General features: G+C 57.0%; 6 protein-coding genes, 5 long non-coding RNA genes and 4 other non-coding genes across 83 annotated transcripts, besides 68 other annotated features; 10 read left to right on the top strand and 5 right to left on the bottom strand.

The window, feature by feature from the left end:
• Window positions 8215–8716: an enhancer, noted in NCBI's record as "H3K4me1 hESC enhancer chr11:1844971-1845472 (GRCh37/hg19 assembly coordinates)". NCBI's record gives its function as "activates a minimal SCP1, AML or CMV promoter by ChIP-STARR-seq in primed H9 embryonic stem cells {active_cell/tissue: H9 hESC(primed)}" and the evidence as "EXISTENCE:reporter gene assay evidence [ECO:0000049][PMID:30033119]".
• On the top strand, window positions 16258–21995 carry SYT8 (synaptotagmin 8). Of its 9 annotated transcripts, none has more exons than XM_011520455.2 (9): window positions 16258–16370; window positions 19568–19673; window positions 19770–19933; window positions 20360–20458; window positions 20600–20758; window positions 20899–21066; window positions 21230–21335; window positions 21431–21564; window positions 21666–21995. In XM_011520455.2, exons 2-9 carry the CDS (start codon window positions 19580–19582, stop codon window positions 21903–21905), a joined length of 1164 nt encoding a protein of 387 aa, XP_011518757.2. In that variant the 5' UTR covers window positions 16258–16370; window positions 19568–19579; the 3' UTR covers window positions 21906–21995. The 9 variants fall into 9 exon arrangements, with proteins under 9 accessions (XP_011518757.2, XP_016874017.2, XP_011518758.2 ...); XM_017018528.2 differs by having other exon boundaries at window positions 19571–19673; NM_001290332.2 differs by lacking the exon at window positions 16258–16370 and adding an exon at window positions 18901–19091.
• Window positions 16993–17202: a silencer, noted in NCBI's record as "silent region_3059". NCBI's record gives its function as "represses an Ori minimal core promoter by ATAC-STARR-seq in GM12878 lymphoblastoid cells {active_cell/tissue: GM12878}" and the evidence as "EXISTENCE:reporter gene assay evidence [ECO:0000049][PMID:35858748]".
• Window positions 17263–17322: a silencer, noted in NCBI's record as "silent region_3060". NCBI's record gives its function as "represses an Ori minimal core promoter by ATAC-STARR-seq in GM12878 lymphoblastoid cells {active_cell/tissue: GM12878}" and the evidence as "EXISTENCE:reporter gene assay evidence [ECO:0000049][PMID:35858748]".
• Window positions 17425–18040: an enhancer, noted in NCBI's record as "H3K4me1 hESC enhancer chr11:1854181-1854796 (GRCh37/hg19 assembly coordinates)". NCBI's record gives its function as "activates a minimal SCP1, AML or CMV promoter by ChIP-STARR-seq in naive and primed H9 embryonic stem cells {active_cell/tissue: H9 hESC(naive and primed)}" and the evidence as "EXISTENCE:reporter gene assay evidence [ECO:0000049][PMID:30033119]".
• Window positions 18041–18654: an enhancer, noted in NCBI's record as "H3K4me1 hESC enhancer chr11:1854797-1855410 (GRCh37/hg19 assembly coordinates)". NCBI's record gives its function as "activates a minimal SCP1, AML or CMV promoter by ChIP-STARR-seq in primed H9 embryonic stem cells {active_cell/tissue: H9 hESC(primed)}" and the evidence as "EXISTENCE:reporter gene assay evidence [ECO:0000049][PMID:30033119]".
• Window positions 22289–22398: a silencer, noted in NCBI's record as "silent region_3061". NCBI's record gives its function as "represses an Ori minimal core promoter by ATAC-STARR-seq in GM12878 lymphoblastoid cells {active_cell/tissue: GM12878}" and the evidence as "EXISTENCE:reporter gene assay evidence [ECO:0000049][PMID:35858748]".
• TNNI2 (troponin I2, fast skeletal type) lies at window positions 23455–26152 on the top strand. 3 transcript variants are annotated; one of them, NM_003282.4, is made up of 8 exons: window positions 23455–23507; window positions 24149–24178; window positions 24323–24329; window positions 24877–24918; window positions 25002–25130; window positions 25293–25382; window positions 25505–25681; window positions 25930–26152. In NM_003282.4, exons 2-8 carry the CDS (start codon window positions 24171–24173, stop codon window positions 26023–26025), a joined length of 549 nt encoding a protein of 182 aa, NP_003273.1. In that variant the 5' UTR covers window positions 23455–23507; window positions 24149–24170; the 3' UTR covers window positions 26026–26152. The 3 variants fall into 3 exon arrangements, with proteins under 3 accessions (NP_003273.1, NP_001139301.1, NP_001139313.1); NM_001145829.2 differs by lacking the exon at window positions 23455–23507 and adding an exon at window positions 23943–24001; NM_001145841.2 differs by lacking the exons at window positions 23455–23507; window positions 24149–24178; window positions 24323–24329 and adding an exon at window positions 24681–24712.
• Window positions 24611–24730: a silencer, noted in NCBI's record as "silent region_3062". NCBI's record gives its function as "represses an Ori minimal core promoter by ATAC-STARR-seq in GM12878 lymphoblastoid cells {active_cell/tissue: GM12878}" and the evidence as "EXISTENCE:reporter gene assay evidence [ECO:0000049][PMID:35858748]".
• Window positions 24771–24890: a silencer, noted in NCBI's record as "silent region_3063". NCBI's record gives its function as "represses an Ori minimal core promoter by ATAC-STARR-seq in GM12878 lymphoblastoid cells {active_cell/tissue: GM12878}" and the evidence as "EXISTENCE:reporter gene assay evidence [ECO:0000049][PMID:35858748]".
• Window positions 28811–32221, top strand: LOC107984299 (uncharacterized). The gene is made up of 3 exons (XR_001748095.2): window positions 28811–28847; window positions 29207–29304; window positions 31038–32221. It is a non-coding gene; the product is annotated as an uncharacterized LOC107984299 (long non-coding RNA).
• Window positions 29094–29193: an enhancer, noted in NCBI's record as "active region_4290". NCBI's record gives its function as "activates an Ori minimal core promoter by ATAC-STARR-seq in GM12878 lymphoblastoid cells {active_cell/tissue: GM12878}" and the evidence as "EXISTENCE:reporter gene assay evidence [ECO:0000049][PMID:35858748]".
• Window positions 33956–34942: an enhancer, noted in NCBI's record as "H3K4me1 hESC enhancer chr11:1870712-1871698 (GRCh37/hg19 assembly coordinates)". NCBI's record gives its function as "activates a minimal SCP1, AML or CMV promoter by ChIP-STARR-seq in naive H9 embryonic stem cells {active_cell/tissue: H9 hESC(naive)}" and the evidence as "EXISTENCE:reporter gene assay evidence [ECO:0000049][PMID:30033119]".
• Window positions 36289–36338: an enhancer, noted in NCBI's record as "active region_4291". NCBI's record gives its function as "activates an Ori minimal core promoter by ATAC-STARR-seq in GM12878 lymphoblastoid cells {active_cell/tissue: GM12878}" and the evidence as "EXISTENCE:reporter gene assay evidence [ECO:0000049][PMID:35858748]".
• Window positions 37330–37649: an enhancer, noted in NCBI's record as "active region_4292". NCBI's record gives its function as "activates an Ori minimal core promoter by ATAC-STARR-seq in GM12878 lymphoblastoid cells {active_cell/tissue: GM12878}" and the evidence as "EXISTENCE:reporter gene assay evidence [ECO:0000049][PMID:35858748]".
• On the top strand, window positions 37558–76737 carry LSP1 (lymphocyte specific protein 1). 6 transcript variants are annotated; one of them, NM_001242932.2, is made up of 12 exons: window positions 49639–49736; window positions 50939–51385; window positions 64561–64698; window positions 65906–66070; window positions 67893–68034; window positions 68406–68498; window positions 68754–68797; window positions 68974–69055; window positions 71206–71340; window positions 71711–71788; window positions 71948–72050; window positions 76247–76737. In NM_001242932.2, exons 2-11 carry the CDS (start codon window positions 50949–50951, stop codon window positions 72035–72037), a joined length of 1404 nt encoding a protein of 467 aa, NP_001229861.1. In that variant the 5' UTR covers window positions 49639–49736; window positions 50939–50948; the 3' UTR covers window positions 72038–72050; window positions 76247–76737. The 6 variants fall into 6 exon arrangements, with proteins under 6 accessions (NP_002330.1, NP_001229861.1, NP_001013271.1 ...); NM_002339.3 differs by lacking the exons at window positions 49639–49736; window positions 50939–51385 and adding an exon at window positions 37558–37671; NM_001013253.2 differs by lacking the exons at window positions 49639–49736; window positions 50939–51385 and adding an exon at window positions 53180–53460.
• Window positions 39500–39929: an enhancer, noted in NCBI's record as "active region_4293". NCBI's record gives its function as "activates an Ori minimal core promoter by ATAC-STARR-seq in GM12878 lymphoblastoid cells {active_cell/tissue: GM12878}" and the evidence as "EXISTENCE:reporter gene assay evidence [ECO:0000049][PMID:35858748]".
• Window positions 43938–44010, bottom strand: MIR4298 (microRNA 4298). The gene has a single exon (NR_036185.1). It is a non-coding gene; the product is annotated as a microRNA 4298 (primary transcript).
• Window positions 55075–55613: an enhancer, noted in NCBI's record as "H3K4me1 hESC enhancer chr11:1891831-1892369 (GRCh37/hg19 assembly coordinates)". NCBI's record gives its function as "activates a minimal SCP1, AML or CMV promoter by ChIP-STARR-seq in primed H9 embryonic stem cells {active_cell/tissue: H9 hESC(primed)}" and the evidence as "EXISTENCE:reporter gene assay evidence [ECO:0000049][PMID:30033119]".
• Window positions 55614–56151: an enhancer, noted in NCBI's record as "H3K4me1 hESC enhancer chr11:1892370-1892907 (GRCh37/hg19 assembly coordinates)". NCBI's record gives its function as "activates a minimal SCP1, AML or CMV promoter by ChIP-STARR-seq in primed H9 embryonic stem cells {active_cell/tissue: H9 hESC(primed)}" and the evidence as "EXISTENCE:reporter gene assay evidence [ECO:0000049][PMID:30033119]".
• Window positions 60021–60917: an enhancer, noted in NCBI's record as "H3K4me1 hESC enhancer chr11:1896777-1897673 (GRCh37/hg19 assembly coordinates)". NCBI's record gives its function as "activates a minimal SCP1, AML or CMV promoter by ChIP-STARR-seq in primed H9 embryonic stem cells {active_cell/tissue: H9 hESC(primed)}" and the evidence as "EXISTENCE:reporter gene assay evidence [ECO:0000049][PMID:30033119]".
• Window positions 60918–61814: an enhancer, noted in NCBI's record as "H3K4me1 hESC enhancer chr11:1897674-1898570 (GRCh37/hg19 assembly coordinates)". NCBI's record gives its function as "activates a minimal SCP1, AML or CMV promoter by ChIP-STARR-seq in primed H9 embryonic stem cells {active_cell/tissue: H9 hESC(primed)}" and the evidence as "EXISTENCE:reporter gene assay evidence [ECO:0000049][PMID:30033119]".
• MIR7847 (microRNA 7847) lies at window positions 64519–64621 on the top strand. The gene has a single exon (NR_107001.1). It is a non-coding gene; the product is annotated as a microRNA 7847 (primary transcript).
• Window positions 66494–66703: an enhancer, noted in NCBI's record as "active region_4294". NCBI's record gives its function as "activates an Ori minimal core promoter by ATAC-STARR-seq in GM12878 lymphoblastoid cells {active_cell/tissue: GM12878}" and the evidence as "EXISTENCE:reporter gene assay evidence [ECO:0000049][PMID:35858748]".
• Window positions 71681–71847: a silencer, noted in NCBI's record as "fragment chr11:1908437-1908603 (GRCh37/hg19 assembly coordinates)". NCBI's record gives its function as "represses an EF-1alpha promoter that drives an FKBP-Casp9 reporter gene in an ReSE screen in phorbol 12-myristate 13-acetate-treated (for megakaryocytic differentiation) K562 erythroleukemia cells {active_cell/tissue: K562(+PMA)}" and the evidence as "EXISTENCE:reporter gene assay evidence [ECO:0000049][PMID:32094911]".
• On the bottom strand, window positions 72461–102182 carry PRR33 (proline rich 33). Of its 2 annotated transcripts, XM_047426236.1 has the most exons (2): window positions 102113–102182; window positions 72461–75067 (listed from the first exon to the last, which is right to left on the bottom strand). In XM_047426236.1, exon 2 carries the CDS (start codon window positions 75056–75058, stop codon window positions 73619–73621), a length of 1440 nt encoding a protein of 479 aa, XP_047282192.1. In that variant the 5' UTR covers window positions 75059–75067; window positions 102113–102182; the 3' UTR covers window positions 72461–73618. The 2 variants fall into 2 exon arrangements, with proteins under 2 accessions (XP_047282192.1, NP_001382309.1); NM_001395380.1 differs by lacking the exon at window positions 102113–102182 and having other exon boundaries at window positions 72552–76369.
• LINC01150 (long intergenic non-protein coding RNA 1150) lies at window positions 81233–92833 on the top strand. Its single transcript, NR_120534.1, has 4 exons — window positions 81233–81619; window positions 87064–87198; window positions 87578–87730; window positions 92306–92833. It is a non-coding gene; the product is annotated as a long intergenic non-protein coding RNA 1150 (long non-coding RNA).
• Window positions 81294–82493: an enhancer, noted in NCBI's record as "MED14-independent group 3 enhancer chr11:1918050-1919249 (GRCh37/hg19 assembly coordinates)". NCBI's record gives its function as "activates an origin of replication core promoter dependent on BRD2, BRD4, P300/CBP and CDK7 cofactors, and independent of MED14, by STARR-seq in HCT116 cells {active_cell/tissue: HCT116}" and the evidence as "EXISTENCE:reporter gene assay evidence [ECO:0000049][PMID:35650434]".
• Window positions 90961–91462: an enhancer, noted in NCBI's record as "H3K4me1 hESC enhancer chr11:1927717-1928218 (GRCh37/hg19 assembly coordinates)". NCBI's record gives its function as "activates a minimal SCP1, AML or CMV promoter by ChIP-STARR-seq in naive H9 embryonic stem cells {active_cell/tissue: H9 hESC(naive)}" and the evidence as "EXISTENCE:reporter gene assay evidence [ECO:0000049][PMID:30033119]".
• Window positions 91463–91962: an enhancer, noted in NCBI's record as "H3K4me1 hESC enhancer chr11:1928219-1928718 (GRCh37/hg19 assembly coordinates)". NCBI's record gives its function as "activates a minimal SCP1, AML or CMV promoter by ChIP-STARR-seq in naive H9 embryonic stem cells {active_cell/tissue: H9 hESC(naive)}" and the evidence as "EXISTENCE:reporter gene assay evidence [ECO:0000049][PMID:30033119]".
• Window positions 100895–100944: a silencer, noted in NCBI's record as "silent region_3064". NCBI's record gives its function as "represses an Ori minimal core promoter by ATAC-STARR-seq in GM12878 lymphoblastoid cells {active_cell/tissue: GM12878}" and the evidence as "EXISTENCE:reporter gene assay evidence [ECO:0000049][PMID:35858748]".
• Window positions 101495–101544: an enhancer, noted in NCBI's record as "active region_4295". NCBI's record gives its function as "activates an Ori minimal core promoter by ATAC-STARR-seq in GM12878 lymphoblastoid cells {active_cell/tissue: GM12878}" and the evidence as "EXISTENCE:reporter gene assay evidence [ECO:0000049][PMID:35858748]".
• A 1843-nt stretch (window positions 102183–104025) lies between the features above and the next one.
• Window positions 104026–123176, top strand: TNNT3 (troponin T3, fast skeletal type). Of its 40 annotated transcripts, none has more exons than XM_017018206.2 (18): window positions 104026–104047; window positions 107331–107365; window positions 107522–107535; window positions 108029–108046; window positions 109573–109590; window positions 109730–109750; window positions 110944–110955; window positions 111169–111183; window positions 113594–113617; window positions 114284–114302; window positions 116943–116988; window positions 118195–118311; window positions 118405–118482; window positions 118806–118919; window positions 119020–119129; window positions 119303–119393; window positions 121437–121477; window positions 122912–123176. In XM_017018206.2, exons 2-18 carry the CDS (start codon window positions 107349–107351, stop codon window positions 122964–122966), a joined length of 810 nt encoding a protein of 269 aa, XP_016873695.1. In that variant the 5' UTR covers window positions 104026–104047; window positions 107331–107348; the 3' UTR covers window positions 122967–123176. The 40 variants fall into 40 exon arrangements, with proteins under 40 accessions (XP_016873695.1, XP_016873696.1, XP_024304437.1 ...); NM_001367846.1 differs by lacking the exon at window positions 104026–104047 and adding an exon at window positions 104177–104236; XM_011520343.3 differs by lacking the exon at window positions 104026–104047 and adding an exon at window positions 105836–106093.
• Window positions 119590–119778: a silencer, noted in NCBI's record as "fragment chr11:1956346-1956534 (GRCh37/hg19 assembly coordinates)". NCBI's record gives its function as "represses an EF-1alpha promoter that drives an FKBP-Casp9 reporter gene in an ReSE screen in HepG2 liver carcinoma cells {active_cell/tissue: HepG2}" and the evidence as "EXISTENCE:reporter gene assay evidence [ECO:0000049][PMID:32094911]".
• Window positions 120232–120829: an enhancer, noted in NCBI's record as "H3K27ac-H3K4me1 hESC enhancer chr11:1956988-1957585 (GRCh37/hg19 assembly coordinates)". NCBI's record gives its function as "activates a minimal SCP1, AML or CMV promoter by ChIP-STARR-seq in primed H9 embryonic stem cells {active_cell/tissue: H9 hESC(primed)}" and the evidence as "EXISTENCE:reporter gene assay evidence [ECO:0000049][PMID:30033119]".
• An 8629-nt stretch (window positions 123177–131805) lies between the features above and the next one.
• MRPL23 (mitochondrial ribosomal protein L23) lies at window positions 131806–199418 on the top strand. Of its 8 annotated transcripts, none has more exons than XM_011520273.2 (7): window positions 131806–131853; window positions 135373–135495; window positions 136601–136683; window positions 137256–137329; window positions 157033–157232; window positions 196015–196164; window positions 196780–199418. In XM_011520273.2, exons 1-7 carry the CDS (start codon window positions 131837–131839, stop codon window positions 196856–196858), a joined length of 726 nt encoding a protein of 241 aa, XP_011518575.1. In that variant the 5' UTR covers window positions 131806–131836; the 3' UTR covers window positions 196859–199418. The 8 variants fall into 8 exon arrangements, 7 of the variants coding, with proteins under 7 accessions (XP_011518575.1, NP_001387105.1, NP_001387108.1 ...); NM_001400176.1 differs by having other exon boundaries at window positions 197578–199418; NR_174403.1 differs by lacking the exons at window positions 157033–157232; window positions 196015–196164; window positions 196780–199418 and adding exons at window positions 140085–140255; window positions 140730–141074.
• Window positions 133735–134472: an enhancer, noted in NCBI's record as "H3K4me1 hESC enhancer chr11:1970491-1971228 (GRCh37/hg19 assembly coordinates)". NCBI's record gives its function as "activates a minimal SCP1, AML or CMV promoter by ChIP-STARR-seq in primed H9 embryonic stem cells {active_cell/tissue: H9 hESC(primed)}" and the evidence as "EXISTENCE:reporter gene assay evidence [ECO:0000049][PMID:30033119]".
• On the top strand, window positions 133805–133950 carry SNORD131 (small nucleolar RNA, C/D box 131). The gene has a single exon (NR_132974.1). It is a non-coding gene; the product is annotated as a small nucleolar RNA, C/D box 131 (small nucleolar RNA).
• Window positions 142513–143291: an enhancer, noted in NCBI's record as "H3K4me1 hESC enhancer chr11:1979269-1980047 (GRCh37/hg19 assembly coordinates)". NCBI's record gives its function as "activates a minimal SCP1, AML or CMV promoter by ChIP-STARR-seq in naive H9 embryonic stem cells {active_cell/tissue: H9 hESC(naive)}" and the evidence as "EXISTENCE:reporter gene assay evidence [ECO:0000049][PMID:30033119]".
• Window positions 147750–148490: an enhancer, noted in NCBI's record as "H3K27ac-H3K4me1 hESC enhancer chr11:1984506-1985246 (GRCh37/hg19 assembly coordinates)". NCBI's record gives its function as "activates a minimal SCP1, AML or CMV promoter by ChIP-STARR-seq in naive H9 embryonic stem cells {active_cell/tissue: H9 hESC(naive)}" and the evidence as "EXISTENCE:reporter gene assay evidence [ECO:0000049][PMID:30033119]".
• Window positions 147750–150616: a biological region, named in NCBI's record as "VISTA enhancer hs1488".
• Window positions 148316–150616: an enhancer, noted in NCBI's record as "VISTA enhancer hs1488". NCBI's record gives its function as "enhancer in: hindbrain (rhombencephalon)[11/12] | midbrain (mesencephalon)[10/12] | limb[12/12] | eye[8/12]" and the evidence as "EXISTENCE:transgenic organism evidence [ECO:0001131][PMID:17130149]".
• Window positions 148491–149230: an enhancer, noted in NCBI's record as "H3K27ac-H3K4me1 hESC enhancer chr11:1985247-1985986 (GRCh37/hg19 assembly coordinates)". NCBI's record gives its function as "activates a minimal SCP1, AML or CMV promoter by ChIP-STARR-seq in naive H9 embryonic stem cells {active_cell/tissue: H9 hESC(naive)}" and the evidence as "EXISTENCE:reporter gene assay evidence [ECO:0000049][PMID:30033119]".
• Window positions 149231–149970: an enhancer, noted in NCBI's record as "H3K27ac-H3K4me1 hESC enhancer chr11:1985987-1986726 (GRCh37/hg19 assembly coordinates)". NCBI's record gives its function as "activates a minimal SCP1, AML or CMV promoter by ChIP-STARR-seq in naive H9 embryonic stem cells {active_cell/tissue: H9 hESC(naive)}" and the evidence as "EXISTENCE:reporter gene assay evidence [ECO:0000049][PMID:30033119]".
• Window positions 166345–167114: an enhancer, noted in NCBI's record as "H3K27ac-H3K4me1 hESC enhancer chr11:2003101-2003870 (GRCh37/hg19 assembly coordinates)". NCBI's record gives its function as "activates a minimal SCP1, AML or CMV promoter by ChIP-STARR-seq in naive H9 embryonic stem cells {active_cell/tissue: H9 hESC(naive)}" and the evidence as "EXISTENCE:reporter gene assay evidence [ECO:0000049][PMID:30033119]".
• MRPL23-AS1 (MRPL23 antisense RNA 1) lies at window positions 167683–174394 on the bottom strand. The gene is made up of 4 exons (NR_024471.1): window positions 174300–174394; window positions 169917–170115; window positions 169324–169456; window positions 167683–169159 (listed from the first exon to the last, which is right to left on the bottom strand). It is a non-coding gene; the product is annotated as an MRPL23 antisense RNA 1 (long non-coding RNA).
• Window positions 167883–168652: an enhancer, noted in NCBI's record as "H3K27ac-H3K4me1 hESC enhancer chr11:2004639-2005408 (GRCh37/hg19 assembly coordinates)". NCBI's record gives its function as "activates a minimal SCP1, AML or CMV promoter by ChIP-STARR-seq in naive H9 embryonic stem cells {active_cell/tissue: H9 hESC(naive)}" and the evidence as "EXISTENCE:reporter gene assay evidence [ECO:0000049][PMID:30033119]".
• Window positions 171364–172218: an enhancer, noted in NCBI's record as "0.9 kb enhancer fragment". NCBI's record gives the evidence for it as "EXISTENCE:reporter gene assay evidence [ECO:0000049][PMID:10413100]".
• Window positions 171364–176283: an enhancer, noted in NCBI's record as "5.0 kb enhancer fragment". NCBI's record gives the evidence for it as "EXISTENCE:reporter gene assay evidence [ECO:0000049][PMID:9720909, PMID:10413100]".
• Window positions 172213–176283: an enhancer, noted in NCBI's record as "4.1 kb enhancer fragment". NCBI's record gives the evidence for it as "EXISTENCE:reporter gene assay evidence [ECO:0000049][PMID:10413100]".
• Window positions 175570–177943, top strand: LINC01219 (long intergenic non-protein coding RNA 1219). The gene is made up of 3 exons (NR_126400.1): window positions 175570–175733; window positions 176412–176754; window positions 177729–177943. It is a non-coding gene; the product is annotated as a long intergenic non-protein coding RNA 1219 (long non-coding RNA).
• H19 (H19 imprinted maternally expressed transcript) lies at window positions 179650–185740 on the bottom strand. 7 transcript variants are annotated; one of them, NR_131224.2, is made up of 5 exons: window positions 185692–185740; window positions 180761–180895; window positions 180553–180665; window positions 180350–180472; window positions 179650–180268 (listed from the first exon to the last, which is right to left on the bottom strand). It is a non-coding gene; the product is annotated as a H19 imprinted maternally expressed transcript (long non-coding RNA). The 7 variants fall into 7 exon arrangements; NR_185829.1 differs by lacking the exon at window positions 185692–185740 and adding an exon at window positions 180992–182316 and having other exon boundaries at window positions 180761–180891; NR_185831.1 differs by lacking the exon at window positions 185692–185740 and adding an exon at window positions 180992–182316 and having other exon boundaries at window positions 180350–180415.
• MIR675 (microRNA 675) lies at window positions 181233–181305 on the bottom strand. The gene has a single exon (NR_030533.1). It is a non-coding gene; the product is annotated as a microRNA 675 (primary transcript).
• Window positions 181828–182675: an enhancer, noted in NCBI's record as "H3K27ac-H3K4me1 hESC enhancer chr11:2018584-2019431 (GRCh37/hg19 assembly coordinates)". NCBI's record gives its function as "activates a minimal SCP1, AML or CMV promoter by ChIP-STARR-seq in naive H9 embryonic stem cells {active_cell/tissue: H9 hESC(naive)}" and the evidence as "EXISTENCE:reporter gene assay evidence [ECO:0000049][PMID:30033119]".
• Window positions 182676–183524: an enhancer, noted in NCBI's record as "H3K27ac-H3K4me1 hESC enhancer chr11:2019432-2020280 (GRCh37/hg19 assembly coordinates)". NCBI's record gives its function as "activates a minimal SCP1, AML or CMV promoter by ChIP-STARR-seq in naive H9 embryonic stem cells {active_cell/tissue: H9 hESC(naive)}" and the evidence as "EXISTENCE:reporter gene assay evidence [ECO:0000049][PMID:30033119]".
• Window positions 182676–187983: a biological region, named in NCBI's record as "H19/IGF2 imprinting control region". NCBI's record gives its function as "regulatory_interactions: H19 | IGF2".
• Window positions 183219–184475: an enhancer blocking element, noted in NCBI's record as "H19-Ci fragment that includes the A1 repeat, part of the B1 repeat, and CTCF sites 6 and 7". NCBI's record gives its function as "strong orientation-dependent enhancer-blocking activity" and the evidence as "EXISTENCE:reporter gene assay evidence [ECO:0000049][PMID:12874112]".
• Window positions 183219–187983: an imprinting control region. NCBI's record gives its function as "controls imprinted expression of the H19 and IGF2 genes" and the evidence as "EXISTENCE:mutant phenotype evidence [ECO:0000015][PMID:15314640, PMID:20007505]".
• Window positions 183511–183558: a protein binding site, noted in NCBI's record as "CTCF site 7, or h7". NCBI's record gives its function as "binds the unmethylated maternal allele but not the methylated paternal allele" and the evidence as "EXISTENCE:chromatin immunoprecipitation evidence [ECO:0000226][PMID:12960026]" and "EXISTENCE:sequence alignment evidence [ECO:0000200][PMID:10839546]".
• Window positions 183525–184371: an enhancer, noted in NCBI's record as "NANOG-H3K27ac-H3K4me1 hESC enhancer chr11:2020281-2021127 (GRCh37/hg19 assembly coordinates)". NCBI's record gives its function as "activates a minimal SCP1, AML or CMV promoter by ChIP-STARR-seq in primed H9 embryonic stem cells {active_cell/tissue: H9 hESC(primed)}" and the evidence as "EXISTENCE:reporter gene assay evidence [ECO:0000049][PMID:30033119]".
• Window positions 183908–184180: a direct repeat, noted in NCBI's record as "A1 repeat". NCBI's record gives the evidence for it as "EXISTENCE:sequence similarity evidence [ECO:0000044][PMID:10079367]".
• Window positions 184303–184719: a direct repeat, noted in NCBI's record as "B1 repeat".
• Window positions 184303–186522: an enhancer blocking element, noted in NCBI's record as "BglII-EagI fragment containing the B1, B2, B3, B4 and A2 repeats". NCBI's record gives the evidence for it as "EXISTENCE:reporter gene assay evidence [ECO:0000049][PMID:10839547]".
• Window positions 184411–184483: a protein binding site, noted in NCBI's record as "CTCF site 6, or h6, or B1 site". NCBI's record gives its function as "binds the unmethylated maternal allele but not the methylated paternal allele" and the evidence as "EXISTENCE:chromatin immunoprecipitation evidence [ECO:0000226][PMID:12960026]", "EXISTENCE:protein binding evidence [ECO:0000024][PMID:10839547]" and "EXISTENCE:sequence alignment evidence [ECO:0000200][PMID:10839546]".
• Window positions 184590–185548: an enhancer blocking element, noted in NCBI's record as "H19-Bi fragment that includes part of the B1 repeat, the B2 and B3 repeats, and CTCF sites 4 and 5". NCBI's record gives its function as "weak enhancer-blocking activity in either orientation" and the evidence as "EXISTENCE:reporter gene assay evidence [ECO:0000049][PMID:12874112]".
• Window positions 184720–185125: a direct repeat, noted in NCBI's record as "B2 repeat".
• Window positions 184840–184887: a protein binding site, noted in NCBI's record as "CTCF site 5, or h5". NCBI's record gives its function as "binds the unmethylated maternal allele but not the methylated paternal allele" and the evidence as "EXISTENCE:chromatin immunoprecipitation evidence [ECO:0000226][PMID:12960026]" and "EXISTENCE:sequence alignment evidence [ECO:0000200][PMID:10839546]".
• Window positions 185126–185532: a direct repeat, noted in NCBI's record as "B3 repeat".
• Window positions 185221–186068: an enhancer, noted in NCBI's record as "OCT4-NANOG-H3K27ac-H3K4me1 hESC enhancer chr11:2021977-2022824 (GRCh37/hg19 assembly coordinates)". NCBI's record gives its function as "activates a minimal SCP1, AML or CMV promoter by ChIP-STARR-seq in primed H9 embryonic stem cells {active_cell/tissue: H9 hESC(primed)}" and the evidence as "EXISTENCE:reporter gene assay evidence [ECO:0000049][PMID:30033119]".
• Window positions 185246–185293: a protein binding site, noted in NCBI's record as "CTCF site 4, or h4". NCBI's record gives its function as "binds the unmethylated maternal allele but not the methylated paternal allele" and the evidence as "EXISTENCE:chromatin immunoprecipitation evidence [ECO:0000226][PMID:12960026]" and "EXISTENCE:sequence alignment evidence [ECO:0000200][PMID:10839546]".
• Window positions 185533–185727: a direct repeat, noted in NCBI's record as "B4 repeat; partial compared to other B-type repeats".
• Window positions 186069–186916: an enhancer, noted in NCBI's record as "OCT4-NANOG-H3K27ac-H3K4me1 hESC enhancer chr11:2022825-2023672 (GRCh37/hg19 assembly coordinates)". NCBI's record gives its function as "activates a minimal SCP1, AML or CMV promoter by ChIP-STARR-seq in primed H9 embryonic stem cells {active_cell/tissue: H9 hESC(primed)}" and the evidence as "EXISTENCE:reporter gene assay evidence [ECO:0000049][PMID:30033119]".
• Window positions 186159–186425: a direct repeat, noted in NCBI's record as "A2 repeat". NCBI's record gives the evidence for it as "EXISTENCE:sequence similarity evidence [ECO:0000044][PMID:10079367]".
• Window positions 186243–186285: a protein binding site, noted in NCBI's record as "BWS-s043WT-OCT-binding site 1 in the A2 repeat; a Beckwith-Wiedemann syndrome C>T point mutation abrogates binding ability". NCBI's record gives its function as "maintenance of the maternal allele unmethylated status in early embryogenesis" and the evidence as "EXISTENCE:protein binding evidence [ECO:0000024][PMID:24299031, PMID:20007505]".
• Window positions 186523–187983: an enhancer blocking element, noted in NCBI's record as "EagI fragment containing the B5, B6 and B7 repeats". NCBI's record gives the evidence for it as "EXISTENCE:reporter gene assay evidence [ECO:0000049][PMID:10839547]".
• Window positions 186558–186959: a direct repeat, noted in NCBI's record as "B5 repeat".
• Window positions 186560–187649: an enhancer blocking element, noted in NCBI's record as "H19-Ai fragment that includes the B5, B6 and B7 repeats, and CTCF sites 1, 2 and 3". NCBI's record gives its function as "reproducible enhancer-blocking activity in either orientation" and the evidence as "EXISTENCE:reporter gene assay evidence [ECO:0000049][PMID:12874112]".
• Window positions 186679–186726: a protein binding site, noted in NCBI's record as "CTCF site 3, or h3". NCBI's record gives its function as "binds the unmethylated maternal allele but not the methylated paternal allele" and the evidence as "EXISTENCE:chromatin immunoprecipitation evidence [ECO:0000226][PMID:12960026]" and "EXISTENCE:sequence alignment evidence [ECO:0000200][PMID:10839546]".
• Window positions 186960–187365: a direct repeat, noted in NCBI's record as "B6 repeat".
• Window positions 187080–187127: a protein binding site, noted in NCBI's record as "CTCF site 2, or h2". NCBI's record gives its function as "binds the unmethylated maternal allele but not the methylated paternal allele" and the evidence as "EXISTENCE:chromatin immunoprecipitation evidence [ECO:0000226][PMID:12960026]" and "EXISTENCE:sequence alignment evidence [ECO:0000200][PMID:10839546]".
• Window positions 187369–187559: a direct repeat, noted in NCBI's record as "B7 repeat; partial compared to other B-type repeats".
• Window positions 187485–187532: a protein binding site, noted in NCBI's record as "CTCF site 1, or h1". NCBI's record gives its function as "binds the unmethylated maternal allele but not the methylated paternal allele" and the evidence as "EXISTENCE:chromatin immunoprecipitation evidence [ECO:0000226][PMID:12960026]", "EXISTENCE:protein binding evidence [ECO:0000024][PMID:10839547]" and "EXISTENCE:sequence alignment evidence [ECO:0000200][PMID:10839546]".
• Window positions 197910–198638: an enhancer, noted in NCBI's record as "H3K27ac-H3K4me1 hESC enhancer chr11:2034666-2035394 (GRCh37/hg19 assembly coordinates)". NCBI's record gives its function as "activates a minimal SCP1, AML or CMV promoter by ChIP-STARR-seq in naive H9 embryonic stem cells {active_cell/tissue: H9 hESC(naive)}" and the evidence as "EXISTENCE:reporter gene assay evidence [ECO:0000049][PMID:30033119]".
• Window positions 199419–265915: the final 66497 nt, after the last annotated feature.

Below are 265915 nucleotides of genomic sequence, written 5' to 3' on the forward strand. Positions count from 1 at the left end.
TGGGCTCACGTGTGAGTCCCCTAGAAGGGGTGACAACTTCTGGCCTTTCTGAGAATACTCCAGGATGACAAGGTGGGGAGATGTGGAGCTGCAAGAAGTGCTAGCATGTTCCTCGGGAATGAGGAGATCTCAGAGTCATGAGGGCTTAACCCACATTGTAGTGGGCCCAGGAATGGGACTAACTTCTGGATAAACTCAGGGAGAATGCACCAGAAGACAGCAGCCCACAGAGCTGCCTTGCCACGCATTCCCGGGATGAAGGCAGCTGAGGCAGGAGCTCTAGGCTGGCTAAGAACACAGGTGTCATCCAGGACCACTTGATGTCAGCTGGGGCCACCCAAACTGCCTCAAAACCTACAAACGGTGGCTGTGTTGGCCATGCATGGGGCACCCCATGTAAGAGCAAATGGCGCAGGTGACCCACCTGTTGGAGTGGGTCTGGTTGGACAAACCAAGGGGTGTCCACGCTGGGGAGCCTCTGTGGCTGACAGTGGGTGAGAGGCTCTGGGCAAAGCTGTGGCTGGTCTCCCAGACCCGTGTCTGGGGCACTCAACATGGGGCAGACCAGATGGGGATTAACACACTGTCGTTTACTAAGAAAGGTTTTGGGGTGTGAATAAATATCTTTTAAAAGATGGAACTGTCAATCAAAGCTTGCAAAAAGAGACCGGGCGCCATGGCTCATGCCTGTAATCCCAGCACTTCGGGAGGATGAGGCGGGCAGATCACATGAGGCTAGGAGTTTGAGACCAGCCTGGGCAACATGGCGAAATCCCGTCTCTACTAAAAATACAAAAATTAGCCAGGTGAGGTGGTGGGCGCCTGCAGCCCCACCTACTCAGGAGGCTGAGGCAGGAGAACGACTTGAACCCAGGAGGCGGAGGTTGCAGTGAGCCGAGATCACACCACTGCACTCCAGCCTGGGCAATACAGCAAGACTCTGTCTCAAAAAAATAAAAATAAAGCTTGCAAAAAGGGGCAAGGGGCACCTGAAAGAGACAGCAACCAGGATGCTGAGCAACCTGCCTGTGCCCTGTAGTTTTTTCAGTCATAAAACAGTTCACATAAAACAGTTCACAGTCATAAAACGGTTCAGATAAACGTATGCACTCCAAGAAGTCAAGAAAGAAACTTAAAATCCTGTAGGTAAATTAGAAATATCAGTATGATTCCATGATATATTTACCTTTAAAAATATATATTTCCAGCTGGGCCACAGTGGCTCACTCCTGTAATCCCAGCACTTTGAGACGCCTAGGCGGGTGGATCACTTGAGGTCAGGGGTTCAAGACTAGCCTGGCCAACATGGTGAAACTCTGTCTCTACTAAAAATACAAACATTAGTTGGGCATGGTGGTGCATGCCTGTAATCCCAGCTACTCAGGAGGCTGAGGCAGGAGAATTGCTTGAACCCAGGAGGTGGAGGTTGTAGTGAGCTGGGATCATGCCACTGCACTCCAGCCTGGGTGACAGAGCAAGACTTTATCTTAAAAAAACAAAACAAAAAAAAGTTATTTCCTAAGCCAGTCAAAAAAAGAAAAAAGAAAAGACAAATACTGTATGATTCTATTTGTATGAGGTCCCTAGAGTAGTCAAATTTATAGTGACAGAAAGTAGGATGGCGAGTGCCAGGGGCTGGGGGAGGTGGAGGGGGAGTTGGATTTAATGGGAGCAGAGCTGCTGCTTTTCGAGACAAAAGGCATTCTGGAGCTGGATAGTGGGATGACAGCAGCGCGAATGTACTGAATGCCACGGAACTGTGCACTTAGAAGATGGTAAATTTTGTTACACATATTTTACCACCATACAAAAACTGGAAAAATAGGTCTTGCCTAATTCTGTCCACAGTAAAAGCTTAGAAACAATGAAAATAGACTAGTAGCAATGAGCACCCTGGCACCCAAAGTGGGACCTCTAAATACCCACCAAACTCCCTTCAAAAAGAACCGTGAACCCTTGGAGAAATGACTGGTTCTGGGCTGAGCCATGACATAGCCATGACATAAGATAAACCTGGAACTTCTCATTGCATCAGAAAGCTAAGAAACAATCAAAGACTACTGAGGTCATTTCAAGATGACATACCAGTCAACTTAAATGTATCCCCATTGACCAAATGTGGGACCACATGGTCACCAGTAAAGACAATAAGTTCAATGAATGGAAGGGCATTGTGTCAGGCACACCCTAATGCGGCCTCCAGTGAGTAATGGCCTTATTTAATCCCCTGCCCTGAGGCAGGGCAGAATCTGTGATTTTTCTTTGACTGAGAGATTAAAGCAAAAGTGAAGAGACTTTGCAGATATAATTAAGTTCCTAACCAGTTGACTTTGAGTTAATCAAAAGGAGATTTTTCTCAGTGGTCCTGACTTAACAGGCAAGCCCTTTGTAAGAGAGTCTAGGGCTTCTCTGAAGTTAGAGACTCGAAGGGGCAGAGACCCTCTCTCTCTGTTGCTGGCTTTGAAGGAGGAAGCTGCCATGAATTCTGCAACTTCATGGAAATAAGTTCTGCCAAAACCTAAATGAGCCTGGAAGCTGCTCCCTCCCTAGTTGGGTCTCCAGATGAGAACACAGCCTGGCTGACAGCTTGATCTCAAGCTAGTGAGACCCTGAGTGAGGAATCTGGCTAAGCTATACCAGGACATCTGGCATACAGAAGTGCATATACTAAATGGGAGCTTTATGTTTGTGGCAATTTGTTCCACAGCCATTGAGAATTACTGCACACATTCAATACAGTACATTTAAGTAATATACTTCAATTTATGATTTCACAATAATATATATTTAAAATAATCAATATTTTTCTCTGCCTTCCCTGTACCAAATATTTGATGTGGGAAAGTGTATCTTTAGAAGAACTCTTGCAAATAAATGCTGAAGAAATACCAAGTTTAGAAAATTGCAATTTTGCAACCCCTAATGAAATGATGGATCTAGGGCAGTGGTCCTCAACTGGGGGCAGTTTTGCCCCTCTGGCAATATCTACAGGTATTTTTGATTGTTGTAACTGAGAGTTGCTGTAGGGATCAGGGATGCTGACAAATATCCTAAAGTGCACAGGACAGCCCCACAGCAAACATTATCTGGCTGGGTTAGAAAGACCCTAAGGTGAACCACAGTGATTTCTGCTTCCTGTTGGCTGTGCTTCTGTGTTGTCCCCTCTCCTTGAAAGTGTTAACCAACAGAATATGGCAAAGGTGGTAGATGTCACACCTGGGATTATATTATAGTATATAATATTCTGGAGTCACTCTCTCTGTCTCCTGCTGGCCTTGAAGAAGCAAGAGCCATGTGTGAACTGCCTTTGAGGGGCCCACAAGACTGGGAACTATGGGTGGCCTGCAGGAAGTGAGGACCTCAGTGCTACAACCACAAGGACCTGAATTCTACCAACAAGCTAAGTGAATGCAAAGCAGGCCCTGTCCCAGTTGGACCTTCAGATGAGAATGCAGCCCCAGCTGACACCATGGGATCCTGAGGTAGAGAACCCAGCTAAGTTGTGCCCCAGGCTTCTACCCACAAAAACTGTGAGATAAGAAACATGTGTTGTTCTAAGCCACTAAGTTTGTGGCAATTTGTTCCACACCATAGAAAACTAACAGCCTGGCCCCAAATGCCCACAATGCCAAGACTGAGAAACCTAACTTAGGGCTTGTTGTTGTGGTTGTTTTCTACAAGGGCTGAGTTGCAAACACATCTGTCTTTGCAGGCCATTTGCTCTCTGTCATTGTGTCTGTTTTTTATCACTGTGTAATAAATCACCACAAACCCAGCTGTGAAACAAATCCTGTGCATCCTGTGGAACAGAGCTCTGGGCATTCCTGTAGGGCTTTTTCCTTAGGTCCTCACTGGCTGAGAGCAGATGCCAGCCAGGCTGGGCTCCTCTCTGGAGGTGCTGGGGAAGACTCCACTCTCGGGGCATTCACGGTGTGGACACAATTCGGTTCTTGTGTTTGTAGGTCCCCATCTTCCTGCTGGCTGTAGGCAGGGTGACTCTCTGCAGGAGGTCGTGCTCAGTCCTTTCCCCTGGTTCATGGAGAGCCTTCCTCGAGGAGAATCACTGTGAATCCCTCTCAATTTCTCTCCTACCACCAGCTGGGGGGTAAAAAAAACAACCCAAACTCTGCTTTTACAGGGCTCATGGGATTCAACCAGGCCCACCGTGATCCTCTCTCTATTTTAAAGTCAACTCATCAGCAGCCTAAACTTTATCCGCAAAATGCCTTTTGCCAGACAACATAACACACTCACAAGGGTGAGAATTATTCACAATTCTGGGAATCACGGCACAAAGTCTGGGGGGACCTTCTTGGAATCACCACAGCCATGGTACCATGAAAGCAGTCACAGATGGTACATAAGTGAATGAGTGGGGGCCATGTTCCAATAAAACTTTATTTACAAAAACAGATGGGGAATAAGATTTGGCCGGGGGCGACTGTAGTTTGCTGACCCCTGTTCTAGGAAATGTCACCAGCAGCTGCTAAAACCATGAAAAGAAAAGCCACTGGGCACTTAGTGGCTTATGGCTGTAGCTGGCTACACCCAAACCTACTCACTGATCAGCCCCATATCCCAGGAGGAAGTTCCAGGACATCCAGTGCCTCCCGCCATGCACAAAGGAAGTGCCATCTCCCTCCATGAAGCGGCCTTGCCAAAAGGCTTGACCTTACACTGATCAGGCCTCAGCACTATAGAGTAAGGAAAGACACCTGAAACGCTGTGTTGCGACTTGTGAAACCCAGAATGTTGGGAACTCCTTAGGATGAGCGCCCTTGCTTCTTCAACAAATAAGTGGCAAGAATGAAAAGACAGAGGCACTAATTGATCAAAGGGGGCTCCAGAGGCGCAGGAGCAAGATGGCACATGAGTTCCATGTGGGGTGACTTGAAGACACCATCCGTAAGATCCATTGATGAGACAATGGGGGAAATTTGAGCCCTGTCCAGGTTTGATCATATTTAAGAATTACTGGTATTTGTTTAGCTGTGAAAATGGATTTTTGAAAAAGCGTTCTTATCTTTTGGGAACATGAGAAGAGAGACAGAGGCCCACTGCGGCTTGCTATAATAAAAGGAATCTAGAGAGGGTGTTGCAGGGTGGGAGGCACTGGCTGGCTGTTTGGCGGTACTCATGGAATCTAAGGAAGCCTTGGAATGTTTCTGTGTGTGTGTAAAATTCTCCCAATAGAGGGTTTGGGAATAATCTGCCTTCAGACTACAAGGCAAGCTTCAAACGGAAAGGCCCAGGGGCCAGGGGAGCCCCTCAGAGCTGTGGGTACCTGGCTTTCTCTCCACCAAGCACTCCAGGTAAACATGGGTTGTGACTTGTTACGGAGAAATTGCCCCTGGGCATTTGTGAGTCAGGGATGCTGTGTGCCAGAGTGTGGCCAGCAGCAGCTTTTAGGACTCCTTCCCTCCATGTGGCCCTGGGGGCCACTGTTCAAGTTCCCAAGGGACAACCCAGCTTCCCTCCACCTTGGCCTTGGCAGCTGAACGCCTAATTCCTGAGAAGCCTAAAATCACCCAGGGACCGCCCAGTGGGTCTTAAAAGTTTGCTCCTGCACCATCCTACTCACTCAGCACAGCTACAAGCTGCAACAGATATTCGGTACATAGGAGCTTGAGAACAACGGGGCCACACCTACAATGCGGCAGCTTACGAATCGCGCCAGACCCAGCAAGCCAGGATGACAGCCACTGACTATTACCATGAGAATCTTGGGGCCTGCGTGTCCAGCACCACCTCCATGACTGCATAAAGTCATACATGGGAGGGAGGGAGGAGAAGAAGGAGGGAGAGAAGGCAAAATGGAGTAGGTGGATGGATGGATGGATGGATGGATGCTTGGGTTGATGAATGGTTGGGTGGATGGATTGGTGAATGGATGAGTGGGTGAGTGAGCGGGTAGATGAATGAGTAGATGAATGTGTGGATGGATGGATGGATGGATGGATGGATGGATGGATGGATGGATGAATGGATAAATGGATGTTTGGGTGGATAAATGGGTGGGTGGATGAGTGGACAGATGAGTAGGTGGATGGATGGATGGATGGATGGGTGGATGGATGGATGGATGGATGGATGGATGGATAGATGGATGGATAGATAGGTAGATGGAAGGATGGTTGAGTGGATAAATGGATGGGTGAATGAGTGGGTAGATGAATGGATGGGTGGATGGATGAATGAGTGGGTAGATGAGTGGATGGATAAATGGTTGGATGGATGGATGGATGGATGGACTGATGATTGGATGGATGGATGGATGGACTGATGATTGGATGGATGGATGGATGGATGCATGGATGGATGGATGGATGGATGGAAGGATGCATAGATGGATGGATGGATGGTTGGGTGGATAGATGTGGATGGATGAGTGGGTGGATGAGTGGATAGAGGAATGGATGGATGGTTGAGTGGATAGATGGATGAATGGATGGATGGATGAATGGTTGAGTGAATGGATGGATGGATGAATGGTTGTGTGAATGGATAGATGGTTGTGTAGATAGGTGGGTGGATTAGCGGGTAAATGAGTGAGTGGCTAGCTAGCTAGCTACCAATCTATCTACCTATCCACCTGGCTATCCATGTAGCTAGATAGATAGATGCAGAGAGAGGATAGATAGGGGCACACAGAGGATGAAGGAAATGACAGATATGAGCATACCTGCAAACACAGAGCCCCATGGACAGGCAGATGAACACACACTAGCAGGAATAGCCTCTGACATCCCAGCCACCTTACAGCTCTCCGCGCTTCCTACGTGGTAACTTATGGCAGCCCTTGGATGTGTGTACTGCAGAGGGGGCATGTGAGGTTCAGGAGGGCCCTCCTTCTTGCTCAGCATCCTGCAGCTAGTAGGCAGAGGGACCCACACCAAGCGTCTCTGGGTGCCATGCTAGGACCCACAGAAATGCAGGCTTACCCAGGCCCCTGGAGATCAGATGGGCCCACAGAGAGGACAGAAGCTGGGGCCTGTGGATGACCCAGAAGTTCAGACACACCCACAAGTACCAGAAGTACACCAGGGGCCCACAGAAACTCAAGAGCCAAGGAGGATTCTTGGAACCACAGAGGGGAACACACACAGGCAGACACACAAACCCAGACAGCTCTTTTACCAGGATGACTGGATGGGTTAAAGGAACTTTCCTCAGCCCCACACCCCACACCCCACACCTCACGCCAGCCAGATATGCCCACAGTTAGGTCAGGGAGGGGTGGCCGAGAGTAACCAGGGGAGGGTTGGCTTTGGGCCACCAACAATCAGCCAACCCAGCCAGAAGCAGCTGTCACCATGAGGTGACTCTAGGGCCTGAAGAAGCCACTGAGGCCAGCAGTAGAGAGGTTCCACTGCCACCACCCCCAGGCCAACCCTCCTCTCTACCCTAGGGCCTGCCCTGAGCCCTCCAGAGTTCTCTATATTTGGAGATGCTGCCTTTCCGGCCGGCAGCCTTAGCAAGAACCAGCCCTTTGCTGGCCTACTTTGAGCTAATCCCCCAACCCTGCCCTGTGGGCACTGGGCAAACAAGCAGCCAAGTGGGCTGGAAGTGCAGCTGGGAGCCAGTCAGGGTCTCCAGGCAAGGAGAGAGAGGAGCTTGGGAAGTTCCAGGTCCCCAGGTCACCGCAGGGCAGCTTCTAGGTCAACATAGCCTGGCTGGATTCTGGCGAGCTGGTCCTGCGCCCTTGCTGTGTGCCTGCATTGCTTCTGCCTAGAACACTGGCCCTCTGATCTCCAGTCCTAGGACAACTCCCAGGTCACTGAAGGCCCACTGGGCTCTTTTCCCCTGGTAAACACTGTGGGCCTAGGCTCTTGCCTAGCGCTGGGCAGGCCTCTCCGGACCCCCACATGGGCAGTCTGTGCACCCCTATTCCCCGAAGCATGGGCCTAGGCCTGGTGTTCCCGTGCCATCCCTGGGAAGACGAGCCACCCTGTGGGTGGGTCTGCTCTGACCCGGGGAGGACCTTTCCCGAAGGTCAGAGTCCCTTACCTACCAGCCCCTGACCATGTCCAGTTCTGGAGAGGGTGAGCATGGACAGGGAGGCCCAAGGGGCTGCTGGTGGCCAGGCCTGGGAGGGCAGGCTGGAGTGAGGGGCAGCATACCCAGGGGGCAGGTGGGCTACAGGCCTCTGGAGGCCCCCATATTCCCCCGCCCAGCACCAGGCTCTTGCATGTCTTCACCTCTGTTCAGAATCTGGCCCTAAAAAGGTGGCAGAGGCTGGAGGCTGAGAGCCACCCCAGACTTAATGGAGGTGAACAGGAAGCCCCCGCGATCCAGCGTGGCTGGAACATGCTGTGGCTGTCAGAGGCGGGAAAGGCAGGACAGCCGTACCCGCTGGCTGGGGCTGGGTGGAGGGTGCCCAGAGGAGGGTGGGCCCAGCCTCCTCTCCATCCTGCTGGATGAGGCCAGATTTGGTTGGCTGGCCACTGTGCTGGCCACTGGTGGACCCCATGTGCCCCACTGGGAGCCAAAGGAAGTGGCCAGTGGTGAGGAGCAGAGGTAGAGGCGGTGAGACCTGCAGGCGCTGGGCAGCCCTGGCACCCACCCATGCCCTCACCTGCCAGCGTGTGCTCACAGAGCTGGGTGGCACCTGACGTCTCTCTGTGTGCGCCTTGGCCAGGAGGGCAGTGCAGGGTGCAGGGAGCCAGTGGCCTCCGGGGAACTAAGACCTGGCCCTTCCAAAGCAGGTTTGTGCAGAGTCTAGACAAGCTGCAGAATGTTTCCACCAAGAAGGCAGCTGCAAGAATCGGGGCGACAGTGGAGATCCCAGAGTCACCTGCGGGGCTGACGTGGAGAGAGCGAGTACGTGTGTGCGTGGGTGAGTGTGCACGTGCATTGTGTGCACAGGTGCGTAGCAGTGTGCCCGTGCCTGGCGTGTGCGTGTGTGTGAGGCTGTGTGGGTCAAGCGCCCACACTCACAGGTGAGGGCTGGGGCTGACACTGCCAGAAAGGGTCTCCTGTCCTCTTCCGCCTGCAAGCTGATGCCTAGTGTTAGGCAGGCCCCTCTGGACCCCGACATGGGCAGTCTGTGCACCCCTGTTCCGCGAAGTGTGGGCCTAGGCCTGGTGTTCCCATGTCACCCCAGGGAAGATGAGTCCTGCTGGGTTGCCAACTTCCACAGACCCCGACATGCTGGGTGGCCTTCCGGCTTCGCTGGGTCTTTTTCTCCTTCTCTCCCAGCCACTCAGATGACTTCAGTGGTGGCTTCTCATGCCTCAATGTCAAGGACTTAAGGTGACCCTCTGGGTTGGGGGCGAGGGGAACATCTGAGATCAGGAAGCTAAAACCCCTTCCAGGATGATCTGGATCTCCTGGGGTCACGAACTGCCCTGCTCTGAGCTCCTTTGGGGACGGAGGGTCCCAGGGCAGAGAGCTGTTCCAAAGAGACCCCAGTTCAGAGGCTTCTGTGCAGACCAGGCTCCCAGGACAGAGACTTTTATCTAGAAAAAGGGCCCCTGTGGAGAGGGACCCCAGGAGGAAGGCTCTGAACAGTCAGGGGTCCCAGGACGGCGCCCCTGGGAGCAGGAGGGTCCAGGCCTGCACTGGAGAGGCCTGCGAGAGGCCTGTGTACGGAAGGGGGCGCCCGAACGCCTGCCAGGCCGGCAGGCTGGGCTGGGAGGCAGCAGGCGGAGTCTGGCCCGTAGGGCAGGGAGGGAGCAGGGGTCGGGCGGGAGCCGGAGGTCAGGCCACCTCCAGGAGCGGCCAGCAGACAGCAGGGGGAGCTTGGAGCCCAAATGATCCAGCTCTGCCAGCAACCTCTGCCCCGTGCAGCCCAGGCTTTCCTGCTGGGACCCCCATGGCAGAGGTGCCTTGTTTGGGGCCAGTCGGTCATCCCCGGCCAGCAGCCACCCTTGGGGATGCCCATGGGGGAGGCTGAGAAAGGCCCTGAGGGCACCTTGGGTTGGATCCTGAGCCACCCTGGAGCCAACTCAGGGGAGCTGGGACTCAACCCCTAGCCCACCGGCCAGGCAGGTGGGGGGCCCCAGTCAGGGCTTGGGCAACGAGGAGCCCCGACCCGCATCACAGATGCACCAAGCCTGCTCGAGGGCAGTGGGAGAAGTGCGGCCCTCAGGATGCCACGTGCTCCAGGCCCGAAACCCTCTGGCTGGAGGGGCCCTCTGGAACTGCAGGGAGGACTCTGTAGCCAGGGTGGGGCTGGGGGCCGTGGGTGACCCTGGCTCCTTCCTTATTCTCTGAGCCCAGCAGCCACTTACTTGGACTCCTGTGTCACACAACCCTTGCCCCAGGTCTGCCCGCAGTGACACCCGCACACAGTGGGGCCTGCACGCAGTGATGTCTGCACACAGTGATGCCTGCACACAGTGGGGCCTGCCCGCAGTGATGTCTGCACACAGTGATGCCTGCATGCAGTGACACCTACACGCAGTGGGCCTGCCCGCAGTGATGCCTGTACGCAGTGGGGCCTGCACGCAGTGGGCCTGCCCACAGTGACGTCTGCACGCAGTGACGTCTGCCCACAGTGGGGCCTGCACGCAGTGACGCCTACATGCAGTGATGCCTGTACGCAGTGACGTCTGCCCACAGTGGGGCCTGCACGCAGGGCGTTTGCTCACGGCAGGTGCGTGCATGGTGGAGGCGGTGCCGCGGGGCTTTGGTCCAGCCTGGTCAAGGTGTGGAAAAGCCCCCGTCGCACCTGCAAGTCCCCCACCTGCTTGAAGGGAGCTCCTGGCTCATCCTACCAGGAACCCCGGGGGGCTCCGAAAGCCAAACCTCTGGTCTGCCCCTGAGCTGGGGGTGCCTGGAGAGTGTGGGGCCAGCAGCCGTGGGAACGAGGCTGGAATCCCGAGCAAGTAGAAAGGGGGCGGGGCAGGGAGGATGCAGCACCAGGACAGGTGGGGGCCCCGGGGCTCTCCAACCTGGGGGTCAACTGCGACTTCCGGGTCCTAAGTGTGGGGACCCCACAGGGTGGGACCCACTGCCCTCCTATCCAGGGATACAAACCACCCTGCCCACCACAGAGCCTGAATTAGGCCTCCTCTTCTTCCCCAGAAAACCTGAACAGCCCCCCATCCACCTCCCAGAGAGCCCAGACGGCCCCTGCGTATCCCATAGCCTGCCCGCTCATCTCTCCCACGGGGGCCCTGGTGGGTAGGACCCAGCTCGCACTCACACAGGGCTTGGAAAGCTGGGGCAGCTCCAGGGTGACCCCAGGAATCCCCAGGACAGGAGACATTGCATGCACACCACGTCATTTTCTGACCTCCAGGGAGCGCACTGCCAGGAAACTTGGGAGGCTGAGCGAAGGGCCTTCCCGCAAAGAGTCAGAGTGGGTGGGGGCGCGGGTTTCAATGGGCTCCAATGGGCTCCCTCCCTGGGCCACAGCCTCACAGCACCCAGCGTCCCAGCCAGGTTTGGAGCAGGGGCAGGGGTCTGCAGCCCCCAGAGGTGTCACACCCCTACTGCCTGCCTCTGTCCCCCACTTCTCTGGCCTTGGGACCCTGTCCCAAGGCGATGCTGACACATCTGACAGCCAGGCCGCCATGTGTCCCAGCCCGGGCAGCCAGTGGGTGGGTGGCCAAGGCAGCCTGGGCAGGAAATGGCAACGCGGTGGAGGGCCCTGGAACATTCCTCCAGCCTGCACACTCGCTGGTCCCTCTGGCAGCTGGTCCAGGACATGCCTCTGTCGGGGACTGGGCTCCCACACCCCGACACCCCCTGCTCTCCAGGCCCCTGTGTGTACAGGGAAGGCTTTGAGCACACGGCTCCAAACTGTGGGTCCCCATTCTCCCCTCGTGCCCCACCTAGGTCAGTCCCTGCGTCTGCCCCCACTCGGTGCTGCTAGTGCCAGCAGTATGAGGGTTTGCATTGGCTTTTGGCCAAACCCTGGAATGTGCCTGCTGGCTGCACGGCAGCTGTTCTTGGAACAGGGCGACAATGCACAGACTGTCTCTGAGACGTGGGCGGATGGGGTGCAGACTGCCCGGAGCTGCGCATGAACCCAGGCCCCGAGACAAGGGTGAATGGGCTCACACAGGCCGAGACACCGGTGAATGGTGTCCAAAGATGCAGCAGGACCTGGAACCGGCACTGGGGGCCCTCAGCCTGGGACTCGGCCTGTGTGAGGTGCGGGGCACAGGTGGCTGACGGCACACACTGCTAAGAACCCCTGATGAATGGGGAGCAGAGCACCCCAATACTCAGACTCACGGGGACACGTGGTCCAGATGCTCAGGAGGGGTGTATGAGCGACGGCACCCTGATTCCAGATGGGCATCTACAGTCACAGGCAAAGGGCATGTCGCTGGCTGTGCAGGGTCGTGGGGGGACAAGGCACCCAATTTTAGGGTCAGTGGGGTTCATGTCTCTCAGATGCTTCTGGGATTGTGAGGACTTCAGGCCTCTGAGGAAGGGGCACAAACCCCTGGAGGCTTAGGTGATGAAGCTGAGAATTCGTGAATAGGGCACAGGGGTGTCTGGACAGGGATGAATGTAGCTCCCACGGCCGAGACAGCCGCTGATGAAAGGGCAGCAGGCGTCCAAAGAAACAGGGGAACTTGGAACTGGCACTGGGGCCCTCGACCTGGGATATGCATCTGCGTTCGAGGCAGGCAGTGGGGGTTAGGCTGCTGAAGACCCTGACGGACAGGGTACAAGGCATCAAAGCCCTCAAGCAGCTAGAGAAGAGGGGGGCTCGAGGGCTTGGAATGTGGGTGCACAGCTCCCGACGCTGCAGGGGGCGAGGTAAGCCGTCGCACAGAGGGTTGGGGTGGAGCGTCCCGAGACCCGAAAACCCAGGGCAGAGTGCCCGTCAGGGTGATGGTTGAAGTCCTCACTACTCAGATGGTCGGAGGAGGGGGTAGGACACCCAGTCAGCTGCCGGACACTCAGGTAAGGAGGTACTGGAGCCAAACTGTCTGAGTGACTGGGTCTGCAGGACCTGAACCTTCACAATAAGAGGGCCCCCTGCAGTGGGACCAGAAGGGAGGGTGTGTGTCCAGACACGTGGGTGAATAAGGGCTATGCTTTCTGTCCTCAGGGGACTGGGGGCACCTTTGCAGATGTGTGCAATATCACCCACACTCTCAGAGGATTCCAGACACACACCACTCAGAAATGTGGGCTAGGAGCACCCGCTGCACCTGCGCTGAGAGAGCTGCAGAAAGGGTTACCAGCCCCTCGGGTGGAAGGAGACAGCCGGAGCTCTCAGGGTAAGATAACCTCACTTCTGACATATAGGGCACCACGACATTCAGAGTCCTGGGATCCACGCTGCCCAGATACTCAGACAAGTGGGGTATCAGGGCCCGTTTCTCTGTCATCCAGGTATTCGAGTGATTAGCGTTCCGGCTCCAGAACTGTCAAGAGGGCGGATGGACAGAAACTTGCCCAAGCCTCCAAGCAATGGGGTCCAGAGACCCAGACGCTCAGGCTGATGAGTGCAGGAACCCACACACTGACAGTAATGGGGTCCAGAGACCCAGATGCTCAGGCTGATGGGGACAGGAACCCACACACTGACACCAATGGAGTACAGGGCTCTAGGTATTTAGAATAATGGGGTACACGTGTCTAGATGTCAGTGAATTGAGGTGGAAGCTCAGCTCCTCAGAGGCACATTACAGAGCCATGGGAATGAGCAGCTCTCAGACAGGGCAGACACGAGGGCAGAGGAGGTGCACCCAGCAGTGAGATGCCTGGAGCACAGGACGTCCAAAACCACAGGAATGAGGCACCAGGCTCCCGGCCCTGGGCTGACACCCAGGCTTAAGTACCATGTGTCATGGGGGATTCAGAGGGTTCAACAGGTGGGGGGCACGCTGTCGTGGCACCCTGGTGACAACAGGAGACCAAGGAGGGGCAGGTCACCTGGCCCTGGGCATGAGGGAGGGGGCTGCACAGGCACTCAGGTCCCCAAGCTGTGTCTCCCAGGCACTCTCAGGCGTGGGGTGTAAAGATGCTGATGCCAGGGTTCCCCATGAACACAGACCCCCCTAAACAAGGTAAATGGGGTCCACACAAAAGTTGTGGGGGATCAGGCCCCTGCCATGAGGTCCCCAAGGCCCTTGGGAGATGAGGTCAATGCGGGGAGGACCGGGAGAACCCCCGTCCTCTGACATGGTGGCTGCAGTACCAGCCATTTGAGGAGTGGGTTACATGCCCCCAGACTTCCAGGTGACGGGGGTGGCCACCCAGACACTTCAAGACATGGGGTTTTCATCACCAAAATCCAGATGCAGATTCTCAGAGGATAGGAACTGAGCCCATGGAATCAGCACCAGCCATGTTCAGAGGGTGCAGACCCCCATGCCCAAGACGGAGCAGAGCCTCCCAGAGGCTCGGTGATGGGGTGCAGCCTCCACGGAGGCTCGATGATGGGGTGCAGCCTCTCTGGAGGCTCAGGTCATGGGGTACAGCCTCCCCGGAGGCTCAGGTCATGGGATGCAGCCTCCCAGAGGCTCGGTGATGGGGTGCAGCCTCCCCAGAGGCTCAGGTCATGGGGTGCAGCCTCCTCCCAGAGGCTCGGTGATGGGGTGCAGCCTCCCCAGAGGCTCAGGTCATGGGGTGCAGCCTCCCCAGATGCCTGGTTGATGGGGTACAGCCTCCCGGGATGAAGAGGCACAGACAGTATGCATGAAAGGTGAGTGTGGCACACACAAGCTAAGACACAGAGAATGGGCATAGGGCATCCCAAAGCACAGAGAACTGTGGCAAGCTGAGTTCCCCCATCCCCGGCCATCCCGGGCCCCAGCTGATGAGGGTGCCCCAGCCCTGCAGGGCTCAGCAGCTGGGGTCAGAGTGGGTGGGGCAAACACGCGCTCACCCAGCACACTTTTCTTTGTGTGCCAGTGACTCCTGGCTCCCCAGAGCCAGCGCTTGCTTTGCAGTCCAACCTCAAGCATTCCCCAGGCGACCTCAGAGGAAGCGTCCCCATCCAGGAGCCCCACCAGGGTCTCCATGAGGCTGCTGGCTGCCAAGCCACCGTCTCGGGGCCTCGGGACTGGCCTCGGGCTCCAGCTCTGTTTGGTTTTCTCCTTCCTGCCCTGGAACCTCAGACGCCAGTCTGGCTGTGAAGGCGCCCATATACTGGGGAAAGTACAAAGCCCCTACACAGCTGGCTGCAGAGAACCGCGCGCAGGGCACGTAGCTCAGCTGTACCCTGGGGCCAGCGTCGAGCCACCCCCTGCATGTGTCCCCTTGCTTGCCTAAAAGCCCCACTAGGGCAGCCTCTGGCCCTTCTCATCCCAGATTGAGTCAGACTAGGAGACAGACCCATACCCTGTGCAAACACCAGAAGGACGTACAAGTCCCCACACGCCCAGGGCCGCGTGTGACCGGACGGGCCCAGACGTGCACATGCATGCCCACACGTCCTCCTGCTGTGGCCCGAAAGCATCCTCGGAGCCTGGGCTATGTCCTCCACACTTGCTGCCTGACCAGCCCCGTGGGGCCGGCCCCGCTGGGACAGGTTTTCCCGTTAAGCATTAACCACCAGCAGATAAGGGCTCTGAGGGAACGCCCTGACCTGGGATGGCTGCTCCTCGGTAGGCCCAAGTCATGGATCTGACTAGAGTGACCAGACCAGACTAACTGGCAGAGCAGAGGGAGAGGAGCTTAGGCTATAGGCTCTGCTCGGGGGTCCAACTGAAGCAAGAGGCACTGAGGTTAGACCAGAGTGAGGACTTCCAGCCACTCACCCGGGGGCCAGCTGATAAGAGGATCACTCATTAGGAAACCAAGAACTCAAGGGATTGGGTCAGCCCAGCAGGAGACAAAGGCACAGAGGGGAATGGCCCGAAGGTGCCTGGGGCTGGAAGCAGAGGCAGTGGCGGAGCCAAGCCGGCCCACCTGGCTCTCTGTGAGCCCCCTGCCCCACACTGCCCAGGGCAGCCCCCGCCCGGCCCCTACCCTCCTCACACTTGGTTCCCCCCAGCCCACAGCACCTGAGGATGCCCTCTTCCAAGCCAGGCAGCCCTGCACCTCAGGACCCCTCCCCGTCGTGCAGAACCTGCTCAAACCAGGTTCAGCCAGGCCACCTCCTGCTGCCCCTCACCAAGGCCAGCCTGACGGGCCCATCGCCCCCTCCTGCAAAGCTAGGTAGGGCTCAGGGTGCCCCCAGCCCCAAGGGACCCTTGGAAATAGGCTGGAGCCCAGATGCTCAGCCTCTGCGTCTTGGGGAGACCTTCCTCCCAAAGGGAGTTGCCCAGCTATCACGGGCCAGCAGTTCCGGCCACAAGGTGGGGTTCCTGCAGCCCTGGCCCCCGCACCCCCTCCTACCCCAGGAGAGAGTTCCCCGTCACCAGAGGCAGTGCTGTCCGAGAGCTGGACCCGCCTTCGGGTGTCTGAGAGGAAGGCCTGGTGGCTGGCCGGCCACAGGAAGTGGTGGGCGTCAGGTGAGAGCATTTACACCTGGGGGGCTGCCAGCCCCAGCACTCGGGGAAACGTTGCTTTTCCAGAGGAAGGGCTCACGGAAAGGTGTTCCCACGGAAGCAGAAACCATTCCGTATAGACTCACCCTGGAGGGAAGCATTAGCAAGCCTGAAATGGTGCCCGCCTTGGGCTAACATGAAGTCTAAAGGAGGGGCTCACCCCCGTTCTGCCTGGTGGGGGCTGGGGGCCCTAACGGGGTGGAATTCAGCACAAAACGTCATGGCAGGTCTGGGGGTCCTGGGGTGACCAGGGAGGGTTCCCTGGAAGAGGTGGGCTCACGCTGGCCTTGGAGGGTGAGTCGGATGGGGATGCGGAGAGGCCTTCTAAGCAGCTTGGCAGCTGCAGGAGCAGAGCAGCCGCCTTCGTGGGGAGAGAGGAGCCGGTTTCCAGAGCCTTAAGGAGCCCGCTGGAGCGGTGGCCAGGGGGGAGCCGGGGAGGAGGGACCGTCTCCCTTTCCTGGGAAAACATGGCGTGAACTCCCAGAGAAGGTTTTCCCAGCAGGGCCACAGGAGACAGACAGCCAAAGCTAGACAACGGGGAGAGCAGCCCCGGGAGGCTCAGGCAGGGAGGGCGGGGGATTCCCAGATCTGGGAGGGGAGACCCGAGAGCCCCCAGCGCCCAAGGGTCTCCAGGGCACTGTCCCCGGGAGCCATGAGGGAGGCCGGGTCCCGAGGGGCGGACGGCGCCACCTGGTGGCCATGCGCCCGCTGCACCTGCACCTCCCTGGGGTCCCGGCGGTCCGGAGGGACCCCGCACCTCCCCAGGCTTTGGGACCCCCAGCATCGGCAGCCAGCGCCCCCAGGGTCCTGGGGTTCTCCGGAGCAGCTTCTGGGTGGCCCCTGTGCTCCTCTGGGGACAAGGTCACCAGGCTGGCCCGGGAGTGCCGCTGGCCGGCCGCGGCAAATCACTGCAGGGGAGCTCTCCCCGCCCGGCCCTGACTGTTCTTAGACTAAAGGAGGGGGGACGCCAGCAAAGCGGGGGCACAGGGGAGGGGCGCACGCACACGCACACGCACACATGCCCGCACTCACAGATGGAGATTCTGTATTGGCAACTTATCCGGAATCTCAACCATAAAAATCTGGAGTGAAGCTACTTTAATCTCAGCATGTATACAGGCTCTGACATTTCAAAAAGAGAAGTTGCCTTGAAACTCCACGTAGGGAGGAGGCAGTGGCCTGTTTGAATCTGGCCGGCACAGTCCCGCTCCAGGGACCCTGCGGACCCAGCCCATTCCATCAGCCACCACCAGTAGGAGCGCTCCGCCAGCCACGTGTGGGACGCCGGACCCACCTGGGAGTGTCCCCCAGGAGCTGAGGGGCTGCCGAGGCCCGTGAGCTTCACTGCACACCCACACTGCATCTGCAGGGGACTCACCCAAAGGGTCCCCCGAACTCGACAAGCTCCGTCATTTGTGAGGCCCAGTGCAGAATGAAAATGTGCAGCATCTTGTTCCAAAATTAAGAATTTCAAGATGGCCCCAGCACGCATTAAACCAAGCAGGGACCCCTCTGAGCATGGGGCCCTGCGCACAGGGTGCAGCCTGGAAAGCTGGCCCTGACCTCCGCATCTCCTTTTTGTACCTATAATCCCTCCATTGTGCTGGCCCCTGTGTTCTGGGGACAGGCTGGGCTTCCCAGGCCATGCTGGCCTCCAGAGCCACAAAACTAGAGCTCCCAGCCTCGGTCCACTCGTCTGTAAAACACCTGGCCTGCTGACCTCACAGGGTCAACATGCGTGTGGGGCTGGAACCTGGACCCTCCCTCCCCTCCTTGAGCTGCAGCCCCCTCATCTGAACACTGGGGGTTTGGGTCCGTTCTGGGAGTGCAGCTGCCTCTCCCAGCCTGCCAGGGAGTGGGGCATTGATGCTGTGTGCGCGTGCGTGTGTGTGTGTGTGTGTGTGTGTGTGTGTGTGTGTGTGTGTGTGTGTCTGGAGTCATGGCAGGGTCCCTTTCTGTCTGTCTCCTTGCTCTGCCCCAGACTGGGGGGCTGCAGAGGTGAGGGTATCTGGCCTCAACAGCTGCTTATTCCCGATGGGATGGCCTGGGCTGGGCCCCTGAGGCCAGGCTGACTTGGACATGGCAAGAGGGGTCCCAGGCTCTTGTGGGCAAAGCAGGGGAGGCGCCAATGTGGAGGAACAGAGTCTCCTGGCTGGCTGCTGCTCTCTGGAGCGGGTGGAGTCAGGGAAGAGCTGAGCTGGGGAGTCACCCTGGGCCTGGGGTCACCGTAGGCCCCATGTAGCACCCTGGTTCCCCTGCCTGTAGGTGACAGGAGCCAGCCCAGCCAGGTGTGCTCCCTCCCCAGGCCCTAGGCAGGCGGGTACAGGGGCCAGCAGCTGCGCCCGCCCCACCTTCCTTCCCACCCACATGCCGAAGGGTGGCCAGGCAGGCAGGTGGACGAGTCCAGGCAGCGGCTGAGTCAGTGTGTGTGGAATGTTCTGGCCGCTCCCAGCTGCACCCTGCCCCTACCTGCCACCACCTCACCTTCATCCTCAGGCGCTGCGGCCCTGAGCCCCTGCCAGGAATGCACCTTTAGCCCAGGCCTGCTCAGTGAGCTCCGCCGACAGCCAGCCCTGCTCCTCCCGCCATGACCCTGCAGACCCCTCTGGGCTTCCAAGTTCCTGGGGGCTGCAGTGAACATGCTCCACCTGCATGGCTGGCAAACCATGGTGGGCCCCAGCTGTGGTGCGTGCTGGGGTAGAGGCAAGGAAGTGATGGGACCGCAGAGATGAGACCCCCAGGGATGAGATGGGACCCCCAGGCAGGGCCCAGGGTCCAGGGCCCAGGAGAGAGAAGCAGGGAGGGAGAGAGCTTCCTGGTGGAGGACGCATCCTACAGTGGGGGCAAGGGTGCTCTGAGGTCCGGTGAAGGCAGGGACTAGGCTGCCCAGGCCCTGCCTGCTTGGCTGGGGCTGGGGGCTGCTGGGAGGTGGCTGGGAGGCTGGGCCTGGGCAGCTAAGCTGGAGCTTTGGCCAGGGTCCAGAGCCTCCCTCCCTTCAGCTTCCTGCTGCACAGAACCCTCGCCCCTGGCCACCCCGTGCTGCCTCCTTGCCCTGGCAGACCCAGCACTGGCTGCTGCTAGTCAGATGGGGTAGCGGGCAGGGGCCGGAGGGGCCACCCTCCCAGCTGACCCAGCCTCCTGGGCCGCTTCTTCCAAACCAGCAGGGTAGAAAGATGGGGCACCCACCAGTCTCTCCCAGTGCCCCGGCCCCAGCTGGCACCACAGCTATACCTGGGCTTATTCCAGACCTTGTCGCCGGGACCCCCTGTGAGTTGTGGGATTCCCAAGAGGGGTGTGGGGATAACCCAGCCAAGTGGGGGCTGCAGCTGTCCACAGATGCACTCAGCCTGGCCTCTACCCCAGGGCCCCGCTGGGCTCTCATTGCCGGCGCCCTTGCCGCGGGCGTCCTCCTCGTCTCCTGCCTCCTCTGTGCTGCCTGCTGCTGCTGCCGCCGCCACAGGAAGAAGCCCAGGGACAAGGAGTCCGTGGGTCTGGGCAGTGCCCGCGGCACCACCACCACCCACCTGGTGAGGAGCGGCTCCTTGCTCACTCAGTCCAGAGAGGGCTTGAAATCCAGGCTCCAGAGCCCAGGGCAGCGAGGCGAGTTCAGCCCCAGGGATGGTTTAACCCCCACAGAGGCAGGGCGTTGAGGACCTTCCTGGCAGGGAAAGTGGGTGAACAGAGGTGAGAAGGAGGCCATGCAACAGGGGCTGCCCCATGGGCCCGAGGGAGCCACAGCGGGTTCTTGAGGAAGGCAGGGGGTACCCCAGATGCCACGTTTTGGGTGGGTTTGGCCGGTCTCACAGAGCGAAGCCGACGATTTGTGCCTGTTGGGTGGCCTGGCCTGGAGGCGGGGGGTCTTGACCCATGTCATGCAAGGGCTGCCCGGGAGCCCAGGGCTCTGATGAGGCATGATGTCAGCACCACCTGCCCCTTGTCCCAACTCACTCCAGGTGCAACCTGATGTGGATGGCCTGGAGTCCAGCCCGGGGGATGCTCAGCAATGGGGGTGCCTGCAGCTCTCCCTGGAGTTCGACTTTGGAAGCCAGGAGGTGAAGGGCCCCGCTGCGCAGGACCAGCGGTTCTGCGAGTTTCCGGAAAGGGTGACGGGGGAAGGGCAGACCCCATGCCCTGGGTGGTGGGGAGCTGACAGGGCAGGGGCCCTTGGCTGAGCCCACCCCGCTGGCTCCCAGATCAGGGTGGGCCTGAGGCAGGCAGCCGACCTGAGGCCTGGGGGCACCGTGGACCCCTATGCCCGGGTCAGCGTCTCCACCCAGGCCGGACACAGACATGAGACAAAAGTGCACCGAGGCACGCTCTGCCCCGTGTTTGACGAGACCTGCTGCTTCCACGTGAGTCAGGGATGGTCGGCTGGGTGGGCCTGGACGGCTGGATGGGCCTGGGCTGGGTGGGCCTGGGCAGCTGGGTGGGCCTGGGCAGCTGGGTGGGCCTGAGCTAGGGCAGCAGGGCCTGGCTCACGCCGCTGCCTCAGATCCCGCAGGCGGAGCTGCCAGGGGCCACCCTGCAGGTGCAGCTTTTCAACTTCAAGCGCTTCTCGGGGCATGAGCCCCTGGGTGAGCTCCGTCTGCCACTGGGCACCGTGGATCTGCAGCATGTTCTGGAGCACTGGTACCTGCTGGGCCCGCCGGCTGCCACTCAGGTGAGGTGCTGGTCACCAGGCCACAGCCCAAGGCAGAGCTGGCAGGGACCCTGCCCTATGGGCCATCGGAAAGACAGGCCTGATGGGCAGCATTTTCGGGGGTCTGAGCCCCAACTCGGCCAGAATCACCCTCCCGGGCTGAAGCCCCTCTTGCTGCCCACAGCCCGAGCAGGTCGGGGAGCTGTGCTTCTCTCTCCGGTACGTGCCCAGCTCAGGCCGGCTGACCGTGGTGGTGCTGGAGGCTCGAGGCCTGCGTCCAGGACTTGCAGGTGAGGGTCACACCTGCCCACGTTGTTGTACAGAGGGGGGGCCCGTGCTCAGCCCCGAGCCCTGGGATGCCCCTTCGGCAACCTTGCCCTCCCAGAGCCCTACGTGAAGGTCCAGCTCATGCTGAACCAGAGGAAGTGGAAGAAGAGAAAGACAGCCACCAAAAAGGGCACGGCGGCCCCCTACTTCAATGAGGCCTTCACCTTCCTGGTGCCCTTCAGCCAGGTCCAGGTGGGCCACCGGGAGGCAGGGGCAGAGCGAGACCCAGTGCCAGACCACGATGACTGTGGTCTTTCTCCCCCAACTCCAACCTCTGGCCTGTCTCTGCACAGAATGTGGACCTGGTGCTGGCTGTCTGGGACCGCAGCCTGCCGCTCCGAACTGAGCCCGTAGGCAAGGTGCACCTGGGTGCCCGGGCCTCGGGGCAGCCCCTGCAGCACTGGGCAGACATGCTGGCCCACGCCCGGCGGCCCATTGCCCAGCGGCACCCCCTGCGGCCAGCCAGGGAGGTGGACCGCATGCTGGCCCTGCAGCCCCGCCTTCGCCTGCGCCTGCCCTTGCCCCACTCCTGAATGCACCACATGCCTCTGTCTCCCCGCTGAGCCCAGGCACTTGCCCAGGCCGCCCTGCAGGACCACTGCAATAAACGCCTTCTCCTGCCACTGTGTGTCCGGCTGGAGCCTGGAGGGGATGCAGAAATAGGGCCCGGGCCCGCTCACCAGGGTCCCCTGACAAGGACGGGGGAGGGGCTCCTCTCCAGACTCAGCCAGGCCCTGAGGCCTCTGACCGGTCCCTGCTTGACCCTCGGGTAGGGGTGGGGAACCTCCCCGGGGAGCACAGATCTCCCCTCTCCGGGCCGCCTGGGAAGACCGGGGAGGTGGGGGCCAGAGAGTCGGGACCACATGGGATGGGGCGGGCTAGAGCCAGCCCTGTAGGGACAGAGTGGGCAATGGTGTCTGGGGGCTGGTGAGCATGGAGGGAGGACCCCCAACACCTCAGAGACCTGTGCTGCAGGGCCTTCCCTGCATGAGCAGCAGGGGGCAGCAGATGCCTTCGGAAGCCGCTGGGGCCTTTAGGGGCTCAGTCCTGGCCGGATGCCCCTCCCAGTCCCCACACATCTGGGCTGCCTTAGCGGCTGGGGCCTCCACGCTGCTGTCTCCTCTGATCCTCCCCACGGGGCTGCGAAGCCGGCAGGGCTGGGGCCAAGAGCCCCCACTCCGAGAGGGTGCCAAGTCACGGTCCAGGGGACCTCTGCAGGGCGGGGGCCTGGGGGCTGGGGGGGCGATGGCCTCGGGCCTGGGTGAAAAGGGCAATGCCAGGCCTGCCCGGGCAGCCAGGAGGGCCCCAAGCCCCCACGGGTGTGAGAGGCTCCCAATGCAGGTGGCGCCATTCTCCTTAGGTTGAAGGATGTGTTCCAAGTCGCCCGGCAAGGGGACTGCAGCAGGGCGTTCTGGGCAGGCGGGAGGGGCCCAGAGGCACGTGCGGCGTGCCCCTCACTCCTGGTCCTGCTCCCCAGGCAGGAAGATAGCATCACGCAGGGAGGGGGCAGCCCCCAGCCCTCGGCCACTGTGGCAGGGCCCAGAAGGCCACATCTGGAGGTCCAGGCCTCACCCCAGAAGCCAGGCTTGCAGAAGGGGGTCAGGCCTGGGCTGAAGTGGGAAACCCATTGCAGGGGCTGAGCCGGGGAGCTGGCCCCGCAGGGAGAGGCTGTGGCTGTCGCCAGCAAGCAGCCAGGTTGGTGGACTGGACGCTGACCTCGGGTGAGATGGGCTGAGGCGAGGTGTGGATACTCGCAGCTACCCCTCAGCTGACCCGAGCTGTGTGCCCGGCTGAGGCCACAGGCAAAGCCAGGGACACTGTCCTCAGGCTCCTTACGAGAACGACAGAGGCATCTCCAGCGCGTCACCGAGCCCTAAATAGAGTAGCCCAGCCACGGCACCCCCCACCAAGACTTCTTGGACTGGGCGGCAGCACGCGGCCAGGCCAGGCGGCCGGACAGGTGGGGAGGTCTCTGTGGCTCTCCACGCCCCCATTGGTCTGAGGAGGACTCTATGCCCTTTCTGAGCAGGGGCCCAGCCTGGGGGAGGCCATTTATACCCCTCCCCCTGGGCCCACCAGCCCAACTCGCCGCTGCCGGCCTGACCTCGCTCCCAGCCCTGCTGCCCAGATTCTAGGTGAGGCCCAGCCCGGCCCGCCGAGGCCGGGGGACAGGGCGTGGCTCGAGCTGGTTTGAGGGAGGACTTCCTGGGGCGGGGGTCTGGGGGCCTGGGGGATGCCACCAGCAGCCCCCTTTGGGGCCTGCACGGGTCCGGGAGTGAGAAGGAGAGGCTTTGGGGAGGCAGCTGTAGCGAGAGGCAGGTATTAGACACTCCCTGACCACCAGGCTTCACCTCTGGGGACCCTGGAAGGAGAGTTTAGGGGTCAAGAAGCCCCAGAACCTGAGCCCCCAGGCCAAACTGAGGAGGGATTTCTTCCATGCACTTAGGCCCAAAGCCAAAGAGAGAGGGTTAAAAATAACAGCGTCACTCAGGCGGCCACCTGCGCTGGCCCATCCCACCCTCCCTCGGGGACAGCTGCAGCTCCTCAGGCTATGCCTGGGACATTTTGGGAACACTTTCTCCTCTTACTTCTCACCCTGGGGAATTCCAAGACATTGTCCTTGAAGGAGGTGAGAGTAGGGGGAGGAGGTGAGAGTAGGGGGTGGGCGGGAGGGGGCTGTCATCAGGAGCCCTGAACCCCTCACCACCTACCTGATGGGCACAGGCATCACGGTGGCAAGGGCCTGGCCAACACCTCTGTCTTCCTCTCCCCACAGGCTCCAAGCTCAGGACCTCAGGATGGGAGAGTAAGTGGTACCCCTGTACCCCCATACAGTGACCCTGCCCACCTCCTGCCCTGTCCACCCCATCACACACTCCGACCCCGCCAGCCATGGCCCTAACCTCTGTCTTCTCTCCCCGTCCTGCCTGCGTCCTCCCTCCCTGGACAGTGAGGAGGTAAGTAGTTGCTGGGGGCTCAAAACATGACGAGGAGGGGGCTCCCCCAACTCAGCATAGGTCATAGGTCACAGCCTCAAGGCCCTAAGGCCCAGAGAAGATGGCCTGGCCCTCCCCGCTGGCAAAAGTGCCCCACCCACCCACCAAGACGCTGCTGAAAGAGAGGAAGTGGCTGCCCCAAGCCTTCTGGGGCAGGGGAAGTGTGGCTGTGGCCTGGTCACAGGGGAATCACTTCTTCTTTCTGATTCCTGCACTTCCCGCCCCCACCTCACCGGCCGACCTGCCCCCAACTGGCCCTCCTCTCCCCCAGCCTCTGGCCTCCCAGCACCATGTGCCACCTGGCAAAGTGTCACACACCACACAGCACCATGTCCCAGTGCAAGGTCTGGGGCCAGGGAGGCCCAGCCTGCCCATCATGGCCTCAGGAGCCCCCAGGCTCTGCTGGTCCCGGAGCCGGAGCCCCTGACCTGGCCAGGGAGCGTGGAAGGGGGTGGGGGTGCTCCAGGCCTGGAGGCCCTGACTCGACCCCCTGTCCCCTGCCCTGCAGAAGCGGAACAGGGCCATCACGGCCCGCAGGCAGCACCTGAAGGTAGGTGTGGGCTCCCGGGGGGGTGGCCCAGGTGGGTCTGCAGGGGAGCTGGCTGCAGCCCCTCACCGCCTGCCCCACCGCAGAGTGTGATGCTGCAGATAGCGGCCACGGAGCTGGAGAAGGAGGAGAGCCGCCGTGAGGCAGAGAAGCAGAACTACCTGGCGGAGCACTGCCCGCCGCTGCATATCCCGGGCTCCATGTCTGAAGTGCAGGTACCAGCCCCTCCCCGGCCACCCCGCCTCCCCAGCAGCAGGCCTGCCTGCTAACTCAGTTTCCCCACTTGTCAAGAGGGCCAGTGGGGTGGTCAGGGCAGGGGCAGGTGACCGTGGCTGCCAAGTGTCAGGACGGCCGCCCGCCCCCACACCCACCCCTAGGAGCTCTGCAAACAGCTGCACGCCAAGATCGATGCGGCTGAAGAGGAGAAGTACGACATGGAGGTGAGGGTGCAGAAGACCAGCAAGGAGGTGAGTGGTGGCGGCGGGCCGGCGGCAGGCGGGTAGGCGGTGGCCCAGCGGGCAGGCGGGGCGGGCCGGGGAGGCCGAGACCACCGGGACCTCGGGCTCCCACCCGGCTCCCCTGCCCACAGCTGGAGGACATGAACCAGAAGCTATTTGATCTGCGGGGCAAGTTCAAGCGGCCCCCACTGCGGAGGGTGCGCATGTCGGCCGATGCCATGCTCAAGGCCCTGCTGGGCTCGAAGCACAAGGTGTGCATGGACCTGAGGGCCAACCTGAAGCAGGTCAAGAAGGAGGACACAGAGAAGGTGCGTGCCACGGGGGGAGCACCACCACACCTACCCTGCCGGGGAAGCACCTCCCACACCTGCCCCGCCTGGGGACCACCTCCCACACCTGCCCTGCCGGGGGCCCTGTACCACTGCCCCTCCAGGGTGCCATGCAGGGGACACTCCACTGCCCAATGCAGAGGGTAAACTGAGGCTGAAGGTGGTGTGGACCAGGGTGCGTGCATAAGTGGGTGAGCCTGAGCTCTCTCCTGCCCTCTCCTCCACAGGAGCGGGACCTGCGAGACGTGGGTGACTGGAGGAAGAACATCGAGGAGAAGTCTGGCATGGAGGGCCGGAAGAAGATGTTTGAGTCCGAGTCCTAGGCCACTCGCTGCCCCTACGCCTGCCCCGGTGCCCGGCTCCCAGCAGAACATACTAGGGAGATGCACCCAGAGCCTGCCAGGGAGGGCTGGCCTCACCACCACCGTCAATAAAGGATTTGAATCCCCATGGCTGGTCTGGTCTGGCTCTCCCCAGCCTCTTGGGCCATGCTCTGGGCCCCCGCATCGGTGGCCTGCAGTGTGGTCAGTGGCCAGCGGGGAAAGCCTGGGAGGAGGCCACACGGGGCCTGGGATTTCAGGTTGGGAGGGAAGCTGCTTCCAGCAAGGAGGTGAGCCTGGGAAGGCCCCTACAGGGGAATCCACCCCAGGCTGCACGGGGCTGTTTGGTGAGGGCCCTGATAGTGCCCCAGGCGTTCCTGGGGCTCGGCCTGGGCACATCCAACATGCAGGGCTGGGGATGGAGGCTGTGGGACCGAGCCAGGTCTGGGTGGGAGTTCCTGAGATAAGTGGGTCTCACATTTGCACAGCCACGCAAAGGCCCTCCCGGGGCTCCAGAGAGATCCACACATGTGACACACGTGTGGCCCCCGCAGTGCTGGGGGCAGCCCCCTATGCCTCCCAAGCTGCCCCTCCTCAGGGAGCTCATCTGAGGCAGGAAGCCAAGGGCCACATTAGACCCCAGGCTGCTGTCCACGCGTGCCCACCCCCAGATCCTCCTGCTCATCCCCCTCCCACATCACTTTGGGACAGACCCCCAGCCCCGGGGCCTCCCTGCTTTTCCTATCTGCCCCCTGCCCTGAGCACTGAGGCTGGGCACGGGGAGCGTGGAGGGGCGAGCCTGCACGGTGGGCCATGACCAGGCCAAATTGGCAGTCTCCGGGCTGGGGACCAGCATGGTGCTGGGGGTTGGCCAGCCTGGTCTCTGGTCCTTACTGCCACCCTGAAAGGCAGGCTGTGTCACTCCTCACCATGCCAGGGGACCAAGAGACCTGTGCCCATCAGGCAGGGGCTAGGCCTGGCCCTGACCTGGCTCCAGTGTGGCTCCCAAGTCTCGTTTCCACTCAGCCCCAAGACCCAGCCCCATCTGGCCACCAAGGACAAGGCAGCTGACAGGTTCTGACAAGGCCGGTGACAGCAAGGCCACGTTATCAGCCCTGCTCTTTGAAGGCTGACAGAGCAGGCACGCCAAGGTCCCTGTGCTCAGATCTGCGCTGGGGAGGCTGCCAGCCTGCGCTGTGCCCTTGCCCCCGGGAGGTCCCATCGATTGATCTGCCGGAGGTGGACGTGCAGCGGCAGTTCCGCCTCGGGCTGCCTTGAGGGACTGACGTCAGTGGGCTCCCGGGACGGCCTTGGCTGTGTGCAGTCCCCTGCTTCCCGGGTACCCTACAGCCCTGGCACTCAGCTCTGACCTTTTCTGTAGCTGGAGCCCCACGCCAGTCCGAACCCCCCACCCGGGCCTTCTCCTTTAGCCTTCTGTAGGGGAAGGCACCGAGCAGGGCAGCTTGGGGCCAAGGGGGCACTGCCTGGTGGGTGCAGCTGTGGCAGAGGTGCATGGCACCCCATGCCAGAATGATGGGACCAGGCAAGGCCCAGGGTGTAGGAGGCCATGAGGCACAGAAGTGAGGCCCGAGACCTGGCCTGTCGGGGGGAAGCTGCCCAAGCCCAAGCCTCAGCTGAGACCTGAGGGAGGACAAGTGTGGAGGCAGAGGGTGCTGCAGGCTGGAGCACGTCCCATGCAGAGCCAGGCAGGCAACAGGCAGAGCGAGGGACAGGCGGCGGTGGGGCCTGGCCATGGACCCCTTGCAGGGGACATGGCACCTTTCCAGAGCCTGTGCCTACTGGGAAAGGGGGCGGGACCCAATCCCACAGGGCGTCAGGGGGGTGTGGCAGAGGAGTTGGGGCAGGCGCATCACACCTGGCTGCCAACCACAAGATTCAACTTGGCCGGGGCAGACACGCTGTGTGGGAAAATTATCTTTTTTATTTCAAAGCAAGGAAATGTTGAACACAAACACGAAATTCCAAAGAGTGACCCTCTGGGGTGAGTGGGGTGGGGGCAGAGCAGGGGCAGAATGGAGACAGGACCCCTACGCTGATGCAGGTTTGGGGGATGTTTTAATTCTTGGGCTGGATAGTAGATGCACGGGTGTTTGTTAAATTTCCAATAGATGAGTGAATGAGTAAATGAAGGAGTAAGTGAGAGGCCTGCGGAAAGCAAACCAGCAAATATCAAACCGGCGCCCCTCTGAGCCCGGCTCCGTCCCTCTCGGGTGATTCTGGTGTCCCTGCTGGAAGTGAGGCCTGCAGCCAGTACCCCATGGGGCTGTCCCCCAGCTCTGCATTCTAGAAAGGCCTCAGCAGGGTGGAGCACAGCGGAAGTCACCGCTGGGTTGGGGGGTGAGGAATGGAGACGTGGAAGGGGCCGGGTCCCCAGGACTTGTTGGCTGAGGGACATGAGGAAGGCAGGCACCTTGCTGGGGGCACGGGTGGGCAGAGACTGTTCTCCAGGGCAGGAGCCGTGAGAAAGTGGCCTTGGGAGGAGGTGAGGCACTCACTTTGGGGCTGCTGGGTTTGGGGGCCCTGTGGAAATTCCGAGGGGAGACCTGGCCCAGGCAGCTGGAGCAGGGGCTGGGCTGGAGATGTGGATGTGGGTGTCCTGGGTGGTGAGCCGATGGGCAGAGGTGCCTAAGGCCAGGGCGAGAGGAGACGAGGGGGAGGGTAGGGACAGCCAGGGCAGCCGGGGCAGGCACCATGAGCCCCAGGGGAGTCCCGGAAGAGGAGGGGGACAGGCCCAGGGCAGGGGTTGTGGGCAGCCCTGTGCGTGGCTCTGGAGGTCGGGGAGGACATGGCCTCTGAAGTCCCAGGTAACCCGTGCTGGGCTGTGGCCAGGAAGGGGTTGGGGAAGACTGGGCACAGCGGGCCAAGGAGGGAGGGGTGGGAGGAAGTGCACGGGGCACCCCTGGAAGTTGCGGCTGCTGGAGACAGAAGGCAGGGGTTCCTCGGGGGAGGCAGAGGTGGGTGCTTCTGCACACGCGGGTGTTTCCTGCTCTGCCGCTGAGCCACTGACATGCAGACACCCCAGTGTCCAGGAGCAAACCGGGCCCCAGGCTCTGCTCCCTAAAACCGTCCTCCCCTGAAGGACCCAGGGCTCCTCGGAAGAGAGGTTGACTGCAGGGTGGGGCAGGAAACGTGCAGGAAGAGCCTGACATGTCCTTTCTGCTAGGAGGCCGTGGTGACGCAGAGGGCCTGCCCTGTGCCCCCGCTGATGGGAGCGGCCATCAGGACACAGACCGGCAGACAAGATAACAAGCAGTGTCCGCGGTAAATGTGCTCAAGTTCATAGTTACACAAAACAACATCTGCATTCCAAGGAAACAGACCTTAAAATCTTCAGGAGGAAAGGAGGGAGACAGAGAGACAGAGAGACAGAGGCAGAGAGACAGAGACAGAGACAAACAGAGACAGAGAGACACAGAGACAGAGACACAGAGACAGAGACAGAGAGACAGAGACAGAGACACAGAGACAGAGACACAGAGAGACATGGAGACAGAGACAGACAGAGGGACACAGAGACAGAGACAGAGAGACACACAGAGAAAGACAGAGAGATGGAGAGACACAGAAACACATAGAGAGAAACACAAAGAGAGACAAAGAGGCAGAGAGAGGGCAAGAGACAGAGGGACACAGAGACACAGAGGCAGAGAGGCAGAGAGACAGAGACAGAGGCAGAGAGAGAGACAGAGACAGAGAGACAAGAGACATAAAGACAGACACAGAGGCACAGAGGCAGAGAGGCAGAGGCAGAGACAGAGAAGCAGAGAGACAAAGGCACAGAGGCAGAGAGACACAGACAGAGGCAGAGACAGAGAAGCAGAGAGACAAAGACACAGAGGCAGAGAGACACGGACAGAAGCAGAGAGAAAGAGACAGAGGCTCAGAGAAACAGAGAGGCTGAGAGGCGGAGAGGCAGGGGTCGAATGGCAAAGTGGACATGTGCCCTGGGTGAGGGGGGTACAGAGGCACCTTGTCAAATTCTTATTCTTGAAACTTCTCTGTGGGTTTGAAATGACTTCCCCCAAAGCTAAACTTTTCTTTGAACGTTAAAGCAATACAATTCGTAAGCGACAACAAAAACAGATGACATGAAAAATACCACAAGTTAACAGAGAGGACCTCACAGGGCTCAGGTGTGGGCAGAAAGGTGCCCCAGAGGGTGTGGGGGACTTCGGGGTGGTGGAGGAGGCTGAGGACTGTGTGTGTGCCCCTGGCTGAGGGCCGAGGGCGGGGCTGGGTGCCAGGCCCCCGGGGACACCTTGGTTAGGGTTAGGGTTAGGGTTAGGGCCAGGGATCCAAGGCTGGAAAGTTGCCTTTCAGGGACTGCAGGAGGGAGGCCCGGTGCCCTGGCCATGCTGGGCGCTGGGTGGAGCTAGGATGAGGCAGGTCACGGGGCTTCATTCTCTCCGCAGGGCTGGACTCAGAGGGGGCTTCCCCCTGACCTTCACCCCCTCACGCACTCGATCAAGGGGAAGCCAGGAGTGGGGTCCCAGAGGGGGACACAGAGTTCCCCCATGAATGTCCACCTGCTGGACCCCCTGTGTGGTCCTCAGGGGTTCCCTGGGCCTCCACCGAGGGGCCCCCGGATCAGGGCTGGGCTTCACCCTCTCTCTCCAGCTGCACCTCACCCCTGACCTGTGCAGCCCTGTGTCCTTTTTGTTCCCCTGGCACCGGCTGTGCCTGGGCCCAGACCCACCTTTGCAGGCCGGTGCCTGGCTCCAGCCATCCTTGGAAAGCTGAGTCCGGCGCTTGCCAGGGCCTCACCACCCCCACTCCTCCGGCTCCGGCTCTCCCCAGACAGCCCTGGAGCCCAGGGTTAGAGCTGCCTCTGTGGCTCAGCCCCCACTCCACCCCAGTGGGCTGCCCAGCCTTAGTTTACCCAGATGTACAATGAACATGGAGATGAGAGCGCCTGCCTCACTGGACCACCAGGTAGGCAGGGACCCAGCTGGCACCTCCTGCCTCCCTAAACTCCTCTCCTATGTGCCCCCCAGAGTCAGCCCGACTCTCCCCCAGCCCCAGCAAGGCCTGGCTCGGCGCCCTGGACCACCCAGCTGCTGAATATCACACCAGGACCACCAAGCCTGCCTCTGCCCCAGGCCTGGAAGCTTCTCCCCACTCTCCCTGTGGCCATCTCCTTCACACCCTTCAGTTCCAGCATGGTCACCTCCTCCGTGAAGCCCTCCGTGAGTCCCCCAGCCATCTCTGTGACTTCTCCTGGTTATTTTCCAGAATGACCATGGACTTGTTTTTTCATTTGTTCACTGTCCGTCTCTTCCTCTGGGAGGGAAAATCCACGAAGTCAGGGACCTGGAGTTATTTGCAGCTGTGTCAGTGCTGCTGGGGCGAGGCATACACCTGTGACGGGACCTCAGGACGGGGACACGGGTCTGCATGAGGATTGTCTAACAGTCCCTACAAGACGCTGGGGCCACCATGTACACTGGAGTCCTCTGGCAGCCAGTGTTCCCCGTTGTGCGGGGCTGGCCGTGACCACGCTGGAAACCCCCCGATCCCCTTGTTGCTCCTGCCCTCCTGCAAGCACCTCCGCCGCCTCGACAAGCACAGCCTGGCCCCAGGGCCTCTCCCTCCCCTGGCCCCAGTCACCCCTACCTCCTCACCACCCCCTGTCATCTCCCATTGCTCCCCCTCCTTGCCAAGCTGCTCCTGACTCCCTGTCCCCTCCTCGAGCCATCGGGAAGGCCTGCGTCCTGGCAGGCTCCAGTCTCTGCGGCTGCCCCTCCGGCAGGCCGCCGAGAATCAGCGCGGCATTGGGCCAGGCACGGTTTCCACGAGCTTCCTCCTTCTGATCCTCCCCTCCGCCCCCCCCACCAAGCTCCCCAAAATCTCTCACTCACACCCCAAATCACCTGGGCCCCCCACCTCAAACCAGAGGCCATCGGGGCAGAACCCAGCAATTGTCACCGCCCTCTCACGAAGCGTCCCGTGCCCCCCGGAGCACATGTCCACAGCGAGGCCCTTCACGGCTCTCAGATCAGCTCCCCGCCTGCAGGTCCCAGCCGGCCCTGCTGTCGCTGCAGGTTGAGCTTCTCATGAGTGAAGGCCCCGGTCACTCTGACGCCGCCAAATAGTGGAGACAACACCAAGCTCTAAAGATTTTCAAAGGGAGAGAGACAAAAAAAAATGAAGGCCAGGTGTGGTGGCTCACACCTTTAATCCCAGCACTTTGGGAGGCTGCGTGGGGAGCCTCGAGCTCAGGAGTTCGGGACCAGCCTGGGCAACAAAGTGTCTCTACAAAACAATATGAAAATTAACCGGGTGTGGTGGTGTATGTCTGTGGTCCCAGCTAGGGAGGTAGAGCTAGGCTGAGGCAAGAGGACTGCTTGAGCCCGGGAGGCAGAGGTTGCAGTCAGCCCAGATCACGCCTCTGCACTCCATCCTGGGCAGCAGAGCAAGACTCCATCTCAAAAAATAAAAGCTTTGAGAATTTAAAGAAAGAAAAAAAGAAGAAGAAGGCCAGGCTGATGACTCACGCCTGTAATCTCAGGATTTGGGAAGACCAAGGTGGGCGGATCACTTGAGGCCAGGAGTTTGAGACCAGCCTGGGCAACATAGCAAAACCCTATCTCTACAAATTAAAAAAAAAAAATAAAGTAAAAACTAAAAGCAAACAAAATAAATAGCCAAGCTCTCCGACCCAAGGCCTTTTGTGCCGACCGACGCCCATCTTCTCTGACCTGGCCCATGTCTCTTTGCGCCTGCTGGAGAGCTTCTTCCACTCTCAGCTGGCCCTGAACCCTGGGCTCCCCCAGTACTGCCTCCCCACCCCGCCTGGCCTGTCCGCTCTGCTAGGGGCAGCTGTCTGGTCACTGCCCTCTCCTGGCATCCCTCCGATCCACCCGGCCCCCTCGAAGCCTTCCCTGCCCCTTTCCTGTCTGTCTCTGTCCCCGTTGAGAGCTTCTCTTCCTCACTCTCTTCACTCCTGGGCCAGATTCCCAAGCTCACCAGTGGCCACGGCCAGTGGAAGGAAAGGGGCCGAGTGACCCCAGCTCGCGTGCAGGGAGAGGGCACAGCCCCCAGCTTTGCTCCCCACAGCAAACCCCTCCAGCACCTGCGTGTGCCCACAGAGTGATTTGCCAGGGAGGGGCGCTGCGGGATGGCCTGTACTGCGGGACGTCCTTTCCAGCCCATGGTGCCAGCACACAGCATCTCCTGCCCAGGCCTCTCCCTGCTCGGCTGGGACTTCTACACGCACCTCCAGCCTGCTACACAGGTCCCAACCCCCGGCTTCTCCCCTCAAATCCAGGTCTGCACCTCTCAGACATCTGCCTTGTGGCCTCTGCACCTGGAGTGTCCCTGTGTCCTGCCCGCCTGGCACAGAGCTCCTCCTGGCTCACCCCTCAAGGCTTCCCTGCTTGGCTCCATCCCCCGGAATCTGATGCCCTCAGCTGGCTCCATCCCAGAATCCAAACTAACTCATCACCTGATGCAGCCGCTTGCTGGTCCCCGTGCTGCTCGCTGGACCCTGCACCAGATTTGGAGACAGGACAACGGAGGGGCCGGGGTCTGCCCTCCACACACCTCCCTTAGAGTTTCAGGCACTGAGGGAAGAAATGATTCTGCATCTGATTCTTGGGTAGACTCTTAGCTCTTCAGAGGAAGGCTCTGTTCCTGTTTAACCTCCCACCCAGCAAGGCCCACACCGTTCTCAAACACGCATGCACTGCCCGGGTGCAGTGGTTCATGCTTGTACTCCCAGCACTATGGGAGGCTGAGACAGGAGGATGGTTTGAGCCCAGGAGTTCAAGACCAGCCTGGGAAACATGGTGAGACCCCATCTGTACACACAAAAAATTTTTTAATTAGCTGGGCGTGGTGGTATGTACCTGTGATCCCAGTTATTTGGGAGGCTGAGGCGGGAGGATCACTTGAGCCGAGGAGGTAGAGGCTGCAGTAAGCCCTGGTTGCACCACTGCACTCCAGCCTGGGTGACAGAGCAAGACCCTGTCACACACGCTCGTGCGCACACACACACACACACACACACACAGAAATGCCCGGACGGCCTGAGGGGTGGCTGGGCCCTCACTGGGGACACCTCCTCCCTTGCCCACGCCTGCCAGTCCAGGCTGAGTGGAGAGAAGGGCTGGAGGCAGGGGCTTGGCCAGGGAGGGAAGGAGTGAGAAGCGGGCGGCCACATGGGCTGGGCAGCCTCCGGGATGCTCTTTGCTTTTGTTTTTTTGTGAAAAGGTTGAGTGATTTGCACATCAACGTGGAGGGTGTAGGGAGGAGAGGCTGGGGGACCGGGAGGAAGGTGGATGGGCCGCAAGATGGCCCTGGCGTCTGCGGAGGAGTAGCTGAGTGAGAGAGCAAGAGTCTGCCTTCTCCACGACGGTGATGTGGGCAGGAGAGAGGGCTGGACGGCCACAGGAGGACACCCTGCACCCTGGCTTCCCTTTCCTCTGCGATTCGGGAGGTGAGGGCGTACATCTGCTGAGAAGGCCTCCCAGAGCCCCGTGAGCATCCTGGAGTGTGCCTATTCCTCGGCCTGGGTTCCTTGAGAACAGGCAGGGCTCCCCCACGCCGTGGCCTGCTTGTGAGACGTGTCGCTGGAGGGGTTGTCCTGCTGCCCTGTGGCTGCCGTGACGTTGAGCTCCCACATTCTGGAAGTCCGAGATCCTGGGGTGGGCAGGACTGGTTCTCCTGAGGCCTCTCCCACTGCTGGGGGTCCCGGTGCCCCTTGGTGCAACTGTCTTGTGGATGCCTCACCCTCATCTCCACTGTCTTCTCATGGGGAGCTCCCCACCGTGGGTGTCTGTGTCCCGTGTCCACATTTCCTCTTTTTTTTTTTTTTTTTTTTTGAGACAGAGTCTCACTCTGTCACCCAGGCTGGAGTGCAGTGGCATGATCTCAGCTCACTGCAATATCCGCCTCCCGGGTTCACGCCATTCTCCTTCCTCAGCCTCCCAAGTAGCTGAGACTATAGGCACATGCCACCATGCCCGGCTAATTTTTTTTTTTTTTGTATTTTTAGTAGAGATGGGGTTCCACCGTGTTAGCCAGGATGGTCTTGATCTCCTGAGCTCGTGATCTGCCCGCCTCGGCCTCCCAAAATGCTGGGATTGCAGGCGTGAGCCACCGTGCCTGGCTCACATTTCCTCTTTTTGTAAGGAAACCAGTCACACTGGCTGAGCGGTCACCCTCCTCCACCGTGACCTCATCCAGCTAATGACACCTGAAGCAACTCCGCTTCCAAACACGGTCACGCTCTGAGGGGTTAGGCTAGGGGTAGGGTTAGAACTTCACCATATGAATGTGGGTGAGGGGCATGATTCAGCTTCAACAGGGTTGGGTAGGCAGAGGGGAGGAGGGCACACTCTCCAAGCCCTTGGGGCAGGCCGATCGTCACCCCAGCCTTCAGCTCCAGGGCCTGTGGGCCTCCCCCTCCGCCCGAGCGGCTTCGTAGACCTGGGGCTGAGTGTGGTTTTGTGCTCTGTGTCTCCCTCTTGAAATTCTTAGGGTTTTTTTGTTTTTGTTTTGTTTTGTTTGAGATGGAGTCTAGCTCTGTCGCCCAGGCTGAAGTGCAGTGGCACGATCTTGGCTCACCGCAAACTCCGCCTCCCAAGTTCAAGCGATTCTCCTACCTCAGCTTCCCGAGTAGCTGGGCTTACAGCCGCCCGCCACCACGCCTGGCTGATTTTTATATTTTTAGTAGAGATGGGGTTTCACCATGTTGGCCAGGCTGGTGTCAAACTCCTGACCTCAAGTGATCCACCTGCCTCGGGCTCCCAAAGTGCTGGGATTACAGGTGTGAGCCACCGCACCCGGCCAAAATTCTCAGTTTTTGAACCACAGGGTTCTGCATTCTCATTTTGCTCTAGCTCCAAAAGTGAGGCAGCCGGTCCAGCCTTCGGGCAGTAGAGGGCAGGAGGGGGTGGACCCCAGCCTCCACCTGCCTGTCCTCTTCCTGGCAAGGTTCCTGAAGCTCCCAGCGACGATGCTGGGGCTGCCCTTCTGCAGGCCAAGGGAAGGACCTCAAGGGCAGGAGGACACAGGCATTGCACCTGCCGATGCAGTGCCTGGACGGGTGGGTGAGCGGAATGGCTGCAACCTGGAGGCGAGACCCTACCACCATGAGGGGAGCCGTTTCAGGATGGCCTCAGGATGGAGGCCGCATGGTGAGAACCGCAGGGCTCTGCCATGTGCCACTCTGCAAGGGGGACTTGGGGGCCCTTAGGGACCCCCAGGGAGGAGGCGTGGGGAAGACACAGGCATGGCCTGTTCATCTCCATGGCGCTGGGCCTGATCTGGTTTTAGCCCTGCCCATCGTCTGGGCCACGGATCCCTCTGGTGCCTCCACTCGTGGGGCTCTGAAAGCCTCTGCTGGTCTTTGTGGTGTGTTTGGTGGGTGGGGGGCTCGCTGAGTCCCAAGGAGGCGGCCTCCGGTTCGGCCCCACCCTGATGGGTCAACACTCTGGGCCCAGGGCCCTCCCAACCCCTGGCCTCTCTCCAGCCCCTCTTTGCCTTGGGACCCCCTGTAAGTCCTTGCTGGTTGGATTTCTCAGGCCCAGCCGCTGGCCAGGGCTCCCTTCTCCCATTCTCCTGCGCTGAGGTTTCCAGCAGGGAAGCCTTCGCCACCTCTGTGGCTGCCCTACTCTGGCCCAGCTTAAGTCCTCCCCTGCCTCAGCTTTTGGGGTCTGGCTCCTGCAGTCATGCATCCCTCCTCCTGACCCTGGAGCCACTGCGTGGTCACTCCCAGAAGCTGGGGACAGTGAGGGCTGGAAACAGCCTCCATCCCTCCCCTCGGGCTGGCCTATGCCTCTTGGGAGGGTCCCTGAGGCACTGCCTTTAGAGCCTGGGGACACGAACCACTCGGTGGTCAACTCCAGCGACCAGAGCACGGAGAGCAAGGGGCAGCGGGGGGACGAGGCGGATGCCCGACAGCTCGGCATCAGCAAGGCAGTCCAAGACAGAACAAGGCACCCGACGGGTAGAACGCAGGGGCATCCCGGGCACAGCCCCCAAAGCCACCTGGGACCCACAGCTGTTTGATGTGCTCAAGGCTATGACCCCAGGCTTCGAGAAAAGACTCCACCAAGTTCCATGAGCACCTGTAGGAGAGCCGGCCTCTGGGTAGATTTCACCCAAAGAAGCTAAAACGCTCACGTGGTGCTTATGGGATCACAGACGTGTTTGTCCCTGATGCTGCAGGAGAACTGGCCACTCACAGGTGGACCTGATGGCCAGAGCTACTAGCGGGGACCAGGGGTAACATGGGTCCCCCTCCCCGAGCCATGAAGAGCTGCCTGCGGCCATCTTGGCCCTCGCACCCCGTCTCTGTCACCCCAGGCCCCTGTAACTTGCTTAACGCTTCCTGAGGGGTGGTTTGGGTTTTTTTTTTTTTCTTCCTCTCCTCTTGTAGCAACAGATTAAAAAACAACACCCTGACCCAAGCCGAGACAGGTTCCAAACCTCAACCTGCAGCCGGAAGGGGGAAGTGAAACTCGGCTGGGGGTGGGGGCTCAGAAGCCGCCCCAGAAAGCACTGAAAGCCACAGCACGTACACCCACTCCAGGGATCTGCCAGCACCCTGTGGGGCCCAGACTACAGGCTGATGGCGGAGGCTTCGAGTGACCCGGGTGCCGAGGAGCGGGAAGAGTTGCTGGGGTAAGGGTCTGCGGCGACGCCCGGCGCCCTGTGCCGTGTCCACGGGTGCATAGTCCTTGAGCTGCATGGAGGGTGGAGAACTGAGGTGCCTGATGGGGAATCTGGGGCCCCCAATGGGAGAACTTGGATGTCCGATGGGGAAACTGGGGACCCACAGACAGGTGGCAGGAAGTCTTGCTGGGACCCCCCTCTCACAACAAGGGTGGAGGTCTCTTCCGCCTGCCTCTGTGCCCTGGACTCACTGGGGGAGGCGCGTGGGATCCTAAGCCCATGGTGGATGCCTGAAGCGAGGAGACCCCAAGACGTGTCCTGGACTGCCAGGGAGGAGCTGGGGACTGTGGGCCCTGTTAGCTTGGGAAGAGGCAAGGTGGGGGCTGGGGAGCAGCTGTTCTGGGATGGGTGGAACTGGCCCGGGCCTGGCCACCTGCCCACAGGACTATCTGAGAGGGGCTATCCTGCCTTGAGGGTCTGGAGGCCGCCAGGCTTGGGGCCCAGCAGGCCTCAGGGCAGGGCACCCAAAGCTGCCCTTGACCTGCGGTAAAGGACAAGGCCAAGGATTCTGGCAGGTGCCTGTGCTGGGTGCCAGGCACCGTGTGTTGGTTGGAGTGGGGACATGAGGGGGCATGGCAGAGGTTGTGTGTAGGACTGCCAGAGCTGGGCAGAAAAACCCCGCTGCCAAAGGCCTCCTAGCGGGCAGCTGTACTCTGTGGTACCAATGGGCATCCAGCCCTGTGCTGGGGTGGGTGGAGAGGGCTAGCGGCTTAGTAACTGGGCTCCCTGGCAGAGGGGAGCTGCCGGCCAGCAGGCATCCAGGCATCACAGCTGAGCCTCGCCAGGGGAACCCGAGTTGCCCCCGGTGCAGGTCCCAGAAGAGATGGGAGGGCTCAGGGCGTGCGGTGCAGGGACAGGTAGGGCTTTGAGGGGCAGAGGGGCGACGTGCTAATGGTCAGGGGATGGGGATCCGGTGCTGGGGATAGAGGCCGGCCTAGGAGCAGGTCAGCGGGGGCTGTGGCCTGGTGTGCGGAAGGGAAGGCGCTGGGGCCCAGGTTGCAGAAAGAGTGTGATGCCCGCAGCCACACAGGACGGACCTGAGAGGAGGCCCAGGGTGACGCTCACATACCCCAAAACTGCAGCCAGGGCTGCTACCAGTCTCTGCCTTGGTGCTGACAGCAGAGGGTCCCGGTCTACCCGACCCGGGGCGGTGCAGGGACCACCTCCCGGCCTTCACACAAAGCTCCTGTGCTGTTGGTGGCTGCAGTCACTGTCCTGTGTCTGTGTCCTTGGTGGCCGTCACATTGCTGTGGGTCTGGTATGTGTGAGGGGTCTGCATCTCTGACTTCTTGCTGCCAAATCCCACTTGGGTACAGGTGCGGGGGGCCACTGAAGGGACCCCGAGTGCCGTGAGTGGAGTGGAGGCTAAGCAGAGGCCGGGGCTGGCTGAGGGCTGGGTCGGGACGTCCGTGCCTGTCCCCAGGGAGAGGTGGGAGGATGCCCTGCCCAGGCCGTGTGCAGGGAGACAGGCTTCTGGGTGCACAACAGCTGTGTCCCAGCTGCAAAACGGGCCCTCCTGTCAGCACCACCCCCAGCCCTGGACTAGGTGCTGCTCCTGGTCACCTCATGCCCATAGAAGGGCAGGACATGAGCCTCTGGGCTGGGGCACCCCCGCCTTCCTCCTTGGCCTCATCCTTGGCCACCCCCTCCCAGCTGTCTCAAATGCCCTGGATCCCCCGGGCCAGGAGCGGGGAGGGGGGGTTGGAGCGGGCATGGCCAAGGCACAGATGATCCTGGGGCATCTTGGTGCAGATCCTGGGAGGCCAGGGCTGCACCTGTGCCGGGGCTGTCAGGCGCTCCAGCTGGAGAGCGGCGGTTCTCCTGGGCTCTGCAAAGCCTGGACCCCCTCCTTGGACATCCCCTGCCCCCGCGAATTGCATGGGGTGCGCAGCCAAGCCTGACCTTTCAGAATGAAACTGAGAGCCCCAGTGGGGTAGGCTTCTCATTTCACAAGGTGACTAAGGGAACCGGGGAGTTTCCTGTCTAGGATGGGACAGAAGTCCCCTGCACCCAGGCAGGGATGTATGGCCTGGGAAGCCCCCACACGGGAGTCCCCAGGAAGGCCCAGGCTGGGCAGGCTCAGCTGGGGCTGGAGCAGTGGACAAGACAGCCCCCCGTGCATGTCACAGAGTGCCAGGTACGCCAGCCTGTGACGGTCTCAGGACATGCCCTCAACACTAGGTCCAGGGCAGGCCAAGCCCCTCCAGCTGGACAAGTGGGTCCAGCCCCTCAGACTGTCGCATGATGTGGCCCCTCCCCTCAGACTGCCCGGGACGGGGCCAGATTCCTCAGAACCACCCCTCCATGATGTGGTCTCTCAGATGCCCCCAGGACAGGACTGTCCTCTCCCACGAGGCCTCAGGCCAAAGAAGGTCCCCTGACCCTGGGCGGGGTCCAGGCTCCGCTTCGGCTACCAGCCAGGCTGGACTGCGGTTCCTCCACTCGGGGGCACTCCTGTCTCGCCCCGCTGTCCAGCAGACAGTCACTAGCTTGTCCTTGTCCCTTGGGGGCAGGGACGAGGATTTCACAGAGCTGCCTTGTGGCTCTGGGGGGACTCTCTGGTGACGCTGGGGGATGCCTGCCCTCTATAGCCCCCAAGAGCAAGGCTCTCCCCACACTGAGGAACTATCTGGCCTTGGAGGCCTTGAGGCGATGAGGACGGGGCGTCCTGGTCCACAGCTGGGGAGGGTCAGGTTGCCCTCTCAGACCTTGGGTTCGACATATCCAGATGTTGGAGCCCAGCTCTGCAGGGGTGTACCCTCCCTGGGGTCACACTGCATTTTTGGCTGCAGTGCCTGTCCTTGGCCCAGCTGCCCGGGGGTGCCCACCCGCCCAGGCGTGCCCACCCCATGTCCACACCTAGAAGGCAAGTCTGCCTGCCGCCACCCTGTCCCACAGACACCCTGGCTGCCCTCTCAGTCTGCCCCTGTGTAGCCCAGGCCCCCATCAGGATGACCCTACCCCCAGTCTGTTCCCCATGAGCGACCAGGCCGTGTCTCCCACGGAAAGAACCATTCACCAGCTACAGGCAAACTCCATGCCCCTGGGTGGCCATGCCAGGCCCTCCTGGCCTGGTTGAACTCACTTCCCATCCCACCAGCTTTCCCAGCTCTTCCCAGTTTTGGAAGGTGTCAGAGCCCTGGCACATGCCCCTCCTAGCATCACCCAACCGCCCTGCTCCTCTGCAGACCTTCAAAGGCCTGCCCAGCCCGCGGTGGGAGGCCGCTGCCCAGGGCTCTGGCAGCACCTGCCATGGACAGGGCCAGTCCTGGAGCCCCGCCTGGCCCATCGGAGCCTCCCTCGCTTCTCTGTGTGCTGAGCTGAGTTGGGAAGGGCAGGGATGACCTGAGGGGCTGCTCTGGCAGGGTTCCTTCTGGCCATCTGTCCCTGGAGACCCTCAGAGCTCCAGATTCTGAAGGAGGAAGGGGCTGGAGGCCCCCGGCAGCCCCCTGGAAGTCTTCATCTGAGCAGCAGGAGCCCATGGGATGGAACCCCCCAGGCAGCCAGGCCCTTGGGCAGCCCTCCCGCCCACCTGCCCTCCGAGCCAAGGCCAGGCACCACCTGGAGGATGTGCAATGCTCCACGCTGGGGCAGGTGGCCCTGAGAGCCCCCAGCGGTGCCCACGACTGCTCAGGAAAGAGGGCAGAGCTGGGGACAGTTGGGGAAGCCACCTCAGCCCCAGCCCTAGCCCCACAGGGGCTGCTGAGGGAGGTTAGGATTGAGGGCTAAGCCCTGGGGCTCCCTCCCTACACCTTCCTGTGGTCAAGACCTGATGTCTGGACCCAGGATCCCTGGGGAGGTCCCCTTCCTCCTGCCCTGGGTAAGGGGTCTGAGGCATCTGGAAGTTTCCCAGGGAAGCAGAAGGATGTCTTCTTCCTCGTGGGCTGGCAGGCGCTGCTGTCCACCGACACCCAGCTGGGCTGGTCGCACAAGTGGGAGCATCACAGGCCCCACCCCCGCTGATTCTGGAAGCCAGAATCCTTTCTTCCTGCGCCCCCTTCCTGGTTCCCTCGTGTCTCCTAAAACAATCCTGGAGCCACACAAGGGCAGTGCCAGGAGGGTCTGGGGTCCAGCTGGGACAGGCCCTGGCCGGTGACACCCTGGGGTGGCAGGATGGTGGGCCTCTGCTCCGCTACCCTACGGGCCAGCCTGTCTCCACCTCAGTTCCCTGAGAACGTGCCAGAGGGATGGGTGAGCCCTAGAGAAGAGGAGGGTGTTGGCAGTGGAAAGGGCCCAGTGGTCTCCCGCTCTGAGTCCTCAGCCTGGTGAGGGGTGGGGGCGTGAGCTCTGCCTTGCAGTCCCAGCCCCTGAGATCCCACTGCTGGGGCGGCGGGAGGGGGATGGGCTGCAAGGCCCCAGGGCTGGCCTTGCTTCGGCTGCTATAGGCCCTCGGAGTGCTTTCTGGATGAGTAAGCCGCACCCCTCTGAAGCCTCAGTTTCCCCATCTGCACACTCAGAATGTAGCCACTCAGACCAAGCGTTCACTCCATGCCAGTCTTTGCCAAGCTATTTATTTATTTATTTGAGACAGAGTCTCGCTCTGTTGCCCAGACTGTAGTGCAGTGACACAATCTCGGCTCACTGGAACCTCCGCCCTCCAGGTTCAAGAGATTCTCCCACCTCAGCCTCCTGAGTAGCTGGGATTACAGGCACCTGCCACTGCCCCCGGCTAATTTTTGTATTTTTAGTAGAGAAGAGGCTTTCACCATGTTGGCCAGGCTGGTCTTGAACTCCTGACCTCAGGTGATCCACCCGCCCCAGCCTCCCAAAGTCCTGGGATTACAAGCATGAACCACCGCGCCCTGCCTTTGCCAAGCTTTTTAAACCAAGGCTCTTGTTTCATCCCCCGGAGCTGTGAGGCAGGTCCCTGGAGCCTCCCATTTCACAGACGGAAACCGAGGCTCACAGGGGCCAAGTGCATTGTCCAAGGGCTGCTCCCTGCCTGGGGAGGGGCCTGAGTCCTTGCCCCTGTGGGGTTCGGGTGCTGAGGGCCCACAAGACCTGCGGGCACCAGGAGGGAGCTGGGCTGGGCTGCCCTTCCCGGGGTCTCTCTGACCCCACACCACACACCAGCCACTCTGGACTCAAAGGCTCCCAAGAGCACCAGAGCACTGCTCATGGCCCAAGCTCAGCAAGCACTTAAAGGGACCGTCCCGAAAAGCGGAACTGGGACCGGGCGCTGCAGGACCAGCAAGGTCCTCCACTTCCCTCCAGCCCAGCCCCGCCCAAATCCCAGCCCTCAGCATCTTTTTGGGGGCCACTAAAGACCTTCTGGGAGATGGCAGCCCAGGACCATAAGGCAATCGAAGAGGGCTTTCCACATGCGCTGAGGCAGACAGAACCAGGCCCTGGCTGTGGACGAGGCTGTATTGATACTTAGAAGAGAGGGAAGCGAGCGGGCTGGAGAGGCTCGGCCAGGGGGCAGCCCAGCAGGGCCCCTTCCCCAGGGTTAGACTCTCTACAGCCGGCCCAGCCCCCATCCCCTCCCCAACATCTAGGGACCTGAAAAGAGGTTGGAGGGGCTGCATGGGGGTGGGGTTGATAGGAGATTAGGGGATTGAGAAAGCCAGGCCTCCTAGCCGTGTCCCACCCAGCACGGCCCCACCAGTGCCAGACACAGGCAGACAAGGGAGGAGGGAGATGCTGAGCAGGGGTGGCAGGAGGAAAGCCCCTGGCCCTTTCTTGGGGCCAGGCAAGTCCTATCCTAACTCCATCTGCTAACTGCCTCCAAGCTGCTTGTGGGTTGTCGGGGAAGGGAGTTTGTGGCAGGGAGGGCCTCTGAGTCCCCTGTATCCCCCGGCAGGAGGAGGCAGGCACATGGGCCCCTGACCTCAGTGCTTGGAGCAGGGCCGCTCTGGTGGGGCATTTGTAGGTCACAGCATGAAGGGTTCCAGCATACTTCCTGGGTTCCCAGTTTCCCTGGGAGCAGTGGTATAGACGCAGGGGCCTCTACACACACCACACGCTCAGGGAGAGTGGCTGAGGTGTCCAGGATACTCTGTCCACTGGGGCAGGGGGTGGCTTCTAAGCCCAGTACCCTTCCCAGAGTCCCCAGTCTCCAGCTGCTCATGGGCTGCAGATGAGGATTCAAGGTTATGCAGGGGTCACTCTCCTGCTCCATCCCTGGCAGGTGGGACCTCACCTACTGCTTCTTTCTGCTCCAGAGAAGAGCACGTCCCCCTCATCTCAAAAGTGCCTGTGCTCCTCCTTCCTGAGTGGAACCTACACTTTTGACAGTTTGGTTTCTGAGGCAAGGCTGCCTCCTCCTCCTGTCCCAGGTACCTCCCCTCAGAAAAGCAATGGGACTTGGGATAGAAGGATCTAGCCAATTCGTTCCAGATGAATCTAGAAATAATCCTTTAGCCTTTCTCTTAGACCCAGTCCCAACCAAAATCTGAGCTTCATCACCACCACCCAGCACCCACCATTCACCACCCAGCCTCCAGCCCCCAGCCCCCAGCCCCCAGCCCCCAGCACCCATGACCCACCACCCTGCCCCCTACCCGTGGCTCTGGCCCATTCTCCTGCTGTCAGCAGTGCCTGCTTGAACAGAGGGCCACACTGAACAGATGCATGCTGCAAGCATTTGGAGGCTGCCTCCTCTTTAAATCACAGACATTTATCCACCAGGGATCACTCGGGAGCCAATGAGGCCACCACCCTGACCTCCCCTGTCCCCATGGGCTCTCTCAGTGCTCAAAGCACCTTTCACTGGGATGCTGCTCTGTGAACATACATTCGCAGGTATGTGTCGGGGATGATGAGAATGTGTCAATATGAAGACAGATCCCTGCCCCTGTAGCCCCTGCTTAGGCTCTATTGAGGTGTTCAGCCTCCTGGGCCATGGTGGTCTGCTTTATCCTTGGGCCATGAGCTTATGAACCATGTCTTAGTTGCATAAGAAAGGAAAAATAAAGATTAGAAAAGAATCAATTATGGAGAACAGTATGAATGAATGGAAAGATGAATGAAGAATGATAGGAAGTAGGAACAAATGGATGGATGGATGGATGGATAATTGAATGATGGATGGATGGATAATTGAATGATGGATGGATGGGTGGATGGATGGAGGGATGAGTGGATGGATAGGTGCATGGATCGATGGACAGGTGGGTGAATGGATGGGCAGATGGATGGGGTGGATGAATGAATGGGTTGGATGGACTCATGTATAAATAGAGTATAACTCATGCATAAATAGAAAGAATTATTTAGTAATTGATGAATGGATGAACAAATGAGCAGATGAACAAAAAATAGATGGATGGACAGAAGAACATCTGTATGTATATATGGATGTTTGGATGAAAGAACGAATGGATGGGTGGATAGATAAATGCAGATGTGATATTTAGAATATTTAACAAAGCATGTGGTACAAATATGAATCTACTGGAATGGGTGCTGATTATATATATTCCTATATTGAACTGTGTTGTACCTGTGCATATTGGCTGATCATCAGCCCAACAGCTAAATGAGCAAATGTACCAAAACAAAAGATGAGTGGATTTATGGATGAATGGATGATGGATGAATGGGTGTATAAATGGGTAAATGAATGTATTGATGGAAGGACACATGAGATGGAATTATGTATGGGTGGATGATTGGATGGCTGGAATATGGACATATAAATGATTGGAAAGATTAATAGAAGGATGTCAGGAGAAGTAGACATATGGATGGATATGGATAATAGATGAATAGATGGATACGTGGGTGGATATAACAAGAGATGAGTAGAAAGATAGATAGATAATGAATCAATAGACAATTGAATCCGTGCTGAGTAAACTATTAGAAAGACGGATGTGTGAGTAGACACTACTAAATCAGGAATTTTGCACTCTCTTCCAGGAACACTTCCTCCCATTTCTCTCATCTCTTTTCAAATAAGAAAAGAATTACTTCTTTCCATGAGGCTTTCATATATAAAGACCCAAGGAAAGAATTACTTATTTCCATGAGGCTATCATACGTAAAATATCAATCCCCTCCAGAACTCCATATGCCTTTACCCTGATTTATATTTTCTGTCATATTTTCCATCATCTGACCTTTATTTATTTATGTGTTTGTTCCCACACTTGAAACATGATCATCATAAGAGCAGGGACTTTGTTAATGCTGAATCCCCAGCACCTTCAAAGTGTCTGAATTCAGTACAGATTTATTGAATAAATATATGGAAGGATGGAGAGACAGATGGATAGACAGATGGATGAATGAATGGATGGATGGATAGATGGGTGGATGGATGGATGGGTGGATGGATAGATGCATGGATGAATGGATGGATAGATGGATAATGGATAGATAAATAGATGAATGGTTGGATGGATGGATGAATGGATGGGTAAATGGATGGATGGATAGGTGAATAGATGGATAAGTGAATGGATGGATGGATGGATAGATGGGTGGATGGGTGGATGGGTGGGTGGATGGATGGATGGATGGATGGATGGATGGATGGATGGATGGATTGGTGGATGAGTGGATGAGTGGATGGGTGGATGGATGGATGGGTGGATGGATAGATGGATGGATGAATAGATGGATGGGTGAATGGATGGATGGATGGATGGATTGATGAGTGGATGGATGGATGGGTGGATGGATAGATGGATGAATAGATGGATGGGTGAACGGATGGATGGATGGATGGATGGATGGATTGATGAGTGGATGGATGGGTGGATGGATAGATGGATGGATGAATAGATGGATGGGTGAATGGATGGGTGGATGGATGGATGAGTGGATGGATGGATGGATGAATGGATGGATGAATGGATGGATGAGTGGATGGGTGGATGGACGGATGCATGGATGAGTGGATAAATGGATGGATGAATAGATGGGTGGGTGGATGGGTAAAATGGATGGATGAACTGATGGATGAATGGAGAGATGGACAGAGAGATGGATGGATGAGTAGATGGATGGATGAGTGGGTGAATGGATGAGCGCACACATAACAGTGGAGTTGACATCAAATACTCTCCCATATTGTCCCTCACAGGACATGCTCTAGTTGTAAAACCATGAATCTTGGCCGCTACATGTAAATATCTGTTCTTGTCACTTCCCATCCATCAGCATTTCTGACAGATGATCATTCTCTAGTGACAGGGAAGTCCTGCCATTCCAAGGTAGCTCTTTTCCCTGTGGGAATATTCTTCCTTCTTTTGAACTAAAATATGCCTTGGCCACATTTCATTCCTGGCTGTCTGTGGCTGGGACTCCTCCAGAAGTTAAAACAGGAGGCAAGGAGGAAATAGGCAGGTTGAGGTGCAAATGAAGCACATGCTCACTGCCCCCCACCCCAGGTAATCTCACCTTACCTGGGTGATCTGTCCTCCCTGAGTGATCTCAGTTTCTCTGTGTGATCTTCCCTACCCCTGGTAATCTCACCTCCCCTGAGTGATTTAGCTTTCCCTGGGTGATCTCACCTCCCCTGGGTGACCTCACCTCCCCTGGGTGACCTTACCTCCCCTAGGTAATCTCGCCTCCCCTGGGTGATCTCACCTCCCCTGGGTGATCTCACCTCCCCCAGGTAATCTTGCCTCCTCTGGGTGACCTCCCCTCCCCTGGGTGAGCTCACTAAACATTTGTCCAACCTGAGGTCCAGCCCTGGCTACCATCCCTCCTGCTTACTCCAGAATCCTGTGGTCTCTGCAGCTTTGTGGATGCTGGGGATGTGGGGCCAACACCATGGTCTCTAGTGGACATTCCCTGCTTCCTCCTGGGTTGTGCCGGGGGAGGGGAGATGCTGTGGGCTCCTCTCTCCAGGACTGGCCCTGGGACCCAGTCTGGTGTGTATGTAGGGAGTGGGGACGGACTTCCTGACTCCCGCAGTCTCCATGGGGTAGCCCACCACCTGAGTCACCACAGCCCGGTCTATGGTCCCATGTGGAATTTTCCGACTGTTGCCGCCACCCCCGGCGTGCTGCCCTCCGCGGTGATTCACCCGCTTGCCCGTCTGCTCACAGCCTCACCCTTGCTTCCCTCAGTGTTCCCAAGGTGCTGCGCAACCCCAACTCCCTGGCCTGGCCAGGGTCATGATAGCTGGGGAGGCAAGAGGTGGCTGTTCTCCTTGAATGTAGGGACAGAGGGTGGCATGGGCAGATGAGTGCCCGTGCACAGATGGTGGCCCAGGACTAATTGGGTGGCCAGCGGCCGGCAGATCTGGCTCTGGTTCTGGCTGTGCCAGGCCCTCACTCTGTGACCTTGGATGCCAGTGCTGCTGGCTGGACCTTGGTTTCTCCATCCTGGACATGGGTACATGGTGGTTCTGAGTGCCAGCGAGCTGGGCAAACCGCCGGATGTGAGACTGCCGTCGCGGAGCTGACCCTCGGTGAGCCCTGAACATGCGTCCCATCCCACCCCTCGTCCGTCCGGCCACTAGCCCCGAGTGTTCTCCAGTGAGTCACAGCAGCCAAGCCCAACCAGAGGAACAGAGGGCTGGGCTGCTCCTCCCTGGGCCAGGGCCAGAGGACGCGGGCAAGGGGGGCCTGGCTGGCGAGGGCACCAGGCCCACTTTGTGCCCACTGGCCACCTCTTGGGACCATGCTGTGCCAATACCAAACCGAAGATGCTGCGTTGGTGGCGTCTCTGCCTCTTGGGTCAACTCTGCAGTCTGGCTGGGGGGTTGGGCCCACCAGGAAAGGCAGCAGCCTCCCCATTTGGGGAACAGAGAGGGTTCTTGGGGTGCCAAGCCTTCTCTGGAGGTGACAACAAGAGCAGAGGCCGGGAATGAACAAAGGGAAAGTGGAGAACCAGGAGCGGGGGAGAGGGGAGGAGGGGAGAGGAAGGGAGGGGAGGGGAAGGGAGGGAGGAGGGAAGGAGGGAGGGAGACAGAGATAGGGACAGAGACACCAGAGGGAAAGGAGAGAGGAGAGAGGGGCTGAGTGCGAGACGGGGAAGGAGGGGACGGGACAAAGAGGAACCAGCGAAGGGTCCAGGCCTGCGATGATGGTGAGGGAGGTGGCAGGTTGACGAGGGGCTGGACAAGAACGGCCGACGAAGGAGAAGAACAGAGGAGGGCCCGGGCAGGGCCTGGCAGAGGGCATGAGGCACTCCGAGGTGGGAGGCGGCGATGGGCAGAATAGGCCCCTGTGCCTGGGGCAGGGGCACCACAGAGGGCTAGGGGAGACCGAGAAGCGGGCAGCGGCTACCAAGGTGGCCTGAGGGCAGAGGCGGAGGGAGGAAGGGAAAGAGGAAGGGAGGGAGGGAGGGAAGGAGGCAGCCACGCTGCCCATCAGCGCGCCACAGAGGTCTGGCTGAGCCCCACGCTGCTGGGCTGGGAGAGTTTTCGCTCTGACATTTTTACTCTTCTCGGAAGGAGGAGGAGGTGGAGGTGGAAGAGATGGAGGCGGGAGGAGAAGGGGGCTGGGGGAAACAAAAGAGAAGCAGCTGCTGAGAGTCCTGAAGTAGGAGAGGGGAAAGGGAGACCCACAGTCAGGGAGACCCACAGGGATGGGGACACAGGGACCAGGCTGCCTGCAGGGAGCCGGCCTGCAGACCCTCGTGCCAGGAGCCGAAGGGAGGGACCAGGCTGCCCACAGACCCCTGTGCCAGGTGCCAGAGGGAGGGACCAGGCTGCCCAAGGGAGCCGGCCCACAGACTCCTGTGCCAGGGGCCAGAGGGGCCAAGACAGGCAGGCAGAGGGTCACAGGGACAAGGAGAACACCAGACAGAGAGAAGGGACAGGGGAGGGGTGACAGCCAGCGAGAGACCGAGGGCCAGGGCAGAGCGCCAAGGAAGTGCAGGAGTGAGAGGGGCCAGGAGAGGCAGGAAAGCCAAGGAGAGCTGGGCACAGGGGGGCAGGGGTGCGGGAGGAGGGCAGCAGAGAGGAGGGCCAGCAGGACAGGAGCCTTTGAGATGCTGCTCTATCCCCGGGGCTGGGGTCAGGCCAGGTCGCCGCCTGAGCAGAGGCTGCAGCCTGGGCAGTCCCGGGCTTCTGAGGAGGAACTCTAGCAGACAGGGCCTGGATACCTCTTGAGGTAGGTCCCTCCTGCCCTGGCTGGGCATGGAGGGCAGGGCAGGGTGCCCATGCTGGGCTGCCACATGCACCGGGCCACTGGGCCTCCCCCCAGCTTCGGTAGGCTCTGCTGCCCCAAGCGTGGGCAGCGAGAGGGTGCCAGGCTGGTTGCGTGTACATGTGTGAGTGCGGAGGCTGCTTGAGGCCTCTCTTCCTCCTGGCTCCTGGCAGCTGCCCATGCATTCTCCTTCCCCATCCCACCTGCACTGCCGGCTGCGCTGTCGCCTGCTCACACCGTCCCACCCGCACCGCCGGCTGCACTGTCACCCGCTCACACCGTCCCACCTGCACCGCCGGCTGCACTGTCACCCATTCACACCATCCCACCTGCACCACCGACTGCACTGTCACCCGCTCACGCCGTCCCACCTGCACCGCCGGCTGCACTGTCACCTGCTCACACCTCTCCCCGAGCCCCAGGGATTCTGCTTGACTCTGAGCCCCCAAAATGAAGGGCCCATCCTCTGGGTGGCTTCTGGGGCCTCCCGTGGGGTCCTTCGGATCCTGGGCACCCTTCAGTCACCCTCACTTCACAGATCATGAAACTGAACTTTGGGCTGAGCTTACCGGCCCTGGCTGCAGCCACCAACCCTGAGTGGGAGGCTCCTCAGGGCCAGGGAAGGTGCCCGGGCCTTGTCCACCTGCAGGTGTTGGGCCAGTGTGGTGCCCTCTCCCAGCCTGTTTCTTCCTCTGTAAAGTAGTGGTGTGGCCCTTCATGGGGTCAGGTGGGAGAGCAGAGTTTGGAGGGCCCAAGGCTCCTCAAGACCCAGCCTGGGCAGTCTCAGAGATATCCCTCTGCACCGTCAGCCACTCTGAGCCGCCTGTAGTGCCCTTTCTCCTCCTCAACCCTTCCAGGCTTTTAAGCCAAACTGAAACACCACCTCCTGCTTGAAGGCTGCCTTGCTTCTTCCTAACCTGGAGGGCTGTCCTGCTCTGACTTCCTTTGATGGCATGGAGCATGCTGGCCGGACCTCGAGCTACTGGAAGGCAGGGCTGGCATCGGTCGGCTTGCCACTGCCCACCCAGGCCAGGCACTCAGTGCTGAGACTCTGAGAGGCCAGAGAGCCAGGGATGCCCATGGGGGTGAGCTAAGTGGGGTCTGAGGAGTTGAGGGCAGCCCGGCTCACCCCTCCTCCCCAGCTCCCACTTGTTGGGTCCGTGCAGATGCAGAGAGATGGCTCCGATCTGGTCCCCACCTGGCAGGGTCTCCGGCTGTCACCTGAGTTCAGGACCAGCACCAGGATCTGCAGTGGGCCCCTGGCTGGGCACACCTCATCCCAGCCTCCCCCTACCCCTGGCCCCCCATAAGCCTCCTCCTCCTGGGCTTCCAGGCTCTGCTGGTCAGACCTCCCTCCCTGCCCAACGGGAATGTGTTTTCCCAGGGGACGCTGCTGTCCACCAGGAGCTCTGTGGCCTGGGATTTGAGGAGTGCCTGGGGTCAATCCCCCAGGCTCACCAGTGCTACTTAACAAATGGGCCCAAGAGAAGGAAGTGCAGCCCCCGGAGGAGGGGCAGAGCCCCTGCCTGGCTGTGCGGTGGCTCACCCCCTTGTCACCAGGGGCTCGGCCATGAGCATCCGTCCAGCGGGCCCAGCACCAACTGCAGCCCCAGGTGAGCAAGCCGCACTCAGGAGGCACTGAAACCGTGTGGGCCCAGGCTCGGGGCCAGTCCCTGTGGACCTGGGGAGGAGACACTGAAGCCGCGTGGGCCCAGGCTCAGGGCCAGTCCCTGTGGACCTGGGGAGGAGGCACTGAAGCCGCGTGGGCTCAGGCTCGGGGCCAGTCCCTGTGGACCTGGGGAGGAGACAGTGAGGAGGGGACCTCACTTGCGGTGGTCAGCCAGTGGGTTGGTGGCATAAGGACCCGTCCCTTTGAACTCCCTTGGAACTTGTCCTGATGGGGGCTGGGCAGAGGGCAGCAAGAGTCCCTTGTCCAGCTAAGGGGAGCCACCAAGGTGAGCTACATGAAGCAAGGCTGACACGTGTGCACTAATACACACCCCCTCCAGGACACAGACCCAGAGGCCGCTGCACCCCACCCACCCACCACACCCACACACACACATGCACACACACACGACCACCCGGGACAGTACTGCGCTCACCACCACTGCCATGATCTCTTCTCTGCAGCCTCCAACAGCTCGGACTTCCCCAGTCCCAGCCCTGCAGGCCAGGCAGACTGCCCCCTACCCACTCCCTGTTGGATAAAGGAGTGAGCCAGGCTCAGAGAAGCTGTGGGTGAAGAGACTTCAAGGCCACTCAGCCGGGCATGATGAGCCCGGGTCCCTGGGTCCCTCCTCCACCCGCATCACCCCACCCCTTTCCCGGGGACCCCTTGGGTGTCCTGCCATGTCAGGTGCAGGGCTGGGAGAGGCATTGCAGGCAAAGTGCTGTGTCCTCAGTGATGAACCCTGAAGGGCCATGCTAGGTGCCCGCAGCTGCCAGGGAATAAATTCAATGCAGTTTACATCCATTAAAAATGGTGCTCTGGGCCAGTGGGAAAACGTGTCCCCCCTGCCCCGTCGCCCCCCACCCCTGCCCCAGCGATTCTCCTTGTCTACACCCAGTGCAAGCCCAGGGGCTCTGCATGTAGTCCCATAACACCATTTTCTCCAGGTCTGGCTGTACCCAGCCCCTGCCAGAATGCGGCTTCTGGCTGGCAGGGTCAGGCCCTGGGCTGACCTACCCCCAATGCCTCCCTGCCAAGTCTGCCCTTCCAGGCACCTGGGAGTCTGCCCTGTGCCTCCTGCCTGCCCCTGGGCAACTCGGGGCTCTCCCAGGGCCAGCTCGGGCAAGGCAAGTGTTAGGGATGGTCAGGGGACCTCAAGAGGACTTCAGCCCACTCAACTCCAGACGTCACCCGGACTCAGCCAGCGGCCTGGCCCTGCTACCTGTGGGGTCCTGGCTTTGTGAGAGGGCACCAGGCCGGCTGAGAGTGCCTTGTAGCCTGGCCCGGAGTGAAGAGGGGGGCTGGGGATCAGCCTGGCAGACGTTCTTATCAAGCATTGAGGTCCCCGGAGCCCCGTGCCCACCCTTAGCCATGGCTCTTTGGGCGGTGTGAGCCCCTCCATTCCCTCCATCTCGGGCACACATCTGCCCACACATATACAGATGTGGCAGCCACACCGTGCTTGGCTCTCCGCAGGGCTCTAAGGCCCCTCAGGCAGGGACCCACCCTGAGCAGCCTGGTCCAGGGACCTCTGGGGCTCCTGATGTGGCCAGTGGGGCAGGAATGGGCTGGCAGCCTGCTGGGCTGGCCCTGAGGGGGCTGGGGGAAGCCAGGCCTCCAACCACAGTGTCCAAAAGGGTGTGGCTGCCTTGGGCCCATCCAGGCCTGAGATCCTGAGGGTGGGGTAGCCCCCGCCCTGGCAGGGCTGGAAGTCGGTCTTCGGACAGAGCCCGTCCTGCCCAGAAGCCCAGGCGAGCCAGCAGCAGGGGTGCAGGGACCGAGTGGCCCAGCCCCCTGGGCAGGGTGTCAGGGCCAGAGCCCAGAGGACGGCGGTTCAGGCTTCAGTCCCAGCCGGCGAACCAGAGCTGGGCAGAGCGGCCAGCAAGCGGCAGCCAGGGTGCCCTGGGCACTCGACCCCCAGATGCCCCTGCTGGAACCGTAAAGGGGAGGCACCCTGAGGCCAGAGGGAGCATGGCCCCGGGGACTGAGCATCCGGCTCAGAGCGGCTTGGCAGAGGTCGGTGGACTGGGGTTAACCACAGAGGTCTCTGGAGGGCAGACAGGAGCCACTGCAAGTGGGAGCTTGTGGGAGAGAAGCCCTTGGGTGACCCCTGGATGGGGCGGGGACCATTAGGGAGAAGGGTGAGGGGCTTGGCCCCTGCCCCAGGCTCCAAGTGGGCTGAGACCCGGGAGGCTTGAGGGTCGGCTGCTACCCATGACGGGTTGGGGAGGTATTGGTGCGAGCTGAGGTGGTGCTTGCGGAGGTGAGATTGAGGGCCGGGCCTGGCCAGGGATGCTGGGAGGGGGGCAACCCTGTGCCTGGGGCTGTGAGGGTCTCTTGACGAGAACAAACCCTACCTGGGGAGAAGTGACAGAGAAAAGAAAGAAAGAAAGCGAAGGCACGAGAAAGAAATGAGAGAAAGGGAGGGAAAAATGCTGAGAGGGAGGGAGAGCAGGGGCTGCCTTGAAGGAGGAGGGAGGGGGAGCAGAAGCGGGTGCAGGGTGGTGGCAGGATGGGAAGGGCAGAGGGAGGGGCTGAGGTGCGAATGGAAGCTGTGTGAGGGTCCCGGGCACTGCCCCTTGCCGCCGACCCCAGGTGTGGGAGGAGGGGTCTCTCCCACGTGGGCCGCACCTAGCAGGTGCCGGGGCAGAAGGCTCAGAGCCGCTGTCTCACACAGCTTCTTGGTGCTCCAAAGACGGGCGGTAGGAGGAAGATCAAAGAAGCGAGAAATGGATGCTGGAGGAACGCAGTGAGGCCAGGCGAGGGCTGGCGAGCTTGCCAAGGAGAGGGCGGGCGAGGAAAATGGGGCGCCCCACAGAGGAGGGGGCGTGGGGGGGGCTGGTTTTCCCCGAGACTGAGAAATGAATTTCTGCACCCGGACTGGGACCCCCTGGGTCAGGACCCTCCACTCACATTCAGGAGCAGCACCTCTTCTGGCCTCTGTCCCTGCCTGGTCTTCCCCACACCCGGTTCTTGGGGGTTGAGGGGTTGGAGCCCCAGCCACGTCATCAGCTCCCTGGGACCCCTGCGTGAGACGTGAGAGGTGCACCTCCGAGCCTCCGTTTGTGCATCTGTAATGGGGATGATAGGACTGCGCCCCTGGCGACCATTGTGAGGACGGAGGCGCTGGCTGCACTGGTGCTCACTGTGCCTCTTTAAACGGGGATGTCTGGACCTCTGGTGCAGAGGACCAAGGCCGGTCCACTTGACCTCAGCCATGAGGACATCCCAAGGCCATGTGAGTCTCCCACGGCCCACTGAAGCTGGTCCTTCATACCCCATTTTGCAAACAGGAAAGCTGAGGCTCAGGGAGGCACCAAAGCTTACTCCCATCCTGGGGCTTGGCAGGGGGTGCCCGCAGCACCCGGGGACATACACCGGGGAGTCTCCTGGGAAAGAAGTGCCGGCCCAGGGGCAGACTCTTTTCTGCTCTGCCATGTCTTCCCTGCACCCCCAGGGATGATGAGTCTGGGAGGGGCTGGTCAGCCATGAAAGCTTCGGGGAGGGGCCGGTGGCCAGGCCGGGCACCCCAGAGCTCCACAGGCAGACATGGTGTGGGGGTGTCAGGAAGAGGGCCTGGCTGCTGGGTGCTACGGTAGGAAGATCCCGGTGCTGTGGGAGTGGAGCAGGTGGTTGAATGCCAGGCTGGCTTGGTCCTTCTCTCTGGGTGCCGGCTGTGGCTCCCGCCCAGGTGGGCACCACGTCTGAATAATGTATGAAGCCTCTGGTTGCGTGGAGGATGGGAGCGCTTCGGGCAGCATCTGTGGGCAGAGACTTCAGGGATGTGAGGTACATCTGGGCATGGCTAGCTGGGAAGGAAAGAGGATGGCAGAGCCTCGAGCCGTTGCCAGGGACTGGTTGCGTGTCCCAGAACGTGCCAAAAGCCTGCCTCGTGAGCACGGCAAGAGCTCTGCCAGGGCAGTCCCAGCTGGCCCAGGCGCCGCAGCGCTCCCGAGGGCCGTCGAGCAAAGGCGGGAGGCGCAGCCGGGCTGTCGGTGGACCTGTAGGTATCAGGGCTCCTTGGTCCCCTCCTGCGGGAAGCAGGCACCGAGTGGGGCTGCATGTAGACGCATGCGAGGGTGAGAGCTGCGGCGGAGGACGCTGATCGCGGAGTGCAGGCGAGGGCCCCAGAAAGGTCCCGCAGGTCGCCTCGCTCGTGGCACGGGCTCGGCAGCGTTGTGGTTAGTGACACGGAGGAAGACAGAAAGCCATATGCACAGCACGCAGAACAGGAGGAGGGGGGAAGAAAGAGCAGGCACGGGGCAGGCAGAGCCGCAGCCACGCCGCCGGGATGCAGCAGGCAGGGCCACCCACGAGCAGGGCGGGGCCCTAACCTCCGACCCAGGCTGGTCGCCGCAGATGGGGGCAGAGATGTGAAACAGCTGCAGAGCGGGACAAGGGTGCTGCCGGCACAGGGCTGACCACAGAGCACATCAAAAGAGGTAGGGCACCCAGCGCAAGGGAGGTGATGGGCTGGTCAGCAGGACATCAAGCCGGTTCTGGACCCTGCTCTGAGGACGGTCCCTGACCCAGCCTCTGAGGACCAATGGGAAGCCAGGGGTAGAGGGGTTGGGGGAAACCAGGCTCCATTTTCCAGTCTCAGCAGGGGGCCAAGGCTTGCGGCTCTGCGGAGGCCACACCATGAGGTTTCCAGGGTCATAGATGCCCTTTGGTCAGCGCTGTCTGCCGCTGCACGGGCACCCCTCCTGTTGGGTGTCTGGGTAGACTTGGGGGTCTGTCCGGCTGGCGTGGGCACCTTTGGGAGGGGGGTGTGTGTGGCGGGCAGGCCTGGGCTGTAGTCACCCCAGCCCGTGCTGGTAGAGTTGGGGTCTGTCCGGCTGGCGTGGGCACTTTTGGGACGGGGTGTGTGTGGCAGGCAGGCCTGGGCTGTAGTCACCCTGGCGCACGCTGGTAGAGTTGGGGTCTGTCTGGCTGGCGTGGGCACTTTTGGGAGGGGGGGTGTGTGGCGGGCAGGCCTGGGCTGTAGTCACCCTGGCGCACGCTGGTAGAGTTGGGGTCTGTCTGGCTGGTGTTGGCACCTTTGGGACGGGGTGTGTGTGGCAGGCAGGCCTGGGCTATAGTCACCCTGGTGCACGCTGGTAGAGTTGGGGTCTGTCTGGCTGGCGTGGGCACTTTTGGGAGGGGGTGTGTGTGGCGGGCAGGCCTGGGCTGCAGTCACCCTGGTGCATGCTGGTAGAGTTGGGGTCTGTCCGGCTGGCGTGGGCACCTTTGGGACGGGGTGTGTGTGGTGGGCAGGCCTGGGCTGTAGTCACCCTGGCACACGCTGGTAGAGTTGGGGTCTGTCCGGCTGGCGTGGGCACCTTTGGGACGGGGTCTCTGTGGTGGGCAGGCCTGGGCTGTAGTCACCCCAGCCCATGCTGGTAGAGTTGGGGTCTGTCTGGCTGGCGTGGGCACCTTTGGGACGGGGTGTGTGTGGCGGGCAGGCCTGGGCTGCAGTCATCCTGGTGCGTGCTGGTAGAGTTGGGGTCTGTCCGCTGGCGTGGGCACCTTTGGGATGGGGTGTGTGTGGTGGGCAGGCCTGGGCTGTAGTCACCCTGGTGCACGCTGGTAGAGTTGGGGTCTGTCTGGCTGGCGTGGGCACTTTTGGGAGGGGGTGTGTGTGGCAGGCAGGCCTGGGCTGCAGTCACCCCGGTGCACGCTGGTAGAGTTGGGGTCTGTCTGGCTGGCGTGGGCACCTTTGGGAGGGGGTGTGTGTGGCGGGCAGACCTGGGCTGTAGTCACCCTGGCCTGCGCTGGTAGAGTTGGGGTCTGTCCGGCTGGCGTGGGCACCTTTGGGACGGGGTGTGTGTGGCGGGCATGCCTGGGCTGCAGTCACCCCGGCCCGCACTCAGACTAGTCCTGGCATCACCACTCTGGGGCGAAGTTGATGCAGGAGCTCAGGGCCCTCATGCAGCACTGGGTGGGTCATGAAGCTCAGGGGGCTTCAGCAATGGAGGAGGCGACCCTATCCCATCCCAAGTTGGACAGCAGTCCCAGCGGTGGGGGGTGGGGGTATAGGGGGAAGCAGGTTCGGATTGGGTGGGTAAGGAACCCAGAGGAACAGACCCCTCCCTGTGCACCTCTCCCCAGAGGTGGAGGCAGGGAGAGATGGAGGCAGGGAGAGGTGGAGGCAGGGGGCAGAGACAAGCCTCAGGTCATCAAGAGTTGAGGGCTGGCATCTGGGATACAGGGAGGATGGGGAGAGGGGAGGGCTGTGCGGGTGGGGGGCGGCTCTGTCTCCCCTTGGCTGTGCCTCCCTGGGGACCGCTAGGCATACGCACGGCCACTGCACCCCTTCCTCCCTGCCAGGACCCTGCCCACTGCGGCGACCCCGAGGCTCAGAGCAGGCACAGGAGCCCCTCCTTTGAGAGACTTCCTGCCAGCTCCCCTCTGTGCTTCTTGATCCACATCATGGGTCAGCGCTGGTTTCTTGGCAACTGCTAAGATTTGTAAGGGCAGGGAGGAGATCTCACTCCTCCGTCTTTGGGTCCCTAGCACCTGACAAAATAAACTGCTGGCTAAGGAAAGATGGAGGGAGGGAGGGAGGGAGGGAGGAAGGAGGGGAGGAAAGGAGGGAAGGATAGAGGGAGGAGGGAAGAAGGAAGAGGGAGGAAGAAGGGAGGATGGAGAAGGGAGGAAGGGAAGGAGGGAAGGAGAAGGAGAAGAATGGAAGGAGGAGGGAGGAGGGAGGAACTGGACCGAGGCTATGGCTATGGAAGAATCATGCCCTGGGCCATCCCAGGCAGGCTGAGAAGAAAAAGCTGGAACCAAGTCTGGGCTAGTCTGGTGGTTGTGGGGCAGGAAGTAGCCATCAGGGTGGCAACCAGAAGAGCAGGGAGCCCAGCAGAGGAGGGAGGCCGGCAGAGGAGGGAGGCCGGCAGAGGAGGGAGGCTGGCAGAGGAGGGAGGCTGGCAGAGCAGGGAGCCCGGCAGAGGAGGGAGGCCGGCGGAGGAGGGAGGCCGGCAGAGGAGGGAGGCCGGCAGAGCAGGGAGCCCGGCGGAGGAGGGAGGCCGGCGGAGGAGGGAGGCTGGCAGAGCAGGGAGGCCGGCAGAGGAGGGAGGCCGGCAGAGGAGGGAGGCTGGCAGAGCAGGGAGGCCGGCAGAGGAGGGAGGCCGGCAGAGCAGGGAGGCCGGCAGAGGAGGGAGGCTGGGGACAGTGGGGGCAGGCCGGGGACAGTGGGGGCAGGCCGGGGACAGTGGGAGCAGTGTCGGGGACAGTGGGGGCAGGCTGGGGACAGTGGGGGCAGTGTTGGGGACAGTGAGGGCAGGCCGGGGACAGTGGGGGCAGGCTGGGGACAGTGGGGGCAGGCCGGGGACGGGGGGGCAGTGTTGGGGACAGTGAGGGCAGGCCGGGGACAGTGGGGGCAGGCTGGGGACAGTGGGGGCAGTGTCGGGGTGAGGATCTGGTCTCCCGACACCCCTTCCCGGGAGCGAGACCTCAGGCCCAGTCTTCACTCCCCAGCTGTGAAATGGGTGAGAACAGAGGGTGGCTGAGACTCAGGGCTGTTCAGGGTGGGGTGGGCTCTGGACCCAGCAGGCCCGGCACCCAGGCCAGGGCTCCAGGGGAGGCCAGGTGGGGCGAAGGCCAAGAAGGGGCCGGGGCTGGTCAGAAAGGGCTCCTGGTGACCAGAGCACTTTGCCTGAGCCAGCGTGGGAGGGAGGTGGGCTGGATGAGCCAGGGAGGCGCCGGGAGGGGCCTTGGCAGAGGCGACTCCCTCCGGCAGCCCCCAGGCCACTGAACCCTGGGTAGTGAGAACCGGCAGGGGAGGCTGCAGACGGAGGAGTGGAGGCTCCTTGGCTTTGGGGGCTCTGAGTAGAAGCACCTAGGGGGTCCCTCAAGAGGTCCCCAAATGCTGCCCCATGGTGAGGAAACAAGGAGAGGCCCGGCAGGGCCCCCCTTGGTTACAAAGGGCTGCCACTGTGAGAAGGCAACACTGCCGGCTGGGGCTGGGCTTTCTACCTCACCAAGCCTCTTCCCACCCAAAGGGCCCAGAGAGGGGCAGCTGCCCCCCACAGCGGGCACAGCACCTCCTCCCTGTGTGATGGGGTGGGGCCCACAGTCTCCTTTCTCGCGGCCTCCCTGGGCTGACCCTGGGTCCCAGCTCGGCCATGGGGGCTTCGGCATGTAAAGCCCATGGGGGGCAGAGCCTCCGGCCCCTGCCAGCTTCTGGCTGTCTGTGTCGCCCCCAGCACTGGGCTGGTGCCGTGGAGGGAGGCTCCGCCCTCCCCCCCATCAACCCGCTGAGGAGTTCTGTCTTCCCAGGGTTGTGAGGGAAGCCAGCTCTGCAGGCCGATGTCCAAGTCCAGGCGCTGCCTCCTCCAGGGAGCCTTCCAGACCTGATCTGTGCAGCAGAGGCCCAGAAGGACCTGGGTGTGGGGATCCTAACAGGAGGCGGGGGACCCAGCGCGTGCAGAGAGGGTCCCAGTGCTTCCTCCTGAGTGAGGGTCACCCATCCGGCTCCAGCTGCACAGAGCCACTCCCTCTGAGCAATCCTGCTCTCTGCCTTCCTGCATTAGCTCTTGCCTGCACCCAGTCCAGCAAATCCCTGCTCATCTTTCAGACCCAAGTTCAAGGCCTCCTCCTGCTCCGGGCGGCTCATCACTCGGCCTCCCCAGGCAGAGAGGCTAGGGTCCTGCTCACTGCGGCGTCTCCCTTGCCCACTGGCGTGGGACTACAAGGAAAGGGGTTGACCCCCACCCTCCCCTGCCATGCCCAGCAGGGTGCAGCCACAACCGGGAAGGTGCTAGAGGCCCCGGGGGGGAGGCTGGGCCAGCACCAGGCGTTGGGGGGCAGGTTCCCGTCTCTACGCCCGAGCCCCAGGCGGACGGCGCATGCCCCTCCCGCTGCCCCACCTGTCACCCACCTGCTGGCCCCGGGCTGTCTCTGCTCCTGGCTCCCCTCCCAGCTGCGTCCCCAGCTGCCTCTCCAGGGAGGAGTGACAGCTGGCCTGTGCCACACCCTCGAGCCCCTCCCTGGACTGCCCCCTCCCTGGGGCAGGACCCCTGCGTGTGGCACAACCAAGGGGCCTGCTGATGGGGGCTCATGTGAGCAGTGCCCCAGCTGTGGGTGTGGGTGCTGCCAGCTGCCACCGCCTTTGCCCTGGCTTCCCAGATAGGCCCCGACACACACTCCGAAGCTGTATCATGAACGCTGTGGTGGGCGGCTGGCGGGGAGCGGGGTTGCTGTCCCACTACCCTCTGGAAGCCTCAGCCACGGAGGGCCCCTGTGGGCACCTTTTCCCGGCACACGGTGCTGTGTCTCTCCACTCTTGGGCTCTGCAGTGACTTGAGGGGTCAAGTCTAGGACCCCAGGGGAGGCTGGGCTCATGAGGGGACCAGAGACCTCAGTGCTGTGCAGGGAGCCCCGAACCACCCTGGTGGAAGGCCCAGCCCAGCTCCCCAGGCCTCCTGCCAGCTCCCTGTGGTGTCCAAGGGACCTGTGGTCAGGCCTGGAGGAGAAGCTCCCCCTCCCCTCGACATCCTCCCCGCAGCCCTTGCTCTTCACCAGAGCCTCCTCACTCCCCAGGACCCCAGAGAGGACGGACCCTCTCCAGCCGCCCTCTGGGCTCAGGACAGCCGGGTGGGGCAGCCACAGGAGCTGCCTGCAGGGGGCAGAGTCGGGACGGGGACCGAGCCGGACACCCATTCTGCAAGTGTCTGCAGGGGGAGGACGGAGGTGGGTAGCTGGGAGTGCTGGGCCGAGGATGGGCATTGTCAGGCCCTCAGCGGGGACTGGGAGGTAGAAGTGGGGGTGGGGGTTTGTGGAGGAAGGAGAAGAAGGGCCAGCGTCCCGAGTCGGGGGGTGCTTGGCAGTGGATGAGGCCGGCAGGAACAGACCTGAGCTTGGGGAGCTCCACTCCGAACGAGGCATCCGTCAGAGTTCTGTGCATACTGGTGTCCCTGGCTGGGGGCCAGGCCCCGAAGTGGAGCCTGGGACTGTGAGGGTGCGGGGGTGTGCTGGGGTGGGAGGTGGATGGAGCCCCCCCACCGCCTGGCCCCTTGGGCTGAACCTTGGGCTTCGGAGCCAGAACAGACACAGGAAATCGCCTAATTGCATTTGTGCAGGAACACCAAATCCCTCGCAGCTGCACGGGGCTGAGCCAGGGCCACGGGCGGGGTCGGCCATCCCAGAGTCCTGACAGCTCCGTGGTGCATGCCAAGGGGCCTGGGCCGCTGGCCGGGGGGCGCCTTTCCCAGGCCAGAGGCCCCCACCCCACCCCAGGAGAGCTGCCCCCCTTTCAGTTCCCAGAACGGAGCCCAGCTGTGGAATAGTGAGGGGGTGAGGTCATGGGGAGGGGGCCCGCATGACTCATATCCTGGGGTAGGGGAAAGGGAGGAGACGTAGAAGGGGCCCAGAGGCCTCCACGTCCTCAGGCTGCTGGGTCAGAGGCCAGGGGCTGGCCGGGCTTCTCCCCAGCACTGGGTTTTAGGGGAGACACCAGGAGATGCTTACTCTGCATCCCCTACTCTGTCCCCCAGGCCCCTAGCCAGGGAGAGCTCAGTCGGAGTGATCCTCCAGGGGCCCAGCTCTGCAGGGACGATGTTCCCAGAGTACACACCTGGGCCTCGTGCCAGGGCCGGCACCGCCGTTGTCGGGGCAATGGCAAGGCAAACAGTCAACGTTTGCCTCACTAAAGTGAGGCTGCGGCACCCTGAAGGGATCCCTGGAGGGGGACGTGGTCCCCTTGTTCCCAAGCCTGTCTGCACACGCACGTGGATGTCAAAGGTTCCCGTGTGTGAGCACGTGCATACTTGTATGTGCATGGGGTGCGGGCATGTATGCCTGTGTGGCTGGAGCGTGGGCTCGTGGAGAACGTGTGTGAGTTGGGTGTGCACCTGCGTGTGCCCCAGGCCTAGGGAGTCCTGCGCCCGGCCGCACTCCATGTGTTGGGCATGAGCTGTGAGCAGAGTGAGGGCCTTTGTGGGGCTGTTGGGGCCCGGACTGCTTGCCCATAGGGGTGGACCTGAGGAAACGTGTGCACACGAGCTTCTGGGGTCTCTGCGCCAATGTGTACTTCCAAGCCCCGCCTCCCCTATGGCTTGGTGGAGGGGGTCTGTGGAGCTGGAGTGAGGGCCCTGGACCCATCGGAAGCCCAGGTCCAAGGAGGAGCATGGGCTCCCTCTCATGCCCCAGGCCCAGGGACACACACCCCAGCTAAGCCCTTGCTCACATGGAGGGGCTGGGACATGGGAACACGGGGAGCAATATGGCCAGGCTTCCCCTCCATGGAACCCCTCCACCTCCTCAACACTCTGCCCCAGCCTGCGCCGCCCTCTGTGTGGAGGGGCTGGGGCGTGAGTGAGCACGAGGGCCCCTGCGCCCCAGGCTCTGCCTCCTCAGGTGGAACAAGGCCCAGCAGCCCCCAGCCATGCGGAGGCCGGCAGAAGCGGGAAGCTGGGCCTCATCTGCCCGGATGATGGGAGCCAGGTGTGGGGAATTAAGTGGCTTCCTCGGGGGCCGGGAGTTGAAGGCACTTCTGAGGAGCAGGACAGGCAGGCGGATTCGGGGGCGCGGGGGGCGGGGTGCACAGGCGGCTGGGTTTGCGTGGCTGGAGTCCCCTGTGGCTTCGGTGGGGGGAGTGGGCCTTGAACTCGGGCCTGTGGAAGGGCCTGGCTTTTGTCTGAGAGGCTTAGGGGAGACCTAGGAGAGATTAGATCACGCGCTGGCAGGGCTGTCTGGCCAGGGGACTGGGGCCCAGTGGGGATCAGGCTGCAGGGTCAGGCAGCGGCCACTGGCCGGGAAGAACTGAGACCCCAGTGGGGAGACCCCAGCCCTGCTCCCTGTTCTGGCCTGGGCTCCCTCCCTGGGTCTGGGATAATAAGCCCTGTAGGAGTGTAGAGACCCTGGACCCCCTCTCAGGCTCTAGGAGGGCGATGGGAGGCAGGGCCATGACAGCTGAGGCTGCGGTGTCTGCAGGACCTGGACCATCTGAGAGCTGCTGGGCCGGGGCTCTGATGCCCAGGTCCAGGCCAGCCTGTGCCTACCTCTGTCCCTGAGGGGGGCGCGTGGGACCCCAAGAAGCCATGGTTTCAGGCTCTGAGGGCAGAAGCACTCCCTTACCTCAGTTTCCCCATTTTTGAAATGGCTCAATCGGCTGGGTGCGGTGGCTCATCCCTGTAATCCCACCACCTTGGGAGGCTGAGGCGGGCGGATCACCTGAGGTCGGGAGTTCAGGACCAGCCTGACCAACATGGAGAAACCCTGTCTCTACTAAAAAATACAAAATTAGCCGGGTATGGTGGTGCATGCCTGTAATCCCAGCTACTCAGGAGGCTGAGGCAGGAGAATCGCTTGAACCCAGGAGGCGGAGGTTGTGGTGAGCCCAGATCACACCATTGCACTCCAGCCTGGGCAACAAGAGTGAAACTCCGTCTCAAACAAACAAACAAAAGAAACAGCTCAGAGAGACTCCGCAGAGGGCTCTGAAATAAGGATGGGGTGGGGTTGGGTGAGCCGACCCTGTAAGGTGCCCCCAGCTATGGGGTTAGGCCCAGGCAGGACCCATGAGTCTGCGGAGCTTCTGTGAGCGGGGCTGGTGGTGGGACAGGAGGTGTCCTGCCTGGACGTGCTCAGGCCCTCCTTTCCTCAGCCTTCGACCTCCCCTTTCTCCAACACGCCCTGCCTTTGGGGTGCAGGAGGGAGCACCCGCAGGTGGGGTGGAGGTGCCGCCTGGCGGTGGGCTGCGGCCAGTCTCCCTGGACTCCAGTATCTTCTTCCTGGGCCCTCCAGGGTCACCTGGGTCTAGGTCCTGGTTCTACTTAGGGAGGGAGGCAGGCTGGGAGAGGGGGACAGAGGGCCTTTTGTCCTGTCCTTGAGTTTCTTCAGGCTTGAATGGGCCTTGGAGTCCCACCTTCATCCCCACAGGGCACAGGGGTGCCCAGATCCTCACAGGGCCCCAGGACCCTCGCCTGGGCCAGAGGGCACCTCATGACCACGTGGGCAGCCTCTATTTAAAGATGGACAAGGTGAGGCCTGAGGGCCGGCCTGGGACTGACCTCGTGGACAGGGCTGCCTGCACCGTGTGGCCCCAGCAAGGCCTGTGTAGATGGGAGGAATGGGTGCAAAACAGCACCTGTGTCGGCTGTGGCGTGACTGTCCCTCTGTGTCCCCCACTAGGCCCACTGCTCAGTGGAGCGTGGAGGACGAGGAGGAGGCCGTCCACGAGCAATGCCAGCATGAGAGAGACAGGCAGCTTCAGGCCCAGGACGAGGAGGGAGGCGGCCATGTCCCCGAGCGGCCGAAGCAGGAGATGCTGTGAGCAGCCCCATAACGCGTGCCTGGGCTCTAGCCCCTATCCGTGTACCCTGGGGCCTGGGCAGAGGGGGAGGTCAAGGGCCTGGGCTTGGGGGTTCCAGTGCAGGATGAGAGCGAGGAAGGGCCCCCAGGAGCAGGCGTGGGAGTGGGTGAGTGCTCCTGGGGCGAGGGTGGCCACAGCCCTAGAGGAGGGTCTGCCAATACCTGGCTGCCTCCTGGGCGCTGACCCAGGCTCTGTGTCCGTGCCCTGGCCCTTGCTCGGACCGCCTCTGACCCCAGCCACGCAGCCTGGCCGAGCCCCCCACCAGACTCCCCCGCCAGTGACTCACAGAGCCACGTCCAACTTGGCGGCCAGGCTGGCTTGCTTCCTCCTTGGGCCCAGGAGGCCTCCGCGGCTGGGCTGGGCTGTTTTTCCAATAATGCTTCCCTTCCTTCTGGCCTCTTTTGTTCCATTTTCTCCAAGTCAGCAGCCTTGGGCAGAGTGGGGTTCAGCGGTCACCATAGTCAGGCCCTTGGCCACCCCCACCAAGGGCCCCAGCTATCCAGGGGCTCCCCCTGCCACATGGGAGGCCTGAGAAGTCGGGGCTTAGGAGGACCTCATGTAGGGTCCTCATGTGGGGACCAGGGCAGCCCTTGGGGAGCCCCAGGATGATGGGGGAGGCACAGCCCTGCCCTAGGGAGCCCCAGACTGATGGGGGAAGCACAGCCCTGCTGTTAGGGAGCCACAGGCTGACGGGGGAGGCCCAGCCCTGCCCTAGCGAGTCCCAGAGTGATGGGGGAGGCACAGCCCTGCTCTTAGGGAGCCACAGGCTGACAGGGGAGGCACAGCCCTGTCCTCAGGGAGCCCTACACTGATCGAAGAGGCACAGCCTTACCCTCAGGGAGCCCCAAACTGATGAGGGAGGCATAGCCCTGCCCTCAGGTAGCCCCAGGCTGATGGAGGAGGCATAGCCCTGCTGAGCCTCAAGGAGTCCTGGACTGATGGAGGAAGCACAGTTCTCAGGCTGCCCCAGAACTGACGGGGGAGGCATAGCCCTGCCCTCAGGTATTCTGACCACAGGAGACACAGCCCAGAGCCAGCTCTGTGGCAGACAGGGTCTCCCACACTTGGAGTCCAGGGCCTGAGCGGGCGCCGTGAGGTGAGTGTGGGCCCTGGGCAGAGGAGGCAGCAGCCGCCCAGGCCTAAGCTCCCCCCTGCTACCCTCAGCCTCAGCCTGAAGCCCTCGGAGGCCCCTGAACTGGATGAGGACGAGGGCTTTGGCGACTGGTCCCAGAGGCCAGAGCAGCGGCAGCAGCACGAGGGGGCGCAGGGCGCCTTGGACAGCGGAGAGCCCCCCCAGTGCAGGAGTCCTGAGGGGGAGCAAGAGGACAGGTGAGTGAGGGCCTCGAGGGCGGGCGCTGGGCAGAGCAGGGCTCCCTCTGGACCTCGAGGGCGGGCGCTGGGCAGAGCAGGGCTCCCTCTGGACCTCGAGGGCGGGCGCTGGGCAGAGCAGGGCACCGCGGAGCTCCCTTCAGGCCCTCAACCTGCGCCTGAGCAGCCACCCCATCCTCCCCTTTCCAAGCAGAGCCTGAAATGCCCCCATGGCCAGGAAAGGGGGAGACAGGAGGGGAGGGAGGAAGAGGGCGAGACAGCATGGTGGCCGGCGAGGGGCCGCGAGGAAACCTCATTCTGGGGCTCCCCAGGGCCCCTGGGCCCCATCCAGGCAGCTGCGAGGCCAGGCCGGGTGCTGCCACATCAGCACACAGCTGCGGCCGCTTCCGTAATGGAGGCTGAGAGCCCGCCGCCGCCCCTTCCTCCCTCGGGGCTGGCTGATCTCCATTCCCACGGAGGGGAGCAGGTATTTCCAGATGTGCATGCCGGAGAGTCGGCCGGGAGGACGCACTTTCCAGATGTGGGGATGTGTGTGCCTGTCTCAACCCCAACAGGCCCAACAGGGGCTGCTCCCGAGCCCCACTTCACTACCCCTGCTCGGGGTCCTTGCCGCTCTCAGTCATCTGTGGCCATGATGGGGCTGACCCCACCCGCCCTGCAGGGCCTGGGCCATCTGGGACCCCAGCCCTGCTCAGGACCCCCTTGCCTTGAGTGGGACCAGAGCCCATGGCTGGGCTGACAGTTCTCCCTGGTCAGGGTCCTTCCTGGCCCCTCTGAGGCCCTAAACCAGCCTGGAGCTCTAGGGACCAGTGTTGCTGAGCGACGCTCCCTTGTCCTCCTACAACCAGGCTCCCACTCCCCAAGAACCACTGGTCCTGGCCTGGCGCAGTGCCCACCGCCCCCCTCCCTGGGCCTCAGTCTCCCCCCTACGTGCTTGGGAGTCAGCGGCTCTGCTTTTCTGAGATGGGGCAGCTCCCTTCTCCCTTGGCCTCAGGCCTAGGCGGGCGAGGCTGCTCCCACCAGCAGGGGGCGCTTTGACTCTTCCGTGGAGCCCAGCTCTGCGGCCGCCACCCCACCCCCTGCACCTGCCTGGCTGCACAGACCTGCTCCTGAATGGCCCCTCTGTGTGGCTGCTGCTGGCTCAGACCCCTGCCCACCTTGGGCGGGTGGGTCTGGGTCTTGGCTGGCACGCACACCCAGGGGCCTGAAATCATGGAAAATTCGAGAATTTCCCATCTTCTCCTCCAGGTTCAGTCCTGCTCAAATGCAGAGCCGCTCAAAGCTGCCAGCTGGCTGGCCTCCCCTCCCCCGCAGCCGGCAGCCCCTTGGCCCTGCTCCTCAGTGACCTGGCCCCTACCCCTGCCTAGCCCTCCAAATGACCCAGCCTCCAGTCCCCCAAACACCCAAGGGCCCCCACAGGGAGCAGAGCAGGAGTGGTGGCCCCAGCAGCCCGGCCTCGCGGGGACCCCGTCAGACCAACCGGGTGTGCAAGCAGCTGCCAAGCTGAGGCCCAGCCACAAAGCTGGGGATTGAACCCAGCCTCAGTGCCTGGGGGACCCTCAGTCTGTAGAGCCCTGTCTGGCAGGGACTGGGCAGTTCCCCAGGGGCCTCAGGCCCTGACACAGGGGCCCAAGCAGACTGCGCTGGCTCTGAGGCCACTGGACCTTCTTTCCCAATGGGCTTGGGTCTCAGATCCCTTGGCACTCAAGTAGCCTGACTACCTTCATTTTACAGATGGGGAAACTGAGGCTTGGAAAAAGGAAGGGGTCAACCAAGCAATCCAATGGCCCTAGAACGGCTTTGCCTCCCTTTCCACCCACAGGCCCGGCCTGCATGCCTACGAAAAGGAGGACAGTGATGAAGTCCACCTGGAGGAGTTGAGTCTGAGCAAGGAGGGGCCAGGCCCAGAGGACACTGTCCAGGACAACCTGGGGGCCGCAGGGGCTGAGGAGGAACAGGAGGAGGTGATGGCTCCACCTCAGAGGGTCTGGGTGTACCCCCACCCCAGGGATGAGTCTGCCTTGGCTGTCTGCACCACTCTGTGGGCCCTGTGGGTCTAGCCCAGAGTGGGTCAGCACCCCACACCCCTAGACCTTGCAGCCCCTTCTGGGCCCACATTCTCAGAGAGGGCAAGGCTCAGTGATCCTCTTGCAAGATCCGGAGACATCTCTCCAGACTCCTCAGTCCCTCCCCACCAGCTCCAGAACTGGAGCACGTCAGGGCCACAGAGAACCTGGGGCTCAGGAAGGAACAGCATTTGTTCCCACAGGTGCTGGGCAGGGCAGGAGGGGCACAAGCAGGGGGTCACTTGGGATGTCTGTTTTTTTTTTTCTAGCACCAGAAATGTCAGCAGCCCAGGACACCCAGCCCCTTGGTCTTGGAGGGGACCATCGAACAGAGCTCGCCTCCCCTGAGCCCTACCACCAAAGTAAGTTAAGCTGCAAAGCCTGCCATCTTCTCCCCTCTCCCGTACTCATACCCAAAAGGCCAATCCCACATGCCAGCCACAGGAAGACCAGGCCCAGGCCTGGCTTTTGTCTGCTATCCCCCCATTGCCCGGTGCTCAGCGAACCCCCATGATATAAGGGTTGGGGGTTGGATTAGTGGTTGGAGTAGCTGGGGAGATGGAGGGTGGGCTTTACCTCGGCTGCTGCAGGCCTGTGTCTCTCTCCACCCTCTGCAGCTCATCGACAGGACCGAGTCCCTAAACCGCTCCATAGAGAAGAGGTCTGTCTGTCTGTCTGTCTGCTTTCTGGGCTCAGATCTTAGGTTTAACCAAGTGGGGGTTGAAGGGAGTCACAAGGTAGAGATCTGGAGACCGAGGGGGGCTCTGGGAGAGGCTTGGGCAGGTTGGGAGAAGCCTTGTGGGAGACATGGGGCCTGACACATCTTCTACCCTCCAGTAACAGTGTGAAGAAATCCCAGCCAGACTTGCCCATCTCCAAGATTGATCAGTGGCTGGAACAATACACCCAGGCCATCGAGGTATGACCTGGCTCCCCTCTGCTGTCAGGTCCCTCCTGCATCCTGGCACCATTCCTTCATCCAACCAACGCCCTTCCATCCAATCAGTGCCGCCTTATTCAACCAACACCCTATCCAACCAATGCTTCTCCATCCAGTCAGTGCCCCTCTACCCAATCAATGCCCCTCCATCTAATCAATGTCACTCCATGTAATCAATGCCCCCCCTTTCAATCAATGCTACTCCATCCAACCAATAATCTCCCATCCTATCAATGCTTCTGCATCCAATTAATGTTCCTTTATACAACCAATACTCCTGCAACCAATACTCCTCCAATTATTCAGTGTTCCTCCATTCAATCAATGCCCCCCTCGGAACAGTACTCCACCACCCAATCAATGCTCTTTCATCCTATCAATGCTCCTCTATCCAGCCAATATTCCTCCAGTCAATCAATCCCCCTTTATCCAACCAGTACTCCTTAATCCAATCAGTGCCCCTCCATCCAATCAAGATTCATCCCTCCATCCAATACTACTCCATCCAATCAGTGCCTCTGCATCCAATGTCCCTCCATCCAATCAATGTCCCTCCCATCCAATCAATTCTCCTCCATCCATCAATGCTTCTCCATCTGACCAATACCCTCCATCCAACCAATACTCATCTATCCAATGAATGGCTCACCATGTAACCAATGCCAGTCCCACATGCCAGCCCCTCCATTCAATCGGTACCTCTCCATCCAATCATCCAATACTCTTCCATCCAGTCAATGTCCCTGCATCCAACCAATAGTCCTTCATCCACCAACTCCCTTCAATCCAACCAATACACCTTCATCCAATCAATACCCCTATTCATTCAGTGCTCCTCCATTCAATCAATTCCCCTCCAGCCAACCAAAACAACTTCATCCAGTCAATGCCCCTCCATCCAATAATGCCTTGCACCCAATCAATGGCCTTCTATCCCATCAATTTCCCTCCATCCAACCAAAATAGTTTCACCCAATCAATGCCTCTGCTTCCAATCAATGCCCTTCTATTCAACCAATACTTCTTTATCTAATCAGGACATCTCCATCTAACCAGTATCCTTCCATCCAACCAACACTCTACTAAATCAGTGCCCCTCCATCCACCCAGTGCCCCTCCATCCACCCAGTACTCACTTATCCAACAAGCACTCCTCTATCTTACCAGTATTCCTCCATCCAATCAGTGCTCTTCTATGCAATTAATGCCCCTCCATCCATACTTTACTCCTTCACCCAATCAGCGCCCTTCTAGTCAAGCAATACTTCTGATTTCAATTAATCCCCCTTCAACCAACCAATACTCCTCCATCCAACCAGTACTCCTCCATGCAATCAATGTTCCTCTATCCAACCAACATCCTTCTATCCAACCAATATTCCTCCATCCAATTAATGCCTCTCCATCCAACCAGTACTCCTCCGTCCTATCAATGCTCCTGTATCCTATCAATATTCCTCCATCCAACCAATACTTCCCCATCCAATCAATACTCCTTCATTCATTCACTGCTCCTCCATCCAGTCAATACCTTTCCATCCTACCAGTGCCCCTCCATCCAACCAATACTCCTTTATCCAATCAACGTCGTTGCATGCAATCAATGCCCCTTCATTGAACCAATACGGCTCTATCCAACCAATACTACTCCATTCAATCAATGCCCCTCCATCTAACAAACACTCCCTCATATAATCAGTACTCCTCCATCCAATCAATATTCCTTCATCTATCAACACCTTTCTATACAACCAATACTCCTCCATCTAATCAATGCTCCTCCATCCAACCAATACTCTGAAATTTAACCATTGTCCCTCTATCCATTCAATGTCCCTCCATCCATCCCATGGTCCCCCAGCCCTACCCCATGAGGAGCATGGAGGCAGACCCACATCTGTCCTGTGCGCCATCATCTCCCTGATGCTCTTCAGGACAGGGAGGTGTCTCACAACTGCATCGAATGGAGGAAGGCTCATCTTTCCAGTGATCCCCACTCTGGGGCTGCATTGGGAAAGCGCTCCCAGGGAAAACACAAACACAAAGCAGACGGTTGCCCAGTGTGACCCTCTGATGTGACCACGGTGGCTGTCCACTAAGGTAATCCTGATGCTTTTCCTCCTCTGCAGACCGCTGGCCGGACCCCCAAGCTAGCCCGCCAGGCCTCCATAGAGCTGCCCAGCATGGCTGTGGCCAGTACCAAGAGTCGGTGGGAGACGGGTGAGGTACAGGCTCAGTCTGCGGCCAAGACTCCGTCCTGCAAGGTAAGGTCCCCTCCAGGGGCAAGGCTGGGCTGCAGAGCCAGCGCCTGGGAGTTTAGTAGCAGGCCGGGTTTCCTTGTTAAGACAAGCATGGGACTGTCCAGGATGAATGTGGGTATACAGAACCCTGAGGTATTGCAGTAGGGTTGGGTTCACCCTTGCTGGTGTAGAAGGCTGTGTTGTCCGAGTGGAGGTAGATGGCACCTTTATTCCTTTCCCTGCCTCTTCCACTGGGATCACACAGAAAAAGTTTAGGTAGGCAGATCCCAGGCCCCCTGGCCAGGTAAGGCAAGGCGGGAGAGAAGGGCCCAGGGCTTCTACTCCCCAAGATCCAGGGGTCTGCCCTTGTGACATACCCTTCTGCTGCCCCCAGGATATTGTGGCTGGAGACATGAGCAAGAAAAGCCTCTGGGAGCAGAAGGGAGGCTCCAAGACCTCATCAACAATTAAGGTAGAGCCTAAATGTGGTTGGTGCAGGCAGGGTGGGTGCAGCAGGGGAGGGCAAAGAGGGACTGTCCTCTGTGCATCTGGGAGGGCTTCCCAGAGGCGGAGGCAGCATCATCTCCTTTCTGCTGCTCTCACCTTCACTCTTGGTCTCCTTTCCCAACAGAGCACCCCATCTGGGAAGAGGTATAAGTTTGTGGCCACCGGGCATGGGAAGTATGAGAAGGTGCTTGTGGAAGGGGGCCCGGCTCCCTAGGCGTCCCATCTCGGTGAGTCCCTGGCAACTCACAGAAGGGGATGAGGTGCACACACGTGCACTGTGCTGGGAACTTGGCAACCTGGAGGCTGCCTGGAGCCCTGTTGCAGGCTACAAGGGTGGACTCCGAGTTGGCCAGAACCCAGACCAGCTCAGTCTCCCAGTCCTGTGCAGATGCTGCCTCTCTCACCTGATACCAGATTCAAACTCTCTGCTCATTTCACTAGAGTCAGCCCGGCTCAGCCACTGCTCCACTAGGGAAGCTCAAGGCTCCCATCTGGGACTCCCCAAAAGCCACAGCAGGGCTCGTGAGGGAAGTGAGGGGCAGCCTGGCCACCACAGGGCTAGCATTGAAGGAAGCAGGTGGCATGGAGCCCAGGTTCCCTGACCATCTGTATGCTGAGGGTCCATAGAGGGGCAGGAACTTAGGTCCTACTCCCTGTCCCAGCCGAGAGCGATTCAGAGGTCCTGATGCCCTCCCCATCCCATGCTGCAGACAGAGCAGTGCCACTCCTGCCATGGTGAGACACACATTTATTAGTGACCTGGGCCCCAGGCTCCATTTCCAGCACCCATCACACCACAGGGTGGGGCAGCTGTCCTCCTACCATCTTCCCCTGCCAAACCCTGACTCTCAAGCAGCTGTGGCAGAGGCTTTTTCTGGTACCTCTGTGTCCCTCTCCTGTGGTTGGCCACCCCCACCAGAGCCTGGCTGACTGCTGAGTAGGCCCCTCCACTCTCCCCACCAGGGCCACAGCCCCTTCTCTGTCCCGCTTGGCCAAGCTGTTCCCATAGGGTTGGGACTGAGGGCTCCCTCCTCATCCAGCTGTCAAAGCCTGGGCATGGCCAGTGCTGAGACCCTCGCTGTCCCACCAGCGAATCCCTCGAGTTCTGCCCCCTCAGGCTGTCAGCCCAGGTAGGGGAAGCAGAGGTGGGCCGAGAGAGAGGTCACGCTGGGCCCTCCTCCACCCCTGATGAGCCCCTCCCTGCCTGCCCCTGAGCACTTGTATTGGTGCCAAGTCCCACGCTGGCTGAGGGCTCCCCCCTGCACCCTAGTCCCAGGATCTGGCTCTGCCATCAGGAAGCACAGGCAGCAAAACTGCTGACTGCTCCTGACGCCGATGGCCAAGCCAGCCTGACCGCACCCATGCCTCAGCAAGCAGAGATCTGGCCCCAAACCTTTGACAGCAAAAGGTGACAGCAAAAGGGAGGATCAGTGAGAGGCCCAGGCCCCTGAGGAGCCTGGGCTAGGTCAGTAGATGCAGTCCTCTGCCATCTTACCTAAAGTTTTCATCCCAAGGCCCCCATCCTACATCCCGACGCAGACCCCTTCTCTGTTCCCCTCACACCACTGCAGCCCAGGGGCTCCAGCTCGTCCTCTCTGCCCCGTCCACCTGACCACCCTCCTAACCATGCAGACTTCCCTCAGCACCCCATGTGCCCTTCCCAGGCTGCCCTGCACCCCATGCCCCTTGGGCCCTGGTGCATCTTCATGCAGCAACTATGGGCCCCCAGCTAGAGCCTCAGCCCCTTCTTCTGTCCATCCCATGGTCCTGGGCTCTGGGGGCCATTCTGGCCACTTCACTGGAGCCTCCAGCCAGTCGCTGTGCGGTTGAAGTTCTTGGGCTGGGGGCTCAGCTCCAGGATGGAGCGGACTGTGGGAGGGGGCCGGGTGGCCTCCTGCAGCTTCCGGGCGTTGAAGCGAGGCCGGTACAGGAAGGGCAGGCGGGTGAGGCTGGCTGGGGTGTGCTCCCCACCGCTGGGCCCTGCCAGGCGCCCTTGGGCCTCCGCCACTGACATGCGGTACAGCACGGCATCCCACATCCTGGAGGTCCGGGAGGCGGGGGCCCGGGGTGCGGTGAGGGCGGGCACCTCCTGCTCTGTGGGGGCAGGCACCTCCTGCTCTGTGGGGGTGGGCACCTCTGGCTCCAGGCTCTGCCGCGGCTCTGGGCACGGAGGCTCTGGGGCCTCCTCCAGCAGCTGCTTCTTGAGCCACGTCCAGCCACTGAGCCGGGGCTTGGGTGCAACTTTGGGGACAGGGCATGGGTGAGGGCCTGATGGTGGGGTAGGGGATGAGGCCCAGGCAGGGCTGGACACTCGCTCGGCCTCAGCGGCGGGGCCAGCCATCGGGGGCTCCTCCAGGTGCTCTCTGCCAGGGCCCATGGGGACCAGGCTGTGCGGTGAGGACTCCAGCGAGCGGCAGGTCGGGGCTATGGGCACCACAACCCTGGCACTAGCCTCTCTGGGCACTGAGGCCTGGAAGCCGGGTGGCGGCCGTGGTACAGGGGGCTCCTCAGGCAAGGGACTGGCAGCCTGGACTGTGGTGGGCAGTGGGCGGATGTGAGCCACTGGGACCAGGGGCTGGGCCCTGGGGGGACTTGGGGTGGCATCTCCATCCTGGCTGTTGGATCCCACTTCTGGGGCTGTCCTGGGAGGCTCAGGGGTCCCATTGTGTGGGGATGGTGCCAGCTGGATGTGCACCTGGGTGACGTGGGTGCCCCCACCCCCAGAGACAGGGACGAAGCCACTGGGGGGCCGGGTAGGTTCTGGGGCCGAGGCTACAACCTGGGGCCCCATGGCCCTGAATTGAGCAGCTAGAATCCTGCGCTGGGTGAGGCCGATGGAGAACGTGGACTTCTGCAGGGGTGATGCCACGTGGTGGATGATGGGGGTGTGCGGGGAGCGGGGTAGGGCAGCCACCATGCGGGGAGCCTCGGCGGGGCGTGGGGCTTCAGGAAGGCGTGGGGCTTCGGCGGGGTGCGGGCCCTCAGCAGCGTGCGGGGCTGTGACCTCCTGGTCATGGCTGGCCTCACTCACGGGGGACAGGGAGGTGCGGAAGGCCCTGGGTGGAGCGAGGTGTGTGCCTCCCATCATCTTCTTCCGGGCTGCCTTCCTCAGGAGCTTCTGCAAACGCAAGTTGTCCTTCCCTGGCTTGGGCAGCAGGGGCGGTGGGGGTCCAGGGGTTCCCTGGAGGCTTGGGCCGCACACCTCGGGTGCCATCGACGCAGCCGATATGAGCATGACTGTGTCCTAGGGTGGGAGGGACAGTGGTCAGGCCAGCCCTCCTCCCTCCTGAGGTGGGAGGCCTGTGTCTCCTGTGGTCCAAGGAGGACCTGGGGCCAGGGGTGTGGAGGCCTGAGTATTCTGCTTCCTGAGCACCCAGAACCTGCCAGGGACATGCTGAGCTCGACTGTGCCTTGGGGACTTTGGGGTGGCCCCACCATCACCCTAGTGTAGAAATGAGGCCACAGAGGCCGAGTCCCTCCAGGGATGGGGCTAGAACCTGCCTCCAGGGCTCTGTCCTCCATGCCACCCCAGCACAAAGCAGGCCCCAAGTACACAGCCTGGGTCAGGCCGCAACACCGTGTGGGCTGGGGTGGGAGACGGAGACGCGGGTGAGCCCCAAGTGACAGGCATGCCCCTGGCCAGCTGCTGGCCAAGCCCAGGGCTGGAAGAGCGGCTGCCCCCAGACACGTGAGGGGCGCCCTGTTGTCGCCGGCTCAACCACAGGCGCGTCCGCTGCGAGCCAGCGGTGAGGGGTGGCGGCCAAGAGGCTTGGGAAAGCCGAGGCTGCATCATCAGAGGTAGATTGGCCGGAAGGTGGGAGCAGTTTTCGCTGAGCTATGCTAAATGGGATATTCCCGCAGACCTCCTGTCTGGGGTGGCCCGGCCAAGCCGCCCACCCTGGTTTCTGGGCACCACGTGTTTGCAAGGACATTGACAAATGGCATCTGTCCGAGCCAGAGGCTCTCTGGTTTGGGGAAGGAGGGAGTCCTGGGGGCTGCCGCTGGTGGGGGCTGGCTCTGCCAAGGCAAGAACAGAGCTGCTGGAGGGGTGGGGGCGGAAGGAGCCTGCTTAGGACTGCTCTCAGCTACCGGCCTCCTCTGGATGACGGGACTGCAGGAACCACGAGAACCCCAGTTCTAGCTCCCAGGGTGGGCAGGCTGCTTGGCAGGCAGGCCGCCTTCCCTCCACCAGGAGTCAGGTCTCCAGCCAGAGGTCCTGACCCAGGGCACAAGTGCTCGCACTGGGAAGCAGGCCTCTGAGGCAGGACGTCTTCTCCTGTGGTGGAGTGGGGGTGTGGGCAGGGCAGGGAGGCCAGCAGAGAGAGGCTCGGGGAGCAGGCTCTGTGGGCTTGCAGGAGGCAGGTCTGTGGCCCCTCCCTGGACCCTAGCCTAATGCCCCCTGCACCCCATGCCTATGTTCCAGCTTCCTGGGTCTGCAGGTCCAGCCGGCTGGCACCCTCCATGTACCCAGGGGAGATTCCAGCCAGACACCCGCCCCCCGGCCCTGGCTAAGAAGTTGCTTCCTGTTGCCAGCATGACCTACCCTCGCCTCTTTGATGCCATCCGCTGCCACCTCCTTTTGCTCCTGGACCCTTTAGCCTCTCTGCCCTTCCACTCTCTGACCACCGCCCCCGCCCTCCCCACCCAGCTCCGCTTCTTGTTACTTGGGGGAGGAAAGAAACTCCTGATCATTGGCCAAAGGGACTTACCCCTGGAGAGGCCAAGTGCCTTCTAGGAAGTTAGGAGGTTGAGGCACAGCCTGTGCAGAGAGGGTGGGTCACCCCCCCAGATCCAAGGAGAAACTGCAGGTCAAGGGCTGATAACGGCCATGCAGGATGCTTGATGCTGCGTCCCCCGCTGCTTGCCGCCCCCCACCCCGCCATTTTGTATAATAAAGCTCCCTGTGTATTCTCATGTGCTGGCTGTCTTGTACTCACTAAGGGGGCAGGGCTGGCCAGGATGGAAATGTTGGGCCAGTGGCCAGCCCATTCCCACACTGCACAGCATGCTGTGGCCTCTGGGTTCAGGCAGTCTGACCTGTCTCATGGCCTTTGCAGTATAAGACGCCAGGACATAAGCTCTCTGGTGGCCTAAGTCAGAGCACACACAATGGGTGGGGTCCGGGCTTCCTTTTCCAGAATGTCTGTGATATCCCTACCCCAACCAGGACTAGCCCAATATAAACTTCTGTGCCTTGACTTCGCACCCACTGAGGGCAAGATCCACCTCGGGGCCTCCCCCAACACCACACAGGAGGTGCTCAGTGAAGGTTTGGAAAACAGACAAATGGGTGGATGGGTGGGTGGATGGATGGATGGGTAGGTGGGTGGACGAATGGATAGATGAATAGATTAATGGATGGATGAGTGGATGGATAGGTGGGTGAATGGATGGGTAGGTGGGCGAGTGGATGAATGGCTGGGTGGGCAAGTGGGTGGATGGATGGATGGGTAGGTGGGTGGACGAATGGATAGATGATCAGATGAATGGATGGATGAGTGGACAGATAGGTGGGTGAATGGATGGGTAGGTGGGTGAGTGGATGAATGGCTGGATGAGCGAGTGGAGGGATGGGTGAGTGGATGAATAGGGGATGGATGAATGGATAGAGGGATATGTGGATGAGTGAATGAGTAAGTGGGTGGGTGGGTGGATGGATGGATTGATGGATGGATGAGTGGACGGATAAGCAGGTGAATGGATGGGTAGGTGGGTGAGTGGATGAATGGTTGGGTGGGTGAGTGGAGGGATGGGTGAGTGGATGAATAGGGGATGGATGAATGGATAGACGGACATATGGATGAGTGAATGAGTAAGTGGGTGGGTGGGTGGATGGATGGATTGATAGATGGATGGATGAGTGGACGGATAAGCAGGTGAATGGATGGGTAGGTGGGTGAGTGGATGAATGGTTGGGTGGGTGAGTGGAGGGATGGGTGAGTGGATGAATAGGGGATGGATGAATGGATAGAGGGATGTATGGATGAGTGAATGGGTAAGCAGGTGGGTGGATGGATGGACTAATGGATGGATGAGTGGGTGAATAGGTGGGTGAATGGATGGGTGGGTGGGAGGATGGCTGGCTGGCTGGCTGGCTGGCTGGATGGATGGATGGATGGGTTAGTGAATGGATAGGTGGATGGATGAAAGGAGGGATGCATGAGTGGATAGGTAGATGAGTGGATGGATGGATGAAGGGATGGCTGGATGAATGGACAGAGGGAGAGAGGGGGGATGGAGGGAGGGATGAGTGAGTGAATGGGTAGGTGGGTGGGTGGATGGATGGATGGAAGGAGCGATAAATGAAGGGATGGGTAGGTGGTTGGATGGATGGATAGATAGATAATGGAGGGATTGATGAATGAAGGGATGGATGCATGGATGGGTAGATGGATGGATGGATGAAGGGATGGATGAGAGTGGATGGACAGGTGGATGGATGGATAGGTGGATGGATGAATGGAGGGATGGATGTGTGGATGGGTAGATGAAAGGATGGATGAAAGGACGGATAGATAGATAGGTGAGTGAGTGAATGGATAGGTGGATGGATGAATGGAGAGATGGATGAGTGGATGGGTAGATGGGTGGGTGGATGGATGGGTGAAGGGATAGATGAATGGATGGACAGAGAGCGGGAAGGATGGATGGAGGAAGGGATGAATGAGTGGATGGGTAGGTGGGTGGGTGGATGGCTGGAGTGTGGGAGTGTGTGTGTGTGTGTGTGTGATAGGGCCTCACTCTGTTTCCCGGGCTGGGAGTGTGTGTGTGTTTGTGTGTATGTGTGTGTGTGACAAGTTCTCTGTTTCCCAGGCTGGAATGTGTGTGTGTGTGTGTCAGAGCCTCACTCTGTTTCCCAGGCTGGGAGTGTGGGAGTGTGTGTGTGTGTGTGTGTGTGTGTGTGTCAGAGCCTCACTCTGTTTCCCAGGCTGGGAGTGCAGTGGCACAATGAGAGCTCCTTGCAGCCTCAACCTCCTGGGCTCAACGGATCCTCCTGCTTCAGCCTCCCAAGTAGCTGGGACCGCAGGTGCCCACCACCACACCTGGCTAAGTTTTTGATTTTTTTTGTAGAGACGAGGTCTTGCTATGTTGCCCAGGCTGGCTTCAAACTCTTGGGCTCAAGCGACCCCCCCTGCCTCCACCTCCCAGAGTGCTGGGATTACAGGCATGAGCCCTGCACCCAAGGGTTTGTGCTTTTTTACAGTGTTACATAAATGGCATCCTGCAGCACGCACGCACTCCTTGTCTGACTTCTGTCACGTAGCATAACTATTCTGAGATCCATGCTTGCTGCTGTGTCTGTTGTAAACACTCATTTTTATTGCCACAGCATGGGTACACCCCAACCCGCTCATCTGTTCGTCTCTTGGTGGACATCAGGGTGGTTTCCAGTTTTGAATGATGGAAAGTAATGTGGCCATTTACATTCACACACAGGTTTTCAGAAGGACATACATTTCCTTTACTCTTGGGGAGAGGCCTAGAAATAAAACGACTAGATGCCGTGGGAGGTGTGTGTGAAACTTGTTCAGAAACGGCCTAGCTCTCATTTCTTGTTGCAGTTGGAATGGTTCATCTCGCTGACTTTGGCCCTTCCTAGACGTGGAGGGTGCGGTCTGTGATTTTGGCTTGCGTGTCTCCCGGCACCAGGGGTGCCGTGCAGCTTTGCACGTGCTACTTCACCACTGATACATCTTGCTGGGGGAAGCATCTGTTCAGATCTTTTGCCCGTTGCTGTAAAATTGGGTTATTTGTTTTCCTATTGTTGAGTTTGAGAGTTCTTTCTTTCTTTTTTTTTTTGAGATGGAGTTTTGCTCTTGTTGCCCAGGCTGGAGTGCAGTGGCGCCATCTTGGCCCACTGCAACCTCCGTCTCCTGGGTTCAAGCGATTCTCCTGCCTCAGCCTCCCAGGTAGCTGGAACTACAGGCATTTGCCACCACGCCGGGCTAATTTTTGTATTTTTAGTAGAGGTGGGGTTTCACCATGTTGTTCAGGCTGGTCTCGAATTCCTGACCTCAAGTGATCCGCCTGCCTTAGCCTCCCAAAGTGCTGGGATTACAGGCGTGAGCCACCGTGAGAGTTCTTTGTATATATTCTGAATCAATCCTTGATGAAATAGATTTGCAAAGATTTTTCTCCTGGTTGGTGGCCTTGTCCTCTCACCGTTAACCATCTGAAGAGCAAATTTTAAACATTTTTGATGAATTTCAGTTTGTCAATTTGTTCTTTTAGGAATTGTGCTTTTGGTATCATGTCTGAGAAATCTTTGCCTTATCCAGAGCCATAAAGATTTTCTCCTGTGTTTTTATGGCTCCAGCTTTACATTTAGACCCACGATCCTTTTTGAGTTAATGTTTGTGTATAGTGTGAGGTACGAATGCAAATTATTCTTCTTTTTCTTTTTGCATATGGAGATCCAGTTGTTCCAGAATATGAAATTGCTGCAGCATGGTTTCTTGAAGAAGCTACAGTTGTGCACCGAGTCGCCTTTGCACCTTTGTCAAAAGTCTGAACTGTGCATGGTGGTGGGTGCCTGCGGTCCCAGCTACTTGGGCGGCTGAGGTGGGAGGATCCCTAGAGCCTGGGAATTTGAGGCTGCAGCGAGCAGAGATTGCACCACTGCACTCCAGCCTGGGCAACAGAGTGAGACCCTGCCTGAAAAAAAGTCATCAGTCTGTGTGTGTAAGCTGATTTCTGGACCGTTTTCTTTTGGATCTACTTGAATATTTTTACACCAGTATCACTCAAGTTTTGCTTACACTGGTCTTATATGAATTCTTAGAATGTTAGCTCTTCAATTGTGTTCTTTTTCCGGATTGTTTTAGCTCTTCTCCTCCTCTGCTTTTCCATATGTGTTTTAGAATGGACCTGTGAATTTCTATAAATGCAGGGAGAGTTGACATCTTAACAGTATTGAACTTACTAATCCACGAACCTTGGATGTCCCTATTTATTCAGGTCTTCTTCCACTTCTTCCAAGGATTTTTTACTCTTTCAATTTGGAGGTCTTTCACATCTTTTGTCAGATTGACCTCTAAGTATTGTCTATTTTTATACAGTTAGGAAGTGGTATTTTTAATGTCAATATCTGATAGTTGATTACCATTTTATAGAAACACAATGGACTTTGTATATCAGTCTTGTTATTCCACAACCTTGTTAATCTCACTGAGTAGTTCTTGCAGGTTTTTCTTTTGTTGTTGATTCCATCGGGTTAGATGGTCACGTTATCTGTAGATAAGATTGTTTTCTTTTTCCTTTCTCGTCTGTATGGCTTTTATTTCTTTTGGGGGCCTAATTGCACGAGCAGGAACCTCCAGGTCAATGTTGGACGGAGGTGATGAGGGCGGACATCCCAGCCTCCTTTCTGTTCTTAGTGAGAAACTGTTCAGTCTTCCGCCATCGGTTGTGGGGTTTTCATAGATATCCTGTATTAGGTTAGGGAAGTTCCCTCTATTCCTAATTTACTGAGTGATGTTTTTTAAACAAATCAGGAACCGACGTTGGATTTTTCAAATGCTTTTTCTGTACTGTTAAAAGAAAAACCTTAGACAAATTAAATTTAACAGAGTTTAATTAAGCAAAGAACCACTCGCTAATGGGGCAGCCCCCAAACCAAAATAGGTTCAGAGAGGCTCTGGTGCTGCCGTGTGGCTGAAGATTGGTGGACAGAAAAGGGAAAGGAGGCACAGAAAACGGAAGCAAAGCACAGAAACCGCCAGAGGGGCTGCAGCTCCATGCTTGCCTTATCTGAACACGGTTGGAATGGCCGGCACCCTTGATGAGCGGAAACCTGGTGAGTGGCACAAGGGAAGGCTTCAGTCTGTTTACGTCTCCAGTGAGGTTTCAGTTCACAGTGGATGGAGAAGGCGGAACATAAACTATGTCAGGAGGCAGCTTTACGCCAAGCTTAATTTAACGATTTCCCCCTTTAGACATTGGTGTCCCTGTCGCCATTGTAAATGTACTTGTTTGGTCCCAAGCCCCACTGGGAAATAGCAGAACAATGGGTTTCGTAAGTGGGAACGAGGACCTCGGGTTATATATTTTTGTAAGGGATAGAGAGGAACCTCCTTGTGCTGGAATTTCATGTGCTCAGAAAAACAAACCCTGGTCTGCCTTAGGACCTATCTGCTTCCGTAAAGCTTCGGTTTGATGGTGTTGCGTTTAGCTTGCGTGACTCCATCTGGGTTTGGTCTGGTCCGTTGGGGCCTCTTGCGGGAGCTCAGTCCAAAACAATGGCCTCTTATAATTTTGTTTAAAAATTCCCTGCCTTTGGTCAGGTTCTCATTTAGTGGAAAGTGTAGCCAAGCCTTAGGGCCTTGGCACCACCCTCAGTCACCGCCACTTCCAGCTTCCGGTCACAGAATGTCATTCGTACCTAGGTTACGACATCCTCATGGCCTTGTGTTTCTTTGAGTTCTTGTTGCTCCAGTCAAAGAGACACCATTTAGCATCCTACAGATGGCTGCATGCAAACATTTAAAACTCCGGAGAGAATGCAGAGCGCCAGGGAGACGAGTATTATGACCATCAGGAAGATCATATTTAATACCAAGAATGTGAAGCATGCTCCTTAGGTGGGGTCCCATGAAGCAAACCAACGAAAATCAAATAGATCAGAGAGTTAGCTGGATAAAGAGTCTACTCATTTCAAACAAGCAGCCTGTTTGTTAATCCCCTACAACCGAACCTTTCTAATACCTGATACATTCCTCCATGTGCCACAAGAAGCATCGGCAACGGCACAGACGCTCCTCTGTTTAGCTAGTAAGGGATCCAGAGCAAGTCTATCATCCCACACACCTTTAGCAAGAGAATTTAAAGACTGTTGTGTAACCATAGCCTTTGGAGTAGAATCTGTTCCAGAGCCAATTACGAGGGATACTTTTTTTTTTTTTTTGAGACCGAGTCTCGCTCCGTCGGCTGGAGTGCAGCGGCGCCAGCCATGTCTCGGCTCACTGCAACCTCCACCTCCTGGGTTCAAGCGATTCTCCTGCCTCAGCCTCACGATTAGTTGAGATTACAGGCGCCCGCCATCATACCCAGCTTATTTTTAATATTTTTAGTAGAGATAGGGTTTTGCCGTGTTGGCCAGGATGGTCTTGATCTCTTGACGTTGTGATCCACCCACCTCGGCCTCCCAAAGTGCTGGGATTACAGGCGTGAGCCACCACGCCCAGCAGAGGGATACATTTTAAATCTTTGCCTCATTTACTCCAAACCATGGAAAAAGAGGCCTCACAAACAGTGCCCATCTAGAAGAGTGAAGCTCCTGCCAGAGTTCTCTTTAAGCTGTGATGTAGAGGAGTGGAGCGATGTTGTTTGTGATTGATTGGGAAGCAACAAAGGCACCCTCAACATTTTTCACCCAGACCGGGCACAGGGGCTCACGCCTGTAATCCCAACACTTTGGGAGGCCGAGGTGGGCACTTGAGGTCAGGAGTTCGAGACCAGCCTGGTCAACATGGTGAAACCCTGTCTCTACTAAAAATACAAAAATTAGCTGGGCTTGGTGGTAGGTGCCTGTAATCCCAGCTACTTGGGAGGCTGAGGCAGGAGAATCGCTTGAACCTGGGAGGCAAAGGTTGCTGTGAGCTGAGATCACACCACTGCATTCCAGCTTGGGCAACAGAGTGAGACTTGGAGTGAGCTAATTTTTTTTTTCACCTACATTGGCCCTTCGTCTTCCAACTGTCAAGGCAAAAGGTTGTCCACATATAGGATTGGCTGCAAAATCCTCCACAAATAAAAGTATACCCCATGAGTGCACATAAGAGATCCCTTTTTAGTTCTATTATTCAGAGGCATGACAGTCTCAAGTTCTTGGGAAAAAGCTGTCCATATCTGGGATGCCAGCTGCTTCTGGGGAGAAACTTCCCTGATTAGCTTTACCTTAAAATCTCCAATGGGGCTGCAGTTGCTGGAGTCTGGCGATGCCCTCTTGAGCGGTGAGATAACGAACCCAGGGTTCAAAGTCCTAGAATTTCACTGCAGTGTGGGTGGCAAGGGCAGTCTTTCTGTGATACTCTCAGAAAACCAAATGTCTGGGTTCTAGATTGTGAAGCGTTTGATAGGGTCCTCAGTGGACCATGAAAAGCTTTCTGTACCTGGTGAAAATATACTTAGGCATAATGCATTAAGGCCTAGGAGCCTTTAGCCATATCGGAGTTGAGGAGTGGAAGATACATGAGGTTCTATATAGGACTTCCAGGGACTATTTCATAAGGCACCAACTTATGTTTTCCACTGGAAATGGACCCGACGGCCATCCACCTGCAACACCCTTGACCAAGGCAGCCCAGTTCATTCATTTCCCTTGCTTAATATTATTGTATCTGTAACAAGTTATTAACAGTTTTACCACTTGAGCAGTGAAACAAGTACATCTATCATGGGAGATTTCTCAAGGGACGTCCCATGAGAAAAACAATTTTCTAATAATCTTTTAGCTACTGCTATAACATCAGTGCTCTTGCCTGGGAAAGCTTCTATATAACCAGAAAACACGCATTGAAAATGACAATTGAAGGAAATCCCTCCAGCAATGTTTCAATGGCCCATCAAGTAGCAGAAGTGTAATGGAAGTTTCGATTGTCCTCCCAGGATTATGGGTTTGGCAGACCAAACATTGGTCGTAAACCATTTTAACAACTTACAACGGTCACCATGTCAAATATATATATGTATATTATATATACATATATATATAAAATTTGGATTAATTTGTCTCTTCCATGATGAATCATGGAGTGCAGAGCATTTAATAGTGGAAGCTTCAAGGACACAGGAAGGACCAGGTGGCCATCTTGGCTGTCCATGTGTCCATGCTTGATGCTGGACTTATATCTTCTTAAATACCAATTTTGTTTCTCCAGTTCAGGTGCATAGCACTGTTTATTAGAAGGGTTATCATAGGTAATTTGACTTGGACGATGGATTTAATTCAAATTGGGTATCTAAACAATATCAGTACTGGCTGATTTAGCATGAAAAGCTGGCAAAGTGTTTTCTTGGTATTCAATTAATTTTTGTCCTGCCCAGGTTAGCAATTTTATAAACCAGTCAATCTTTCCATTAGAGTTCCGGGAATTTTTACCCAGTCCAAATGACATTACACTAAAGTTATCAGAAGCCTATTCAAGAGGGCTTATCAGGGTCCTTTCTCTCCTTTCACGAACCTCCTGGAGGACTCAATATTGTAGGACTGTGTGTGTTTGTGAGTTTTCAGAAACGTCAGAAAAAAGCAATTAACTCTGGAAATGACGTAAAATGGTCATGGTTAAAGAAGAACTGACAAGGAATTTTGATTACTTCTGTGGCCTACAATAACTTAACTGTAATTAAGAGTGACAGCATATACCCGGATGTATCAGAATTTTAGGAACCCCATACAATTTTGGAGCATATATTAATGACGTATTCACAAACAATATCTCAAATAAGGTTAAACATCATTTCTTATTTGGCAGTGCTTCCCATGTAATTTAATTTATCAAATACTTCTGTCTCTCTCTTTTTTGGATACTATAGGGGCCCTTAGTAGCTCTCTCCACTGGGAAAGGCTGTTATCGTCTTTGTTTTAAACTATAAACTAAGTTTCTCCCAAAGTTAGTTCAGCCTACTCCCAGGAATAAGCAAGGACAGGAATAAGCAAGGAGGTTAGAAGCAAGATGGAAGGGCCAGGCACGGTGGCTTACGCCTGTAACCCCATCACTTTGGGAGGCCGAGGTGAGCAGATCACAAGGTCAGGAGTTCCAGACCAGCCTGGCCAATATGGTGAAACCTCATCTCTACTAAAAAAAATACAAAATTAGTCGGGCGTTGTGGCAGATGCCTGTAATCCCAGTTACTTGGGAGGCTGAGGCAGGAGAATCGCTTGAACCCAGGAGGCAGAGGTTGTGGTGAGCCAAGTTTACGCCATTGCACTCCAGCCTGGGCGACAAGAGCAAAACACCACCTCTAAAAAAAAAAAAAGGCAAGATGGAGTCAATTAAGTTAGATGTCTCTCACCGTCTCAGTCAAAGAGACAATGCAAAGGTGGTTTCAGCTTTTTCCTAAATATTATCAGATACATGTCATACAGAGAGACATATAGTCATAACAGACACAGATAGAAACAGATCTTACAGATTTCAGAAAGAATTTTCATTTGCCAGCTTTCAAATAGTTTTCTTTTCCCCCTTTAGACTATCAATCTTCTAATTACTTGTTTTATCATCCTAAGCAATCGTTAGCTAGGGAACAATTTGCCTTCAAAAAAGATAACTCTTAGGTGAAACAAGGCAGAAAATGTATATATGAAAAGCTATTTAAGCTGAGACTTTCAGCTTAAATACTGTACCATCATCATTTGCTCAACCAAGAAAAAAGCAAGGCCCAGTGAAGACAACATGGCCAGGAAAAACACGTTAAACAAAGGTAAGACTTGTTACGTAAATTTAAAACAAAGGGATGTCCCTCCCAGACGTTGCAAATGGAAATGTCTTGTGGAGATGTAAATTTCTTTCACAAAATGGTTTCAAGGTAGCCGTTGAATGTCAGAAAGGTGCATTTTAGTTATTAGGCTGGTTGAAAAGTAATTGCAAAAACCACAATTATGGCCGGGCGCGGTGGCTCACGCCTGTAATCCCAGCACTTTGGGAGGCCGAGGCGGGTGGATCATGAGGTCAGGAGATCGAGACCATCCTGGCTAACATGGTGAGATCCCGTCTCTACTAAAAATACAAAAAGTTAGCCGGGCGTGGTGGCGGGCGCCTGTAGTCCCAGCTACTCGGGAGGCTGAGGCAGGAGAATGGTCTGAACCCGGGAGGCGGAGCTTGCAGTGAGCAGAGATCGCGCCACTGCACTCCAGCCTGGGCGACAGAGTGAGACTCTATCTCAAAAAAAAAAAAAAAACACACAATTACTTTCACACCAACCTGTGGATAGGTGGTCCTTCTAATGTGGCTACTGCTTCTTAGCTGAAATTACTGAGTACAGGGTGGGACCCATTAAGGAATAAGGCAAAGAAAGGCTTCCCTCGGCCTGGGCTCAGCGTGGGTGGATCTGAAGTAAAGCCTGCTGGATCTGAGAGACCTTTTAGACACACTTCATCTAGGATAGCTTTCTGTATGGGATAGTAACCAGGCCAAAAGCTCAGCAGATTCATTTTTTCTTATCAATTGGTCACTTAAGCTTTTTCTTTGTCTTAATTAATTTATATTTATGATCTTATTTTGTCTTTATCTTATTTGACAGGGTGTTGCTCTGTCACCCAGGCTGGAGTGCAGTGGTGCCATCATAGCTCACTGCAATTGTTACAGGAGAGGGGTCCTGATCCAGACCCCAAGAGAGGGTTCTTGGATTTGGATCCTGTGCAAGAAAGAATTCAGGGTGAGTCCACGGCGCAAAGCAAAAACAAGTTTACTAAGAAAGTAAAGGAATAAAGAATGGCTACTCCATAGACCGAGCAGCCCCGAGAGCTGCTGGTTGCCCATTTTTTGGTTATTTCTTGATGAGATGCTAAACCAGGGGTGGATTACTCATGCCCCCCACCCCTGCTTTTTAGGCCATACAGGGTAACTTCCTGACGTTGCCACGGCATCTGTAAACTGTCATGGTGCTGGTGGGAGTGTAGCAGTGAGGACGACCAGAGGTCACTCTCGTCACCATCTTGGTTTTGGTGCATTTTAGCCGGCTTCTTTACTGCAACCTGTTTTATCAGCAAGGTTTTTATGACCTGTATCTTGTGCCGACCTCCTGTCTCATCCAGTGACTTAGAATGCCTGACCATGTGGGAATGCAGCCCAGTAGGACTCAGTCTCATTTTACCCAGCCCCTGTTCAAGATGGAGTCGCTCTGGTTCACACGCCTCAGACACAGCCTCTGCCTCCCGCCTCAGCCTCCTAAGCAGCTGGGACTACAGGTGAGTGCTACCGTGCCTGGCTAATTTTTTTTTTTCCGTAGAGATAGTGGGGAGCTGTGGAGCGGGGGGTGGGGGGCGGGTGTCTCACTGTATCGCCCAGGCTGGTCTCAAACTCCAGGGCTTAAGCAATCTTCCCACCTTGGCCTCTCAAAGTGCTGGAATTACAGGCATGGGCCACCTTGCCAGGCCTCATTTGCCTTTTGTGCAGACACTTTTAAAAGAGGGAGTAAAAATACTGAAATCATTTTAGAAGCTTCTTCACATCAATTGGCATCCCTGATGAGGCTAATTAGGAGCCCTTGTTTTTAGGTGCACTTCTTAAAGTGCAGTGGTGTTCACTTGGAACATCCCACCGTAATTTTCATTCACCTTTAGTAAGATGCCACCATTTCTGTAAACATCTGCCGCGTCCGGGACCTAACACGTACGGACATACGAGCCAGAAGGTGCTCGGTTTTTCAGAGATGAAGGATCCCATTTTACATTAAATCTTGGCTTTGGCTCTTAGATCCTCGTGATCAACTGAGCAATGATTTTTCCCTGCCTTAGTGTGCAAGAAAAAGAAACCAAGAGAGTAGAACACGAACATCCTTGTGAATGTCCAAAAGCTGGAGTGTGCACCTCCTGCAGCCCTGCCATTTACAGCCAGTTTCCGCCTGACCCAGTCAAGACACACAAGGCCTCTAACTGCATCCAAGCCAGTGAATGATCAAATCAGATTCCATCCTGGACCCAGTCCAGTTTCTGTCACGACTTCTGAACCCAGCTTAGATAAAAAAATTTGCTCAAGCAAACTCAGATGGCTCAAAACACACATCCATGGAGCTTTGGAATCCAAGAGAGAACTTCCCACGATCCCCAGCTGCTCTGAGAGAGCAGAGGGCACAGTGGGCCCTGTGGGTCCTCCATTGGTCAGTCAGAGCTCCTGGGGGCCGCTGGAAGCTCTACGCCAGATCCACTTCTGATGCCATCCGTTTAAAGAGAAAACTTGGCCGGGCGCAGTGGCTCACGCCTGTAATCCCAGCACTTTGGGAGGCCGAGGCGGGTGGATTGCCTGAGCTCAGGAGTTCAAAACCAGCCTGGGCAACACGGTGAAACCCCGTCTCTACTAAAATACAAAAAATTAGCCAGGCATGGTGGTGCATGCCTGTAATCCCAGCTACTCCAGAGACTGAAGCAGGAGAATTGCTTGAACCTGGTAGGCGGAGGTTGCAGTGAGCAGAGGTGGCACCACTGCACTCCAGCCTGGGCGACAGAGCAAGACTCTATCTCAAAAAAGAAAAAAAAAAGAAGAAATTTAAGGCCAGGTGCAATGGCTTACATCTGTACACCTGTAATTTCAGCACTTTGGGAGGCTGAGGCAGGTGGATCACTTGAGGCCAGGAATTCGAGACCAGCGTGCCACCACACCCAGCTAATTTTTGCATTTTTAGTACAGATGGGGGTCTCACTATGTTGGGCAGGCTAGTCTCGAACTCCTGACCTCAGGTGATCCACCCACCTCAGCCTCCCAAAGTGCTGGGATTACAGGCGAGAGCCACTGCGCCCAGCCTCTTTATTCTTTTAATCTCTGCAGAACCTGTACTCCCGCTGCCTCTCTTGTTCCTGATATCGGTAATTTCTATCCTTCTCCTCCTTTCCCCGGGCCCTTCCCCATCAAGTTGGCTAAAGGTTTATCAGGATTACTGATATTCTTAAAGAACCAAGTTTTGGTTTTCTCAATTTTGTTCTATTATTTATTGTTTTCTGTTTTATCAGCTTCTACTTGATGTTTACTATTTCCTTTCTTCTGCCCACTTTGGGTTTAATTTGCTTTTCTTTTTCTATTTTCCTTAAGCTGAGAGCAAGGTCATTGCTTGAGAATTCTTTTTTTTTTTTTTTTTTTTTGGAGACCGAGTCTTGCTCTGTCACCCAGGCTGGAGTGCAGTGGCGCGATCTCAGCTCACTGCAACGTCTGTCTCCCAGGTTCAAGTAATTCTCCCTGACTCAGCCTCCCGAGTAGCTGGGATTACAGGCACACGCCACCACACCTAGCTAATTTTTAAATTTTAATAGAAACAGGTTTTCGCCATGTTGGCCAGGCTACTCTCGAACTCCTGACCTCAGGTGATCCGTCTGCCTCAGGCTCCCAAAGTGCTGGGATTACAGGCGTGAGCCACCGCGCCCGGCCTTCTCTCTTTTTTTTTTTTTTTTTTTTTCTGAGACAGAGTGTCGCTCTGTCGCCCAGGCTGGAGTACAGTGGCGTGATCTCAGCTCACTGCAACCTCCGCCTTCTGGGTTCAAACGATCCTCGTGCCTCAGCCTCTCTAGTAGCTGGGATTATAGGCGTGTGCCACCACGCCTGGCTAATTTTTGTATTTTTGGTAGAGACGGGGTTTCTACCAAACCCTGGTAGAAATGTTGCCCAGGGTGTTCTTGACCTCGTGGGCTCAAGCAATCCTACCACCTTGGGCTCCCAAGGTGCTGGGATTACAGGTGTGAGCCACCACACCTGGCCAGTTAAACCATATTTCTTACAGGCAGCACAGAGTTGGGCTTTGCTTTTTTATCAATCAGACAACCTCTGCTTTCTTTTTGTGGGGGGGACAGGGTCTCACTGGCATCCAGGCTCGAGTGTATTGGTGCAATCACAGCTCATGGCAGCCTTGACCTCCAGGGCTCAAGGGATCCACCTGCCTCAGCCTCCCGAGTAGCTGTGACTACTGGCACATGCCACCACGCCCAGCTAAAGTATTTTTTTTTTTTTTTTTGGAGAGATGAGTTCTCCCTCTGTTGCCCAGGCTGGTCTTGAACTCCTGGACTCAAGGGATCCTCCTCTACCAGCCTCTAAAAGTGCTGGGATTACAGGAGTGAGCCACCATGCATGGCCCCTCTGCTTCTTAATAGGGGAGTTTAGCCCATTGATATTTAATGTGCTTACTGGTATGGTTAGGTTAGAGTCTGTCACCTTGTTATTTGCTTTCTATTTGTCACATCTGTTCTTTTCTCCCCTTTACTCTTTTTCTGCCTCCTTTTGCGTTCATGAGAAGTTTTATTCGTTACATCATCTTGTTTGCTGGCTTTTTCGCTGTAACTCTTTGTTTTGTTATTTTAGGGGTTGACTTGGGTTTTTAGTTGTTAGCTTTAACGTCCCACAGTTGGCTCTGAGTGACTGATATTTCCTCTTTTTTATGGGTCACCCTTTCCTGCTTCTTTGTCTTTTTGATAATTTTTTATTGGAATGCAGACATTGTAAACTTTAACTCGGGTGGGAGCTAGATACTTTTATATTTCCACAAATATTCCTGAGCTTTGTTCTGGAATGTAGCTGTTTATCTGCAAGCAGTTTGATCCTTTCAAGTATTACTTTTACCGTTTGTAAGGGAGGTCTGGAATAGTGTGGGCTAACTATTCCCCACTATGGAGGCAAGCTGTTTCTGAGCCCCCCACCGCTGTGCGTGATAGGGTTTTCTGCTGAGGCTGGTGGGAGCAGACACAATTCCTAGGTCCATGTGAGCTCCCGGCACTGGTCTCTCTAGTCCTTTCGGATTGTGCTTTCCCGCCTTGGGACGTTTTCCCTGGGATGTGCTGATGGCTCAGTCCCTAATACTCCAGGGGGACTCTCGGGTCTCAGCTTCTCTCTCTGGGCAGCTCTCTGAGCTTCACGAACTTCAGCTGCCTGGAGACCCCCAGCTCTGTCTCATCAGCTCAGGGACTCTGTGGGCTCCACCTCAACTCCCGCTTCCCGCACTGAGGCCTGGAAACCCACCAGAAAGTGCATGGGCAGCGAGAGGCCCCTGAGGCCAATTCCCAGCCCGGGAAGCACTGTTGTGCACGGCCCACGTGTGGGATCTTGAGAGCCATTGTGTTGTGTATTTTGTCTGTTCTGTGTTGCTGTTTGGTTGTTTCATTGTCCTGTGTATTTTGTCTGTTCTGTGTTGCTGTTTGGTTGTTTCAGGCAGGAAGATAAATCCAGTCCCTGCTACCCCATCTCAGCCAGGAGTGGAAATCTGCCTTTTAATTTTGGTGGACATGTTTGGATAGACAGAAACTTGAAATGGTGAAGTGGTGAAATGGGCTGAGCTGCCCTTTTCTTCCATCATGTTTCCACTGTTCTAAAGCTGGAAACATTGTTCCCCAGCATGAAAGCAGATAAGTGTGCAGCACACATCTCTCTAGCTTATTTATCTATTCGAGATGGAGTCTCGCTCTGTTGTCCAGGCTGGAGTGCAGTGGCGCAATCTTGGCTCACTGCAACCTCGGCCTCCAGGGTTCAAGTGATTCTCCTGCCTAAGCCTCCCCAGTAGTTGGGATTACAGACTCCCGCCACCATGCCCGGCTTATTTTTTTATATTTTTAGTAGAGACAGGGTTTTGCCATGTTGGCCAGGCACGTCTCGAACTCCTAACCTCAGGTGATCCAACCGCCCCGGCCTCCCAAAGTGCTGGGATAACAAGCGTGAGCCACCGCGCCCGGCCTCTAGCTTTATTTTTAACCATTTTTTTTTTCACATGTCGTAGCCTCTGTAATTCACCTGGAATGTATTTTGGCATTTGATGTGGAGAGCAAATCTCACTGCCTTTTTTTCCTCCCCAGTGCATACCTGATTTTCTCGACCTCTTTTATGAAATATCCCCGCCAGACTCCCTCGACCGTGCCACCCCCAGGTTCCCGTGCATACACAACATTGCGGGATAGGTATTGTGGAATGAGGATCCGTGTTACGACCTACAGAAGATGTGGCTGTGAAGTCAGGAGTCACGGTCTCAGAGTTGACTGCACTGCCTCGTAGCTGTGTGACCTTCAGGATTTTGTTCAACCCCCTCTGAGCTTCAGTTTGCTCTCTGGGAAGACTCCAAGGATAAGAGCATCTACCTCCTCAGCCTGCTGTGAGAGTTAACAGGGCCAGGGCCAAAGACGCTTTGTCTGACTGCTGGTCTGCGGGGAGCTCTAAATATGAATCTGCTACATCACCTTCACTTTTGAATTCGGCTCTGATGTTCCAAATGTTCTTGGCCGTTCCTTCGTGTTTCTCCTGTACGAATTTCAGCTTCTTTTTGCCAAGTATCTCCCCACCCCCGCCCACCCCCACCCCCAAATAAACTCACTAGAATGTTGGCTGAAAATCTGATAAGGCTACACATTGATTTGGAAAGAAATGATTTTTTGTGAGAGTCAAACTCCCTACCCATTTTTTTTCTTTTGTTTTTTCAAAAGTTTTTTTCTTACATTTGTCATTCAAGTTTGTCATTTTCTTGCTACAGATTCCAAACACTTTTCAAGAGGACCGTCGCTAAGTACTTTATACTCTTGTTTGGGTTTTTTTAGAGTAAAAAATGTTCAAATTCTACTTTATCTTCTAGCTGGTGGTTGTTGGAAGATAATTTTAAAAACTGATTTAAAATATGTATTTTGCATCTGGCCGCGTTCCTGAATTCTCTCATTCTTTCTGAAAACTCTTCCGCCGACTCTCTGGGGGCTCCTAGGAATGTGCTGTTTTGGCTCCTCCTTTCCAGAACTTATACGTCTCATTTCCGCCTCACATCATTGGCATTGTCCTTCATTTCCAGACCAGGGTCGAACAGTAATGGTAAAAGCAGGCATCCTTCTTTGGTTCCTGTCTTGGGCTGGAACGCCTTAGTGTTCCCCCAGCAAGGGGAGATAAAGGAAGTGCTTATTTATAGTTTTCTATAGTTTCTTGAGCCTTCGTGTTGTTTTGCTTTCAGAAACAAGAATTGACTTTTAGCAAATGCCCTTCCCCCTATAGTTAACAATTAGGAACTATTCAAACTATGCCAGTAGGCATAAATAAAGTTAGGAAGAGCCCCCATCTACCCAGCCCCCACTTAGCTTAAGAAAGACAACATGGCTGGGCATGGTAGCTCACGCCTGTAATCCCAGCACTTTGGGAGGCTCGAGTCCAGGAGTTTGAGACTAGCCTGGGCAACACAGTGAGTCTCTACAAAAAATACAAAAGTTGGGCCTGGGTACGGCGGCTCACACCTGTAATCCCAGCACTTTGCGAGGCTCGAGTCCAGGAGTTTGAGACTAGCCTGGGCAACACAGTGAGTCTCTACAAAAAATACAGAAGTTGGGGCCGGGCGCGGTGGCTCATGCCTGTAATCCCAGCACTTTGGGAGGCTGAGGTGGGCGGATCACGAGGTCAGGAGATCGAGACCATCCTAGCCAACACGGTGAAACCCCATCTCTACTAAAAATACAAAAATTAGCCGGGCGTGGTGGCACGCGCCTGTAATCCCAGCTACTCGGGAGACTGAGGCAGGAGAATTGCTTGAACCCAGGAGTCGGAGGTTGCAGTGAGCCAAGATCATCACTGCACTCCAGCTCGGCGACAGAACAAGACTCCGTCTCAAAAACAAAAACAAAAACAAAAGTTAGCCAGGCATGGCAGTGGGCACCTGTAGTTCCAGCTACTCAGGAGGCTGAGATGGGAGGATCACCTGAGCCTGGGAGGTTGAGGCTGCAGTCAGCCGTGGTGGTGTCATTGCACTCCAGCCTGGGCAACACAGTGAGACCCTATCTGAGAAAAAAAGAAGAAGAAGAAGAAGAAGAAATACAACGTGATGGCTTCATCTGAGTTGAGGGCTCTGTGCAGCTCCTTTGTGGTGGAATCCTCTGCTCTGCTGGCAGGGACGTTTCATCATAAGTGTGTGTTCTGTATATCCAGGTGCAAGTGATATTTTAAAATATAAAACTATTGTTTAAATTTCATGTAAGTAGCATGATTTTTCCTTTTGCAACTCTTTCACCCCCACCCCAATGTGGTTGCTGTGTCCGGGACTTCGCCATTGGTGGCTCACAGCCGCAGGTCAGCTGTAATCGTGCAGAACCCATCTATGAATACACGACGGTGTACCTGTCCATTCTCCTCTTGGTGAATGTGTGGAGGTTTTCTGATTCTTTGCAGTGACCAACAGCAATCTGTGCCCAGCAATGCAAATGCCGGACTGAGGGATGCACCCTGCACGCTGGCCAAGATGTCACTGGGCGCCATTGTGGTGTTTTTTTTTTGAGACGGAGTCTCGCTCTGTTGCCCAGACTGGAGTGCAGTGGCATGATCTCGGCTCACTGCAAGTTCTGCCTCCCGGGTTCAAGGGATTCTCCTGCCTCAGCCTCCTGAGTAGCTGGGATTACAGGCACCCGCCACCACGTCCAGCTAAGTTTTGTATTTTTAGTAGAGACAGGGTTTCACCATGTTGGCCAGGCTGGTCTCGAACTCCTGACCAAGTGATCCAGCCACCTCGGCCTTCCAAAGTGTTGGGATTACAGGCGTGAGCCACCGTGCCTGGCTGGGGTTCTCTATTTTCAAGACACCCTTTTAACTTTATAAGTAATCAATCAGGTGGTTCTTCGAAACTGAACATTCTGACCCCCGTTAACTTTCACCTGCGACTTGGGCGTCCAGTGACAATCCTTGTCTCAATCAACGATCCCATCAATGGTTGCAAAATGGTGCATTCTTAACGCTATCATTTCACCTCCGCTGAGCTGGTGTTCTGCAGAAATGAACTTTTCCTTCTCCAGACTGATGTTTATATTTTGTTCATCCACTTTGCAGTTTTAATTTGGTTTCCCCTTTCATGGGTGTGCTGACCATTCAGGTTCTCTTCTCTGCCAGCTGCCTGTCACCTCCTCTCGCCCATTTTTCTATTCAGTTGCTTGCCTTTTTTCTAATGGTGTCCTACCTTCTTTTTAGATAGTGAAAACTAATTCTTGATCAGTGATATGTGTTACAAACATCTCCTCCCAAAAGATGGCTTGTTTTTTTTGGCTTGGTTTATGGTGTCTTTTGATGAAGAGAAGTTCACTTATTAAAAACTGTAGTTATTTCTTGTTGAATTTACCAATCTCTTTATTCTCTGGTTTGTGGTTTTTACATCTTGTTGAACAAATGTTCCTTGCTACTAGCCGGGCGCAGTGGCTCACGTCTGTAATCCCAGCACTTTGTGGGGCTGAGGAGGGTGGATCACCTGAGGTCAGTTCAAGACCAACCTGGCTAATGTGGTGAAACCCTGTCTCTACCAAAAATACACAGATTAGCTGGGTGTGGTGGTGGGCGCCTGTAATCCCAGCTACTAGGGAGGCCAAGGCAGGAGAATTGCTTGAACCTGGGGGACAGAGGTTGCAGTGAGCCGAGATTGTGCCACTGCACCCCAGCCTGGGTGACAGAGTGAGACTCTGTATCAAATTAAAATAAAATAAAATATAAATTAATAAGTGGCACGATCTCAGCTCACTGTAGCCTCTGCCTCCCGGGTTCAATCGATTCTCCTACTTCAGCTTCCTGAGTAGCTGGGATCACAGGCACCCACCACCACGCCTGGCTAATTTTTTTTGTATTTTTGGTAGAGATGGGGTTTCACCCTGTTGGCCAGGCTGGTCTCAAACTCCTGACCTCAAGTGATTCGCCTGCCTCGGCCTCTCAAAGTGCTGGGATTACAGGCGTGAGTCACTGCGCCCGGACCTCCCTTCTGTTCTTAGTTGACCAGAATGTCTATCTATGAGTGGTGTTATATTTTATCCAAAATTTTTTGTAGTCTTTACATGCTTTATGTGTTGTGAATCACTACATCATTCAGTTTTCTGATGTACAACTATTATTACATTAAAAAGAACCCCCGAGGCCGGGAATGGTGGGTCTCACCTGTAATCCCAGCACTTTGGGAGGCCGAGCTGGGAGGATCACTTGAGGCCTGGAGTTTGAGACCAGCCTGAGCAAGATAGTGAGTGAGACCCCATCTCTAAAAAAAAAAAAAAAAAAAAAAAAAAGCCAAGTGTGGTGGTACATAGCTGTGGTCCCAGCTATGTGAGAGGGTGAGGTGGGGGAGATCGCTTGAGCCCAGGAGTTTGAGGCTGCAGTGAGCCAGGATCTCACCATTGCACTCTGGCCTGGGTGACAGAGCAAGACCTCATCTCTTTAAAAAGGTAAAATTAAAAAAATAATAATAAAGGACCCCCTTGGTCATAATGTAATTGAAAAAAATTCTTGCTGTTTTTTGCTTGGTAGGAGGTTTAACTACTGGTTCCTTGTCTTTTTTTTTGTCTTTGCACCCCTGATTCGGAATGCAAGGTTCAATGTCTTTAAAATGAATTAGTCTATGCAAGGTTTGAACTTCACTTTGAGTCAATTCCATGTTCTATTTCTCCTGGGAATGGGCTGTTTTGCTCAGTTTTTAAATTGTCATAAAGTTGTTTATGGGATTCTTTCACCACAATGTCATCTCTGCAGCCTTCGTCATTACGTTCCTCTTTTCGTCGACATTGCTTATTTGTGTCTCTTCCTCTTTCTACTAATTTTTTTGCCAGATGTTAGACTATTTATTAGTTTTTTCACATAAACCATTTCTAAATTATTTATTTATTTTTAAGCCAGAGTCTCACTCTGTCGCCCAGGCTGGAGCGCAGTGGCGAGATCACGGCTCACCGCAACCTCCGCTTCCTGGGCTCAAGTGATGCTGTCACCTCAGCTTCCCAAGGAGCTGGGATTACAGGCACCTGCCACCACGCCTGGCTAATTTATTTTCATTTTTTGTAGAGATAGGTTTTTGCCATGTTGCCCAGACTGATCTGGAACTCCTAGGCTCAAGTGATCTGCCCTCCTCGGCCTTCCCAAAGTGCTGGGATTACAGGTGTGAGCCACTGCGCCCGGCCAACACAGCAGCAATATTTAATTTTGTTGATCTTCATTAATTTTTATTTTTCATTCTATTAACCTCCTATGTTTCTTATTATTTCCATTGCTTTCTTTCCCTTGGTTTTAGTGTTTTGTTCATTTCCTAATTTCATAAACTAGATGCATACTTATTAATACTTTCCCCTCTCTATTTTTTTGTTCTGGGGTAATCCATACTTTGTTTTCTTTGTTTTTTGGTTTTCCTCCTTTCTTTTTTTTGAGATGGAGTCTCGCTCTGTCGCCCAGGCTGGAGTGCAGTGGCACAATTTCGGCTCACAAACCTGCCTCCCAGCTTCGCGCCATTCTCCTGCCTCAGCTTCCCGAGTAGCTGGGACTACAGGCACCCACCACCACGCCCAGCTAACTTTTTTGTTTTTTTTTTTTTGTTTTTTTTTTAGTAGAGACGGGGTTTCACCGTGTGTTAGCCAGGCTGGTCTCGAACTCCTGACCTCGTGATCCGCCCGCCTCAGCCTCCCAAAGTCCTGGGATTACAGGCGTGAGCCACCGCGCCCGGCCCCCGCTTTCTGATATAAGCATCCAGGCCTCGCATTTCCCTCTGTCTTGTTTTAGCTGCACCCAGGGCTTTGCTCTGGGGTCTCCCATTCTCCTTCAGTTCCAGCCTCACCCACTCTCCCTGACCACGTCCCCTCTGATCCCTGAGCTATTCAGGTGTGTTTTTACTTTCTAACCCTTGCTGAAAGGGCCGCCTTCTAGTTAGTTGGGTTCTGACTTGGCCGCAGAGGGCAGACAGTTGGCTGGGGCATTCTCGTGTCCATGGCCAGCTTTGGTCACTGTCTCTCACGTGTCCTCTGGTTTGGAGGCTCTGCTTCAGTCCCTGTCTGTTCCACTAAGCCAAGTCGTTTCGTTCCAGTCCTAGACGCCTCACCCCGCGCTCTGCGGTGAGCACGAGCTGTGCACTGGGATCGCGGACTCCTTTTCCCTCGTCATGCTGCCACGGGCTCCCACTGCACTCCCAGTCCCAATTGCAGGATGCGTGGGGGACGGAGCCCCTGTCCATGGGTGGTGACCACCTCTGTGCCCAGCATAGCTGCTTGCCTCCTGTCCATTTGGTGCTCCTGGGGGGCCTTTCAGAACCAGGCAGCACAGCAAGATTGGTGACATCCAACCAACAGATTTCACCCGGGCGTACCCCGGTTCCCACCTGTGCATTACCCAATGAACACGCCTGGTTGGGCGCAGCGTAGCTGAGACTCCCATGTGCAGGCCTGCTGTGGGGGTGCAGGCCCACGGTGCACATTGGTGTGTGTTGTGGGGTCACACACCTGGGATGATGTTTCTGTGTGTGTGTGTGTGTTGTAGGGTCACACATCTGGGATGATGTTCTGTATGTGTGTGTGTGTTGTGTGTGGGGTCATGCACCTGGGATGTCTCTCTGTGTGTCTGTATGTGTTGTAGGGTCACGCATCTGGGATGATGTTGCTCCTTATGTGTGTGTGTGTTGTGTGTGGGGTCACACACCTGGGATGATGTTTCTCTGTGTGTGTGTCTGTGTGTGTGTTGTTGGGTCACACACCTAAGATGTTTTTCTTTGTGTGTGTGTGTGTGTGTTGTGTAGTCACACACCAGGGATGATGTTGCTCTGTGTATGTGCCTATGTGTGTTGTAGGGTATATACACCTGGGGATGTTGCTCTGTGTGTGTGTGTGTGTGTGTGTGTGTTCTGGGGTCACACACCTGGGGATGATGCTCTGTGTGTGTTGTGGGGTGTACAAACCTGGGGAGGATGTTGCTCTGTGTGTGTTCTGGGGTCACACACCTGGGGATGATGTTGCTCTGTGTGTGTGTTGTGGGGTCACACACCTGGGATGTTTCTGTGTCTTTGTGTGTGTGGGTTGTGGGGTGTACACACCTGGGGAGATGTTGCTCTGTGTGTGTTGTGGGTGTACAAACCTGGAGATGTTTCTGTGTGTGTGTGTGTGTGTGTGTGTGTTGTGAGGTCACACACCTGGGATGATGTTGCTCTGTGTGTGTCTGTGTGTGTGTTGTGAGGTCACACACCTGGGGATGATGTTTGTGTATGTGTGTGTTGGGTGTACAAACCTGGGGATGATATTTCTCTGTGTGTGTGTTGTGGGGACACACGGATGATGTTTGTGAGTGTGTGTGTGTATGTGTTATGGGGTCACACACCTGGGATGTTTCTCTGTGTCTGTGTGTTTTGTGGGGTCACACACCTGGGATGATGTTTCTGTGTGTGTGTGTGTGTGTGTGTGTGTTCTGGGGCCACACAACTGGGATGATGTTTCTCTGTGTGTGTGTGTGTCTTGTGGGGTGTACACACTTAGGGATGATATTGCTATGTGTGTGTGTTCTGGGATCACATCCCTGGGGATGATGTTATTCTCTGTGTGTGTGTTGTGGGATAGGACATCTGAGATGATGTTTCTGTATGTGTGTGTCTGTGTGTTGTGGGGTCACACACGTGGGATGATGTTTCTGTGTGTGTGTGTCTGTGTGTGTATGTTGTGCGGTCACGCACCTGGGATGATGTTTCTGCGTGTGTGTGTATGTGTTGTGGGGTCACACACCTCAGATGATGTTTCTTTGTGTGTGTTGTGGGGTCACACACCTGGGATGTTTCTGTGTGTGTGTGTGTTGTGGGGGGTGATGTTTCTGTGTGTGCATGTGTTGGGGGGGATATTATTTGTATGTGTGTGTGTGCGGGGTGATGTTTCTGTGTGTGTGTGTTGTGGGGGGTGATGTTATGTGTGTGTGTTTTGGGGGGGTGATGTTTCTGTGTGTGTGTGTGTTGTGGGGAGGTGTGTGTGTTGGGGTGATGAGTGGATGTGTGGATGGATGGATGGAGGGAGGGATGGATGGATGAAGGGAGGGTGGATGAAGGGAGGGAGGGAGGGATGGATGGATGCATGAATGGGTAGATGGATAGATGAAGAGATGGATGGATGGATGGATAGACAGGTAGATGGATGGGTAGATAGATGGATAGGTGGGTGGATGAATGGATGGATAGACTAATGATGGATGGATGGATGGATGGCGGGAGGGATAGATGAAATGGAGGGATGAGTGGATGGGTAGGTGATTGTATGGGTGGTTGAAAGGATGGACAGACGGAGGGATGGATGATGGAAGAGAAGGAGGGAGGAAGGAAGGAAAGGAAGTGGTGAAGGTGAGAGTGAATGCATGGGAATGAATAGATGGGTGGATGAATGGACAACTGTGTGAAATAGCAGACAGCCTGGGGACACCCTCCCTCCTGTCCCTCCTCTCCCAGGTCTTGCACTGGGCCCTGACACTCAGCCCTGCAGCCTTCAGCGTCTGGGAAGTCCCTTCGAGGAGCAGCACCCCAGACTCTGATGTTCTGGACTTCACTTTGCCATTCCCTTGGGTCCTCACAGCCACTATTTTCTGAAGGCTTCATGTCAAACCCTGCTTGCCTCATGAATACACACAGTTCAGAAAAGCAAAACCTCGACAGAGCCACCACCCACACAAGGGAGGTGACGTGCCCCCATCCTTTCTCAGATGCCCCAGCCACTGAGAGAGGATCCAGGCCACCCTCCCCAGCTGGGGAACCACCCAGTGACAGCACTCCCCTTGTTTCCCACCTGATCCGCTTGGGACGGTGACCAAGGGCAGCCGAGAGGCAGGCCCAAAGGCCACAGTTGGGCACTCAGCACTGGGGTGCAGAGTGGACAGCACCAGGGGCAGGGGGTAGTTGGGGTCAGCAGTGCTGAGGAGGCAGCCACTGCCCACCCCGCCCCCGACCAGCCCTGGCCCCTTGTCAGATCATCTGCACCCCTCGGCTCAGCCTCGAGAACAAGGACCCAGGGCCTGTCCCTCTGAGCTCTACCCAGCCACAGCCCTGCTGTGTTTCTGATGCAGCCTCCCGTCCACGGCCACAGCAACCCCATGCCCCTGCTCCTGGAAACCTGGAGGTCAGGCCATGCCCAATGCGGAGGTCAGGAGGCTCAAAAGGCCTGCAGCCTAAGAGGCCCCTGGCCAGGGATGGCAGATGAAGCCCCTAGCCTCTGTCCTGCCTGCCAGAGCAGCCACCAGACACCCTGTGACCCTTGCTACAAGCCCCTAGGCCAGCCACAGAGAAGACACCCATCATATCTGCAGAACGAGTCAATGAAACTGCAAAATCAGAAGCACTAGGCATGTGGGGAGGCAGCTACCTAGGGCTGGAGCAGCTCAGTTCCCAAGTGCTGTGTCAGCTGCTCCTGTCCTGGGCCTGGCAGTGATTGAGCCCACAGCTGGGCCGAGCGGCCTCAGGCTGGATCCAGCCTGGGGGCTCAGGTCAGCTCAGGGCATGAGGAGAGGCTCAGGACCCTCTTGGTCTCCACCACCCCCAACCATGCGCACTGGGTGCTGGGACCTAGATTGAGGGGCCCCGGCCACCATCTGGGGGCCACCCAGGCAGGGAGCTGCAGCCAAGACACTCAGGAGGCCATCCTCCCTCCCACAGCCTGCTCCCCACTCCCTGGGCTTGGCTCAGCATTTGCCAATTTCAGAACCCCCCCATCCCCCAACAACTGCCCTAGAGCCAAGGCCCCGTGGTCCGTCCTCAGACTCCTCCTGGGTGGAAATGCGTCCCCAACCCAGGCTGGGCCTCCCTTGTGCCCTGCCCCCACCCAGGTCTACAGTCCCCCAGGAGGCCCCTGCCCTGCCTCCTCTCCTTGGACCATCCCGGTCCGGCCAGATGGCAGCAGGGCATGGGTTACCTGGTGCAGGCCCTCGAGGCCGCTGGTGCCTGCTCTGTGCAGTCCCTGCTACGCCTCAGGCCCAGCGCCCGAGGGGGAGGTCGCCGATACCCAAAATAAAACCTGCCCTATCCCTCTGACCTCAGCTGGCTGGGCGGAGAGCGCCTGCCAAAGCTCCAGGAGCTGGGCGGGCAGCACCTTCCCCTGCTGGCCACACGGGGCCAGTGCAGGGTTATGGCACACCCACCTTCAGGTGCGCCCCTCAGGACCCCTGGCCTGGGTGAGGGCTTGGGTGGGCACAGGCTTCCTAGGCCTGCAGACTGAACCACGTGTAACCAGAATGGTGGGCTCAGGGCTCCGTTAGAGAAGCCGGCAGAGCGAGCCTGGAAAAGGAGGTTGGCCCCACCATGGGAGAGGATGGGGTGGGCCCGCTGACCCCCAGGGACCCGCTCACGTGCCTCTGAGGGAGCAGTTCTGCAGATGTCCCCAGTGGGCAGGAAGCTGGTCACAGATATCCAGGGGCCAGGGCTGTTTGTGGCCCCCAAAGCCTTGCCCATCGAGGACATGGACAGGGAGGGGAAGGCGTGGAATGCAGACGAAGCCACAGACCCAGAGCAGGAGGACGGCGACGTTCCCAGCAACCCCAGCTCCAAGAGCCTTCCCAGTGCCGGGCACTCAGCGGGAGGCAGGCAGGGGACCGGCCCTGTCCTTTGAAATGGCAGCCTGGGGCCAGCCCGCCTTGTCGTGTGACCCCAGGCACACCTTGCCTGTCCCTGGGCTCTGCGGCCTCGCTCTTCCATGGAGGGGTGGAATGAGGTGCCAACCACAGCCTTCCGGAAGGCCCCCGACCCGGCCCCAGGGCACTGTGAGCCCCTGCCGGGTTATCCTGTTGTCCCTGACTCTAAGCCTGGGGAGGACAGGGACCTCATCTGTGCCTCTCGGGACTCACCCCTGTCCTGGGCGCTGGCCAAGAAGGAACCAATCTGTGCCTGAACCGAAGAGTTCCGCAGACACCACCGCCCACGCTCAGCCTGTGGGGTCTGAGGGGAGTGAGGGGGTGGGTCAGGGTGCCAGACTGCTCTCCCCCACCTGGTGCCTCAGTTTCCCTGATCCAAGAGGCAGGGTTATCCAATCTGGTGGCCTCACTGGCCAGCATACAGGCCATCAGAGGCCAGGAAGGATGTCTGCTAGTCGGACGGTGCCACCTGGAGTCCTGAGGAAAGAAAACCAGTCTCCACACGCCACAATGAGCCTGTGGGAGATGCTGGCACAGATGGTAACGGCCACTGCGAGTGCCCAGGGTGGGGCCCCAGGGTTAGAAAGGGCCTAGAGGGAGGACCCAGACCCTTACCCAGCAAACTCCATGTGTAGCCCCCTGCAATGGCAGCAGCCCCGGGGGGAGGTATGGCAGACTCGGACTGCAGCCAGCCTGGCCATGTCCCTCGCCCGCTTATTGTGTAGGCCCCAACGGTGTCTAGCCAGGAAAGCAGAGCTGGCCTCTAAGAGGGTCTCAGATAGGGTGGGGGCCTGGCCTCAGTTCCATGGGGGGTCTCCGAGGCCTCAGGCTGCTTCCTCCCCGGGGGAGACAGCGAAGGGCCTGGGGCATTGGGCCGGGCGGCGGGAGGGGACCCCGGCTGTGCGGACCCTTTTCCTGGACAAATGTTTACTCCCACAGAACATCTCAGAGAGAAGGGGCGGGGGGGTGGGAAACCCGGCAGCCTGGCTCTGGGGACCCCCACACTAGTTTGGCCCAAAGAGAGCCTCGGCTTGGTGCCCCGGGGCCACCCAACACCTTCCTCCTCCCTCCTCAGCCCATCCAGAATGTACCCGCTGCTGGGAGTAAAAATAGCAGCTGACACCTCCTGGAGGCGGAGGGAGGACCTTGCCTCCTTCTCCAAGCACGTCCTCTGCATCCTGGCCTCCTTCAGCCTCCTCCTCTGGCCATTCCTATACTTGGTAAGGGGCCTGCACGGGCATAGCCCCCCCCAGCAAGACTCCGCACACACCCCGGCCACCCAGTCACTGGCCAATGGGCTCCTAGGAAGATCAAATGTCACTATAACACGAGGGTGTGAGCCGGGCGCCAGTGCCTGCAGCCGGTGCTGTCCACAGGGAGCTCCAGCCCTTCTCACACTCGACCCGCAGGTGGGTATAGGCAGGAGCGGCCACCCAGGACTGGGGCCGACGGGGCCTCCTGCGTGCGGGTGGACAGCCCCTCGTTCCAGGGACACTCTGGGGTCCTGGGGCGCTGAGGTCCCAGGTCCGTGTGGTGCCGAGCATCTCGAAGCATCATGGCTCGGAGCCCCCAGGTGGCTGCTCCAGCGTCCGGAGAGTCTGGGATGCGGACATGGTGGTGTGATGGTCTCAGCACCGGGAGGATGCAGAAGAAGGCAGAGTGTGGGAGGCCAGGAGGGGGCAAGTCGGGGCTCAGGGAAGCTCAGTGCTAGGGAGTGGCCTGAGGGCAGGAGGCAGAGAGGTGCGGGCTGTGAGCGGCAGGGAAGAGGCTGTGCAGGGGTGCTGCCAGGGCTTAGGTTGCCAGCTTGTGGTCGCCATGCAGACATTTGCCCAGGCCCGTCCTGGCCTTGCCATGCAGCTCTCGCACCTGGGCCTCCAACACCGCCATTTTGTAGAGATGAAAACGAGGACAGGAGGGCAGGGGCTCCTGTATGGCCAGCCCGAGTGTGTTGGGGTGGGGGCGTCTAAAGCCCACGCAGCCTTGGGGGCCAGCGTCTGGAGGTGCAGGACAGAAGTGGACAGGGGCTGGACTGGGGCAGGACGGGGCAAGAGTGAGGGGCTGGGCTTCATCGCGTCCCCCTGGCTGGAGGCTGGAGAAGCTGGCGCTCGTAAGAGCCCCCACCCACCCTCCCTGCCCTGGACACGGTCCCCCTGACTTGTGCCGTCTGATCAGGCCTTGGCTGCCCCTCCTGAAGTCCACGGAGGGACATGGGGCAAAGCAAAGGTTGGCTGGGTGGAGAACAGGTCTGGGGGCATGGTCAGGGCCACAGCAAGCAAGGGGCAGCGGCTTTTGCCTCCCCACCCTGCCCTGGCCCCGTCACCTCCCAAGGAGGGAAAGGTGATGCATACGTGCCCGAAGAAACTGACCGCATAGGTTATTTTCACGCAGCCCCTCCAAGGCAGGCACTAACTGGACACCTGCTTTGCGTCTCAGCTGTTGAAATGCCATCCCCTGCCCCCAGCACACCCCTGCCCCCAGCACACCCCTGCCACCAGCCCCTCCCCGCAACAGAGGCAATGACACAGGCCATACTGGGGGGAACAGAACAGCCTTGTGTTGCTTCCAGGCGCTCAGCAGAAAACCAGGTGCCTCAGTTTCCCCACTTGGAGAGTGGGCCTTTCCAGCGCACGTCGGGGGGCCTGGAGGTCACCCTGCCTGAGGGTGTTGGGGCACCCATGTGACTCTGGCCTGGGGGGACAGGAGGGAAATATGAGGAGCTGGGGAGGGCCTGGGTGCCCGAGGGTGAGGGGGCAGCTGTGGGCCAAGGAGGGCTGGGCTGTCACACCCGCCTCACCCACGTCTTGGGTTTCTGGGCAGAAACGTCTTGCCTATTTCTGGACACCTCAGCTGCCACTGGCTCCTTATAAATAACCCACCCCAGGCGAGGGCCACGCTGCCCCCATCTTGTGGCAGCCGACAGGTGTCTGCCCCGCCAGCGTCGGGCTGGGCACAGCAGGGCGGGGCCAGGCTCCGCTCCCTCCCTTCACTGACCCTCCTCCTCCTTACAGAGGATGGCCCTAGAGGAGTCTGTGGCGTTTGGGGCCTGAACCAGCTGGGAGGACAGCACGAGGGGCTGGTGGGCAGCCTGGGACTGGGTCACACCGGGGGCCTGGACAACACTGGCTCGTGGGGCTGAGGACTGAGGAGAGCCTGGCCCAGCCGTGGCAGTTACAAGAGGCTTAACCTGAGGGGCAGCAGAGTCTCAGGAAGAGATTCTGGGATAGGAAAAAGCTACCCCCGTTGCCTGGAAGACAGCTATCTGCTGGGTAATTTTGCATGGAGCTTAAGTTGCTCTGGGAAAATTAACATTCTTGACAGAGGGTTTGGAAAACGGTTCCCACCTCAGCAGTGCAACGTAGATGCATTTTTAGCTGATGAACGTGTGTTTTCCTTATACAACACTCCCAGGGGGGACCGTAGCTATTGTCTTCGAGTAATCTGTACTGTGTTGTAATGAACTTTGTTTTCTAAAACCCTGGCCAACATGCCGGTGCAGCTGCTCAGAGCCTCCCCAGGCCTGGCCGCCCAGTGTGCACGGTGGCCAGCTCACAGAGAGACGGTCCCCAGCATGCTGGCCTGGCGCCACCACCGCACATGGACAGGGCAGCCAGTCCTGGGCATGGAGCTTCCCCTAGACAGGGACAGATCCAGAGCATCCCCGGGACCAGGGAAAGCGGCCACAGGGAGGGAAATGGGGGGGCTGTTCTGTGGGCTCCTGCAGTCCAAGTATGCCTTGTACAGAGCCCGGCCCGGGGGGGTGCACGGGAAGCGGCCCAGACCCAACCCAACGTGCTCTGGGGCTCAGCCTCAATGTTTTCAGGGTACAGGGGTAACAAGAAGGAACAGCTTCCCTGCTCTGTGATCTTGGAGGAGGGGTCCTCAGAGGGGTGTGGTGGGACACACTCTGGGCACCCCATAGGAAAACAGGCACAGAAGGGAGCTTTGGGCTCAAATAGGGAAGAGGGGTTCTCATGGGGAATGGTAGGGTGAGCAGATTACTCATCTTGGGGAGCCAGTCTCGGTCATCCAGGGGCTCCCAGGGAGACCCCACCTACACCCACTGGGCAGAGAACACCCAGAGACAGGTTTCAGCTCCATCAGCGGGACCTTTCCAGTGTCTAGAGCGGGCTGGACGGCACACGGCCTGCATTCTGGATGACCCTCCTCAGGGGACGCCACGGAGAGGATGTCTGCCCTGGGTGGGGGTGGACGCCACGACCTTCCAACATCCCTTCCAGCTCCAAGATTCCAAGCTCCAGTCTGGAGCCAGGGCAGGAAGAGGGGACAGAGTCTGGGGCGCCAAGAGCTGGGAGGGGCCAGGAGCCCTGGAGAAAGGGGAGGCCCAAGGAGGTGGACTCACCCAAGGCCAGAGCTGGCCCCCAAACCCTGCCCGCGGTCCCCCACAGCGCTGCTCCAAGACCCCATCCCCCATCCTACACCCAGGCAGCTCGTAACTCTCTTTCCATCCTCTCTCTCTCTCTCTCTCTGAATCTCTCTCTGCAGAAACCACCCACCTTCACCATGTCTGACGAGGAAGTGTGAGTACCCAGCTGGTGGCTGCCCCCTGCCTGGCTCGGGACCCTGGCCCCTTGGCTTCTGTGGGGCTGGAGCATGCGCTATCTTGCACAAGTCCAAGCAAAGCCCAGCCTCACTACCTCTCTCTCTTTCTTTCTCTCTCTCTCCCTGCCCCACAGTGAACAGGTGGAGGGTAAGTGTAACAGCCATTTTCTTTCTACTTCCTGCTCTAGAAGGAAGGCTCACATGTGGGCAGGGGGCTGGACTGTGCATACCCTGTGTCCCCTTGACAGCCCTACATCAGCTGCATCCCATGGGTGGCTTCTGAGTGACCCCCGGAAAACAGCTGTCCAAGTGGGGGGCCTCGTCTTTTCCCCGAAGTGTGGCCACATGGTCCTGAGGGGCCTGCAGGTCAGGCTCTGGGTCCTGTCTCTCTGCTTCTCTCATGCCCACTGTGGGACGTGGGCATCCAGGACCCCCGAGCCCCCCAAAAGCCACCATCATCACCAGAGCCTCTGCCTTCCCCAGCGCCTCCTCAGGGCCCGAGGACCCCTGATTCCACGCTCTTGGGCAGGGGCAGTCGCTGGCCTGTCCAGGGCCGGGACACACTGGCCTCTCATCCTCCTCCTCCCTTCACGGGCTGCCCCTTCTAACGTGGTTCCCCTCTTTGTTCTGTCCCAATGCAGAGCAGTACGAAGAAGAAGGTAATTCTGGCAACCACCGGAAGCCCCCCCAGCCCCTCCTTGGAACTTAACCCCCCTCTCCCGTGTGGCGCTCACAGAACCCCCTCCCCAGGCTGCTCCAGGCCGCCTTGAGCTTGTCAATCAACCTTCCATCTTCCTCATCATTAGTCACTAACAATCACCATTCATCATTAATTAATGATAAATGAGGCCACCACTTAATTAATGATGGATGAGTCATTAAATCATCACTAACCCCTGTCTCTTTAATCGATTAATATGCATTCACGATCCTTCATTAATCCTTCATCCTCCGTGTGCCATGGTGTGTGGAGTTCACTGGGGCTGGTCATGAAGGCCTCAAAACACCGAGTGCCCTGCGTGCCCAGTGCTGCTGTCTCTCTGCCTCTCTCTCTATCTCTACCCTCCCGGCATCTCAGAGTCTCTCCATCTCTCTCCAGTTCCTTTCCGTGTCTCTCTTGGCAACTTTGTCTCTCTGTGTGCCTGTGTATCTCTCAGCTTCTCTCTGTCTCTGTATCTTTCAGCCTCTTGGTCTCTGTCTCTCCCTGCCTCTCTCTCTCAGTCTCTGTCTTTCTTGGCCTCTCTGTCCCCATTTCTCCACCTCCATCTCCATCTCTGTCTCTCTGTGTCTCCATCCCTCCATGCCACCCCCCAACCCTGTGCTGTAACCCTGGGTGGAGCCTGGAGCCCCCTCCCTGTGCTGGCCAGGTGTGGTCTGTGGGCGTCTCCATCGTGCCCGGGCAGGCGTGGGCGGGTGTGGGCGCACCTGGGAACCGTGTGGGGTGGCGGTTCTCAGGCCGACGGCGCTGCCCTGGAATCCCTGGCACCCACTCAACTGGGGAGCGCGTTCACGCAACCTTAGCAGGCAGGGCTGTCCTGTGAGGAGTCCTGAGTGCTATGTTTTGAAAATATTTTGAAAACACTTGGCTACCCTAACAACGTGAGCAAAACATTTATTTTTCTGCCGAAAAGGTGGAAAGACTCATTTCTGCGAGGGAAATATGGCACTGGGGAGCCATCTTTTCTCTTGGGGCAGCCACGTGGCAGGCCGGGAGGCCACGGAAGGGTCTTCGTGCGACATGTCTCTGAAGACCCCTCAGTGCCAGCCTTGTTTCCGGGTGCACTCAGAGCCGGGGCTTCCCGCAGGCCCTGTGGGTTCTGTCCCCGTTCTCACTTGTGTCACCTGCAGAGCAGGACTTAACAAGGGCCCCCGTGCACAGGCGCCTCCAGGCATGGGAATACCAGGCCCCCAGGAGGGTGGGAGGGGCCTCAGAACCCCTCTCAGGGGCCGGGCCCAGCCCAGCTGACAGTGACCAGCTCTGCTGGTGGGAGTCCGTGCTCCCCGGGGCTGGCCAGAGATGCAGGACTGAGCCCCATCTTTCACCCCTGCCAAGCGAGCCCCAGGCCCTCTTCTCCCGGCCAGCCGGCCTCCTGTCCTTGCGGCCTGAGTACACTCTGATCACTGTCTCTGTTCCCTGTCTCCCTCAACCCCGCCTTCTCCTGCTCCTGGCTTCTCCGGCTCTCAGAGGAAGCCCAGGAGGAAGGTAAGTGGGGTCCAAGGCCCCGGCCCCCATGCCCACTCCCCAGCCTTCCCGCCCCACCCAAAGTTGACCTCCACCCCGCCTCTAAGGATTGCTGTGTGCCCCTGTCTAACCCTCTCCTCTCTCCCCCGGCTCTCCTCAGCTGCAGAAGTCCATGAGGAAGGTATGAGGACACAGGACTTCTTGTCCCCATGTGGGGCCCGGGGCCTGGCTGGAGCCCATGTGGGGGTGGGGGAGAGGGGGAGAGGGTGGGGAAGCCACGAGGTACCAGCCAGCCAAGGGGCCCCCACATGTGGCCCTAATGTAACCCACTAACCGCGGCCAATGCTTGACCAGAGAGAGAATGGGGTCTCGAGGGTGGGCCCCCTTCCCCACAGCCCCCCAGGCAGTAGGGCCAGGGACTCCCCAGGCAGGTGCAGGCTGGGCTGCTGGTCAGCAGGGTGTCCCCAAGCATGGGGCAGAGGGGACACGTAGGCCCACCCTAGTCCTCCACCCCAGGGTAGGCAGTCCAGAGCCCGTGGTGGCGTCGACCCCTGGGCCTGGCCAGGACGCCCGCCACATCTTGGGATGGCACAGAGTGAGGGGAGAGAAGGCGGCTGGGGGCAGAACCCTGCAGCCTGGCACAGTCAGCTCCCTCGTGAGCATGCCCTCGTCAGCCCCCCAGGCCCCCTCACAGCCTTCTGCTATGAGACCCTTGAGGTGCACACAGGCTGGGAGCAGATGGGAGGGCTGGGGTCCCATGCCCAGATCAGCAGGCAGAGCCATCACTGGTGCCCAGGGCTGCCAGCACCCTTGGAGGGTGGAAAGAATTCCATCAGGGAAAGAACGAGTGGGCCCCCAGCGTTGGGATGGCAGGAAGTGGGGGTCCTGGGGACGCCTTCCATGGCCCATCCATGGCTCTGCCTCCCAGGGCTACCAGCACTGCCTTTGTGGGCCCTTGGTGCCACCCGGCCAGGCTACAACCTCGCACGTGGGCCTTGGTGCCCCGGCCAGAGGCGCGGACACCCTTCTGGGGGCGCCCCAGGACAGACAGGGGATGGGGGCGAGCAAAGGAAGGCCCAGCCCCAGTACTGAGCCTGCTCCACCAAGGACAAGAGCCACAGCTCCCGGCCATCCTCTGAGCCTCAGTTTCCCCACCTGGGGTGCTCCCAGATGCTGAGAGCAGGGTTTGGGGACATGGGACTGGGGCGGTGGCCGCGCCTGGGCTAACTCTGACCGTGTCTTGCTCGCTCCCCGCACGCACCCCACCCTCGGCCTCGAGTGGCGACGGGCTTTTCCATTAACCTCGGACGCTTCTCCATTGACCTCTGACCCGCGGTTTTGCCTCTTGTTCCGTGGCCTCCTTGGCCCGTGAAGTTCATGAACCAGGTACGTGCATGACTTCGATGCCACATGGGCACGTGTGGCCATGTGGGGGGTGCAGGACCCAAGAAGGAACAAGAGGGGCCGCGTAACCCTGCACAGCCTGGCCTGCTCGCTCCGCCGCCTCGGCCCTGCCCGCCCTCCTCTCTGCGCTGCCACCACTCACACTGGTCCTCTCTCTCTCCCGCCCTTTCTGCCACCATGACGCTGCTTCTGCAGAGGAAGTTCAAGAAGGTACGCCGGCGCTCCCCCGCCTCCAGGCCAGAGTCTCCGTCCTCCCTTCTGTCCTCTCTTGCTTCCTCCCTCTTGCCCACCCCTTGTGACGTTTGCCACCAACAACTGAACCCGTTCTGGCCTCTGGGCTGGGGACAGAGTGAGGACCCTGGCTTGGGAAGGGCTGGCCGGTACAGTGCAGGCTTCCTCTGTGTCTCCCAGGCAGAGAGGATTGATTCCATAGCCTGGGGACAATGAGGCCCTTCCTGGGCTGCCAACAGGAAGGTGGGAGGTGGGGGTGGCCAGCCTTGAGGCCGAGGCAGAGCAGGCCTTGGGAGGACGGTGCTGGGGTCCACTGGGACCCTCTGGATCCACCAGGGTGGGGTGGGAAGAGCGCAGGAGAGGCCTCCACCCTGCCCCAGTTAGCAAGCCAGAAGCGGGAAGGTAGGGAGGGGTGAGGTGGAAGGGAGGGTGGAGGGGCAAGTGGAGTGAAGCAGAAAAGCAGGCTGAGGCCCAAGGTGGGGACGCTGGGGACCCGGAACAGCCAGGGGCCATGCGTGCAAAGGCCCAGTCAGGTCCCAGCATCCCACCCATTGCCTGGGCCTGAGCCAGACACACCCGGAGTGAGGAGGCCCCCTGGGTGGGCCTGCCCTCCCTGGTAGTGGGGCCGGCTGTACTGGGTGGAGGTCAGAGAGCTGCACATTCAAGTCAGGGGCCCCAGCTGGGGAGTGCTTCTCAGCTCCCCCCGTTCATGGGCCGTGGGGCTGAGGGGCTCCTCCCTGCCGGGCCTGAGCTCTTGCGTGACTCGAGCCTCGGAGAGGCCCCTGGACAAGAAGGGACATGCTGGGAGGGGGATGGGACTCCAGCCATGCAGGGAGGTGTCCAGGAGATAGCCTGTGGGGATGACAGGGTTGCTGGGCCGCTCTGGAACCAGCACTGAGGCCAGCGGACAGACGGACAGCAGGGCAGGGTGGGGCAGGAGCAGAGGAGGCAGGGCCGCAGGACAGCTTTTGCCGCTTGGCTGTGTGCTCGCTCCCCGAAATTGCTCAGCCTCCCACCCGACCTCGCCCTCCTCCCTGGCCGGCCTTCCCACCCGGAGGGGCTCCTCAGCCACGCACTGCGTCCAGCAAAACCACTAAGTCAGGGAGGCCAGGGCGGGCAGCCCATTCATCGTCCTCACCGCGCTGTTCCTTCCGGGCCCTTGGCTGGAACGCTCAGGATGCCCCACCGCTCACTCCCGGTGCACATGTGCCCCAAGGCATCCGGAACGGGTGACCTCAGGCCCACCTGCAAAACCAAGAGCGCTGGCGGGCTCTCTGTGGTGTGCAGGGGGCTCCCAGGCAACCGAGGTATCTGCCAGCGAGGAGGACTCAAGGACCAGTGCACCCCAGGCCAGGCACTGGCAAGGCAGGACCCCCACCCCCGGGCCCAGGCCTGCTGGCCTTAGCCAAGTGCAGGGGACAGCGCTGGGTCAGACTTGGAGGGCCGAGGGCATCGTGTGTCAACGGCCTTGCTGCCACCTAAGGCCCAGAGCAGGGACTGAAGGGACAGGATGGGCGGGTGCCACTAGGCCAGCGGCAGACCCCCCTCCTGGGCCCCAGCTGGGCCAGGCCAGCCAGGTCCACCCCAGGGTCTAGGAGCAGAGTGTATCCTAAAGGAAGCCACCCCTTATTAGGGTGGCCAGGGCAGGCCAGGCAGACCCCAGAGGTGGCCAGGGAGAGGTAGCAGGGGGGTCCCAGAGGGGCCCAGTCTCAGGACAGCAGCCATGTGGCAGTCAGAGGGCAAGCCCCAGGGAGGTCAGGGATGAGTGCGCCTGGGCTCCTGGCCTGTGGGTGGGGGCTGTGGTGGACATTCCGGACTCAGGCGGGGGCTCCTGGGGCTGAGACCAGCAAGGAGTTAGACATCACGTTGCCGGCAGAGGCTCCTGAGGCCTGAGGGCTGTAGTCATTCCATGAACTGCTGGGTTCCACCCAGTAACACAGCCTTTACAGGCAGGGGTCAGGCTCCGGGAAGCACGAAGCAAAGGGGCTGCACCCACCCCGGCTGCAACGCCCTCTTGGTGGAGAGGGTCTCAGATGCCAAGGTTGGCCCTGCCAGACCCAAGAGGACAGACCGGGGGGACAGATGAGACCCAGTGCCCTTAGCCCCCCACCTTGCCCCGCGAGGTCCCCGTGTCCCTCCTATTCTCCACTAGGTCTTCCAGGCAGGAGCTCCACTGGGCACCCAGCCCCTTCCACCCCCTCCCCAGGCATTGATTCACCGGCCCCAGCTTGGGGCACTTGTAGGGCCCCGCAGGCACACCCTGGAGAAGAGAGTGTCCGAGTGAGAGGGGTGGGCCCCTTGCCCGCCACAGGCCCCTTGCCCACTGCTCCCCCGCAGCCGCACTGGCTTTTCTCTTGCATGTGTGCTTGTGCCTTTTGCCACCTGGAAGACACCGCAGAGGAGGACGCGGAAGGTAAGGGCCCGTCCCTGCCGCCGGAGGTGCAGGACCCTGGCTCTAGCCGACGCGAGGGAAAGAGGACAGGCTGGGGTCTCTCGCTGCCCTGCCTCCTCCTCCCTCTGTCCTCTTTCTCTTCCCCTGGCACGGGGGCCTCGGAGGGCCAGGCCTTGCTGCTCCGCACGGTGCCGCTGGGGTCGAGCTGCCAGGGCCTCGCGGGTGCCACCGCTCCAAGTTTCTGCCACACAGCGGAGGGGGAGTAAGCGGGACCAGCCAGCAGTGCCAGAGCCCGGGCCGGGCACGCCCCCCTCCCCTTTCTCCCAAGCCCCTTTCCTCCCAATCTTCTTCCCGAGCCCCTGTCCTCTTTGCTCCGTCTCCTCCCTTCCCAGCCTTCAAGGACGCGGCCTGTCTCGCTCCTATTTCTTCCCTACCTCTTCCTCACCCTTCCTCCTGGCCCCAGGCCCTGAGCTCTTCCCCTCCAACCCTGCCAGGGGCTTTTGCAGGCCTAGAGCAGAAACAGGACCCTCTTGTTTCTGGGGGTTGGGGGTACTCCCAGCTGAAAAGGACGGTGGCCTTCAGTGAAGGGGAACCCAGGGCCGCAGGCCGCCCAGTCTCACCCAGGCTGTCTCTCTCCCTCTCCCCACGCTGGTGTCCCTCTCCCTACGCTGGTGCTGTGTGGACCAGAGGAGAAACCGAGACCCAAGTGAGTGTGGGGTCCTGGCAGGCCCGCTGCTGAGTGTGTTCTGGGGTGGGGGTGGTCAAGTGAGTGTGGGGTCCTGGCAGGCCCAGTGCCGAGTGTGTTCTGGGGTGGCGGTGGCCAAGTGAGTGTGGGGTCCTGGCAGGCCCAGCGCCTCGTGTGTTCCGTGGTGGAGGCGGAGGAGAGGGCCAGGGCCAGATGCCTGGAGCCTGCATTCGGAGGGACGCTCAGAGCGCAGGGTGGGAGGGATGAGGGTCACCTGGGAGATGGGCTTGGGAGGCCCAGCAGGGTGTGATTTTGCCCAGGGTCATCCAGTGCAGACAAGGAGGGCTTCCTGTAGGAGGAGGCTGCAGACGAGGAAGGAGGGAGGAGAGGTGGGTGGGAGAGAGTTGAGGAAGGAAGGCGGGGCAGCTGGTGCAGGGAGTCTGGCCACCGCAACACCCCACGGCCTTCGGGGGACCACACCAAGCCCCGCCATACTTCTAGGACTCCCAGAGTCCTAGATTGAAAAGCGACAGGAAAGTGAGTCCGGAAGTGGAGAAAGGTGGGGGACTCAGCCCAGAAACCCACTTCAGAATGACACCTTGACCGTGTCCAGAAGAGCTCACTGTGCAGGGGCCCCTGCTCCCCTTTGGGGCAGAATTCAGAGGAGCTTGTCCTCATCGCACCTGCTTGTGAGCACTTCGTGGGTTGGTTTTTTTAATGCAGCTCTTCTGACTTTTCTGCTTTTGATCGGTATTCACCAGCCACAGCACTCGCTACGTGATTCACCCTTTTATCTCTCGAGTGCTCTTGCCTGTGTGTTGCTCTGTGCGAAGTGGAATCTTAGAGCATCTTGACACACACTCACTGTTGGCTCCCACTTGGGGAGCATTGCAGATTCTCAGAAGAGTGAGAACATCTGAAGGGTACAGCCGGCGTATTCCCACCCTTTGCACTGTATTTTTCAGTGATTTTAAGTACAGTAATGCTGGATCATGAGATATTTTCTCATTTTAGAAAAATTGTTTGTGTTTTCATTATGAAAATAAGACACCTCATGAAAGAAAATTTGGAAAATATATAAAAGTCAAATGAAGAAAAAACGTCATCTATAATTCTCCCACCCAGCCAGCCAGACTGTGGAAAAGAGCAGAAAGAAATAAAAAGCCTTATTTCTTCCTTTTTTCCATGCATAGCGCTTGGAAAAAAAAGATTTAAAGTCGGCCTTGTTTTTCAAACATCATACCGTCTCTACGGCCTTGAATTCTGCTTTTTTTAAAATTTAGCACTATTCATAAGTATTTTTCCATGTTTTTACACAGTCTTCTTAAATATTTTGAATGGCCACATAATATTCCATCAATTGGACAAACCATAATTTTCCTAACCATTCCCCTATTGCAGGCTTTCCCCAATATTTTACTATCATAAATAACGCTGGTTGGAAAGCGTTTTCCATCTTTAGGGTTATTTCCGTAGGCCACATTCCCAGAACTGGAATTACTGGGTCAAAGAGTATGAATGTTCTTAAGGCTTTGACATCCACTGCCAAATTGCTTTCCACAAGGGCCTGGCCAACGCCGTCTCCTACGTGGGATGTGAGCGGGTCTGTGTCCCACACCCTCCTCACCCAGGGACAGGAACGTGCTTTTACATTGCAGCCTCTGATGGATGAGAAACGGCACCTCATGATTCTTTGGCTTTGCGCCCTAACAGTCACTCGGGGCCAGCGTTTCCCTGAGTTTGGGATGGGTCGTCTCTTCTCTGAGAACTCGTAGCTACGGCCATTGCTCATTTGTCTCCTGGTGGAGGAATCTCTGTGTTTTCTTAGTCATCAGTTTGCATAAGGATATAAGTCTTCTCTGTATTTGCTGAAAATTTTTTTTAGTCTTTTTTTTTTGCCTTTCCATTTTCCGTTTTTTTTTTTTTTTTCACATACATACGTTTTTCATTTGCGTGGTGTCATCTGGCCTTCTTTCCCTTAGAGGCACCTTCTGGTGCTCCTGAGCTTAGGAAACCCTTTCCTGCTCCAGTTTCTGATTGATATTTAGTTCCACTTTCTTCTATGGTTTGTTGGAAAAAATTGTTGTTGTTTTAACTCTTTGCTGCATCTGGAATGTATTGGTGAGAGGAGGGGACTGCACACCCAGCCGGAGAGGGGGCCTCATTTCCCCTTCAGATTGCTTTCTTCCCAGCCCCCTCTCCTCCTTCCTTTGGGCCCCCAGAGAGAAAGATGAAAGAGGGGCTGGGGAAAGGCACAGGCTCGCAGCAGCCATTCCTGCCCAGGGAGGCCACCGCCACCCACAGTGGCCATCGCTTCTCACCCGACATGGCTGCATTTGTTTATCTGTTTGAGGAGGAAACAGAGGTGCCCTCCCTGGTAGCTGGGGTGCAGTGACATTGCAATGGCCAGAAGCCAAAAGGCAGACGGTGGCGCTGGAAGCGGAAGCCTTCTTGAGGGGCTCAAGCCACTCTCAGGATGGTGGGCTACAAACCTCATAAGAATAAAGCTGGGGCAAACGTGTCACTAGGCGGGCATGCTTGGCTGGGGGCCAGAGCAGGAGGGCACCAGGGTTGGCAGGGGCCAGCGGGGAAAGCGCCAGGCTGACCCTCTGGGGTGGGTCTCCGGGTCTCTGCTCACGGGCCTCTCTGTCTCCTCTTCAGACTCACTGCTCCTAAGATCCCAGAAGGGGAGAAAGTGGACTTCGATGTAAGTTTACAGGACTCTGGTTAACATGTCCACGGTTTCCCCACACCCCAGCTTTTGGGCTCTAGGCCTCAGAAGGTCACTTCCTCCCAAGTAGCCAGAGCCGGGGCCTCCTGGGTCTGGGCAATTCTACCATAGCTTATTCCTGGGCCAGAGGAAACCCCTCTAAGAATAAGCATCTCTCTTCCCTTCTCCTCCATCTATCCTTCTATCCATCCATCCACCCACCCACGTAAGCTCCTACCCATTCACCTATCCATTCATACACCCACCCACACACCCATCCACTCAACCATCTATCCATCCATTCATCCACCCAACCACCCACCTACCCATCCATCCATCCATCCATCCATCCATCCTGCCTTACTTCCATCCATCCAACCAGCCACGTATCCACTCACCCATTCATCCATCCATCCACCCACCCAACCACCCATTCATACACTCACCTACCTATCCACTCACTCATCTCTCCACTCACCTACTCGCTCACCCACCCATCCACCCATCCATCCATCCATTCATACCACTCATTCATCTACTCATCCATCCATCGATCCATCTATCATCCACTCACTCACATAACCATCCACTCATCCACCCTCCCACCCACCCACCCATTCACCCATTCATCCTCCCATCCACCCACCCACCCACTCACCCACCATCCACGCATCCTCTACCATTAATCCACATAATCATTCCTCCACCCATCTACCTATCCATCCATTCATCCATCCATCCATTTCTCCAATCATCCATCTATCCACCCAGTCATCTGTCTCCATCCTCTCTCACTCATCCACCCATCCATCAGCTCATCTGTTCACATGCCTACCTATGTATCCAACAATTTCTCTCACTCTGCAGTCTTCTCTCTGCCAGGCCCATGCAGGGCATCTCTGAGGATGATGACAGAGCCAAGTCAGGGCCAGTCCATCCTAAGGATGCTGAGGACCTTATGGCTGGGCACCATCCCTGCTGTGTGGCTCAGGAATCAGGCCACCCTCGGCCCCTATGAGGATAGCAGCCATGGCAATGTGGAGAAGGCAAAACATTCCTTGCCACTTGCCATTTTCATGGTGGCCAAGGGAGTCAGGGCTTCTCTGCTGGGGCAAAGGAAGGGACCTCTTGCTGCAAGGCAGGCCAGGCAGGGCAGAGGTTGGAGAGAGGGGTGGGGCTCACACCCACTGCCCCTGCCCACAGGACATCCAGAAGAAGCGTCAGAACAAAGACCTAATGGAGCTCCAGGCCCTCATCGACAGCCACTTTGAAGCCCGGAAGAAGGAGGAGGAGGAGCTGGTCGCTCTCAAAGAGAGAATCGTGAGTGGGGCAGTTCAGGTTGCAGCAGGGGCTGGTGGACTCCCTCGGAGGAGCCGGGGACAGGGCTGAGCAGACCCCCTTCTCTGGCTGCAGGAGAAGCGCCGTGCAGAGAGAGCGGAGCAGCAGAGGATTCGTGCAGAGAAGGAGAGGGAGCGCCAGAACAGACTGGCGGTGAGGGCACCATCCGCACTGCTGCCTCATCAGAGAATGAGCCCCAGGCCCAGAGAAATGCAGGGGGCTGAGGCCTTCCTTCTCCCGGGGTTCCCATTGTCATTGGCCAATGATCAGAACCACTGGCTAAGGCCCCGGCGCCCTGCAGAACCCCTTGCCAGAAAACAAATCCTGGCCAAGACCTGGAGCTTCCTTCCAGATAGTTCTAAGCCCAGGGTGGGCCCTTCCAGACAGCTCTAAGCCCAGGGTGGGTCCCTAAAGCCTGCCCAGAAAGCATAGCCCTCTCTCCATCCCTGAGCATCTTGGGAATGGGGTCTCCACAGGAGGAAAAGGCCAGAAGGGAGGAGGAGGATGCCAAGAGGAGGGCAGAGGACGACCTGAAGAAGAAGAAAGCTCTGTCTTCCATGGGAGCCAACTACAGCAGCTACCTGGCCAAGGTGTGTGCCGCTGCTGGGAGCACGGTGGTAGCCTTCAGTGTGGGCTACGCCCTGTGCCCTCCTGAGACCAGGCCCCTCTCTTTGGGCCTGTCCGCTGCAGGCTGACCAGAAGAGAGGCAAGAAGCAGACAGCCCGGGAAATGAAGAAGAAGATTCTGGCTGAGAGACGCAAGCCGCTCAACATCGATCACCTTGGTGAAGACAAACTGAGGTGAGGGGTGGGTGTTGTGGGGCTCAGCCCCACGGGGTGGCCCCTGCAGGAGCTGCCGACTGCTCCTCAGGCTGCCAAGGACCGTGCTCCCCAGTGGCTGCAGGAGGACTCCAGGGGCCTGGCCCTGCCTTTGGGGCTTATTCAACGAAGCCTCACCACTTCCTCTGCCCCAGGGACAAGGCCAAGGAGCTCTGGGAGACCCTGCACCAGCTGGAGATTGACAAGTTCGAGTTTGGGGAGAAGCTGAAACGCCAGAAATATGACGTGAGTCCCGGCACCTCCGGCCCTGGGGCCCTAGCGGCTTTCACCCACCAGCAGAGCAGCCATCTCCCTGCGTCCCTACCAAACTCTGGACCTGCCCACCCCAGGGACCTGGACCCTGAGAGGCCCAAACAGGCTGTTGCCACGGACCCCTGGCTGAGGCTGCTTTCCTGCTGGGGACTGTGGCCAGAGCCCGTCCTCCTGGCTGGCCATGCAGCGCCCTGAGCGATGAACCTGGCCCCTTTGGGCGGCCTTGGTTACCCCTGCCAAAAGGACTGTCGTGGCAGAGCAGCCATGGCCAAGTGGACTCAGGGTTCATTTTCGGAACCCCTTTAAGCTTATAGAAAGTCCCCATCATCACCCAGCTCGGCCCCGGGGCACCGAGTCCGTCTGGTGTGGGGCGTCCTTTCGACAGAGCCTCCTCCACAAACCCAGACTCTGGCTTCCACCAGGGCCCCGGACACCTGCTTCCTCAGGGCAGACAGAGAGGGGTGACACACTGCACCCTGTGGCTGGGAAAAGGGGCCTGGGACTGTGCCCGTCTGGGACGGAGCAGAGCCACCATCCCATGCAGGCACTATCACCGCAGGCAAAGCTGGGACTGGGGAAGGCAGCCTGCCCGGGCGGCCTCAGGGACTGGGGTACAATGTGGGAGCTAGGGTGGAAGCCAAGCTGCTTCCCACCCTCCCAAACACCCGTTTGGGCTCCAGGGGCGAGGGGTGAGGGGCGCAGCCATGGGTGATCCACGTGCTCGGGGCAAATGCAGACACTCCAGCATCACCATCAGGGCCACGATGTCCACCCTCCAGCACCGCCAGAGGCCCCAGGGGAGGGCGGCTGTGCCCACGGGGCTTGTGCTCTACCCAGGTGCAGCAGGTGTGGGGCGACCAGTCCAAGCCAGCCGGGCAAATCCGAGCTCCTTCTCGGGGGTTCTGGGCAGGCCACCTGTTCCACCTGAGCTTCCACGAGCTCCCCTCCGACAGAGGCAGGGCGATTACACTCCCTCCCAGAGCTGTCCCCAGGGGGTCCAGGCATGAGGGACAGCCCTGACCTCACCCTTGGGGCTCTCCCAGAGGGGCTGGCCCTGAGACGGGCTTCACGGCACAGGACCCAGGTCCTTCCCATGCTGTGTTCCCAGAGCTGAATCAGGGACCCACTGGCTTTGGATAGATGCGGCCACAGCGGGCCCCCAGGGGCTCCAGAGCCTGGAGGGCCATCACCAGGCCAAGCTAGCCCACAGCCGGGCCTCGATGCCCCAGCCGCCCATCCAGCCTTGTAACCATCTTGGTCTTTCTAGATCATGAATGTCCGGGCCAGAGTGCAGATGCTGGCCAAGTTGTAAGTAGCCGGGTCCGCCCTGGGCCAGGCCCGTGGGTGTGCGTTGCACGGTGAGGTGAACCTCTCGCATGGCAAAAACCTGGATCGCTCAGGATGCTGGCGGCAGGGGGCCTGGAGCCTTCCTCCTGCCCCCGCTCTCCCCTCGTGCCTGCAGCCGGGGGCTTCCCAGTGGCCGCTGCCCTGTTGGCAAGCGAGGAAGGGCCCCCACCTTCCCAGGAGCTCCGCCTCAAGCCAGCAGCGGCCACAGAGTGCCCCTGGGCACAGGCACGAGGGCGGGAGCGGCTGGCCCAGGAGCAGCAGGGCCGTTCGGAGCTCTGAGCTCAGCGGCTGAAGGGAGCTGGAGCTGAGAAGGAGGGGTCCGCAGGCCTCACCTGCAACCCCTCCCCAGCCCCATCCGTGCTCCGTACCCCCCGCCCCACATCCTGCCGCAGGCTGAAGGTAAGTGGCCAGCTACGGGCTGCTGTGTGTGGCAGTCCAGGCCAGTACAGGCTGGCGAGAGTAAGTCCAGGCATGAGCCCAGGGGCCACGGGACGGTGTCCCCCTGCACAAGGAGCCAGGAGACAGTAAGGGAGCCGAGGAGCCCTCATGGGGGCCCAGCAGCCCTGGGTCGCGCAGCCCAGCCCACCCTGCGGTGGAGACAGGCCTTCACCCAGTACACGCAGGCCTGGCCCTCGGGTCGTCGCAGTGAGTCACTCATGTTGTTCACAGATCACCACGCTCAGGAGCCGCATTGACCAGGCCCAGAAGCAGTGAGTAGCCCTGCCGTCCTCGCTCCGCACTGGGCACAGGGGCCCTTGGGGCCAGCCGCTGTAGCCAGTCCCTAACAAGGGCCGGTGGTGGCTGGCCTCGGCAGGGCAGTAACGAGACTAACCCGGCCAGGCCACCCAGGCCAGCATGCGCAGGCCTGTGGCCAGGGACCCGGAGCCTCCTCCCTCTCCTGCACGCAGGGGAGCCCTGGGGGGTGGCAGAGTCAGGAGGAGGGATCCCAATGGGGCTTGCCTGTCACGCCCTCGCCCCGAGTCTGGCACTGGCTGCAGGGAGAGGGCAGCCAGGGGACCCCTAGAAGGGGCTACTCGGGGGGCCTTTGGTGTGGCCAACCTGGGCCCCAGGGTATCCCGCCAGTGTCCCACCCTCCAAGGGGACCTAGGACAGGGAATTAAGCAGTCAGGGCTTCATCACCAGCCCCTCTGTGACGCTGGGCAAAATCATGGACTCCTCAGGATGGTGAAACCTCATCCATAAAATCGTGTCCCTGGGGGCTGTGGGATCCCTTGACACAGCTACTCGACCACCTGCATGGGGCTGCACCCAGGGTGCCCCCGGCGATGCCACGCTGGGGATCCTGTCATGGAGCCCAGCTGCACAGCCAGTGCCATTTCCCCAAGGATCGCAGTGTTTGGGGGCTACTTGGAGTTTCGATGTTTTCTGGGATTCTTCTCCCTCCTCCTGTCGCCTTGGCTTCCCTGCGGCGCCCAGGGCGGGCTCCTCCGTGGTGCACGTGACCTCACGGCCTCCCTGTTGTGCCGTCAGGGGTCATTGCAGACCCCTCTGAGGGTGGGCAGTCGGCGTGGTGTGCATGTGCCTGCGTGTGTGCATGTGTGCATGTGCCGAGAGTGCCCAGGAACGTGTGTGAGGGCACGGCCTTTGCCAGCCAGGTGTCCTGCTGAGCAGCCGCGTCTGAATGGGGCCGGCCTCGCGGGCCGAAGCACTCCTGTCCTCCACCCGCCTTCACCCCTCACCCGCACCCAGCTCCTCCCGGCTCGTGGCCACATGAAGACCTCAGACAAATGGGGCAGGCTCCTGGGCCCCTCAGAGGCCACCGTCTGGAGGGGCATGAGCTCTTTCAAGGCCAAGCGTCTAGGATTATATCATTATCTGCTAAGACAGTCTTCCCCAGCTCAGGGGTCTGTCTGCAGTGGTACCTCAGGCAAAGAAAGGAGGACAGAGGGAGGGTGCCCCGGGCTCACGTGCCAGCCCCCTAACCACACTAACGACCTAGGCCCGCCAGGCACAGGTGAGTGGGCACTGCCCGGACTGAAGCTGGGTGTGGGCCGCAAGCTTGGGCCGGGCCTGTGCCCTGAGAGCAGCCTGGGGTCGGGCTGAGAGTCCGCCCAGGGTGGGGGACCAGGAGGGGCATGGCCAGAGGCCCTGACCCTGAAGGATCACTTGCTTCCCATTTGCAGCAGCAAGAAGGCTGGGACCCCAGCCAAGGGCAAAGTCGGCGGGCGCTGGAAGTAGAGAGGCCAGAAAGGCCCCTCGAGGCAGAGACCCTCCGCCCTCTTGCACACCAGGGCCGCTCGTGGGACTCCACATCCTCCAGCCCCCACAATCCTGTCAGGGGCTCCCTGACAGTCCTGGGGGTGGAGAGGCCATCCCGGGGCGTCCCCCGCGTCTGTGTCCTTGCTGCCTTCATCCCCTGGGGCCTGTGAATAAAGCTGCAGAACCCCCTTCACAGTCTGTACTTGCTTCTGCATGGGGGCCCCGGAGGACACGAGAGGAGGCAGGTAGGGGCTAGCCAATGGCACAGCGTCCTGGTCATCCGCGGGGCCAGCTCAGGAGGGCACTGGCCAGTACGCGCAGGGCCAGCTCAGGAGGGCACTGGCCAGCACGTGCCACCTGCTGCTACGGCCAGGGCGGTGCCTGGATGCCCATCAGACGCTGCCCACAGCTTTTCCCTCTAAAACGTGGGCTCCATCCCCGCGCAAGCCTATAGGGCCCCTCCACTCTCCACTCCCATAGGGTCTTTGTGCAGAAGGGGGTGATCTGCAGGCCTCACCCCCAGCCCCAGACCCTGGCCATCTGCGCCAGCTGTCAATCCACTGGGGGCAGAGAAACTTTGCCTCGGGAGGGGGTGAGGGAGGAGGGCAGGGCTGCGAAAGAGACTTTGCCACCCCCCAGAAAGGCAGAGGCAGGCGGGAGCGGCTCCTGCGTGAGGGGTGCACCCCAGGCCCTGGTCGGGGAAAAACAGTGCAGGAGAGTGCACTCCCAGCAGACAGCAGGCAGGGAAGACACAGACAGCCTTCTCCGGAACGCAGGACAGCAGAGCGCACGCGGGTCGTAAATCTGAAAATCCTGACCAGAGAAAATTATGGAAAGTATAAATCATAGAAATTGGATCAAGACGCAGAGACTTGTACAGCAAAATATTCACAGAGGAAGGTTTGGAGTCCAGAACGGCCCCCAGAAAGACTCAGGGGCGGGCGGGCGGCCACATCCGGGAGTTCTGCTGCCGGGGATGGGGGCCAAGGAGCGGGGGATGGGGGGGAGCAGCACGGCCCCCTCAGTCTGCGATGGGGTTGGGGACAAGGCCAGGACCCAGAGGACAAAACAGAACCTCCAGATAGCATCACACACATGTGCAGACCCTGCAACACACACACACATAACATCACCCCCCACAACACACACACACAGAAACATCACCCCGCACACACACACATACAAATAATATCCCCCCCAACACATGCACACACAGAAACATCACCCCCCACAACACACACACACACAGAAACATCCCAGGTGTGTGACCCCACAACACACACAAAGAAACATCATCTGAGGTGTGTGACCCCACAACACATACACACACACACACACACACACACACACACACACTCCCACACTCCAGCCTGGGAAACAGAGTGAGGCCCTGTCTCTCTCTCACACACACACACACTCCCACACTCCAGCCTGGGAAACAGAGTGAGGCCCTGTCTCAAACACACACACATGCAGAAACTAACCAGAGTGAGACACTGTCTCAAACACACACACACAAAAGCAGAAACCAGAGACCCTGTCTCACACACACACACACACACACACACACTCCCACACTCCAGCCTGGGAAACAGAGTGAGACCCTGTCTCAAACACACACGCACAAGCAGAAACTAACCAGAGTGAGACACTGTCTCAAACACACACACACACACACACACACACACACACACACAAGCAGAAACCAGAGACCATGTCTCACACACACACACACACACACGCCGGCGTGCCCACATTCCAGCCTGGGAAACAGAGTGACACCCTGTCTCAAACACACACACACACACACACACGCAGAAACTAACCAGAGTGAGACCCTGTCTCAAACACACACACACACACACACACACACACGCAGAAACCAGAGAGAGACCCTGTCTCAAACACACAGACACACACACACGTAGAAACCAGAGTGAGACGCTGTCTCTCTCTCTCTCACACACACACACACACACACACACACACAAGCAGAAACCAACCAGGGCATTGGTTGCTTGGGACTGGGAGGTCCAGGGTGGGATGGGGAGCCACACAGGGCACGAGGACAATTTTGGGGCAATGAGGGTGTTTGTCTCCTGATGGGGCTGGCTTCATGGCTGTCTATGTAGATTAAGATGGATGGAATCGTGCAGTTTAAACATGGCAATGGCTGCGTGTCAATGACACCCTCAACGAAGGTGGTTTTAAAAAGTATAAGGCAAATGACAAAACTGGGAAAATATTTTGAATCAAGTATGACAGAGAAGGAGTCATGTCATTCATACATTAAAGACACTTGGAAAAACACGTCAGGAAAACATTCCCACCCTAAGTAATTTGTTCAGGCTGCCATAAGAAAGCACCAAGTCTGGGCAGCTTAAATGACAGACATTTATTCTCTCACAGTCCTGGAGGTTGGAGTCCGAGATCAAGGTGCTGTGGAGCTGGTTCCTCCTGAGGCCTCTCTCCGGGGCTTGCAGATGCCACCATCTCCCTGTGTCCCCAACGGGGCTATCCCTCTGTGCGTGTCTGTGTCCTCATCTCCTCTTGTTATAAGGACACCAGTCCTATTGGATTAAGACCCACCCATATGACTCCATTTTAATTTAATTATGTCTTTAAAGACTCCATCTGCAAAAACAGTCACATTCTGAAGTATTAGCGACTAAGGCTTCAACATATGATTTTTTTTTTGTTGAGACGGATTTCACTCTGTCGCTCAGGCTGGAGTGCAGTGGCACGATCTCGGCTCACTACAACCTCCACCTCCCAGGTTCAAGCGATTCTCCTGCCTCAGCCTCCCTCGTAGCTGGGACTACAGGTACGCACCACCACACTCGACTAATTTTTGTATTTTCAGTAGAGACAGGGTTTCACCCTGTTGGCCAGCTGATCAACTCCTGACCTCAGGTGATCCACCCGCCTCGGCCTCTCAAAGTGCTGGGATTACAGGCGTGAGCCACTGTGCCCGGCCGCAAGGTAAGAATTTTAAGCAGGACACAATTCAGCCTGCAGAAAACATGAGCGACAGACAGAAGCAGCCAAGCCCTGGAATCAGAAATATGAGCAACCGATACACGCACGCCGCTACACCTGGCTCACTTGTCTATTTTTTGTAGAGACAGGGGTTTCACCATGTTGCCCAGGCTGGACTTAAACTCCTGGGCTCAATGATCCACCCACCTTGGCCCCCCAAAGTGTCGGGATTACAGGTGTGAGCCACCGTGCCTGGCCGAGGCTGCAGTTTTCAATGAGGTGGGTGAATGAGGCCTCCGTGGGAAGAGGGCATGGCAAGTGTGCGGGGTCAGCACGTGCCCAGGCCCTGCGGCCCGGGAAGCCCACATGCTACAGGGGCACAAGAAGGCCCACGTGGACCCTCAGAGGCCCCCGACCACGCCATGTGAGAGGCTGACTACCTCTGCCACCCCCTCTTTGTGGCACCCGAGAGCAGGGTGCCTAGGAGGCCAAGAATGGTGGGGGGAACTGGGATTAAGATGGGACTCCTAGAATGGAGGCACTGTTGAGCCCTGGGCCACCAGGAGCAGGTGCTGGGAGGGGCTCTGCTGCTGCAGCAAAGGGGCCAGGTTGGCTGGGAAGGTGGGAGGGAGTGGGGGAGGAAGGTGGGAGGGAGGGGGGAGGGAGAGGGAGGGGCTGATGGGGAGACAAGAAGTCTCTAATGGCAGCTGATTCTGAAGGGCTTCGTCAGGGCAGCACCAACACACCCCCGCCTGCTGTCCTGGTCCTGTCCAAACGCAGCCTCCCATGTGGGTGGGGGGCCTTCTCTTCTGGTTGGGAGAAAAGCCAGGTGGCCACGTGTGTGGCTGGTGATCACAGGCTGGCGCTGCAAGGAGCTTTGAGGCTGCAAGGAGCTCTTGCTGTGCCACTGCACTTCCACACTCCAGCCTGGGAAACAGAGTGAGACCGTCTCAAAACACACACACACACACACACACACACACACACACACACACATACAAAAGCAGAAACCGACCAGGACATTGCTTGCTTGAGACTGGGAAATCCAGGATGGGATGGGGAGCCACACAGGGCACGAGAAAAATTTTGGGGCAATGGGTGTGTCTATCACAGCTCTGGGGAGGGCCGCAGGCTGTTTGGGGGGGTGGTGTCTTCTGGGTTCTATCCTGGTGTAATGCACAATGGCTTTGTGGATGTGAGCAAGCCACATTCCCAGAGCCATGGTCACCCAGCCGGTACACAGGGTCTGAGGATGCTGGACGCAGGCAAGGAGGGTTTGTGGTCCACGCTGTGGCCTGCAGGATGGGCAAGGGCTGGCAACAACCCTTCTGAGCTGCCTGTGCCTCTCCTGTGAGTCCTGCCTGCTCTGCCCCAGGGATCCTGGTGCCTGGGTCTGGCCTCCCCTGGGCTGTCTGGTTCCTGGACAGTGAGAGCCGGTGATCTGCAGCCAGGGCCTGGCACAAGTAGGTGCTGGGTAAAACAAGGGGGTTGCCATTTCTTCCTAATCTTTGAAAACCTGCATTTGAACATGGTGGCTCACTGGTTTGTGCTTACAGTGATTTCGCTACAAGTGTTTGCACCTTTTTGTGTGTTTATTGGCGGGATGAATGAATGAGTCTATGAATGAATGAGTGAGTGTATGTGTGAACAGCCCCTCCCCCACCCTCTGTATGAATGAATGAATGAGTGTATGTGTGAACGGCCCCTCCCCCCACCCTCTGTATGAATGAATGAATGAGTGTATCTGTGAACGGCCCCTCCCCCACCCTCTGAATGAATGAATGAGTGAGTGTATGTATGAACGGCCCCTCCCCCACCCTCTGAATGAATGAATGAATGAGTGTATGTGTGAACAGCCCCTTCCCCACCCTCTGTATGAATGAATGAATGAGTGTATGTGTGAACGGCCCCTCCCCCCCACCCTCTGTATGAATGAATGAATGAGTGTATCTGTGAACGGCCCCTCCCCCACCCTCTGTATGAATGAATGAGTGTATGTATGAACGGCCCCTCCCCCACCCTCTGAATGAATGAATGAATGAGTGTGTGTGTGAACAGCCCCTCCCCCCACCCTCTGTACGAATGAATGAATGAGTGAGTGTATGTGTGAACGGCCCCTCTCCCCCACGACCTGATTCTCATCTGCAGGCTGAAAGTGCTTTCCCAGCTGAATTCGTACGTTCCCTTAAAACCCTTCAGGGACCCTCACTGTAAAAACGCCCCAGCTCCCCCAGCCTGACTCGCAAAGCTCAGTTTAGGGGCTGCCCTTGCAGCGGGGCTCCTGGCTCAGGTCTAGCAGGTGGAAGCAGAAGAGCATGTCCCGACACACCGATGAGAAGTTGCTGAGGACGTGGAGCAGCAGGAAGCACCACCTTTGCAGTGGGAACGCCAAACAGTGCGGCCACTTTGGAAGACCGCGGGGCAGTTTCTTACAAAATCAAACGTCCTCCTACCATACAACCAGCAATGGCCCTCCTGGGTGTTTCTGCAAATGAATTGAAAACTTGTGTCCACCCTAAAACCTGCACACACATGTTTGCAGAGGCTTTATTCATTACTGCCGAGACTTGGAAGTAAACAAGAAGTCCTTCCGTAGGCAAAGGGATAAACCGAGGTACATCCAGACAATGGAACAATATCCGGCCCGAAAAGAATGCACTATGAAACCACAAAAAAACCCAGAGGAGCCCTAGCTGCATCTCACTCATGGCAAGAAGCCAATCTCGAAAGGCTACGTGCTGTATGATTCCAATGATACCACAGCCTGGAGAGGGCAATGCCAAGGCGGCAGTGGAAAGAGCCAGGGCTGCCAGGGGCCGGGGGAGGCAGGAATGCACAGGCAGGGCAGAGGCAGCTTTTCAGGCAGTGACACTTCTGTGTGACACCATAGTGGTGGCTAAAGGACATTTTGCAAGGATGAAACCTGGGGGTAAACTCTGGACTTAATAGTAATGCATCAGTATTGGTTTATCAATTGGAACAGATCACACCACACGATGCAAGATGTTAATAATGGAGGGGCACTCAAGGAGAGGGGGTCTGTGGGAACTCTGTATACTCCCTGAGCAATTTTTCTGTAAGCCCAAAGTTCCTCTAAAAGATAAGGTCTACTTAAAAAGGACCAATTATTGGGCCAGGTGCAGTGGCTCATGCCTGTAATCCTAGCACTCTGGGAGGCCGAGGCAGGTGGATCACCTGCGGTCAGGAGTTCGAGAACAGCCTGGCCAACGTGGCGAAACCCCATCCTTATTAAAAATACAAAATCAGTTGGGCGTGGGGGCCCGCACCTGTAATCCCAGCTACTCGGGAGGCCGAGTCAGGGGAACTGCTTGAACCTACGAGGTGGAGGCTGCAGTGAGCCAAGACTGTGCCATTGCACTCCAGCCTGGGCTACACGTGACCCTGTCTCAAAAAATAAAAAATAAAATACAATAAAATAAAATAAGGGCCAGGCATAGTGGCTCACGCCTATAATCCCAGCATTTTGGGAGGCCAAAGTGGGCGGATCACGAGGTCAGGAGATGGAGACCATCCTGGCTAACATGGTGAAACCCTGTCTCTATTAAAAATACAAAAATTAGCCGGGTATGGTGGCGCACGCCTGTAATCCCAGCTACTCAGGAGGCTGAGGCAGGAGAATTGCTTGAACCCGGGAGGCAGAGATTGCAGTGAGCCAAGATCGCGCCACTGCACTCCAGCCTGGCGACAGAGTGAGAGTGAGACTCTGTCTCAAATAAATAAACAAATAAAAATAAAATGACAATTTATTAGTTGTTTATCTGAACTTCAGATTTAACTGGGCCTGTATTTATCTGGCAGCCTCAACCCCGTGCAGACCATTGATCTCAGGAGAGGCAGGCAGAGCGGAAGCCGCGCTGGCATTTGTGTTCAATGGCAGGTGGGAAGGAGGAAGAGGAGGTCTCCACTGGCTCCCCAGGCATCTCAGAGACCCCCCATACTTAGCATGCCTTCCGGAGGATCCCATTAGCAGACTATCAGAGAAACAGGGATGGAAGGAGTGGTGAGGGGTCTGCTCCATTGTGACCCCACCCCTGCCTCGCCCTGAGGAAGGACCTCAGCTCCTAGCTCAACCGCCGCCCTCCAGCAGCCCCAGTGATCTGAGCAGCACCCACCCGTGACCCACAGCTCGGCCTCCAATCACCCTCCTCTCCACATCGGCCACCCACAACTCTGAACCCAACTTCCAGCAGCCACATATCTCTAAGCACACTGCACAATGTGGCTGCCGAAAGAGGCAGCATTGCATGAACATAAAAGGAAGCCTGAGGACCCCCGGCCCCAGGACCCCCCTTCTCCAGCTCCATCCCTGTCCTGCGGTCTGCTCCTTGGGCCTGGCCAAGGGCACCTGCTGCTGGGCAAAGGCCTGTCTGGTCACCAGCCTCCTGGGACCCTGCCACTGGCAGCCTGGAGCTTCTCCACCTCACGCAGGCCTGGACAACAGTGGGGACGGCTGCCACCACCTTCCCTGCCCACTCTGGCCCACTTCTCACTCCATCCTGCTTCAATGCCTTCATGCTAGATAGACCCCCTGGAGTCATTTCCACTCAAACCCACCCATCAGGAGGAACTCCAGCCCTACCCGGCCCAGGCCCTCGGAGGGGCACAGTGCCCTCTCCTCCTCCTGAATTTCCATCAACCCCAGTGCCCTCCCGCAGCCCTGTTCCCACCTGCAGGCCTGGGCCCCCTGCCCCCAGCAACAACCAGGACCCATGGCCCCGCTTCTTGCTCTGAAGCATGACACCCCTGCCTCTTGCTCTGAAGAACACTTAGGGTGCTGTTGGGTGCGGGAACAAGCCAGGCTTGGGGGTGGGGGGCACGGGCAGTTAAAGAGATAGATGGAGAAGTGGCCTGAATCCAGCCACCAGGCAGAGGAAACCAGGGGAGGAGGGAGAGGCCTGGGGACAGGGGAGGGAGGCTGCTGCCCTCTACTCCCGAAGGGTCCCAGCAGCCCTCCTGGCCAGCACTACCCAAGGAAAGGAGTGAGGACTGGGCCTTGGACGGGGGTCCCTGTAGAGAGGGCCTTGCCAGAGGCTGGAGGGGGCTGGCCAGAAGGGTGGAGAGGGGGTGAGCAAACGGCAAGGCCTGAAGAGGCCAGTGGCCCTCTTGGAGGAGGCGTGGTGGGAGCACCGAGGATGGACAGCGTGGCTGGTGTGGCCAGCGTGGGGGCTGCCAACCGGGCTGGCCAGAAGGGCGAGGTGAGGGGCCCTGGGGTTCCGGGCTCCCGGGTAAAAACAGCCAGATGGAGAGAGGGGCTTCAGACCCCAGGCCCGGGGACCCGCCCTCCCCAGCACTACAGCCCCGGTTCTCCACTTCCAGCTCCCAGCAGCTGCAAGCGCAGCGGTGCGGGGCCAGGCTGTGGCCTGGAGCTGCCAAAGGGCAGGGGCACGGGTGTGGGGGGCGTGCAGGCCGGGGTCCCGGGAGGCAGGGCAGACAGGCCCGAAAGAGTGCGACGGCGGCGGGAGGTCTCTGGGGCTGGGAGGGGTGCGGGCGTGGGCGGGGCGCGAGCAGCAGGGGCGCGGGCCCGGGCTTCAGGCTGTGGGGCCGGGAGTGCGGGGCGGGACTGCTGCGGCCCCGCGTCCTGTGGAGTCTGCGGCGCGGGGAGTGGGGGTCGGGGCGGGGAGGAACGTGGGGTGCGGGACAGGAGGGGGGCAGGGAGGGAGAAGAAGGCGGCGCGGGGCGGGGCGGGCGCAGGGCTGGGGACGGCACGGGCGCGCGGCACGGGCGCTGGCGCGTGCGGGGGGGGCGGCGCGGCCTCCGGAAGCGAGGGGGCGCTGTGCCAGGCGGCGGCCGTGCGGGGCGGGCGCGCTGCTCCTTCCGCCTCGCGGACCCCGGAAGCGCGCGTGGCCGCCATGGCGCGGAATGTGGTGTGAGTAGGGGTCGTCACCCCCCCGTCGCGGGGCGCCCCTTAGTGTCACAAGCAGACGGACCCCACAGGGCGCGCGGACTCCGGGGAGCGGGGTGGGCGTCCCTGGGCCGCCTCCTGGCCCGGGCGAGGCAGGGTTCTCCGGGACCCCCTGTCATGCCTTGAGACACGCGAGGCGGGTGGCGGAGGAGCCCCCCGCCAGGTTTAGGGCAACCCCAGGGGGCGGGCGTGGCCGGGCTGGGGACAGAGGGTCCGAGCCAAACCCATGGAGGCCACGGTGCCCCCGCGTGGGGAGTGGGAGGGTGGCCCGGGGTCAGGCCCGGGGCTGGTCCCGCAGCCAGGGCCGAGGGAGCTGTTTGGAGACGTTTCTGATCGTCACGGGGCGGGGGCCACGTCGGCTGTTGGGTCCAGGCGGGGAGGCCCGGGCGGCCCCCACCGCAGCGCGGGCGCGGCCTGAGGCAGAGGAGCTGGGAATCCAGATTGGGTTTGAGTGGGAAAGGGCAGCTGACCGCAGCCCTCAGGGCTTTGGGGCAGGCAGGGCGGGAGGCCCGGTTCTGCTCAGCCCAGACCCCCCACGCCCACTCTGCATGTTCTCTGGATTCCCAGGGGGCCATCGGGGCGCTGTCCTGCACCACTTCGCCCTCCCCAAATTGAAGCAGGAAGCCCTGCATATTTCTTGGTGAACGAATGACTCAGGCGTAATCAGTAGATGTGGGCTCCCGGGTGGGTTTTGGAGAACAGTAATCAGTGTTTCTGGAGAGGGACGGTCAAGGGGCCAGGGTGTGGCTTTGGAGGCCCCTGCACATAGCTGGGGAGAGAGGGGAGGGTGGCAGGTGGGACCCCCAGTGGAGGAGGCTTCCTTCAGCAGACACCTGGGACCGGTGCTGCGCGTGGCCCTGACCTTGGGGAACACCCAGCACCAAGGAAGAAAAGGTCTGAGTGAGGCCAACACTGCCCTGAGCCTCACGTGAATTCCACGCTGGCCCTTCGCCTGTCCCTGGAGAATGAGGAGGAAGTGAGGGTCAGAGGACCCGGGTGGGGTGTTCCTGAAGGGCCAAGGGTGGTGGGCCCCTGGAAACGGATCAGGTGTGGTTGCCTTGGAGGCAGCGGGGCCCGCTCGCCCAGCAGTGCACACACTCCTGTTGCCAGGGAGCCTTTGCAGGGAGCGCTGACTGGACTTGCTGTGGACTGGATGCAGCTGGGGTGGGGGTGCCGAGAGGGTGGGATCCTGGGTGAGTCACTCGTGGGGCCGTGGGGAGGCAGGCTGGTGGCAGTGAGCCAGGTTTTTGTGTTTTGAGGAAGAAGTTAGTGCAGAGTTCTACTTGAGATAGGTTACCGTGGAGGTGCTTGTGAAATCCCATGCGGAGTGCTTGGGGTGCTCCCTGGGGAGAGTGGGACTGAGGGAACTGAGGGCTGGTGGGCCCACAAGGGTTCGAGAACAAAAGAGAGGCCTTAGAGCCCTGTCCTGGGGCCCTGGGTGTCGACAGTGCAGATTGTTCCAGATCTGCAGGCTCCATGCACAGGCAGCTGGCGCTCCAGCCTGGAGAGGCTCGGCCTGTGGGAACAAGGACAGTGAATCGTCCTGGCCCAACCCCTGCCAGCCTCTCATCTCAAGCCCACACATGGCCCTTCAGACCCTTAGCAAAGTGTGCCCTTCAGGCCCCAAGCCTGGAGACTCGAAAATTAATGGCCTGGGAGCTGTTGAACCCTCTTTTCTACTGTTTACTGGGAGTCCCCAAACTTTGTCTCCACTCCTGCAGTCCCACAGCTGGTCACCAGAGGGAATGTGTGAGCCCCTCGGGTGGCCATGGCTAGCCTGAACCTGTGGGTAAAACAAGTCAGGCCCCTCCACCTCCAGAGCCCACCCTTTCTTCTCGGCCTCTCACTGGGGCCCACCCCTGAAGGCTGCACTCTGAGGCTTGGAAAGGCCAAGGCCATGCCCAAGAGGAGGCTCTGCTGGGGTTGGGTGAGTGAAGACTCAGCCCCACTGGCCCGGCCACCAGGCTGCCATGTGTCAGTGTGGTCATCAGGAGGCCTGGGGTGGACATGATTAGTGATCGGGCTTTGTTACAGGCGCCTTGCCTCTGAGAGGTCCCAGCAGCTCCTGGCCCCTGCCAGGCCCTCAGGCCCAGAGGCTCAGTGCTGCCTACCACTGTTGGCCCTTCAGGAACACCCCACCCAAGGCCTCTGACCCTCACTTCCTCCTCATCTTCCCTAGACAGGCAGAGGCCAGCGTGAAATTCATGTGAAGCCTGGGGCAGCGTTGGCCTCACGGAGCCCCTCTTAACTTGGTGCTGGGTGCTCCCAAGGCCAGGGCCATGTGCAGTGCCTCAGATAAGGCCACCAGAGACCCCTCAAGAGCCCCTGTGCTCCCCGTCCACCAAGACCTGCACCTAGGCTCTCAGACCCCACATCCCCCGAGACCCAGCAGGCCTGAGTTTCTCCTGTGCCCCTCCTCCCCCCAGCTCTGAGGCCCAGATAGAGCCAGGGTGTGCCGGCAGTGGCAGGGGCGGGAACGGGGGTGGGGGACGGTAGGACGGTGCTGCCTGTCCACCCAGCTGAACGTGGGAGAATGCACGAAACCAACTGGCTAGAGATTCTGCACGATCGTCACCTGGCCCCCCAGCCCAGGCAGCGTGCTGGTCTAGTTTGCGGTGGCCACTTGGCACCTCTCCATCTGCCTCTGCTGGCTTTTAGTGGAGTGCTGGGGTGTGGTGCACTCAACTCACATTTAGTGTACTGAATCAGAGTCTTGGCAGCACCGTCTTCCAGGAGCCTAAGCCTGGTTAGCCTGCGTTCTCCATACCGAGGAGCTAGGCCCTGCTGCCACCGGGAGAGTGCGGAGCTGGCCTTTTCTGTCCCATGGTGTGTGGTTCTCTGCAGCTCCACTTCACCCGAGCAGCAGGAGAGTGGGCCGGCCGCGTGGGGTCTGCTCTCCCAGGGGTATCAGTGCCCCAACACACGTCTTTGAGCCTTGCCATCAGCTTATTGGGGGAATGCTGTCTGCGGGGTTCTGATTTTTGTCCATTGGCCTTTTCTAAAGTCTGACCTTGGGGGTCAACAGCGCATGCTCCTTAAGTCGATGCTAGGGACTGGCCGTCCACCTTGGCAGGCCCATGTGAGAAAGGGGCTGTGGGGACCTCTGTGTCCTTGGGTGGTGACCTGCTGATAGCTACCCCGTTTCCCGCCCACCCCTGTTGTGAGTGGACACGCGGGGGTCTGCAGGGTTAGCTACCCTGTTTCCCGCCCACCCCTGTTGTGAGTGGACACGCGGGGGTCTGCAGGGTTAGCTACCCTGTTTCCCGCCCACCACTGTTGGGAGTGGACACGCGGGGGTCTGCAGGGTTAGCTACCCCGTTTCCCGCCCACCACTGTTGGGAGTGGACACTCAGGGATCCGCAGTGTTAGCTACCCCCTTTTCTGCCCACCCTGTTGTGAGTGGACACTCGGAGGTCTGCAGGGTTGGTGTGTCGGGCTGCCTTGGCCTAAGTGTGTGACATGGACCCAATCTCTTCTGTACAGGTACCCCCTGTACCGGCTGGGTGGCCCACAACTTCGGGTGTTCCGAACCAACTTCTTCATTCAGCTGGTGCGGCCCGGTGTGGCCCAGCCCGAGGACACCGTGCAGTTCCGGATCCCCATGGAGTGAGTCCGGGAGGATTCCGGCTGGGGTTGGGGAGCACCCTCGGGGGGATCCCCGTGGAGTGAGCCCGGAAGTTTTCCCGCTGGGTTGGGAGAGTGCCCTCAGGGGGGCCTGGGTCCTGAGTTAAAACAACTCTGCTCACGTGCTAGCCTCTTCCTGCTGGGAAGGCACCTCAGGCGGCCCTGCCCGGCAAGTATTGATGGAGTGCCTGTAGGTGTGGAGCCCGGCAGGCAGGCTGCACGCCGCCCTCCACCCGGGGACGGCTTCACTGGAAGCCTTAAAATTTGGACCTCTGTGCTCGCGTCTTCTGTTGAGTTCTTGCAGCTTCTTTTTAGGAGAGGCGCCCTGAGAGGCTGGGTTGGGAGCAGGCCGTGATGTACAGAACCGCTCAGAAGAGCCTGCTTGACCTTCAGAGAAATGCACAGTCCCTACGAGCAAAACTGGGGTGCTGCTCTGCAGTGTTTAAGTTCACAGGTCCCCAGCTCAGGGTTGATGCGAGCCAGGCGGGGCAGCAGCGTGAGCTCCCCTGGGGGCGAAGGTCAGGCCTGTGCAGCCTGCAGGGGCCCAGAAGCTGAGTTGACAGTGACCGTGAGGTTCTGCAGTAGAGGGAACTTGCAGTTAACGCACCGAATGCCAGGCAGGCCTTTCCAGAAGGTACTTCCTAGAACCGCATCAGTCCCATCAGCCGCAGAGCAGGCCTAACCCTGATGCGGCCACTGGGCCCCGGGGCAGACGAGGTGGGGCACCTGCCAGCCAGGAGCGTGCAGAGACTGTCACCTCCTCTCACAGGCACTTGCCCGGAGCAGGGAGCCATGTGGGGCTGTGGAGCAGGCCAGGGGTTGGTTGGGCAGTGCTCCCACTCTGTGGGGTCTGTGCCACTGCCACCCCATGCTGGTGTGCCCAGAGTAGGGAGTCTTGCAGCCAGCAGCACTGGTGTTGCTGGGGCTGCCTGGCCTCACTAGTGCCGCTGATGTACCCAGCCCTCCTCCCTGCCCCCTGTGGGTCTTGGTCTGTCGGCCTCTCAGCCTCGGGTGCTTGTGCATCTGGGACAGTATTTTTGGCTTTTAGCCTGGTTAAGATGCCGTTTTCTTTCTCCTTCGCCTCCAGAATGACAAGGGTGGACCTCAGGAATTACCTCGAGGGCATCTATAACGTGCCCGTGGCTGCTGTGCGGACACGGGTGCAGCATGGTGAGTGCCCATGGGAGGTTCTCCTGTTGGTGTCGTGCCCATCTGTGCCACATGCCCACCTCGCCGAGCCACAGCCTCAGCTACTGCATGGGGGTCTTGGTCTGACGTGGCTCATGGGAAACTGAGGCACAGGGTGACTTGTCAGGGTCACACGGTGCTTACGTGCCAGAGCAGGGATTGGAATTCAACTGGGCTGGCCCGGGGTCCATTCTGAGCCCTGACTCCTGCCGTCAGCCCCCGAGGTGGGACTGCAGTGGCTGAGGCTGGGGAGCAAAGCGCTGTCTGTTCCATAAGCCCCTGTCGTGTGCCCTGGCTGGTGCCACGTCCGCTCCTTTGTTGAGAACCTGCTGGCCTCTGTTGGGAGAAGGGAGGAGCCTGGGAGCCTGCTGTGCTGGCTCGTTTGATTACAGTGCCCATTTCCCTGAGAAATCGCCTTTTTGAGTTTTTAAAAACATATTTACATTTTTAAGAGAGCAGAGGTTCGTTTTAGTGGCATTGACCTCTGAGGATGTAATTTTTTAAAGTTCTGATTTTTTTAAAGTTCTGATTTTTTTTTCACTCCCTTCCGGCAGGCTCTAACAAGAGAAGAGATCACAGAAACGTGAGGATCAAGAAGCCGGACTACAAGGTCGCCTACGTGCAGCTGGTGCGTGTGAGCTGGCCAGCCCCAGCGGGGCCTCCGAGGGGCTCCTCGCAACTGTGTCCTTGGGGATGTTTGTGCCGGAGACGCTGCGCTGGGGCCCAGGGAGCCCCCGTGAGGCCGGATCTCAGGGCCTCAGCGCAGAGGCAGGCTCCACATAAGGTCATGCTCCGTCACGGCCTTGGGGGTGTTAGTGGTGGCGCTGGGAGCACGTGAGCACTGGGGCACATGGGGCACGTCTCAGCGTCCGGCCGTTTTGTGATTTTGAAGTTTGAATTCTCTGTGGGCAAAGGCAGCCATCACAGGCCTAGTGGGTTTCAACTCCAACGCACACCAGGGTGTCAGAGCATGGGAGGCCCCGGCCTCTGGAGAGCCTGTCCTTGGCTGGGTTTCAGCCTCGGAGGCAGAGTGTGAGGCCCCTGAGGGCAAAGGTCTTTGGTGCCAAGGCAGGTCTGGCTGGCCGGGCTGTTGGCTGAGGCCCATGTCCTGCATTGCAGGGTAGCAGGTCCCACGTACTTGTTAGGGCTCAGCAGGCTGCTTCTGAGCAGGTGCTTTCTTACGTATCCTGGGGGGCTCTGGGGAGGAAGAACCCTCACCCCACGTTGCCTGGGCCTTCAGTTTCTGAAACCCAGACTTGTCAGGAGTGAGACCCACAGTTTCAAAGCCTTTCTTTGGGCTCTTCATTTTGAGTCCCAGGCAAACCCAGAGGCACTTTCTCTCTGGGCCAAGATGTCCACAGCCTGCCCCGGCCGCCTCCTGGGCCTCCCCACTCTGCCCCTGGGGCTGGCCTTACTGGGTGGGGATGGGGTTGTCTTCCGGTGTAAATGGTCCCTGGAGGCCGAGCCGGCGGGCCCTGCCACTAGATGGCAGTCACACGATGGTGGAAACCGCCTCCTGGGCCAGCCGGCCTGTTGTGGGGCTAAGGAGGCAGTTTGTGAAAAAGGCCAAGTTAGCATGGCAGCTTTTCTGAAAAACAGTCACATTTGTTGTTCTAAACAGGGGCCCCCGGAATAATTTGGCCTGATATTTGCTGTGCATGAAATCAGCCAATCCAGGTGGGGAGAGCAGCCGTTGGCCTCATAAAGGCCTCTGTGTGCTCAGTGTCAGTCGGGCCCATCTGTCTTTGTCATGGCATGTGGGTGGACATCCCGTGTGCCGGCACCGCCACGGGCACTTCAGAGGCAGCTACGGTTACAAGTGGCATTCAAGTCATCCGAGCCCTTGCGTTCTTCCTCTGGGCCCCACCTCCCATGAAAACTGAACCCAGCAGCTCCGGGATCCGGTGTCTGCAGCTGCTGCCCGCGTGTTGTTCTCCCTCTGTGAAGTCCAGGCAGCCAGAGACAGGGCAGGGCAACTGGGAGCCTGAAGGGTCCCAGTTGGGCATGGATCCTCCTGTTCCAGAATGAAAATTTGTAACGGGTCCTCACCCCCCTTCCTGAACTCCAGCACATCTTTGCACAGCCTAGAAATGGGCCGTGGCCGTTGGTCCCTGTCTGCCCGCAGAGGGGACTCTCAAGGCCCTTTCCTGTCTCGTGTCTGCTGAGACCTTGCTCAGCGTGTCCCCCTGGGCCCTGCGCCAGGGCTTAGAATCACTGCTAATTGCAAAGCCCAGGGAGGGAGCATTGGAAAGGTAAAATTATCCACGTTATTTGGAGTTGGCCGCTGTGGAAAGGCCCTGTCCCACGTGGCGGGAGTCCCACATTTCTTTCTCCGACAACCTGATAAGCATCTCCTTGGCCCAAAGTCCTGGGAGCTGAAAGCAGCGCCTCAGTGACCCACACAACAAAAAGACCATTGACTGCCCGCTGCCCCGAGGCTTGTGTGGATGCTGAGCAGCGCGGGAATGAAGGGCGCGCAGGAATGAAGGGCGCACGACATGAGAGGCAACTCCAGAACAAACCGCTGCCGCCAGCTGGGCCGAGCTCCGTGCTCGGGGCTCCGGCCTCCAGGTCCAGGCAGGCGGCAGCCCCCAGGGCGCCCTGGGATTCCTGAAGGCAGGGCTGCCTTGTTTACTTGTCATTGGGACATTTTTCTCCATTCCTGTTCTTTACCCCGATCAGCTGTCTCTCTCCTTTTTGGAAGGATCAAGGGCTTTTTTTTTTTAGGTACAAGGTGAACTCTTCTAGAAAGGGGAAGCCCCTGGGAAACCATGCTTGGCATCCCCAAACGGTGTTTGTCTCCTGTAAGAAACGGATTTTCTCTCAGCACCTTTCCCCATTTCTTCCCGAAGCTGTGACAAATGGCCATGTTTGTGCTTTAAACTGTCATTTTGGGTTCCCCTTGCCTCGGAAAACTAGCAGAATCACCTCCATATAGTCAAGGTGAATCTCCCATTCTGGGCAGTCAGCCTCACGTGTAAACGACTGCCCCTTGGTATTTTAAAAGACGCAAAGTTCAGAGCTGTGTAAGGCAATCCTCCTGCAGGCCGGCTACGGCGCACGCAGTGCCACTCTCCCCGCCAGCCCCTGCGCTCTGCGCCAGGGATCAGGGTGCATACACCTCCCTCGCAGGGTGGGATCTGGGCCTGTTTCAGATCATACTTGGCTGCCTGCCCACATCCAGATTTATTTACACACAAAGGGTCTGCAAGAGCCAAGTGTACCTGACTGATTTTACTCACTAAAGGGTTCCAGATTCGGGTGCCATCCTCACTCCTCCTCCCTCTTCTCTTCCCTCTCCTCTGGTCTGCTCTTTCTGCCTCTTAGCTTTGGAGCACTTAGTAATCATTAGCAAGTTAAGATGGCTTCTTGTATTTGCTTAGGTCCCCAAGGAGCAGTATCCCCTCCTTCTCGTGAACCCGAGCCACATGCTGTGGCCTGGGCTGGGGCTTGGCTGACACGGACATATTCTGAACTCTCAGCAGAAGATGTAAGACCAGTTAATTGGCAGAGCCGGTCCTGATTTATCAACTGCCGCACGTGCATGTTTCTTCGTACGTGATGTTCACTTTAATTGCCAGGCTCTGGGCTGGGAGGAGGGGGAGCTTTAATGTGAGTAGAGCCTGAGGCATTTTGGATGGACAGGTTCAGCATGGTACCAGACGTGATTTGTGTCATGTTTTTCCATGCCTTGTTTCTGCCCCCCACCAACCAGGTGGCCCCGTGCTAGTAAATGGGTGCACCCAGGGCGGGGGCAGACACCAGGCCCTAAAGAGACAATGGTGGGGAAAGCGGCCCTGTCCTGGAGCTGTGGCCTCTGCTGCAGCGTGACAGCCGGGGGCCGGTGGCCGTGGGGGTGCTTACATTCCAGGCAGGGACGCTGCCCCAGGAGGCCCAGGGAGGTACCTCTGAGCAGTTGAATCCGGCGCCGGCAGAAAGGGGCTGCCAGAAAGCATGAGGCTCCCCCACAGACCCCTCTGCTGAGGAGTCTTTGCAGCTCTGGCTGGAGCCTTTGTTCTCCCCCTTAGGCCCATGGACAGACCTTCACGTTCCCAGATCTGTTTCCCGAGAAAGACGAGAGCCCTGAAGGCAGCGCTGCCGACGACCTCTACAGCATGCTCGAGGAGGAGAGGCAGCAGAGGCAGAGCAGCGACCCGCGGCGGGGCGGCGTCCCCAGCTGGTTCGGGCTGTGACGGGGTGGCCAGCAGGGACGCGCCCCAGGTGGGCAGCTGTGGCAGAGCAGCGACCCGCGGCGGGGCGGCATCCCCAGCTGGTTCGGGCCGTGACGGGGCGGCCAGCAGGGACGCGCCCCAGGTGGGCAGCTGTGGCAGAGCAGTCCCGACACCTAAATAAAAGTCTTGCTGCAGGAGAAAGAGCCGGAAGCTCTGCTTCCTTCTTCTCTTGGGTCTCTGGGTGCCAGACACGCAGCAGCCACCCCCCAGCTCTGAGCGCCACGTGGCCTGGCTCCGCTTTCCCAGGGTCTGGGCAGTGGGCGCGGCCGGGGTCTGGTCTCTGAGTTGACGGGGAACTGAGGGTGGGCAGACTTGAGACGTGGCCCCATGCTGGGGAGGCGGGTTGGCCAGAGAGGGCCACACACAGGCTCGGAGCTGCATGCCAGGTGGGGAATGAGACACGCAGGTGAAAAGACCCAGAAGATAGTTCTGAGCGCCCACATTCAGAGCCTGAGCCCAGAGGCGTCGGGAGGAATGGAGGGGTCAGCGTGAGCACGGGGCGGCGCCGGGTGAGAGAACGGCCTGGCCTGGACAGAAGTTCTGGGGAGGGGCTGCCAGGGCAGCAGCCCTCAGGGGGCCTGGTGAGGGAACTCCGGCCCGCCTGTGGGTTTCGGTTTGGCACTGTTGGCAGCAAGAACCCGAGAAGGGCCGGGAAGGGATCCGAGGGCAGCAGTGTCTCAGGAGAGCCATGGCGGAGAGGTGCCGTCGGGCGGAGAGGTGCCGTCGGGCACAGGCCCGGGGCTGGGCCTAGGGGACAGGGAGGACCCAGCCTGGAAAGGTGGTTAGGGCAGGGGGCAAGGTGTGGCCAGCAACCACTGCAAAACAGTTCTGTGGGCTTCTCGGCCCTGGGGGTGGACAGGTCGAGAGAGGAGAGGGTGGGCTTGAGCATCCTGTTGGAGGTGCCCAGTGGCCTCGCAGTGTCTGGGTGGATGCCTGGGTCTAGACCCTTGTTCTGTCGGCCCAGGGCAGGTCAGGACGCACGGCCCCTGCTCTGATTCTTGTCTAAAGGGTTCTGCGTGGAAGCCTGTGGCCCTGCCAGAGGCTCTGTGCTGCCTCTCCTAGCCTGGCCTGGCCTGTGGGAGCAAAAGGGGGTTGCCCGGCCGCCGTTTTTGGGGCCTGAACCTGGCAGACTGGCCTGGGTTCCCGTTCCAGCAAAGCTGGACAGGCCAGCCGGGGCAGCCTCCAGGGGGCCCTGAGCTGGATACAGAATTGATTTTTGGTTTTAATGATGTCTTATTCAGAACCTTCCAAGGAGCCCGGAAGGTTTCCAGCCCCTCTTCCCAGAACCCCTGCATCTGGTGAGGCCCAGGGCCTCCAGAGCCCCTTCTGGCCCCGTCTCCATGCGGCAGCTGGTGCGTCCTCAGGACGGGTTGCAGAGGCCTGGGGGCCCCTCTGTTTTTCTTAGTCTGTCCTTGGTTCCAGTGCTTCCCGAGAAAATCCAACATGGAGGCCAGAGCAAGGCCCCCTCCCTGCTGTGTGCGGGCAGCTCCGGCTTTGGGGTTGGGAATCAAAACCAGGGCCCACGTGTACGTCGGGAGCCATCTGCGCTCCACCCTGACCAGGACGGAGCCGCACTCGGGCGTCTGGGGGAAAGCCCACGGCGCGGCTTTCTTGCACGAAGTTGGGTTTGCCGTGTAAGCCTCCCCATGCGAATGCTCAGAAGAACACAGGTGTCACGTGGCCTTGGGACCAACCCTGATCTGCAGCGTGGGCCTGTTGTGGTCTGAGTGAGGGTCCTGGCTTTTCCTTCTGCTTGGGCAGCCTTCCGAGGGTCTTGCAAGAGGAGATGGCGTGGCAGCTGGCTCAGCCTCCCCTCCCCCAGCCCGGAGTGCAGGCAGGAGGGGGTGTGGCGGGGGAAGTGTTCGGCTAGGGGGTGAAGGCCCGGGCAAGCTCACCCTTCAGTGTTGATTTAAAGGGATGGGGAAGGTCAGGAAGTAGAGCCGGAGAAATGGAGTCAACTGTGTTTTCCTTAGAGAAATAATTCATGGGGCCTAGAGCTCTGAGGACCCTAACTCACGGCAGGGGAAGAGGAATCCCATCCTTCATCCACGGCACGTCCAGCCCCGCACACAGGGGCCGTTAGCAGCCCTGCTGGCGGCCAGCGCACCAGGCACACTCCATCACGGCCGCCACCCCCAGACGCAGCCCTGACTCCGGCTCCAGCCGCCCCGGCCTCCAGATCCTCCTCCCGCCCTGTCTCACCCCGGCCTGTGCTGTCCCGTCGCAGCCCCCATGTCTCCCACAGGCCTCCCTGCCAGGGAGGAGAAAGGGGCTGGGGAGCTACTGCACCCCCATCTCCACAGCACACCAGGGGCTCCCTCACTCCCCAGTCGTCACTGGGCATCCTTCTGCATGGCAGCCCACTGACCCCGGTAAGGGGCTGGCTGAGGGCCGGGCCTTAGGGGAGATAATAGCCTCAGGGGCCTGCCAAGTGCGTGGCCTGGGCCCAGTCCCAGGGGGTGCCCAGATGGAGGCAAGACCAAAATGCGGGGATGAGCACGGGGTGAGGCTGGGCGCATTTCTTGAAGAATGGGGGATAGGGACGGGCGTGTGGCGGTCCAGCGTGAGAAACAGGGCTGCCAGTCCTCGGCGGGGGTGGGTGATTCACACAAGACCCCACTTTCTGGGTCGTTGACTTGACCAATGGTTTCTGGTCTGAGCCGGGTGTCAGAACTGAGGCCCCCGGGTATCTGTCCCAGCCGCGTGTGGCATGACCTAGCCATGTCACTGGGTAGTCTTCCCCAAAGCATCCACACCCACCTCACATGCCTGCTGCAGAGGAGCGCGGAGCAGGCCGGGGTGGGCAGGCGGCCCCACTCAGGGTCTGGAAGGCTTGGCCTCTCCAAGAGCCCTGCGTGCCGCACCCATGGAGCTGAGCTTGGGGTAGCCAACCAGGGCTGTGCGGGGAGGGCCCACAGGAAGGGCCCTGGGTGGAGTGGGATGCTCGGGTTCAGCTGGGGGTCTGCTCCCACCACCTCAGGCACACACACAGCCCACAGAAGGGACCGGCTGGACGCGCCAGCTCCCGTGACCCGCTCCTGCCTGGAGGCTCAGGGAGGGAGGGAGCAGCACCTGGGCAGGTCTGTCTTTTCCCCAGTACGAGGGCCCACTGTCGTGGCGCATGTGCTCACACAGGCTCTTTCATGCATGGGGACCAGAGAGGGTCTCACAGGGCCCCTCCGGCCCGGGCGTCAACCTCACCACCCCCACACCTGGGCAAGACCCCTGTCCAACCCAAACAGGCTGTTCCTGCAGAAGGAACTCGCCCGGAAAGATGCATCTCCCAAGGCTGACAGGACCACTCCCGCCTGTGTCTGGACATCCTCAGCGTGGCAGGAGTGGGAGAGGGACCCTGACCCAAGAGATAGCAAGTGGGCCCGCGGCCTTGCCTCGGTCGCCCCCAACATGACAGCCCTTCCCCTCGTGGACATCTCCAGCTGGGAGCAGGGTCGGGGACAGCCAGAGACAAAGGCAACAGGACGAGGGAGAGAGCCGACAGCGCTGCTCCGTGTCCCCATTCATGTTCATTTATTGCCATGCAGGGGTGATGCAAGGCCCAGGCAGTGCCATGCTGCGTGCATGGGAAGGGGTGGAGGGCCCTCGGGACCGCACCGGGCTGTGCTCATAGCTGGACGGCCCCACTTCTCTATGCTGATGAGTTTATAGCCATGATGGGCCCAGCTCTACGGCCCACAGGAGCCCATGCCCTGGCAGCTCCAGGTAAGAGCCAAGCTGCCGGAATGGAGCAGAAACCCCTCTGTCTTCTGTCCTCCTCCTCCCCAGGTGCCGCACCCTCGGTCCCCTCCTCTCTATCTCCAGCACCGCTCACAGCTCCGCACCCCCAGAATTCCCTGCATTGTCGTCTCTGCGTCTTGGGGCCCTGCAGAGATGCCTGCAGTGCCCTGTGCGTGGTGGCCAGGGCCTGGGCTGCGGTGTACGTGAGTGCCCGTCTCATCTCCCTAACCGGCTAAGAGTTCTTTCAAGGCCAAGAATTCTTCTCTTTGACCATATTTCCACCCCTCCGCCTGCCCTAAGACGCTCTCCATAGTGGACGCTGCACTTTGCCATGGCATGCCGGGTGGACAGGACTGCTGGGGCCCCCGTGTTCCAGCCTCTCCTGCGCCTCCAGATGCCTCCTGAGGGCATCTGGGGCATCTGGTTCTCCTCTTTGGGAGCTGGCAGTGTTCCTGGGGCGGCTTGATAGTGTCCCATCTATGGCATCACTTCCGTACCTGGTGGCAGATGAGCAGCCAGGTGCTGGGGCAGGAGTGGGCTCTTCCTGTCCCTGGCTCCCTGGGCTCCTCCTCTGCCCCATCCTGCCCCCACCCACCTCCTTGGGCCCCTCTGCCTCAAGCCAACACATGCCTCTGCAGTCTAGAACCTGAAGTCACATTCGCGGTTGCCTGTCTGCACTGGGGGTTCCCATCTTCTGGCCTCCAGCAGGGGACGAAGGCCAGGGACACAGCGGTTCCTCCTGGTCCACCCCAGGGCTTAAAGTGAGGACAGGCTGGAGAAGGCCAGCCCCTTGAAGGTAGCTGTAGTGGCTGCCATCTTGGGACTGCCCTCCCACCTCCCACCTTTCCTGCAACCATCAGCCGTATTAGCTGAGTGAACGAGTGAGTGAGTGAGTGCCCGATTCAGGAAGTCAGCTTGGCCAGGTGGGAAAGCCAGGCTGCCATCCTCTTCCTCGGGCTTTGGTGGGTGCTCCTGGCCAGGGCCTGGCTGAGTGGGCAGGTGGCGTGAGCCGAGCACCGCCTGGCATCCCTGCCTGGCCATGGGGGGTCCCCCAGAGCAGGAGGCCTGTGGCTGCAGTGATCTGAGAGAGCACTGGCCTTGGGATGCTCTTTTCTATTTTTAAAAAACAGCTTTATTGAGATGAAGTTCACATACCCTAAAATCCACCCACTCAATGGCTTCTAGTATATTCCCAGAGTTGTGTAGCCTACTAGGACATTTTCATCACCCAGAAAGCAATGTGCACCCCTTAGCTGGAGCTCCCAGCTCCCTGCTCCCTTCTGCCCCTGGCTATGACTGGTCTGCTTTGGATTGGCCTGTTCTGGATGTTTCATGAGTGAACCACTCAGGGTCTGTGTGGCTTTTCGTGTCTGGCTTATTTCACTTGGTGTGGCATCTTCAGGGCGCACCCATGTCGCAGCCTGCCCCAGGATCTCCTTCCCTCTGTGGCTGAGTCGTGCTCCACTGGGTGAACGGTCCGCGTGTTCATCCGCCGTCCATCAGTGGACACGTGGCGGCTTCCGCCTTTTGGCTCTCGTGAGCAAGGTTGTGGTGCACACGTGTGTGCACATTTTTACGTGGATGTGAACTTGCCGTTTCTCTTGGAGGGATCGGGCATTTTCTTGCCTGGGGTGTGCATGTGAGGCTGCTGTAGCCTCACTGAGGAAGTGACTGTCCCAGGCTCTAGAGGTGCCTGAGGGCGGCCGAGGGATGGGGCCGGCTCCACAGACGTCCCTACCGTGGAGCTCCAGATGGTGTGCTCATGAAGGCGACATCTTCCTGGGCTGCTTCTCACGAGGGGCGCAGGTGGGCTCCCGAGTGGCCTGGAAGCTGGGGAGAGGCGTGGATGCGGATGGCGTGTTGCTCTTGGGCTGGCCCCCAGGCGGTTCCTGCAGGGCGCTGGGAGCTTGGCCCGGGCTGGGGCTCGGGTTGGGGCTCAGGGGTTGGACCGAGGTGCCCAGCCCCAGGGCTCTGGCCGCCTTGTGCATGCTCCCTTCCCTGTCATTCTCTGCCATCTTCGTGTCTCTGTCCTCCTCCTCCCCAGGTGCCGCACCCTCGGTCCCTGCCTCTCTGTCTCCAGCACCGCTCACAGCTCCGCACCCCCAGAATTCCCTGCATTGTCGCCTTTGCGTCTTGGGGCCCTGGGAGCAAGCACGATGCCTGCAGTGCCCTGTGCGTGGTGGCCAGGGCCTGGGCTGCGGTGTACGTGAGTGCCCGTCTCATCTCCGTAGCCGGCTAAGAGTCCTTTCAAGGCCAAGAATTCTTCTCTTTGACCACATTTCCACCCCTCCGCCTGCCCTAGGATGCTCTCCATAGTGGACGCTGCACTTTGCCATGGCATGCCGGGTGGACAGGACTGCTGGGGCCCCCGTGTTCCAGCCTCTCCTGCGCCTCCAGATACGGCTGCTTCCTGGGTCTGGGTGTCTGAGGGGACGTCCCTCAAGGTTCCCACCCAGCTCAGCCTGTCAGGAGCCGCACCCTGCGAGGCCTGAGACCACACCATGCCGGGTGGGGACACACGGGCCCTGAGTGACCTGTTGGGCATCTGCGTTCACCACCCCACCCTGTCTGAGATCATCCCCAGCACCAGTCCCCCCAAATCGCTTCATTATTTCTTTGTAAATAGGGCTTTTTCTAGTCAAAATAGTCAGCTTTTCTTGTTTCTCCGACATCTGGCTTTGATTGGCCCTGGCCTCCGTGGACGCTGGGGCCCTGACGCTGTGTCCAATGGGGAGGGCCGGCCAGGCCTGCATTCTCCCTGCACAAAGCCAGCTCTGCGAGAGGGTGGGAGACCCCCCACCGTTCTCCCCCTCACATCTGCACTCCTTGCCTTGGCCTGGGCCCAGCTCTGCAAAGCTGAGACCCTAGGGGGCTCACCCCATGGCTAGAGTGACCCCTGCTCTGGGGCGCCCATGGTGGGAGGCTGGGGGCGCTGGCCTTCAGAGACGTCCCTCAGGCCCAGGACAGAGCCGCTACCCCATCCTTCCCTCTGACGTTCTTTGCCATCCTCCCTCACTGAGAGACATGAGACAGAAGATTCCAGAAATCCCATGGAATTCTACATGGAATTCATAGAAGCTCAGATGTGCAGGGTCCGCAGCCTGTCCCAGGAGGGTGCAGCCGTGGGACCTGCAGCAAACATTTCCCGCAGAGACAGGGGTCCACAGGTCCAGGCCCCGTCACCCCAGGGAAGTTGGGGGCTGGAAAGGGATGGGCCCGTTGGGTCCGACAGTAACGCCCCTTCCTGCTTCTCCACTCCTTCCTGCCTGGCATCCGCACGGCAGAGGCCCTCCACGCAGCGTCAGGGACTCGAAGCCCACCTTTGCACAGTCCTCTGAGTTCCCCTGAGGGCACCCCTGAGGCAGAGGCCTGGTTCAGGGCACTCAGTGGGTGGAGAGGCCAGGTAATGAGTGAGCAGCCTCCCCTCCAGATTGGGGAGCCCATGGCCCTGCTCTGCAGAGCCCCCTTAGCCGGGCCAGTCCCGGTCACGCGATGCTGCTCGCCTCCTTCCCACAGGTTCACTGGGAGGGCTTCGTGTCCGTGCGTCCCGTATTCTCAGCGCGGTTGCTCAGCACTCTGCGTGATGACAGTGTCGTGGGTTTTAGCACTGATCGCAGAAGGAAGGGTGCCATTGTCTGTCAGTACGAGACGCCACTGGTATTTGGATAATTATGGAAGTGCTCAAATATCCCAGGATAGAAACCTGAACGCATCCCTGAGGTTGATGAATTGGCGTGTGCCTCCCCCTGCACCCTCCTCACCAATGGGTACCCATGAGCAGCTTCCTGGGGTGTACCTGGGGTGCCCCGGGCCACCCACATGGCCGTCCCTCCTCCGGCAGTGGTGACATTGGGCACATCTGCGCTCCCCGCCTTGGCCTGGGCCCACTGAAGGGAAGTAGCAGGGAAGTAGCCAGAGGACAGCCTGAGCCCGTGACACGGCCCAGTTAGCAGCAGGCTCGGCCGGCAGAACTGACCAGTCACAGATGCCGAGTGAGGCCCATTCCAGGCGAGGACACCGCCGTGCTCCCGGCGCGTGGGCACTGGGCATGGTCCCGGCCTGCGAGAGTTTGCCACAGACCCCAGGAGGAGCGAGCCGGGCCCAGGATGGAGCACAGGAGACCACCAGGAGCGGCTCAGGCCCCGTGTGTGGGGTTGACAGCAGGACCCTGGGCAGTGCTTCGGGGTTGGGAGGAGATGCTAGCGGGGCCAACCCTTCAACTCACTCCCTCTCAGCTTCTCAGCCTGGAGCCAGGGCCGCCCAGGCAGGCCCCAGCTTTCCCAGCTGCAGGCGGCCCCCTCCTCCTGGCCTGGGGGAGGTGTTCCCGGCAGCCCTCGCGCGGCCCAGGGCAGGGGTGAAGCAGCCTGTTAAACAGAACAAGGTGCTCGCGGCTCATACCTTAGCTTTACGAAGTGTTTGGAATTCCGACGGCCCCAGCAGCTGGGTGCGCCCTGCCCCGTTCTCCCTGGGACTTTACCGGCGGCCAGGGCCTTAAATAATTCTTGCAAAAACCATGTCAGCCCCAAACTGTGTGATATCTGATTTGTAGCACTCATAAAACCCCATGCCTGCTGCCAGAGAGGGGGAGGGCCGAGCCCGGCCTCGCAGGTCTCATTTCCCGTCTGCGCGTGCGTGGGCGCGAGTGAGGGGTGCCCTGGGGGAAGGGTGGCCCCAAAGAGCTGGACCCCTGCAGTCCCCGCTGGGGCTCCCGCCTTGCCCTGCGGCCCTCGCCTCCCCGTCGGCAGGGACAGCGTGGGTCCCCCCATCGCCACATTGGAGACACAGCCTGTTGCGCCCCCCACTTTGTTAACTACGCTTGGTAGTCAGGGTGTCCCCAGTGGCGGGAACAGCAGCAGCGGTCTCCTCAGGGCCAGCGGAGGGCACGGCTTCTGCCAGCAGGACAGTATGGATGGCACACCCGCCGAACACTGCGGGCCGAGTGTTGGGGCTTGGAGACCCCACGGGGAGAGGGCCCTGGCCCACCCAGGATGGAGCTCGGGAGGAGGGCCCCCCAAGCAGAGTGGGGGACCGACCGTGTGAAGCGCAGGCTGCTCCCATGCCCTGAGTCAGAGCTGAGGCCATGTCTTGTCTTCTTTCCATGTTCCGAGCAGACCCCCCGGTGCCCGAAGGTGGGAGCCAGCACAGCTCGGCCACTCCCTCCCCCATCATGGGCCAGGAGGTGCCCAGATGACCCCAGGGCAGCTGGGCCTGGCCGTGGGCATCGAGGCATTGAGGAGGAGCTGGGCTCGTCCCACCTGGAATGCCACCTGAGAACATCCTGGTGACCCCGGGCGGGAGTGGGAGCCCTCAGCCTCAGGGCTGCCGGTCAGGGGGCCTGGATAAGCCCGGCTTTGGTTGTGCACACACTGGGGAGGGGGCGGACCCATTGATTGGTGGCTCCTCGGTAGGGGATGGTCATTAAAGCCCCAGATCAAAGGGCTCTGGAAACACACGCTCATTAGGAAGGCCAGCGAGCCGGCAGGCCGGGGGCGTAGATGGGGCTCTGCTGTTCATTCACCACCACCGGGGTCAGAAAACCCAGCCCCCCAACCGCCCACCCCGAGCCACAGGCTGGAGCCACAGAACGCCCATGGGCCTGGGCCATGGTGGGAGAGATTTTCGGGTAGCCCCCAAGGCCCCCACCCTTCTGGCCTTCAGTGGCCATCCTGCGGTTAGTGAGAGGACCGATGGCTGGCCACTGGGACCTGGGACTCGAGGGCCCTGCCCGCGGGTGTAGGAGGGACACATGGGCTGCCCAGGGGCTGGGGCATGGCACTTCCCCCAGCTGGTTCCTAATGGCTGGCAGACAATGGCCACCGCCTGGACCGGGAGCACAGGAAGCTGGGGCCCCGGAGCAGGCCTGGTGGCGGCTTCTGGGAGGGAGGCCTGGCTGTGGGTGTGCGGCCTGGGTGAGGGGCCAGGAGTCCGGGTTTCCACTTTGAGCTGCTGCCTTGCAAGCCTGAGGCCCCTGGCTGTCACTTTGTCTTGATTTGTCTAAAATGTGGAGACGAGGCCAGATGCAGTGGCTCATGCCTGTAATCCCAGCACTTTGGGAGGCTGAGGTGGGTGGATCACTTGAGTCCAAGAGTTCGAGACCAGCCTGGCCAACATGGAGAAACCCTGTCTCTACTAAAAATACAAAAATTAGCCAGGTGTGGTGGTGGGCGCCTGTAATCCCAGCTACTCGGGAGGCTGAGGTAGGAGAATCACTTGAACCTGGAAGGTGGAGGTTGCACCACTGCACTCCACCCTGGGTGACAGAGCAAGACTCTGTTTCAATAAATACATAAATAATAATATAATAAAATAAAACGTGGAGATGATAATGCTTGCCCAGGAGACACGGCCCTCCAGAAGAAGCCCGCCTAACATCGAGCTTCGCCCTGAGGGTCCCCGCCCCCGATACCCAGCCCCTCCTCCCCCGGTGCCTGCTGGCACATGGCAAGCCTGCCACCTCCCTGCCAGGTGGGATTCTGTCCCGCGCTGTCTGTCCCTCACGCGGCCACGGTGTGGCAGAGCATGCCAGGCAAGGGCACCGGAGGCTCAGGCCTCATGGCACGGACCGTTTTTCAGAGATGGCATTGCCACTGCTGGCCTGGGATGGGACCTCCCTCTGTGCTGCCCCTAGACAGCCAGCCATGCACCGATTGGAGCCAGCTCAGCTCCTCCGCAGTCCCCACCCTGGTCAGGGCCTAGCTCTGCCCCCCAGGGGTGTCTCACCCCTTAAGGAGCGTTCCAGGTCCTAGCCTTCCTTGGGACTGTGTCCCCGACCCCCAGGGCTGCCTCCTGCCGACAGGCTGGTCCCCAGTGAGGAGGTGCTGGGGGGCTGCAGGGCCGCCGGGTCGTGTGTCCTGGTCACCCTCTGTCGGGGTGCCTGACCCTGCTCCCCAGAGGGCTGGCTGGGGCTCCTCTGTGGTTTTGGGGCCCTGCCCAGGCACCCTGCCTGGCTTCAGGAGGTCAGCTGCCCCGGGGCTCTGTGCTGCTGCTGCTGTTTTTCTTTCGGTTTAACAAAACAAACCCCACCAGCCGGCAATGGACTGCTCCTGATACGCATCCCTCCTCACCCTCCAGAGGCCCCGCTGCTGGGCACAGAGGTCTTCAGAGCCTGGGATCATGGACCCTCTCCTCCCAACAGCTCTTCAGGGCAGCCCGTGGGGTGCTCGTGGCTTGAGTGAATGGTTGGTTCCCGTCCTGCTGGAGGAGGGGGCGCCCGCCAGGCCCGGGCCTCAGCTCTGAAGTCTGGGAAAAGCCCTCTGGCATCCTGCTAGGGTGCAGGTGTGGCTGAGAACACTGCGGAGCAAACATGCTCAGAACATCAGCCCCCAAGGGTTCCCGGGAACCCAGAGTCCCGGAGCTGGACAGCCGGCTGAAGGATCCCCTAGGTCCTGGGCGACCCCACGCGTGCCCGCGGGATGAGGCAGCTTACACTCTAGAAGGTGCCTCCCAAAATAAAACCCAGGCTCGGGGCCCTGAGGGGACCCTGTGGGGGGGCCCTGTGGGGCTTAGGACCAGCTGCTCTTCCCATCTCAGCCCTGTCCTCCCTACGAGAACATCCCCTGCTCGCCTGGGCCCCTGGGCCTCACCCCAGCTAAATCCACCGGGCCCCTCAGCTGGTACATAACAGGGAAACTATGTGTTCCGAGCCTCCCTCGGGGCTCAGGGAGGACGTGCCCACTTGTGCAGGGTGAGGGGCCAGCAGCTGCCCGGGGAGCGTGATGAAGGCCTGCAGGAATGCCCTTTATCTGAGGGTATCTGGTTGCCCGCCGGGATGCCGGGAAGCCGGAGTTCCAGCCCTCCCCTGACTCCTGCGAAAACAGAAATAGCTCAGGGAGATGGGACACAGTTGTCCACATCAGTCAAGAGGACCCAGCCAGCACGGCCGTTTCTGAACTCTTCTGACCTCAGGCTTTTCCAAGAGTCGCCGCCCGGAGGCCCCTCAGCCCCCAGCCAGGGAAGCTGCTAGGCCCTCCGGAAGCCCCAGGAAGGGGCTAAGAAGGGGCCGCACTGGTCATGCAGAGACCATTTCTGCCACTCCCAAGTTGTTGAGGTCCGAGCCTCTCCTGGCAGCATGGGGCGGGGGCACGTGGGCAGCAGCTTCTGCAGGGGCCACCTTCTGCCCAGGCTTCCTCATATTTGCCTGGGGTCCCCCGCCGCAGGCTCAGCTGCAAGCAGCAGATAGGACGCTGGGTTGGCTGGGGGACCCTGGGGCGTGGAGGGGCTGTGTGGGGCTGTGGGTGCAGGAAGAGAAGCGCTCCTCGTCAGGGGGCAGGGACACAGCAGAAACCCAGGGCGCTTCTCACACCCAGCAGCCTGGACCTGAGACGGCTGGGGGGACCCCGAGGACAGATAGGGTGGCTGGGCGGGGTGCTGTGGGGATGCAAGGGCAGGCGCCGGAGCAGCGGCCTGGGCCTCACACGCTGGACCTCGTGCCTGTCCGTCAGGCTCATGGAACATTCTCGACAAGGCCTGGGAGCCGGGGGCCAGGGCGTGGGCATCCTGAGGGGGTGCCGTCTGTGGTGGACACGCAGGACTCTTGGTCTGCCTGAGGTATGACCCCTCCCAGCCATGCCTGGTGTGTCATCACCACGGCAACACCGGGAGAGGCAGGCAAACACAGGACAACAGACCAGTCTGGCTCTGCATGTCCCCTGGAGGGGGCAGGACGGTTGGGGAGAAACCCTCTCGGCAGCCTCAAGCCAGCCCTGCCCCACCCGCTGGGCTCGGACCACGCAAAGCACATGGGGGGGCCGGTAGGGGGCTTGGGCAGACAGGGCCAAGTGCCCAGGCCCGGGTTCAGGGTCACCCAGGATTTTGGGGTTTGGGGAGAAAGCAGTTTGGCCTCTCCCACACCCACATTCTGGGAGCTTCCAGGCGACTAGCGCCTTGGGCAGGCGTCCGGCCCCTTTAGGAGGCCTCTGTCTCCTTCCGCTACAAAGGAGGGAGCCCCCTGCCTCTCAGGACACGGGGGCCTCAGGCTCATTCAGGAGTGCTGGGCTGGGCCACCAGGTCCCGGTCTCCGGGGATGCCGGCCTCGGCCTGCCTGGTGGGGGCAGCAGAGCAGTGCGGTCGGTCGGACGCCTCCCTCTCCCCGCTTGGGGGGCCTCCTGCCCCCAGCCCAGCCGGTTTGCTCCACATGGCGCCTTCCCACCACCCCCTCCCCCGGAATGCAGTCCCAGAACACAGGTCTGGAGCGCACACCCAGCCCCCGGGCAGCCCCACCCTCCTTCCGGGCAGCCTGCCCTCCCGGCCCTGGGCAGGGGGGGCTCGGGGCGTTGTCTGATGTCTGAGGTGGAGGCCGTCTTCAGGGTGGGGGCTGTTGGAAACAGCTTGGAGAAGTTATGTCTGTCCCCCACAGAGAAATCGAGTCAAGAGCCGGGTGTGTGGCAGCTCCGTTCCCCTCTCCCTGAGGCCAGGACCCGGCGGGCCTGGCAGCTCAGAGTCCAAGACCCCCACACCCAGGCTTGACCTCAGGAGTCGTGTGTGCAGGACGCCCCCGCCACCCAACCCAGGGCGGCGCTGCCGGTCAGAAAGGCCGTGGGCGGTGGTGGCCACGTTGTCCTTCCCCAGCTTAGCTGTCCACAACCTGAGCCCTCAGCGAGGCCTAAGTTAGGGTCTGAGTGAGAGGGCCAGGGGCCTCAGCCGTCATGGAAACCCGAGCCTTGGCAGCAGCGGCACCCACTCCAAGTTCCGGGGAGCGGGGTGCACGCGGGAGAGCGGCAGGATGTGCTTCCCGAAGGCCCGAAGCCTGCAGGCTGCACTAGGACGGCCCCTCCTGCCGGACCCCTCGCCCCAGCCCTGCAGCTCCAGCCCTGCAGGGCCTCTCTCAGTCACCCCCTCCCAGCCGCGGGTGGGAGGGAGGGAGGGAGCGTGAGCCTGAGCCTCCCCCAGTGAGGCCGCCAGGCCCCTGCCTTCCCGGCCTGGCGTCTGCTTTCTGTGTTAGAGGGATCGAGTTCGCCCCTCCTCGAGGGGCTGGGTCTTATCTCTGGGAAAGAGATTACAGAGTTTCTGACATTAAATTTTCATGCTGAAGTTTTCAGCATGTAGTTTGAAAAGTATTTTTTTCAAATAACACCTGGAGAGGAGGGACGCGGGAGGAAGTCAAGCCTGCTCGCCATAAAACTTTGAACTTGGGGGTGGAGGGACACCCTGTCCGGCACCCCCTCCCCGCTCCGCCACAAGCGTCTCCCGCCCTCCCCCAGTGTGAGTTATTGATTCCGGCCGTGAGAGCCTCCTCCAGCCCCCACCCCCACCCCGGGTCTGCTCCAGCCCAGCCCCCTGCAGCTGCCCTCGGCCTGGCAGTGGGTGCCATGCCGCTGTGCCCCTCCGCCCACCCGCCCGTGGTCCGTTCAGCCCAGGCCCTGCTCTCCCCATTTTGTTCTTTGTTCTGTGCGGGGCTCTGGAAAGCCCTGCACGTGTTTGCTGCAGCCCCGCAGGCCAGCCGTGGGATCCCCGGGAGAGGCCAGCCTCCTGGGCCCAGCCGCTCTGTGCCCAAGGTGGTCCTGGGGTCCGGGGCCCGTGTTGCCATCTGTGGGCCGCAGACTCAGAAGGGCCTGCTCTTTGTGTCCTTTGGTACTTGAAGGGGCCCTCTTGGAAAATCCAGCCTCGAGCTTGTCTGTTGGGTCATTTTGGGGATTTGCAAACACTGGGGCACGAGAAGTCACCTTGCTGACCCTGTCCCACCTCGTTATGTCGCAGCCAGGGTGCTGCGGCACCTGATGGAGCCTGGGAGTCCTGGCGGGCAGAAGGAGCTGAGGGTGGCAGGGGTGGGGCAGGCAGCCGGGCTCCCCCATTGCTTTCCTCCGAGCATCCCCAGCCTCCTGAGCATCCCGATCCGGGCCAAGTCCTGGACTTTGCTCCTCTGCACCCTCACGTCCACCACTCGTCCCTGTCCTCCCGGGGCCCCGGCCTGGCCACAGCCCTGCTTCCTGTCCAGCCCTCCCATCTGTCTTTCCCCAATGCTGTGGCCGCTCCAGCCCATACTTCTCGCCATGCGTGGGTTCAGGAGCCAGCCCCTGCAAGCCTGCCTTAGCCCAAGCCGCCAGCCCGAAGCCAGCCCTTCCACCCAGCGCCCCTCCACCTTCCAGCCACACAGAGGGCCCCCCAGTGCGCCCCTGGAACTCCTCTCTCTTCCACACCATCCACCTCCTGACACTGCCTGGGCTCTGGTCCGGCCCAAAAGAACACAGTGCCACTTTGCGGCTGCCCCGGGCCCTGGCTCGGCTGCCCTGAGCCCTCCAGCGTCCTGCTCCACAGCTGGGGCCTCTCCGGCCCTGCCCTCCACCACCTCACAACACACTTTCCTTGGGGGATATTGCACTCCATCTGCCCACCCGCCGCCCGTGATCTCCCTGGGGCCTGCTCCACGAGGGATGCTCACGAACTGGGTGAGGGGACAGAGGAACCAGGACAGAATGCCCCCGGGGCCAGCCCTCTGCCTTGCACCAGCCACCCAACCTGCCTCGGGCCCAGGTCCACTCCCAATTCCTTCCCCTCACCTGGGATCCCCAACAGACCCCACACCCAGCCTGGCCGGGCCATCCCAACTCTATGGCTCCCAGACATTGCCCGTTCCCTCCTTGGCCCATGACCCTTAGCGGGTGACACGTCAGGACAGAGAGGGCAGCTGAGGGCACAATCCCGGATCTTCCTGCTGCCCACCAGCCCTCCTCTTTCAGGGAAGACCCTCAGGATCTGCCTCTGGGTTCCTCCCCACCTCCTCAGGGACCCTTCTCTGCAGTCTTGGACCAAGGCTGGCAGGCACGTGGGGCCACCCCAGGTGAGCCCTCTCCTCCTTCGCAGTGAGAACTGGGGGCAGAGGAAGGGGGAACAAAGCGGGGACCACACTCAGGTCAGGAGGTCGGGTGCCTCTGTCCACTTTCTTTCTCCCCCTGCTCAGGGTCTTGGAGGAGGTAGGGGAGGTAACAGCCACCTGGGCAGGGCACCGGACGAGGGAGGATGCTAACCTCCAGTGACAGGGCAGTAAGTATCCGGGGCGTGCCCGTCCCCGGATGCCCTGGAAATGGGAGATGGGCCGGCCGTGCCCCGGGCTGGGCAGTGAGTGAAGGCCCCATGCTCCTTCCTGTCCCTCGGGCCTGGCTTGGCCTGTGGGGCTTGGCGGGGCAGCACTTTCTGCAGACTCCAAACACAGCAAGCTCAGCTGGCTAGCTAGTGCCGGACCCACTGCTGGGAGAGGCAGCCAGGGCTCCAGGGCTGCCCCGCACCCCACCTCGTGCCGGGCACCGCCATGTTCCCCTCCTGCACACTGCGCCACAGTGCTGGCCGGCCGTCCCTCCCCTCCTTTGAGACTCCTTCCCCCTTCTCTCGGGTCTCTCACCTCTCCCTGCCCTTCTTCCTCCCCTCGCAGCCCTCCCAGACACCCAGCAAGGAGCAAAATGGCCAGGGCAGCACCCTCTGTTTCCGGAGCAGCTGCAGCAAGGGGTGGTCAACCTGGGGGACCAGGGACCCCAGACCCGCTTGGAGTCCTGTGGGTGGCCGCATTCCCAGGAAGGCTGGATCCGGAGGACCGGCCAACAGGATCGCTCAGGATGGACGTCTTCTACTCAAGTAAGACCTTGGCAGCCTTGGTCGGCTCCATAGTCACCCTACGCTGCCATGTGGGAAGATTCCCATGCGCCAGCTGCAGACCCAAAGTCCAGGCAAGTTGGGGCTTTGAGGGGCACAGAGGGAACCCCCGGTCATACAGTGAAGAGAGCAGCAATGGACGGCCACACAGTACTGCAACATGGTGGGCTCCAGGGCAGACGCCAGGAGCCCAGGACCCGGGGATGGGGCCACTCGCCCGGCTTGGCCACACAGCAGCCCCACCCGGCTCTAAAAGCAAGACCTTCAGGGGCTCCAGGCGAGCTCTGGCCATCCCTGGATGCGGTGTTTCCTCCAGCCCTTCCCATGGCAAGATGCCCTGCTCCCCACCTGGCCCGCCTGCCCTCCCACCTCCCATACCTCCCCCGGCCACCATCTCCGTGGCCCACAGCTCCTCCCAGCCTGGTCTCACCTTTCGACCAGCTTGCTGCAGTTTGAGATGGGACCAGGAAGGAAAGAGAAGGTTCTGGGAGGAGGAGGAGGAGGCTGCCAAGTGGCTGGTGCCAGGGCCGGGCTGGCAGGCGGGAGACTAGGAGAATGGAGACGGATGGGGGACGAGGTAGACATGTGGAGAAATAGAATGGGTTTTGGGAGATGGCAGAGACCAGGAGACGGAGAAGAGCCTGGAGGAAAGGGCCCCACCCCGAGGGAGGAAGGGAGGGCTTGGGGGAAACAGCGCCCGCCCGTTGCACCCCGGAGGCCCAGGAAGGGTGATCCTGATGGAGAGAAGGGGCCGCCCTCGAGAAGAGGCATGCGATCCTGATGGAGAGAAGGGGCTGCCCTCGGGAAGAGGCATGCGGGGAGAGGAAAGGAGAGCTGCACTGCAGAGGGGGCTGTGGGGAGAGGGGCTCTGCCATCCCCTCAGCCAGATGGGTGTCGTCTTCCTGAACATAGAAGGGAACCGGGATGCCATGTTCTAACGCCCGTGTGTTTCCACACATGGCCAGGAGTTCGGGCAGGGCTGGGCTGTGAGCAGGCAGGACTGCCCTCCCGAAGCAGGTGCAGAACGAGCATTTGGGGAAGGAGAAGACACGTGTCCGCACCTGCAGCTGGTGGGGTGGGAGGGTGAGCTGCCTGCAGGGTGGTGGGGGGCAGCCCGGGGGGGCTCCTGAGGATGCACAGCTCCCTCCCAAGGCCAGGGCTCTGGGCACTGGGGTCCAGGAGAGAGTTTTGCTCTGCCCATGGCCAACAGGTAGGTGCCCAGATGCTGTTCTGTGGTGGAGTGAGGGGACCTTATTCCCTGGGGCCCAGAGGATGCCCAGCTCTGCCAAGGGCCTTGAATGACTCCATCAGAGGAGGTCCGGAGCCCCAGGGCCATTCCCTGATTCCTGTCACTTTCCCAGGATGCCCTCCCTCACCGGGTCGGCTCCCAGCTCCCCTTGGAGTGAGGAGGGCTGGACCCCACTGAGTCCATCGCAGACCCCAGCTGGCCGGGCGCATGGCTTCCCGTCTCCTCTCTGGGCTTGGTCCTCTTGTGTGAGGGGTCACGGCCCAGGCACCCATCTCCTCTGGGTTGAGGCTGGAGGGTGTCTCCGGGAAGCCCCTACGAGTGCAAAACCTTGCTGTTGATCTCAAGACCCCGGGCGGAGACGGGAGGAGGAGGGTGGAGGAACGAAGACCAGATTCCTGGAGGACGATTCTGTTGAGCCTCCAATTCCCTGGACTGATTATTTGCTTAAGTCAGAACTCCCGGCCGGATGGGGCTGGGGCCAGGAGATCAGGGAGAGGGTTCTTTCCTGGACAGGTCTGCTTATCCCAAGGGCCAATTAGCAGTAGCAGAGCCTCAGCAGGAGCTTGCTTGTCCTGGGAGCAGGGGTGAGCTTATCTGCTCCGAGGGGTGCCCTGCCGGGCCTCGGGGCCTTGGAGAGGGGCCGGCTCCGTTCTCCGTCTCCTGGAAAGCCAAGGTGGGAGGTAGCATCTGGAATTAGATGCGGTTGAGGATGCTTCCTGACTGGGAGGGGGTTTTGCTCCTCCCTGGGACCACAGCAGGACATTTGAAGCACCAGGATCCCAGCGGGGGCCTGTGGGGAGGCATGGCCATTTCTAAATGAGGCTCTGGGTACCTGGTGGCCCATGGAGCGGGGCTCTGGGAATTGCCTCCTGCGAGCGGCCATTGGAGGGGGAGGTATTACCCCCACCGGTGTCCTCAGCCAGTCCCTCCTGGAGTCCTCAGAGCCCTCAACAGGCTCTCACCTGGCCCTCCGCTGCCAGGGCTGGACCAGAGGCTCTTCAGGAGCTTGTGCTCTTCCGCCCCCAGAGCTCCAGCCTGGACGCCTTGGAACTGGCCGTCCTGAGCTGGACAGCCAAGATGCGATGGTGGCTGTGCTGGGCTCCAGCCCATGGTGGCCTCCAAGGTGGTGCTGGGGCCTTAGGGGAAAGGGTTGCTTTTCATGGCTGGCTGAGGGGATGGCAGAGCTGTCCTCCGTTCCGCCTCCTTTACCCATGGATGCGGCCGCATGCGGGTCTCCATCATTGTCCTATCCTTGACCATCTGGCTAAGACTCAGGGACCCACAGCAGCCGCTCCCCCACTGGCTGTCTGGGAAAAGGCCCACATTGCCGGGCACACACCAGGGTGGCCAGGGATTGGTCACTGCCTGAATGTCCCCGGACCGATGCCCGTGTGCCCTTGGGCAGCCTTCCCCTCGGACAGGCTGTCCAGGCTGGGAAACCCTGAGCCAGAGGGATTAAGAAGAAAGGACAGAGTCGACTGTCCCCTTGGCTAATTTGTGCTTCATTTAGTGTAATTTTGCTCAGTGGTCAAAACATAGAGGTGATGACACCGAGGGTCCAGACATGTCCCATCTCCAGGGCCAACCTCCTGCAGATCCCCAGCCCCGCCCAGCCCTGCCTGCTGCGCCCTGGGCCTGCCTCTGCCCTCACAGCCATCCTGTACATTCCTGTGTCTCAGTGGCGGGGGATAGGGGGTGGGGGAAGGGTCTCCGATACACCAGGGGGTGCAGGGACCCTCAGCATGGGTGCCCAGGCAGCTCTCTATGGAAATGCAGGATTGGGTCAGGACCCCAGAGCTGTGCAGGGCCCTCTGTCCCCAGCCCAAGTCCTGAGTCCCTCTTGCCAGCCTCTGCTGCTCCGCGTGTGGTAGGAGCTACCAGTCTGGGGTCCGGGCTGGGCGCATTCATGATGCCTGCCTGGGGTCTGAGCAAATCCTCCCCACGGGGTCTGAGCAAGTCCTCCCCACGGGGTCTGAGCAAATCCTCCCCACGGGGTCTGAGCATGTCCTCCCCACGGGGTCTGAGCAAATCCTCCCCACGGGGTCTGAGCAAGTCCTCCCCATGGGGCCTGAGCAAATCCTCCCCACGGGGTCTGAGCATGTCCTCCCCACGGGGTCTGAGCAAATCCTCCCCACGGGGTCTGAGCAAATCCTCCCCATGGGGTCTGAGCAAATCCTTCCTATGCCGTCTGAGCAAGTCCTCCCCATGGGTTCTGAGCATGTCCTCCCCACAGGGTCTGAGCAAGTCCTCCCCACGGGGTCTGAGCAAGTCCTCCCCACGGGGTCTGAGCATGTCCTCCCCACGGGGTCTGAGCAAGTCCTCCCCACGGGGTCTGATCATGTCCTCCCCACGGGGTCTGAGCATGTCCTCTCCACGGGGTCTGAGCAAGTCCTCCCCATGGGGTCTGAGCATGTCCTCCCCACGGGGTCTGAGCAAGTCCTCCCCACGGGGTCTATGTCCTCCCCACGGGGTCTGAGCATGTCCTCCCCATGGGTTCTGAGCAAGTCCTCCCCATGGGGTCTGAGCAAGTCCTCCCCACGGGGTCTGAGCAAATCCTCCCCATGGGGTCTGAGCAAATCCTTCCTATGCCGTCTGAGCACATCCTCCCCAAGCTGTGACCGAGTGTCCCTCCTGCAGGTGGAGGATGTTGCTAGGATGCACCTTGAAGGCACCCCAGCCTCGCCGGAGCGCCCCCTCCTCGTAGCCTGGGGTGTGGCTGGGTGGTCTGGGGTCCTGGGTGCCTTGTGATGCTGGCCCCAGGGTCCACTCAGCACCGTCCTGGTGTCGTCATCAGCTGGAGGCTTCCCGGGGCCTGTGCTGGGGGTGGAGAGCAGGGAGAGGCAGCAGGGTTCTCCTCAGGGTGGGGTTGCTGGGAAGCACCATCCCACCTGTCAGACTGGCCTTGACTGTAGACACCCCAGGTGACCTGGAAGGACAGACGGACCCCAGGTGATGAGAAAGGACCAGAGTCTGACCTCTCACCCCTCCTAAGCTCTGAACTCCCGTTGGCTTGCCTGACCTCCAAGTCCTCCTGGGGCTGAACCCTCTACAGATGCCCCTCCTGGGCCCTGGGGTGGGCCCGGTTTAGCTCTCCATTGTGGCTGAAACCCCCAGGGCTTCAGTGCTGGCTTGAAGAGGGGGTGGGGCTCCCCAGGCGTGGGGATTGGCAGTTTTTTCCTCCCCTCTTCCCAAACTTTCAGACTGGACCACTTAAGAATAATGAGGTCCAGGTGGTTCCGCTTGAGCCTGGATCCTCACTGGCTGTGGGACTGAGCTTCCCCTGCCGGTCCCACCTCCCACCGGGAGCAGCTAATGACAGCCAGAGGCTGGAAGGTGAAGCTCCCCTCGGCTGTCAGGCGGGCCGCAGGGCAGGGGCTGGGCAGGCCAAGGGCGCCACTCTCCTGCCCAGGCCAGGGCACCCGATCACTGCACCACACCCCTTGTGGCCGTCTGTCCAGCCAGGGCCCTGCTGCAGGTGCTTCCCGTGGGACTGTAGGGAGAACAATCAAGACTTCTGCCTCCTTGGTCGAGCAGGGCTGCCTCCCCATCTCATCTACTGGCAAGGAGGCTGGGCACCTTCAGGGAGCTTCAGTTTGGGAAGAGGGAGGAGGTCTGAGGTGGATGGTGGCGATGGCTGCGCAGCAGTGAGAATGGACTGAGTGCCACTGATGTGTGTGCTCCATGGCTCCGTGGCTCCGTGGCTCCGTGGCTCAGTGGCTCAATGGCTATAATGGCTAGTTTTGTTACATATTTTCACCATAATAAAACAAAACATGTCCAAGGTGCTACAAGGAGGGAGGAGCCCCTGGAGCACCCGCCTGCCATCTCCCATCTGCCAGGCAGCATCCCTCCACTGGCTCTCTGGGAGGGGTTCCAGGCCTCCAGCCTCCCTGTGGCCCCCATCTGCCTCCAGGAGATTTGTTCCCTCTCTCCTGCCCCGAAACCCTCGAGGCAGCCCTGCTCTTGGTCACTGCAGAGGAAGTGGCCCAGGCTTGGCCCAGGCCAGCTGTGGCCTCTGGAGGCAAGATGTGGGGACTCACAGTGTTCGAAGGCCACACCCCCCCGAGCACATGGGCTCCAGTGCCTCTGAGGCAAAGAGCAGGCAGCACCGTGCGCACAGCAGTGGGAGACACAGCACAGCCACCAGGGCAGCCCCCAGGCAGACGGCGGGCCTAGAGAGGGCGGGATGACACAAGAAAGGTTCTCCTTTGGAGACGGCGAGGTCAGGCAGGTGGGAGAGGGTTCACGGTGCTTGAGGTGCAGAGAGAGGATGGTGGAATGGAAAACGTAGGGTGACTTGTCGGGGACAGGCCCAGGGCCACAACTCGGGCAGGCCTATTGCCCGAGTTTTGGGTCCCATCCTGGCAGGCAGGGGAGAGAATTCTGAATTTTTTAATGAAACGGATAGTTGAGGGCTGGAAAAAAGAAAAAGAAAAGAAAAGAAGTCCCGGCTCGGTGGCTCATACCTGTAATCTCAGCACTTTGGGAGGCCGAGGTGGGTGGATCACCAGAGGTCAGGAGTTCAAGACCAGCCTGACCAACATGGTGAAACCGTGTCTCTACAAAAAATACAAAACTAGCTGGGCGTAGTGGCGCATGTCTGTAATCCCAGCTACTCAGAGGCTGAGGCAGGAGAATCACTTGGACCCAGGAGGCGGAGGTTGCGGTGAGCCGAAATCGAGCCATTGCACTCCAGCCTGGGCAACCAGAGTGAAACTCTGTCTCAAAAAAAAAAAAAGAAAGAAAAAGGTATTGAAACTGGGTGCCAGATAGCTGCATGTCAGGGCCCTGAGGAGGAAGGGGTCAGAGTGGAGGGGGAGAAAGAGCAGGCTGGCCAGGTTGTGGGAGGCTTCCGGCGGGCGGCAGGTGGAGGAACAAAGGCAGGGCCTGGCGATGACGGCCTGAGGGCTAATTGCACAGCTTACTGCTCACCCATGCGGGAAGGCTGTGGCCCCGGGGACCCGCATGTCCTCCAGATCTTCACAACCGGCAATAAAGTGCTGGTTGCTGGTTGCGTAATCACTGACTGATTGAGACCTGCACAGGCGAGGAGATGATGGCTGTCCCTGGAGAGGAGAGGCCTGGGGCCTGCCATCCGGTCTTGCCTCATCACTCCCCACCAGGTGGAGAAGTCCCCGTTATCAGCAGCGAGCCTGCCTGCTGTTCCTAGTCCTCTGGAGCCTGGAGATCATCACTCCTCCTGGACCCAGAGACAGGCGTGGGAGAGGGCGTCACAGCCACCACTGTACGCACCTGGCCAGGGCTGCCCTCGGGCTCTGCCCATCTGTCCTCTCCTGCGTCAGAGCCACCACCTGGCAAACAGCCCCACTGAAGCCCCTTCCGGGAGGGCACCGAGCCCTGGGCAGCACCCCTCCCTCCCGGCAGGCCGGTCTGTGGGACGTGCAGGACGTGCTGCAGCCCAGGGGCTCTGTGGCACTGGCTCGGCCCTGTGCTGGTGCTCTGATGGGTAGGAATCTGGGCCGATACCTTGGTGCCCACACTGCAAGCCAGGTGGCCACAGCACGGCCCAGTGGGCATCCTCAGCACAGCCGGTGGCAGTGGGACTCAAGTGACTGCTGCTGGGGGTCCCATCTGATTCTTTCCAGGGCCAGAGATCAGGGGAGGATGTGGAGCGGGGCTGTGGTGGGGGCCCTGGGTGGCCTCCCCTCGCCACTTTCCCATGACGCCCCTGTAATCGGGGCTCTTACCCCTGGGTCCCCGGTACCTCACAGCTGCCTGGACGCAGCCCCACCCGTGCACAGGCCTGTGGGGAGGCCGCAGCAGTCCTTTCCCATGGCTGGGAGGGGGCCACGGGTGGGGGACAAGGAATTTGAGGAGGAAACAGCAGTGGCCTGAGAATTTAGAAAATGCATCCAACTGCTTGGACTCTTGGGAAGAAGCTGGCAGGAGGATTAGGAGAAGTGGAGGATGATTGCATGGTCCTGGGTGGGCCGTGACTGATGGGGCAGCCGGGGTCTCCAGCATGGGGAGGGGAGCCTTGTCTGTGCCGGGCGAGCAGCTGTCCCCATCCCTCAGCCTGTGTCCCGCTCGCCTCGGCTGCTAACCAGAGACCTCTGATCCCCGGCTGGAGGTGGGAGCGATTCTGGCCCTAGAGCCCCCCCACCTTGCCTGGTGACAGAGACATGGGCCCCTGTGCTGAGCCTGCCATCCTCATCTGCAAAACGGGGTTTGGGAACATGTGTGGAGTGGGTGGGGGACCTTGGAAGCCACCAGTTGCTCCTAGAATCCACAGGCCACGTCTTGCGTCTCAGACCAGCTCCACCTCCTCTGCCCGCCACCCACCTCTGCGGGTCCCGAGTCTCTCCATCCAGTGAAGGAGAGGGCTGAGAGCAGGGGCGTACGTGCCACGAGGGTGTCCACCTGGGAGGGACAGTGCGGCCCCGGGAGCCCTCTGGAGCACAGCTGCCCTGCCTCGGGGCTGGAGCTGGCTGTTAGGTCTGCACAGGCTCCTGGGCCAAGCTTCCTGACTGATCCTGGGGGTAGTCACACAGTTCATCACGGGCATGGGCCTGGGGGAGATGAGCAGCTGTTCCCCACACCGCCCCTCAGTCATGCCCTGCCCAACGGTGGACAGCTTTGCCCCACTTGGCCGGACTGGCCCCTTCTGGCCTTAACTCCTTAACTCTCCCGTGGTTTTCTACCCCTGTCCTGGGGTCCCTGGGCCTAGAGAGATGGCCACCCCTCCCCGTGGACCTAGGAGAGCCCCCAGGGCTCCACTGGCGTTAGGTAAATGGAATCGTGTCCTGGCAGTCCTGTCCCTACCCCAGTGCCCAGTGGAGGCATAACTGGGGATAATGCGATTACAGCTGCTCCCACCAGGGTGATCTGCAGCAGAAGCAGAAAATCACTCCGGCCATGCTCCAGTGGGGACAGGAAGGCTCACCAAGCCCCTGTCCGCCTGGGAAGCTGGGCAATGTGGGTGCAGCTGCTCCATTGGGTAGGGCTGCTGGGCCCCCGGGGGCAAATCGTGAGTTGGATTTCAACCAGGAAAGCAGGTCTTGATGGGGCAGGCAGAGGGGGTGTGGAGTGGCCCCACGGATATCGTTGCCTCGACCCTTGGCTCCTGGCGTTTGCTCAGCTAACTTTGCAGACGAGACGCTGTGTGCAGAGAGACACAGGCGATAAGGATGGGGTCGTTGGCTTCAGGGCACCCCCCAACCCGTGGCCTTCACTGGCCTCATCCCTGTGCCCCCACCGGCCCAGGCTCTGCTCCCTCCATGCCATTGTTTCACTCCTTCTGGAACCTTCTGTGCCTGTGCAATGTGGCCATGCCCTTGTTTTTCCACCATTTAAGAGCTTTCTACACCCACCGAGGAGAGGGGCAGGCATGGCTGTGTGGTGGCCCCCTGGGGCTCCCGCAGCCGCCTCGACCCCTCAGCCTCCTCTGTGGGGTGTAGAAGAGTTCTCTGCACAGGTCCTCAGCTCGGGCAGCCCTGGAAGTGCTGGGCCTTCAGGCACAGGGGAGGGTGGCTCAGGGGCCAGCAGCAGACGTTGGTGCCTGCCCCTGCAGCGGGGTGCCCCATGCTGAGACAGTGCGCAAGAGGGACACTCCGGGCCTCGGTCCGCCCTCCGTGTGGCAAATGAGGTGCTCGGCGGGGCTTCTTAACTCTTCAACCTGGCCTTCCCACGGGTCCCTCTGGACAAGGGATGGCGGGGCGCAGGGGAAGCTGATTCCCAGCCCCACCCCAGCCCGTAGCAGAGTGGTCGTAAGCGTGGGAAATGCCAGCTCCATGCCTCTGCTCCACTATGTTTAACTCAACACAAGGAGCTTCCTGGGCCTTCAATGTCCCAGGACCCACGGCCTTTAGTGATTTGTGGTCTGGGAGACAGGAAGCCGGAGCTCTGGGGCCGAGCTGCAGCCCCTCTCCCTCTGCAGCGCATCCTTGCTCTGAGGGTGGCAGAGGCAGGTCTAGGCCTTGGGGACCTGGGGCCGGGGCCCCCAAGGGGAAGGGAAGGGACCCGTGGGGAGCCCAGGGTGAAGAGTTAAGAAGCCCCGCCAAGCACCTCATTTGCCACATGGAGGGTGGACCGAGGCCCGGAGTGTCCCCCGTGTGTGCTGTCTCAGCATGGGGCACCCCGCTGCAGGGGCAGGCACCAACGTCTGCCGTTGGCCCCTGAGCCGCCCTCCCCTGTGCCTGAAGGGGCGGAGCACCTGCGCAGAGAATTCTTCTGATATCCCGCCCATGGGGAGTTGGTGATGGGACCCCCAGGAGAGGGACTGCGGGGGTGTCCCTGCGCCTTCGGGTGGTCAATGCTGGTGAAGTTCGGCACCCAACTGTGAGCAAAGGAGAGGCCCTTTCCAGGAAGCCCCAGGGGCACTCCAGGGTCGGGAAGGGGCCACAGGGGTCTGGCGAAAGCATGAGGCAAGATTTGGAAACGAGGCTCCAGGGCAGGGTCAGGGCCAGGGTCAGGGGCAGCCCTAGGATGGCTCTGCTGCCACCCAATCAGAGTCTCCTGCCCAGCTCCTGGGCTGTGGGCGGGGGTCGCACAAAGGACCATGGGCAGCCAGGTAGGAACAAGGGTCACCAGGCACTTGGCAGGGGACCGGCCTCTGGGAAATCATCCAGGCCAGGGGCCATGGAGCCGGCTTTCCCCAAGCCCCAGGGACCCAGCCTCTGCCGGGAGGGTCTGGGGGATCAGGGGGCTGAGGACCCTCCACACAGGCTGTGTGGGGCAGGGGCTCGGGCTGGCCCTGCTGAGCTTGGGTGGCTGGAGTCCTCGAGGAGGGCTCCCTGGAGGCAGGGGCGCGGAGAGAGCTGGGGCGGGCCAAGGCAGCCAGCAGCCCACGGCAGGCGGGGGGCCTGACCCGAGCAGCGGCGTTAGGGCTGGCCTGGGGCGCAGCGTGCGCACGGGAGCGCGTGTCTGCTGGACTCCAGCGAGGTGCTGTAGCCAGCTAGCCAAGACAAGCTGTCCCTGCGGGTGTCTGACCGGCGGGGCCCAGGCTGGGGGGGTGGTGGCGGCACCCCACTGGGGACACAGTGAGGCCCGGAACAGAGCCCAGAGCCTGGCTGCCGCGCTCCAACCACAATGGCCGGTGCCTCCCCAGGCTGTACCTCTGGGCCCTGCTCCCACCAGGGCCCTGCCCCCACCAGGGGCTGTGCAGGGTCTGGGAAGGGCACAGCTGTTTGCCTCCCCACATTCCAGACACAGGGTCAAGCAGTGTGGGAGGCTGTTTTTCTTTACAAATGTCATCTGAAAACAAACACTTACTGGCTCTGCCCGGCTGCCCCGACCCCTTGGAGAGTGGGGGCAGGGACCAGGCCTGGCTACCCCCGTCCAGGTGGCTGGGGACTCTTCCAGGCCAGAGTGGCCTTTGACCCTCCTTCGCTGCCCCTGCCACACCAACCAGGCCAGTGTCTTCCCTAGCCAGAAGGCTCTGGCCCCACCCCATTTGCCACCTAGAACTGGGGAAGGACGCACCTGGCCCGGCCAGCGGCCCATGAAGCCGTCTTTCTCCCACGGGCCGTCCCTGGCTCGACCCTGTGCCCAGGGCAGGGTCAGGCCCAGTGGGTCTCTCTGTGGAGGGAGGGGCTGCCTGGGGTATCTGGGGGTGGTGAGGGGGTGTCCCAGCCCCAGCCCTTCCCCAGGCCTCATGTGGGCACCACCCCTCGTTTACGGGCTCTGGGAGCGGGTGGGGCCCCTCCTCCTCCTGAGCTGTAAGGTTTTTCTTCCAGTGGGGTTTGCACAAGGGTCCACGCCCACAGCCTCAGCCCGGAACCTGAAGGCTCTGAGGCTTCCTAGGGGGTTCTGCGGCCTTGCACTGTGGGTCCTCCCAGCTCGGCAGCCCTCTGCTGAGGCAATGTCCTCTTGGAGCAAAAAACAGCCTCCGCACCATTCCTCCCAGGGTGCATCTGAGCCCAGGCCCCAGGACACTATCCCCGGGGGTCCAAGGCGGGTGGGGACCGCCCTCCCGACGAAGCTTCTTTGCGCCCTGCTCACTCTCCTCAGCCCCCAGGTGCACTGGGGGATCCTGCAGGAAGCCTGCGGGCGGGGACTGGGGGGTGTGTTTGGGGCAGCGGTGTCTAGACCCTGGCCTGCCTGAGGGCCGGGAGCTTGGACTTCAGGCCTCAGGAGTCAGGAGAGGGCCACCACGCTCCCTTCCCCTCGCCACAGTGGTCCCAGGCGGGAGGGAGCGGACACGGGCTTTGCGGCACAACCTGGTCCTTGTTCTCTGGCTGGGCTAGGGTCACCTGGAGCTGGTGCCCGTGATATCCGCCTGACGCGGAAGTGGGCACCGTTTTCTGGATGCTCCCTTACTTTCTCAGCGCTGTGTGGAGGGGGAATGCCCCGTGCTTCTCACCCTGTCTTCGCCTGTCCCCACCCCAAGCTCCACTGGGCGGGGAGGAGAGGGGCACCTCCATAGGACTCAGCTATCCCCCCAACTCCCACAGGAACCTCAGGCCCAGAGTCCCCAGGAGGGAGCAGCCGGCAACACGGTTTCCGCTGTGGAGACGGGGCGTCCTGGCTTGAGTTCACTCCTCTCCAGGTGGAGCTGCCGCCGTGAGACCAAGGCCAGGCCCCCCTCGGGCCCCAGGGCTCCGAGGCACTTCCTTGGGTTGGTGTGCTGGATGGAAGTAGGGCTGTATTTCCTAAGACCTGCGGGGCAGACCTGGCCTCTGGAGGTGAGAATTTGCTGGGCCTGTTATGGGTGAAAGAGGAAAACCAGCCTGTGGGGGGCATCTCACAGTCCCCTCTGTCCCTCAGGTAGGATGCGTGGGGCGTGGTGGAGCCACGGGGTAGGGGAACGGGGACCCCCTCAGGTGTGTGGGGGCTGGGAGGTGGGTGCAAGGCCCCCCGTCTCACCGAGAAGGGACTTGGAGAGTGAGATGGTGTCTGAGTTAGGATGGCAGGCTCAGCTGACCTCGTCCCAGAGGCACTCAGCAAGGGCCAGGGACGGCATCCCCGCCGGGCACATGGCAGTTCATCCTCAGAGACACTGTGTATGGGAGGGAGGAGAAGCCCACACCTCTCTGAGGCAAACTTCAGGACGGCCAGGGGCCCCTGAGCACCCCGCCCACCTTTCTCCCGGCGCCCATGTGGGGCGATGCTCTCTGCCCTCCTTTGAGCTCTGCAGTATCCTGGGACGTTGGGCCCTCTGTCCTGCTTGCTCTGTCTGTGCTGGGGAGTGGGCAGGAGTGGACAGAGATCCGCCCTTCTCCAAGAGTCCCAGCCGTGGGAGGCTTCACCTTCCAGAAGGTTCCTCCTGTTTCTCTGTGCCTACTACGAGGCTCATCCTCACACCTGAGGACTGTCTCCTTGCTGGTAGGCTCACCGCGTGGAGGAAAGGGGGCCTCTGGTCACCTTCCCCACAAGCACAGACACGCAGTGTCACAGGGCAGTTGAGACTGTGTTACTGAGCCCAGCGGACAACCTGGGAACACATCCTGGTGTATCACCTTACTGGCTGCAGGAGCTCAGGGACAGCCGTAATCACTCTGTGCCTCAGTTTCCTCGTCTGTAGAACGGGACCAGTTTGCATGAGGCTCCCGGGCAGAGCCTGGAACCCGTGAACCCAAGAGCAGTCGTCATCAGGCCAACGTGCACTCGAGCAGAGATGTCTCCCCAAGTCCAGCTTGCTTCATATCCCCTGCAGTTCTGGTGGTGGGAACCCAGAAGTCAGAACACATCTACCTCCTGGCAGCTGGAGGCCACAGCGCCCCGAGTTTGGGACATGCCCCTCTCTGCATGTCCGTGCCAATTCCTCAAGGCTATCGGCCAGCCCCTCCCACTCAAGGCACCCCATGGAGCCTCCTGGGAGATCTTCAGACCCAGGGCAGGTGGGGGCTGGATCTGCCCTTCCTTCGGTGCCCCAGGTCTGTTATGGGCACGGGCTGTGAGCTGGTGCCAAGGACAGAGGCATCAGGCCAGGCCAAACTGCTGCACACAGCTGGCCACGGGGCCGTTGATCGCAGACAGTCAGGCTTCAGGCTGTCTGACACGGGCCGTCTGCTCCTCCTTGGACAGTTGCAGCACTCAAATGTTAAAACAATTTTTTAAAATAAATTTTTCTACTTTTTTTTTTTTTTGAGACAGGGTGTCACTCTCTTGCCCAGGCTGGAGTGCAGTGGTATGATCATGGCTTGCTGCAGCCTCAACCTCCTGGGCTCACGTGATCCTCTCACCTCAGTCTCCCACATAGCTGGGAATACAGGTGCGCGCCGCCGCACCTGGCTGATATTTGGTAGAGATGGGGTCTCACTATGTTGCCCAGGCTGGTCTCCAACTCCTGGACTCAAGCAATCTGCCCACCTTGGCCTTCTAAAATACTGAGATTACAGGTGTGAGCCACCACACCTGGCCCCAAATAAAACAATTTAAAAAGGAAAAAAGTGTGTGTGTGGCAGGAAGAGGAGGGTGAGGCCCGGAAGGAACTGAAGGAAACAAACTCAAGGAGAACAGCTGGTCCCCACGCCAGCGTCGACGCTCCAAGTCCTTCACCTCGGAGCCGAGCAGGGGCTGGGGGCACGGGGAGCTTGTGGCCTTTCTGGTGAAGTGACTCTTTTCTGGAACTTTCCAAACACCCTCCCCGCCCCCCGCCATGCCCCCCACCGCCTTTCCTTCCTTCTTTCTCACCCGCTTCCTTATTCCTTACTGTTCATCACAGACAAAGTTCCTGGGTAGGAGTGCGGGCAACTGCCGTTTGGGATCCATGGGGGCCTCCCGCCATTGGGCAGCCCCTCTCCCTGGCTTGTGGGGAGGCTCAGGTGAGCCCAGGTCTCCCTCTCCCACCGCATGGGAGTGCAGGATCCACAGGCTGATGGCTGTTTGCCAAAGGATGGGGACATTGGGGCACAGCACGGGGACACTTACTCAGCAGACAGCACCCTGACTGGCAAGATTGAAGAGCTCCCCTTCCTTGCTAAGACTCCCATGAAACACACAGGGGGCTGCTCAGGGGGTGCAGGCGGCAGGAGCGGGGACAGCTCAGAGGTGGGTGTGGCACAGGGTTCATGGCATAAGAGGGGTGGCCTCGGGAGCCAGGGCGGGGGCAGCCTGGAGCCAGCAGCCCTGAGGCCATGCACATCCACAGCATGCTGGCGGTGACAGCCCCGACCCGTGGCAGGGGAGCAGGCTCTGGGCTTGTCTGACCCGTGAGCACCCAGTGGCCTGGTGGCCTCAGCCCTCGTTGCCAGCCTCTTTCTAAGGTCAAGCCTGTGCTCTCCAGCCAGAGAAGGCATGCTGGGCTGGGCTGGGCTGGGGTGGGCAGGGCTGAGCTGGGCAGGGCAGGGCAGGGCTGGGCTGGGCAGGGCTGGGCAGGGCAGGGCAGGGCTGAGCTGGGTAGGGCAGGGATGAGCTGGGCTGGGCAGGGCTGGGAAGGTCAGGGCTGGGAAGGGCAGGGCAGGGCAGGGCAGGGCTGGGCTGGGCTGGGCTGGGCAGGGCAGGACAGGGCTGGGCTGGGTAGGGCAGGGATGAGCTGGGCTGGGCAGGGCTGGGAAGGGCAGGGCTGGGCTGGACTGGGCTGGACTGGGCAGGGCTGGGCAGGGCCGGGTGGAGTGGGCGATGGTGTCCATCCCGCTTAGTGGCTTCCTCTCACAGGAAGTCTGACCACCCTTCAATGCTGGGGGTCTAGGCTGGGCAGGTGGACGTGGGGGTCCATTTCTAGGCTCTAGACCCAAGGCCTTCCTGCTGCTCAGAGGTTCCTAGGCTCAGCAGAGAGGGCGGGGACAGAAGGTCCGAAATTCCATGTCCTTGGGATCCCATCTGCCCGTCCTTCCCGCCCAGCCCAGCCCAGTCTGTCTGCTCCCCAGCCTCCCACGCCCCCCATTGGCGTGCATGAGTGACATGCGTGTCCCGCACACCCTCGGTCCTGTTGTCCATCTCCCCCATCGCCCGCACACCCTCGGTCCTGTTGTCCATCTCCCCCATCGCCCGCACACCCTCGGTCCTGTTGTCCATCTCCCCCGTCGCCCGCCACCCACGCCGTCCCCACTGCCTTAGGCTGGCTGCCCCTTTGGACAGGGGCTTTGTCTACCCAAGTCACAGGACACGTGAAATTCAGCCTTAATTAAGTTGTTGGGTGATGGAGTCCCAGATGTGGGAGGCTCAGCCAGACCCTCTTGGGCTGCCCACCCGGAGAGCGACTGGGGCTGAGAGCCTCGCCTGGGGCCACTGTGCAGCTGCCGCCTCCCGCCTCCCACCTCCCGCAAAGGCCTGGGAGTGGGGCCCAAGGCAGCTGCAGCCCCACAGCCTGGCCTTGACCCTGGGCTGCCCCACAGCCCCCCTGCTGGCTCCGTGCCCACTGGGAAAACAAGCTCCTTATCTCGAATGCTTCCTGTGAACTGCAAACAGCCACGTGTCCCTTGGGAGCCACTCTTGATGAACGTGCCCTCTGTCCCACGACCCAGGGTGAGGCCGTTCACCCTCGGGCTGGGGGCCACCGGGACTGGAGGCTCTAGGCCTGGAATGAGGGGAGGGGACCTGCGGCAGGGCAGAGCCAGGCTGGAGACCACTGCATTGGGAGGGTGAGGAGGGAGAGGAGGGGGCAGGAGGGTTTGGGTCCAAGGCCTGGTTGCACAGGACAGCTGGGGATGGGGGAGAGGGGCACAGGCCAGAAAGGCTGGGGCTGCGGGGGCTAGCTAAGAGGCGAGGGTTCTGGGTGGCAGCAGCAGGCAGGGACCTTCCCGGCGGCCCCAGTGGCTCCCTCCCTCCCAGAACCCTTTCTCCTTCCTTGGGCCTAGAGCTTCCTCCACGTACTTTTCCCCGCCCCCGCCTTTCCCCTCTCTCTCACCCCGCTCAAACATGCTGTGACCTTTCCAGGGCCCCTGGACATCACTCACTGGGTGACAGAGGTTGACAGGCATGGAGCTAAGGAATGGGAGGCAGGGCGGGGGCGGCCAAGCCTCTCCAGCCGCTCCCTTCCCGCTTGCCCCACAGACGGGCCTCCCTGGATGGTCCTGGGTCAGCACACACGCTCCCAGGCGCTTCCTTCCCCAGGAGACAGTCCCCAGCCCCTGGCGGCCCAGATCCTCCTGCTCAGGCCGACGCATCCCACCTGGGCCCCAGAAACCTCTTTGGAAAGGGACAGTCACCTCAGAGTGGCAAGCACTTAAAAGAGACCCCCAACAGGCCGGTGTGTCGTGGTGGCAGGCAGGGTGTGTCTGGAGAGAAGGGGGACGTGTCCCCAGCTGGGCCTGGGGGCGGCTCCGTGGGAAAGTCCCACCTGGTCCCAGCCCCGGGTCTCCAGCCTTCAGACTCCTTGGGGGTCTCTGTGGCCTGGCAGAGGTCGGTGGCCCCTCAGTGGAGGTGAGGCCTCTCCTGGGTCACCACCGCACACCGGCCTGCTGGGAAGCTGGGGTTCTGGGCCACAGCCGGCCCTGGACGTGGAGGGGGGCATCAGGCCAGACCCCCCAGGGGCTCACAGGGCTCTGGGAGGCCCTGGCAACCCCAGGGTGCCCCCAAGCCCTCAGAAGGGTTGTCCCTACTTGGAGGGGACCACACAGCCAGGTGGGCAGGAACAGGCACCACGGCGGCCCTTCCCTGTCCACCCTCTCACCAGTGGCCCGCAGTGCAGTCCAGGAAGCACCGGACAGAGCACGGGGCAGGGAGGGGAGGCCCGTACTGGCTTCACAGAGGTCTGGGAGGGGCTAGCCCCTGTGCAGACAGACCCCTGAAGCCTAGAGCCGCCGGCCCAGCTGAGGTCCTTCCCAGGGGCCATTCTGGGACCCCTGACCCCATGCACCTGTGTCACAGGGCTATGAGCGCCCCCAGCCCCAGGACCTCCACGTTTCTCTCTAGAGGGAAGAGGAGGAGGACGGCAGGCCTGCTGGCCCCACACTTACTGGTTGGGGACGCTCAGAGGGGGCAGCCGCCATGCCGGGAAGTTAGGGTGGGCAGAGGAGCAGCGGTGCCAGGACCCCCAGGCCATGCTGCCACCCCGGACCCTGAACAGTGGGCTAGTGTGTGGGCCTGGGGAGTGAGGGCCCAGGCCGGGCTGGGTCTCGCTCCATAAACCCTGGCTGGCCGGAGCTGCAGACATCACTGTTGACACAGGGGTGATGTCACTGCCGGCCAATGGGGAGACCCTCGGGGGCCCTACGTGTGCCTCTCTGTGCTCCCAGGGCCCCCGCCACGCACGCCGCCTGCTCTGAATGCTGCCTGCATAAACCGGTTTTTCTAAATGTCTTTGGGGCCCTGCTTGCCCCCTGGGCCCCATCTCCTGCTCATCCCACCCCACCCTTGGGCCCAGCCTATGAGCCAAGCGGGAGTGGGGAGTGGCGGAGAGCCCTGGGCCTGCCCGCTCCCACAGGCATGTGGGCCCCAGAGCCCTGACCCCTGCACCTTCACCTCGCCAGCCTCTCTCCCATCTGCCACGACCCCAGCTGCCACCATGGCTCCCCACAGTCACCCCTGGGCCGTCTCTTCCTCCTGTCGGGAGAATGTTCCTCCTGGGAGAGCCTGAGGCCCCCTCTCTGCTCCTTGCTCCCCCGTCTGTCTCCCCTGCCCTGCCTTGCAGCCCTGCCCTGGGTCCATATGCTCAGAGCTGGCTACATATCCTGTGGCTGCCCATGACACATAGCTCCCCCAGGCAGGGCCGGACCCCGGGCACCTCTTTGCCTCCAGGGCCGGCCCCACTCTGTTGGAGGTCAGCCGGTTCCGAGGCCTCCAAGCCGCCTTTCTACTTCTCGATTCCAGGGCCTGGTCTCCACTCCCTCTGGGCTTTGGGGTGCATGCTGCAGTGCAGCCTCCCCGCGCCCCGGCCTCCATGCACCCTGCTCGTGCTGCCTCAGAGGCTTGGCATCTCCCCCATCTTCCAGCCAGGCAGCCAGTTTTCTGCAACGTGGGGCCCACGGTCAGCGTCCCCCACAGCCCTGCCAGCCCTTCTCCCCGGGGGTCCGCCCTGCACCCCCTTCCCAGGAGCTTGCTCTGCACCCACTGCTGGGCCTCCTGGCCTAGGGGCTTGGCACGTGCCTGTGAGCAGAGGCGCTGGGCAGGAGGAGGAGGAGGAGCCTGCAGTGCCTGGCGCCCGTGTGTGTTTACTGGTCCGGCCCCAGCCCCGCGCCGCTCCCCGCGGACCCGGCCTCCCGCCTGTGTCCAGCCAGGTGTTGGGTGATGGAGCGGGGCTCCCTAAGGACAAGGAGCACAGTGTCTGCTTTCTTTGCAAGCACAGTGCTGACAAGGAACAGAATACCCACAGCGACTGCTTCCAGGAAACGGCTGCAGGGCGGGCGGGAGCCTCTGCGAGAGCAGCCCCTTCCCAGCAAGCCGGCCTGCAGGTGGGCTTCCAGGAAGGGGCCCCCGCTGGCTTCCCTCAGCCCTGGAAGGGGGCCAACGGTGTCACCAGGAGCAGGCCAGGGAGCGGGGTAGAGGGGGGAGAAAGAGAAAGGAGAGGCGCGGAGGAGGGAAGGAGGGACGGGGCGCAGGCCTATGCTATGCCTAGTGTGGTTACCACAGCCTTAAGGGAGAGCAAGGCTGACCACAGCTCCTTCTCGAACCTTCCAATCCCCCTTTTGAGAAGTCACAAGATCTCCACTCAGGTCTTTGGCTCTCTGGGGCTTGTCAGGCATCACACACACACACACACACACACACACACACACACACACCCGTGCACACCCATCTGAAAACACAAGCAAGCTGGGCCACTGGGGGAGACCATTCCCTGAGACCCAGCCGGGGTCCAGGTTGAGGGGCTGACCTCCTGGCCCCCATGTTGGGAGGGCCGAGGAGGGCCCCCGCCCGGACCCACTGCGCCCTTGGCTCTGAGTGCTCAGATCCCACCCCCATCTCTAGAGAGGAGGAAATCATTTATCTTCCTGGGAGCTCGGGGTCGGGGAGAGGGGGCTGCCCTCCTTGAGTCCCCGACTGTTTTCTTTGAGACTTCCCAGGGTGCATTGTAGTCAGACCCAAAACATCGCTTTGTCCCTGTTGAAGGGACTTCACTTCCTTCGTAGAGTTGGGATTTTCTGTCTCCATTCGGTGGTATACCAAGTGCCTGCCTCCCACACCCAGCTGCCCCTAATCCCTGCCTGAAAACGTGCTCCTGGGTCACGGAATTCATGCTGAGACACAGCCACACACAGCCAGGCTCAGGGGTCCACCCTCCAGGGAACACCACCCCGCTACAGGGCCACGATCACACACACACCCCGCGGAGCATCTCCGGGCCGGACAGGACCCACGCCCTCCACAGCCCGGAAAGGCGGGTTAACTGGTCAGCATGCAGAGACCCACCAAGTGGAGACCCCGCTCCCAGGCACAGACGCACAGCTGTGGATGCACGTCCTCGGTGACAAGGTAGCTGAGGTCGCGTGCCCCGGGTGTGTACGGCCCACAGAGCCACAGGGGACTCGCCAGGAGATGCGTGCACCGAGGGTCCAGCGTGGCCACAGCAGCAGCACGCGCCTCAAGTCCTCTTCTCTAACTGGATGACTTGGTCTTCACTCAACCTAAACGTGCCGCAGAAACTTGGGTGGGTGGAGGGTCTGGGTGTGAAGACCTCGGTGCCTAACAGGGTCTGGGACGTGGCCAGAAGCCAGGGCACCCTCAGGGTCTCCCTGAACGGTGGAAGTTCCTCCCTCCCCAGATTTCCTGGCACCTTTGCAGGCAGCCACAACCCTCACCCCGGCCCCGCCACCCCCATGTTGGGGTTTGGGAGTGAAATTCCAGCCCGTTTGCTTCTCCGCACTGAAGTCAGTGCAGGGGCGTTTTCAAAGTGCCTTTGGGTGTTGGGGTGCCTGGAGCCTGTCTAACAACCCTCTCTAAGCCCCTTTTCTAAAAAGCAGGAAATCGGGTTGGGCCAAAGATAAACACACATTCCAACCTGGCAGGTCGCTCAGAGCTAGGGGCTCGGGCGGGCTCCCAGCCCCCGCCCCGGGGTGCGGCAGGAGGCTCCGAGGCTGAGCACCTGCTGCGGGGCCCCCGGGCCTGTGGCTCCCCGCCTGCCCGCCTCACCCTGAGGTTCAGCCCCCTGAACGCTGCCCCCACCACCTCCCTGTTTCAGGGCCTGTGGCCCAGACCCCCTCCAGCACTCAGGGGCTGCCCTAGGGACACCACCCCAGGAACTGCCCTAGGAAGCCCGTTCCGCTGCAGGGAGCAGAGAAACCTGGGCTGCCCAGAGGTAGGCGCTGCCCCTGAGTACACGTCCTGCTCTCAGGGGGCAGCCAGCGTGGGCACAGCCATGGGCAGTGCTGGGAGATGGTGGGGGCCACCAAGAGGCCTGTGTCCCTTCCCCAGCGGGTGTGAGGAGGAACAGCCCTGTCCCCATACAGCTCCCAGGTGGAAACTCCAGAGCAAGCGTGTCATTCATACACCCCGGGCCCAGAGATGTGGACGTGTCCAGCACGCCTGTTCTCTCCAAGTGACCAGGAGGAGACAATCCCTAGGAGCTGACACAGGTGACGAAGGCCCGAGGTGGCCCGCCTTTTCCCCCGGCCCCATTCCCATGTGTCCTTCCCCAGGCAGGGATTTGAAGTGGGCAGAGTCTTCCATGTTCTCCAGGAGAGGTTTTCTGGGTGCCCCTCTCCCCCTCCCTACGGTTCCCCTGCCCCGCCACCCTGGGCACCCCTGGGGCTGCCTGCCGCACCCTGCAGCCGCCACCTGGGGAAGCCGGCTTTTATCTCCTGAGCCCTGCTTTGTAAACCTCCTGCAGAGTTGGATGTTTATAATAAAGGCCGTTTATAGACCTAACTCTTGACATGTAATGGATGGGTTACTTCATCCTGCCGGCCAAAACCCACTTGGGTAAGTCAAATTGGCCTGTAGGGTCAGGAAGATGAATGCGGCCTCACCCTGGGCTGGCCCCAGCGACCTCTGACCTCCTCCATGAGATGGCAGCCAGTCCCAGGGGCACCATCCCAGAGACTTCAAGAGACTCCCTCACCGGATGTCTACATGCATCCTGGGGGGTGACCACCCGCCCAGGTTTTAGCACACAAGTGTGTCCCTGGAAACCCCTCGGTCTCTGACAGTCCCCAGGGCCCACAGCTGGATGGGGAGGGGGCAAGAGAGGGTGCAGAGGGGAGGCCAGACCCAAGGGACGTGGGGAACCACCCTGCTCTTCCGCCCTGGACACCAAGACCCCAAGGGCGGCTGGGCCGGTAGGGGAGGGGCGTCCCTAACCGCCTTCCTGTCTGTTCTTTGTCAGTCGGGGAGGAATTTTCCTGACAGCTCTGTGCACTGGGAATGGGGGTGGAAGGCAGGGGGGAGGGGGGAAGGAATGGGGAGGCCGGGACCCCACCCTTATTTCCAGGGGCTGCCCCTTGTGTTCCCAGCGCCTGCACAGCGAGGGGCCGGGAGCTGGGAGGCCTGGCTGAGGGAGCTGCCGGCCACTGGCCTCTGCGGGGAAGCTGACCCGGAACCCATGAGTGGGCTGCCTTGGCACCTGGGGAGCGAACCCCTGCATACCGGGGTTCTTGGAGCTCCAGCAGCAAGACCCCGGGGAGGGAGCCCGGGAGCCCCTCACCCTGGGCCCTCCCGCTCCTCCTCACCTCCTCCCTGTGGCCACCCTCAACTTCTTCCTCCCTCCTCCTGGTCCCCTGGCCTCCTTAGGACCTCTGCCCCAAGGCCACCTGCCCACTGAGAAGCCCACCGGCTCCCCCACAACCCCCTGGCTCCTTGTGCGGGGCCGTCCCTCCGGCGTGGCCCCGGCTCCCACCCACAGCAAAAGGGGAGCAGGAACGGGACTGGCGCGGGGTTCGTGCCCCTGTCGGGGTGGGGTCGCCCAGAGCACCTTGTGGGCCTCCCAGAGCGGCCATGGCCAGCTCTACCCCAGTCACCTAGCCCGGGCTTCAGGGGTCTGGGGCCAGCACCAAGGCGTCATTCTGATGGGACTTTGGGGCGACAGGAGGCACTCGCTCGGGGATGGTTTGGTGGTCCCCGACCCCTGCCTCAGAGCGCAGGCCCCCTCCGCAAGCCCAGCCCCCGCCCAGTCTGTGAAGCCCCTGGTCCCACAGCCCCTCCACTGCCATCACTGCATGCTGACCGCCTGCCCTGCACCCCTGAGGTCCACACACCCTGTGCTCACCCCACCCCTGGTGTGTGCTGCGCTGCACCCATCCCAGAATCCCCCACCCTGGAACCCCCATCCCCCTTTTCATGTACTCCTCCCCATGCCCCCCAGCCCCCCTCTGCCCAAGGCTGGCCTCCCCCACATCATGCCCACAGCCCGGATTCCAGAGTCCTCGAGACAAATTGCTGTAACAGTGTTTATTGATGATGAGTCCAGGGCTCCTGCTGAAGCCCTGGTGGGGAGGGGCACAGAGCGAGATGGGGCGTAATGGAATGCTTGAAGGCTGCTCCGTGATGTCGGTCGGAGCTTCCAGACTAGGCGAGGGCAGGGTGAGGCCTCGGGCACACAGCCGGCGCCCAGTCACCCGGCCCAGATGGAGGGCGGCCGGGCCCTGCACAGGCACTTGCCAAGGTGGCTCACACTCACGCACACTCGTACTGAGACTCAAGGCCGTCTCCACAACTCCAACCAGTGCAAATGACTTAGTGCAAATTAAATTCAGAAGGGACGGGGGAAACAGAGTCGTGGAGGCTTTGAATCTCTCAGAAAAAAGGAAAGACAGGAAAGCTCAGAAACAAAGAGACAGAAGGATGAAAAAGAAGAAGAGGGAGGTGGTGGGGACGGCGTCATCCCGCTGGAGGAGCTCAGCTCTGGGATGATGTGGTGGCTGGTGGTCAACCGTCCGCCGCAGGGGGTGGCCATGAAGATGGAGTCGCCGGTGCGGGGTGGGTGCTGCGGGCGCTGCTGTTCCGATGGTGTCTTTGATGTTGGGCTGATGAGGTCTGGTTCCTCTAGCTTCACCTAGAGATAGCGACACGTGGGTGGGATGGGGGCAGGGTGCTCGGGGGCCTGGAGGCTTCCGGAAGGAGCGCTGGTGCTCACCTTCCAGAGCCGATTCCTGAGTCAGGTAGTGCAGTGGTTGTAAAGTGCAGCATATTCATTTCCAAGCTAGAGGGTTTTGTGTCCGGATTCAAAGGCCCAGGCTTGAGCTGGGTAGCACCATTTCTGTGGATGGGGAAGGAGTGAGGTCCCACTCAGCTCCTCTCGCGTGCCCCCCACCCCAAGTGTGGCAGGAAGCCCCTCACCTTTCATGTTGTGGGTTCTGGGAGCCCAGAGGGCAGCCATAGTGTGCCGACTCCGTGGAGGAAGTAAAGAAACAGACCCGCTTCTTGCCGCAGCCCCACCAGCCTAAGGTGTTCTGTAGAAGACAGAGGTCGGGGCAGTGAGATGGTGGCCCGGCGGGGCGGTCTGGGCAGGGCCGCGTCCTGACGCAGGGAGGGCAGACACGCTCACCAGGAAGGCCGGACGCGCCTCCTCTGTCCTCGCCGTCACACCGGACCATGTCATGTCCTGCTTGTCACGTCCACCGGACCTGGCGTCTTGGCCTTCGGCAGCTGGTGGGCACGTCCACCCCAGCTGGAGACCTGGCTGTGGGGAGAACGAGAGAGTCGTGTGGGGAGAACGTGTTGGTTGTGTGGGGAGGGGCGGGTGGGGGCTGAGGGTGGCAGAGGGGGAAAAACTCACCCTCGTCTCCAGCCCGAACGCTGAGGCACCGATCCCGGCTCCGTCGCCGCCCGCGAGGCCCGCCTTGGCCACGGGCTCTGGAGGCCAGTGCCTCCCGCTCGCCGCCCGCTGCGCTCCTCACCCCTGCCTGCACCATCCTCCCTCCTGAGAGCTCATTCACTCCGCCCCGCCCGCCTCGCCTAGTCTGGTCTCGCCCCATGCCCTTGACTCCCCTGGATGCTGTACTGTCTGCCAAGCCAGCCCCAGGGGCTGAGCGGTGAGGGCATACAGCGTCACCAAGTCCACTGTGGGCCCTCTCCGCACCAGACCCTGGGCCGCAGTGCCTCGTGGGACCGGCGCCCGCAGGCCGAGCCCCTGCAGCCTCCTTGCTGCGCAATGTCCCGGGGCCCCCCTCCCGTGGCCGCTTCGCCCTCCTGGTGACGTCCTGCTGCAACTCCCCGAGCACTGCCTGTCTTCCCGCTCTCCAGCCCTCGAGGCTCCGGCATAGGCCTGAGAAAGCCGTGCCGGAGCTGCCCCTGTGCCTGCTACTAAATGAATTGCGGTGGGTGAGGTGGCAGCTGGGGACCCCTCTGTCCTGTGTCCCCTGCCATGTCCCTGTCTGACCCAGGCCTGGGGTACCACCCCACGTGCTGGACCCTACGCTGGCCACCCCTGTGCTCCCTCCCTGCCCTCTTGCTCTTTCTGCCTGGAACGGGCCCATAACCCCCCAGCCTTGCGCAGTCTCGGCTCCCCCCGAGAAGATGTCACCTTTGCTAACTCTCCTGCCCCCATCCTGCCCCTCTGCTGGGAGGGTGTCTGCTTCTCCCCGCCAGCCCTCGATCCCCTAAACCTCCTTCTTTCAGAAGGCTGGGGAAGCGAGGCCTGGGGAGGGAAGGGACTCACCTGCCCGGCAGATGGGGTCCTCACCTGCCCGCTGCTGCCAGCTACACCTCCGTTGCCCAGGCCCTGGGATCAAACCCTGCCCACCAGCTCCCCTCGTCCAACCAGCTGCCACGTCCTGTAACCAAAAGTGACCGGGATGAATGCCTGGCTCCCCCTTCTTTCCAGCCCTAGCTCAGGCCCATCGTCCCCAGCTGATGTCGCCCTGTCTGCACGATGCCTGGGCGCCTACTCCACACTCCTCACTGGCCTCAGGCCCCACCAGCCCTGCCTCGAGCTAGCCCCTCCACCCGTCATCACTCCTGCCAGACTCCAGATGTCCAAGGTGCTCCTTGGCTCCCACAAGCTCTCCTCCAGCACCCCATCTTCCCCTGGTTGCCCCTCGGTTCCCCACTTCCCCAGTTTCCCCCGTTACCCCCCACCCATCCCACCCCCTCCCTCACCCTGCTCCTCGGTCCTAGCCCGGGCTTTTTCTAACTGGGGTGGCCCCGCCCAGAATTCCCGCCCCTGCCCTGCCGGCCAATCAGAGCAGGGCCCTCCCGAGGGCCCCCGCAGGGCCCACCTCCGCCCTGGACAGTTCCAGCACACGTCTCTCTCACCCAGCACCCATCCTGGAATTCTCCAAAGACGGCCTCCCCGCACCCCTCCTTTGGCATCCGGAGACAGGGCTGAGCATTGCCCCATCACCTCCCTCAGGGTCCAGGACTTCTCCCTCCCAGACCACTGTCTCCCCTCAGGGGACACCATGCCTGCTGCTCCCTGCCTGCCAGCGCCCTGCACATACTTTGCACATGGCTGGGGGCCAGCTGCGGGTCCCTGGGGACTCGGATGGCACAGAGGGCCCCTTCCTGCCACCATCACGGCTCAGACCTCACGTTCCTGGAGAGTAGGGGTGGGGTGCTGAGGGGCAGAGGGAAGTGCCGCAAACCCCCTGGTGGGCGCGGTGCCAGCCCCCCAGGCCGATTCCCATCCAGTTGACCGAGCTTGTGCTGGTCACCGCGGTTTCCGCAGGACAGAGTCCCCACAGCCGCTGGGCACCCCGGTCCCATTCGCGGCCACTTTCCTGTCTGAAGACCGCATGTTGCCGGGCTGTGCTTACGGCTCGCGGGCGCACTCTACTGACAAGCGGTGGGCGGCCTCACAGACTCTCCCAGGCCCGCGTGGGGCACCACGGTTGGGAGTGGAGTGGAGACTGGCGAGTTTCGACTCCCCCAGCCACCCCGCTGTGGGTCCGTCGGTCACCACCTTGGCCTTTGGTGAGGGTTGTTGGGGCCCTGCAGTCCCTGGGGTTCACCTCAAGTCTCGAGTGTCAAAGCCGTGAAGGGGAGCACCAGGGCCAAGGGACCCAGAGTTCACGGGTCCAATCACCCAGCAGGCCCTCTGGGATGTGGAAGGGCTGGCCGCGCCTTCGGCAAACCCTCTGTTCCCATGGCCCCACCGGAAAGGGCTGAGTGCTTGCCTGCTGAGCACTGACCGCCGGGCTTTGTCGTGCGTGAACCCCACGACATGGGGGAATTTCCATGGCATGAAAATTCTCAGGCTTTTCCATGAGTGGACCCCCAAGTTAGGAGACCAAGGCAGACCCCCACATTTTGCTAAAAGTGGAGTCCAGCCTTGGGTCACCTTCAGACTGTGATGTGAGTCACCACTGCCGCCTCTCGGCCATTTCCGTCTCCACAGCCACAACCGATTCTGTGCCATCGCTGGGAGATGGGCTCACTGGGGACAGCACCCAAGACCCAAGGGGAGACTCAGGAAATACTCCGGAAATACAAATGCTCCAGGCAAGGCGGCTCCCCAGGCCCCTCGCTCCTGCTCCAGGCATTGTGGGAGGGGCTAGCACAGGATCCGGTCGTGCTGCCAGCAATGCGCAGGCACGGGGAACACCTGTGGGCAAATTCACCTCTCCACGTGCCAACTACCGCCGGCCGGACGTGATGATCCCTGAGCGTGGAGCACACCCGAGCCATCGAACATCCTAACCCCATCAGGATCCCCACCCCGTACCGAGTCCACAAGCCGCAGGGTGTCTGCTGCACCCACGATAATGGATTATCTCCAGCAACACAAGGATCCTGGACCAGAGAATAAAGCAGCAGTGGCGCTCCCAGCTCTTTAGCATCTTAAGCTCCTGAATTAGCACCTCAAACCTGCATTGAATGAGAATGTTAATGTCTGGCCACTTAGGGCTGAGGAGATCAGAGTGTTCACTGGGGAGGCAATTGTCAGTTCAGTAAAAGGCTGGGGATTTGGGGGCTGTCCTTAGACGGAGTCGGAGCTGTGCTCTGGGATAGATGTGGAAAATGTAAGATTTTGGTGGAACACACTGTGATCATCACATAAGTAGGCGTGACTTGAGTCCCAGGCCATGACACTGAAGCCCTCGGAGTGTGACCCGGGGCCACGGGGCTGTGGATAATGCCCGACCTGAAGATCTGGTGCGGCTCCCATGAGTGTCCTATTCCCAGATGACCCCCGTGAACCCTGCGACGCGTGGCTTGGGTGACCCGGGACGTTTCCACGGGCGAACCCCAGTTGGGGCGGGCTCGGGCTGTGATGTGTGAGCCTGCACTGCCGCCGCGCGGCCACTTCCGATTCCACAACTACAACCAATTCCGTGCCATCCAGGCGGTGAGACCGAAGGAGAAGCCTCCAGAAATACCCATGTGCTATGCAAGAGCCCCCGGGCTCTGTGCCTGCCAGAGACCCTGCGAGAAGGGTTTCACACTAGGGCCGAGATCCCCATCATCCATGGAACTGGGACACCTCATTGTTCCCCTAGTATCTCCTCCCATCTCCCCAACCTTCAACAGTGCACCCTGGGGTGAATCAGACACGTAGCCCGATATGGCTCCCATGAGTGTCCTATACCTCACGACCCCTGTGAACCCTGTGGCGCCCGGCTTGGATGACCTGGGATGTTTCCACGGGCGAACCCCAGCTGGGGCGGGCTCAGGCTGTGATGTGTGAGCCTGCACTGCCGCCGCGCAGCCACCTCCGATTCCACAACTACAACCAATTCTGTGCCATCCGGGCGGTGAGACTGAAGGGGAAGCCTCCAGAAATACACATGTGCTATGCAAGAGCCCCCGGGCTCTGTGCCTGCCAGAGACCCTGCAAGAAGGATCTCACCCTGAGGCCAAGATCCCCATCATCCAAAGAATGGGGACACTTCATTGTCCCCCAAGTATCTCCTCTCATCTCCCCAACCCTCAATAGTGCACCCTGGGGTGAATCAGACACATAGCCCGATGTGGCTCCCATGAATGTCCTATCCCTGATGACCCCCGTGAACCCTGCGGCGCCTGGCTTGCGGGACCCGGGACGTTTCCGCGGGCGAACCCCAGCTGGGGCGGGCTCGGGCTGTGATGTGTGAGCCTGCACTGCCGCCACGCGGCCACTTCCGATTCCACAGCTACAACCAATTCTGCACCATCCGGGTGGTGAGACTGAAGGGGAAGCCTCCAGAAATATTCATGTGCTATGCAAGAGCCCCTGGGCTCTTGAGCCTGCCAGAGACCCTGTGGGAGGGGTCTCACGCTGAGGCCGAGATCCCCATCATCCAAAGAATGGGGACACTTCACTGTCCCCCAAGTATCTCCTCTCATCTCCCCAACCTTCAACAGTGCACCCTGGGGTGAATCAGGCACGTAGCCCGATGTGGCTCGTACAAGGGTCCTACCCCCGATGACCCTCGCGAACCAATGCGGTGCCTGGCCTGTTGACCCGGGATGTTTCTGCAGGCAAACCACAGGTAGCCGGGCTCGGGCTATGACGCCTGAGCCTGCCCTGCTACCACGTGGCCACCTGTGTTTCCATACCTTCAACTGATTCCGTGGCATCTGGGCAGCGAGACTCCAGGAACACTGTGCGCTCTGCTTGGCAGGCTCCCAGGATCCCTGTTCCTGCCAAAGGCCTTGTGGGAAACGATTCCCTCTGGAGCATGCGCTTGAGTCCTTGGGTCCCAGTCATGATCACCTCAGAACACAGGGATCCCTCATTTTGGAAGTCTCTGCTCTCCTGTCCCAGCTTCAGTGCCTGACCCAGGTGATACGGGGCCATGGTCCTCTGATGAGGTCCTTGAGTCTGATTCCAGCAGCACAGAGCCTCCAGGGCAGAGCCGAGGTGAGGCTCTGGAAAATGCACTGTCAGGCTCACACAAGCACATGTTGGCCAGATGTACAGATTCCACAGCACAAGGCAGGCAATTGGGCACAGACCGCACAGTGCACAAACACCATTGATCCCCATCCTTTATCGATTCCACAAACCGCGGGATGTCTGCTGCACCCACATTAGCAGATTATCTCAGCCAACACAAGGATCCTAGACCCCAGAATAAAGCAGCAGTGGCACTCCCAGCTCTTTAGCATCTCAAGCTCCTAAATTAGCATCTCAAACCTGCACTGAATGGGAATGTTAATGTCTGGCCACTTAAGATTGACAAGCTCAGAGTGTTCACTGGGGAGGCAATTGTCAGTTCAGAAAAAGGCTCGGGATTTGGGGGCTGTCCTTAGTCGGATCTGTGCTCTGGGATGGATGTGGAAAGTATAAGCTTTTGGCGGAATTTGCTGTGCTCATCACGCGGGTAGGCGTGACTTGAGTCCCAGGCCATGACACTGAAGCCCTCAGAGTGTGACCTGGGGCCACGCGGCCGTGGATATGGCCCGATACGAAGACGTGGTGTGGCTCCCATGAGCGTCCTATTCCCAGAAGACCTCCGAGAACCCTGCGGCACCTGGCTTGGGTGACCCAGGACGTTTCCGCGGGCGAACCCCATCCAGGGAGGGCTTGGGCTGTGATGTGTGAGCCTGCACTGCCGCCGCGCGGCCACTTTTGAGTCCACACTTACAACCGATTCTGTGCCATCCGGGTGGTGAGACAGAAGGGGAAGCGTCCACAAATACCCATGTGCTACGCAAGAGCCCCCAGTTTCTGTGCCTGCCAGAGACCCTGTGGGAGGGGCCTCACGCTGAGGCCGAGATCCCCATCATCCAAAGAATGGGGACACCTCATTGTCACCAAAGTATCTCATCTCCCCAACCCTCAATAGTGCACCCTGGGGTGAATCAGACACGTAGCCCAATGTGGCTCCCATGAGTGTTCTATCCCTCACTACCCCCGTGAACCTTGCGGCACCTAGCTTGCGTGACCCGGGACGTTTCCGCGGGTGAACCTCAGCTGGGGCGGGCTTGAGCTGTGATGTGGGAGCCTGCACTGCCGCCGCGCGGCCACTTCCGATTCCACAACTACAACCGATTCTGCACCATCGGGGCGGTGAGACCGAAGGGGAAGCCTCCAGAAATACACATGTGCTATGCAAGAGCCCCCAGGCTCTGTGCCTGCCAGAGACCCTGTAGGAGGGGTCTCACGCTTAGGCCGAGATCCCTATCATCCAAGGAACTGGGACACCTCATTGTCCCCCAAGCATCTCCTCCAATCTCCCCAACCTTCAACAATGCACCCTGGGGTGAATCAAACACATAGCCCGATGTTAGTCGCATGAGTGTCTATCTCTGACAACCCTCGGGAACCAATGCGGCACCTGGCCTGGGAGACCTGGGACGTTTCTGTGGGTGAACCCCAGCCAGGCGTGCTCGGGCTGTGATGTGTGAGCCTGCACTGCCGCCGCGCGGCCACTTCTGATTCCACACGTACAGCCGATTCTGCGCCATCAGGGCAGTGAGACGGGCCTCCCTTGGTGAGGTCAGCAAGATGGGCCGCCCTCGGTGAGGCTGGCATCCAAGACTGAATGGGAAGCCTCCAGAAATACCTGTGCGCTGTGCTTGGCAGGCTCCCACGATCCCTGTTCCTGCTGGAGGCCCTGTTGGGAGGGTCTCCCTCTGGACCTTGGGCTCAAGTTCTTTGGGGTCCAAGTCATGACCACTGCAGAACAGAGATTTCTCTTTGCCTCCAAGTATCCACTGTCCTACGTGCTATGGGAGCTGTCATCGGTGGTGTCCCTGGGATTAGGCTCCCAGCCATGCATGGGCTCCTAGACAGCCCCAGGGTTCTCCCATTGGGAAATGCCGCTCTACTACACATCAGCCACAGCGCATTAATGCTTGGTTCTCCTGGTGAAACCGCCTCTGCAAAAATTATTACAGAAAATCGGCCGGCGGTGGTGGCTCATGCCTGTAATCCCAGCAGTTTGGGAGGCCGAGGTGGGTGGATCACCTGAGGTCAGGAGTTCAAGACCAACCTGGCCAACCTGACGAAATCCCATCTCTACTAAAAATACAAAAATTAGCTGGGCATGGTGGTGGGCGCCTGTAATCCCAGCTACTTGGGAGGCTGAGGCAGGAGAATCACTGGAACTCCGGAGGTGGAGGTTGCAGTGAGCCAAGATCGAGCCATTGGACTCCAGCCTGGATGATAAGAGCGAAACTCTGTCTCAAAAAAAAAAAAATATATAACAGAAAATTATGACAATGAAAGAGATCTGACGTAACCAACTCTGTCTTGCCTTCTTATTCATTTCTGGGTGCAGGCTGGACTAACTTTGGGAAGAACTTAGTTTATAGTTTATCTTTGAAACAAAGACAATAACAGCCCTTTCCCAGGACAGACCCTCTTCCTGCCTGGGGACTAGACTTTCAGGACTAACAAATTAGCCACAGATTAGAAATTATGGTTTAGGAGTCATGGAGTCACACATCTGGAGGCTGAAAGATTTTTAACCTCCTCAAATTGCTCCTAGGATTACATCACTGTTGCAGAACCTAAGATCAGTGGTTGAGATATTTCGCAGACCCTGTACTGGGTGGATCAGCTGGCACCCCCCAGATTGATAAACTGGCTCATCTAGTCTTGTGGCCCCCACCCAGGAACTGACTCAGCAGAAAAAGATGGCTTTGACTCTCCATGATTTCATCTCTGACCCAACCAATCAGCACTCCCTATTGACTCGCCCCCTACCCACCAAATGATCCTTAAAAACTTTGATCCCCAAATTTCCTGGGAGACTGATTTGAGTAATAATAAAACTCTGGTCTCCTGCACGGCCGACTCTGTGTGAATTAAACTTTATTGCAAGTCACCTGTTGTGATAAAGCAGCTCTGTCCAGACCGGCGGCAGGGAGAACCTGTTGGGCGGTTAGACGGGTTCAGACACTACTCTCCTGGGGGTGATGGACATCTCTTCTGTTCACTGATTCCCGGAGGAAGATTTGGGAGATTTTGCCTGGGAGCAGGCAAACACCTCGGGCTATTTGCTTTCTAATGGGGCATTTGCATGTGTATAGGACAGACCGGGAGCTGCCCAGTTTCTGCTTCCAGGCGCACCTGCTAAGAGTAGTCTTGCCAGTGAAGCGACTGCTGGGGTACAGCAGCACAGCACAGGGGACCTAGTTTTTTTTTGTTTGTTTTTTTGTTTTTTGAGTCTCGCTCTGTCCCCTAGGCTGGAGTGCAGTGGCATGATCTCGGCTCACTGCAGGCTCCGCCTCCCGGGTTCACACCATTCTCCTGCCTCAGCCTCCCAAGTAGGTGGGACTACAGGCGCCCACCACCTCACCCGGCTAATTTTTTGTATTTTTAGTAGAGATGGGGTTTCACCGTGTTAGCCAGGTTGGTCTCGATCTCCTCATCTTGTGATCCGCCCGCCTCAGCCTCCCAAAGTGCTGGGATTACAGGCGTGAGCCACCGCACCCAGCAGGGGACCTAGTTTTGAGGACTACTGGGGTCGGGTCTGGTCTGTGCTGGCCACGGTAATGGTGAGTGCCTGGGTGCTATGATCCACACACAGGGTGGCACCAACATGAAAGTGGCCAGAGCCCCAGCCAAGGTGCCCAGAGCACTTGGGTGGGGATGTGGGCACAGCGCTGTCACCTGGAGGCAGATGTGGGCACAGTGATGTCACATGGACAGGTATATAACCACAGTGATGTCACCAAGACAGGACGTGGGCACAGTGCTGTCACCGGGATAAAGATGTGGGCACGGTGCTGTCATCTAGATAGACACATGAGCACTGTGTGTCACCTGGATAGGGATATGGCACAGTGTCACCCGGATAGGGACATGGCACAGCGTGTCACCTGGATAGGGACACAGGTATAGCGTGTCACCTGGGTGGGACATGGGCATAGCACATCACCTGGGTGGGACACGGGTACGGCACGTCACCTGGATAGGGACACGGGTACGGCACGTCACCCGGGTGGGACACGGGTACGGCACGTCACCCGGGTGGGACACGGGTACGGCACGTCACCCGGGTGGGACACGGGTACGGCACGTCACCCGGGTGGGACACGGGTACGGCACGTCACCCGGGTGGGACACGGGTACGGCACGTCACCCGGGTGGGACACGGGTACGGCACGTCACCCGGGTGGGACACGGGTACGGCACGTCACCTGGATAGGGACACGGGTACGGCACATCATGCGGGTGGGACATGAGTACAGCGTGTCATTAGATAGAGGGGCTTTCTCTTCTCTCTCCCCTGTGGCTGGGACCTACCCAGATATAAGTAATGGGATAGCCCACTTGGGCTTTGCCAGTTCCCTGAGGCTGCCATAAGGAAGCCCCAGAAACTGGGCTGATTGGAACAACCACGTGGAATGCGTCTCTCCCTGTTTCGATGCTAGAAGGTCAGAGTCGGGGTGGTCAGGGCTGGCTCCTTCTTCGAGCTCTAAGGGAGGCTCCAGTGCTGGCCGACTTTCCCAGTGTTCCCAGGCTCCCAGACCTGTCACCCCAGCCGTGCCCATCTTCCAGGATGCTCTCATCCTGCGCCTTCACGCAGCGTTGCTCTCTCGTGCCTCTCCTCTACCTGTGAGGACACCATGATGTTTGATTCAGGGCCTGCCCTACTGCAGTCTGACCTGATCGATTGCGTCTATAATGACCCTATTTCCAAATGAGTTCGTGCTCTGAGATGCTGGTGGTCAGGGCTTCAACTTGTCTTTTCTGGAGAGGCACTAAACAGACTCCATGAGGAACTGAGGAGTCCAGAGCAGTGAGATGGAAGGAGGCTGGGCCCTGACCCTGGGAGCTGGCGATCTTCACACTCATGACCCTCTCATGTCTCTCTCCGTGACAGAGAAAAGCCAGCTCTGGGCCCATTCAGGATCGTCCTGGGGTTTCCTGGCTGTGGCAGCTGTACCTCCCTCTCACCTGTGCCCACCACTCCAGAGCCGGTGTGTGGGCTCACGCTGGTGGCTGAGTCCTGACCGTGGGGTAACCAAGGGGGAGGCATGAAGATGAGGTCCCGAGAGGAGACACAGGACCGTTCTCCTGATGTGAGCAGGGGTGAGCACAGTCTCATAGGACTGTGTCCTTATAGGAAGAGGAGAGGAGGACACAGACACACACGGAGGGATGACCCCGTGAGGACATGTGGAGAAGGCAGGATCTATAAGCCAAGGAGAGAGGCCTTGGAGGACCCAGCTCTGCAGCAGCCCTGATCTTGGACTCCAGCCTCCAGGACTGGGAGAGGATATATTTCCCTCATTTAAGCCTCCCGGTCCATGGCGGTTTGTTGCGGCAGCCCTGGCAGACTCACCCGGCTGCAACGTGACCAGTGGGTGGAAGCGGCCACCACATTGGCATCTGCTGGGGTGCTGCCTGGGTGCTGCTGCTGCGCATGCCTGGTGTCACCGTCCCTGGCTCAGCCTGCTGGCCCTGGGCCCTAAGCCTGCAGCTCCTCTGGGTCCTGGGCCATGGGTGTCTGTGGCCCCCTGGTGAGGGGTGCTTGCTCCTCCGGATGTCCCCTGTGTTTTGGGATTGGAGGGGTTTGATTCCTGGGGCTGCTGTGACAGTGATCACAGACTGGGTGGCTTTAGCCATAGGAATGGACTCTCTCACAGCTCTGGAGCCCAGAGGTTCACCACCCAGGGGAGGGCAGGGCCGCCCTCTTTCGCAAGGCCCTAGCGTGGCCCCTCCTTGCCCCTTCTGGCTTCTGGGGGCTCCAGGTGTCCTGTGGTGTGTGGCTGCGTTGCTCCAGTCTCTGCCTCTGTCTTCACACGGCCTCCTCCACTGTGTGTCTGTCTCTGTGTGCAAATTTCCCTCTTGTTACAAGGACGACACTCATTGAATGGATGCTTCCCCCCGCCTCAATTCAGTGTGACTTTGTCTTTATTTGGTTGCACCCACAAAAGCCCTTGTCCACAGAAGACCCCACTCACAGGTCCTGGGTGGACATGAATTTCCGGGGACACTCACAGGTCCTGGGTGGACATGAATTTCCGGGGACACTCACAGGTCCTGGGTGGACATGAATTTCCAGGGAACATTATTCAGTGCAGCATAAAGTGGTAAGAGACAGATGTAGGGCACTGGACTGTCCACGTGGGTTCACGTGTGGCCTCGTGAAGTCCAGGTGGCCCTTGCCCCTTCCCACTTCTTGCCCATCTTCTTTCCTGACCACCTGTCCTGCTGGCTTCAGGCCCAGCCCCAGAGCCGGGCAGTAGCGTCTCACAGACAGCCTGGAGCTCCATCTTGGCAGAAGGTCCGATCCCTTCCAACAAAGCCCCTGCCCTTTGACCGTGAGGAGGTGGTGCTTCTCTGATTGAATCCTGACAGAGCCACTTCATCTCAGGGATCACAAAATGGAGCAAAATAAGATGTTCAGCCCAAGAAGGAATGGAGCGAGATGTCACGAGGCTGACGGTTTGACCCATGACTCTGTCTGCTGCCATTTCCTTGACGTCGGTGCACTGACCCAGCCGCAGCTGCCTCTGCGGCACCCGTGCATGCCACTTACAGGGACGCGGTAACAGTCTTTTCCCCACTCCGTGCTCCCTTTGCAAGGAAGCTTCACCTCTGTTCATGCCAGGAGGATGGATCTATTTCCCCTCCCCTGAAATCTGGGTGCATTTTGACCAATAAAATGCAGTGGGATGTTGCTCTGGGACTTCAAAGCTGACCGTTAAGAAGCCTTAGTTTTTTTTCCCCATGAAAAGCCACGTACGGCTCTCACTGTCATGAGAATGCCATGCTGTGAGGAAGCCCAAGCTAGCCGTGTGGAGAGAGTTCCTAGAAAGGGCACCAGAGTGCCAGATTCGGAGGGCAAGGCTACTTGGACCGACCGGCTGAGCCCAGCTTCTGGTGGATGGCAGCCGCATGGCGGAGCCTGGCCGGTCACCCACGGGCAGAAGATGTACCCAGCTAAGCTCTGCCCCGAATCCTGGCTTGCAGAGCTGTGAGAGCTCACGTCACGGCTCTTTTAAGTCACTGGCTTGGGAGTAGTTGCTCATCCAGCAAGGACTGGTGAGAAGCCCGAGCCCCTCCACTTCTCTGAGCCTCACTTTTCTGCACCAGGGAGTTCCCCTGGGAATCAGCCACAAAATATCAGGGAAGCCGGCGTTCACGCAACTCCTCACCGGCTGGCTGAGGGAAAGGAGACGGGGTTGGGACTCACCTCCAGGGCAGGTAGAAGAGAGACAGTCCTGGGGAAATCCAGGTGTGGAGTTTTAGTGAGGCTGGTCCTGGCTGTCACCCACGTTGAGGACGTTGTGCATGGTGTGGGCTGGGCCTGCTGTGGGGTTTCCCCTCTGGCCTGAGCTCACGGTGTGGTGCAGCCTGGCGAGCTCTTAGCTGCTCAGAGTTCAGAGTTGGAAAGGGGCAGGATTGAGGCAGCCTGCCATGGTGGGCCCCAGAATACACACATGGGAGGCTCTGGGGGGTCCCTGCGGAGCAGCTCTGGCTCATCCTGTGCCCGCTGACACCCAGCCTGTGCCTGCCTGTGCCCCTGGACCTCTGGGTGTGTCTGAGGGCCTTGGCCTGTCTTTGGAGGCCTGGAGTTTTAATGGGGCCGGTCCTGGCTGTCAGTCACATTGAGGATGTCATGCATGGTGTTGGTGACTTGCCATCTTGGCAACACACAGCTGGCTCCTGGCCTCTCTGCTGTCGACCCCGCAGCCCTCTCCCCAGCCTCTGCTGACCCTACAGCCCTCCTCCCCACCCGGTCTCTGCCGGCCTCCCCCACCAGCACATCTCGGCCTGGTGCCCCTGCTGCCGGCCATCCAGGGCCTGTGGATCCAGCTCTTCCTTTTGGGGTGAAGACTGTCACCTTCTGCCACGAGCCCTGTGTTCTCACTCAAGGACCCCACTGGTTTGTGAGGTGTCTGTTGGGCTGGACACAGTTGCTGCTTCCAAGCTGGGAACGCAGTGTCCCTGGGCCTCTGTCCCTTCCAGCCTTGTTTTCTGCTGGTCTTCTCTTTGGGATCTCTCTCTCTCTCTCTCTCGTTGTCTGTGCTAACAGTTCTTAGAGACTCTCTTCAGGGGACTTCTCCTCCTCCTGACTCTGAAGTCCTCCTGTATCCCCACTTTCCTGCCCCTGCTTCCTTAGGCTCACGCTGACATCAGCAAGGTGGCCCCAGGACACCCTCTCCAGGGCTGCCTTCTCGTCTCTCCCAAAACACTCACAGCCTCCCAGAGCCAGACCCTCCCCCCTCAAAGACAAGCCATGCTGTCTTCAGGTCCTCTTTCTCCCACTCGTGGACAGGCCCCAGCCAGGCTGGTCCGGGCCATCTTCTTCCCCAGGACCCCCATCCTCCACCCACAGGAGTGGCCACTATCTGGAATCTCAGCACGCCAATGCCAGTGGGATCTGAGCCAGGAAGGCTGGAGAAGTCTCTCGGTAGGAAAGGTGGCTGGCCCTCCTCTTCCTCGCCAGGCTCCTAGGGGTCGTGAGTAGAGGGATGTGGACAGAGGGGACAAATGGCCCAGACTTTGTCTGGGGCTCACAGTGCGGTCCCAGAGAACAGGCACCACGTGGGAGGGGTGTACATGTCGGAGTGGCTTCGTGAAGGCCAGGGCAGGGGCTTGGGCAGGACATGCCCTGCGGAGGAGAGCCCCTTGCTCCCTGCTTGGTGAGAAAGGGCTATCTGACCAGGTGGGGTTTTAAGCCCTTGACCGTGGGTCTGGTTCATAGCAGGAGCTCGAGGGATATTTGTTGGATAAATGAAAGGATCAGTAGATGAGCAAGTGGACTGACTAAGGCTTAGAGAAAGGAGGACGTGGCCTGGGCTTTTCAAGGCACAGAGGACGCCTTCCTGGTCCAGATTCAAGAGGGAGCGAGGGCCTCCTTCCTCCCTCCACGCCAATCGTTCCTGGCCCCTTCCAGAATCATCTGGAAGCTAATCCTTTAGAAAACAAATATTTCAGACATCTCAACAACACAGGCCCTCCAAGTGGGGCCTGAGCAGATGGGCTGGGGCCTGGAAACTATCCCACACCCCCAGACGCTGGAGCCCACCACACCGCCCCAGCAACGTCCGCGGGGGACGCAGACCTCGGCCAGGAAAGTGTCAGAGCCGCCGGCCACCTGCCTGGGCCCCCGCTCCTGGGCCCTGTCCATTCCCCTTGGCAGCTTGAGCCATGGACAGGACATTCCTGAAGGCTGAGGCTGCACATTGGGGGGTTTGGGGCTGGAAAGGCCGGGGCAAGGTCCACAGTCACCCGCGGCTGGGCCGTGCGGCTGCCTCTCCTGCCTCCCTCCCTCCCCATGTGCACCTTCCCGCGTGGGGCTGGCCAGGAAATGGGGCATTTGTCTCTGTGGCCCTTCCTGCTGTCTGTGCCGGGCTGCCCATCTGGTCTTTACCACTAGGTCCCTTTCTGCCCAGCATCCACTGCACATGGTTCAGGCTGGCCACCAAGGCTGCACTCAGAGTCTCAGGGACTGGGTCAACATGGCCCCCTGTGGTGGGGTTGCCTCCTGCTCGCCAGGCTCTGGGGAGCAGCTGCGCTTGGCACCCAACTGCTCCCGGTGGAGCCCTTTTTCCCACCCAGCCCAGAAGCTCCCTGAGCACGGAGACTGTCTTCTTTGGACCTCTTCTATCCCCAGCAGCAGACCTGGGCCCTGTCCCGGAACTCGGAGCCCAGCACATAGGGGCACCCAGCGATGGGCCGAGAGCGTTCATGAGCCCCGAGTGGGGCCAGCCCCGCCTGAAAAGGCCATCATCACGGAGACAGGAGCAGGGCTGGCAGAGAGACGAGGACAAGGGCTTGGAGGTGGGAGGTGGGTGCTGCCGCCGGGACCAGTGAGGGCCAGTGAGGACCACTCTCTCTGCACGTGTCCTCCGGCCCTGTGCATGGAGCCCGGCCCACTCACTGGGAGCGGAAGTGATTGCATTGTTCTCAGATTTGGTCCGTAACAGTCTCCAGAAGGATCCTCTACGTTCTCCTCCCTCTACCCCCAGCAGCTTCAGGAGTGCCGAGCCACAAGGCTGCAGGAGCCTGGGTCCCCAGTCGCCTGGAGGAGACCCTGCCCACACCATACTCAGACCACCCTCCCAGAATGGTGACTGTGCAGAGATGCACGCATGTCGGCTGCACCCCGCCATCTTGGGGTGAGTACAGTGAGGGAGGACCACACGGGGGGCAGGAGGGAAGGGGGACACCTCTCCACACAGGAGCGCCTGCCCTGTCCTGACACACGTGCTGCCCTGGGGACAAATCATTTCCTCGCTCCCAACCCTAGTGTCTCTGTCCATAAATAGGGGTGGGGGCAGAGCCACACTTTAGTGCTTTCCAATGCTGCGTGCTGCAGGCAAACACAGCGTGCACTCAGATTAAACTCAGGGAGACTTCCCTCCATGGAGATGGGGTGTGGCAGGTGCAGGCTGGTAGAGGGAGGGTGGCTGTGGGAGGAAGGTCCCGGCCTGTGTGGCCCTGCTGGTCTGGCAGAGGGAGGGCGGCTATGGGGAGGACCCTGAGGGTGGAAGGTCCCAGACTTTGTGGCCCTGCTGGTCTGGGGAGGAGCTCGTTCACAGGCAGAGGCTGCGTCCCCACCTTGGACCGTGGACCTTGACCCGGACTGGCCGGCAGGACCCTCCCCTTGAGGGGATGTGAGAGGGGGTGACGGAAGGGGTTGAGGTGGCCCTGGGGAGGGGCTCACGGTGTGTGGAGCCAACAGTCTCCGTCTTGACGAACATGCAGGCCCTGTCCTTTCCCTCACCCCTCAGGGTACATATTTCCAGAAAGAAATCACTTCCAATTCCAAGGGCTCCATGGAGGCGGATTTTTCCATCTGGGCTTTTCTGATGAGTTTTCTTGGAGGAAACTTCTGCGTTAACTCACTTCCCTCCTCTGTGCCTCATGCGGGGACAATTAGGGGAGGCAGGGAGACCTGAAGCCCGGAGCCGGCCGCCGGGAACCCGTTTGTCCGTGCGCGCTCGGAAACCTGGAGGCAGCTCCCCAGTTCCTGTCTCTTCCCCGGGCGGGTCCCCACCTGGCCTGTGGCGTGACTGTGAGTCAGGGGTCTGGATCCTCCGAGGCCCGCAGGATCCGGGTGGATGGGCCACGTCTCTGCACGTGCAGCCTCTCCTGGGTCCCCTCTCACATCCGGCTCTGGCTGGGCCATTTCCCACGCTGTGGCTTCCAACCGCTCAGCCCGACTGCATCTGCACCGTTGCTGGCCGAGGGGAGGCTGCCTCTGCCTTCCCAGCCAGGACCCTGGGCCCCCTGTGTGTTTCTGGACCTCACTCTTGGCGGCCACCCGCGCCCTCACCCACATTCTCCCTCCGTGGCCTCGTGGCCTGGTACACTTGGGCTCTGGGCTGCTGTTTCCAGGACCCATGGGACAGGTGGCCTGGCTGCCCAGAGCCACGCTCCCCGGGCCCTTCTCCCCTCCTGCCCTTCTTCCCAGCAACCTGCAGATGGTTGGTGTTCCCTTCACCTGTGCCTGCCTGGCCTTCTCCTGGCCCCACGGTGAGGCTTCTGGGAGCACGAACTGCTAAGGGCTGCACTGTGTCTCTGCCCAGGCACGGAAGTCCTGACCCCACAACCTCAGAATGGGCCTGTCTAGAGGTGGATCTTTAAGGAGGTACCAAGTTAAGATGGAATCATTAGGATGACCCTGAGCCCATCCAACTGGTGTTTCTATAAGCGGAGATCAGAGCACAGACGCTGACAGGGCAACAGCCACGTGAGGACACAGGGAGATGGCGGGGTCTGCAAGCCCAGGAAAGAGGCCTCAGGAGGAACCCGCCCCGCGGCACCTTGACCTCGGACTCTCTCTCTCACGCTGTGGTACTTTCTGACAGCAGTCCAAGAAGACTGAACTCGTCACCTCCCGCTCCGTTTCCCACCACCTCTGGCCTGCCTGGCCTGTTTCCTCCAGCCTCCCACCCCTCCTTGTCAGCCAGTTGAAAATGCCCCTTTTCCCAGGACTGGTCTCTCCATGGGCACCCCTGACCTCCATAGGGAGTCCCACTGTGCCTCGCTTTGGGGGTAATCAAGATTGCCCCTCAGCCTCTCAGGCCCCTCCCTGCTCTTGGGTGCTGGATGCCCTGGGGACCCTTCACCAAGTCGCCCTGCTGTGGCTCTAGCTGGGCATGAACAGGTGCTGTCTCCAGAGCCCGAGGTCCTCAGAGGGGCCAGGCCCTCTGTCGTGGGAACAAGGACCCTAAGGCCCGGGAGGGGAGCGGCACACGGAGAACAGGCTGGGGACCTGGGCGTGAGCAGCTGGGCATGAGCCCTGCCCGCTTTGTCCCCTGGGGAGCCTGGCCTGGGAAGCATTAGCTTGGCCAGAGTCTCCCTGATGGGATTGGAAGCCCAGCCCTGCCTGGGAAGGCGCCTGTGGGCTGATGGGGATGGGGTGGCCGGGGCCCTGGGCTTCCAGGATGCGTGAAGCTCCTGCCCACACAGGGAGTCAGGTTCCTGTCCTGTGCACCTGGATGCTCCGGGAAGGACTGCCTTGGGGTCTGGCCACGAACTCCACTGGCTCCAGCTGTGCAGCCCCGCAGAAGGTGCTGCAGCACCCGCCCTGCCCAACACAGGCGCGGCTCTGGGGTCCGGCGTGGGCAGGGGATCTGGCATGGACCCATCCTCTTGAGGGCCTCTGGCGTGGTGGGTGGCAGGCTGGGGAGAGGGCTGCTGCCCTCCTTCTGGGCCTCCCAGCCCTGCAAGGGTGGCCTGGAAGGCGGGCAGTGCACTCTGGCCTGAGGGCCCGTGGGAGCCAGTCCTCTTTAGAAGGGCCCCCTCCATCCCCACCCATCAGCATTCATGGCCCTAGTACCAGGGAAGGAGGCCCAGGCCATGGGACCCCTGGACCAACCAACCCAGCCAGTTCTGGAGCTACCCGGGGCACCCGAAGAGTACGTCCCTCTGTTCCCAGGAGCCCCACTTTAGGGCCGTTTCCTGGGCTGACTCCCTGGCCTGCAAGCCCCCAGGTTGCTTACTAAGCCCAAACCCCCACCCATGCCACTGACCGCCCCTGCTCTCTGTTATCCAAAGCCCTCAGCTCCCTGTGCCCTCTGGGACACGGGGCCTCCTCCCTACAAGGAAAGCTGGGTCCCAAGCGCGACCCTGGCCTCTCCATCCTGCCCCCTGGCCACCCACCCCCTCGCCCTGTTTCTCTGTCCTGCAGGACTTCCTCTGGCTTTATTGTTTTAAGTTGGTGGTTGGGCCAACAGCCAGCTTCAATTACACTCCTCGCCTCCTCCTCCTCCTCCTCCTCCTCCTCCTCCTCCTCCTCCACCTCTTCCAGCCCTTCTCTGCCCTAGGCCCAGGGGTGGGCCTTGGGCTACAGCTGACTGTGGTACCCAGGCAAAACAGCCCTAGGAAAATGATAACAGAAAATAATAAAAATTATTTTTCTCTCTCTCTGTCTCCTTCTCCTCCCCCACCTTCCCCTCCCATCATAAAACAAGGAATTTATTTTTCGCGTGGCGCTCTGGGTCGCAGGCAACCACTCCGGTTTTCCCGCTGCGCTGAGCAGGCTGGCGGAGTTCTTGGGTTGATTTTGGGGATGGGAGGTGGGGAGTTGGGGGGGGCAGGGGAGCGTGTTTGTTTTCCATTGCTTTTGCAAAAAAAGGGGAGGGGAGAGAGGGCCTGTGCGGAGGCTGAAGCCACACTGGGGCCCTCTCACTCTCGCTGTCTGCAGAGAGCCAGGAAGAAGGATCAGAGGCGAGAGAGGGGCCGGGGATGGGGCCAGGGACAGAGCCGCTCCCCCTTCGGTTCCCTTTTCCCTTTTGGGTCTGAGGTTAAACAGAGGGCAGCCGGGGCCCGCGACCTCTGCCCTCTGACATCTTTGAACTCAAAAGTCTTTGATGTTTTAACATGCCTCCCCAAACCACAGCCAGGGCACCCTCTCCCAGAGCGTCAGCGACTGCCGAGGGGTGGGTCTGGGCAATGCCCCTCCCGCAGGGCTGGGATCTCCAGGCTCAGGCGGGAGTGAGGCCCCCTAGAACTGCCCTTCGTCCAGCGAGGGGCCATCTCCCTCAGCAGAAGCCCCGTCTTCCCCCTCTTCCCTCCCTGCTGTCTGCTGTCCCTGAGGCCCACACCTTGGTCCCGGAGCCCTGTCTGTAAGCCCCGCCCGTGCAGCCTTCTGGGGGCTGCCTCCCCTCTGGACCTTCAGGTGCGGAGAGGCCTGAGCCGGGAGGGCACACCTGCCTTTCTCTCCTGCCACTCCGCAGGAGCCACTTCTGCCCATCCCAGAACCAGCCCTCAGGGCAGGCTTGGTGCCACCGCTGTGCTGGGTGTGCACGATGCCCGTGGGCCGCCGGCTCCCCTCCGTGCTAATGCCACCCTCCAAAGCCATGGCTTCCTCTCGAGCCTTGGGTGTCCAGCAGCCTGACCAGACAGAGGCCTCCTCAGCCCCGCACCGAAGGAGGATGGAGGGGCCGGGCCGGCTCCTGTCGGTTGCCCGTGCTGGCCGACCCTCCGCTCCCACTGCAGGATGCGGGGGCAGCTCCTGCTCAGCTGTCCACAGGCTCTGGCGGGGGTGGAGGTCTCTCAAGGGGCCTGGGCGACGATGGAGACCCATCTCCCTCTGCTTCTGTGTCTCTGCCTTGGCCCTGGACCTTGCAGGGACCCCCATGTGCTCACTCAACCTCATCCCAGAAGCAGAGCCGGGCCAGTGCCCACTGGGGACACCCACAGTTACACAGAGTGTGTGGACCTCCAGGGCAGGTCCCCATGAGATGGGCACTCTGTTTCCATGCCGGGTGGGAGGAGGGGTCCTGGAGAAGTCAGGGGCCGAACCTGCGCCCAGACCCTCATCCCCTACTCCACCCACCCTGTACCCCCTCTTTCTCTCCACACTCTCCTTTTCTCTTCTGTTCTCCCCGTGCTCTCAACCCTGCCCCCTGCCCTGCAGCCTCTTCCTGTCCACCCTGGTCAGGGTATCTCTGGGGGTCCTCCGGGCTTCCCCAGCCTCCCCTGCATGCGTGCTGGTGTGGGGTAGGTTCCAGGTCCCAGCACGGCCCCGCCATGGCCAGAGGGCCCCAGGTAGGAGACGCCCGGGACGCCCTGAGCCAGGAGACAGGGCCAGGCTGTGGATCGGGTGGCGGGGCCCTGGTGGGTGGGCAGGGGGCTGGGGAGAGACCCAGGGACGCCAGCATGGCCCCTGCACCTGGCCCCTCCCCACCCAATACTCCAGCCTTGGCCGGGTTTCTGAGGGGCATTGTTATTAATATTATTATTGCAGCCGCTGCAAAAACACAGCTCTAAGCCCCTCGAGTGATTTATTTAGCGCACAGTCTAATTGATCAGGGCCAACTTTCCACGTGGTGGGGGAGGCAGCGCCTCGGCCTCCAGGAATCTTTGGTCTAGGGGGTCAGCTGCCTGCTGGGTGCCTCTGGGCAGACACTAAAGACTCGGCCGCACCCACCCCCACCTGAGGCTCCCTTGTGAGGCAGCACCCACCCAAAGGGAGGCCCTGGTCTGTGGGGAGAGGCGGCCCCTAGCGAGACCGACCAGAGGCCGGGACAGCCACTGCGCCTCTGAAGCTGGGCCTGCCGCCCCCGTGGCCCAAGGGCTGGTGCTGTGAGTCTGGCTGGTGCTGTGAGTCTGGCTGGGGAGGGAAGATGCAGGGCCCTGGGCCCGGGGTGCCTGGACTCCTACTCCCAGGCCCACGCTCTGTGTGTGAGGAGTCAGGACTCGGGATCTGTAAAGGCCCTGGAGGGACAGCCCTGGAGGGACGGCCCTGGAGGGACAGCCCTGGAGACCTGGTGACCTCTGTGCTGCCTGGGGTTTGGGGAGCATGGCCCACACCAGCAGCCCCCGCCACGTGACCCTCGATTCAGCCCTTCTGCATGCTGTGCATTCAGTGATCTGGGCATCTTTGGACAGTGCCATGGTGGATGATTAGGCCTGGGCACCCTGTTCCACCCAGTGCCTGTTTGCTGCTCCTGGGAGGGCAGTCCTCTCTCCTTGCCTCTTGGGTTACAAGGCAGTCTCCACTGAGAGCCGCCTCCCTTCCCTGCCCATACCCCCGTGGGGTCTGGGGGTGTCTCCTGCCCTCTTCTCCTGGACCAGGTGAAGGGCTGAGGGGGAAGGGGAGCCAGGCGGGGGCATGGGAGTGGTAGGGGGTGCCCTGGCTGCCGTGGGCTGGTGCATCCCTCCCCGGGCTCTCGCAGGGACCCCCCGCCCTCCAGCAGTGTTAGAGACATTCCTTTGCTCCCTCAGTGTGCTGGGGCACCTGCTTTGAGATAGTGCTAATTCGCAGGGGGCACTGAGCACAGACCCCCAGAAGCACGCTGGCTTGGCCTCCCCAGGCAACCGAAGTCCATACCAGGGGCCACAGCTGCCCCTGGGGTGTCTAGACCTCAGCCAGCCGCCTGGGTGAAGCCCCTGCCTCCTGTGCTTCAGGAGAGGTTGCCCAGGAACCCCCAACCTCCAGTCCCCTCACAGCTACCGGAATCCAAAGAAGCAAGAGAGTCCAGATAGGAGAGAAGTTTGGACTCCATTCTGGGGAGCCTGGGCGGGGGAGCTCTGTGAAGGAGCCGCAGGGTGAGCCAAGGCCAGGGTCCTCACCAGGGTGTCTGGGCCAGGGCTGCCCTCCCATTCCAAGCTCCGAGGGTGGAGGGTGAGCCCCTGGCAGTTTTGCTGCCCCTGGCCCCAGACCTGCCTGCTCCAGCACCCCTCGCCTGGCAGACCAGGGCTCAGGGAGGGGAGGCTGCACCCGCCTCAGGCAGAGTAGGGGCACAGGATGCTGATTTCTGAATCGGCAGCTGAGGCTGTTCCAAGCATCAGGGGCTCCCAGCAGGGCTGAAGAGAGGGGCTTGGAGGTGGATTCGGCCCCTACTTGGATCTGGAGTGCAGGCTAGTGGGGGTGCAGAAGGCCTAAGGGGTGAGGGGCTGCTCAGAGACGGCTGGTGTCACACACCTGAGAGAGGTGAGATGGGCAAGGAGGGGGAGGTGGGGGAGGAGAGGCGCAGCGGCGTGGGGGCAGGCACCCGAGAGATGGCAGGCCTGGGCAGCGTGGAACATTCATGTGCTGGGAAGGGGGCTTGGAAGAGGGGACCCATCAGGGACACAGCCCAGACTCACTGTCCCAGCCCCTCAACACCTCCCCCTTACCTTGGCTCCAGAAAACCCAAGGACATCGGGCTCTTTGGGGGTCCTGGTCATCCTGCACCGAGACCCCCAGAGGGACCCTGCCACCCCTCACCTCTGCTTTAGAAAACCCAAGCACAGCGGGTTCTTTGGGACCCCTGGTCATCCTGCACCCAGGCCTCCAGAGGGGCCCCGCCACAGTCCATCCCCTTCGCCCAGGTCCCCTCGGATCAGGGCCTGCCAGGGTGGTGTGGCAAAGGGGCCTGCATCGCGCCAACCTCTCGCAGCTCTCCAGCGGGTGCAGCCAGGCTCTGGCCCCCACACGCTTGGGCTTTGCTCCCTTCCCGTTTTATGAGGAATAAAAGGGGCTGTAAACCCTGCGCGTGGACAAAGTGCACCATATAAACGGCTCCTGGTAATAATGACATTTGCAGCGGTGCCCCTCAGCCAGGCATGTTCAGGGGGAGGGAGAGCCTGTCCCGGACACGCAGCATCTGGCCCCACCCCTGACAGAGGGGCAGGCACCACACACCACACACCACATACCACAGACACCACAGACACCACAGGCACGACCCTCCGAAGGACCAGCAGAGGCTGCACCTGGGGAGGCTGGGGGAGACGCGAGAACAGGGGCACTCCAAGAAAAGGCCAGGCTCCCTCTGACCCCATGTCCTCACCCCCATAGACACACACCTTCCAGCACGTGGCACTTTGTTAGGGACGTCAGTGGCTTGTGTTGCCACCTTATGAGGATAAGCAAGGCTGGGCGGTGGCTCTTTTGCCGTTTCCCTCCACGTAGCATGCCCTTGAGCCCTGGGACTCAGTTTCCCCATCTGACTCTTGGGTGTCTCACAGAGCCTTTCAAAGATTACAACGGGGCTGGGGGAAGACTGCGGCCAAGCCTGTGCCCCTTCCCTTCCTCTCACAGCTCCACAGGTGCAGATGGCCGTGGCCCTGTGCCACCCCTCTACAAACCACCAAGCCAGAGCAGGGTGGGGGTGCCAGGCCCCGGGGCTGAGGGCCACAGGAAGGCTTGGGGATTAGACGTGTTTCCCTTCCCTCTACATGCTCTGTCTCGCAGAAGCTGGCCCGGGAGGACTCCTGTCACCTTTTAAGGTGAATTTCCTATTAAGAAGATGCTTTTGTTCAGATATTGCCCAGTGGAATGTGCTTTCCTTAGTCCCACCCAGGGAAGCCAGCGGGCACCGCCTTGAGCAGTGACAGTGACCGGTAGTAGGGATCTGCCTGCGGCTGGAGGCCTCGTAGGAGACTTTCACGGAGTGCCTGGTCTCCTGAACCATCCGCGGAGGGGCAGAAGGCCCCTGGCACGTCAGATCTCTTGTCCTTGTTTAAACAAAATGGAATATTTTCCCCTTAATAAAACTCTTGGGAAGAATTGCCCATTTCTGTCTTTCAGGGACATCACCTTTCATAGAATGGCCCTGATCCCGAGTCATCCTGTAAAAATGGAATTTACAGCCAGGTGCGGTGGCGCACGCCTGTAATCCCAGAATTCTGGGAGGCCAAGGTGGGTGGATCACCTGAGGTCGGGAGTTTGAGACCAGCCTGACCAACACAGAGAAACTCCGTCTATACTAAAAGCACAAAAATTAGCTGGGCGTGGTGGCGCCTGCCTGTAATGTGAGCTAGCTGCTCGGGAGGCTGAGGCAAGAGAACCACTGGAACCCGGGAGGCGGAGGTTGCAGTGAGCGGAGATCGCGCCACTGCACTCCAGCCTGGGCAACAAGAGCAAAACTCCGTCTCAAAAAAAAAAAAAAAAAAAGGAATTAAAGGAATTTACTGCCAGTGCAGGGGTGTGCTGGGATGCTTTAACAATGGGCTCTCAGGGAGAAAACACATGCTTTGCTTTGGAGCATATTCCAGTGACCATGGTGTAAATATTCCCACCCAGGCTGATTGTCAAGCAACCCGAAATGCTGAACTCAGCAGGGGAGAGGATTGGCCATTTCAGGGTGTGGGGTGAGCGCCGGCTCCAGTGCCCCACAAGAGTGATTTTGACCATGGAAAGTTCTCAGTGGGACCTCAGGGGTTCGCCGCCTCTCCACGGGGTCCAGACCCTAGTCCAAGCAGCAATTTGCATCTCTCACTGCCCTCTTCACTCCCATCCCCACCCCCAGGGCCCACCTGACTCACTCCCTGCCTCCCCTCCCACCTGCCGCCTGTCCTGAGTGAGCCTCCTCCCTGGGCCCTCGGAGAGGGGAGCCGCCGGGCCGCACGAGTCTAAACAAGGACAGGGATCACGGTGGGGTTTGCATTCACACGCCCTCTTTGCTCCACTGAACTTCCTTGGAGCAGACCTCAGGTGCAGAGCTCTGGTGGAGCTGGCGGGGCCACAGGTGGGGCTGGGCTCCCCATGAGTCTCCTGGGAGGGTGCGGGACTCTGCCCGCAGCCCGTCTTGCTGCAGTTACCATTGGCTCCTGCGTCTGGGGCACCCACGTCACACCCTTCATCTGCTCAGTCAGCCCGAGGCAGCTCCCAGCCTCAGGAAAGCCCAGAAGCAATTGGAAGAGTCTGGGGGTGGGAGGCGCGAGGACATCGGACAGACCTGGCGCGGCCGGGCGGTGCAGGCCTGCTTCAGCCTTCTTTGGCCTGGGCTTGAAGGCAGGCCTGCGCCTGAGGGGTCTGCGGTGGTCTGGGGTGCTCCGCGGAGGTCTGGGGTGGTCTGCAATGGCCCGAGGTGGCCAGAGGGGTCTGGGGTGGTCTGCAGTGGTGTGGTGTGGGGTGGGGTGGTCTGGGGTGGTCTGCAGTGGTCTGGGGTGGCCTGAGGGGTTTGGGGTGGTCTGGGGTGGTCTGCAGTGGTCTGGGGTCAGCTGGGCCTTTGCCTGCTGTTTGGTGCCCAGTGCAGGCCCGCAGGTTAATGGTCAGTCTGGTCAGCCTGTGTCCTAGGGGATGGAGGTGTCAGATTTGGATGAAGAGCTGGGGTAGGGGGGCTCAGCACTGCCATGGTGGCGGCTCTGAGTTGGGGGTGACTGGAATGGGCCTGGGCCACCCCCACGCTGGCAGTGCTCCAACTCAGCTCTGAGCCCCTCTTTCCTTCCTGCCGCCACCCCCACACCCGGCTCTCATCACCTCACACCTGGGCTCTTGCAGCAGCCTGGCCTCCCCCTGGGCTCTGCACTCTGCACACAGTAGGCACCCTCTGCACACACCAGACCCTTGACTTGGGAGTGGGCAGGGAGGCCCCCAAACAGCACCCTCATCGTGACTCCGCTGATGCAGCTGGCCAGTGCCCACTCCTAGGGGAGAGCACGCAGGCCCAGCAGCCTCCCCTCCTCTCCCCGTGGCGAGAGAGAACCTGGGAGAACGGGGCCTGGGGAGCAGCGGCTGGACAGCCCTGGAGAGCTCTGCCGACCAGCCCTTGGGTGCAAGCTGTGCCCCTGCTGAGTCCCGCCTTGCTGGGACTCAGCTGTGAGGGCCTGTGGCTCTGAGGCTGGTGGGGACCATCCGGCTGCGCTAGGTCAGCAGCTCCACTGTGGGGTAGGCACTGGGAGGAGGGCAGGGAGGGGAGCTGAGCGCTCTGCTGGTGATGGGACCGCATCAGGCCCCTGGCTGCCCCAAGTTCCCCCAGCAAAGGCGAGACAAGCGTGTCGGGCCCAGGGCTGAGCAGGATGGCGTCCGGACACGGATGGAGGCACTCCGCCAGGCGTGTCCTCGAGAGCTGCTTGTAGGTGAATGCCCCTGTGCCACAGTTGTGAGTCAGGCCCTGGGCACGGGTAGCTCCCAGTTGAAAGGCCTGGCATGAGAAGTCAGACCCACTGGTCGGTGCAGGCCAGGCAACCAGAGGAAGTTTCTCAAACCCACAGGGCCCAGCAAAGCTTCCTCCAGCGATGGGAGCGTTCTGGGTCTTCCCAGTCCAGCCAGGAGACCCAGCCGCACGCGGCTCCAGAGGCCCTGGAACGTGGCTGATGCCGTGTTCATGATCGCAGTGTAAACAGCTGTGGCGGCTGGAGATGGCCACGCTGGACGGTGCGGAGCTGAGACGGGCCTTCGGAGCAGAGCGGGAGGTGCGACCTGTGCAGCTGTCACTCTGCTCTGTGGTTTAGGGTCACCAGGTAAAGTGCAGGATGGCAGCTGAATCTGAATCGCAGGTAAACGATGACTGTTCTCAGTGTGAGTGTGTGCCGTGTAATATTTGGGACACTGTTGGAGACAAATACTGAGGAAGCCTCTGTTCTTTATGTGAAATTCACGGCTTCACAGGTGCCCTGCATTTCCGTCGGTGGATCTGGCTGCCCTGTGCATGCACCGGCAGCAGGACAGCCTGTGTCCGGATGAAGCCTGCGGTCGGCAGTCGAGTGGTCAGTGGGAGGCTGCTGTTGGGCCTCTGGTGGTCTCGAGGACAAATGGAGTCTTGGCTGAGGACACAGAGGCTGTGGACTTGCCGGCTGTAGCTGCCCTCGGGCCCCCACACAACCTGGCTGCCCAGGAAACAAACTGGAGGCTGGAAACCGGCCCCTCTGAGCGTGGGCCACAGGCGAGGCTGCCTGCCGAGTCCTGCCCTCCCGCAGGCCCTGTCTACCCCGGCTGCCTTCCTTCCGGCCACCACTGAGGATGGGAGCATCCTGGGGGTCTGTGTCCAGGCAGCCAGCTGGATGCAGGAGGGCACCCCGGCCGCATGGAAGCTGCCTAGAAGTCCAGGCCCATCGTGCTGCGCTGGCCCTGGGCCTTCTGAATGTCATGGCTCCTTACTGGGCTGTGCTGGCGGGAAGATGGGACCTTGGGGCATTGGCTCTGCAAGTGTCTAAATGGGGGACAATTTCCAGTGTTCCCCCATCTCCCCTGCAGATTCCGTGGGCCCTGGGGAGGGGACACCCCTGCTGCCCACCCCTCCCTCCAGGGTGGAGTGAAGTGGCTCTCCCTGCACTGTCTGGGGCTCCCCTCGCCTCCAGTTTGTCTGAGGAGCTCTCAGGAGTGCTCAGAGGCTCGAGAAGAGGGAGGTTCAGGGAAGCAGCAAACTCTAAACCTTTGTTTCTTGGGAACCTGGGCTTGTAAGGGCTGGGTGTCTGGAAGGGCAGCGAGGCCCTGTGTGCTTGGGCATTGTGCGTGTGTCTGTGTGTGATGTGCATGGGTGTGTGCGGGTGTGGGGAGATGGGTGTGTGTGTGTGGGTGCAGGGAGGTGGGTGTGTGTGTGCAGGTGTGGGAAGGTTGTGTGTGTGTTGGTGTGGGGAGGTGTGTATGTGTGTGTCTGGGGAGATGGGTGTGTGTACAGGTGTGGGGAGGTGGGTTGGTGTGTGCGGGTGTCTGTATGTGGTGTGTGTGTGTTTGTGGGTGTGTGCGTGTGTGTGGTGGAGGAGGCTGGACTGCCCCTGTAGGATCAGAGTCCACCTTTGGAGGGGCCAGCCCGGCCAGGGCCACGGCCGAGATGTAGCCGGGGGACTCTGCAGGGGCCACCAGCACCTCACTTGGCCACCCTGGCTTCTCAGCTTTCCTGACGGCCTCCAAGAGAGGCAGGTGTGGTGTGGGATGCCAAGGCCCCTGTCCCATTGTGGCCCCATTGCCATTGCCATCCTCACCTAGGCTCCTTTGGGGCCTCATCTGGCCAGCTGGATGGTGGGCAGCCCCTGGCTGCAGGCCTCCACCTCCACTCTTGTCTGGGACACCTCCTGACATTGGGGCCCTGAGGAGCCCCCACCTCCCTCCTGCCCACAGCCCCTGCCCGGCTGTCTGGCCAGGGGGTGAGAGGTGCGTCTGTTCTCGCCTGGCCAGGCAGAAGGCAGGAAGGTTCCTAAGCTCTGCTGCCTGGAGGTCCCCGTGTGATCTGCAAATGTCGATCGTGTTTGGTTACATTTAATAGAGGAGAGGAAAATTTCTTCTGAAACCACCTCGTTGGCTTCAAACCAAGTGTGGGAAAGCAAGAGCATCAATCTTTCCCCTTTTAGAACAAGTTTTCTTTTTCCAAAGGGAAAAATTCCAGGCTCCATCTTTCTTTATGTGCCTTCCAGGCAGCGACCCCCCGACCCCCAGCTCCAGGGCTGGGTTGCCAATGCGACAAAGCAGACGGGCCCCCCCACCGGCACCTACCTGGGGCCTGCTGCTCCTTCCTCCAAGGTGCTCTGGGGTGTGAGTCGGAGCTGCACCCCAGAAACGGCTCCCGAGGAACAGTGTCTGTGAGGCTGGGTGCTGGGGCCGCCTGCACCCCCCTTCCCCTCCCAGGGCCCTGCGGGAGACTGCAGGTGGGCACGGACTCACAGCAGCCTCTGGAAAGGGCTGCAGAGGGGCTTGCTGGCTGACTGGCCAGGGACCAGGTTGGGCAGAGACCCCCAGGCGGGAGGGTTGGGGCTCACCAAGATGCTCAACTCAGATGAGAGGCCACCTGCCCACACTCTGGCAGGCCAGCTATCAAGACCGGGGGCTTCTGTCCTCTTTCACCCCTCCTCTCCCTCTCCCTGCCCACAAGGGTCTTCTTATACCCAGGCACCGGCCCCCGTTCCTGTGCCCTCTCTCCTCACCCTCGTCCAACTCCAGGAGCTGCCTGTGGTCCTGAGGCCTGGAGCTGAAGTCCTGCATGGCACCAGTAATTGTAATGGCCACATGTTCCCCTGCAGAAGAAAGGGGAAAAAAGACCTTTTCCAGCTGACATCCAGGCCGGGGGAAGCAGAGCATTTGAGAGGCGCAGGTGCAGGATCCCAGCCACGCCCAGCCCCGTCACCAGGCAGGGCTCCCTGGGGCACAGGTGTGCTCGGTGGCTGGAGGCCCCTGACTGCTCCCTTTGCGCAGGGAGCTCAGTCCTCCCAGCCTCTGTGTGGACCATCGCCGAGTGTCTAGGCCTGAGCAGGTACAGGCGATGCTGTGGATGCTGGCCAACCCCCTCTGTGCTGTGTGCCTCCTGATCTTCCCAAATTCCACCCCTGTCTGGTCCCGAGCCAGGGATGGACCATGGCCTGAGGGTGGGCACAACCCTGACCCCTCTCCCTGTGTCTCATCCACTTGCTCTTGCCACCTGGATGGGCACAAAAAACCCGATGGCCGTGGAGATCCAGGAGAACCCCTAGAAGAGCCTCGGGCACCCCCTCACCCACGATGACCATAGAGGGCCAGGGGAACCCAGAGGAACCTCAGGCACCCCTCAACCCATGACGGCCGTGGAGGGCCAGGGGAACTCAGAGGAGCCTCAGGCACCTCCTCAACCCATGACCCATGACGGCTGTGGAGGGCCAGGAGAAGCCCCAGAGCAGCCGCAGGCACCTCCTCCCCACAGTGGCTGTGGAGGGCCAGGAGAACCCTGAGGAGCCCCGGGTGCCCGCCGCCCACAGCGATGCCCTGACCCCTGGCTTCTTGAGGACCACCTTCCCATCCCCTGGTAGATGCTAAAAGGGAGGACACTGGCTGACGGAGCCCCTGACCTCTCCCTCCTGACCAGGTGGCCATTCTGGGAAGCGTGGGCTGAGGGGCCAGCAGCACAGCCTGTGCCCTGGCCCTGAGTGCGGCTGGCAGGTGGCCTTGGGAAGGTCTCCCTGCCAGGTGTGAATGGTGGGCACTGCTGCTGCCACTGCCACCTCACTGGGTCCAACAGCCAGGGACCAAGTGCATGTCTGCTCAGCACAGGTGGGCAGTGAGGGGCAGCCCATGTTCATGGCACAGTCCCTGCCAAGTGCCCACTGTGTACCCACCCCGGGGGACAGTCCAGGAGGGGCTGGTGGGAAGAGAACAGGGTGTGGCTGAGCTCCAGCCTTGGGTGTGGGCTCTCGGTCTCAGAGGGATGGCCAGTGGCAGAGAACAGAGACCTGGCTGAGGGCAGGTTTCTGCACTGTCACTGGTGAATGAGCACTGGGTCCCCAGGCTTGAGGGGGCTTCAAAGGGGAGAATGCCCTGAGCAGGGGCTGGGGACAAGAGAAGGAAGGCCTGCATCCTGGAGCGAGAGCCAGTGCTACAGCCAGGAGGGGCCAGTCCCACTCCCTTATTTGACACACGGAGAAACTGAGGCTGAGAGTGGGATCTGGGTTTGCCTGACGGCCGGGCCTTGCTTTCTTTGTGTTTATTTCTTCCTGATGCCCCTGCCTGGGGGTCTATGGGTAGATGAGCAGGTGCTGGGGCCCAAGCCTCTGCTCCCGGCCCCACTCACTGTCAGCCTGGACAGTCGAGGCCCTTTGAACTGCCATCCCCGTGGGCAGCAGCATAAAGGGTGGGAGCGCAGCCGGGGCAGGGGACTGGCAGCTCCTGGGCGAGAAGCTTCCAGGAAGTGGAACTCAGAAGAAACCAAGTCTCACTGAGCGGGCTCCGTGGCCACCCGTCTGCCTGGACCCCGGAAAGCAAACTTGGGAAGCAGGAAGCAGTGGAAAGAGAAACTTTAGCAAGGGAGGTGCGCCAGGCCAAGGCCTCTGGGAGAGCAGCATCACGTGTGAGACGTGGCCGGGTCACTGCCCCCGCCGTGCTGCCCGCTGCCCTGTTCTTTCCGTGAGCTGCAGCTTTCCTCATCCCCCCGCCCACCCGCCTTGCTCTGCACCTCAAACTCCCTGCCCAGCCCACCCAGCTGTGGCTACTGGCTGAGAAACCGAGGCCCACAGACCCTGGGCAGAGGGAGACAGGGGACAGAGACAGGCAGGGCCGGGGTGGGGGCTGCACAGAGACCCACACAGGGTGATCCTGGGCCATCCTGGCTTCGAGGGGGGCCATGGTCCCTGACTGCCCAGGTGTCTTCGAGGGCCTCTTTAGGGCACGCCTACTTCCAGCCCTGGAGCTCAGCTTCCTTTTGCTAAAGAGTCAGGGAGTGTGGCCACAGAGACAGCTAGGCAGTCAGGCGCCGTGGAGGGCCCAGGCTGCTGAGGTGACACAAGTGGAACTCGGGGGCAGCTGCCGCTTGATGCCGTCACACGGCCAGTCCGCCGCCCGTCCACTGCCAGGCTCACGGGCTTCACCCTCTGCCCCGACCTCTGGCTTTCAGGCCTGTGAGGGACGGGTTCTCAGACACCAAGCATGTGGTCTGACGGGGCTGCACCCTTGCCCACTGGGCCCACAGCTCTGCAGCAGGCACCTGGGGCTCCTCCCTCTGAGAATGCACAGGCTCAGCCCGGGGCCGGGCTTGCAGGGGCCACCAGCACACGTCCCATGGCTCAGGGCCGGATGGGGACTGGCCGGGGAGATGGAGCTCTGGGCAGCATGGACTAGGCAACATCTCGCCACTGCCCACGCCAGCACCAAGGCCTGTCCTCTCCAGGCGGTGCCCTCGCCGGTCCTGCTGGCTCAGCTGCCCCTCCCATCCCACTGGTCTCCACTGGCTGTGAATGGCAGTCCCAGCTGCTATACCAGCCTGGCCCGGGCCGCCCCCTGCAGGGGCAGACATCACTGCCAGCCTCATCCCCAGCTCTCAGGCACCGGCCGTGTGGGGCACAAGAGCGCCCAGGGAGGCTGCTGGCCTTTTTTGGGCCTGTCCACTGCAGGGCCACCTGTGCCCACCAAGGGGGGCCAATCAGCACAGCCGTCTGCACAGGCGCTCAGGCCGAAGGACGGTGGCTATTTCAGGGCCTGGCGTCAGTTTCCCTGTCCTCTTCCCAAAGAGGAAGGGAATGTAGACGCCTGGCCCGGACAGGCGCCAGCCAGGCACTTGGAGACCCCAGAAAGGGCAGCAAGGAAGGGAGCAGAGAGGCCAGCCCAGGCCCGTCCAGCTCCCCTTTCTGCCCATGAGCTCACGGGTTCTGGCCCTCGGGCAGTTTCGAGGCCCCCATGTCACCGTCTCCCCACACCCTGGTTCCAGGAGAGGGTAGGGGAAACGGCCCTTCCTCCGGGGCATGCAGGGTGGGCCAGGTGGCCCTGGTATTCCCTTTTGCTTTTGCAGCTTCTCCCTGCCCCAGGGTTGGAGGGAACCTCAGCCCCCTCTGACGACACCGCGGGGGCCCCAGACCCTTCGAGAGGCCACTCTGGTGCCTCCATTGTGAAGCCCTGGCTTTGGGGCTGGGCTCAGCAGCTCTTGGAGGACAAATCAGGTCCCTCCTCCCTTGCCAGCTAGTAAGGCCGCCAGGCTGGCACAGGATGAGAGTGAGCTACAGACTGTTTTAGAGGGAGGCTGGGCCCTCCTTAGGCTGGCTCGGGACGGTGGGGAGGGGCAGTCTTCATCACAAATGGGTGGCAGGCGGCTCAGCACACACGGCACTCCCCGAGCCTCTGCAGGCATGAGTGGCAGTCAGCCGTGTTCCCTCTGCCCTGCCCCGTGCCCCTGCGCCATCTCCTCCACTCCAGGAGAGACCAAGGGAACCAGTGCTGCCCTGGTGGGGGGTTTCTCTCTCCAGCAGGTCACCTGGCGAGGAGGGCTCCAAGCCTCAGCGTGAATACTTAGACCCCCCCCCACCACTGCATCCTGGAGAGCGAGCGAGTGGGGAAGACGGAGGGGGCTGGGGGAGCTGTGGCACAAGCAGGGCGAGTAAGATGGAGCAGGAGGGAGCTCCACCAATCAACCCAGCCAGCTCTGGAGCCACCTGGAACACTCAAAGGGAACGTCCTTCTGTCCCCAAGAGCCCCACTTTAGGGCTGTTTGCTGGGCTGACTCCCTGGCCTGCAAGACCCCAGGTTGCTCACTCAGCCCAAACCCCCACCCATGGCACGGACCGCCCTCTCAGCCAGCCCACTCGGCTGGCTTCCCAGGACTGCCAGGGTGAGCTTCCGAAAACTGCTGGGGCTGGTTCTGTGTCCTCTGGGGAGACACCCTGGTCAGTGCTTCCCGGGGCTGAAAACGCCCAAGGAGCTGACCGCATGCCCGGCTTGTTTTCTTCCTGGGACAGTAAGAAATGGGCGCAGGGTTTGGAGAGGCTGCCAAGCTGCTCCAGCCCCAGGGTGCTGGGGGTCAGCACCAGTGTCTGAGTGCCCGGGTCCTCAGGAGACAGGTTACCCGGGCTGGCTTGAGCTCCCAAAAGCAAAGCTGGCACTACCCACCCACCTCGGGGCAGAGCCCCTGTCAAGACCCAGAGCTGTCCCAGTCTGCTCCTGGTGAGGCGGGGACAGAAACCAGAAGACCTCCCTGAGCTAGTGGGCTACCAGCTCTGCCTGCTTGGAGTTGGGGCTGGGAGAGACAGGGGCCGGCGAACACAGAAAAGCTAAAGTCTGGCTAAATCCTGTAGGCTCGGGTGGGTTCTGTTTGACCACAGGCCTTTGACCTGGGGTCGACAGTCTTCCCCTCCAACCTGGAGCTCAAGGGTGAGCTTCAGCCTGGATGGGGGCATTGGGGGCTTGGAGGGTCCTGGACGCTCAGAGCTGGGTGCCAGATGGGAGTGCTGGCCAGCCCTTGGGAGCAGTGCTCCAGGGACAGTGGGCTCTGCCTGCAGAGAGCTTGCAGTCTCCCTGGGCAAACACCAGGCAGGCCTGGAAAGCGTGTGTCATTGAGCTGTGCCAGGACGGCAAGCCGGGAGTATGTGCTCCTTGGGGAGCGGGGCCCAGGTCTGGGCTCCAGGGCTGCCTCTTGGCTGGATACCCAGCTTCACATTTGGCTCAACACAGCAAGGAGGGGTCAGGGGTCTCAGGCAGTCAGGCCTCCAGTCTCAGTCCTCACACCACTGCCCCCGGGCGCAGGACCAGCACACGGACAGGCACAGGCCACAGCGCTGGCGGTGCCCGGAGGAGGGTGTGTACGTGGCTAGCAGCTGTAGGCGTCCTGGGGGCTGCCAGGCCTCTTGCCTCACCCTCCCCTTCAGGGCAGCATGGAGTTTTGGGATTTGACCTTCACCCATTTCCAGATCCTTCCAGGGCTCCCCTGGAAGCCCCTGCCACTCCACACTGTGCCAGGCCCCAGGTGGAGAGAGCTCCCACCTGTCCAGTGCTGTGGTGTGGGGCTGTGGGGGGTGGTGCTGGGTGGGGCATAGCCTGCTGCTTTGAGGGACACTGACCTTTGAATTGAGGAGGGTCCTGGGCCTTCAGCAGGGGAGGGACACAAGGCCACAGCCCCCTTGGCCTGCCCGAGCAGATGACAGCCAGGTCTGGAGGGGCAGGCAAGAGAGGAGGACGGCACAGGTTTCAGCCCAGCATGTCACCTGAAGGCCTCAGTGTCAGAGGCAGGGCCCCTGGGGCCGCCCCAGCTCCCTTGAGCCCCAGAAGTCCAGGAACACACAGTGCCCAGACACTGCACCAGGAAGCAGAGGCCTTGCCCAAAGGTGTCGGGGCCGGGGCTCCCCAGGCGGCTGCTGAAATGGCCCACTATGTCTGCACCTGTGCCCCAACAGGGCATCCACACCCATGCCTGCCTGCGTCCACTCCTGAAAAGCTGTCAATAAAAGCTCATTTGCAATGGACCAGGATGCCAGGGGGGTCTCCAGGTGGGCAGGGGGCTCCCCAGGTGGCCAGGGGGTTTTTCAGGGGTCTCTCCAGGTGGCCTCAGGGGACCCTTCTGTGAAATGGCTCATCGTCTACTCGGATTTCTTCAAGTGGGACCCCTTTGCCTTTGACCGAGGCCCACAGGCCCTGGGCAAGTGGACAGCTGGGGGGAAATGTGGGTGGGTTTGGGAAGCTTTGGTTTGAGCAGAGGGGCTGCGGACCCTTCTGGAGCTAGGAAGGCCAGCCCAGCAGAAAGCGCTGGCTGAGGGTGGTGAAGGGAGCCCTGGCCAAGGGGCTCTTGGCAGATAGGTGGGCGGGCGCTGTGAGGCCTGCTGGCCGCAGCCACACAGCAGGCAGCGGGCCGGGACCTGGGAGTGATAAATGGCTTCCCCAGGAGCCAGGCGGCTCTGCCAGGGCCTTCTCAGTCCTCTGAATTCAGTCTTGTTGACCCTGAGGCCCAGTAGGGCCCCTTCGAACAGGGCTGCTTTGTGGCTGAGGTGGGGGTGTTGCTTGCAGTGGGGTTTGTACGTGCAGGGCTGGCATGGGGGGCACAGGGAGTGCCAAGGAGGCCCTGCCAGCCCAGGGGGAAGCTCAGCTGTTGGAATTAATGGCAGCAGCCAGACCCTGGTGCCCACAGGCCCTGGGTTGGGAGTTTGGAGGGGGCAGCAAGCCCCCGTGTTGAGGTTCAGCTCAAAAACGACTTGGCTCAGCTCAGCTTTCACTGCCCTGTGTGCTCACCAGGGAGCATTCCCTGTGCTCCTGGGTGCCCGCACAGCGAGGTACATGCAGGGCCTCTTCTGGCTGTGACCCCTCTGTGTCACGGGGGTGACATCGTTCCGGTCGTTGAGGCCCAAGGCCCAGGAGATGGTATTGAGAGCAGAGCATGGCCCAACGCCTCCAATGTGCCCTGCCTGCCATGGCCGCTCTGCCTGCCCACCTCCAGGGAACCCCACAAGGAGGAGGCTTTAGGCGAGAGGCCCCTCAGCCACCACAACATCACTGGTCCTTGCCCCCAGTCTACCCAGCCCATCCCTGCCCCTCTGCCTGCCCGGCCCACCCCACTGTTCTAGGAAACCCTCACGCAGCACCTAAGAGAGGCTTTGGGTAGGCTGGCTTCCCCGGCACACTTTGGGGTCGTCTTGCCCTTCTCCTGCCCCCTTAGAAAGCCCTCCTGGCCCCTTTGGCCCTGGGATATGTCCCATGCCGGTCTCTGCTGCCCAGTCAAAGGCCCCATGTCTTGGTTCCCAGGGCTAAAGCCAGTGTCCCTGGTGGCCTGTCCCAAGGAGGACCCATCTGCTGACAAGGCCAGGTGGGGACCCAGAGCCGTGGGTTGTAAACTGCTGATGGCAGGGCTGCCCCAAAGCCCTTCTCCTCCGGGCTTGCTGGTGGACCAGGGCCTCGGGGCCCCCCCGACAGTGCCCTCACACCAGAGTGGAAGGAGGCTCCCAGCTCCCGGTGTGGCTGGCGTTGGGGCAGGCTGGCTGCCTGCGTCTTTGGCTCCCTGGGACCCTTTGGCACTGCAGGCCGGGGAGGAAGCGGGCTGGACCTGCTGCAGAGCCGCTTGGATTTCGCAGGCCCTGCACCTCTTTCTAATGGCTCTTTCTAAGAAACCCCTCAGAACCTTCTGCAGGAAGAGAAGGCCCGGGAGGCGTGGACGGGGCCTCAATGGCTCAACAGGTTGGGCTTTGGGGAAGGCAGAGAGGCCTCTCGCTCTGTGCCAAACTCAGCCTCGGCTGCCTAGAAATGAATTTCCTGGGACCCCAAACTCTGGCTCTGGGCGCAGGGTCTCTATACCGTGCCTCAATGTGCTACCCTCAGACATTACCTCTGCAGGGGACCCTTCTTCCTGCACCCCCTTGCTGGACCCTGCAGACTGATTGGGCCCACTGGGCTGGAGCAGCCCGGCTGGGATTAGAGGAAGAGGAAATAGTGACAATGGCAGTGGGAGGCAGAGTGGCCCCACACACACATCCACCATGGCTCAACACGTGTGTTTATCAGGCAGAGCCACGGGCTGGCCTTGGGGGCTGGTAGGAACCATGAGCAGATCCCAGGGCAGCCGCACCCACCCCAGCCTGGCTTAGACCTGGGTGCCTCGGAGCTCCCCGGAGCCTGCCTGCCGGGTCGGGAGGCCTGTGAGGCCTCGGGGAAATAGGGGCTCAGGCCCACAGCTTGGGCAGGGGGGCTAGGCCCATCAGGGAGCCCCAGCAGGCCAAGAGACACCCAAGGGGGCACTCAGGGATTCAAGGGGGCCCACAGCCTCTGCCCATTGGGGGTTCTGCTGACTAAGATGTGGCCTGCTGTCCTGATAGCCTGATGGCCCAGGTGGACATGGGACGGGGAAGTGTGGCCCACCAGGGAGCCACCGCCACCCTCCCTGGCCAAAGTACGTGGACCTGTGCCAGGAAGACCTCCGTGCTCTCTCCTCTCCCCTTGTGAACAGAGCCCATCCATCAGGGGCCCTGCACCCACAAGAGACGTCCCACAGAGCAGGACCACCTCGGAAAGGGAGGTTTGAGAGGGCCCCAGAAGGTGCAGGAGGGAAGGACAGCTGCGGCCCACAGCAAGCAGACCAGGGTGGGCCACGCCCGAGTTCAGCGGGGGGTGTCACGCATGTGAGGCCGGGGAATAGCTGGGGTCTTGGGCAGCCCTATGTGTCCAAAGCATTTCCTCGCGTCTGAGGTCAGTGATCAGGGTTTCCACCACGCCAGGGCCCAGGGAAAAACTGAGGCCCATCGGGCTTGAGGATGCACCCTGCTCCAGGCCCATGGGGGGCAAGATTCTATGTGGAAAGCCCAGCCACCACCTTCACAGACAATGCCGTGGGCTCCCTGGGGGCAGCACCAGCAGGGTGGTGTGGGACTTTGCTCCACATGCCCTGGGGCCCTCATGGGGCAGAGGATGGGGTGGCGAGTGGGTGCACAAGCACTTTGCAGTGAGGCCTGCCCTGCTCACAGCCTGGTGCCGGCGTGGGGCCTGAAGTGGGAAAGAGCATGAGGGTTTTTCCACATACGCACTGTCCTCTCTGAGTGGCGGCAAGGTGGAAAGAAAAGCCCAGAGCTGTGCTCCCTCGGGCAGCAGGTCCTCCGGACGGCACTCGGGTGCCACTGCTGCAGTGATGAGGTGGGGGCAGCATGGCCCCAGTGGCCTGGGCAGGGAGGCTGGCGTCAGCGGGGGAATCTGTTGACCTCAGGAGGTGCCAGGGCTGGAGCGGCACTGGGGAGTGCCATGTGCTGTGTGTGCTGAGCCACGTGGACTCGTGAGGCTCTGGCCTTGGAGCCTGGGTGGCCGACACCGACCCTGGTGAGTCTGAGAGTCCATCTTGCTCGGACGGTCTGTGATCCGCTACCTTACTCGTCTGTGGCTGCGCCCCCTCCACACCTATCCTGAAGTCAAAGCTCCACCAGGCGCTGCCTTCTCCAGGAAGCCAGGTCATCGGAGCCAGCAACATCTTCCTTGTCCAAGGCCAGGTGCTGACATGTGACCCTCACTGTGGGATCTAGAGCCCCCCCTCTCGTTTTGTGGGTGAGTGGCACGGCTGGGCTTCCAGGCGCTCCCCTCTCGTTTTGTGGGTGAGGGGCACAGCTGGGCTTCCAGGAGCCCCTCTCTCATTTTGTGGGTGAGTGGCACAGCTGGGCTTCCAGGTGCTCCCCTCTCGTTTTGTGGGTGAGGGGCACAGCTGGGCTTCCAGGAGCCCCCCTCTCATTTTGTGGGTGAGGGGCACAGCTGGGCTTCCAGCTCCCTGATGACGGGAACCTGGGCAGGGGTCTCCTGAGGGACTGCGGAGGGTCCTCTATGGGACAGCAATGCATGGGCAGCCATGAAGGGCCCCTCTCATCTTGGGGCAGCTGTAGGGGGAGAGGCCAGTCGTATCATGAAAACACAGGGAAGCCGTGTGGTGCTTTTGCAACCAGGCCGGGAGCCTCTGTCTACAGGGCCACTGGTGGGGCCCTCGCCTGTGTCTGGGGCCTTGCTTCGGTGGCAGTCCTGAAGCTGTGCTGTCTCTGTTCGCCAGCCTGTGGCTCCCCAGGCCTCCCTTCCTTCCTGCCTGAAGCCTCTGGAAGCCCCCCAGCTCCTGCCTCCCTCCAGCTGGCTCCGGCCTGGTGTTCCAGGACCCGGCCCTGCCCTTCCCTGCTGAATCCTCTTCTTTCTGTCTGTGCCTTCCTCCTCCAGCTGAAGCACAGGCTCCGGCACCCGCTCCCACCCTCTGCCGCAGGCGGGGCTGTGTCTACATCGCCTGGCACCCCCCAATACACTTCCTACAGCCCTCAGTCCCCTGGCTCCTCAGAGAACATGGCCATGGCCTGTACCAGAGTTCTACACACACTCAGGCCCCATCAAAGCAACAGGGTCCCCAGCCAGCTCAGAGGCATCCCAGCATCCTCTCTGTCCCAGCCCCCCACCCCATCCCGCCTGCATTCCCTCAGTGCCCCCCCCACCCCCAAGCCCAGTCCTTCTGTCCTGCTGCAAGCTGCTCACAGCAGGACACGCAAACCTCAGCCTAACCCCAGATTCCAGGCTGTAGGCTGTCCGCTGGCTGCAGAGATAAATCGAGGAAGTCTCCCCCGGCCCTGGCCCCGGCCAGCCCCCTGCAGTGGGCAGGCAAGGGAAAGGAGAGACCCCAGAGGCCTGTTTGCTGTCCCAGCTGGGCTCACTGCACGCCCCTTCCTCTGCCCCAGCCCTGGCCCCGGCAGATCTGAGGACACAGCTCTCTCCGCTCAGAGGCTGTTCCATGGGAGCCTGTCCGCTCAGCCCGGGGGGAGGGAGGATGCCGACAGAGAGCTGCTCTTCTGGGAAGGGGAGGCGGCTTCCAACGCCCAGCTGCTCAGGGTGGGACCCAGGGGACCCCTGCGGAGGCTCCAGGATATGCCCCCAGCCCCACCAAAGCGGTCTGCACACTCCATCCCTCAGAATCCCAACCCCCATCAGCCTGGCCTGGGGGCTCGTCCTGACTAGAACCGTCCCATCATCAGCTTCTCTAGAAGGGTCCTTGGTGACAGGGCGATTGAACCCCCTCCTTTTCTGAAGGGCAACTGAAGACCCCTTAGGGGAGAAGGGGGGTGTACAACTCCAGCCAGGAGGTGGGGTAGCTTCGCCGTGCTCCCCTCGCCCACAAGGCCCCTTCCACACCTCCCCATTGGGACTCCTCCTGTTCCTCACGGCACCTTGCTGGTGAGGGGCCACATTGCAGTCCGACCCCTCACCGTGGGTGGCTGAGGTGGGGATGGCCTCTGTAGCCAGTGCCTCCACCAGACCAGATGCCTACAGTGCCCAGCAGCCCTGGTCCCTGTCTGCCCCTACTTCAATCTGCTGTCCTGTGAGGCTTGCCTCTGGCCTCAGGTTGCTCATAAAGCCTTCCTGACCCATTGGGCCTGACAGCCAGCTGCAGATGGGAGGCCAGGAGGCTGGGAACCCTCCTAGGGCGTCCCTGTGACAGAGGCCCAGAGTGCTGGGAGCCTCAGGGCCGGGCCAGGCTACAGGGAGGTGGGTGACTAGGCAGGACTCCTTCCCAGCAGCTTCTGTCAGTGGCAGAAGGCGTCTGGCTGCCCAGGCTCCAAGGGAGGGCCTCAGCTCATTGCATAGGGTGCTGCAGCCTGGGGGGCCTTGGAGACCCCTTCTCTCCGGGGTTCTGGCCTTAGGGACTCCTGTGCTGAGGGCTGAGGCCCCAGGCTCTGTCTCCAGTTGGGCCAGGGGTGGCACCCTGTGGCCCCCAACACCCGTAGCAAGTGTGGGAGCCAGGGCCAGGGCTGGGAGCTGTTGGTTCCCAGGCTGCAGCTGGAGTTAGAGGCCTCTGTGACCAGGCTGGGAGCTCAGCACAAGCCCAGACTTGGGGCTTCCTTTGGAGCCCAGATGGCTGCTGCCTCTCTCCACCAAGTGACGGGTCTCAGGGGGCCTAGGATTGGAAGGACCCCATCATCTGGGATGAGGGTCTCCACGTGTTATAAGGGAAAGGAGGCAGGGGTGAGGGGCTCGGCAGCCCCTCCCTGCTGCCTGGGAGATGAAATCAGATCTGGAAAGGTCCACCCCCTCCTCAGGACCTGGGAATACGGGGACAATGGCTGGTAGGAAGGGCCCAGCTTTGCGGGTGGCGGGAGGGGGCTGGGGTCGCTTCCCACCTGCACCCCCCCTAGGAGCCCCACCTCAGTGGCCAAATGGGTGTCATGCTGCCCACTGACCTCACGGGGGCGCAGGAGACAACAAAATTTCAGCCGGTTCAAGGGACGGTCCCTTTGTGGCTGGATCCTCTGGGCTGAGCGGCTTAGTGGGGGCTCAGCGGGGGCTCCCCAGCCGTCTCTCAAAGACGAGCCACCCTGCCTGACCCCACTCACCTCCCACCCTGAACAATGTCCCCTGACCTTGCAGCCCCTCTTGCCTCTGTCCTCCTCCCTAGGCCGCTCTCCCTTCTCCTCTCCACTTCCCCACTCCCTCTCCTTGGGCCAGGCCCACCCCAGACAGGCTGGGGACTGAGGCTCCCTGGGGGCGGTGGGGGCGGGAGGAAGGGGTCTGCAGCTGGGGCGGAGGGGCCACAGGTCCCAGGCAGCCGAGGGGAGCGGGCAGCTCTGGGAAGGGCCTGGGAGCCAGGTGTGGCCCCTGCCCAGGAGCTTGGGAGAGGTGGCTGAGGACTCCAAAGCTGGGCGGAGGCCCTGGATAGGAGTGGGCTGGGGAGAGGAGATGAAGAACTGAGGCACAGAGGGGCCGGAGACAGGCAGAGGGCAGCCCAGGGGCTTGGGTGGGGGATTCCAGGGACATTGAGGAGGTGGGAGGGAGAGGGAGAGGGGAGGAGACCCAGCTTCAGGCAGGAGCAGTGAGGGGTGTGCTGGGGGTCCCACTGCCAGAGCCAGACTCCCGAGGGTCAGCAGGGGTGCTCTTCACAGGGGACCCGGGGGAGCTATCCAGGAGTAGCCAGAAAGATAGACTCAGGGACGGCTGTGGGAGGCGCTCTCCCAGGTCTGAGGCTGACGGTACAAGGAGAAGAGACATAACCGTCCCCTCCAGTACTGGGGAGCCATGGGAGGTTGCTGAGCAAGGACAAGCCTGCCAGAATCTGGATGGGAAAGTGGACGGTCCCTCCTGACCGCCCCCCTCCAGCTCTACCAAGGAGGCCCACGCCCAGGCCTGGCCAGCTCCCAGAGTCCCGGGCTGTCGGGGTGGGGGCCGCTCACTTCCCCTCCTGGGCTTGTCAGACACAGTTGAGCCACGTGCATCTTTCAGCAGACACTTCCTAAGTTTCTAAGCAAATTTTCTTCCTCCTGGCACTGGTTTGGCTCTGGGCCCAGAGGAGACATTCCTACGGGGGTCTTCCCAGCACACCTTGGAGGCTACAGGGCTGGCCTGTGTTGGGTGGGGCAGCACGGGATGGGGGGCTCCTTCTCCCTTCCAGTCTGGATGCTGGGACTCTGGGCAGAGAGAAGCTCTGGCAGGGGGTGGCAGCTGGAGGGTAGAGAGTGGGAGGGAGGCTCAGCTGCCAGCGTTCCAAACAAGCTGGGAAAGAGTTGAGCAGAAGCCCCCAGCGCTTGAGAAGGGTGAGCGGCTGGGGACTAGCGAGCCATGGAAGGCTGCACGGCAGGAGGTGGGGAGTCCCAGGCGGAGGAGCTTTAAGGGCCTGGGCCAGACAGGGTTCCCCGAGGGCTTGGACCACCCCAGCCCTACCCCCGCATCTTAGATCCCCCAGCGGCCCACCTTAATAGCTTCCTCCCTTCTCAAAAGGCCAGTCCTGAAGCAGATGATGTACACCTGTAACTCAATAAGCCCCAGCTGGTGGCAGCCCCTTGACATGTGAGCGGCGTTCCTCAGCCTCTGCCATCATGCACCACCACCCTGCAAGGAGGGCACAGCAGAGAGAAACTGGGCCCAGAGGACCCCAGGTGGCCACTGCTGGGCCAGGCGGACACTCAGGTCTCAGGGCCCTCAAGACACCTCCCGGTCTATCCCCAGGGCAAGGAGCACGCCTTGTTTCCCTCCTGCTCTTCCTCTCCTGGGCCTCAGTTTCCCCATTTGTTCTTAGCTCCTGCTCAGCTGGGAGGTGCCATGCTATGATCTCAGAACTACGTGGAACTGAGAATCCCCAAGAGGAACACTCCTATGGCAGAGGGGTGGCATGGAGGGCACAGGGAGGAGGGTCTTCCCCCCCGACAGCATGCGGGTCCTTCAGGGCCCCCAGCCTCTGGGTGTCACCCTTCCTTGAGAGGTAGATGGCTCAGGCCTGGGCCCAACGCAGCCCAGAGAGGTGGGGGGGCTTGCAGGTAAGGTCCTAGGCCTTTGTCTCTGTGCCTCTTCCCAAAGTAGGGGACCATCTGTCAGGCGGTCCTGGAGTCTGGGAGGGTGGGGTGGGCAGGCAGGGGAGCCCAGGGAGAATGGGCAGACGGGAAAGGCCCCGAGAGCCAGGGGCTGGGGACCTGTAGCAGGTCGGGGGACAGGCGGGGATCTGATGGGTGTGGGCAAGCCAGCTTGGCGGGCTTCCCTGCTGGCCACGAGGCCGCCTGGGGACCAGGAGGGGACCTTTTCGTGGAAAACGGATCAAAAGCCGGCTTATTGAATTTGCTTTTCTCTAACCTTTGCTTCCTGGCTTGTGCAACTGCCCTCCTGCGGCCTTCGCCTTTGCCTGGGGGTGACAGCCCCCAGGTTCCCAGGGCACAGGCACCTCCTGTGGCAGCTCAGGGGGCACTTGAGCCCTGGCCGTGCCGGGCTGTGGGGCAGAGGCTGCAACACCACCACCTGCCCCGTCAATCAGCCCAGCTCCCTTCCCAGCCCCAGGCCTGGGCCAGGCAGGCGGAGGGGCCTCGTGGATTTTTTTTGCCGGCTTAGCTCCTTGGCCCTGGGGCTGGAGCTGGGTGGGTCATGTTTGTGGGCGGGGGTGGGGAGTTTCGACTGAGGTCAGAACCAGGCAGGGACTCACAGGTCTCTCTGTGTTTGGGGGGGTTTTGGGGGGGCTGGTGAGGGGCCTCCATTTGCTTGCTAGCTTGAACCACTTCTGAGCCTTCTGAAACAGGCAAATCTTCGTCCTCCTCTGATGGGGCTTGGTTTGTAGAAACCACCCAGAGGCTCTGGGAGCCACATATGGGGAGGCCCAAGGTAGGGGGAGGTCTGGGGGGGCAGGAAGGCCCATCGGAGGAGAAGCCGAGGTGTGAGGAAGGCCTGGGTTGGGGCAAGTGGAACCGCAGAGATGGTTCTGGGTGAAGAGCAGGGCAGACAGGAGGCAGTCCCACTGCACCCCAAGGCCAAGTGTGCTGTCCTAAAGGACCTCCTGGAGAGGCCATTGTGGGGTGAGAGCTGGGACACCTGGGCTGGCTGGAAGATCCATGTGGGAGTCCACTCCAGCGCAGCTGCCGGGGAATCCTCTAGTGGAAGGGCAGCCCAGAAGCCTCCCTGACACCCCCACAGTTCCCATGAAGGCTTCCAGAGGGAGGTGCATGGGCTCTGAGCCCTGTGCCCAGGCCTTGGGGATTCCTGGTGTCCCAGCCCCCCAAGGGGGCAGCCTTGGACAGACCTGCCCTTCTCTTGGCATTCCTTGCCTTGCATGGCCTTGTGCTGGGGGCTCTCCTGGGTTTCAGAGCACCCTGTAAAGATGGCATGTTGGTCCCCATGAACAGATGGGGAAATAGAGGCCTGCCTTTGCTCATCACCCCCTGATGCATGTACATTCCTAGAACAGTGTGTGACGCAGAGCAGGTGCTTTGGCCACAAAGGTAAAGAGCCTGTGAGAACATCCAGCCCCCAAGACATGCTCAGGAATAAAAGCGAAACACCCAGCATGGAGCCCAGCACATGGGGTAAGTAAATCCCACAGCATGACGTGGGCATGACCTGGTCCTTCAAGATGTGCAGCAATGCTACCACAGAGCCCAGCAGGCTGTGGGGATGTGGTAAGGAGCTTAGAAGAATATCTGTACACGGCCGGGCACGGTGGCACACGCCTGTAATCCCAGCACTTTGGGAGGCCAAGGCAGGCGGATCACGAGGTCAGGAGATCAAGACCATCCTGGCTAACATGGTGAAACCCCGTCTCTACTAAAAATACAAAAAAATTAGCCGGGCGTGGTGGTGGGCACCTGTAGTCCCAGCTACTCGGGAGGCTGAGGCAGGAGAATGGCGTGAACCCGGGAGGCGGAGCTTGCAGTGAGCCGAGATCACGCCACTGCACACCAGCCTGGGCAACAGAGCAAGACTCCGTCTCAAAAAAAAAAAAAAAAAAAAAAAAGAATATCTGTACATAGGAGGTGCTAAATAATTAGTCTGAAGAGCCTAAGAGTATCCTGTTTTCAGTAGATGCTCACTAACATATATAAAGAAGGTACTCTAGATGTAGTCTAAAACATGGCTAGTATACTGCAGGTGCTCAATAATGAGCACACGGAGCTTAGTTGGATTGAAGCCCAGCAAAGCACGTGATGTAGGTAAAGCTGTCAGAAAGGCACACAGAGCCGCACATGGTGACAGCCCACAGTTGGCAGTCAATAATGTCTGTCCAGTGCCTGGCAGTGTTCAGCCCCCAGCGGACATGGAGTTAGCAGGCGAAACTGCTGGCATCATGTCCACACCCAGAGGACAAATGCAACTTCCGACAAAAGCAGCCAGCACATGGCTTGGAGGGAGCAAGGCAGGCAGATCACCACCACCACTGGGCACAGTCCAGAGCCAGGGTTCTGGGCAGCACAGGCTTCCATCACCGCATCCATGCTATGTGTGCTGCACGTGTCCCCAGAGCACTTGGCACAATGCATGGCCCATGGTGGGGGGTGGACAAAGCAGTGCCTGGCCCATGACAGGAGTTGTCAACAGAGAAGGTAATGCAGATACCACTGGGTCTGCACAGAGTGGAGGGCACTAGTCCACCCTCCATGCTCATTCTTCATTCTCCAATCTCTCTTCTCCATTCTCCGTACTCTATACTCCATTCTCCACCCTCCATTCTCCATATTCCACCCTCCATACTCATTCTCCATAGTCCACCCTCCATACTCATTGTCCGTGCTCCATGATGTATTCTCCATTCTCCAACCTCCATTCCCCATATTCCATTCTCCAACCTCCATTCTCCATATTCCACCCTCCATACTCATTCTCCATGCTCTATGCTATATTCTCCATTCTCCAATCTCCATTCCCCATATTCCATTCTCCATATTCTACCCTCCATTCTCCATATTCCACCCTCCATACTCATTCTCCATCATCCACCCTCCATACTCATTCTCCAACCTCCATTCTCCATCGTCCACCCTCCATACTCATTCTCCCTACTCCATTCTCCAACCTCCATTCCCCATATTTCACCCTCCATACTCATAGTCCATACTGCATTCTCCACCCTCCATTCTCCATGCTTTACTCTCCATTCTGCATGCTCCATTCTCCGTATTCCACCCTCCATACTCATTGTCCATGCTCCATGATGTATTCTCCATTCTCCAACCTCCATTCCCCATATTCCATTCTTCATATTCCACCCTCCATTCTCCAACCTGCATTCTCCATAGTCCACTCTCCGTACTCTAATCTTCATTCTCCATACTCCATACCCTACCTCCATTTTCCTTATTCCATTCTCCATTCTCCATACTCCATTCTCCAGAGTCCACTCTCCCTACTCTAACCTTCATTCTCCATTCTCCATACTCCATACTCCAACCTTCATTCTCCATACTCCATACCCAACCTCCATTTTCCTTAGTCCATTCTTCATTCTCCGTACTCCATAATCCATACTCCATTCTCCTTTCTCTGTACTCCATGCTCCATTCTCCTTTCTCCATTCTTCTTTCTCCATAGTTCATTCTTTATTCTCTTTTTTTCATACACCATACTCCATTCTCCATTTTCTCTTCTCTGTATGCCATTCTCCACAAACAGTTTTTCATTCTCCATACCTGTATTATATTCTGCATCCTCAATACTCTATTCTCTGTACTCCATTCTTAGTTCTGTTTTTTCATACTCCATCTCCATAATCTACAGTCCAGAATTCATTCTCCACTCTCCCTTTTTTAGACTCCACCCTCCAGACACCATTCTCTATTCTCCTTTCTCCATACTTCATTCTCCGTATTCCATTCTTTATACATTATTCTTCATTATTCATACCCTGTACTACATTTGCTATTCTCATTTCTTCATATTCCATACTCCATTCTCCATACATCATTCCTCTTCTCCATTTTTATCTTCTGTTCTTCATTATTCATACTCCATTTCCTTTTTCCATTCTCCATACACCATTCTTTATTCTCCATAAGCAACATTTCATTCTTCACTCTCCATACACCATGCTTCATTCTCCATAATACAGACTGCACATCAATTCTTTATTCTCCATTCTCCATACTCCAATCTTATTCTCCTTTCTCTATACTTCATTCTCCATCCCCATTCTCCATTCCTTATACTTAATTCTTCAATCGTCATTCTTCATGCTCCATTCACTATTTTCCATTCTGCCTACTCCATTCTTCCTTCTCCAGACTCCATACTGCATGCTCCCTTTTCGATTCTCCTTCCTCCACACCTCGTTCTCCATACTTCATTCTGTTCTTCATACTTCATTCTTCGTCGTGAATCCTCCATTCTCTATTCTCCATTCTTAATTATCCATACTGTATACCCCCAGAATCCATGTTCCATTCTCCATTTTTCATATTCCGTTCTCCAAACACCATTCTCCATGTTTTTTTCTCTCAATAATCCATTCTCCATACACCATTCTCAGTTCTTCATTCCCCATACTCTGTTCTTCTTTCTCCATAATCCATTATCTACATACCATTCTCCATTTTCCTTTCTCCATTTCTTTCTCTCTCTCTCTCTCCTTCCTTCCTTCCTTTCCTTCTTTCCTTCTTTCCTTCTTCCTTTCCTTTCCTTTCCTTTCCCTTCCCTTCCCTTCCCTTTCCTTTTCTTTCTTCTTTTCTTTCTTTCTTTTTTGAGACAGAGTCTCGCTCTGTCTCCCAGGCTGAAGTGCAGTGGCGAGAACTATTTGCAGTGGTTCAAACTATTCTCCTGCCTCAGCCTCCTCAGTAGCTGGGAATACAGGCATGCACCAATTTTTACATTTTTAGTAGAGACGGGGTTTCACCATGTTGGCCAGGCTGGCCTTGAACTGCTGGCCTCAAATGATCCACCTGCCTCAGCCTCCCAAACTGCTGGGATTACAGGTGTGAGCCACCATGCCCAGCTCCTTTATCCATTTCTATATCCCATTCTTCATTCTTAATACTTCATTCTCCATTCTTCTTTCTCCATACACCGTACTTTGTTTTCCAATTTCATTCTTCATACTTGATTCTACATAATTTATATTTCAGATTCCATTTTCCATTGTTTTTTCTCCATTCTCCAAACTCCAAACTTCATACTTCATTCTCAAATCTCCTTCCTTCATATTCCGTACTCCATTCTTTATACACCATTCTCGGATCTCCATTTTTTCATTTTCCACAGTCCATTCTTCATACTTCATACTGCATTCTCCACTCTTCGTTTTCCAGTCTCCATGCTGCATTCCCCATACTCCATATGTTATTCACTGCTCTTCATTTTCCATACTCCATACTCCATACTCCATACTGAATTCTATATTCTTTTTTTTGAGATAGAGTTTCGCTCTTGTTGCCCAAGCTGGAGTGCAATGGCATGATCTTGGCTCACCACAACCTCCGCCTCCCGGGTTCAAGCAATTCTCCTGCCTCAGCCTCCCATGTAGCTGGGATTACAGGCACCCACCACCAAGCCTGGTTAATTTTTTGTATTTTTAGTAGAGATGGGGTTTCACCATGTTGGCCAGGCTGGTCTTGAACTCCTGACCTCAGGTGATCTGCCCACCTTGGCCTTCCAAAGTGCTGGGATTACAGGCGTGAGCCACCACCCCCAGCCCTACATTCTTTTTTCTTTACACTCCATTCTCTATACACCATTCTGCATTCTCCATTTTCTATTCTCTATACTCCATATTTGACACTCTGTTGTGCATTCTGTATTCTCCATACTCCTTACTCCTTTTTATGTACTCTATAAGCTCCTTACTCCTTTCTACATACTCTATAATTTACACTACATTTTCCATTCTCCTATCTTTATACCCCATTCACCATACACAATTCTCTATTCTCCATGCTCCATTCTTGGTGCTCCATTCTTCATTTTCCATCTTCCATTCTCTTATCTCCATACTCCAGTCTCCATACTCCATAGCTCATACTCCATTCTCCTTTCTCCATCTTCATTCTCCATACATTATTCTTCATTTTGCATTTTTCCCTCCATTCTTTTTACTCATATCCCATTCTACTTTTTCATATTCCATTCTTCGTGCACAGTTTTTTATTCTCTATACATCATTCTCCATCCTTCCTACACTATTCTCCATGCACCAGTCCATTCTCCATTTTTCCATTCTCCATATTTCATGCTCTATATCCTACCGTTCATTCTCCATTCTCCATACTCCATATCTCACACTCCATTCTCCATCCTCTTTCTTTATACTCCGTTCTCTCTATACACTCTTCTCCATTCTCCATTTTTATAATCCATTCTCCATTTTCCTTCCTTCATACTTCATACTCCAGTCTCCACATACCACCCTCCATTTTTCTATTTGGTATACTCTATTCATTATACTACATACCTCATCCATCATTCTGTTTTCACCTTAATCAATTCTCTGTATGTCCTTCTTCGTTCTCCATACTTCAAACTTCATTCTTTTTTCTCTGTACTCTATTCTCTGTACCATTCTCCATTCTCAATTCTTCATTCTCCTTTCTCTCTCTTTTTTTTTTATTTTTTATTTTTTGAGATGGAGTCTTGCTCTGTCACCCAGGCAGTGCAGTGGCATGATGTCTGCTCACTGCAACCTCCACCTCCTGAGTTCAAGTGATTCTTCTGCCTCAGCCTCCTGAGTAGCTGGGATTACAGGTATGCACCACCATGCCTGACTAATTTTGTATTTTTAGTAGAGATGGGGTGTATTAGTCAGGGTTCTCTAGAGGGACAGAACTAATGGAATATATATATTCCACAATAGGCCATCTGCAGGCTGAGGAGCAAGGAGAGACAGTTTGAGTTCCAAAACTGAAGAACTTGGAGTCCAATGTTCAAGGGCAGGAACCATCCAACACAGAAGAAAGATGTAGGCTGGGAGGCTAGGCCAGTCTCTCTTTTCACAATTTTCTGCCTGCTTATATTCTGGCCTTACTGGCAATTGATTAGATTCTACCCATCAAGATTAAGGGTGGGTCTGCCTTTCCCAGCCCACTGACTGAAATGTTAATCTCCTTTGGCAGCACCCTCAGAGACACACCCAGGATCAGTACTTTGTATCCTTCAATCTAATCAAGTTGAAACTCAGTTTTAATCACCACACAGGGTTTTACCATGTTGGCCAGGCTGGTCTCCAACTCCTGACCTGAAGTGATCCTCCTGCCTCGGCCTCCCAAAGTGCTGGGATTACAGGCATGAGCCACCACACCTGGCCTCCATTATCTTTTCTCTATCCGACATTCTTCATTCTTTTTTCTCCATACACCTTGCTCCATTCTCCACTTTTCTTTCTCCATACTTCATTCTCCATTTTACACACTCTGTACTACATTCTCCATTTTGAATACTTCATTGTATATATGCCGTTCTTAATTCTCCTCTCTCCATATCCCATTCTTTATACTCCACCCTCCATTTTTATACTCTGTACTCCAGAATTTATTCTCCATTCCCCGTTTTTATACTTCATTTGTTAAACAGTATTGTCGTTCTCTTTAAAAAAAATCTCCATACTCCATCTCAGCTCACCATTCTTAATTTTCTATTCTCCATATTTCATACTTTGTTCTCCTTCTTTCTCCATACTCCACTCTCCATATACAGTTCTCCATTTTTCAAACACCATTCTCCTTTCTCTATTTCTAGACTCTATTCTCCATTCTTCATCATCCATACTACATTCTTCATTCTTATTTTTCCATTTGCCATACTTAATTCCTCATTTTTTGTTAACCATGCTTCATTCTTCATCGTCTATTATCTATACTTCATTTTCCATGCATCATTCTCCATACTCCATTCTTCATACTTTATACCTCACACTCCATTCTCTATTCTTTGTCCATACTGCATTCTCCATACATTATTTTTTCTATTCTCCATTTTTTCATTTTCCTTAGTTCATTCTTCATACTCTATACTCCATTGTTTACACACCATTCTCTATTCTTCATACTAATTTCTCCGTACTTCATACTCCTAACTACATTTTGTGATCTTTTTACCACATTCCATTCTCTATACACTCTTCTGCATTCTCCATTTTTCATTCTCCATTCTTCTTTCTCCCTTCTCCATTCTTCAAGCACCATACTCCACCCTCTATTTTTCATTCTTTGTAATCCATTCTTTACTCAGTACTGTCTATTCTCCATACTGCATTCTTCAAACCCCATTCTTCATTCATTATTGTCCATACTTCATACTCCATTGTCTATTCTCCTTTCTCTGTATTCCATTCTCTCTTTTTTCTTCATTCTCTATACATTATTTCTATACTTCATTCTCCAACTCCGTTCCTAATACTTTATTCTCCATACTCCATGCCCCATTCTCTTTTCTTTGCACACAATGTAATATTCTTTGCTTTCTATTCTGCATATTTCGTTCTCCACCCATCATTCTTCATTCTCTATATTTCATTCATCACTTTCCCTTCTCCATACTCCAGTTTCCATTCTTTATACTTTGTACTCTAGAATCCATTCTTCGTTTTTCCATATGTCATTCTCCAAACACCAGTCTTCATTCTCCTTTTTCTGTACTCAATTCTCCAAGCACCGATCTCCATTCTCATTTCTCTTACTCCATATCCATTCCCATACACCATACTCATTCTCCACTTCTGCTTCATTCTTCATTAACTTTTCTCCATACATCACACTTCTTTCTCCATTTTGTATTCTCAACACCTCATTTCTCATACACCATTCTCCATTCTCTATACTCCATACCTCACATTTCATACTTCATTCTTTATTTTTCTCCATACTCCATTTTCCACACTCCATACTCCATTTTCCACACTCCATACTCCGTATTGCGCTTTATGTTCTCCTTTCTCCATACTCCATTCTCTATACACCATTATGCATTCTCTATTTTCCTTTCTTTATATGTCATTATCAACACTCCATAATCCATATTCCACACTCCATTCTTCATTCTCCTTTCTCCATACTCCATTCTTTTTACTCCATATTCCATTTTCCTTTCTTCATCCTCCATTTTCATTCTTCTTTCTGCGTAGTTAATTCTTTATGCACTATTCTCCGCTTTCCATTGTCCATATATAATACTCCATTCTCCTTTCTCCATACTCAATTCTTCGTATGCCATGATTCATTCTTCACATGGCATTCTTCCTTCTTTTTACATACTACATTCTCCATACATAATACTTACCTATTTTAAATTATCCTTAGTCTATTCTTAATACACCCTTTTTTATTCTCTCTACTATATTCTTCATTCTTCATACTTCTTTCCAATCTCCATATTTCATACTTGATACTCCATTCTCCCTTCTCCATATCCCATTTACATACACTGTTCTCAATTCTCCAAACTTCACTCTCCTTTCTCTATACTCCATTCTTATACATCATTCTCCATTCTTCATTCTGTATATTCCATGCTAAATTCTCCAATCTCAATTTATCCTTTCTCCATACTCCATTCCCCATACACCATTCTTCATTCTCCATTTTTCATTCTCCATAATCCTTATCCCATTCTCCACATACCATTATTCATCCTCAATTTTCCATTCTTTATACTTAATTTCTCATACTCCACACTTCATATTTCATTCCCTTTCTTATTTCTTCATATTCTATTCTCTGTATACCATTCTTCATTATTCATATTCTGTAATTCATACACCATTCTCCTTTGTCCATACTCCTTTCCTCATTCTCCATACTTCATATTTTATTCCCTTTCTTGTTTCTTCATATTCTGTTCTCTGTATACCATTCTTCATTATTCATATTCTGTAATTCATACACCATTCTCCTTTGTCCATACTCCTTTCCTCATTCTCCATACTTCATATTTCATTCCCTTTCTTGTTTCTTCATATTCTGTTCTCTGTATACCATTCTTCATTATTCATATTCTGTAATTCATACACCATTCTCCTTTGTCCATATTCCTTTCCTCATACACCATTCACCATTCCTTATACTCCATATTCTATTTCTTTTCTCCATAGTCCATTCTTTAAACAGCATTGTCTATTCTCCATTCTCCATCTTTATTTTCCATTCTTTATTCCCCTTTCTCCACACTTTGGCTTTCATACACCATACTTCATTATATGTACACTATTCTTCATTGTCTATTCTCCATACTCCACACTCCATTTCCATACATCATTCTCCATACATTGTTCTCCATTTTCTATACTTTATAGTCTATTCTCCACACTCTGTTATCCTTTCTTCATTCTAATTATCCTTTCTCCACATTCCGTTCTCCATCCTCCATACACCATTCTTTATTCTCTATACTCCATTCTCTTTTCTCAATTCTTCATTCTCCATATAATATTCTTCATTCTCCACACTCTGTTGTCCATCCTTTATACTCAATTCTCCATTCTCATTTCTTTATGCATGACGCTTCATTCTTCCTTTTCCATTCTTCATACTCCATTCCTCATACTTCATACTTTATTCTTCTCCTTTTTTCTTCATACTTCACTCTTCACATCCATAATTGATTCTTCTTTCTCCATTTTTATTCTCTATACCCTACTCTCCATTCTCCGTTTTTTATATATCATTGTTCAATCTCATTCTTTATGCTCCATTCTCCATACTTCATACTTTATACACCATTTCCCGTTCTTCTTTCTCCATTTATTATTCTCCATACACCATTTGTATTCTCTTTTCTTCATACTATATTCTTTGGTATCCTTTCTCCATTCTCCATTTTCCACACATCATTTTCTATTTTCCATACTCTCTTCTCTAGCTCCTTTCTTCATTCTTCATACATTATACTGCAATCTGTTTTCTCCATATTCCATTGTCCATTCTCCATTCTTCATATTCCATTAACCCCTCCTTTTCCTTTATTCTGCATTCTGCATTGACAACACCCATTCTCCATTCTCCATACACCATTCTCCATTCTTCTGTCTTCTTTCTCCATACCTCATTTTCCATACACCATTCTTCATACCACATTTTCTCATTCTCAATAATCTCTTATTTATTTATTTAAGACAGAGTTTCACTCTGTCACCCAGGCTGGAGTGCAATGGCACAATCTCGGCTCACTGCAACCTCCATCTCCCAGGTTCAAGTGATTCTCCTGCCTCAGCCTCCCAAGTAGCTGGGATTACAGGTGCCTGCCACCACACCTGGCTAATTTTTGAAGTTTTAGTGAGATGGGGTTTCACCATGTTGGCCAGGCTGGTCTCGAACTCCTGACCTCAGGTGATCCATCCGCCTTGGCCTCCCAAAATGCTGGGATTACAGGTGTGAGCCACCCAGCCAGGGCTTATTTCTTATTCTTTATTCTTTGTACCTTATTCTCCATTCTCCATACACCATTCTGTATTCTGTTTTCTCCATATCCAATCTCCATTCTTTTTTCTCCATCCCCCATTATCCATACACTATTCTCTATACCACACTCTCTCATTCTCAGTAATTCATTTGTTATTCCTTATTCCCCATTCTTTGTACCTTATTCTCCATTCTCCATACTTCATTCTTAATTCTCATTTCTTTATATTCTATACTACATTCTCCGTACACTATTTTCCATACTTCATTCTTATTTCTTCATTATCCATACTTTATACTGCAGTCTTGTTTCTCCATACTCCATACACAATTCTCCATTCTTCATATTCCATTCTCCATTCCTCTTTCTTCATATTGCATTCTCCATATGCCATGCTTTTTTCTTCATACTCTGTTCTCCATATGCCATTCACCATTCTCCATTTTCTATTATCTAAACATTATTCTCCATAATACATACTCCTTATTCCATTGTTCATTCACTTTTCTCCCTACTCGATACTCTCACACTTTTCTGCATTCTCCATACTCCATTCTCCATATTTCAAACTTTATACACCCTTCTCAATTCTCTTTACTCTAGAGTCTATTCCCCATATACCATTCCCCATTCTTCATTTTCCACAGTCCATTCTTCATTCTTTTATCTTCACACATCATTCTCTATAAACACGTCTCCATTTTTTATTATTTATATTGCATTTTCCATACCCCATACACCCAATCTTTATTCTTCTTTCTCTATACTTAATTCTCCATACATCATTCGTCATTCTTCATACACAATTCTCCATACTCTATTCTTCATTCTTCTCTCTCTGTATTCTCTCCTTCATATACTATTCTTTATTCTGCATTTTCCATTCTTCATCCTCTATACTCTATACTTCATTCTCCATTCCCCATACTCCATTCTCCACACTTTTTATCTTTTCTCCTACTTCAACCTGTTACACTATTTTGCATTTTTTATTCTACATCCTGCATTCTCCAAACATTGTTCTCTGTACTTTATTTTCTCTTCTCATTTCTCTATATTCTATTTCCATACTTCATTCTTTACACACCATTCTCCATTTTTCATTTCCATAATTTGGTCTACATACTCCATACTTTATTCTTCGTTTTTTATATTCATCCTTCAGACTCCATGTTCTTTTTTCCTCTTACTACACATCATTCTCATAAACCATTCTCCATTTTCCATTCTCCTGACTCCATTCTACATACTCCATACTTCATACTTAATTTGTCTCTCTTCATACTTCATTCACTGTTCTCCATACTCCTTTCTTCATTCTTTCTTAATATGCCGTTCTCCATATGCCGTTCTTTATTCTCCATTTTTCATCCCCCGTTCTTCTTTGTCCATATTACATTCTCTATATTCCATTTTTCTTTTATTCTTTCTCATCCATACTCCTTTTTCTATGCTTCATCACTATACTCCATTACTTATTTTCTCTCCTCATCGTCCATTTTTTATACTCCATTCTCAATTCTCCGTGCATCATTCTCCATACTCCATACTTCTTTCTCCATAGTCATTCTGTCTACTCCAGTCTTCTTCCCCCTCTCTCCTCTCATTATACTCCATCGTTCATACTTTATTGTCCTACTGCTTTCTCCATACTCCATTCTCTATACATAATTCTCATTCTCCATTTTCCATGAGTATGAAGATTCTCATTCTCCATACTTTATTCTCTGTACACCATTGTCTATTCTCCATTTTCCATTCCCCATACTCCATTCTCCAACTTCATTCTTTGTTTTATATTCTCTGTTCTCATTTCATCATGCTCCATTCTCTATACTCCATTTTTTCTGTATATTCTATTCTCCATACACCTTTGTTCATTCTCTATCAGTCTCCATACTGTTTTCCATACTCTATACCCATAGTTCAATCCTCATTCTTCTTTCTCCATAATCATCCTCCATATACCATTGTTCATACTCCATTCTTTATATCCCAAACTCTGTTCTTTTCTTTCTATATTTTATTTCCCATATGCCCTCCCCCATTCTCTACTTTTCATTCTCCTTTCTTTATTCTTCATTCATTATACATTATTCTCTATTCTTTTTTCTCCATACTTCATTCTTCACCTTTTGTCTCCATACTTCATTATCTATACATCATTTTCTCCTTTTTATTTTTCATTCTCCATAATTTATTCTTTATATACCATTCTCCATTCTTCACTCTCCATTTTCTTTTCTCCATACTCTTTTCTTCATACTCCATTCTCTTTTCTTCATACCCCGTGCTCCATACTCCATGCACCATTCTCCATTCTCTATTTCTCATCCAACATTCTTCAGTCTCCATTTCACATTCTCATGCTTTATTCTCCACATTCCACACTCCATCCTCTCTTCTCAATACTTTTCCCTCTATACATTAATCTCCATTCTGTATTTTCCACTCTTTATACTGCATAAACCACACTCCTTCCTTCTTTCTCCATACTCCAATCTCCTTACACCATTCTCCACTCTTCATTTTTTGTACCCCATTCTTCATTCTCCAAACCTTATTCTTTATACTTCATTCTCTCTAGTCTTGTCTCCATACTCCATTTTCTATACTTCATTCTCCTTTCTTCATACCTTATTCTTTATATACGATTCTACATTCTACACTTTTTCAGCTTCATACTTCATTCTCCCTACTATATACTCCATACTTTGTTCTTCATTCTTCACACTTGTTCTCCATACTCCATTTCCTTTCTGGCTCCAACTATACACCATTTTTCCATATGCCATTCCCCTTTCTCCTTTTTCCACACTTCTTTCTTCATACACCATTCTTCATTCTTCATACTACATATGCTGTTCTTTTCCTTTATAGTCTATTCTTTATATAGCATTGTCTTGTCTCCCCCCTCCATGCTCCACTCTTTATTCTCTATTCCCCCTTCTCCATACTTTGATATCTATACACCATTCTGTATTCTCCATAGTCGATACTCAATACTCCATACTCTATTCTCCGTTCCCAATTCTACATACTTTATTCTGCATACACCATTCTTCTTCTCTTCCCTCTATACTCTGGTTTTCATACTCTATTATCATTTCTTCATTCTAATCATTCTTTCTCCAGATACCATTCTTTATTCACTATACTCATTTCTTCATTCCCCTTTCTCATACTCCATTTTCCATTCTCAATACTTTATTATCCATTCTTCTACTTCATTCTCCATTCAACACTCCCCATTCTCTATTATTTATAATCCATTCACCATATTCTATACTCCATACATCATTAGCAATTTTAATCTATATTTTATTCTCCACACACCATTCTTTTTTCTCCATGCTTCATACTATATTCCTCATTCTCCATTGTCTATACTACATTCTCTATACTCAATACTTCATGCTTCCTTCTCCATATTCTATTCTTCATGTTTCATATTCCACATTCCAAACTTCATTCGCCATTTTCCATACAATATAGTTTATACTTTATTCTCAATCTTATTTCTTCATAACCCATTCTCCATTCACCATTGTCCATTCTTCATTCCCCTTTCTTCATACTTTATTGTTTGTACACTATTGTCCATTCTCCATTTTCATACTTCGTTCCTTCTTTTCCATACACCATTCTCCATTTTTCATTCTCCCTGCTCTGTTCTCCACACTCCCTTCTCCATTCTTTTTTCTCCATATTCCATTCTCCATACAACATTCTCCACATTTTATGCCCCGTTCTTCATTCTCATTTTTTGTTTTTTGAGACAAAATCTCACTTTGTCGTCCAGGCTGGAGTGCAGTGGTGCGACCTTGGCTCACTACAATCTCTGCCCTGGGTTCAAGGGATTCTCCTGCCTCAACCTCCCAAGTAGCTGGGATTACAGGTGCCTGCCACCACGCCTGGCTAATTTTTGTATTTTTAGTAGTGACGGGGTTTCACCATGTTGGTCAGGCTGGTCTCGAACTCCTGACCTCAAACCATCCACCCGCCTTGGCCTCTCAAAGTGCTGGGATAACAGGTCTGAGCCACCGCGCCTGGCCCATTCTCATTTTTTTACGCATTACACTCCATTCTTCCTTTTATGTTATTTATACGCCATTCCCTATACTCTGTATTTTATACTTTATTCTTATTCTCATTTCTTCATACTCCATTCTCCATTCTTCATATCTATAATTTATTGTTTTTCTCCATTCTTCATTCTCCATACCCTACTCTCCATTCTCTATGTTCCATACACCATTATCTAATCTTCACTCTTTATGTTTCATTCTCCATAGTCCACATTTTATACACTGTTTCTTATTCTTCTTTCTCCATTCATTATTCTTCATACACCATTTTTAATTCTCCATGCTCCATACTATATTCTTCATTATCCTTTCTCCATTCTTTATTCTCTATACACCATTTTCCATTCCCTGTACTCTATTCTTTTGCTCCTTTCTTCATTTGTCATTCTCTGTACATAATATTCCAATCTGTTTTCTCCACATTCTATTCTCTATAAACCATTCTTCATATTCCATTCCCCCTCCTCTTTTTTCAAACTACATTCTGCATTCACAACATGCCATTCTCCACATACCATTCTCCATACTTTAATCTTCAGTCTCAATTCTTCTTTATTCATACTCTATTTTCCATACACCATTCTCCATACAACATTCTCTCATTCTCAGTAATCAATTCTTTATACCTTATTCTTCATTCTTTATATTTCATTCACAATTCTCATTTCTCCATATTCTATACAACATTCTCCATACTCCTTTCTCCATACTTTATACTCCAATCTCATTGCTTTATACTTTACTCTCCATAAACCATTCTTCATTCTTTATATTCCATTCGCCATTCCTCTTTTTTCATACTACATTCTCCATGCTCCGTGTTTCATCTTCCACACTCCATTCCTTATTCTTTTTTCTCCATACACCATTCACCAGACGCAGTTCTCCATTTTTCATTTTTTATACTGTATTTCCCATAGTTCATACTTTATACACTAGTTTTTATTCTCTTTTCTTCCATAATCCATTCTCCATATACTGTTCTCCATTCTCCATACACCATTCTCCATACTCCATTTTTATACTTCGTACTCCAATCTCCATTTTCCTCTTTCCATACTTCTTCATACACTTTTTTCCATTCTCCTTTCTTTATTCTCCATACTCTATATAATAATACTCCATACTTCATTCTCCTTTCTTCATACTTCATTCTCAATACTCCATTCATTTCTCCATTTTCCATTCTCAATACTTCATTCTGAAAACTTTATTCTCTATATTCCCTGCTCTGTTTTTCTTTTTCCATGCCTATTCTTCATACTTCATCCTTTTTCCTTCATACTCCATTATCCACACACTATTCTCCATTCTCCATTTTCTCACCTCCATTCTCTATTCTTCATTTTTTTACATACGCCACTCTTTATACATCATTTTTCATTGTCCATACTGCATACTCCATACTCCATTCTGTTTTCTCTTTAATTAATTTTATATACACCAATCTTTATTCTCCATACTCCATTCTCTATTCTACTTTCTTCATATTCCATTTGTTACACAGCAGTCTCCATTCGCTTTTCTCCATACTCCATTATTCACTATTTTCTCCGTATGCCATTGTCCATACACCATTTCTATCATACATTTTTCATTCTCTATATTCCACCTCTATACACTGTTCTCCATATTTCATTTTTCATACACCATTCTCCTTTCTTCATATTTCATACTACATACATCATACACCATTCTCTATTCTTCTTTCTTTATTCTCCATTCTGCCTACAACGTTGTCTATTCCAAATTGAACATCCTTCATGTTCCGTTCTCCATTGTCCTCTCTCCATACCTTCTCCTTCATACACCATTCTTCATTTTGAATTTTCCATTTTTCATCCTCCATCCTCCATACTCCATAATCATACTTCATACTCCATATTTCATTCTTCTTTCTCTATACTCCGTAATACACACTTCTTTCTCCTTTCTCCATACTTCAATCTCCTTACATAATTCAGCATTTTAAATTGCCCATACTCCATTCTCCAATCATCATTCTCTATATTTTGTTCTCTCTTCTTTTTTTATACTATATTTTCCATACTTAATTCTCCTTTCTGCTTTCTCCATACGCTATTTTTTATACACCATTTTCCATTTTTTTTGTCTCTGCACTCAGGTCTACATACTCCATACTTTGTTCTTCATTTTTCATACTCATTCTTTATACTCCATGTTCTTTCCCCCTCTCACTATACACCCTTCTTCATGCACCACTCTCCATTTTTCCTTCTCTCAGCTCCATTCAACATATTCCATACTCCATACTCCATTCGTCATATGCCAGCTCCATTCTCCATTCTTCATACTCCTTTCTCCATTCTCTTTTTTTCTCTTCTCCATACTCTATTCCCCTTTCTCCTTTGTTAATGCTTTATTCTCCATATGCCATTCTTCATTTTCCATCCTCCATTCTACTTTGTCCACATTCCATTCTCCGTATTCAGTTTTCCTCTATTCTCCATGCTCCTTTTCCATCCTCCATTTGCTATATTCCATTGCTCATTCTCCTCTCCTCATAGTCCATTCTCTATACTTTATTCTCAGTTCTCCATGCACCATTCTCCATATTCTTCTTCTTTCTCCATAGTCTTTTTTTTTTTTTTTTTTTGAGATGGAGTCTCACTCTGTCACCCAGGCTGGAGTGCAATGGCACAATCTCAGCTCAAGGCAACCTCTGCCTCCCGGGTTCACGCCATTCTCCTGCCTCAGCCTCCTGAGTAGCTGGGATTACAGGCCCGCGCCACCACGCCCGGCTAATTTTTGTATTCTTAGTAGAGATGGGGTTTCACCATGTTGGCCAGGCTGGTCTCGAACTCCTGGTCTCAAGTTATCTGCCCGCCTCGGCCTCCCAAAGTGCTGGGATTACAGGCGTGAGCTGCTGCGCCCAGCCTCGATAGCCATTTTGCATGCTCCACTTTCTTTTTTCCCTCCATTATACTTCAACGTCCTTACTGCTTTCTCCATACTCCATTCAATATACGTGATTCTCAATTCTCCATTTTCCATTTTCTATACTTTATACTTCTTTCTCTGTAGGTCATAGTCTATTCTCCATTTTCATTCCCCATACTCCATTCTCCAAATTTTATTCTCTACATTTTTTCTCTTTTCTCCTTTTGCCATGCTGCATTCTCCACACTTCACTCTTTTTTCTCTATATTCCATTCTCCATACACCATTGTCCATTCTCCATTTTTCAATTTCCATAATGTTTTCCATACTCTGTACCCATAGTTCAATATTCTTCTTTCTCCACAATCCATTCTCCATACTCCATTTTTCCTTCTCCATTATTTATTTATTTATTAATTTAATTGAGACAGGATCTCGCTCTGTCGCCCAGACTAGAGTGCAGTCGTACAATCTCGGCTCACTGCAACCTCCACCTCCTGGGCTCAAGCAATCTTCCTACCTCAGTCTTCTGTGTAGCTGAGACTACAAGTGTGTGCCACCATGCCCAGCTAATTTTTGTATTTTTTGTAGAGACGAGGTTTTGCCATATTGCCCACTCTGGTCCCAAACTCTAGGGCTCAAGGGATTCACTCACCTTGGTCTCCCAAAGTGCTGGGAATACAGGCTTCAGCCACCACTCCCGACCTCTCCATTCTTTATACTTCACACTCCATGCTTTTTTCTCTATACTTTATTCCCCATATACCTTCGTCCATTCTCCATTCTTCATTCCCCTTTTTACATTCTCCATTCATTACACACCATTCGCCTTTCTCTCTTCTTCACACTCCGTACTTCATTCTCCACTCTTTTCTCCATACTTCCTTATCTATGCTCCAGTCTCTACTCTCCATTCTCTATTCTCCAGTCTTCATTCTCCATTCTCTTTTCACCATACTCCATACTCCATTCTCTACTCCTCATACAACATTCTTCAGTCTCTATTTCAAATTCTCCACACTCCACACTCTATTCTCCATTCTCTTCTCTCCATCCTTTCCCCTCCACACATCATTCTCTATTGTGGATTTTCCATTCTTCATATTCCACACTCCTTTCTTCTTTCTCCATACTCCAATTTCTTTATACCCTTCATTTTCATACCCATACTCCATTCTCCAAACCTTATTCTTTATACTCCATTCTCTCTTGTCTTTTCTCCGCACTCCTTTCTCCTTTCTCCATGCTTCATTCTTTATACACCATTCTCCATTCTCCATTTTTTTCATCTCTATACTCCATTCTTTATACTACATGCTCCATGCTTGGTTCTTTGTTCTTCATACTCATTCTGCACCCTCCATTTCCTTTTCTGCTCTCAGATACACCACTTTTCATACACCATTCTCCATTTTCATAGTCTATTCTCCATACATCATGGCCTATTCTCCATTCTCTTTCTCCATGCTTTATTCTCCATACATCATTCTCCATTCTCCTTTCTTGGTTTTTCATTCTTTATATTCCATTCTTTTTTTTTTTTCTTTTTGAGATGGAGTCTTACTCTGTCATCCAGGCTGGAGTGCAGTGGCGTGATCTCAGCTCACTGCAACCTCCGCCTCCCAGATTCAAGTGATTCTCCTGACTCTGTCTCCCAAGTAGCTGTGATTACAGGCAAGCACTGCTATGCCCAGCTAATTTTTGTATTTTTAGTAGAGATGGGGTTTCACCATGTTGGCCAGGCTGGTCCTGAACTACCGACCTCAAGTGATCCGCCTGCCTCGGCCTCCCAAAGTGCTAGGATTACAAGCGTGAGCCACTGCACCTGGACTATTTTCAGTTCTTTTATTATTTGATTATCATTACTCCATTCTTCATTATTTATACTGCATTCTCCGTTCAACACTCTCCATTCTTCATTCTTTCTGTTCCATTCTCCATACTCTATACGCCATATACAATTCCCCATTCTTCATTTTACATACTTTATTCTCCATACACTATTCTTTTTCTCTATTCTCTGTACTATGTTCTTTATTCTCCTTTCTCCATACTCTATTCTCTGTACACCATTCTCAATTTTCCATACTCCATATTTCATGTTTCTTTCTCCATAAACCATTCAGCATACACCATGCACCATATTCCAGACTCACTTCATTTTCCATACTTCATGCGTTATACTTCGCTATTCTCATTCTCCTTTCTACACACTCCGTTCTCCACACACATTTTTCTTTTTCATTCTCTACGTGCCATACTCCATTCTCTTTTCTCCATACTTCATTTTTCATACACTATTCTCCATATCCCATTCTTCATTCTTCTTTCTCCATACTCTATTCTCCACACACCATTCTCCATATTTTATGCCCCATTCTTCGTTCTCAATTCTTTATACACCATGCTCCATTCTCCTTTTTCTATTCTCCATTCCCCATATTCCATACTTACTTAATACTTAATTCTCATTCTTTTTTCTCACACCTCATTCTCTATACACCATTCTCAATGCTCCATATTCCACACTTTATTCTCTTTTCTTCATATTTCATTCTCCCTACTCTATTCTTTATTCCCCATTTACTATACTCCACTCTCCATCTTCCATATACCATTCTCTAATATCCATTCTTTACGTTCCCTTCTCCATACTCACTCCATACACAATTCTCCACTCTTCTTTTTCCATACTTTATTCTTCATACACAATTCTTTATTCTTTGTTCTCTGTACAATATTCCTTATTCTCCATTCTCCAGGTCAGTTCTCCATAAGCCATTCTTCATACTCTATACTCCATTTTTCTTTCTTCTAACTCCATTCTGCATATACCATACTCCATTTTTCATTCTCCATACTTCATATTCCTGACTCCAACCTCCATTCTCAATTCCCCCACTACATAATGTACGCATTATTCTCATTCTGCTTTCTCCATACTCCTTTCTCCATCATCAATCTCTGTATTCAATACTTTATTCTTTTTTCCATACTTCATTCTCCATACATTATCATCCATTCTCCATTTCCCTTACTCTTTATTCATTCTCCATCCACCATTTTCCATTTTACATACTCTATATTCTTCATTACCCATTTGCATACTTTATATTTCAATCTGAAGTTTTCATATTCCATTCTCCATAAACCATTATGTATTCTTCATATTCTTTTCTCCATTCCTCTTTCTTCATACACAATACTTTATTCTATATATACCATTCTTCATTCCCCTTTCTGTACACCATTCTCCATGCTCTATACTTCTCTATAAATTCTCCATATTCCGTACTTTATTCTCAATACTCTTTCTCCACACTCTATACTACATTCTCCATACAATACGCTCCATTCTCCATACTCTATTCTCAATCTCTATTCCTCATATTTTATACTCCAGTCTGGTTTCTCCATACTTCATTCTCCATAAACTATTCTCTATTTTCCATTTTTCATATCCCATTCTCCATTCCTGTTTCTTCATACTACATTCTGCATTTTCAATACTCCATACTTTATACATCATTCTCCATTCTCCCTCACCTATAGTTCATTCTCCATACACCATTCTCCATTTCCATTCTTCAAACTCCTTTCCCCACAATCACACTCCAAATTCCCTCCCCCTTTCTGCATTCTCCATTCTGTATACTTTATACTCCACACTGCTTTTTCCATACTCTAATCCCCTTATACCCTTCTCCATTTTTCATATCCCAGTCTCCATTCTCCAAACATTATTCTTTATACTCCATTATCTCTTCTTCGTCTATACTCCATTTTCCATATTCCATTCTCCTTTATCTGTACTGCATTCTTTATATACCATTTTTCATTCCACATTGCATTTTGTAATCTTCACATTCCATATGCCATATTCTATGCCTTTTTAAAATTATTCATACTCATTCTCCAAACTCCATTTTCTTTTCCCCTCTCACTATACGCCATTCTCTGTACACCATCCTCTGTTCTTAATTTTCCATTCTTCTGATTTCATTCTACATACCCAATACTCATTCTTCTCTTTTCATACTTTGTTCTCCTCCAACAACTTCATTCCCCATTTTCCATTCTCCATACTCCATTTTTATATCCCACATTTCACACTCCATTCTCTTCCCCCCATGCTCCATTCCTTATACAACATTTTCTATTCTCCATTCTCTCTTTTGGATTCCACACTCCACTCTCCATAAACCATACTCCATACACCATTCTCCATTCTCCTTTTTTTGCACTCCTCCTCATATTCCATTCTCCATTCTTTCTTCATTCTTCATGTTCTATTCTCCATACTCCATTCTTCACACACCATTGTTCATTCTCCATACTCTATGTTCCATTCTTTTTTCTTCATACTCCGTTCTACATACACCATTTTAAATCTCTGTTTTCTGTTCTCCATAGTTTATTATCTTTACTCCATTCTCCTTTCTCCACACTCTTCTCCATATTTTATTCTTCTTTTTCTTTTGTCATATTCCATTATTCGTACTCCTTTCTCCATACACCATTTTCCATTTTCCTTACTCTATACTTTGTTCTCCATTGTCTGTACACCATTCTGTACTGTCCATTCTGGATTCTCCATACTCCATAAACCATATTTCATACTCCATTCTCCACACATTACTCTTTACTCTCACCGTGCTCCTTTCTCCATTCTCCTTTCTTCATATCCCTCTTCGTATGCCATTCTTCATTCCTCATTTTCTATTCTTCATCCTCCATTCTTCATACACTGTTGTCCATTCTTCATTTTTTATTCTCCATACTCTATAATCCATTCTTCTTTCTTCATATGCCATTTTACATACACCATTCTTTATTCTCCATTTTCTATTCTTCATGATCCTTTCTCCGTACTCCATTCTGCATACTCTATTCTCCTTTCTCCATACTCATTCTCCATACTCCATTCTTTTCTTTTTTCATCATAATCCATTCTTCTTGTTCCATACTCCTTACTCCTTTCTATGTATAGCATTCTCCATTTTCCATATGGTATACTTCATATTCACTTCTCTGTACATTACTCTCCATTCTTCACTTTTGATTTTCTATAATCCGTTCTTCATTCTTTTTCTCCATACTTCATTTTCCACATACCATTCTCCACTCCCCATTCTCTATACTCCTTTCTCTATTATCATTTCTTCATTCTCCTCCTCATACCTTATTCTCCATATTCCATTCTCCATTTTTTATTCTCCACATTCTGTACTCTGTACTCAATTCTTTCTTCATACTTCATTTTTCATACACCATTCTTCATTCTCCATTTTCTGTTCATCATTCTCCTTTCTCTATACCTCATTCTCTATACTCATTGTTCATTCGTTCTCTTTTCAACACACTCCGTTCTTCATACTTCATTCTCCTTACTCCTTTCTCTATACTTCATTCTCCATGCACCATTCCCCATCCTCCATTTTCCATACTATATACTTTATACTCCTTCCTCATATGCTGTTCTTCATTCTTTATTTTCTAATCTCCTTTCTTCATTCTTCGTACACCATGGTTCATTCTCCATTTTTAATCCTCCATACTCTATACTCTATACTCCATCCTGCTTTCTTCATACCCCACTTTACACACACCATTCTTCATTCTCCACTTTCTATTCTGCACACTCCCTTTTTCATACTCTTTTGTTCATAGTTCATTCTCGATGTTCCATTCCCTATTCACCTTTCTTCAAACACCATTCTCCATTTTCTATTTGCCATATTCTGTTCTTCATACACCTTTCCATTACAGTTTTTTATTCTCCATACTCTATGCTCTATTCTCCTTTCTTCATAGTCCATTTTACATATGGCATTCTGCATTCTTCATTCTCCCTTTTCCATACTACATTCTTTATACTCATATTCCATAGTCCATTTTCCATTTTTCTCCATACTCCATTTTTTTCTTCAACTTTTATTTTAAGTTCTGGGGTATATGTGGAGGATGTGCAGGTTTTTTATATAGGTAAACATGTGCCATGGTGGTTGGATGCACAGATCAACCCATCACCTAAGCATTAAGCCCAGCATCCATTATCTATTCTTCCTTATGCTCTCCCTCCTCCTGCCCCGTGACTGACAGGCCTCAGTGTGTGTTGTTCCCCCAATTCCATGTGTCCATGTGTTCTCATCATTTAGCTCCCACTTATAAGTGAGAATATGTGGTGTTCAGTTTTCTGTTCCTACATGAGTTTGCTGAGGATAACAACTTTCAACTCCATTCATGTCCCTGCAAAGGATGTGATCTCATTTTTAATGGCTGCATAGTATTCCATGGTGTATATGTACCACATTTTCTTTATCCAGCCTACCAGTGGTGGACATTCAGTTGATTCCATTGCTTTGCTATTGTGAATAGTGCTGCAATGAAACACGTGCTTGTGTCTTTATGATAGGATGATTTATATTCCTTTCGGTATATACCCAGTAATGCAATTGCTGGGTCAAATGCTTTTTCTGCATCTAGATCTTTGAGGAATCTCCACACTGCCTGCCACAAGGTTGAACTAATTTACATTCCCACCAACAGCGTAAAAGTGTTACTTTTTCTCTGCAACCTCACCAGCATATGTTGTTTCTTGACTTTTTAATAATTGCCATTCTGACTGGTGTGCTCCATACTCCATTCCTTATACACCATTCACCATCCTCCATTCTCCATAGGCTATTCTCCACTTTTCTTTCCCCATATTCCATTCTCCATACATCACTACCTATTCTCCATTCTCCATCTCTATACTCCATTCTCCTTTCTTCATACTCTACTCTCATACATCATTCATCATTCTCCATTTTGTATTTTCCATGCTTCGTTCTCCATACTCCATTTTGCTTTTGGCATTCTTCATTCTTCATACTGCTTTCTCCATACTCCATTCCCTATACTCCATTGCTCATTCTTCTCTCCTCATACTCCATTCTCTATACTCTATTCTTAATTCTCCTTTCTTCATATTCTCCATACACATCCTTCATTCTCCATTCTTTATACTCCACTTTCCATTCTCCTTTATCCATACATCATACTTTTCCATACATTTTCCAATCTCCACAATTCATTCTTTTTTCTCTATACTCTATTCTCCATATTCCATCCTTTGTACTCCATACTGTATTCTCCCTTTTTCTTTCTTCATCCTCCATCCTCCATTCTTCTTTCTCCACACTGCATTTTCCATTCTCCTTTCTCCAAGCTCCATTCTCCATGCACCATTTTCCATTCTCCATTCTTCATACTTCACACTGCATACTCCATTCTCCACTCTTTGTCCTCCATACTCCTTTCTTCATATGCCATTCTCCCTTCCCCCTTTTCCAATTCCGTCCTTTGTTCTCCAAACTCTGTACTCAGTTATTCTTTCTTCACATTTGATTCTTCATGCACCGATTTCCATTCTATATTTTCCATTCTCCATACACCATTCTCAACTTTCCATTTTCCATATTGTATGCTTCATTGTTCTTTTCAATATTTCTCCATTCTCCATAAACAATTCTCCATTCTGTGTGTACCATTCTCTATTCTTCATTTCTTTCTCCACACTCCATGCTCCCTAGTTCATAGTTCATAATCCATTCTCTATTCTTTTCTCTATACGTCATTCTCCATATCTCTTTCTCCATTTTCCATTCTCCACGCTCCATTCTCCTTTCTTTATTTTCCATTCTCCATACTCCATTATATGTTGTCCGTTTTCATTCTTCATTCTTTATTCTCTGTAGTCCATAGCCCATAAATCATCCCTCATTTTCCTTTCTCCACACTCCATATACATACCGTTCTCTATTCACCATACTGCATACTCTGTACACTGTCCTCCATTCTCTTTTCTCCATACACCATACTTTTCACTTTATACTCCATTTCCACACATCTTTTTTATACACCATAGCCCATATTTCATACCACATTGTCCTTAATTTATTCTCTGTAGACCGTTATCTATCTATTCTACTCCATTCTCCAATTTTATTCTTTATTTTGTATACTTCTTTGTGCATGCATTTCTCGTACTGCATATGCCATTCTTCATACTCTATATTCTATTCTCCATATTCCATACTTCATATTCATTGTTCACACTCCACTCTCCATTCTCCATACACCATTTTCCTGCTCCAACTGCTTTCAATTCTTTGTTATTTATTTTCCATTTTCCATTCTTTATACTCCATACACCATTTTCCATACTCCATAACCCACTTCATACTCTATTCTGCAGTAGTTCTCATACCCCATATTCAAAGTTATGGATTATGGATTACTGCCCCCATTGTGTGCAGATCCAGTGCTACCTGCCTTACCTTAGTTTCTGGGAACATCTACCATATATCAGGCCTTGCACTAGGCCTTCCTCTTGGACCATATATTGCTTCAGGTTCTCTGTGCACACATGCAGTACACACTTTGCACAATATTTATCATACTTGGTACTCCATTCTCCATACTCTATACTCCATACTTCATTCTCCATACTCAGTCTCCATATTCTGTACTTTTTCTCCATTCTCCATCCTCCAAGTTTCATACTTCATACACCTACCATTGTCCATATTCCACTCTCTATTCTCCATTTTCCATATTCCATTCCATTCTCCATTTTCCATGCTCCAGGTATCATTCTCCATAATCTAGACCCCATTCCATTCTTTATTCTTCATACTCTATTCCTCATTCTTCATTTTCCATGCTCCACATTTTTTTCTCCATACTCCATACTTTATATTTTATTCTCTATATGCTATAGTCCAAGCTATATTCCATTCTCCATACCCCCTCTCTATATTCTATGTTCTTTATATTTCATCTCCTTTCTCCCTAGTCTATACGCTGTGCCCCATTCTTCATTGCCCTATCTCCATAGTTCATTATCTATTCTCTGTATTCTAGCTGTATATTTTTATCCCATTCTCTTTTCTCATGCTTCTTTGTCTATTCTCTGTCTTTCATACTCTGTACTCTTTTGTTTATATTCTACACACATGCTCCTCAACTTACAATGGGGTAACATCTTGACCTCCATGGTAAATTGAAAATATTACAAGTCATAAATTCATTGAGTACACCTAATCTACTGTACATCATAGCTTAGCCCAGCCTACCTTAAACATGCTTAGAACACTTACATTAGCCTGGGTGACTAAGGGCTGTGACTCTCCATGGCTGCCCACTGTGATGATACAGTATTATAGGCCAGGAAAAATCAAAATTCAGTATGGTTTCTACTGACAGCCCATTGCTTTCACACCATTGTAAAATTGAAAAATAGTAAATGAAATCATAAGTCAGAAATCAACTGTACTCCATTCTTTATTCTCTATACTCCATAATCCAGTCTTCATATTCTATACCTCATTCTCCATTCAACATAACATTCTCCACTCTACAGGAATGCCTCAAAGCTATTGCAGGTTCAGTTCCAGACCACAACAATAAAGCAAATATTGCAATAAAACAAGTAACACATTTTTTTTTGCTTCCCAGTGCATATATGCTTATACTATACTACAGTCTATTAAGTGTGCAATAGAATTATGTCTAAAAAACAATATATACACCTTAGCTTAAAAAAATTGTATCGCTAAAAAATGCTAATGATCATCTGAGCCTTCAAGGAGTCATGATCTTTTTGCTGGTGGAGGGTCTTGCCTAGTTATTGATGGCTGCTGGCTGATCAGGGTGGTGGTTGCTGAAGGATGGGGTGGCTGTGGCAATTTCTTAAAATAAGACAACAAGGAAGTTTGCCACATTGATCGGCTATTCCTTTTATGGAAGATTTCTCTGTAGCATGTGATGCTGTTTGATAGCATTTTAACCACAGTAGAATTTCTTTCAAAATTGGAATCAAGCCTCTCAAACCCTGCCACTGCCTTATCAACTAAGTTGACGCCATATTCCAAATCCCTTGTTGTCATTTCAACAATATTCACTGCATCTTCTTTAGCAGGAGTAGATTCCATCTCAAGAAAGCACAATCTTTGCTCATCCCTAGAAACAACTCCTCATCTGATCAAATTTTATCATGAGGCTACAGCGATTTCATCATGTCTTTAGGCCCCACTGCTAGTTTTCTTGCCATTTCCATAATGTCTGCAATTACTTCATCCACTGAAGTCTTAAGCTCCTTAAAATCATCCATGAGTGAAATGGCTCCTTCCAATCTCCTGCTAATGTTGCTATTTTTACCTCCTCCTATGAATCACAAGTGTCCTTAATGCCATCTAGAATGGTGAATCCTTTTCAGAAGCCTCTCAATTTACTTTGCTCAGATTCAGATCCATCTGAGGAATCTCCGTCTATGGGACTGATAGCCTTACAAAGTATATTTCTTAAATAATATGATTTGAAAGTCAAAATTACTCTTTGATCCATGGGCTGCAGAATGGATGCTGTGTTAGCAGGCATGAAAACAACATCTGACTCCTGGTACATCTCCATCAGAGCTCTTGAGTGACCAGGTGCATTCTTAATGTATAGTAAAATTTTGAAAGGAATTTTTTTCTGAGCAGTAGTTCTCAAAAGTGGACCTCAAATATTGAGCAAATCATTCTCTAAACAGACGTGCTGTCATCCAGGCTTTGTTGTTCCACTGACAGAGCACAAGCAGAGTAGATTTAGCATAAAAATTCTTAAGGGCCCTAGAGTTTTTGGAATTGTGAATGTTGGCTTCACCAGCTCTATTAGCCATAACAAAACAGTCAGCCTCTCATATGAAGCTTTGAAGCCAGGCATTGACTTCTCCTCTCTAGCTATGAAAGTCCTAGATGGGATCTCCTCCCCATAGAAGGCCATTTCATCTACATTGAAAATCTGCTATTTAATGTAGTTACCTCCCTCAATGATCTTAGCTAGATCTTCTGGATAAGTTGCTGCAGCTCTTATATCAGCACTTACTGCTTCACTTTGTACTTTTATGTTATGGAGATGGCTTCCTCCCTTAAACTTCATGATCTAAGTTCTGCTATCTTCCAACTTTTCTTCTGCAGCTTCCTCACCCTTCACAGAATTGAGGAGAGTTAGGGCCTTGCTCTGAATAAGGCTTAAGGGAATGTTATGGGGGGTGTGATCTTTTATGCAGACCACTAAAATTTCTCCCTATCAGCAAAAGACTGTTTTGCTTCTTTGTTATTCGTGTGTTCATTGGAGTAGCATTTTTAATTCCCTTCAAGAACTTTTCCTTTACATCCACAATGTGACTAATTGGTGCAAAAGGCCTAGCTTTCACCTATCTTGGCTTTCAACAGGCCTTTCTCAGTAAGCGTAATCATGTCTAGTTTTTTATTTAAAGTGAGAGACATGAGACTCTTTTTGCATTTGAACACTCAGAGGCCATTGCTGGTTTATTAATTGGCCTAATTTCCATACTGTTGTGCCTCAGTGAATAGAGAGGCCTGAGGAGAGGGAGAGAGATGGGGGAATGGCCAGTTGGTAGAGCAGTCAGAGCACAAACAGCACATCAATTAAGTTCCCCATCTTATATGGGCATGGTTCAGAGCACCCCAAAACAATGATAATAGTAACCTCAAAGATCACTGATCACAGATTGCCATAAATGCTAAAATAATAAAGTGTGAAATATTTGAAGAATTTCCCAAATGTGACCCAGAGACACGAACTGAGCACACACTACTGGAAAAAATGGTACCAATAGACTTGCTGGACTCAGGGTTGCTACAAACCTTCAATTTGTAAAAAACACAATATTTGCAAAGCACGATAAAACCAGGTGTGGCTGTGCGTTCTCTATCCTCCATTCTCATTATCCATCTACGGTCTCCAGAATCCATACTCCATACCCCACATTGCATTCCCCATCACCATTCTGCGTTTTCTATACTCCATCCCGCAAACTCCAATTTCCATTTTCCACACATCATTTTCCATTCTCCATCCCCCACACTCAGTACTTCATCCTTCATATTCTGTACTTCATTCCTTGTTTTCCGTTCTCCATGCTCTATGGTTCATACTCTATTCTTCATACTTCATACTCCATACTCCATTCTTGACGCGCCATTCTCCATATTCTGCGCTCATTTTCCACATTCCTCTCCTTTTCATACTCCATTCTTCATTCTCCATACTCTGTTATTAGATGCTACAGTTTCCCTTGTTCATTCTCCATACTTTTCTGTCCATATTCTATCCAGATGCTTCTGAGTTATGAGAGTTATGTCTTGATAAACACATCATACGTGAAATACATTGTTTAAGTCCAAAATGCATTTAATACACCTAATCTACTGAAAATCATAGCTGAGCCCAGCCTGTCTGGAACATGCTCAGAGCACTCACACTAGCCTGGCTGACTGGGGGCTGTGGCTCGCGGTTGCCCAGCAGCTTCATGAGACAATATTCTACTTCAGGTCACTAGCCTGGGAAAACGTCAAAATTCCAGATTTGAAGTATGGCTTCTACTGAATGCACATCACTTTCACACCATTGTAAAAAAAAATTGTAAGTTGAACCATTGTAAGTCAGGGACTGACTGTACTCCGTTCTCTAATCTCCATTCTGCACGCTCCATTTTCCATGTGCTCCTCTCCATACTGCACACTTCTTTCTCTATTCCCCACTCTGCATCACTGTTCCCCATACAGCATGCTCCATGACCCACTCTTACGATGCATTCCACATTCTGTCCACCATACCCTACCTCACGCTCCACCCTCCATTCTCAATTCTCCATCCTCCTTACACCAAACTCCATCTCTACTCCCTTTTTCATTCTCCATGCTCCATTCTTCATTCTCCATGCTCCATCCTCTCAACCCCATTTGCTACCTCTATCATCCATTCTCCACTCTCCATTCTCCATACTCACTCCATTTTCCATACATCTTCCATGTTCCAGGCTGCTACAGCATTCTTCAGACTTCATTCTCCATCCTCCATTCTTCATCTTGTATACTCTGCCTCCACATTCAGTCTTTTCTTTATACTCCATTTCCCATTCTCCTCACTTCACTCTCAATGTTCCATGCTCCATTCTCCATCCTTTATAGCCAGTGCTCCATTCTCCATGTTCTCTTCCCCATTCTTCATGCCCACTGTCTATTCTGCTTACTCCATTCTCCATGTCCCATATGTCCCCATGCTTCACACTGTGTACCCCACACTCCATTCTTTCTGTTCCATCCTTCACACACCATTATGTCCACTCACACCCCTCTCTCCTGGAGGCTTTTCTATCTTTCTTCTTGTCTCTGACTTCCAGCAGCCCCCTCCACCATCCTGTCCCACTAGGGACCTGGCCTTTCAGTTGTCTCGGTGCACATCACGCCCTGCCCCATGCCCACCAACACGTGCTGTGCCCACCAACCTCTGTGCCTATCCCATGAAATCGCTCCTTTCCCTCAATGTTGGGTGGAAACTCCCCATGCTCCTTCAAAGTTCACCCGTCCATTGGAGAGCAGGTTCCTGCCCCAGCTCAGGATATCGCGGCAGGAGGAACGTTCTCACAGGCCCCTCTCCTGGGTTAACCTGACTCTGCCTCAGCCTCTCCTTCTAGGAGACCTCAACCTGCAACAGCCCAAACCTTCCCCTAAGGAAGAAATGATAACAGTTGCTAGTGAGTTTGGAGTCTTCCTTCACTCACCAAATCCCAAAAGGATATGATCTGAAAGTCAAAATTAGGAGGACAGTGAAAGAGCCATGCAGCTATCCGGGAAAAGATCCCCTTTCAGGGTCCTTCCAACGTCCTGATGAAGGATATTCCTTTCATCTGAAAACCAGCAAACACACGGGCCACCCAGACGATTCCTCCACTGTGTCTCCACTTGACCCCAGCCTGTCCTCTCCTTAACACACCCCAAGCTCAGCAGTGACCCCCTCAAGGCACTCCACCCAAGGTCCTGGCTCAGGACCCCCTTACCTGAATAATCGTTCACATCCGGCACCTCCCTGGGTCACTTTCTCTCCTTGAGCTATTGCCTACACCTTGCCCCAGGCGGCAGGACCCTCCTGGGTGTATCCCACCATCTGGGCGTTTTAGTCTGTGCTTCATTGCTCAGCGTCCTCATCTTCCTCTCTTTTCCATGCTGCGGGGCCTGGCTTGGTCCCTTTCCATCCACATTCGCAGACTTGGTGACCTCTCTGCTTATGACCACATGGACTGCCTCTGTGCCGACTCTCGTGCCCAGGCTCCATTGCAGACCCAGATAGTTGCGTGCAACCTTGAGGTTCCCATTCACTCTTGTCTGACAAGTTTTTCCATCAGAACCAGGCCAATGCCAGCTTCCCTCCTCCCTCCTGCTCCCACCTCATCTCCGCATCTGATTCCTGCACAGATGTCTGGGCACCAGGCTTGGCTCGTCTTTCTCCGACTCCCCAACCTCGCATCTGTTGGAGGCACCCAGAATCCTACCACCCTCAGAACTCCACATCCCCCACCCCAGTCCAAGCCACCATTTTGGCTCCTGGATTACAAAACCAATGTCCTCAGTGATCCTCCTGCTTTTGCCCTGGCCTCCTTCCAACCACTCTCCACACAGCGGCTGGGGGTGGAATGATCTTGTTACAACATAAGACAGACCCGTCCCTCTTCTGCTCAGAGCCCTGCATCAGCCCTGCCTCGCTCAGAGTAAAGTTTTAAGTGCTTGCAGTGCCTGACTAAGACCCACAGGTCTGGCCTGGAATCCCTCTAGCCACCTGGTTGCACATTTGTTCAGCCAACTCCAGCCTTCCTATTCCCCTTGCTGTTCCCTGACTGTACCCAATGAGGTCATGCCCCAGGGCCTTTGCACTTGCTGTCCATGCTGCCTGGGGCTGTGTTTTCTCGGGTCGCTGCAGAGCTTTTTCTCCCCTGACCTTGCATTAAATCAGGATTTGGTGAGTGAATGAAGACTCTGGCCTCGTTAGAAACGATTATCATTTCTCTGTCAGGAGGAGGATTAAAAAGCCAAAATTTGGGTTGTTGCGAGCTGAGTTCTCAGAGGAGAAGATGCTGAGATGGAGTCGGATGAGCACAAGGTGCGCTGGGAGGACACCTATGAAAATACAGACATGGCTGCAGGATGGGGCAGAGGCAGCCCCCAAGTCCCAGTGTCCCCTGCGAAGGGCTCTGCCAAGCTAAGGGACCACAGGAGCAAGGGTCGGGCATCAGGAGAGTGTCCCTTGGGTGGAAGTGGCTGGGCCCTTGTACCGCTGCCTGGCTAAGTCCTTGGCCAGGGGAACCCCAAGAACAGCCTGATGTTGGCACGAAAGCCGAGGTGGATTCTGGAGGCTCTGGACACTCGAGCATCAGTTGTCTTCACTCCTCGCAGTGGGCAGGGAGCCCTTTCTCCATGCAGCTCTGCATGACACCCCTGTGCTGCGTCATCCACTTCCCTACACATGATGCAAGAGCAGCTCACAGGGCCCTGGGAACAGGGCTCCTGGGACAAACCACAGCCCCCGCTCACTGGAGCTCCTCTGGGGCTGTGAGCAGCACTTACCATCTCCCTCTTCCTCCACCCAGTCTGCACTCCCCTCACCTCTCACCTGCATGGTCTGGCCCCAGCACAGGCCCTTCTTGGGCCAGGGCCACTTTACTTGTCCATTCATGGTCCACCTAGCCAAGGAGTACAAGGGGCACATGAACGGGTCCCCTGCAGTCTGCCCGTGTCTCTCCCAGGCCACACTGGGCTGCCGCAGCCCTGCCTCCTCCTGCCGGCCAGGGTCAGTTGACCCCAACGAGGTGCCATCTCCTCTTCTTGCTGGTCCTTGGACATAGGAATCCAAAGGGCCCAGGTGGCAGACAGACCTTGAAGTTCAAGGACACCCTCTCTGCACCCTTGCCAGGGTTCTCCTTCAGGCACAGGGGCCTCCAATGCCGCAGAGCCAGGCATTAAGGACACAGGAAACAGGAGGTCCCCATGGAGCACTGGGAATGATGGGAAGCGGGGCCACCCCGACAACCACCCCCGTTCTCAGCATCATATGCACGTCTCCTGTTGGGGACACAGGGCTGCATGAAGCTCCCTGGTGCATGCTGAGACTTGTCTCTGAGCTGGTGCTCCTGCTGCACCCCAGATGGGCATTCCAGCTTCCCAAGCCCTGGTACTGGGCTGTGGTCGGGCCTCCTCCGAGACAGGCCCCACTCATAGCTGCAGCTTCCCTGTTGCCCAGAGTATGGCCCAGGGCAATATTCCCTGGAGTGGGGCCACTGACTCCCCACATTCTCAAGAATCGGGGCCACTGACTCCCCACATTCCCAAGAGTGGGGGCCGCTGACTCTCCACATCCCCAAGAGTGGGGTCCACTTTCTCTCCACATCCCCAAGAATGGGGGCCACTGTCTCCACATCCCCAAGAGTGGGGGCCACTGACTCTCCACATTCCCAGGAGTGGGGGCCGCTGTCTCTCCACGTTCCATGGAGTGGGGTGCACTGTTTATTCCATTCCTGGGAGTAGGCGACACTGTCTCCCCACATTTCCAGGAGTAGGGGGCACTTTCTTTGAAAAGCAAAGAGGCCTAGCCAGCTTTGTGCCTCCTTTGTCACAGGGGAGACACGTGCAGCCATGTGTCTTTTATTTCGACGTGCAAACATGCCCCTGAACCTGGGCCTCTGAGAACTTTCCTGCAGGTCTGGCCCCTGGATCTTTGCAGGGCTTACCACACGTCCTCCTGAGCACATCCTAAGGAAGACCCCAGTGCGTCCGCTACCCCCACTCATCCTGCTGGCTCCCTGTTAAGTCATTCATGTTCAATTAATGATCCATTGACTCAATGGGCTGTACTGCAGATGTCAGGATGTCTAGATCTCTTCTATCTTTTTTTTTGAAATTGTGATAAAATATACAAATCACAAAGTTTACCATCTTAACCATTTTAAGTGTATAGTTCAGTGGCATTAAATACATTTATATTGGTGCCATCGCCACCATCCGTCTCCAGAACTTTCTCATCTTCCCAAGCATGGGGAGGGGCACGTTTGGATGTGTAAATCAAAGACACACGCTGCATGTGTCTCCCCTGTGACAAAGGAGAAGGCACAAAGCCAGCGAGGCCTCTTTGCTTCTGAAAGACAGCGCCCCCTACTGAAACTGTCTCCATTACACAACAGTTCCCGCGTCCCCCCACCCAGCCCTTGGCCACCATCATTCAGTCATAGCTATGAGGGTCAAATTCTACTCTAAGGACCTCATAAAACTGGAATTAGACAACATCTGTCCTTTTGCAACCGGCTTATCTCACTGAGCATCAAGTCCTCAAGGTTCACCCACGTCGTCGCCTGTGTCAGAATTTCCTTCCTGAACATGGCTGAATAATATTCCACAGCATGGATGGACCACATTTTGTATATTCATTTGTCTCTCAATAGATACTTGAGTTACCTTCACCTTTTGGCTGTTGTGAATAATGCTGCTGTGAACATGTGTAGACAAGCATCTCTTTGTGTCTCAGCTTTCGTCTCTTTTGGGCATAGAATCAGAAGCGGGATTGCTGGGTCGTATGGGAATTCTATCTTTAATGTTGTGAGGAGCCACCATAGTGTTCTCCAGCGCAGCTGCATCATTCTACACTCTCACCAGCAGTGCCCGGGGGTTCCAACATTGCCACGTCCTTGCCTTATTATTTTCGGGGTTTCTTAGCGGCCATCCTAGTGGGTGAGAGGCAGTATCTCGTTCTATTTCCCTGATGATTACTGATGTTCGGCGTCTTTTCATGTGCTTATTGGCCATTTGTATATCTTTTTTGGAGAAAAGCTTCTTCAAGTCCTCTGTCAGATTTTTGGACTGGGTTATTTTGTAGTTGTCATTGTTGAGTGGTTCTTTGTATGTGCTAGGTATTAGCTCTAGCATATATATGGTTTGCAAATATTTTCTCCCATTTCATAGGTTACCTTTTCATTTCTTCAACCTTTTAACAGATCATGGAAGAGGTCCCAGGAGCACAGAGCCACACCATCCATTCCATGGGAGTGGGAACTAGAGCTGACAGCTTTCATCAGCCAAGCCTGCAACACACCCACAAATCATAGTCACACACTGCACACCTGAGGCTTTGGCAAAAACACCGCATCCAGCACATCGGTTGTGACCAGAGACAGGGCCACATTGAGCCTGCAGGAGTCATGTCCATTTTCCAGAATCTATCCCATCTATTCACCTTCCACAAGGACCAGACCAGTGAATGAACACACAGACACACACACACACACGCACACGCACAAGAGAGAGAGATGAAAGCAATTGGCTCCCATGATCTGTCCCGTCTGCAAGCTGAGACCCGGGAGAGCCGGTGGAGTAAATCGCAGTCCGAGGGCAGGAGATGAGATAAGACATCCCAGCTCAAGCAGTGACGCAAGAAAAAGAGGGCAGATTCTTCTTCCCCTGCCTTTCTGTTCTATTCAGGTTCACACTGGATGGGAGGAGGCCCCCACGCTGGGGAGGGCATCTGCCTTCCTGAGTCCACCAATCCCAATACTCATCTCACCCAGAATCAACCTCGCAGACATGCCTGGATCAAGGTTTAATCTGGGCACCCTGTGGCCCAGTTAAGTGAACACATAGAAATAATTCGTCACACCAGAGATCTTGATGGTGCATACAAACATCCACTGTCCTCGCCGAGATGCGATTGTGTTTCTGATTTATTATCTTGACCGAGGATGCTTTCAGTGACCTACACTTGACCTCCTCACTTCACTTATGGTAGCTTTCACCTCACAGGCCAAGGACGTATTTATGGGGATTACTGTAACTGCCAAATATCTCAATCCCAATGGAATATTCAGAGACTGTAAAAATGACCACTGGATGGGGTCATGAACCCTGCCTGAGGGCCCATTCTAAGTTTGGCAGGGACACCATTCACTTCTTGACCCATGAGGCTCCTCTCTAACAGAAGACGATGATAACGTTTCAGGTCTTGTTTGTTTGTTTTGCGAGACAAGGTCTTGCTATGTTGCCCAGGCTGGAGTGCGGTGGCATGATCATGGCTCACTGCAGCCTCAAACCCCTGGGCTCAAATGATCCTCCTGCCTCACCTGGGACCCCAGGTGTGCACCACCATGCCTGGCTAATTTCTCTTAATTTTTCTTTGTTTGTCTCTCTACAAAAGGGTGTCTCTCTACAAAAAAAGAAAAATTAAGAGAAATTAGCCAGGCGTGGTGATGCACAGGCTGGTCTTCATCTCCTGGGTGCAAGCGATTCCTCCTTGGCCTCCCAAAGTGCTGTGATAACAGGCATGAACCAGTGTGCCCAGCCACCCTCCAGGTCTTTAGATGCCAGCGTCAACTCAGAGCCTGTGTCCATCGGTCCTACAATGTGAGGGGTCTCTGTGCCAGAGTGCTCAGCCCTGTGAGTAAATGCCACGTTCCTTTGCGAGAACATTCCAGCAAATGCTGGCAGTGGTGTTGCTGGGCCTTCCCTCTGCAGACCTTGGCTGCGTCTTCAAGCAACAGGCTCTGGGTCAGAAAATAAACTCAGATACGGACATGGGGCAAGACAGCACGGCTTCTTATCGGAGCGATCACTTTCAGCCTCTTCCCCATTCATTCATAGTCTCTGTTCATTAAATAAACAGCTTTATTGAGGTATTATTGACATACAATAAACTGCACATATCTAAAATGTACAGTTTGATACATTTTAAAACGCGAAACTTGTGTCCACTCATGTCCTCAGAAACGGTCACCATGATGGGGACAGTGGGCACGTCCCCTCCCTGACGGTGTCCTCCTGCCCCTTTGTAACCCTTCCTGTCACTCTTCCCTTTCCCCAGCCCCCATGAGCCACTGCTGACCTGCTTTCTACCGCATTTCTGAGTTTCACTGTATATATGGAAATATACAGTGAGTCTTCTTTTTCCTCTGGCTTCCTTCATTCAGAAAATTCTCTTGAGCTTCACCCTTGTTTGTTGTTCTGTATGAGTAACTCACCCCTTCCTGTTGCTAACTATACCCTCCTGCCTGGCTAGACCAGAGCTTGTTTTTATCTGTTCATCTGTTGATGAACACCTGAGTCATATCCAGGTTTTGGCTATTACAAAAAAAAAAAAAAAGATTCTGTGAATATTCATGCACAAGTCTTTGCATCAACATATTTTTTTTCCTCTTGAGTAAATATGTAGGAGTGGAATGGCTGGGCCCTGTGCTGGGTGAATATTCAACTTTCTAAGAAACTGCCAGATTGGTTTCCAAATGGTTGTACCATACCCTGTACCCACAGTGAGAATTCCAGTTCCACCACATCCTCAGCAACGCTGGTTATAATCAGTCATTTCAAGTTTAGCCGTTCTGTTTACCCGATGACAAATCAGGCTGAGAATCTTTCCATGTACTCATTTGCTAGCTGTTTATCTTATTTGATGGAGTGTCTGTTCAAATCTTTTACCATGTTTAATTGAATTGTTTGTTTTCTTATTGTTGAGTTTTGTTAACTCTATATCCTTCATCAGATTAATGATTTGCAAAGATTTTCTCCCTGTCTGTGGCTTGTTTTTTCATTCTCTTAACAGCCTCTTTTGTGAAGCAGTTTTTAATTTGGCTGAAGGCCATGTTATCCATTAGTTCTTTTATGAATTATAGTTTTGGTATAACTAAGAAATCTTTGCCTAACCCAAGGTCACAAAAATGTTCTTTGATGTTTTCTCCTAGAAATTTGGTGTTTTTAGGTTTTACATTTAGGTCTATCATCCATTTTGGGTGAATTTTTATATATGTGAGACATGGCTTGAGGGTGTGTGGGTGGGGGCTTGTGTATGGTCATTGTTCCAGCACCACTGGTTGAAAAGCTTGTCTCTCTCTCTTTTTTTTTTTTAACAGCATTGACTTTGTATCTTTGTCAAAATAGTTGTACACATATGTGTGGACTCATTTGTGTGGACACATATGTGTGGACTCATTTGTGTGGACACATATGTGTGGACTCATTTGTGTGGACACATATGTGTGGACTCATTTGTGTGGACACATATGTGTGGACTCATTTGTGTGGACACATATGTGTGGACTCATTTGTGTGGACACATATGTGTGGACTCATTTGTGTGGACACATATGTGTGGACTCATTTCTGGACCCACTGCTCAGTTCCATTGTTCTATTAGTCTGTCTTTTTTTTTCACTTTTTTTTTATTTTTTACATATATATATATTTTTATTATACTTTAAGTTCTAGGGTACATGTTCACAATGTGTAGGCTTGTTACATATGTATACATGTGCCATGTTGGTATGCTGCACCCATTAACTCGTCATTTACATTAGGTATATCTCCTAATGCTCTCCCTTCCCCCTCCCCCCCACCCCACAACAGGCCCGGGTGTGTGATGTTCCCCTTCCTGTGTCCAGGTGTTCTCATTGTTCAAAGTAAACTAGTTCAACCATTGTGGAAGACAGTGTGGTGATTCCTCAGGGATCTAGAACTAGAAATACCATTTGACCCAGCTATCCCATTACTGGGTATATACCCAAAGGAATATAAATCATGCTGCTATAAAGACACATGCACACGTATGTTTATTGTGGCACTATTGATCTGTCTTTATGCTGATGCCGCACTATAACAGCTGTTGATACCAGATTGTGAGACCCCTCCAACCTTTTTCTTCTTTTTCGGAGTTGCTTGGCCTTTGCATTTTCATATGAATCTTAGAGCTTGTCAGTTTCCACAGTGAAGACTTTTGTAATTTGGATTGAGATTGCATTTCATCTGTAGATCAGTTTAAGGAGAATTGACGTCTTAACATTAATGAATCTCCTGGTCTATGAGAAAGGTATATCTTTCATTTATTTAAATTTTTTTAACTCCTCTAGGTAATATTTTGCAGTTTTCAGTGAATATACCTTTTGCATTTCTGTCAAATTTATTCCTAAGTTCTTCATATTTTGTATGCCATTGTAAATGTTGTTATTTCAATTTCTGAGCGTTGATTGCTAATATTTTTCCATTTCATCTAAGTTGTTGAACCCATTGGCATAAAGTCATTTATAATATTCCCCTATTATCCCTTTAATATCTGTGGAATGTGTGGTTGGGTCACTTGCTTCTGATATTTGGAACTTAGGTCTCTTTTTTCCCTCTCTCCTTCTCTTCCTCCCTCCCTCCTGCCCGATCACTCTGGCTAGAAGCTTATCAATTTGACTGAGCCTCCCAAAAAACTAATTTTTACTTTCATTGGTTTTCTCTTTTTTTCTGTTTCCTATTTCATTGATTTCTGTTTTGATCTTCATTCTTTCTCTTTTACTTGGGTTTAATTTGCTCTTCTTTCCTCAGTTTCTTAAGGTAAAACTTGAAGCCGTTGCTTTGAGACACTTCTTCTTTTACAATATAGCAGCTAGTGCTATACTTTTTTCTTTAATGACCAGTTTATCAGCATCCCACAAATTTGCATGTGCTGTGTTGTTACTTTTATTCAGTTCAACAAATTTTCTAATTTGCCTTTTGATTTTGTCTTTGATCCATGAGTTATTTAGAAGTCTGTTATTTGGCCTATTATTTAGTTCTTAATATTTGGGAATTTTCCAGAGATATTTTTGTTATTGATTCCTAATTCTATTCTGTTATGGCCAGGTAATACATTTGGCATCACTTGAATTCTGCTGAATTTAGTAAGACTTATTTTATGGCCCAGAATATGATCTATCTTTATAAATGCCCCACCTGCACTTGAGAGGAGAGTGTAGTCTGCCGTCGTTGGGTGGAATGGCCTATAAATGTCAATTGGATCAAATTTCTTCACAGCGCTGTCTACGTCTACTCAATCCTTACTGAGTTTTTCTGCCTGCTCGTTCTCATAGTTATGGAGAGGGGGTATTGAAATCTCTGACTGTAATTATGGTTTTGCTTACTTCTTGCAATCTCATCATGCATTTGGAAGCTATATGATTAGGTGCCTAAATGTTTAGGATGCTTATTTCCTCTTGAAGAATTGACCTCTTTATCATTATAAAATAGCCTTCATTATCCTTATAATATTCTTTCCTCCAAAACCTCCTTTATCTGAAATCAGGATAGTCACTCCAGCTTTCTTTAGACAAGCATTAGCATGTTGTAACTTTTTTCATTCTTTTTCTTTTGGCCTATTTGTGTCTGTATATTTAATGTAGGCAGCACACAGTCAGGCCTTGCTTTTTAAACCCAATTTGACATTTTCTACTTGTAATGAGGTTTAGACCATTTGTATTTCATGTGATTATTGATGTCATTAGGCTTGAATCTTCTATCATCTTCCTATTTGTTTTCTATTTGCCACACTTATTCTTTATTATTTTTCTTCTCTGTCTTCTTCTGAATTGATTGATTTTTTTTCTCTTTTGAGACAGAGTCTCACTCTGTCACCCAGGCTGGAGCGCAGCAGTGCGATCTCAGCTCACTGCAGCCTCAACCTCCCAGGCTCAAGTGATCCTTCAACCTCAGCCTCCTGAGTAGCGGGAACTACAGACACACGCCACTATGCCATGGCTAATTTTTTGTATTTTTGGTAGAAACAGAGTTTCACCACGTTGCCCTGGCTAGTCTCAAACTTCTGAGTTCAAGGGATACACCCCCCCCTCAGCCTCCCAAAGTTCTGGGATTACAGGTGTGAGCCGCTGCACCCAGCCTGAATATTTGTCATGATTTCATTTTATCTCTTTTGTTGACTTTGTAGCTATAACTTCTTGTTTATTTTGTTAGTCCCTTTAGTATACATTTTAAGCATCACTCTCTACAATGTCTCACCACGTTACTTATAGGGAAGCACCTTGCACTCGGACCCTTCCACTTCCCCTCAGTCGTTACGCAGTTCTTGTCAAGCATTTTACTTTTACGTATGTTAAAAATCTCATAACACACCGTTATTATTTTTTCTAGTCTATTACCTTTTAAAGTGATTTAAATTATTTTTATTGTTTAAAAAAATTTTTGTGGGTACACAGTAGGTATCTATATTTATAAAGTACATGAGATGTTTTGATACAGGCATGCAATGTGAAATAAGCACAACATGGAGAATGGGGTATCCATTCCCTCAGGCATTTATCCTTTGAGTTGCAAATAATCCAATTACATTCTTTATTTTAAAATATGT

The sequence above is a fragment of the Homo sapiens genome, chromosome 11 (assembly GCF_000001405.40).
Source record: "Homo sapiens chromosome 11, GRCh38.p14 Primary Assembly".
Taxonomy (NCBI): domain Eukaryota; kingdom Metazoa; phylum Chordata; class Mammalia; order Primates; family Hominidae; genus Homo; species Homo sapiens.

Bases quoted from the DNA above. Each gene is read 5' to 3' on its own strand.
- SYT8 (NM_001290332.2), top strand. From the start codon at position 19,059: ATGGCTGGCAAACCATGGTGGGCCCCAGCTGTG. The intron at 19,092-19,567 runs GTGCGTGCTGGG...CTTCCAAACCAG, and splicing joins CATGGTGGGCCCCAGCTGTG to CAGGGTAGAAAGATGGGGCA. The intron at 20,759-20,898 runs GTGAGTCAGGGA...CCGCTGCCTCAG, and splicing joins ACGAGACCTGCTGCTTCCAC to ATCCCGCAGGCGGAGCTGCC.
- TNNI2 (NM_003282.4), top strand. The intron at 25,383-25,504 runs GTGAGTGGTGGC...CCCTGCCCACAG, and splicing joins TGCAGAAGACCAGCAAGGAG to CTGGAGGACATGAACCAGAA. The intron at 25,682-25,929 runs GTGCGTGCCACG...TCTCCTCCACAG, and splicing joins AGAAGGAGGACACAGAGAAG to GAGCGGGACCTGCGAGACGT.
- LSP1 (NM_001242932.2), top strand. From the start codon at position 50,949: ATGGCTCCGATCTGGTCCCCACCTGGCAGGGTCTCCGGCTGTCACCTG. The intron at 66,071-67,892 runs GTGAGTGAGGGC...TTCCACCCACAG, and splicing joins GAGGGGGAGCAAGAGGACAG to GCCCGGCCTGCATGCCTACG. The intron at 68,499-68,753 runs GTAAGTTAAGCT...CACCCTCTGCAG, and splicing joins CCCTGAGCCCTACCACCAAA to CTCATCGACAGGACCGAGTC.
- PRR33 (XM_047426236.1), bottom strand. From the start codon at position 75,058: ATGCTCATATCGGCTGCGTCGATGGCACCCGAGGTGTGCGGCCCAAGC.
- TNNT3 (XM_017018206.2), top strand. The intron at 116,989-118,194 runs GTAAGTTTACAG...CCCTGCCCACAG, and splicing joins GGGAGAAAGTGGACTTCGAT to GACATCCAGAAGAAGCGTCA. The intron at 119,130-119,302 runs GTGAGGGGTGGG...CCTCTGCCCCAG, and splicing joins CTTGGTGAAGACAAACTGAG to GGACAAGGCCAAGGAGCTCT.
- MRPL23 (XM_011520273.2), top strand. The intron at 157,233-196,014 runs GTAAGACCTTGG...CTCTACCCCCAG, and splicing joins GATGGACGTCTTCTACTCAA to CAGCTTCAGGAGTGCCGAGC. The intron at 196,165-196,779 runs GTGAGTACAGTG...CTCACCCCTCAG, and splicing joins CTGCACCCCGCCATCTTGGG to GGTACATATTTCCAGAAAGA.